General features: G+C 41.5%; 13 protein-coding genes and 2 long non-coding RNA genes across 38 annotated transcripts; 5 read left to right on the top strand and 10 right to left on the bottom strand.

Annotated features, from left to right (window-relative positions):
- Nucleotides 1–245: 245 nt before the first annotated feature.
- zmat1 (zinc finger matrin-type 1) lies at nt 246–8,410 on the bottom strand. Of its 2 annotated transcripts, none has more exons than XM_049020837.1 (7): nt 8,227–8,410; nt 4,220–4,332; nt 3,950–4,036; nt 2,525–2,684; nt 2,201–2,443; nt 1,996–2,086; nt 246–1,737 (listed from the first exon to the last, which is right to left on the bottom strand). In XM_049020837.1, the coding sequence occupies exons 1-7, from the start codon at nt 8,381–8,383 to the stop codon at nt 876–878; spliced, it is 1,713 nt and encodes a 570-aa protein (XP_048876794.1). In that variant the 5' UTR covers nt 8,384–8,410; the 3' UTR covers nt 246–875. The 2 variants fall into 2 exon arrangements, with proteins under 2 accessions (XP_048876794.1, XP_048876795.1); XM_049020838.1 differs by having other exon boundaries at nt 2,201–2,440.
- A 497-nt stretch (nt 8,411–8,907) lies between these two features.
- gnrh2 (gonadotropin-releasing hormone 2) lies at nt 8,908–10,293 on the bottom strand. The gene is made up of 4 exons (XM_049020860.1): nt 10,199–10,293; nt 9,533–9,704; nt 9,283–9,366; nt 8,908–9,141 (listed from the first exon to the last, which is right to left on the bottom strand). The coding sequence occupies exons 2-4, from the start codon at nt 9,668–9,670 to the stop codon at nt 9,100–9,102; spliced, it is 264 nt and encodes an 87-aa protein (XP_048876817.1). The 5' UTR covers nt 9,671–9,704; nt 10,199–10,293; the 3' UTR covers nt 8,908–9,099.
- A 2,488-nt stretch (nt 10,294–12,781) lies between these two features.
- On the bottom strand, nt 12,782–30,816 carry LOC125746612 (receptor-type tyrosine-protein phosphatase alpha-like). Of its 8 annotated transcripts, none has more exons than XM_049020807.1 (24): nt 30,436–30,813; nt 27,056–27,101; nt 26,489–26,571; nt 26,253–26,340; nt 25,732–26,088; nt 25,062–25,079; nt 24,746–24,830; nt 24,392–24,465; nt 23,954–24,090; nt 23,429–23,519; nt 23,131–23,207; nt 22,980–23,016; nt 22,150–22,247; nt 20,717–20,836; nt 20,105–20,271; nt 19,772–19,907; nt 19,430–19,579; nt 19,108–19,201; nt 18,929–19,005; nt 18,692–18,826; nt 18,358–18,483; nt 16,403–16,554; nt 15,569–15,704; nt 12,782–15,352 (listed from the first exon to the last, which is right to left on the bottom strand). In XM_049020807.1, exons 3-24 carry the CDS (start codon nt 26,501–26,503, stop codon nt 15,278–15,280), a joined length of 2,445 nt encoding a protein of 814 aa, XP_048876764.1. In that variant the 5' UTR covers nt 26,504–26,571; nt 27,056–27,101; nt 30,436–30,813; the 3' UTR covers nt 12,782–15,277. The 8 variants fall into 8 exon arrangements, with proteins under 8 accessions (XP_048876764.1, XP_048876765.1, XP_048876767.1 ...); XM_049020808.1 differs by having other exon boundaries at nt 30,715–30,788; XM_049020810.1 differs by lacking the exon at nt 26,489–26,571 and adding an exon at nt 27,692–27,751 and having other exon boundaries at nt 30,715–30,783.
- A 1,528-nt stretch (nt 30,817–32,344) lies between these two features.
- On the bottom strand, nt 32,345–40,614 carry idh3b (isocitrate dehydrogenase (NAD(+)) 3 non-catalytic subunit beta). Of its 2 annotated transcripts, none has more exons than XM_049020849.1 (11): nt 40,463–40,614; nt 39,369–39,542; nt 38,485–38,605; nt 38,323–38,383; nt 37,347–37,479; nt 37,112–37,245; nt 36,261–36,363; nt 35,993–36,139; nt 35,572–35,666; nt 35,162–35,222; nt 32,345–33,016 (listed from the first exon to the last, which is right to left on the bottom strand). In XM_049020849.1, exons 1-11 carry the CDS (start codon nt 40,502–40,504, stop codon nt 32,939–32,941), a joined length of 1,149 nt encoding a protein of 382 aa, XP_048876806.1. In that variant the 5' UTR covers nt 40,505–40,614; the 3' UTR covers nt 32,345–32,938. The 2 variants fall into 2 exon arrangements, with proteins under 2 accessions (XP_048876806.1, XP_048876805.1); XM_049020848.1 differs by having other exon boundaries at nt 32,345–34,351; nt 40,463–40,613.
- A 2,805-nt stretch (nt 40,615–43,419) lies between these two features.
- On the top strand, nt 43,420–92,194 carry LOC125746618 (uncharacterized). Of its 3 annotated transcripts, XR_007399019.1 has the most exons (5): nt 43,420–43,976; nt 51,517–53,952; nt 64,639–64,729; nt 79,661–79,735; nt 91,608–92,194. XR_007399019.1 is itself a non-coding variant. In XM_049020819.1 (4 exons), exons 2-4 carry the CDS (start codon nt 51,977–51,979, stop codon nt 91,810–91,812), a joined length of 2,256 nt encoding a protein of 751 aa, XP_048876776.1. In that variant the 5' UTR covers nt 43,420–43,976; nt 51,517–51,976; the 3' UTR covers nt 91,813–92,194. The 3 variants fall into 3 exon arrangements, 2 of the variants coding, with proteins under 2 accessions (XP_048876776.1, XP_048876777.1); XM_049020819.1 differs by lacking the exon at nt 64,639–64,729; XM_049020820.1 differs by lacking the exons at nt 64,639–64,729; nt 79,661–79,735; nt 91,608–92,194 and adding an exon at nt 66,035–72,255.
- Nucleotides 92,195–98,748: 6,554 nt separating this feature from the next.
- On the bottom strand, nt 98,749–117,485 carry dqx1 (DEAQ box RNA-dependent ATPase 1). 2 transcript variants are annotated; one of them, XM_049020814.1, is made up of 12 exons: nt 117,083–117,485; nt 114,463–114,828; nt 113,851–114,044; nt 110,416–110,803; nt 109,112–109,384; nt 105,500–105,599; nt 102,941–103,099; nt 102,444–102,635; nt 102,019–102,144; nt 101,313–101,503; nt 100,965–101,155; nt 98,749–100,741 (listed from the first exon to the last, which is right to left on the bottom strand). In XM_049020814.1, the coding sequence occupies exons 2-12, from the start codon at nt 114,769–114,771 to the stop codon at nt 100,540–100,542; spliced, it is 2,325 nt and encodes a 774-aa protein (XP_048876771.1). In that variant the 5' UTR covers nt 114,772–114,828; nt 117,083–117,485; the 3' UTR covers nt 98,749–100,539. The 2 variants fall into 2 exon arrangements, with proteins under 2 accessions (XP_048876771.1, XP_048876772.1); XM_049020815.1 differs by having other exon boundaries at nt 114,463–114,722; nt 117,083–117,479.
- Nucleotides 117,486–118,338: 853 nt separating this feature from the next.
- thnsl2 (threonine synthase-like 2) lies at nt 118,339–125,468 on the bottom strand. 4 transcript variants are annotated; one of them, XM_049020845.1, is made up of 9 exons: nt 125,217–125,468; nt 124,293–124,539; nt 123,430–123,624; nt 122,990–123,142; nt 122,374–122,610; nt 122,059–122,207; nt 121,748–121,873; nt 118,997–119,154; nt 118,339–118,788 (listed from the first exon to the last, which is right to left on the bottom strand). In XM_049020845.1, exons 2-9 carry the CDS (start codon nt 124,513–124,515, stop codon nt 118,566–118,568), a joined length of 1,464 nt encoding a protein of 487 aa, XP_048876802.1. In that variant the 5' UTR covers nt 124,516–124,539; nt 125,217–125,468; the 3' UTR covers nt 118,339–118,565. The 4 variants fall into 4 exon arrangements, 3 of the variants coding, with proteins under 3 accessions (XP_048876802.1, XP_048876801.1, XP_048876804.1); XM_049020844.1 differs by lacking the exon at nt 125,217–125,468 and adding an exon at nt 124,738–125,185; XM_049020847.1 differs by lacking the exons at nt 124,293–124,539; nt 125,217–125,468 and adding an exon at nt 123,763–124,266.
- Nucleotides 125,469–126,479: 1,011 nt separating this feature from the next.
- On the bottom strand, nt 126,480–139,008 carry LOC125746625 (histone-lysine N-methyltransferase SMYD1-like). Its single transcript, XM_049020840.1, has 10 exons — nt 138,681–139,008; nt 134,519–134,695; nt 133,606–133,819; nt 133,369–133,499; nt 132,992–133,030; nt 130,525–130,714; nt 128,771–128,863; nt 128,156–128,319; nt 127,066–127,234; nt 126,480–126,835 (listed from the first exon to the last, which is right to left on the bottom strand). The coding sequence occupies exons 1-10, from the start codon at nt 138,947–138,949 to the stop codon at nt 126,680–126,682; spliced, it is 1,602 nt and encodes a 533-aa protein (XP_048876797.1). The 5' UTR covers nt 138,950–139,008; the 3' UTR covers nt 126,480–126,679.
- LOC125746635 (uncharacterized) lies at nt 135,114–142,862 on the top strand. Its single transcript, XR_007399021.1, has 3 exons — nt 135,114–135,280; nt 141,271–141,349; nt 142,624–142,862. It is a non-coding gene; the product is annotated as an uncharacterized LOC125746635 (long non-coding RNA).
- spra (sepiapterin reductase a) lies at nt 142,296–144,679 on the bottom strand. Its single transcript, XM_049020851.1, has 3 exons — nt 144,091–144,679; nt 143,148–143,438; nt 142,296–142,808 (listed from the first exon to the last, which is right to left on the bottom strand). Exons 1-3 carry the CDS (start codon nt 144,410–144,412, stop codon nt 142,618–142,620), a joined length of 804 nt encoding a protein of 267 aa, XP_048876808.1. The 5' UTR covers nt 144,413–144,679; the 3' UTR covers nt 142,296–142,617.
- Nucleotides 144,680–153,131: 8,452 nt separating this feature from the next.
- LOC125746638 (uncharacterized) lies at nt 153,132–160,176 on the bottom strand. Its single transcript, XR_007399027.1, has 4 exons — nt 160,045–160,176; nt 159,220–159,340; nt 156,665–156,780; nt 153,132–153,243 (listed from the first exon to the last, which is right to left on the bottom strand). It is a non-coding gene; the product is annotated as an uncharacterized LOC125746638 (long non-coding RNA).
- LOC125746619 (leucine zipper putative tumor suppressor 3-like) lies at nt 155,158–164,629 on the top strand. The gene is made up of 6 exons (XM_049020821.1): nt 155,158–155,327; nt 157,836–158,402; nt 158,858–159,361; nt 160,049–160,369; nt 160,514–160,744; nt 161,612–164,629. Exons 2-6 carry the CDS (start codon nt 157,875–157,877, stop codon nt 162,212–162,214), a joined length of 2,187 nt encoding a protein of 728 aa, XP_048876778.1. The 5' UTR covers nt 155,158–155,327; nt 157,836–157,874; the 3' UTR covers nt 162,215–164,629.
- A 557-nt stretch (nt 164,630–165,186) lies between these two features.
- On the top strand, nt 165,187–172,159 carry LOC125746614 (FAST kinase domain-containing protein 5, mitochondrial). Of its 3 annotated transcripts, XM_049020813.1 has the most exons (5): nt 165,187–165,241; nt 165,588–165,969; nt 167,295–167,474; nt 167,589–169,747; nt 171,782–172,159. In XM_049020813.1, exons 3-5 carry the CDS (start codon nt 167,307–167,309, stop codon nt 171,786–171,788), a joined length of 2,334 nt encoding a protein of 777 aa, XP_048876770.1. In that variant the 5' UTR covers nt 165,187–165,241; nt 165,588–165,969; nt 167,295–167,306; the 3' UTR covers nt 171,789–172,159. The 3 variants fall into 3 exon arrangements, with proteins under 3 accessions (XP_048876770.1, XP_048876768.1, XP_048876769.1); XM_049020811.1 differs by having other exon boundaries at nt 165,189–165,241; nt 167,295–169,747; XM_049020812.1 differs by lacking the exon at nt 165,187–165,241 and having other exon boundaries at nt 165,643–165,659; nt 165,834–165,969; nt 167,295–169,747.
- On the bottom strand, nt 170,001–189,872 carry LOC125746608 (3'-5' RNA helicase YTHDC2). 3 transcript variants are annotated; one of them, XR_007399016.1, is made up of 30 exons: nt 189,803–189,872; nt 188,947–189,107; nt 188,759–188,849; nt 188,461–188,657; nt 187,445–187,647; nt 186,850–187,016; nt 186,054–186,156; nt 184,369–184,525; nt 183,074–183,181; nt 182,407–182,570; nt 182,176–182,311; nt 181,927–182,053; nt 181,299–181,364; nt 180,821–180,999; nt 180,443–180,539; nt 180,234–180,321; nt 180,059–180,139; nt 179,882–179,964; nt 179,027–179,132; nt 178,713–178,832; nt 178,317–178,589; nt 177,981–178,107; nt 176,517–176,722; nt 176,158–176,350; nt 175,728–175,840; nt 173,803–174,083; nt 172,725–172,908; nt 172,288–172,396; nt 171,739–171,921; nt 170,001–171,582 (listed from the first exon to the last, which is right to left on the bottom strand). XR_007399016.1 is itself a non-coding variant. In XM_049020791.1 (30 exons), the coding sequence occupies exons 1-30, from the start codon at nt 189,838–189,840 to the stop codon at nt 171,529–171,531; spliced, it is 4,281 nt and encodes a 1,426-aa protein (XP_048876748.1). In that variant the 5' UTR covers nt 189,841–189,872; the 3' UTR covers nt 170,001–171,528. The 3 variants fall into 3 exon arrangements, 2 of the variants coding, with proteins under 2 accessions (XP_048876748.1, XP_048876749.1); XM_049020791.1 differs by having other exon boundaries at nt 172,202–172,396; XM_049020792.1 differs by lacking the exons at nt 170,001–171,582; nt 171,739–171,921; nt 172,288–172,396; nt 172,725–172,908 and adding an exon at nt 173,156–173,433.
- A 3,330-nt stretch (nt 189,873–193,202) lies between these two features.
- On the top strand, nt 193,203–223,618 carry mcc (MCC regulator of WNT signaling pathway). 5 transcript variants are annotated; one of them, XM_049020799.1, is made up of 20 exons: nt 193,454–193,579; nt 198,326–198,422; nt 198,861–199,105; nt 200,660–200,886; nt 206,985–207,098; nt 208,278–208,420; nt 210,168–210,322; nt 211,814–211,974; nt 212,685–212,891; nt 213,159–213,305; nt 213,647–213,736; nt 214,025–214,173; nt 214,689–214,829; nt 215,942–216,042; nt 216,444–216,627; nt 217,966–218,200; nt 219,024–219,221; nt 219,721–219,818; nt 220,010–220,132; nt 220,362–223,618. In XM_049020799.1, exons 3-20 carry the CDS (start codon nt 198,874–198,876, stop codon nt 220,540–220,542), a joined length of 2,886 nt encoding a protein of 961 aa, XP_048876756.1. In that variant the 5' UTR covers nt 193,454–193,579; nt 198,326–198,422; nt 198,861–198,873; the 3' UTR covers nt 220,543–223,618. The 5 variants fall into 5 exon arrangements, with proteins under 5 accessions (XP_048876752.1, XP_048876751.1, XP_048876756.1 ...); XM_049020798.1 differs by lacking the exon at nt 193,454–193,579 and adding an exon at nt 196,501–196,707; XM_049020795.1 differs by lacking the exon at nt 198,326–198,422 and having other exon boundaries at nt 193,203–193,579; nt 216,447–216,627.
- The last annotated feature ends 4,016 nt before the right edge of the window (nt 223,619–227,634 follow it).

Genomic DNA, 227,634 nt, shown 5'->3' with positions numbered 1-227,634 from the left:
CTGAAGCAAATAAAATTTAGTACTGAATATAGAAATACAGAAAGTTAAAGGCCATATATATTTGACGATGGACAAATATGTAGAATTCATATCAAGACCCCCCGCCCCCCCCCCCCAGAAAAAAATAAATGCATAATAATTGCTCAACATAAAGCAAATAGCTCTTTGAACAGAGACTGTATAATGAATGCAATGAGACCCCCCAGTGTGGAGACGTCCTCAAATTCAAAGCAGAGAGGCCGATATAGATAAATACAGTTTATTCAGTTTCAACAGAGTATTTAAGATGATTTTTAGTACATCGAAAGCACTCATTAAAAAAAAAAAAACACCCTCGACACGGCATCTTTTTCCTCATACTTAGTTACAGATAATGAAGGAGCTAATAGGAAAATACATAATAGGCAAAAAAGGCATGAAGACAAAATGCAAAATGCTATATCAACAAAAGTGATGACTCTAGTAAGACGCAAGTCGTTTAGCAGCTCTGCACAGATTCCGTTTTCCCAGCCAGGGCATGCGATTTCATTAAAGCTTGGTCTTTTTACTGAAATGAAAAGGTTATTGAAGAGTAAATTCAAGTATTGCTGTACTAATATATTAAGACAATCTTTGTTAAACATGTAATGCCTTTTGATTTGTCCAAAAACACTTCCTAAATGGCAAAAAACTGCACTGACATACGCAGTGGAAATGCATAATCATTCTGCATTCAGCAAGGGCTCCCTAAAGCAGCTTCACAGGCAGTCAGGTAAAGAGCTCCCTAACTTCACATAGACAGGAGGCTGCAGGCAGAGACTGCGCTATACCCAGAGTGGCGCATGCCTGCTGCAAGGCTGCAACTAACCAAGATCTTACGAAATACAAGCCGACGATCAGAGAAGTCCCAGGATGGACTCATCCCACAGCTTCTCCTCCTCTGTCCGCATGTCTATTTCATCCACCCTTTCTTTTGCTCTCTTCTTGTCTTTCTTGTGCTTGGTCTTTCCTTCTTTCACATGTTCCTGCTGCGCTCTTGGGTGCTTTTCAATCTCATTCCTACCTGCCTTCACTTGCTCATTCTCTCCATCTTTCTCCTCCTTTGTGGTCTTCTCTTCCTTCCTGCTCCTCTTCGCTCTATGTTGTTCCTCCTGCCTCCCCTCCTCGTGTCTCCTACTTCTCTTCCGGTGCCTCTTCTTCTTCCGCCTCAGGTCCTCTTCCTCACTCTCCTCTTCTGAGCCCTCCTGCTCTCTGCCTCTCCTTCTTCTTCCCCTCCTCTTGCACAGTCTCCTCCTGTCCTTCGGGCTAGAGGAGCTCGAGGATGTATAGGTGGAGCTGGAGCTCTCTCGCTCGAGGCTGCTCTCATGACCGGTCTTCTGCCCATTATTGCTACCTCTGTGGCACTGCCAGCCCCCAGGGCCTGGAAGCACATAGAATTGGTTCCAACATGGGCTCTCTGGGTCTCTCGACCCAGAGCCAAAAATGGGTGGAGGTGGTGGAAAGGAAGGGTACTTCGATGGCAGTGGAAAGTGAGCAGGGGGAAGGACATTGACTTCACAGGCTGTCATGTCAGCAGTGCCATCGAACGGCGCTCCTCGGTCCTGTAGTTCTTCCTTTTCCGGAGCATTTGCCAACTGTGTGGTCCTGGGCTCGAGCCCACGTGCCTTCTGCACTTGGATATAGTCGGCCAGTTCGTCCTGGAAGGAGCTGTAAACTTTCTTCTGTGATTTGCTCATGAGATCAGCGACATGCTTCTCTCTGTCCGGAGATGAAGTCAAACATCAACGATCAATTAGAAGGAAACCATAACAATGAAATATGAAAGAACTTCGTATAAAAAAATGCAGTAAAGTGCTTTAAAATGCACATCAGCAGAAGCACAGCAGCTTGGTAATTATTAGACCGAATCTAATGATATCTAAAGAGCAATTAATGAGGCTCTGACACTGAGAAATGGTGATCAGAACAAATACAAATAATATTGCGACATGGTTGAAGGACGGTAATGAGGCTCACTTCAGCTGGTGTTTGTTCCCCTGCATGTGAGCCTGGTACATTTCCACCGAGTTCAGTGTGATGCAGCATATTGGGCAAATGAAACTGCTGGCTGTTAAACAAAAGAGGACAGAGGATGACAGTTAATGATAGTTAGGGCTGTACTTAACCACGGTTGATTTTCTCCACAGTTGTAAATATCTTAAGGGTGTGGAACGGGCTTCACTCTTCTGGTCGCTGGGCTCCCCATCCTTGCCCATTTGCTCCAGGAGGAGCTGCCTGGCCTGGTTCCTCTGGTGCCTCCGGCCAGCATAGTGCTGCTTCGCAACCTGCGGGTTGTTGAAGGAGGCTGAGCAGAGATGGCAGTGTCTGTCAGGGTCGCTCAGCTCTAACCCCTGCTCCGTCTTCTCCTCCAGGGGGCCGATCCTCCCTGCAGGGGACACCGTGCTCCCCTGGAGGACAGTGTCTTCTGAGAAGGAAGACCATAGAACATTACCACCAAATCAACATAGAGACAACGCGAGATCCACAGAGTCCTGCCCATTCTCACCTGTCTCCTGTTGGTCAGAGGCAGGGCTGAAGAGACCATGCCTGCGCAGGTTCTTGGCGTGGATTTTGCCCTCATAGTGAGACTTCGCCACCACAGGAGCACTGAACACCATATTGCAAAGCTCACAGAACCTCTCCTTATCCACGGAGCCATCTTTTTGCTGAAAGAGACACCATAATACCGAGTATCACCCTACAGCTGGTCGTCACCTGCCTCTGATGTTTTGTATTTTCAATACCAACATCAATAACTACACATTTACATCACTTTCATTTCATTATTCACTTTCTGCCAAAGGTATGAAGAGAGAAAGACAATAGCATATTAACAGTTTACAGTGTTTCCTATGTTTTATGCAGCAACTAAAAAATTTGTATGGCAATTCTGTATCATGTAGTGCATTTTTATCCTACTTAAAGGAATCCAAACAAACACTGAAACTGTGCTGATCACCATGAAATGGAGTATAAATCCGTTCTACACCATGGAACGGACGTGCTGTGGAGAACCTCAGCTTGTCACAGCAAACGGCTTATGATGCTCACGAAATGTACATTACAGAAACCTATGTGTCCAAAATTTGCAGAGGTATAAAGACACAAAGTATAAACTCCATATTTGTACTTGAGTTTTTTTTTTTTTTGCAACTTTTACTTCCATTTTGTTACATTTCTGAAGTTACAACTTTTTACTCCTATACACTCTGCACAACCATTATTACTCAACCAATCAAAATAAAACATATATTATTGCATGCAGCGTGTCTGAGTAGTGCTGCATGCTTTTGGGTAAAATATGAAGCAGGTTTTTTACTACTCAGAATTGATTTGCCTGTATTTCATGAAACATTCTTATTACAGATATGAATATATAATATAAAACTGACTACGTACCCCAGAGGCAAAAATGACATTTTAGATAATAAAGGTGTATAATTCAAGTGTTTTCAAACTAATTAGAAAAATTACAAAAAGACTGACATATTACAGTAATGAGTAATGAAAATGACCCATATTGTGTTTTAGAACAGACATACTTTCTGGGTTTAAGCTTTCCCCCCCCCATCTTCATTTAAAGCAATTCTGTAAACAAGCAAATACGCCTAAACAATAGATATGGTGCAAATGTTAGTGTTATTAGCAGCATGGGCTGAAAGTTCAGAACGAATTGCTGATTAAATACCATTTTGTCCCAAATACGAAGTTGTTTTTATTTTCTTTCAAAAATTAAAAACAGGGGAAAGATGGAGAAGTGTGCAAACTAGCTGTGATGTTGTTCTGAAAGTTCCACACTCACTTGACTGCAAAGTGACCTGGGGAGAAGTATGTTCTACCTTTGTCAATTAGTGTAGAGCGTGACATATTTCACTTTGGACACTAGCCAATATCTCTCTCACTAGGGAGAGAGAGGAATGAAAGGCAGTACCTGGAAAACGGCCCATCCACTGCTGGACCTCTCCTCGTCACGCTTGCTCTGCAGGTACAGTCGCACCTTTTGGGCATGCTTCTTACCCTGTCACCAGGACGGGAGAAAATAAGCCACGCAGAGTCTGTCTGTCTTAAGACCAGGAGGACAGTCATACACCTGTTGTGCGCCTTAATGGAGAAGCACAAGCCTGCCAATCGCTTGCTTTGCCAGGAGACTTACAGCGACGTCTGAGAGCTTCCGGGAAGCGGAGAATGCAGAGACACCCACCTCGTAATGGGAGACCCGCTGGGACTCGAACTGCAGCACGGCACCGCACACGTGGCAGTAGCCATCAGTAAGGAGCTCTTTCAGCAACTCACTGGAGCTCTCTGCTGCCGAAACTGAGGAAGAGACACAGCCCGACAGGAAGAGATCAGGTGCTGCACACAAGAAACAGAATGTACGTGAGGAGGAATGCAGGTTGACAGAGATCTGGGGCGTTCAATGTTTCAATGTCAACCCGTTTTTCAATGGGATGTACCAGTAACAAACTGAGGGAAAAGTGGGACACACAGTCTAACCAGCCATGACTGGCACAGGGGAAATGGCAGAGAAGCATAAACACACTGCATGATGTACAGCAAGAAACAGCCCCTGTCCTTACCTTCAATTCAGCACATTCATGAATATCTTTCCACTGGTTGGAAATATACATCATCATAAAGGCCTCTTCTAAAATCCCATCAAAAATCGCAAGCTATTTATAACTGACAGCCTGATATTTGAGATATGGTAGATACAATTAAACTATTTTGGATTACAATCCAATTATTTTGGCACAGAAATGATCATAGAGAAGAATAACAACCTACTGCTGCACAAAACATCCACACTGATAGTTGCTGGGTTGCTTGTGAGTGTTTTTACCTTTTCTTCCTCCTTTCTTGGTCTTCAACAAATAAAAAGAAAATCATCACTCGAGTAAGTTGTCAAAACGCAGATACCACAGCCTATGAACCTGTAGCCTATTTCTTTTATTAACAGTGAAAAAAGTTAACAAAACAGGCATTTTAGTACTCAGTTTGCCCTTCCATAGTAGAAGTTCTGCAGGTTGCATTAGTGGGCTCCTGGTAGGGGGGGCAGGCCAGGTTACTGCACCTTCTGCTGTAATTACAATGTAATCACGGCTAGGAAACACTAAGAGTATGCAGCCTAACAATCATTTGAGCTATTGTGTGGTTTGTTTTTATTTCCATAACTTGAATCATTGTGAATTTGACCTGCAATATATTCGTGGCACGATATATCGTTACATGCCTGACCGACAGCGAGCATATTCAGTTTAAGTCAAGTCAAGTAAACAGAGAAGAACCAAACAGTAGGGAAAACATTGTAATACTAATCAAATAATAATAATTACAAAAAAATACGGATATTACTTGAATAATTGTTTCAAATAATTAGTTCATTTTGATATGTCAACATATGGTCGACCTATATAATGACTGAAAGAGCATCCAATTTAGGACACTTGTGCATTGTCTGGGTACATTAACGAGCTGTGCTGCATTAATTAAAAGGACTATTCTTGAATATTCACTCAGAGACTATAAAGGATCCTTAAAGATGATTAAAGGTGTGCTGGTTTTATAAGCTTTATTAATTATTAAGACCTTAAGCCAAATCATCTGGTATCTACGCTCCAACCAGTTACAAGTTAAGCTTCAGAGATCAATACATGAGCAATCTGAGCAAAACATAATAAAATACTGAAACATACTGACTTAGGTAAATTATGAATATATGCAACTGGCATCCTGCCCAGTTTGCAGCCCTGATGCCGGGAAGCCATGATGCCGGGCAGCGGCTCTAGGCCCCTGTGACCCTGAGTTGAGAAACTGACAAAGCAGCATAGATATGACAAACGTTCCACGGTACCTTCACCTAAATTACAAAGTGACATGCAAAATTTCAACAAGAAGTGGCTCAGAAAAGTACAATAGATGAGAACTAATAGCTTAAACCACTTAAACTATTCCAGTAAATGCCAAGAGTAATAGTACAATCCTAACAGATTCTTTGCCTTGTCCATATACAGTATATGAATAAAAACCAACAAACATTCAGAGGATGCATAAAATATTTAACAACACAAATAACCTCAAACCTTAAATGAATACAGCGAAAATCTAACTAGCTGCTTTCTCATTTCCCTCCAGAAAGTATTTTACACAGAGTTTACCACCTGGGTCACCAAAAGTAAAGTCCGTTTGGCATCATTTATTCCCTTTCCCTAGCCAACAATTTACACCTGTTTCACTATGACCTCCCAAGGAGACATTTTCTTAAGATATACCTTATTCACCCCAAAGCAAGAATCTGTTTCTTCTGAATTGCTTTGAAAGATCTAGAAAGTGTGTCACTACTTTTGTAAACACCAATAAGTGTATGTCCATGTCTTTGTGTTTGATTAATTCTGTGTTCCGAATAATTGTCTGTATATCATGACATTTAAATTAGTAGACAGACATCCCATTTCATATATGTTTATAATCCACAGTTTCCTATAAATCTCTGCTGCAATGAAAAGGGTAAGAGTCGTCTGCGTGAAGCTTGTTGGGAATGTAACAAAACTGAAAACTGCTAGACATGACCTGCAGACAAAAACTATATTAATGTTCTTGTTATTTGGTGTAGTTTGCCATTACATTAATAAATATGAAATTTTCAACTCTCAGTGAAATACCCTGGGAACCACCTGCAAGACACACATAATAATGCTATAATTTGTAAAACATAACTACATGCATGTTCCCCAAGTATCTGTGACTGACACAGCATTAGAAGGATTACAAGATGTTCTGTATCATGTAAGACATGTTTTAAAGCACCCTTTAAAGTTAATAACAAATTACTGTTAGCTAATGCATAATATTCCACCATTTAGAAACTTCTGCTGCTTGTGTTTCCGAGTGATTTTTTTCAATTTGACTTTTTTAAACAATAATTTCTGGTGTGATGTAGAATGAAGTGACAGATATATGTAATCATTTTATGAGCTTAACAGTACCCACAAGGGTAAAGGGCAGGACTGAGAAAACCCAAACAGAATCAAGCACAAACTTTTTTTCTTACTTAATGCAATTACAATAAAAAGTAGCATAAAATGGAAACAAAATCATAAAGTGCATGCTTTAATAAGTGTACCATACGCAATCGATGCAAAACCTCAAACAGTTTGTAACACAGGCACAAATAATTTTTATAGTTACATTAATGGAATGTTTCTCCCTATATTTCCAAGTATAATACAAATTTACTTCTGTAGTGGCCCATTATGCAACATGCTTCATTATTTGAGATGTATTTTTTTTATTATGCTCTACAAGTGAAATCAACTGTGTTGCATTACAATTATTTTCAATGAATTGGTCCACAAGGCTAAATTAATTATGGGATTTATATGTAATGTGAATGCAATAAAAATGTAAACATTTATTTCAGCCCAGCTGTATCACAAAACTACAAAATGGGAAATAATATTTTGTTACATTAGGAACTAGTAACTAGCTTTATTACTAGATACATCCAAACTAACGCCAAACAATTCCTCCAGTACTGCCACCAAACCAAATGAAACTGATTACATCAAAGTGCAGTTGCACCATCTACCATGCAGATTTATCTAACTTGAATAAATAATAATTCAAATAACTAATATGCTAGGTGATTAGGTTTCAGTATTTCAAAAGGACCTTGATTATCTATCTAGTTTCAGTGTGGTACTGAAAACGTGTTGCTATCACATAAACACACAAACCACAAATCAGTTCAGCTCCTTGTACGGTTCAAACGGAAGAAACATATTATCTGTTTTGCAGCGTTATATATGTAACCTGATGCATTGGCTGCGTGCGTTTTAAACGCCATTTTAAAAATCATATCCGACGCCCGCTAGTACAAATTCCAGTAACTATCAAGGTAACTACATGGGTCTCAAGCTAGCTGTGTAGATAATATTAAATTATACTAACCGAATTATTAATCGAACTCGACAAATAACCCTCCTTAACATCCTTGAAAGTGAAAAATTCGAATCCATAGTTAGCGAAATTTATCAACCTATATAAGGAGCTACATATCGACCTCACGAACTCCTAGAGACATATCTGAAGCCAGCTAACTTCCCTGCTACTCGTATGATGTAAACAGCTTCACCAGTCAAATTACCAGTCGCTTTTATTAATTTGATCGTCGCCATCACTTTATTTTGTTTACATTCTTTGTGAACTCACCTTCACTCTGGGAAATATTGGTGTTATGAGTGTTTTTTACTTTCTCAGCATCTGATACAGAAGCCGAGACCTGATTGCTGTCACAGCATTTGTAATTTTTGTAAATATGTGCCTCCGCGAGTTGCGGAATAGACACACTTTCAGGCTCCATTTTCATCCCTAATGGCCACCACAGTGCTTTTCGTTTGGGAGTCACCGTACATGGCGAGCGCGCTGCTGGGAATGTGCGCCATCTTACGGCCGGGAGGTACAACTGCTTTCCGGCGAAAAACGGTACTATACAGAAGATGTGTAGAGCAGGAGTCAACAGCAGGGGCAATCCTGACCGACATTTCGATCAAAATACAATATTTACCCTACATAGATTTTTCTTTTCTCAATCGAAACATTTTGCCATGAACACGTTTGTCCGTGAACGGACAGTTTGATGATGCCTGGTGTAGAGAATTATTCAACGTGAAGAATTCTAAAATGATTATGTTTTAAGTTGAAAATAAATGCTTGTTAATTTTTGATGCATATGTTTATATATATCTATGCAATATTTAAAACGGAATATATATCCATAGCTGGCATACCCACCCACAAAAGTCAGGACTGTAGAGATTTAAGTAACAAAATGGCCGGTTTTATTAAAGGGTTACATCAATGCAATATAGTAACTTGATGTGGTAAGGATTGCAAAGGAAAACAATGGCTGAGAAATTTCTTAAACCCTGAGGGTGGATTAATTAAGAGTGTTATTAGAGCGTGGTAGCAGTAAGTTTCATAGAGGAATGATGAAGAATTAAAGGAATTAGATCCAAGGAGTGTAGTCCGCGGAACCCTTTTCCAGTGAGAGACAGAGGGTGGGTAAATGTTACAGCAATGCAGTTACTCCCTCTTCTGCTGAAATTCTCTTGCCAATCCATCCACCTGTCAATTAGATGACAGTCAATAAGTCACAATGTTGCCCTAATGTCCAGCCCTCCAAAATACATTGTCTTTGTGATTCTCAACATTCATTCTCTTTTTTACGGTATTTTTTTCTTTTTTTAATCTTTCTAGTCTACTCACCAAAATGTTTTTCAAGGTGTTTTTCCGCTGTGGTCTCACATAACTGCATTCCCTGCCTTCACATAGTTTAATCTTCTCTGAGATCTGAGTGTGTGACAATAAAGTAAATATGAAAGTATTCATTATTTATAATAGTTTAAGACAAATTTAATTAACTTTAAAATACTTAACATCCTAACATTTATCTTAAATGTAGATCTTATAACCTTAACATTTTGGCGAAAGCGATAAGAATCGGCTGCTGTCACACCTCAGCAGTGGTGAGCGCGTCGAGCTCTCTCTTGCCCCCGGGGTACCATCCATGGGACCAGTGCTGTGAGTGGCAGAGATGTGCGCCGAAACAGAGCAGCATTCCCAGCAGCAATGTTAGCTTGCCCACACATACCATCACTAATGCTGGCTAGAGTCCTACAGGGGGAAGACTGGAGACATACCAACATTTCAATGTCAAAAATAAGTTATTATACTGTATCAGTTTTTAAAACTCCTAATTGAAGGGTTTGTCAAGATAGTCCTACATACATTCCCCGGAACCTTATGTAAGCTAATGTGTAAACGGACATTGTTTATGAAGACATAAAGTGTTTACTGCCCTTAAGTGCAGAGAAATTTCACATTGTACAATATTTTTAAACTATTTCATTGCAGGTTCAAGGGAGGAAAAATATTGTTTAGTTCTAATTATTTTGTGTTATGTGAATTATGCTAATGTAATAAATACATTTTAATAGGTGATTAATTTGGTATTCGCAAGACATTCTGAGGTTGAAACAAAAATATATGCCATGCATTATCATGTTTAAGCAGTAAATCATTTCTATCTCAGAATTATAATAAGGCACATAAATATCTCAAGAACAGAACAATTACATGTACAAGTAAACACTTTGTCTGGATTAAATATGTTATCTCTTACCTTTATAAGCTTTAATAACTTCTCCACAGATGGATTCTGTAATAGTCTGGTAGTATCTGTCTTGTCTTCTTTGCTGAATTTGTTCAGTCTTTATCTTCAAATCTGTTGGTCAGTTGTATTCTTGCTTCCCTATGTGTCTGTAAATGTCCTGGGCTGCCTCTTCTCTCTTTACCTTGCAGGAGAGCCTCTTCCCCCCTATATATGCCCCCCCCCTGCCCCCAACTCCTGACCCCCTATGTCCTCAATGCCCGTGCATTCCTGCCCGTCTGTTCAGCCTGCGTTACGTTCTAGTCACGTCCTTTTTTTGCATCTCTTAATACTTGTAACTTCCACGGGAAAAACTGACCCTTTGCAGAAATTCACACATGCTAACAAGCAGTTATGAGTTTGAACTCTGTCCACCGTAAATCAGCATTGCCTTCTACACATGCTTTACTACTATGTGAGGATATACAGAGAGCCCAGTATTTCTATGTGTATCTGTATGTATTTCATGAGGCAGCAAAATTATGTCTATTGATATACGAATAAAAGTGGAACTTTTGGAAGTTTTTATTATACCTCTAATTTTCAGATATTAGTGTCAATATAAGACTTCTTCAGTAAACTTTTGCTCAGTTTATGAAATCTGTAAACCAATATCACTCTTCATACTTATTATGATAATCATGTATAGCCATAATCATAACTGAAACTAACATAATTTTAAACATAACATTTAGTTCCTAATCCTTACTCAAACCAATAAACTAAACTCTAAACTAATAAATGCCTATGCGTGCCAGGACCGGTGTGCCGGACTCCCCTTTCTGGCGACCTCTTGACCCGCCATGTTCTCCCAATCAATCTACTGCCTTCATCTGAAGAACACCCGAGACATGAATATTGCTGCTGAGTGAACCACTCAATGAGGATGACATTCTCGCAAACAGACACACTGCTGATAGCTGTGCCCAAGAGGTCAGGAGAGGCTTGGAACTTGGTTTTTATCCAGCATATTATGGTCAATATTAAAAATGACAACTTTTAAATTATATTTCCGCTTATACTGAAATAGATGCTATTCTTTGGATTTCACAAAGGAGTTTCCAAGCTGTAGGTACATGATATTGCAGTAGTCAATTCAGAGCTGATAAAAATGGCAAGAATTGCATTAAATTGTGTTAATTTGTTTGTTAATAAGACTCCTGTGTCCAGTCTTGTGAAGCCATTTTTATAGTCTCAGACAACCGGTATTTTATTTTATGTCTGCATATTTAGAGATGACAGTAAAGTTTGGTTTGATTTCCCATCATCAATTTCCAAGCCAACTTTTTAAACACCACGAGGTCCTCGTATGCAAAATGTTTTCAATTTGCTCATTAATTATGCATTCATTTTCAATGACATGCTCTCATTTACGATCTTGTCACCTACACAAAACATATCAGCAGGCATGTTACCTATTAGCTTCTCTGCTCCGTCCTGTTTGCTCCTGTTCCTAAGAAGCACCAAAAGCCATGCGTCATTTGCCCTCCATCACAGAGGAGGGGGCTCACGGAGACGGGGCCAGGCCTGAGCAAACACACGGGGTCCTTTAAACACCTCTTCTAATTATAGGATGATACCAGCTCATCCCAGAGGTCAGGAAAATGCAAAGAGGAGAACACAGGATATGTACAAGGAGGCTAATTCAGGCCCGACGACGGCTGATTGAGTTCCTGTCAGTGACTGTTTAACATCGTGCAAAGGTCTCTTATGGTCTCTTTGCTCTGCTTTGGACAGGGTTTACAGACACGTCACAAAGCATCAGCGAACCGGAATCATTGTGTCATACAGACGATGCTGCACATGTGGGCATCTAATACACACTGATCATTTGAACACATGAATGTCTACAAGGACAAGGTCATGAAATGTAAAGCAGGATAATTTAAAAAGTAAAATTTAATGTTAATTTAAATATTATAATCATCTCTACACAAGAGATATAAATGACAGTGCTCCAAATACGCATCCTTTGGGAACGTCAGCCGGTCTGTACATGGACAAACATACTGTTTTGACTGAGGAAAATGCTATATGGGTCACACTTTAAAATGTCACATCCATGGTAAAAATTGCTTTGAATAAAATTTGCTAGGGTGCTGACCCCTGCGCATCCTTCGCTGCTGAAGTTATTATAGGAAGGTGAGTGTGTTTTAAACTAGTTTAGAAAAGTAAATGTGCAGATTTGTAATTGTTGACATTGAAAGACTTCTGCATATGAAATATTATATATAGTAATTTTGTTAAGCATAATCCACTTTTTGAAAGGTCTGCTGAATACTATTGGCTTGGTGATATTGTATTATGTTTTAGATCAGAATGTTAGCTAATCCACTGTATCCATGGCAGAGACACAGGAGAAAGGAGCTTTGCTCTGCCTTGGGGAACTAAATGCAAATGCAACTATTTACATCTGGCTTTTATGTTTGTTGTTTACAATACAATCCACACTGTAATGGTTTTTAATATTGTACCAGTTAAATTTTATATACAACTATAGTCTAATGTCCAGTGTTACACAGACACAGACACAAAAAAATCAATCACCTGAATAAATAGTTTATACAGATAACAGCTTAAGCACTTTTAATACGATGGACGATTTCTGTTCAAAGAGGCATATTATTTCAGTGTGCATATATTTCATAATTCATACACACGCTTTGCTCTGATTAAAACACTATAAAACAAAATGTAAAACAAAAAATATATAAGACAACAATACCAAATGAAAACTAATACAGCAAATGCAAAAGGGTTCCAGCACTGGGTGCCTGGACCCCTAACAACCAAAGATCTAATACAATTTAAAATGGTCCCATTGCATTTAATATATATATTTTTTTCATTTAAAAAATGGGTAGCAAGCCACCGGAGACAAAAGAAATATAAATAAGCCTACAGTATGTACAGACAGCTAGGGATTTACTGAGCTCCCCGCATCGTTCACAGATATTAACCGAGCAACGTTTTGCTTGGTGTCCGTCTTGCTTGCTGACGCCTATCTCATTTATCCACACAAACCGGGAGTACTTTAATGGAAATACACTAAATAAAATACCATATAAAGGGCCAAATAAAACCAGGATAATGTAAAAACCTGACGATATGGAGAAACAAGAGGAACAATTATTAAATAAAACCGAAGAGGAAATCAGGCCGATGGACAATTTTTTAAAAAAAGAGCCAGAAAATATAAATACAAGAATGAAAATGAAAGTTCTGGAAAATGAAAGTGCTTTGTCACAGACAAAACAAAAACGTTTTTTTTTTTTTAAATGCCATTTCTTTAGTACCAACAATTCAGTTGTGAATTATATCGTGATATGTCCAGATTTGTATGCTTCAAAAAGGAAACAGTGTCACACTGGGGTCTCTCACAGGCGGAAACACTTCCACAACTTTGCATCACTTGTAAACAGTAGGACTGTATTGTGTATGCAAAGTGTGTATGCACACATGCACACCCATGAACGGCATTGGATTGCTGGCGTAAGGCCACTGGTGGTCACACACACACACACACACACACTCACGTCAGGCTGAGTATAGAGCATATGCTGTTATGGCACAGCGATACCTGCAGGAGAATCAGAACCTCCGAAACACCGAACTCTTCTGGATCACATGTGAGGAAGCGCACAGGTATACAAACCCACAAATGATTTCATCAGCACCAAAGACCAAAACTGTAAACCAAACCAGAAAAGGGCACATCCCTTTATCGTCACTCCCTACTGTTGATATACCCACGATCTTCTTTGGTCCTCATCTTCCCCACCAAGTAAAAACAATTAGCTTATATCGTTTTTCTCCCTGTACAGAGTTATTCCAAACAAACATCAAGCTGCACAGATGACCTCTGGTGATTATAAATGTAAATAAATAATGTGCAGCAATGATATGTCCAACGACACACACTCGTTTGCCTGGATCAGGAAAACCAAATATTAGCAACGTAATCAAAGTCAGTTTCCAATTATGCTGCTTTCTATTAAGTTTGTTAGACAAAACACACAGCCAACAGCAAATGTTAATATTGTAAAGGTAGGAAAGTAGAGGGGTGTTTTGTGTGAGAAGAAGGCACTGGGTCCAATTTAATTTAGACCTACTGTAAACCAGTGTCTGACACTGCCAGACAGGTGACGGTCGCACTTTTAGGTCCTTTTCAGTGAAACTGGATCATACTCTTCAGGTAACATGTCAGCATCAGCCAATATGGCTAATAAGGAGGCTTGTGGTAATAAAGGCTATTTAGTGAATATCTAACCCATCCCACCTTCTACATAAAAGCAGAAGATGATGCCATCGTAGCTCTTTCTGTCCTGATGGGGTCAGGCAGAGATGGAGGGTTTATAGATATCTATTTACAAAATAATTCTATTTAAATCATACAGGCCTTTTCTAAAGGGCATTTTTTTCTGCACGGCCTGCATTGAGCGGCTCTTTTCTTTACAGCGACACAACCCTGCGGTATTTCATTAGGCTGATCTTCTTGCACTTAACACAACACCCTTGCTGTCATTTTTCTTTTGAGGAAAGAAAAGAAAACATAAGGGTATTTACAGAGATCCCATGATTTTCAAAACTACTGCTACATAAAAAAATAGATCTCTCTGCATCTGAAATCAAAGTCTGTCTAGTGACTGAAAGTGAACATGAATAAAACCTTTCACATATGGCCAGATTCATAATACTGAACATCCTCCTGCTCTATTTCATAAGGTATCAGGTCTTTCTGGATGTTCTATTTACCATGAACTTGCTGTCTTAGTTTTGGAAAATCCTGTGTGTCCATCAGAAATCTCAAAAAAATAATAATAAACTTAACAGCACATTGGCAAAAAATGGGAACGGCTCAAACTATAAGATCAAATTATAAACTATTCAAACAGGCATGTATGATATTCCATTCCGCACACCATGCAGCCTCGTTTCATTTGCTTCTTCCACCTTTCTGCCACCATCCATGCCATTCTGTTCTCTCAGGTTGGTGCTGATGGTGCGCCGTGGGCGGGAAAGTCTGTCTTCTGTGTTTACTTGTCGCTGCCTTTATTTGAAGTTGGCATAGTCGGAAAAGGCATCAATGTACTCCTGGACCACTTTATAACAAAACTCGTACTGCTCCTACCAATCAAAGGTAGAAAGTGACGTTAGGAGGGTCGTCTCCTGCAGCAAAGACGACTGCACAGACAGCACAGTGCCATAGCCAGTGCAGCATAACAGATAGGCAGCATTACTGCCTTACCAATGACTCTCCCATGTAAAACAGCAGTACAGATACAATAGTAAATGGTTCAGCCAGTATTGTGATGTCATTAATGACCAGGCATGCCAACTTACCAGTGTCTGCACCATGTGTGGCCGTTGTAGTCTCAAGCTTTTGACCGTCTGGAAGACGTCAAGTATGCCCTCTGCCTTCACCCTCTCTAATACCGTGCTAAGAGCACAGAATGTTCCAGTTCGTCCTGCTCCCGCACTGGAAGAGACAGAGGGATTAGGTGTATTAGATTGATATGGTAAAGTGTGTGTGTGTGTAGGTATATTATATTTTATACATTCCAATAGGCATTTTTGTTTTTGCAAAGAAAATATAAATAACTACACAGTATACATTCTATAAAATGTCCTGAAACAACAAACCTCATTCTTATAACAACCAGACTCGTATCTCATTATTTATTTGGACAAGGTGTAAACACAGGGAGTTGAAGAAAACATGATAGAGTGGAGTTTGGCTATAAAACAAATAAATCAAACTGATGGTAGTAAACGATTATTTACGCATTACGTGAACATACAGCTTCATTCCTCTAGTGAAACCTACTAGTGCGCCCTTTTGTCGGTATTCCTCTAGTGAACATACTTTTTGTTGGAATTAGAATTCCCAAATAAACCGCTCTTAAAGTACGGACTAATCTTCATTGAAGACATAACAAAATCTAAACACACAATCTGAACGAACGCATTTTACAATTTTCATGTTTTTGCTGAGAACATCTATTGTCTAGTTTTGGGGCATGCAGCGTTCATGCAGAAGCAGTGGAGGTGAACTTTAAACCGAGTTTAAAACATATATTAGATAATCTACAAAAGAAAGAATAATTAAAATTGCAAAGCTAGCTAAGGTTTTTTTTTCTATGACAGTCAGTGCATTATGGAGTGATGAGACGGTACCTGCAGTGTACAGTGATGGGGTGGTTTCCAGACTGCTGCTGCTGCTTCTGCACTGCGCCGATGATGCTAATCATGCCTTTTCCATCCGCTGGAATTCCCACCTCAGGCCAGCCATGGAAGTGGAACTGTCTCACAGCACGGGATTTATTTTCCTGCGATGATGAGAGACCCGCTTTATGCAACAAAACGTTGCATTGTATTCATAGGTAATATAGTGAGTGCATAATGAAACCAAACCACTCCACAGAAATTAAAACACACAATGAATTCACAATAGATTGAATACAATAAACTAGAAAAGATACGTTGGAAAGACAATCTTTGAATTTCCCCGGACATTTCAGAACTCGGATGTTTCTTTGGAATTAAATCCAACATGCAAACACATTTTAGACGATATTATCTGGGTGTCTGCTTTTGTCCAGAAATTCAGACTGGGCTTATGTTAAGTGCATACTACACGATTTTAGCCATGGTTTTGCACTTGCCAAAAGTTTTTAGCAATGGCTAAAAATAAAAAAAACCCCAAAAAAAACCCCAAATGAGAGGAAAATTGTTGTTTGCTTGGCACTGAAAAATCGGAGCTCAAATTGCTGTTAGTTCAAAGATGTGACCAGACAGAATCTTCGATGCATTGCAGACACTTGTCAGATATCTAGCAGGCTAAGTCTGGACTTGTCAGCAACTCCAAATCTTGAAGTGTGAAAAGTGTTGCGACTGGCAATGAGTGCGGCAACGAGCTACAGCCAATGAATGGGCAAGATGGGGTGAAGTGAAATAAGGGAGATTTAAAAAGGTGTAAATAAATGAAAGTTTACATTTCACACACTTGCAGTTACTTGTGGCTTTACACTGAGATGGTGCAGGAAAGATCTCTGCAAATGTTTACTCATTCATGATAGAACCGTACCTATCTCGCACGTATCAGTTCCTTAACAAAATCAGGCTGGATGCAACTGGGCAAATACTGAGTATATCAGCAGCACCAAATGTGAACAACATAATTTCAGTAACCCATGTTTAAACTGATGTTTAGAAATAGATTTTTTTAACTTCTAGGGCAATATTAAGAGTGCCACCTTGAAGTATAATGATTTGTAACTGAGTCGACCCACGCCCACCCCTAGTCTTCATCCATATAATATTTTTATGTAGTAGTAATAATATCCATCAAATACATTTTGAAATATCACATTCACAAGGTCAAATGCCAACTGCTTTCACCCTTCTGTTTCATGCCACTAAATAGTGTTGCTTCAGTTTTGGGGCAATTTGTCTCAAAATTTGATCAATTTCACTTACTCGCCCACTAAATATGCCACCAAAGTTTGAAAAGACCCTTCAAATAATATTTGAGTTATCGTGCTAGGGGATCAAGTGTCAACGCTGCCCTTTTCTTTGATATCACTATGCAGCACTGCTTCAGTTTTGGGGAGATTATGTCCAGTTTGGCACCCACAGAAAGGAGATGGATAAAATAATTAAAAGCTTTTCATTGTACATAGGATGAGCCTATTTGTCCTTATTACTGCATTTACCCTGTTTGATCTTTAATGGCTCTTATCACTACTAAATACTTCTTGGGTTATTGCACTAATATGAAAGTGCCTATGGTGGTCCCAAAACCATATGTATTCCCCGTCCAGGGAATTCAACTATAAAGTAAACAATATGAGCATACACAGATAATTTGATAAGCATAATATACAGCTGTCAAGTAATTCAAATTTACTGAGTGCACTATACATTTTAAAGCAGATAAACATTCATAACTGTTTATTCCTGACTGTAACTTGAAATGAAAATATACGCTTATCAATGACAGACTTTTTAGTATAACTTGTTGAAATTAAATTTTAAAATTGTATTTATATGCTATTATAATATAGTTTTATCATAAAATACTACTGAATGTAGCATGAGTGATTGTTTACTTGCTCGGAGTCTGCACTCACCCGATTATTCGTGATGAGGAAGTCTCTGATGGTATAACTCTCACACTCCTCCTCTCGCTTCAGCTCAATGGACACGTCACCACACGCCATCACCCCATCGCTGGACCAGTACTGGCCACACTTCTCCTGTATATACAGAGGGGCTTGCTTCACTAATTCAGAGTCGTTTCTTTGCACTTTAGGATCTGAGGCCACAGCAGTTGAGCCACTAGTCATGTTCTTGATCCACTGAGCTCCCTTCTCCTTAAACGATTTCTGCCTCCTATTTGTTAACTGCCTTACCTCGCCCCTCTCCTCATATACCTTCATCTTTTCACCCACTTTCACCCCCTACCTGTCCCCTCTCCTCCAATTCCGTTAACATGACTATGGAACAGCTTTTCCACTCCCAGATCATCCTCCAGAAATCCTCAGTGGTGTGCTGCAGTGGTCCCTGGCAGGCCATGTACGAGTCCTTTTGTCGGTATCCCTAGATGAGGCAGAAACGCAGCAGGAGACGCTGGTAACCAAGAGCTCAGCCAAGCGTCTGGTGTCTTCACATTGAGAGAATGAAGAGGCAACGATCGCTCACATCTATGAAGGAGGCATTGACGTAGTCTGTGTTTTCTTCACCTCTCTTCACAGGAATGATCACTCTGTTGAACTCATCTGATGGGAAAGATGTGGAATACCGTAATACTGTAAGGTGTCCTTTTTTAGTCTTGATCATATTGTTCTAAACGCATGTTAGACGCCACATTGCCAGCTTACATGGAATGATCTGAAGAACCCTGTTCTTCTTCATATTTGCCGGCAGGTTCCCTGTCCTCATTTTGTCATTTTGGATCTTAATGGAGATCAGTTTCTATGATTAGAAGAAATAAAAGGCATTCAGGTCTCATTCACTGAACTGAGGATAGACCAATTGTTATCTATAAAATAAAAAAATATACGTATTTTAAAAAATAGTCTTAAAGTGAATGAATAACAACAGGGTTTGGTGACGGTCATATATAAATATAAATGGAAATGAATGGAGAAAATTCCCCCAAAACAAATCAGAGGTTAGCTAGGCAAGCTAGCTGGTGCAAACCTTAAACTCTGCCTCCAGACCATTGCAGCCAGCCCCAGGACACTGGGAATAGAGCTTCGCCAGGTGACATTCCAGGGATGTCACCTCAAGCTCAGTGTCGCCATACAGGTAATGCTCCAGCAGGGCTTGGAAGATGAACACGTACTGCATCTGCAAAAGAGAGACACGGACAGCATAAGTCATTTAGTGAGAACCAGCCGTATCATATTCCACTGAAGCATACCAACATATCTCCAAAACCATTAAATGTTACATCATGAAGTCTATTCGGACCAGTTTCGACTTTAAGAATGAGCCAAAATTAAGCTTTGCATCTGGACCTGCATTGGATATTACACCCACCTCTGTCTGCACCATCTGACAGCGCTGGGCGCGGATCCGTGTTACGAAGCCAAAGACGTCCACCTTCCTCTCGGTCGCCATCATGTCCAGCATGGCGTCGATGACTATGAAGGTGCCTGTGCGTCCTACTCCCGCACTGAAGACCAGAGGACAGGCTCAAGCCATCAGACAAGCAATGGCCCGCAAATGTAAACTGTTCAAACATGCTTAATGTAGTCTGTACGGCCTGACCAACATGAAAATGCTATCCGTAATAGATAGCACAATATGACAGCCGAGATGCGTTGCAGCTGGAGTAACACAGAGTACACAACTGACCATGAATACACTCACCTGCAGTGGACCACAATGGCACCAGCGTACTGGGGATTATAAGACTTCACTTTCTTGAGGAATTTCAACATGCCGATGGGTGTAAAAGGTACCCCGAAGTCCGGCCAGCTGGTGAAATGGAACTGAGTGACTAGGCGCTGTGTCTTCTTTCCAGAGACATCACCCACCTGAATGGGATCGAATGATTTTTGGCTTTGATTTTTGCAGTAAAACGTTATAATGTGCAAAACTGATTGGACTATTGCTTCAAATCCTGACCTGAATAACTGGTTATATGAACTGAATGGATAGTTTGTAAATACCATTCAGACAAAACAGTCAGATCGATTACGGTATGGAAGGGATTGATAAATTGGAACCGTTCTAGTAGGTCAGATTGTATTAATAATAGTAATAATTGATACTTTAATGATCCCCATGGGGAAATTGTCTTTCCGCCTCCCTCAGCTTGCTCTTTGTGGAGTAAGTTGTCTGCAAAGGGCAGCCACCCGTAGCGGCGCCCAGGGAGCCGGGGGTTAAGGGCCTCGCTCAAGGACCCGCAGACGTGCTGAGGCTGGGTTTGAACTGGATATTTCTATAGGAATCTGATTTCTGGCTCAGATGGGTCAGTACCTGCTGGATGCAGAACTTGCGGATGGTGTAGTCAACCAGCACCATCACGTCCTCCACAGACACCCTGATATTCCCATAGGTCCAGCATCCCTGGTCAGGCCAATATTGGGCACACTTGCACTGTAAGCATGCAGAATAACACCACTGTAAGCCCCAGAAGCTGGGTTATTACTAAATAACACCACAAAAAAAATACTTTTTAAATGTACTTTTAAGAAATTACTAATTAGAAAACTAATTTAAACACAATACATGATATTAGCAGGAATATATAAAATATTTCAAATATCGAGATGTGATTTTTTGGGGATAAATATGTTATAGTTATTAGGTTATTATCTACCAATCAAATCTGTGAAATAATTTGGAGGTGTGCTAACAAATGCTTTTGCTCAATATTGTCTCCATGTAATCCAAAATATTCCCTTACAGCACAAGGCTAATGTCTTTTAGTAATCATCTCGTTTACTTTTCTCTTCCTCATAAATTTTTTTTTTTCAATTTCTCACAAACGTACCACGCTGTCTACGAGCGAGTCCAACAGAAAGGAGGAAAACGATTATGGCTGTCTCAGAAAGCACACGTGGAGTTCATGCTAAAGTAGCGGCAGTAAATTTTACACCAATTTTTTTTTTAACATATAGTAGATATTTATATAAAGCAAACAACCATTAAAATTGCAAAGCTTGGTATGCTTTGTTTCCTATGACAGTGTAACAATGTTTTGGCAGTGAAACACTGATGATTTCCGTTTGGCGAATCTCATCATGAGATACAAATTTTGCAGAATAGAAACACTGCAGTGTGAAATAAATATTATTACAAGTCTACCTTAGACGCTCTCCCCACGTTTACAAAAAAAAAGACAATCAAATTTTGCCACGTTCCCCATGATACCTTGCACCCACTGCTGCTACGGATAGCCAGGGAATACAATCAGATACAGCCCACGCCTAATTTCAACCCAGCTGACTGTCACAGTTCTTGCTATGTGACATCGGCATGTGCATAACATGCAATGTCGATATTAATATCACACACCACCCAGTCCAAATAGCGTACTGTACTTGGTATTATAAGTCTTGGTAATGTAAGTTTGCTGTCTCTCCCTGTCTTTGTTGGATTCCACCAAATCCAATCAGCACATAGCTGGACCAACACATAATGCCTTCGATAACTATCGAAGAAACGATAATTATAAAGGCACCACATCAGTACCAGGCTTTATTAAAGTTAACTGGAAAAGGAGAACAATTAAACTGCATGTGTTCCAGTTAGCCTGCTCTGACAGCTTGATAATAGTAAGTGGGTAGACGCAGCAATGCACCTAGTTTCTGATGCTCAATTTAATGAGGTTATAATCAGACCTCTAAAAAAGTAAACTTAGATCCTCACACTCTTAGGGTCTCAAATATCCCCCTCTCCTCACTCACCTCCTTTCTCTCTTTGAGGTTGGTCACCATGACAATAGTGGCTGTGTTCTGTTCCCAGATCATTCTCCAAAAGTCATTCACGGTTTCCTCTTTGGGTCCTTCAAGAAAGTTGAGTGATAAACAGCACTTCTACTTCAATAACTACCAAGTAGGGCTGGACAATATGGACCAAAAACCACTTATGCAATTGCTCTCACAACACAAGGTGAATGTTTATGAATAAACCAAATATAAAACTATTTGGCAAATGGCTCTAAAACAGATCCTTGACAATCATTAAAAGCGCTCTTATTGGAAAGATCACTTTAAGGTATTAGTCTTCAGTATAATAAAAAACATTGCAAATTACAATATTTTTAACCTTGTTTTAAAACAAAATGAAACAAGGAAACTCCATCACAGTGACCCGAATTGAATGGTTTAATTTTGCTACACAACGTCACAATCGAAGCTCTCACATTATTTGCAACCAAGAAAGAATATAATGGGTCTCTATTAAATTTTTTTTAATAGAGCCCTCATTTTAACACTTAGCAAATTAATATAAACGGAATTGTCTGATCCTGTATCTCATTTGAAAACACATCAATGCACTGCAAAAATCTGAACGCTCGACCAGCCCTATTACCAAGCAATAATTATTATGTGGTTCAATTTCAAGTTCACTATTACTTAAATTAAAGCATTCACCATTACATTTTTCACAATTACACAAAACAATATTTAAAGCAGCCGCTTACAAATAGCATTAAACATTTAAGATGCGATTTAACATTAACCCATTTCTATTTTCCGTTTCCCTCTTGAAAGAGTTGGGTGAAATAGCTTACCCTGGGCTGCAATGAACTTATTCTTCTCTTGATATCCCTGAAAAAACAAAGAATTGTTTTGAACACATTGAACTTCTACTCTCCTCTCCCATCCTTTGACCAGAGTGCTGTTCCTTGACCCACTCCCTCGCCCCTCGTTCCCCATGCTTACATTTATATAGGAGGCATTAATGAAGTCAGAGTCTGGGACACCCTCCAGCAAAGACAGATGCACCCTTGAGTGGTCATCTGGAAAATGGGGGGGGGGGGGACATCAATGGACAGGTTTAAAACCCAGTGAATAAGATTCATAATAATACATAAACACTGGAAGAAATGGGTGCTTCATCCACAGTGATATTTTTTTCCTTGCACCAATTAGTTAATCAGCCAAAAGGAACACATCAATGACCAGAGCAAACCTGTGCACAATGCACACACAGATTATAAAAAAAATGTTGTAGACTCACAGGGTAGAATATTAACATATCTGTTTTTCTCTTTATTTTCCTCTTTTGATGCTGCATGACAGGATGCTTGAATAGGACATACAGGCAAAGACTGGAAAGACAAGAGACACCGATGACGGCTGATTTCAGATTTTAAAAACTCCATTCTGAAAACAGGGATACGATACTGGAGAAATATGTTACATCACTAAACAGATCCATATGGCCCTTTGTACTGGTGTGCAGTCAGTGGATTTTTGCACTCATGTTTAATGGGTAGGAGTGTGACACAAAAAGTTAGGGAATCTCTGTGTGTTCAAATGCCGTGGTGGTGAAAGTAATCACATTACCATGGGCCCTGGAGTAAGACCCTGCTTTCTGACCCTAAGCTTTGCTCAACTGTACGTCTATTGTGAAGCGGCGAACCAGTGATGGGATTTTTCTCCCAGTGTACACAGCAAAACACTGACAATGGTCACCGACCTTAGCCTATTCAAATTTAGAAACAACATCGATGTGTAAATTATCTCAAACATTAAGTCTCACGTTGAATTCCTCCCGGAAGATCTTGTTATCATCTGCCATGCGACGGTTCATCTCCTCCTCCAGCTTGTCAATATGAAGGGGCGGGTACTTCCTGTTGGTGCTAGGGGAGCGAGCCAATAGGGGCACACTGCGAAGCTCTAACGGAAGGAAATGGAGGAGACCAGTCAAGGAGGAAAGTAGTTTCCAGAGTGTAAATGGAGGACTAGGAAACAGTCGTACAGTCACATAGAAGAAATAACAAACAGCACATAAAAATAGGAATAAATGACCCATTCACTAGAAAGCTTAAAAACAGGTCTACAACCTAGGTTGCCTCTAGGTGGCAGCACAACACACTGAAGATCACACTATTTTAGACTTAAATCTTTCACACAAAATAAAGACAATAGCGATAGACACAAACATACACACAGAGTAAGTTAAATGCAGTATTATTACCTGTATTATCTGCCCTACCATTTGGCAGCCTAAAGGAGTTGGAGTGGTTCCCAGCTTGCTTATATTTCTTAAACCTAATGTACAGACAGAACATCAGTATGCTTCCAAAGCACTGTCAATGCATTTTTTGGACAAGTATCCCTTTAATATAATCAGTTCCTATGCATCTGTGTGTGGATGAAGGTGCACAACATAGCTGTCACTTAATCAGTTTCACTGACAGCATACTATCATTTGTGGGAGGTAAAATTTCATACTGCCATCTGAGGAATAAAACCTAGTGGACATGGAAACAGGTAATTCAGCACAGAAGGGCACAGCTGGTGAGTGAGCGAGTCAGGCTGCTTCACCAACCTTAGCATGTAGAGCACAATGACAACGAAGATGATGACGAGCAGGGAAGACAGAGCTACCGTGACGGCGATGATGGGAGTCTCATCTTCAGCAACAGGAAGAGAGAGAACGACTCATTTCAGCCGCTCGTGTGAACGGGAATGTCCGAGTTTAGAATGTCAGAAAATGTCTGTCAGCATGGAAAAGCAGAACCAGCAGCAGAGGCCTGTACTGGCGGATGACGACCGCGACCAAGAAGGACACGCACTGTCACAGCTCCACATACCTCACTCAAAAAAGCAGGAAAAATGTGAGAGAGTAACAACATATCTCTTACCTGTGCTGTCACCCCCACCTGAAAGAGAGACACCACAGTTTATCGCACGGTATTGCGATTCTCACTTCACCAGAAAATACACTTATATGAAAAAGTGCCAGTGATTTAAAGCAATAACTGGGGGAGACGATTAATTATCTTTGAGTAAAAAAAAATAAATAAATAAAATTGTAATTTCAATACTATATTTTCAAGGCGTGACATCTGACAGAAACTCCATCATACTTGCATTTGATGAACTGACATGGAATGACCCAGAAACAAATGTCATTACAACTAATCATATGGTACTCGTTTAAGTATGGACGACCTACACATAACAAACAAGGTCGAGGTTATGCCATATACTACTTTTCCAGTTATATCATGGAAGTGTGCTCCCTCAGAGGAAAGCTCAGTGTCAGTGAAATATCTTTTAAAAAATATTGATGAACAAGGTAAAAAGAAGTGCTGTGGAAGTACTTTGGCAATTTAAAGCACGACACTCAACAGACAAGTGCTGCTTGTAAATTCTGCTTGTGCCAAGTAAAACTGGAAACAATATTAATTTCACTACTTGAAACACTGACATCCAACAGAAGATACGGAAAGCAAGTGCTTATAGTCATAGACACCATCAATTATTGTTTCCTCTTATAAGCCAAAGATGTCGCTTTTGGGCCACTACTACCTGCAGTGCTGCCACTGTCTGCTGAGGGAATTCCAGCAGGGGGCCACGTGGTGGACTCCTCTATGATTGCTGCACTGGTGGCATTAGGGGCCGCAGGAAAAGAGGTGATAGTTGAGTTTGAGCCACCCTCTGTGACGTTGCTGGTTGAAGATGGATCAGGCAAAGGCAGGTAGGGGGTTGGGGCAGCAACAGGAGGCTGGATGGTGGGGGTGCCGCCCCCAACAATGGTTGTTATGCCAACAGACGGACTTAATGTTCCCAGGGCTGTCACCACAGTGCTTGTGGCTGTGCTTAGGTTGCGTGCAGACTGGGTCATAGTAGATGAGGTGCTGAACTGAGTTTTCTGGAGAGAAGCATCTAATAAAGGAAAAAGACTCAGCATCGAAGGCACCACGTATCTGTGATCTCAGAGTTTTAATGTCAGGTAAGATGGTATCTTAAAATTCCCTGGAATCACACATGTTGTGGTTCCATGTTAATAGCAGTGTATTAGCCTGACTCAGTGTGTCTGATGCGGTTACCTGTGGGTTGAGGAGGCTCCTGGGAGGAGGCTAGAGCCACAAATGCCGTGCCCAACAACAGTAAGCTGAGGGACACACCCATGGTGCCCTGGTAGAAGCCAGAGGAGTGAAGGAATATGTTAGATTTATCCATTACCATGACAACTTCTAGCTTATTCGCATCCTTTTCAGAACCACGTGATGAAACCAGAGCTGAAAGCTGTTCAGGTGACACTGCAGATGACAGGTACACTTACAGCACGCGCATGCATATCTTCTCAGGCCTGCCATTGACGCCAAACACTCCATGAAATACTGGACACTGCAACCCCTGAAGACTCTGTATAATCCCCACAAGAAGTATATTCACTCACAGAAGCCATAACCCATGACATGCCCACATTTCTTGTGTCTGCCTCTTGGGATGTGCTCATGTTCTGATTGCAGGAAATTAAACGGGACATAAAAAAAATCGTGGCCATTTAAAGAATTGGAGAAATCAATACGCCCTGAGCTGTACATTTGGATGCTGGATGTTCCCGATATCTTGCAGTTATGGGATCTGACATGTCTAAATTGCCCATTGCATGTGACTGCGTGCTTGCATGTGCTCTCTGATGAACTGGCATCCCATCCAGCTTTTTCCTCTCCCTTGAGGCCTGCCTGGGATAGTCTCCAGGTTCTATACAACCCTGTATTAGATACCCAATTTGAAAATGGATGTATTACTGAATTAAAATGAAGAGAAACGATGGATTTAGAGAAAGGGCTAGAGACGAGGGACGGGATACAGGTGAACTGAGAGAGACAAAGCGATGCCTGACCTCCAAGATGAATGTTGCCATCAGCCCCTCATCAGTCCAACGCTCTCTGCAAGGGGACAGAACAAATGAGAGCAACAGACCATTACTGGGTCATCAGCTGTGTAGAATTACAAAGAGGGCTATGGGGGAAGACAGAATTGTATTCCCCAGTCAATTCCATCTCACCCATCTAAGCCGTACTCTTCCCACACTCCCCAACGTGTACAATTTCCAGAATTACTGGATGCATCAAATGGAAACGTGAAAGTAAATAAATGTGTTTTTACTCGAAAGCTCTGAGTCCTAGTCATGGCAAAGAACTGTAAAACTACACCTATTATTCATTTACTGCACATTCCATTAATGTGCCAATTTGAACAATTTTCCTCAACCAGTTCGGTGGTTAACTGTATTTCTTAATGTGCATGTCTTAAAAAGTCATTTAAATTAATTAGTCTTTATGTGTCTAAATACATATTTTCTATTTATTTCTCATTTGCCCTATGTCCAACCTTTTCTGTTTTCCTGACACCTAATTTCTGCCATAAATTTAGCTGAAGATTTCTTTGGACAAGTGCCACATACAGTATAATTAGAAAAAGTTAGACTGGGAGACAAATTACACATTATTACAAAGATTTCAGTGACTAAATTTACCCATAAAACCCGTAGTGTTCACACACTTCTCTCCAGCTTCTGGCTCTGTGGTCACGTTTTCTTTAGGCAAGAACACAATTAACCAAAATGCTGCATTTCATTAAATTAAATAATTAAGGGCTCTTAATTCTGTAGCAGGCACAGAACAGAAAACAAACATTTATTATAACAAAATCTCATTGCTACATTTGAAACATTTCCAATACCTGTCCATGCTGTCCTAGAGTATTATACAAAATATTTTAATAAATTGTATCTGTTCCTCCCACCCAGATGGCAATTTAAGCTAGTGTCTCTTCATTTGTCCACGCATCCATTATCATTATTATTTTTTTGCTTAATATATCATTGTTTTCTGAGTTTTTTCAAGACAACTGTTGTACTCTAATTCAGAGGCAGGCTATTTGTATAACTGAATTAGAAAGAAAGTGTTTCAAATCCCATCCCAAAGTACCGAAGTACCAAAAAAGTACCACAGTAGGCACTGGAACTTTAGGTACTGGAACGTTTAGTACCAGTACTTGACCGGAAATCAATGGAAAAGGGAGTGTACCGAAAGTGCCACGCCAAAACTATGGTGCCAGGTGTGGTGGGAAAGTGCCCACTGTCTCACTACTGCACATTTCTTGAAGTACCAATGAGAAATGCCGACCAAAGGATCCCTAAGACCTGTCCCATTGAACAGTTCCTTGGAGGGAAGCAGACAGGAGTGGCATGTGGAGGACTAAATATCTTCCTCCCCCTTCCTGCTGGTCTCTCCATCTCTCCCTGCCCACTATTTCTCCCACATGTCCCGCACGCAGGGCTGAAGGGATGCCCACAATTACAGGCCTGCTTGCAGACCCAAACCTCAGCGGTTCCCTCCGCGTGCTCCAGTCCAGCCCAGCCCACACAATACCCTCCCAGTCCAGACTGTTAAGACCAACCCCCTGTCCCCTGAAGAGTTGCAAACATGATGCCGCCATCTCACTGGAAATGTTTTCACAGGTGTCTGCAGCCAAAGCAGCAGAGTCAACTTAAATTTTAAAACGACAGGTCATATCTAAACCACCAAATACCATTACACTAACAAAATAAAAGCCCCAATGTGTGTTACTTGTCATTATAAAATACTATAAGTATAACTGTATCTGTTCTTATTTCATAGAGTTTTGATTAAAATCAGTCATATAGAACATCAGACTCCCCCTAATTCAAGACTTGGACAGGTACATGTCTGCAAAGTTTGGATTAAAGTTTGGATTTTTGAGTTATGCTGAAAAGATCAAGTGTTTGCTGCCAGTATGTAATGCTTATTCAATTTTGGGACCTGAAGCCAATCCCAGACAGTACAGGGCACAAGGCTGGGTACACACTAGTTGGGATGCTAGTTCACATTTATCAAGTAAAAGAAAAAGAAAATCTCCTTCCTAATAAAGAACACTCATTTTTACTGTGATCTGCTACCCTCTTTCTTTGTATTTCTGGGATAACCTTTAGGTCAGAGCTCTTCACATCTGGCCCTCGATTCCAAATCCAGGCCTTGTTTTCAGTTCTCCCAGGTAGATAGTTCAATAATTACTGATTCTGATTGGCCATAGAGGCTCACAGGTAAAGGAAGGCTGGAAAATCAGCAGGGCTCCGACCTTGAGTTGAATAGCCCTGCTTTAGGTAATCTGTTCAAGCCCAGATGTGAAAACCCTTCAGCAAATCTAATTAGGGAGTAATCCAATTAGAGAGCTGCAGTAAAAACCCACATACACAATGGCCCTTTCTCAATCAGACTGCCCACCCCTGATCTAACAGAAAAGGACCTGGGGAATGTTGTCACAGATATTATCAAAGCATGTTTGCAGCTTCGTGAGGCCAAGATTTCCTTGGTGCCCCCTTACAAACATATTTCAACATTGCTACGGCATCTGATTAAACCACAAGACGCTGACAATATGCCAAGAAGTTACCAAATCACTGCACTGTTCCCTGGTATTAATCAAGCAGCTGCATCAGTGTGACAGGAAGCACTTATTACCAAGCACTGCCTGAATCAGAAACCTTCAGCACAGCAGGTAAAGTAATAGCGGCGCAACGCTGCTTCATAGCTGTTCTTACTTGTTGACATTAGTAATAGCGGCATGGAAGGTCCTTCGCAAAAGTACAGCTTGGTTATTCGCAGCACATACGTAGCTGGAGAACACATGCTGCTTTGGTCAATCGTTTGCTGGTGTTAAAGTTAACAGAAGCAAGACTTATTCTTCCACTGCTTGTGTAAGATAAAGACTTTTTTTTTGGGGGGGGGCTGTCGTCCCAATCACCCCCACCCCACAAGCCTAAAAGCATCCTGCCCTCATAGAGTTAGCGCTAAAAAGGCGGCCGCCCCCAAACCCCCCAGCTCACTTTCCCCTCGCCTCGTCTGGACGTCCCGGCCAGCTGCATAACGTGGCCCTGCCACTCAGTCCTGCCGACTCCCGATAAAGGCTCCGCTGTTCCTCCCTCCCTCCCTTTCTCTTCCCCTCCAGTCTTTCTCCCCCCCCTCCCCCCCTTCCTTCTTCAACTCACTGCCTCCCGGCTACTTTTCTTAACGTCCGTCCATGTACGAAGTGTAGGGCGCCTCACACAGACTCAATGCGACCATTTCTCCTCCCCTCTCGCAGAATTAAAATAAAACCGTTTCCGTTAATGACAGTCGGCGTTTTAATAACATGTAGAAACGGGAGGAATGCAGACGAGCGCATACTGTTTACACTCCATCCGAAAATGTGACTCACCACGTCTCCTGCTTCGCCGGGGAAGTCTTTGTTAATTCCCTCTCTCTTTTATTTGTTTAATTTGTTATTATTATTTTATTTAATGCCAGTGTTAGCGTCTCTACTTACTTTTCCCCTGTCCCTAACACCCCGAGAGTGTGTGGGGTGACGGGTGTGTGGAGGGGGGGTAAGAGACAGCCAATTTGGAGAAGGTTAAAAAAAAAAAAAAAATTCCCCAAAATGTCCAGAATGCGCTAGAAAAGCATGCCCTCTCTTACAAAAGAAATTTACACGAAATACCGGTTTTTATTTGCCGTGTATGAGCCGTCAGCAGTCGCGCTTATTCCGCCATGTTGTGTCTCGGCGTTGGGAATGGGAAGCCCTCAATCCCAGCCCCTTCTCCTCCTCCTCCTCCTCCTCCTCCTCCTTCCTCACCCCTCATCCGCCGGCCAGTGTCCTCCGCCAGCTAGCATCTGGGACACGAAATGCAGTCAATAACTACGGTAACGGAGCATAGATCCCTCTGTCATTCACAAGATAATACAATAATTACGTGGCGATCACACTATAAACCCCTCACCCATATAAGCAAATCTGTTTAATTTCAGAAATTACAGCAACACCGTTGCCGAAAATAAAATAGTAATAGTCATAAAGTAGTTGGAAGGTGATGGATGTAAATATGGACTTAAAATTGAGGTTTGATTTTGACTTCTATTTATATTTCTTTACACTTTATAAATTTGACAAACTATCTCAAAGTCTATCTCAAAGTGCAACCATGCATCTCTATACAGCATAGTTAGGAGACTACCGCCACCCAGTGGTCAATATAATTCTCAACGCCGTAACCAACTCACGGCCGTAATTATCATGATATTTTCCGTGTGGAACATCTCCTTGTGAATTTAAGTTCCGCCCGTGTCAGTGTATTCATTCGTTTCATTGTGCGTACAGAAATGAAAATGATACACATCCCTCAAAACGGGAGGTGCTCTGGGGGCCTCAGGATCATGATCCAGTCCTGCATGTGGTTTATTTGCATTGCCAGTTTAGGGTAATTGAATTTAAATTGTACGTCTGTAAATGGCGGGGCGGCATGGTGGTGCAGTGGTTAGCACTATTGCCTCACACCTCTGGGACCCAGGTTCGAGTCTCCACCTGGGTTATATGTGTGCGGAGTTTGCATGTTCTCCCCATGTCGTCGTGGGGTTTCCTCCAGGTACTCTGGTTTCCCCCCACAGTCCAAAAACATGCTGAGGCTAATTGGAGTTGCTAAATTGGCCGTAGGTGTGCATGTGTGAGTGAATGGTGTGAGAGTGTGCCCTGCGATGGGCTGGCCCCCCATCCTGGGTTGTTCCCTGCCTCCTGCCCATTGCTTCCGTGATAGGCTCTGGACCCCCCACAACCCAGTAGGATAAGCGGTTTGGAAAATGGATGGATGGATATGTTAGCAGTAACTAGAAATCTAACAGTTTTGAAGATCTGAGAAATCCGGGATCCTGGCGTGATTCAAAGGACAGCATCTCTGAGCTCACCTTGGGCGGCTGAGGATTTGTCCATGAGAACTGCCAACAGGACACGGCTGGCAGCCAGGGGGAAGGGCGGGATGGCCTTCCGCAGCCTGGCCTGAAACCTGCACTGCGGCAGGAGGTGACAGTGGGTGACTGGCATACGTCTAGTGTCTCTTTTCTCTCTAAGAACCTGGAGGACAGTGAGCCAGAAGCCATAACCAGACACTGGCAGAAAGGGCCAGCCTACCCTCTCTGGCAGGCCCTCCTTCTTCCATTAATACTGCTCTGTAGGGGTCCCCCCATAACTCCATCTTCTGTGCCTTCTTTCCCACAGTTCTGTTTGCTGGATGGATGACTTTATATACTACAAAGTGTAATGGAGAAGTATGTTCGGGGCAGTAGGTAAAAGACAATGCTTCTGCAAGTCAAGTTTATTAGATCTGGAAATAGTAGATGGCACAGCGGGCAAAATAAAGCATACAGATATGTATCTGTCCCTCTTAAAACCGTTTTGAACTTGAGAGACAAAACCACATAATAACAGAGCAGAATGCAACTTACCGGTCAAAGAGAAATATAGAAAAATAGCACACAGCTTGAATCATAGACTAGTCTGTTTGGTGTTATTTTTACTATCCCAAGCTGAAAGGAAGATCACAATTAGAAAAATAAACAAACAGCATTAAAGTTTAGTATTAAATTTTCACCAGTTAAGCAGCGCAACTCAGACATGATCATTGTCGAACAATACATCGCGCAATACGCAAGATACAACCTAGGGGCAGGAAATGTCTGTTGTTTACTTGGGGAAAAAAAAAGTTCTTTAATATGATAAAACTAACATGTACAGAATAGCACCGAAGTGAACAGCTTAAGCGCATTCTTATGTGAAACCTTCACGGAGCCTGTGTCCCTGTGAGTATGTTTGAAACAGATAGTGGGAGAGAGAAAAGTGAAAGGAAAATACAATGAAAGGCAACAGTTTGACGAACGCGGCAGCTGGCGTGTGGCTAGACAGCCAGGCTGGAGATGACGGCACGAGTGAACTCATCACAGGATGCGTAGCCCCCCAGGTCTGCTGTGCGCACCTGTCGTGTGGAAGGACACCACATTACAAAGGCACACGGCATGTATCTGCACACATACACACTCGCTCAATTCACGCCTCAGTGCCTTGGTGATAATTGCCGATTGTCGCTGGAGGGATTGGTCACGAACAGGGTTTCTCTGTGCCAGAGTGCAAACACATGAGCCGCCGTGTGGCCCAGTGGTTTAGGCGGCTGTGCCTGTAAGGTTTTTGGTTCACATCCCATAGCCGGTTGGTAGTGATGTCACCGTCAGGCCTTTGAACAAGGCCCTCGGCTCTATGATTATTCTATTGTACTTTGGATAAAAGTGTATGATAAAAGTAAACAACATTATCAACTGAGCAATGGTTCTCCCAAACAGCTCTAACCTACACAAACTGTATAGACCCCCCACATTTTTTGAACACAAAAGTAAACACAAAGAAAGTTTTAAAAGTAAAACAAAAAAATGGTATAAATGGGAGGAGGCCCTGGGGAAGGCCCAGGACACGCTGGAGGGACTATGTCTCTTGGCTGGCCTGGGAACGCCTCGGGATCCCCCCAGAGGAGCTGGATGAAGTGGGGAGGGGGAAGTCTGGGCCTCCCTGCTGAGACTGCTGCCTCTGCGACCCGACCTTGGATTAAGCGGCAGATGATGGATGGATGGTTGGATGGTATAAAATGTACCCTTTTCACCCCCTGTTCTTCTACAAAAGGTGTATTGTAAATACATATGTAAAAGTATTAAATTGCTAAGCAGCAATCTGTATACTTCACATACCACCACCACAGTGTTTGGATACGCGTATGTAACTTATTTTTTTAAACCACACAAAAAAAAAAACAATTCATATGATAGCTGATAAACAGTGGACATCTTTTAACAGTTGAAGATGGAAAAGTTTTAATTACATGACATGAACTGCACTGGATAAAGCATGACTGATAAACAGCCATACTAGCATAACACAATAGAAATGCCAGACCACAATAAGAGAAGCAGTGGCATAAACCTCAGCAGCCGCCTTGGAACCGACACGATCATGTTCAGTTAACAGGGCAGCTTTTAGAGGATATGGGGTAACAGAGAACACAGACCTGAAGTATTTGGGGGGGGAAAAAAAACAATGACAACATTGAAACGATGAAGAAACGGTTAATGAACTACATGGAGAGCAAAGAAAAGACCCATATGATCTACAGTAAATGCAGGATGATGAGGGTGGGGGCAGGGAGTTGGATCAGGCTCTGAGACTTCAGGGATCCTCAGCATGCGGGCCGACATCGCAGGTTGTCCACAACAGCACGCACAAAGTCACCTGTGGTACTGTACCCACCCAGGTCTCTGGTCCGTACCTGGGACAGACACAGACACACACACACACATATGCAGGAAGCTCTCAGCTGAGTGTAAGCATAGTGAAAAGCAACCACAGCTTCCATCAGTGAGATCAAATGACGACTCATGGATTTGAGTCAACGATCTCATAGGATCTCTGTAATTAATTTCTAGATACCATTTTTCAAATTGTTTTACTTGATCACATGATTTGAAAGTTTTCTTCACTTGGCAAGGTATTGGACGCCCCCCAGGAAAACTCTCTCTGAAGCACTTTGACAAGCTGCCTGCCAAAATGTGCCATATTAAATAAAATTTGATCAAATGTTATTTTAATAATATTTTACAACCACGACTGCCAATGATGGGATTAAAATGATGGTTAGCCATAACATTAAGGCATAGGTGGGTGATTCCAGGCCTGCAACCCTCAAGGCATGATTGTTTTCATTCCCAGTAATTGGTATCAACTAATTACCTTGTTTAAGTGCAAATTTAAGAACATGTTGGATCTATTATCACTCAAAACAGATTAACGTTTGCTGAGGGATATTTAAAATATGACTCAAACCCATGTGATTCCATTCCGGTTTTGAATTGCCTTAACGGTGTAGGACAACAAAACAAACACACAAACAAAATCATTCATGTCTTCTTAAAGTTAATGCCCCAGAGGAACAATAGCAATCATATCTGGCATGATTTGGAATCGACCACCTCAGCTTTAGATAGCTAACCAGGACTGTCAAATGACGATCACAAAGGATAAATAAAGTTGGGGGGGGGGGGGAACAGGCACAGCCACAATAAAAGAATACAAGCTTTACCTTGCCCTGCTTGATGACCCGCTTGACTGCATCAGACACCATGTAGGAGTGGTAGTCGAGGCTACAAGGCAAATCCAAGGTCAATCCATTATTTGCGTGGTCTATTGGATGAGGACTGAGATTCAGAATACTTTATTAATCCCTGAGGAAATTAATTGGTTGCAGGTGCTCCAGGACAGTAAAAAGTAAGAGTGTAGAACGAGTAAAAAAAAAAATCCATGTCCATGATCGGAAGGATATTGGTTCGAATCTCATAGCCGGCAGACTTTTGTTGTACTTTCTGGAATTGTAGCTGTCTCAGGAAGAATTCTACACACAGAACTTAAGAACTATGTCATGCTAATATGAATGACGCAGAACAGCAAGTATCTGAGAGTGTCTACGGGACATGCTGTGTGTACAGTACTGACCTGAGGTGCCTCAGCATGTTGGCAGCACTTAGAAGCATAGCCGTGGGGTTGGCAATGTTCCTGCCCACCGCCTGGGCAAAGGGGTGACGGGCTCCCTAAACACACAAGCAAACAGAACAAACACTAGCTCAAGGGTTGGCACTGTAGCTTCCCACACCCAAGTGTGAACCTGCATATTCTCCATTTGCATGTCTGAATTTCCTCCAATATTACAATTTAGGCGGATTAACTGCCCCGAGTCCTTTGATTGACCTAAATCTCATCCAGGGTGCCGCCCTGCCACGTATTCTAGTTACCATGGTTAACAAACAGTTAAGATAGGAAGTTTCTGTAATATGGCCCCAAACACCTAAATGTGACCTTGCTTCGAACAGACAGTTGTGAAATGATGGATGGATAGATATACCAGTTAGACACTCACGGTCTCGAACATGGCGTACTCTGCACTGTAGCTCTCTCCTGGAACAACCCCAGCTCCTCCCACCAGCCCAGCTGCCAGGTTGTCAATGATGTTCCCATACAGGTTAGGCATGACTAGCACATCAAACTGGTATGGGTTCTGCACCAACTGGTTGCAATGGGAGAATTGTTTTATGTTCCAAAATGCATTCAACAACAGCAATGCTAACATGCAATCATCCTGCTCCAAACTGCACACTTAATATAAGTTTCAGGCTTTCAATATTTACCTGCATGCAGCAGTTATCAATGATTAAGTTTTCATACTTGATCTTGGGGTAGAGTTCGGCCACCTCTGCACAACTCTGCAAGAAGAGGCCATCTCCCAGCTTCCTAATGGGAGAGCGGAGGAAAATTCACTGGTTTTTACCAGAATAAGTGATTGGAAAATGAATTTAACTTTTATAACAGTACTTTCAGATATTATACTTCATATCACATAAGGCCAGCAATCTTAAGTGAATCAAACACATGGTTAAAAAGTATTAACACTAAAATATCAATACTCAGTTAAAATGAAATCAGCACACAGTACTGTGTTCATAAAAAAAAAAAAAAAAAAACACATGCATCTATACATAAGGACTCCTTTATGTGAAGGAGTGATTAAATATTTTGTAGGTTTTTTTAAATAACAGGGTCTAGTACATTACGCCCTTATTCGTTACCATTTGTGTTTGGACTGCCACAAATTCAGCAAATGCTGTTTTGTATGAATTGATTTGTAGGTTATAACCAGGGTTGGATAATTCAGGTCCAGAGAGTAAAAATCCAGACCGGGATTTTGTTTCAGCCAACTAGTTGAATACTCTGTGACTGTGACTCTTTATACTCAACTGGTTGGTTGAAACAAAATCTTGGTCTGGACCTGAAATACCCAACTCTGGTTATAACCAAATTAAATCATACTATAAAGAATTATGTTTTAGTTAATCTGCATTAATCTTTGGCAATATCTACCACGCATGCAAATTTTACTGATCTGCTATCTCAGAACAGAGAACAAAGAAGCACGGTGATTACAGTGCTAATTACAGAGCGCTAGGCAGAGGACAGCCTGGGTCGTGCGGGGTAGACGTACATGATGTTGGCCTTGTGCACGGCCGTCACCTTGCTGCGTCCCTTCTTGGTGGCGTAGTCGAAAGCAAACTTAGCGATGCGGCGGGACTTCTCTCGAGTGATGATCTTAAGACACTCGATGACTCCCTTCACACTCTGGCCAACAGGAAGGCAGAGACAGGTGAAAAAGATAAAGACAAGGGCCATGGGGAAGCGAGCGCTGAGCTAGGATTGGCTGGGGTCACTGGCCCCCCCACCTCATGCTCCAAGGAGCTGTACTCCCCCTCTGTCTGCTCTCGGATGATGACCAGGTCCAAGTTGTTGTGGCGAGTGTTGTATCCGGGCAGACTGTTCACATGCACCACATTGGCAAACAGGTCCAGCTTCCGCCTTGGTACAGAAAATATCACAAAGAACAGAACATGCCTACAGGTACACTGAATGCGATACAACGGTATGCTGTGCAATTTGCTGCACGATGATTCCTACTGCACACACACATTCCCTCATTACAGGCACTAAAAAGCACAGCCCTCAGTCACATGTCCATACGGAGCCCTGCAGGGGTCATGAAGAGTCATGGAAAGTTGTTCTTATTTTGTACCGAAATAAAACGATGTACCAAATCCAGCTTGGTCTTATTCTGCTGATCTGCCACATGTCCACACAAAGTATCAAAAAAATTCTAAGGTGGAAATTAAGCATTACAGTCATCTAATTCTTAATACTGCGCATGGCAATAATCAATATATGCATACATCTCTGAGCCCGTATCTTTATAATAATACATAATATGTCTCACATTCCAAATTTATTCGCCTGTACAATTTTAATGTACAAAGTACACTTTGTTGCAATTTAGTTACCATTTACATATTTATCAAGTACTTTTTTGCCTTTTATTTAAATTCAGTAACAATGCATTCGTGTACTTCAAAATTACTGATTAAGGCCTTTCACCTAATTTGAATTTCATATTAACCTAACTGTGAAGAAACCATTCACAAATTACATTTTATAATAATAATAATAATAATAATAATAATAATGAACTTGTATCTCCAACACAAACTGAAAACTGAATCGAATGCCAATGAGAGCAGGTATGGTAATGATGATGCGTATTTCTGCATTATAACCAAACACTATATATATTCACATAAAACTGCATGATATGGTATATTGGTGCCGAAACATTGTGCTATGTTATAGTTACTAAGTGTGTGGGCCAACCTCAGTTTCATTTCATAGGAGGCCAGCTCTCCCTTGTACTCCATTGGTGTGTGGATCTTTCCTATAAAGAGTGAGAGGAGAAAAATAACACAAACGGGTAATTTAACATTGATTAATTAATCAGATTGCTGCTGTCGTTACTTTCTGACCTTCCATGCTCACCTTTGATCGCCACTCTGTTGTTCTTCATAGACGTCAACACTTGATCAAGCTTCTCCTCACTGGCCATATTCTGCACCTCACTCAGGTGGAACTCCTCAAACTCCACAGGCACGTCGCTTGCCTGACAAAAGCACCAAGGAGTGAGACATGTAATGAGTGGAGAAAGGTATGCATCGCACTGCAGTGACCAGCAGTACCAGCAGGAAATGAGCATCAAGAGACCAGCTGGATTGTGCAAGCCAATAGTGTAATGACTGCCAATAATGTAACAACTACAAATAACGTAATAAAATTTCTGAATCAAAAACGTAATAACTTTTTGTACATAATTACACTATTGGCTGATGCAACAGCCAATAATGTAATAACTGGTAATAACATATCTATTTTAGGTGAGGAAATATAACAAGTTGACAGTAAGTCATTAAGTAAAAGCAAATGAAGAAGGGGGAGAAGAATGTTTTTTTTTTTTTCTTTCCCAAACAAATAATAAATTTCATCTTAAAATTGCATTTACAGAAACATTAGAGATTATGCAGCATCTCTATGAATCCTGTGGGAGATTACATACTATATCTTTCCTTAACGACAGGCATGACTTGTGTATGTGTGCATCCCTAATGTGTTGGGGAAAGTGATACATTAGGAGGCAGAGATGAATGTGATGAGGAGGAGGAGCAAAGGGAAGAAGACAGGGATAACTCTATATCCAACCAAGGCCTGATGATCCTGGCAGGCCGTCCCACCGCAATAATATTGACGGTGTCTCTGCGATAATAACAACGTCATATATTTTTTAATATATTAATGGCAGTTACTACATTACTGGCTGCTACAAGGATAGACAGCAAATGAACCAGAAGTCATACCACCGACTGTATTACCTTGAAGACTTCCTTCACAGCAGTCATAAGCTCGGGGCCTACACCATCGCCTGGCAGCATGGTGACCTTGAAGATGCTGTCCGCACGTGCTGGGGGGGCCTCTGGTGCATGCAGGCAAGCTGACACCCCAAGTGACCTAGAGCTGAGCTGATGAAGCCAAGGGCCACCGAGCCCCTGATTGACAGAAAGACCAAACACATTCGCTCACTACAAGACTGAGTAACGTTGGCCAACCGAGAGTACTGGTACTAGAACAAATCTGGTGGGTGGGCTCAAGATACTCTCAGGGGAGATACTGGGGGGAACACCAGTAAAAGTTGTCGATTGGGGAGACAGCACTGGGTGAGCATGCCCATGGGAGACTGGGCTTATTGGTTTTAGGATCAATAAAATACAAACTTACAATTAATAAAAGATGGTGGGTGGTGTTGTGGGGGAGCACAATGGCTCATTTGTGTGGCCATGGTCTGCAAGTGCCCTGTCATGACACTAACCCAGCCAACCAGGGCTATGGTCCCACATAATCCACGAGTGACTGAATGCTTAAATACTAGTATTAATACACCTTTTTACAGTACAGCCACACAGCACACCCTGGAAACTTGGATTATTTCTTCTAGGTTTAGAGAGTTGAAAGGCAGGGCATCAGCTAAATAACTTTAAAAAATATAACTGAATAAAGTCACGTATCGACACAAACTTTAACCACTAAACTCATCCATTTAGCAAAAGAAAAAAAAAACACATCGGACCCAGTAAATAAGACACAGCGATCACCTCCATGGACACTATGACGCTATCTGAAATACTGCTAATATTCAAGGTCTAGCCATGAAATCTCAGACTTCTTATAGACTCTAGAAACGTGCTTGCGAGATCTTCTAACAATTCGCGCAATGACTATCAACATGTTTTCCTCATGCAGTCTTTAATTGTACAACATCCCTGAGTCAGAGGAAACATGGCAGGCTGGGATAAATAACCGTCTAGTGCTCTGATGAATGATTCCGGCTCTAGCAGCTAATAAGCAGAAAACATTCGTTTGTGTTTTATTACAAAATGAAATTCACATAAGAGTGTCCTTGCATATTCACCTTTGACAAGGCGACCAAGCGTCCTCTCAGGGCGAGCGCCATGCCGACTCTGCTGCGCTTCCGGCTCCCCCACGCTGCCTTTAACCCCGGAAGTACAACTTTACCACTATTATTATTATGATTATTATTATTACACAGCAGTAATCGGACATTTATTATAACGAATGCCGCTGTGACATAGCAATATCAAGGAAATTCCGGCAGACGACAGTGTACAGGCAAAATACAGAGGAATGCGTTTATACTACCGCCTGATAATATTTGCATAACTGGAGTATTTTCAGGTTTATCTGTGCACTGTAACGTGTGCTTTTGAGTTTTTCCCGATGCGCGAAAACTATGGATTTTGCGGTAGTAAATAAAATCACTCGATTTTTTAAAAATAAAGCATAACATGTAATCTATTTCAGCTTGAGAATATTCTACTATATCTGCCAAGCGGCCACACAAAGTTTAATGCAATTTTATGCTGGAAATTAGGCGATGCGATCATTCAAATGTATATTACATATTTACGAATACAAGACACAGGACGTTGCCGATAATAGAAATCACTGGAGAGCCTAGGGTGTGGGCTGGGCAGGGCTTCTCTGACTGGGCTTGGGAGGATTTTCTGGATTCCCCCAGGCTGATTTGTGATGTTATGTCATGGAAAATGAAAATAAAGAATATGGTTAATATAAATGAGATATTAAGACATGGGCATTAAGGCGTAAAGAAATATCATTAACCAGATATTTTGTTCATGGGAAAAAAAATGTGTAAGTAAGCCTGTAAGTGGAGTTTGCAATATCCACCAACAAATGAATCCAAATGAATTACTTCAGTTACGTGGCACAAACCGAGCTTTTGGGTAAAACACATTGATTGGCTTTTACATTTCCAGTTGATCAAGCCAGTAATTCTAGTAAGTGTAGAGGCTGGGGAGTGTGGGAGGAGTAAGGATTAGATGGGGAGTGGGAGACAGGGGACTGTCAGGGGAATGCAATGCTTTCCCCCCAGACAGCCCCCTTTCCAGTTTAGTATTGCATATTTGGGCTATTTCCTTTAATACTGACGCTTTGCCTTTTTAATTTTTGTTATTGCCCATTTTTATGATATATATTTATTTTGAAAACCTTTTTTTTTGAGTAAACAAATTTTTGGCAGGTCTGTTGTCTACTGTATTTTGATACGGTTGCCGCTTTGATGTAATGCACAATTTTTATATTTTGAGTACTTAATGAACTTGAGTACTTTGAGTACCAAATGAGACAAGATGGTCTTGTGATATTCCAGAGCCCAAGAATTCAGGTTACAACCATTTGCAAGCACTTCTTATAAATACCAGTAGAGGGTACTCATTCTCCTTTTGAGAAATCTACAGTTGCGCTAAGGAAGCGTCCTACTGTATGTGCCAATCACTGAAGCAATGGTGTGATTTTTAGAATTTTGCAATGAAATTTCTTTAGAATTCTTGTAGGTCAAGAGCTTGAGATTAGAAGAAGAATGAGCAAGGAAATAGAGCAGGCAGACAAAGTCCAAACAGTCTTCCAGAGTCAGTATGGGCGGCTTTTGACATCATGTTAAACTAAAATCTATTACTTTGTATGGGTGCTAAATAATTAATAGACCTGTGATTTTTAAAACATAGTTTTCCCTGAAGTAGCCTTATCATTACATTGTGGATATACTGTACAGAAAATGTTCAATAACAACGTTGACAACCAGGAGTACAGTATTATATATTTCAGGGGTTTAAATGCCCCCATAATATGATAAAAACCAGTTACTTGTCAGAGTGTGGAAACATTTTTCAGGTCCCCACAATATAAACCTCAATTTTATAAAAAATCTGTAATTTTCTTTATATTGTTTGGTTACTTATGGTTAAGGTTAGGGCTGGGTAGGGGTTAAGGTTGTCATAGTAATAAGGGTTTTGCCCATAGAAATGAATGGAGAGTCCCCACAAAGATATAGATTACTAATCTCTCTCTCTCTCTCTCTCTCTCTCTGTGCGTGTGTGTGTTCAAACTCCCCCCCATGATAAACTGCCATCCTGACCAGCATGTTTATCAGAATAGGCATTAGCCCCCCCAACCATCCTATTGGGAAAAAGTTGCTGGAAGATGGATGGAGTTATTTATCAGGTACTTAGATTCAGGCTTTATGTGCATGTAAGCTACACACACAAATGGCATAATGACATATACCCAGCCAATCAGTGCTTGTCTTTCATTATTTAAGAAAAAAAAATCTCAAAGCTCCCTTCCCTCATCCACCAGAGGGAGAGTAGATGGCATTGTAATAGTAACAGATAGAGAGAAAAAGGATGTTGAGTTTAATTCAGTCTGTAACCCTGCTGTTCTCAGACAACACCGAAGGACAGAGGTGGGTTCCATATCCAGTATTATTGCACCCAGGCTCTGTGCCGCTTACCCAAAGTCTGCCCTTCTCCTGCTTCAGCACCTGCCCCATGACTAAGGGAGGCATCGGTGTCCTTGGTGTCCTAGACTCTCACATATAGATTTGCATGGAGCGGACTAGTCACAGGAATATCCGACACCCGCATTCTCTCTGCCTGAATGCTACCTCCTGATAAAGCCTAAGCCCTGTACACCTCCCTCAGTTTCACTTCTTTTCTTCTCTTGGTTTCACCTTCCATTCTTCCATTCCATCCTTATGTTTGTCCACATCACCATTCCCGGTGATTTTCTTTGTCTACTTCACCTGCCTAGCTTTTCCACCTGACCTCTGCCCCCCCCCCCCCCCCCCCCCACGTCGCATGGCGTATCTCTCTGTCCTTTGTCTCTTTCTCTCCATCTCCCTCTTTCTCTGTGGCTCTCTGCAGCTTATGCATCCTCTGTTTTTTAATTAAATAGAAACACAGAGAGCCAGGCTCCGCCCAGCTCCTCCCCGGCCCCTCCCCCTCTCTGTGTTCACCAGTGATGACACACACTCTTACTTGTGCTGGAATTCACAGGGAAAGAGAGAACGGGCGAGAGATACAGTAACATCTCGCTTCGCTGAAAGGATAACCTCCTATTTGCTCATTCCAGTTACACACGCTCTCTCGCTCTCTCTCTCTCTCTCTCTCGTGCCTTTTCAGTCCAACGCACACAAGCTTCCGATGTTCAAGGGGGCAGAAGGCATTCCGTGGATTCAGGGTATCCAGTGAAGAGAAAGAGAAGCGGAGATGGAGCCTCTAAAGACACTGGGAAGGATGCAAAGAAATGCCAGGTTTTCTTAAAGAAGGAGATGCTCAAGGAAAGGTGGAGGGAGCAAATGGGGGGAATAGAAAGCAAAGAAAATGAGATAGAAGAGGAGACACTGGGGTGAGTGGACAAGATCAGCAGTGAAAGTACTGAGACATGTGAGAGAGCCCTGACCTCTTCTGTTCACTTGCTGGGGGGACTCATCCCCGCTCCACCTTCCAGTCCAGCTCAAGCCAGGACAGGAGACAAGACTAGAAAAGAGGCGAGAAAAGGGACTCTGTCATTTTCATCCCTTATTCAGGTTCAGCGGGCAGCTGACGGTGAGTTGTTCTTTTTCAACTGTGTTCTCACCCTGAGCCGTTCTCTTTCATTCTGGCTTCTTATGCAGGGCACCCTACACAGCACAGCTAACCCTATAAGCATGCATGGTACACTGAGCAGTATACATCGCTACACTGATTAGCACACACAGCAGAGCGTACACATGTCCCACTGGGGACACCACCCGTCCCATCTGGTCCTGGAGGCATCCCAATCTTACTGTTGGCCTCTAACGCGTGACCCTGGAGTCCTGTTCAGTGACTGAGCAGCGGGGTCTGTTACAGGGTGTACTGTACTGAGGCTCTCCAGTGGGAGGCCCGCTAAGCTCCTCACACACTTGGTTAGCTGTAGTTCTGCTAACTAGGAGAAGCGCCCCCTATGTGCACCGTTAGTGATGCTGGAATGGCTTGAGTGGAGGCTATGCCGACGTCAGTGCTTAGGGTGGTAGTGTGTCTGAAACAGCCTTCAGGACTAATCAGAGAAAGTTTCCAAAAGGCCTCAGCTCTCATGAATGGGGATGACCTCAGTTACCATTGTGTAAGACTCATTATAATAGAATCATAATACATGCGCAGAATACCTTCTATCTATCTATCTATCTATCTATCTATCTATCTATCTATCTATCTATCTATCTATCTATCTGTCTATCTGTCTGTCTGTCTGTCTGTGTGTGTGTGTGTGTGTGTGTGTGTGTGTGTGTGTGACTATGAGTACACAGGTGTAAGTATACATGTGTGAATACGCATGTGTGGTAGAGTGCCAGACTCCAGCTCTCACTGCCTACACCTCAGTCTTGTGTCCTTGTCATCATTTACTGTGTAAACAGCTTGCTTTATTTGTATAATTTTACGTCACTTTAATGTCGCTCGAGGAAATGGAAAAAATCGGAGACACGCCAATAAGGTGCAGTGGCATCTTTACGTCGCAGTTTATCATTCACATTCACAAACAGGAAACAGCTCACAAACACATGCAAGTTCTCATTGTGCAGTTCCGCAATTTTTTTGTGCATCAGTATTTTGTCTTTAAACTATCTATCCCTGTGCTCTTCCATCTAACTCATCTGTAATTCCTTCACTGTTGCCACTTTAATTGACCCTCTGTGGATCCTGTCCTGTTATTTTCTATTCCACTCTTATCTATTATTACAGTCTCAATCCTCTCAGCTTCCTGTTATTCCCTGTCATTGATCCATGTTTTCATGCAGCAGTTTAAGGGACAGGCATAATATATCACCCTTGTCTTTCCTTTCTTTCCTTTTCATCCCTTTCTCATTTATTTCTTCCTATCTGCCTCCTCTGCTTCTGTGCGCAGCTTACTTTACGTGTCCAAGATTTTTGAACAGAAAACCATTTGTCATAGCAAAGCAAAATATCATCACTAACCATCCTGGTGTTTTTAGCATGAAAGACCATTTAATATATATGACATATGTCATCTCATGTAATATAAGGTAATTGCTTCAACGAAAGCAGAAGCTCGTTTGGTTATCAGAATGCTGACATCCCTTCATTCGATTTCCTCTTTATTCCTCTTTTCATTCTCCTTCATTTTCTGGAGGGTGTGGGTGTTGCTATTTTTTTAAGGGAGGGCATGTACAGTCTAGCTATGCCTGTTCCCAGCCGTTCAGCCCACTCAGATCAATATGTCTGTGAGATGAATCCATCCCAGTTAACGGCTCAGTCAACACTAATACTTCTATCACCACCATGTAGGTTTATCGGGCACAACACTAGTGCCCAATATAACTTATATCTCTAGGTGTCAACCTTTATGTTGTATGGTGCATCTGGCCCCATAAATGTTTCTTCAAATATAATTCATAATGCATCATCTACAGCAAACACAGCTGTAGTTTTATAAGGCATTCTAATGGGTAAGTAAATAATTTGCCAATAAGCTAAGAATGTTAAGATGAAACTGGTCACCTAGGTGGAGTTTGTTTTAGGCTCACAGTTTCTGCATAAAGCTGTAATATGCTTTAAAGTTGGGATGGGAATACAGTCACGAAAGGTAAGGAAACAGACCGAAGTGAAAGCTCTTCCCTTTATTAGCATTTCCTGAATGTAATATCCAACCTCTATTGAGCTAAATATGAAATCATATTACATAATGTATTATGAGTTTAACACATCTCATCTCCTAGCAGTACCGAATTAATTTAATTGTTCACAGTGAGTTGAAATGAGATGAAAGCGTTCAGAGTTGAATCTACATCTGAGCTCTACTTTTATAACTCAAGTTTAAACAATTGAATTTTAAGAAGATGACACTGGAGGCCCATCTTTGATCGGCAATTGAGAGTTTGACGGTTTGGTATCTAATGGCGTTTTGGCTCTTGTTAACCTGTCAGAAGGAGGAATTCTCATATCTATCACTGTAAAAATATGACATCTTTGTATCTTTATCATTGGCCACTGCAGGCAGCGTTTATTCTCACTTACAGCTTCTCCCCATCTGCCTGTCTCTGACTTCTCTAAAAATATATTTGTCTGTGTTTACTTCCTTCACACTCGCTCACTCCCCTCTCTGTACGCGTCCGAAAAACTTAACCACGCTCTGACAATCCAATCTGACATCACTTTACATAACAATTCAATCTGTGCCGAGCTCTCTGCTGCCTCCACTTCCCACTCTAAGCGCATTCGGTTCACTTCAGAGGTGCTCCATGAGTATGAACTGCACTTTCAGTATCACCAGGCACACAGAAATCATAGCTGGGCATTGACAGGATCACTGGACCGCATGATCTGGCCTCCTTTCACAGTTTAGATGCTTCACATTCTTTAAATACCAGTGTGGCTCGATCAAAACAAGAACACTTCACCCCCGCAACTCTACACACCTTTTGCTATCAAATGTCACATGCTCAAGTTTACTTGTGAAGAAAAATCTCTGTAAAATAATATTGTCAATGAAGAGTTGCACACTTCATTTAAAAAATGCCCTTAATGTTTGCCATAGCTTGGTTGTCAAGCTAGACAGGAAAAGTCCTTTGTGTTCCTCGGAAAACATCGATAATAATGATAGTGAAATACAATTTCACTCACATTACTCTCCTGCACTGGGTACCTGCTCTTCCTACTCAGGCGCAGAGACACATTACAAACTTGAGGGAACAGTTCAGCTTGAGCTGGAGAGAATGCAGGGGAATCGTTAAACTGTCAGCATTAACTTTTTTTGTTCCAGCGGGGGTGTAAAACTTAGATGGTGAAGGCAAGAAGGCCCTTTTGGGGGGGAGGTGGAGCATAATGGGGAACGGGGGGGTGGGAAAACAATGTGAGTCAGCAGAAAATAGAAATAAAGGTAAGGGAACATAGAGCGTGGAAGGCGGTGGGGAGGGCAAAAGCACGGATGAGAAATATCTGATAATGTTGTGATGGTGGAACTGAGGGCAGGAAAGGGAATTTGTAGACTGGGGGTAGGGGGAATGGGACTGAGATGAAACTACATGCTGAGACCGGGGTTTCAACATTGATAGGGACTGAATCAGCCCCAAACCCCCAGTCCCAATAAACACACACAATATTGGTAGGGACATGTCCCTACCATCCACACCCAAATTTATGATCTTGGCAGAGACAGAACGTCAGGATTGGATATGGAAAGGAAGAGGAGAGAGCAAAAAAAAAACTGATCACTGTAAGCAGAATCCAAAACAAGGAGAGACAACTTTGAAATCATTTTCTAGAAAGGTTTGATGCGCTATGTGTTCAAAAGTATTGGGCCACACCAATCAATCATTGAATACAGGTATTTCATTCAGAACCATTGTCAAAGTGGTATAAAATCAAGCGCCTATAGTTAGGTTTACAAACATCTTTGAAACAATGGGTTGTTCTGAAGAGCTCAGTGAATTCAAGCATGGTACTGTCAAAAGATTGCAATGAGTCAGTTTGTGAAATTTCTTCCCTGCTAGATATTCCACGGTCAACTGTAAGTAATATTATTGCAAAGTAAAGTGTTTAGCAACAAGAGTAACGCAGCCAAGGATTAGCAGACCACATAAAATAACAGATCGGGGTCGGCAAGTGCCGAGGCACATAGTGCGTAAGTCGCCAACACTCTGTTGACTCAATAACTGCAGAACTCCAAACTTCCTCTGGCATTAACCCCAGCACAAAAACTGTGCCATGGGAGCTTCATGGAATGGGTTTCCATAGCTGAGCAGCTGCATGCAAGCCTCACATCACCAAGCACAATGCCAAGCGTCAGATGGAGTGGTGTAAAGCATTTTGCCATTGGACTCTGGAGCAGAGGAAACTTGTTCTGTTGAGTGACGAATCACGATTCTGTCTGACAGTCTGATGGACGAGTCTGGCTTTGGCAGATGCCAGGAGGATGTTACCTGCCTGACTGCATTGTGTCAACTGTAAAGTTTGATGGAGGAGGGATAATGGTATGGGGTTGTTTTTCAGGGGTTGGGCTAGGCCCTTAGTTCCAGTGAAGGGAACTCTTAATGCTTCAGCACACCATGGTATTTTGGAGTTTTCTATGCTTCCAACTTTGTGGGAACAGTTTGGGGAAGGAAGGCCCTTTTCTGTTCCAGCATGACTGTGATCCCGGTGCACAAAGCAAGGTCCATAAAGACATGGTTGGGTGACTTTAGTGTGGGAGAACAGGACTGGCCCGCATGGAGCGCTGACCTCAACCCTATGAAACACCTTTGAGATGAACTGGAACTGAGATAATGAGCCAGGCCTTCACAATCAACATCAGTGTCTGACCTCACAAATGCTCTTCTGGATGAATGGGCATAAATTCCCAGAGACGCACTCCAAAATCTTGCAGAAAGCCGTCCCAGAGGAGTGGCAACTGTGCAAAGGGGGGACCAACTCCACGTTGATGCCTATGGACTTAGAATGGGATGTCATAAATAGTGTATTTGTAATGGCCAGGTGTTTTCCATTAGAAGCTGTCCCTGAGGCCTTATAGTGTCAAACCCACAGGAATATTGGCCTTCTGACCTAAAATTTGCATAGTGAATTCCAGGTTCCCAAGACTGGAGAAGCTTCAATAAGGAACATGATGCGCATGATAAGTACAGTGAGGGTTATACTGATAATCATACATAACTATTACTTCATATGAAATATATGTAAATGACCACAAATATCTCATGATTACAGATCCAGCAGGTCTGGATCTTCCTCAGAAGATGTTGAACGTTCTATTGCAAGTGAATGTTCGGCAGTTGTCCAGCTAATCACAATGATGCTGCTTTTAGTTAGATCCTGTGATTTTAATGCTAGAAAATGCAGGCACTGCAGCTAAAGGTGACTCACATATTATGAAATGACACCCAGAGGCTAAGTGTCATGAGATAGAATTTTAAGCCTTAAAATATGACTTTCAGGCTGTTCTCCTTCAATAAAGTGACATCCCCGAGTTTCTGATAGGAGAGCCTTTCAGACACATCTATCCAGACTGTCACAGATACTAAAATATATAAAACCAGTTTATAAATATCTTGACACAATACAGTTAGATTATTTACAGTTGCTGTTCATTTGATTTATTGAGCATCTGAAATTCACTCCGTTCCTAGTGAAACTATTGCATACTCTCCATTACCAAGAGTATGATGGATACATTTCCATAATGAGACTTTCATTTGAGCTATTTGTCCCAGTGAGAGGGATTGATGCAAGCTTGATTGCCGTGATAAAGAGGCTCACTCGTAGGCTAGGATACTGCATGCTGCATGTTTCCTGAGTGTGTAAGCCAGGCATTCTGTGAGTAGCGGCATTTCTTGCAGCATCAGTATGCACATGTGCATATTCCTGCATGTCTATCTGAGTTAGGCTTTCACTGGTTAGAACCAGCACAGTCAGTTGATTATAGCTAGTGTTAGAGAGCTCAAAGACATCACCTAAATCAGTAGTTTGGAAGAATTTTGGCTTCCCAAAAAATTACCCTAACACCATAAAGAGAGAAGGCATAGTTGATAAGGCTAAGAATTTCTGTCGATTTTGTTATACCGAACTCAGATATTTTTCTGGAAGCACATCCATGCTAACTCATTTTAGATTACATCATCCAAGTGTGTGCTTTTGCCAGGAAATTCTTATGCTAAGTTCACAATACATGATTTTAGGCCTGATTTTCCACTTGCCAAAAGTTTTTGGCAATCACCCCGATCAGAGGCAATTTGGTGTGCGCTTGCCGCTTGCGAATCAGCGCTCGATCGCTGTTAGTTCAGAGGTGCAACCGGACAGTCACCGATGTGTTGCATACACCCATCAGATATCTAGCAGACCTGTTGGCGACTTCAGATCCTGTAGTGTGAAAGGTGTCACGACTGGCAATGAACTGTGGCGACGAGCTACAGCCAATGAAAAGGCAAGACACGGGGTGAGGTGAAACCTGAGGGAGGAGTTTAAAAAAGGCGTAAATAGTTCAGTTTCTTTAGAAACTGTTCTTAGTGGTCAGGGAAGAAGTATGGGTTGATTCCATGGAATTGTTGCCACTCGCATGTTAAATTTTTTCAATTCTAAATTTCAATTTCATTATTTCATCTTTTTTCAACACTGTATTTAAATATTCAAAATGTACACTGGTCAAACTCAAGTAACTTCATTTCATTCTTTATTTCATTTTTTGGAGGCTTTTAAATGGAAGATGGTTTTCTCAATCATATCATCAACTATAGTTCTTTTGTGTTCAACAAAGTGTGTATTTGAAACAAGATTGGTTGCATGGTCTGAAAGTAACAAGAATTTTATCAAAAACAAATTTAAGAACCGCGGCCACATGTCATCAAACATAATAGTATGATGATATTAAGGACATTCAAGTAACTTAACAAAAATGTAGTGTAGAATAATGAAATAAATGAAATCTGAGAAATTACTTGGGTAACAAGACTGAGCACTGAGTTTGACTACCTCAGACATACATACAATATCATGAAAAATACAGGAACGACAGTGAGAGAACTTACTTCTGGTGTTTCCTGTGGGTAACTGAAACGATGTAGTTAAATTTGACGCTTTTTTTAGGGGCAGATATATAATGGGACTGAGTGAAAACCTGGGCACATGATTAATATTGTATTTAAACTATCATATTATTGATTTATTATAAGGAAAATATATATAAAGCGTAAATGGGAAATACCGTCACAGAAAAATACAAAAAAAGATTTTTAATCATTATATTTCATGGTGAAGTGTGGCGTTAGTGAGCTGGGACAGGAGACATTCTCTATTTTTCCAGTGTTCTAAGTAGTTTTAAATTACGTATGTTAAACTTGCAACGAGAACATTGTGAAAGACACTTTGCTTGATAATAACATGTATTATAAAGCTACTTTTTATGTATATTTATACATACAATGTCCTGGGGACAGAAATGGCACCGATTCGGTGGAATGGCCCGTATAGAGATATTCAATTAAAGTTTACATTTCACATACTTGCGTCTAATTGTGGTTTTAATCCGAGATGATTAGGTCTCTGCGAACATATTCTCATTCCTGCTAGCACTTTACCTAACTCGTATACAGAGAGTAATAATGAATTTCTTCTTTTTCAGGCTTACTATCATTTTCTGGGAGACGAAGCCATAAGAATGGAGAAATAGAAGTGAAGGAAGAAGAGGAAGCAAGAAGACGTAGCTAGCAGAATGATGCATTGTGGGAAAACGCATGGCTGTGCGATACATGTTCACACGTTCTGCTCTCGGTACAATACAAGGTAGCCAAATGAATGGAATCATGGTGGTCAGAATTTGTTTATCTCAAGTGCTTTTACATAAAACTCAGAGAATGGCTACATAATTGTCTTTTTTCATGTTCATAAGAACCATGAATGAAATCTATGGAACTATATCGCAGATGAATTTGGCTGAGAACAAATAAATGTAAACAGAGGAAATATTTAAATAATTAATATGCTTCTTCATCTTTGGCTGTTGAATTATCTCATCACCGGCAAAGCTATTCACTTTAGCTCTATGTCACAGTGCTGTGTTTTAGACAGTAGAGCATAGAGATATGGTCAGCAAGGAGCCAAGTCATCTGCCAACCACCAATAGCAGCAGCAGCAACAACAACCTGGAGAAAGTGGTGACCGTGCGCTCTGTCCTGCTGAACCGTGACTCTCCGGACATCGAGACGCGGCTCAAACGCCGGCGGAACCGCACCCAGCAGGTTCGCTTCAAAGATCTCGAAGATGGGGGGCCTGAATGCTCAGGGAGATGCTGGTCCCTGGCGGAGCGGGGCAGTCCACACCCTAACCGCAGATGCCCTGTCGTTGTCTCCTTATCTCCCAGTAAGGAGCGATGTGAGAGAGATGTGAGGAGGGAGTTGACTGCAAATGGTGGCTCGGTGGTAGGGGTGGTTAGGGGAGACATGGCAAAGACTATTGGGGCAGTTGCAGCCAGTTTGGCCAAGGCACCCCCACATCCTCTGACGCCAGGACCCACACGCCGTGTGTGGGCTCCCTCATGCCCCAGATCCCTCACCTTGCCTAGCTCTCCACGTGCCTGTATGAGCACAGCCATCCAGACCTCCCCGAGCCTGCAGAAGCCCTTGCCATTCTCTGTGCTCCAAACCCGCAGCCATAGTCTTGGGGACTTTGTGGATGGGGAAGTCCAGGAAGATTGGCTGGGTAAAAAGACACTCTCCCAGAACCATGTGCTTAACTCAGGGGCTGCTCAGGATGACTCATTCAGTTACTTTCCAAAACATCTTGAAGATGATGGGCTTTTAGCTGAAGCCCATGGCACGTGCCCACTGAACTCCAGCCCAGGTCAAATAGTAGAGTGGCACTCTTCCTGCTCTCCAACATCTACTATGAGAGCCTCTAATGGACCTGACCTTCTTGCTTCATCACCCCTCAAAAGCCATGCACTGAGAGAGCCTAACAAACTACAGCCAACCTGTACCACAGCTCCTGAGTTTGGACAATCCAGTGCTCTTATTTCTGAGACTAGAAAACGTAGCTCAGATCAGAGTGGGCCATTGGACATTGCTGTTCCACATGCTGGAGTGAATGGAACTTCCATTTCCACAGCTATATCAACCACGACTTACATTTCAGAAACTGGATTGACAAGCATCCCTCTTCCTCAATCTGAGCCATCCTCTTCCTCAAATGCTGAAACGCCAGTATCCATCTCCTCTCCCTGCAAAACTTCCCAAACTTGTACCTCAGTCCATCACACTGTGCCCCCAAATACTTTGCCATCTAGAATAAGCCCTCTGTATCTCCCAACAGTTCCAATGGCAGTACCTTTTAGCTTCCCTGCAAGGCCTACATTTACCACTCAGGACACAGGGAGGGGTGAGGAACAGGAAAGAGGGAAGAGAAGAGAACTTCCTTTGCCTCCTCCACCTCCACCCCCTCCACCTTACACCCCACGCCGAGATGGGCACAGCCCCCAAGGACTAAACAACAGACCAACCACAACCAACTGTGGTAGTGAACATGAGAAGAAGCCAAAAGCACCAGCATATTTTTCAGAAGGTGCACACATGCACCCAAAAGAGGCCAGGTACCCTCTAGGACAGGATCCCAAAGCTTCCCCAGCTGGGCCAGCCCAAGGTACACCTTACCACCGCCAACCCACGTTTGGGGATGTCTGCACATCCTGTGCTAAGACCTACGTTAGATCTCCCAGTACAACGAATGACTTGCGCTGGCAGCTTATGGGCCAACTGGCTCCCTCGGGCCCCTGGATGCCGACACTCAACCGCATTAGTGACACCCCTTTGACCCCTGACCAGGCCGAGACACTGAAGCATGTGCAGGAGTTGCTGGGAGGGTTGATGTCAGGTGCATGCAGCAAATTGCAGCTGTCCGAGGCCCGAGAGAAACTGCTCGGGCCCCAAGGGGCCCTCCACAATGTCAGGGGCCTGCAGACACAACTGCAGAGCTTGGAAGGAATTCTGGAGATGAGTCAGAACACTATCAAGGTTCTGCTGGATGTCATCCAGGATCTGGAGAAGAAAGAGGCAGAGAGAGATGGGTGAGTGTTTTCGGAAAAAATCACAGCCTGCATCTGTAATGCCGTGTCACTATGTTGTGTGTTTGCTGGAGAAGCTTAATTTAGTCTAATTTAGTCTGTTGCTGGAGTCACATTAATCTTTTGCAATCTAGAACAATAAAGCTGTCCAGCTGATAAACAAGTCAGGTTGCATGTCTTTCCACTTATTTAATATAAAGTTAAAAGCCCTTTGAATGGGGTCCCTCAGTTATTATGAGGATGGTCTCGGAAGCCTTCAAAATATATATCCGTGGGTGTATTGTATTTTTATTCAAATCTGTTTTAGAGTACTGAGTAGAAAAAAAGGAATAATTATGTGTAATTGCCTGTATACTACAGGCAATGGAATTTGGTATCTGTTTTGAATGACAAAGACAATCTATACAATTCTACAAAACTAAAAGGCCTCAATGAGTTCATAACAACCACAAGCTGAGCCCTGAAATGCAGTGATGGTGCTACACAGTCATTTTGCAGGGAAACTCTCTAAGCCAGGCTTAAGTGGGTCATGGTATTTCTCCTTACCTATGTTTAAGAGCCTCAGAGGGACCTCGGATTTTGCTGAGAGATGCTATAACTCTGCTGTGTGTCTGTGTGTGTGGGCCAGTGGGTGGGTGTAGCTGTGCCACGCATAGCCTTCGACTGACAGGAGTGTAAACCAATCAGTTGCACCACATGATTTTTAACACAAACGGTGGGTGGTGATGGTGCACTTCACTTAACTTAGACAATCGCATACCAATGGGCAAAAAAGAGATAAAAAGCAAATGTAATACAACTTTACTTCTATTTGTAGTGCATTCTACTCTTTTTATTTGGTATATTCATATAGGTAAATTTGAAAGCTGCCAAAATGTCAAGAAAAAATTAAATAAACACATAGCAAGGAAGCCAAGACATTCTGGTTTGTTTTCAAAAGTTATTAGTACAATTTGACTTTGAATGGTAACAGTGACCAGAGCACCGGCACAGTACAATGGTTCTCTATGGGCTTTTTTACACACCAAAACATCTCAACGTACAGCTGAATACCACATCTTAAAAGCAAGAAGAACCACAGCCTTGCAGCCGCGCTGGCAACAGCAGAGACTGAACGTACATTTTGACACAACCGCTATTAGCAGAATGTCAACATACTTCAGAAATACAATGGAGCTTAGGGAAGAGCATTGAAACATCAGCTTAATATCAAGTCACAGGCAGCATGAATACCGGAGCTGTGGTTCCGTCAAAAGAAGGTCCTTTTAGCCCGTTTTTTTTCTGAATTCCCTTAGTGGATCGTGTCAGAGGGCAAGAAATCTTGATCTATTTTTTTTTATCTTTATTTATTTTGGGGGGTATTTACAGAACATATAACTGGGACAGAACTCTGGAGATGCTAAATACAGAAGAAGCAAATTGCTGCTCAGTGCAGCAGACTGGAACGAAGGGTTACATTTCACTGCAGAGCCAGAAATGCAGTTACATATGTACAGTTATACAGTTACACAGTTATACAGCAGTACCGAGTCTGCATGCCGTCCTAATGGTGTAACATTACAGGGAGAAACTTCCTTCTTAAACTTGAATTGCATGTGCACTATAGACATTATAACATGCTGAAAAACTACATATTTTTACATAATGACCTTCAATGACAGGGATGTTAGTATGAGAAAGTAATGCTGAAACAATTATAGTTTTCATATTGTAAGAAGCAGAAACAAACCATATAACCATATACAATAGGAAGGTATAATAAGGTCATATGTTTTAATAGGTTTTGGGGTTTGTTTTGGTAGCAGTGTGAGTATCAGCCTCTGGGGTTGTGGCTTTGCGTCTGCGTGGGTTTTCTTCTGTGGTGCAAAAACCCACCCAGTGCTTCAGGACAGACTTTAGACTGACTGTGACCCTGGCCACATACAGTCAGTCCTGTTACAATGTGACAAAAATGAGTTCCTGAAAAACCTCAGGTTTACTGAAATTACAAACTGAAATACACACATCCAACTGGAAAAGGAGGGATAGGGGAACACAACTCCAAAACTTAGGTAGGCCGAACAAAATGAATATCGGTGACACCAGAGGCCAATTACTTAATTAAGTGCATTTTAAATAAGAAAAAATAATAATCCATCCATCCATCCATCCATTTTCCAAACCGCTTATCCTACTGGGTCGCGGGGGGTCCGGAGCCTATCCCGGAAGCAATGGGCACGAAGCAGGGAACAACCCAGGATGGGGGGCCAGCCCATCACAGGGCACACTCACACACCAGTCACTCACACATGCACACCTACGGGCAATTTAGTAACTCCAATTAGTCTCAGCATGTTTTTGGACTGTGGGGGGAAACCGGAGTACCCGGAGGAAACCCCACGATGACATGGGGAGAACATGCAAAAAAATAATAATACATTAAGAAATTATATCATAAACATCTCCTGAGGGTCTCATTAGTGTCATGGGAATTGCCTAATTAATCGCTTCAACTGAACTTGCTGAATTCACTAACCTGTCGTTTGTAGTGAGCCACAGCCACCATCCAACTCCAAAAGACTACGGTACGCGGAGGGGCACCATGCGGGTGGGCATGCACACAGCATAAATACAACAGACTACGGTACACGGAGGGGCACCATGCGGGTGGGCATGCACACAGCATAAATACAACAGACTACGGTACGCGGAGGGGCACCATGCGGCTGGGCATGCACACAGCATAAATACAACAGACTACGGTACACGGAGGGGCACCATGCGGGTGGGCATGCACACAGCATAAATACAACAGACTACGGTACACGGAGGGGCACCATGCGGGTGGGCATGCACACAGCATAAATACAACAGACTACGGTACGTGGAGGGGCACCATGCGGGTGGGCATGCACACAGCATAAATACAACAGACTACGGTACGCGGAGGGGCACCATGCGGGTGGGCATGCACACAGCATAAATACAACAGACTACGGTACGCGGAGGGGCACCATGCGGGTGGGCATGCACACAGCATAAATACAACAGACTACGGTACGCGGAGGGGCACCATGCGGGTGGGCATGCACACAGCATAAATACAACAGACTACGGTACGCGGAGGGGCACCATGCGGGTGGGCATGCACACAGCATAAATACAACAGACTACGATAAGCGGAGGGGCACTGATGGCAACAGGGTCACAAAGTCTACGAAAAGCAAATGTATGAATTAAAAAAAGGTCCCTGTGTGTTATATGATTTGTCAAATATTTTTAGAATCTTTGACCTGTGCAATGCATGGATTTATAAAAAATTTAATTCTTTTAGATTTGAAAGCCGATTCACAGAAAAAAAAATAGCTAATAAAAAGATTTGTTCATGAATCGGACATTGTAGTTTGCATAGTGCTTTTGTCTCCTGATGAATACAAATGCGACTGTATTGCACTTCGGTACTAATTGATCGATCGCATTTGAACAGATTTGCAGTGTGATATCACACATTGATAAAGGCCTGTAGGCCTATCTGCCACTCCAAATTTTGAAGATAACATTTTTTTTTTTTTGGAGGGGGGGGGGACTAAAATGGGTGTGTCTTTCTAAAAAAAAATTTTTCAAGGTATCAATCAAATGACCAACAACCCAATATAATTAAGTTGTTATATTATAATCAGTTAACAATAAAAAATTATTGAATGTGTACCCACAAACTATTCTCTGCTGAGATAAATTTCAAAACTAACATTTTCTTTAAAAGAGAAAAAGACTTTTAAAATTCATCTTAGCACTGATTAATCTTTAAAGAAAGCAACTGTAGAAAGAAGCAAAAGCAATGATTCATTTTATAAATGTGCCGAGCTACAGACATGCACGAATGTAGCGCTTACTTGCGGGTAGCTATAAAAAATTAAGTTGTTGAATAAGCTGAAAGTGAAAAGCTTAGCTGAATATGATACCCTACATTGCATTCTTGTGAAAGTATACAGATTCAGGCAGTTGCTATGGATACTAGGAAATATAGAAATATGCAGGCTGCAGGGATATCCTAAATACCTGTGTGTGTGTGTGGGGGGGGGGTTCTCCTTTTGGCCTGATGCCCTAGAGATAATCTGCTGTAACAGAACTGCTATAATTATCAAACTCCTGAATGTCATTCTCTGAATACAATGCATCGCACTTCTAGCCACTTTTCTTAGTCAGGGTCACGGGTTGCATATTGTTACGACTTTAAAGAAGAAGGACTTGAGGGCAGGAGTTTTGATGAAACAAACGGGATTTTATTGACTTAATAAAAAAAACACAGACTGGAAATAAATTGAACAGCAAGGGATCAGACTACTGTGAGGAAGGACACGGACTAACCGAGGAGTAACATTAATGACAGAGGAACATAGTACTGGGAAGCACGTATATACACAGAGTGGGACTCCAAGTCCTTTGGCTGGGCATCATCTGGGTTGGCCCATCCTGGCCTGACCAGGGAGTCAGGCGCTGGCCTGGAGGCGGCGACCGGAGAATCAGGCATCGGACTGATGGCGACTGGCAGGGGATGAGGAGGCTGCCTGTGGCTATCTCGAAAACCCTGAGGGGACAGCCAGGGTGATGACAGGAGATAAGGCTGGAACCGGCGGGACATCAGGTGACGGGACTGGAGCCGGCTGGACATCAGGAGACGGGGCTGGAGCCGGCGGGACATCAGGAGACGGGACTGGAGTCAACGGTACATCAGGAGATGGGGCTGGAGCCGGCGGGACATCAGGAGGCGGGACTGGAGCCGGCGGGACATCAGGAGACGGGACTGGAGCCGGTGGGACATCAGGAGGCGGGACTGGAGCCGGTGGGACATCAGGAGGCGGGACTGGAGTCAACGGTACATCAGGAGACGGGGCTGGAGCCGGCGGGACATCAGGAGGCGGGACTGGAGCCGGCGGGACATCAGGAGAAGGGGCTGGAGCCGGCGGGACATCAGGAGACGGGGCTGGAGCCGACGGGACATCAGGAGACGGGGCTGGAGCCGACGGGACATCAGGTGACGGGACTGGAGCCGACGGGACATCAGGAGACGGGACTGGAGCCGGTGGGACATCAGGAGACGGGACTGGAGCCGACTGGACATCAGGAGACGGGGCTGGAGCCGGCGGGACATCAGGAGACGGGGCTGGAGCCGGCGGGACATCAGGAGGCGGGACTGGAGCCGGTGGGACATCAGGAGACGGGACTGGAGCCGACTGGACATCAGGAGACGGGGCTGGAGCTGGCGGGACATCAGGAGACGGGGCTGGAGCCGGCGGGACATCAGGAGGCGGGACTGGAGCCGGTGGGACATCAGGAGGCGGGACTGGAGCCGGTGGGACATCAGGAGGCGGGACTGGAGCCAAGAGGGTGTAGCTGGGATACCTGGACGAAAACAGGGGCAGGGACGCATTTTGGTTTGGGAACCTGGGGCATGGTATGAGCGGCACTCTCTGGACCAGAAGCCTAAAGCATCGGCTAAGAGGTCGTCTCTGAGTGAACCTCTCTGGGCACGGCAGTGGTGAAAACAGGCTCTAGGTACAGCAGAGGTGCATACGGGCTGTGGGGGCGCAGCAGACACCAAGATGAGGTCAGGGGCTGGAGGTGCAGCAGTGATCTCTCCTGGGCAGGACCCTGGAAACTCCAGGTAAGGCAGGATGACAGCCACAAGCACTGCTAACTCCGTCTGCTTCTTCTTCCTGCAATGGGATATGGCAGGAGAGGCTACAGTGAGCTGCGAGGAGCCAGCAGGTAGATCTGCAGTGATCTGCGGGATACCAACATGCAAATCAGCAGCGAGCTGCAAGGAGACAGCAGGCTGATCTGCATTGAGCTGCGAGGAGCCAGAGGGCGGATCTGCAGCAAACTTCAAGAAGCCAGAGAGCGGATCTGCTGAAAACTGCAAGGAGCAAGTGGGCGGATCTGCAGCGAGCTGCAATGAGCCAGCGGGTAGATCTGCAGCGAGCTGCGAGGAGCCAGCGGGTAGATCTGCAGCGAGCTGCGAGGAGCCAGCGGGTAGATCTGCAGCGAGCTGCGAGGAGCCAGCGGGTAGATCTGCAGCGAGCTGCGAGGAGCCAGCGAGCGGATCTGCAGCGAACTGTGAGGAGCCAGTGGGTGGATCTGTGGCGAGCTGTGGGGAGTTGGCAGGCTGAGCCGCAGCAAGCTGCAGAGAGCCAGCGAGTATGACTGGGAAGCAGGCATTTTGATGCAGCAAAAGGGGTTTTATTGACTTAAAACTAAACATAGACTGGAAATTAATTGGACGGTGAGGGATCAAAACAAGAGAACTACTATGAGGAAGACAGTGGCTGACAGGAGGAGCCATGTTAATGACTGGATAGGGGAACACAGGACTGGGAAGCATATATATAGTAGACTAATGAGGGAGACAACAAGAGGCAGCTGGGAGTGATCAACACGAGGGTTAGGAACAAGAGGTAAGACGTACGAGTATGTGTGTATGTGTGTGTGTGTGTGTGTATCACATCCTGCCTCAAAAGAAAGACAGTGAGAGCACGAGTAGGAAGTGTACAATTCTTCTGCTGCTGTCCTTGACAAAGACGGAAGTGCATCAAAACTGATGGCCAATAATTTAATTATATGCATATACTAATATATACTAATGTTTGCATCACTGAGCGGCTCTATGAATGCTTCTTAATAAAACTGTGGTTTGTTTCTGGTCAGTGTCTGGTTGTTTCTGAAAAATGCATCCCTATTTCCCACTACTGTATAGCATCGGTAGTATCATACTCCTTTGTGAAAGAATGTTCTGAGTTTTAGGATACATTTAGTGAAGGACTTGAAATGTAAGTAACACACATTTGTAAAGCAGTCAAATCCTACCCAGCATATTCTGTGGATTACATGGCAACATTTTAGCTCAGATGAAAGGAGGCGCAGATGGGAGCGGTAACACATTTGGAAACAGCATGTTGCCCAGTGCTCACACGCACCAAAGCTCAGTCATCACAGAGCATGCAAGACTCCACAGTGGAGTGCGGTGACAGCACATTAAATGGTGGGTGTGCTTCTCCAGTGCAGGGATCTTCCCTATACTTCACACAATACCTATGTGCTACTCTGCTGTTCTTTAGTAAGTAAAACATCCTTCCATGTTTGACAGTCTTTCTCGCCGCATGAGTCAGCCGCGTCATTCTGTTTTGATCCTTTTTTTTCACGGCAGAATCGCGCTGCATTTCAGACAGTCACGCAGAGTTCACACCTGTCTCTTTGGGAAAGCTCTCTCTTTCTGCCTGCTGTCTGTATCTCCCTCCCGCTCGCGTCCCATCTCTTCATTTACTTCCCACGCATCCCTCTGGTTCATATTATTTTGCTGAATACTGGGCCCACAGAACAAAGACTTGCTGTTAGACACTCACTGCACCTTACTGTAAAATACATAAAATACATGCAATTTTTTTTTTACAAATGGACCAGCCACATACTGATGCAAGCAACTCCTTTCCCAACTCAATAAAAACAGTCTATTAAAACTATTGCATTGATTTTCTTCTTAGAAATGAACTTAATTCATAGAAAGTTAATTTTTTTAAAATGCCGGGGTGGGCAATTAAGGGCTATAGCAAACATTATGAAGTGTAAAAAAACACAAGGCAGTGCTTCGCAAATAATTGCCCATTTTAATGTTGGCACATAGCTCTTTAAAGTTGTTGTATCCTTGAGACCATGTGAAAATGTCCCAAAAAAATCAACAGTTTAACACATACAGTATATATTACATTGTGGGGACCAAATGTCCCCGCAATGTAATAAAAACCAGTTATTTTGACATTGTGGGAACACAGAGAACTTTAGAATTTAGTGTGATGCTGAACTGCATGTGTCGATGCTACCAAAGGAGTGTACGCCCGCAACAGCAGCAAAGGGATCAGTCGGCAAAGAGCTGAATTGTCAGTAGCCTGTTAAGGATTGTAAACTGTGAGAAGCAGAAAAAGGAACAGTCCTATTCCCTTTTATTTTAACATTTTAAGACATCTTAAAAACTCGAGGCTGTGTTTTGTTTGAACAAAGATTGCACTTTCATTTATATTTTGTGAACTGCAGATTCTAAATTAAAATCAGAATCAGAAAACTTTATTGACCTCGGAGGAAATAAAATAAAATAAAACAAACTAGCATGATTAAGTCCCCGTTCCCAGTCGCTGTGCTATTCAGCAGTGAGCTTCTATTTTTCCTGTCTTCTGACATAATTATATTGCTTGGATGATCTAGTGAAGCCAGAAAATGAGGAGACACTCTCATGCTACCTCATTCCACACCTCCTTCACCTCCCAGGGCTTAGGCAGAGCAGTGGTGCTCCCGTAGATAATATGCTCATGCATTTTCACTTTGTGCACAAGCATGTCTGTTCCCTCGGGCAAAATCGATCTGGTTTGCCAGGCAAACACACCATCATAATAGCAATCTGTTGTAGATAATGCGCCGCTGCCTTTTAAAGGTGAGCTGATATGCCATCAATTGGTTCATCGCATTTTATACCCAAAACACCATTTAGCGCCTTGCGCTGGTGCAAAGTCTGTTTTTCCTGCCGTCAAAATAGCAAAATGTATTTGGACACACCCATATATGATAGTTATGCTTTGCGCTTTACACTTTGTGATAGATCGTCAAAATAGACCCCAAGGGTTACAATGGTATTCGTATTGGTCTGGTGCCTTTCATTTACAGCATTTTCAGTTTGGAACGCGCAGTGAAACTAAATAAAACATTTCTTGACGCTGGTGAAATTTACAAGTAGATGTTCAACATGGAAAACATGCTAATTGTGGCTTTGAGTTGGTTACAGTTCGTGTTACAGAGCTCTAAGACCCTCCCACATCACCTAAATCGGTAGTTTGGGAAAATTAATTGGGAAAGTTTCCCAATTAATTATGCCAATACCAGAGAGAGACAGAGAGAGAGAGAGAGAGAGAGAGAGAGAGAGAGAGAGAGATAAGTAGTTGATAAGACTAAGAATGTCTATCTGCTCTGTTACACCGAACTTGGATATTAATCTGGAAACACATCCAGCATGCAGTACTAACTCAATTTAGATGACATCATTTGAGTATGTGGTTTTGCAAAAAAATTCATACTGGGCTAAAAATATTTAGCACCGATTTGCCACTTGCTTAAAATTTTTGCCAGCCACCAACAAAAGCCCAAGATCGGAGGCAAATCACCGTTTGCTTGGCGCTGGCAAGTTCAAAAATGCAACCAGACAGAGTCTCTAATGTATTTCAGATTCCTGTCAGACATCTAGCAGGCTAAATACATAGATTCACCTGTAGTAAAATGCAAAGTGGTTAACTCCGCCATAATAAAAATACTCAAATGCAAAAAGACAGAAAAGTAACAGTAGAATAAATGCAATTAATAAAGAGCAGGAAGTTAAACCAACAAAAGGAGCAACAATCAAAACAAAAAAAATGTATCAGTATCTAATAAAGAAAAATGCCTGCCAACTAAGCTTTAACACTTTTCAAACTGCCAGGTAAAGCCAATAGTTTGACACTATTGACATCTCATTATGTTTAAAAGAAAAAAATAACTGAAAATCATCAGAGTAAAACTGGTAGGGTATAATATCCTTGAAACTACTGATTATCTGTCTTAAGAGGAGCATATATACGGACAATAGGACACACACAGGATCCTGATGAACTGTATGAGACAGAGCAGCTGACCAAGACATAAACTGGCTGGCTGAGACAGAAAACTTCTGTTTAATAAACATGAAAAAAACCACTTGGGAGCAGTGGCCAAATACCAAAACAGTGCATTCTCTTGCATCAGCAGCCATAAGAATGTCTTTAGAGACCGTAAGAAGAGCTGCCTCAGTAGAGTGCAGCTTGCGGAAGCCAGGTTAAAGCTTATCATAAATCTTACGTGCCTCCAAGAGTGCTTTAAGCTGTACACCATCAACATTTTCGAAGATTATAGAAAAAAAAGGCAACTTACTTATGAAGTAATAGTTTGCAGGTAGAGTAGGATCAAGATTAGATTTCGTTTTAGGCAACAGCTAAACAACAGCAAGCGTTCAATAGGAAGGAAAGTGACCCAATAAAAATGAAACAATATAGGAGTGAATAAACTGAAACACTTTTCAAATCAGGGAAGTTGGCAAAGCATCCACAAGTTGGGGCGCCACAGAAAATAAATCGATCAAATAAAAAGATTTATTCCAAATGGAGATGGTGTTGATCAAAGGCTTCTTAACTGGGGAGAGAGCTGCGGCAGAGGCTAGGTGTGGATCAGCAAGTGCAAGTGCCGAAAACAATCTGTGATGATCGGTGCTCCATTCATCTTGCACCAAGGCTAAACGATCCGTTAACTGGAGTGTCAGGAAAGACCAGACGCAAGCAGAAGAGTCTAACGCTGTGAAAAAGTACAGAAGTCTGGTGTGAGCACAGGAGCACACCTTCTTTTAACTTCAATGTCAGCCCTTATTCCCTGCTTCCTTTGGTGTCTTCTACCACTTACAAAACACCGGATATTCCAAAATTGGTATAGAAATTGGTAATAAAAATATAAATATAGAAACATATAAAGATGCTAATTCACTTTTGCTGTAAACCCAGAATGTTATGATTGTGGGAAAAGCAATAATGTGCAAACGGTACGGAACAATAATTGTGAGCTTGGACTCCGCTTCCTCATCACGGCCACACCCCCATTTTCTACCACCAGAATACTGGAGCCAGTGGATAGGGCAAGAAACAGCGCTCCTCATGGCGTACTGGAGAGGTCTACACCCGGACCTCTAGACCTACAGTAAATGGTGTGTACAAGTTAGGAGCTCGAACTAGAGGAAAACATCCAGCAGTCCAATTAAGCAACCTGCTCCAAAATCACTACCTACTCGTACCATCGTGCGTTAACTTTCCCATCTCCAGCCTGTCTGCCTTCATTTCTGTGCTATCCCCTCATTCCTCATTTGGAGCAGAACCCATACAGCTGGGAGAGAGCACCCGTACTACTGAAGTCAGATCCTTTGTTATCCTGGACATTACTGTACCCACAAGCAGCTTACTGTGCCTGTCTTGATCCAGTGTCATTCTGGTTTGCACACCACCACCACCCTAATTCACTTTGGTGCAGATCGTAACTTCATTGCTCCCCTTGAATGAATCTACCTCTTGAACCTGTCATCCCTCTACTCAAGATTTGCGCTTTGGTCAGGTTCCCTATGGTGGAAATGTTCATGACACAGTGAATGGAACCTGATCTTCTGTGGGCCGGTTTCCTCGAGATCATCAAGTGGAGCCCTTCCTGCTTTGGATTGTGCCTGCAGATGACTATGTCATGCACCTCCATAGAGATCCCTGATTCCTCGACTGACACACCTATTCTACCGGAGTATGCTGATTTTCTCAGTGTGTTCAGCATGGTTAATATCACTTGTTTACCCCTGCACTGAAAATTCCCTTCGCCTACACCATTAACCTCTTGCTGGGGCTCCATTACCTAAGAGGAGTGACTACCCCTTAACACTACCCAAGTTTCAGGCGATGTAGCTGTACATGGAGGAGGTATTATACTCAGGGTTCATTTGTCCAGCCACTTCTCCAGTAGCCTCTGGATTTTTCTCTGTAAAAATAAAGATGATGTACTTTGTTGATAATCTGCATCGATTATCAACCATTGAACAAGATAGCAGTTAAATGTAACGTTCCTCTTTCCGTAATCCCAGCTGTGCTGGAGCCAGTGTGCTCAAGCATACTTTTTCACCAAATTGGACCTGAGAAGTGCTTATACCTCGATTCAGATTTGGAAAGAGGATGTGGGGAAGACCGCATTTGTAATGTCGGTAATTTGGAATATCGGATCATGCCTTATGGGCTGAGTAATGCCCCCTTGATATTTCAGTCTTTCATGAATACTATCTCTCAGGACTTAATAGCTCATTCACTAATTATGTACATTGATGACTTGGTCATTTACTCTGAGTCTCTACCAGAACATGTATCCCACATTCATTAGGTGTTACAACTTCTCCGCGATCATTCCCTGTTTGTAGAAGTACTGAAGAAATGTGAGTTTCATGTACAACATCTCTCTTTTCTGGGTTGCATTCTCTTCCCAGGAGCAGTCCAGATGGATCCTGCCAAAACCATCGTGGCATCCGTGGACCAAGAAGGAGCTGCAAAGAATTCTGGATTTTGCCAGTTTTTATTGGCAATTTATCTGTAATTTTAGTTCTCTCGCAACTTACGGTTCTCATCCATTCTCCCCACTGGCTGAATGTCTTGAACCATAAAGTCCAAGCCACCTTCAGCGGCAGAAACAGCACAGTGGTACACCACTCAAGTTACAACCATGTGCCTTCTACTCCCCTAAGTTATCCAACACAAACAAAATTATGATGTGCTGGCCATTACGTAGCTTGAGGGTATAAAACACGCTTTACAGGTTCTCACCAACATTTATACCACCAAATGCCATCGTTTGGTGGGCCACGTTTTTGCATGATTTACATTTAAAGTTACTTATTGGCCAGAAGAAAAAGATTCCAAAATGGAGGACTTCTTGCAGAGAATTGTATCAGACAAGCCCCCTACATCAAGTGACATCATCGTCCTACAGGCCTGCTTCAAAGCCTGTAGTCAGATACCTGGGGTCAGATATCAGCAACTATGTTTCCTTCTTCATCCTACCTCATTCCTCCTCTCTGTACCCAATCCAAGGCCACCTGTGCACTGCTGACTGGCAGATTCCAGCCCTTCCCCAAACCTCAGTGCCCTTAGTCACATTTGGTATCTCGGGGCTAACAGTAATCTTTGTTGCCATCACCAGGTTCTCAAAAATGTGGCAACTAATTCCTCAGTTAAGTTACCCTCTGCTCTTCAATTAGCAGAGATTATCTCTACCTATCTCTTCATGCTCCAGACTGCTTGATTTCTCTTGAATAGTTTGTTCCATCTTTTGGTGTTCCCAGCTTTTACTGCTGCCCCAATACAAAACAAGATAAAGGACAGTTGCTACCACTATAGACTGGTAAAAAGTCTGTAGCATCCCACATATAACAGAAGACCTAAGCCTTTTCAGGAAATACAATTGGCTCTGCTCCTTCTGGTTCAGAGTGTCTGGATCTGTGCCCCACCCCAGTTTACTGTCCAGATGTACCCCTACATGTAGGTACTTGTTGGTTTGAACAACTTCAACTCCTTAGTCTTGGTGATGTTTAAGTGGAGGTCATTCTGCTGATCCCACTTGACAAAGGCATCCACCAGCTTCCTGTTTTCTGTATTTTCCCTCTCACTAATATACCCCACAATATCAGCGTCATCTGAAAAATTCTGTAGATGAAAAGCCGTGTTTAAGAGGAAAAACAGGAATGGAGCAAGGACTGTTCCCTGTGGGACACCTATGCTCCACCCAGTTAGTCTCTGCAGACCTTGAGAACTCCGGTGCTGATTCCACCAGGGTCAGCTGCCTTCTCCATATGAAATCTCCTCAGCTGTGTCTTAACCTGGTCAATTGTGATGGAAAAGGGTGGTGAAGAGGGGGATGTAGTCAGAGATAGCTCCTGAGAAGAGGTGAGCAACTTGTAGTGTGTCACCATCTTTTACCTAAAGAATGGCCTTTGGGCTTAGCGATGAGCTATTTCAAACTAAAAACTGCTTATTTTTGAATTAACAGTCATAGCTTGGGTTATATCTAAGCAACATGTTTAATCAATAGCTGAAGAAATGAGTTTATGGTTTTTAAACATGAAGATAATGTGTTTAAATACAAACATGTAAGCCAAATATAAGCCAAACAGGTTGTCAGACGCTTAACTGTAAAGTGCACACATGGTGCGAGAGTTACACAGGCTAAGAACGCACAAAATGACATGGGCAAACATATGGATGACAACAGGTAAATGCAACCATTAACGACAACATTAATACAACAAGGGCTATTTACAATTGCATGCTGGAACATGCACCCCGCCGGTGCTACAATATTTATATTTTATTTATTTTAGCAGACACTTTTATTAAAAGCAACCTACATTTTTAAGAAATCAGGGACAGCCGGTCCCTAGAGCAATTGGGGGTTAAGAGCTTTGCTCAGGAGCTCAACAGTGACATCACTCTGCCAAGGCTGGAATTCCAACCAGCCATCTGCTGTTCGCAGACATTGAATCCTAACCCATTGAGCCACACGCAATCGCCAAACAAAAAGTAATTCAATTTCAAAGGCATTATGACCCTTAATTTTATTTGGTACTTTTAACAATACAAAGTATTATTAATCCTACAAGAATTGAATGTTTTCAAAGTAACACAAGCAAATAATCCAATGAGTCTACAGAGCTAGCTGCAAAAAACACAAAATTATTTAATGTGTAAAGGGAAACAGTCTGATAAATGATGGTGGCATATTCCAGACACAGATAGATTGCGTTGGCAAAGAGGAAAAGCCCCCCCAGAAGTACAGTTGGGGACTCAACAGGATAGTCGCTAAATCCCACAAAAGTACAGTCTCACAATTTTTTTTGAATTTTCATTAAATAAATTATGACAAAGTGGAATCTGCTATTCAATTTAATCCCAAGGTGCTTTACATGCGTGTGTTGTAATACATTCTTACATCATTTATACAGAATAATTCAAAAACAAGGAAAAGTGAAGACAAAGGAATGAAAACTCATTCTAAATGCCCATTCTAAATGCTTAGGCATCAATATGGAGTTAGTCCCACCTTTGGCAATTGATATCGAATCAATACCAGCTGCTACTCTTCTCAGAGGGATTTCCACAAGATTTTGGAGTGTTTTTGTGGGAATTTTCGCCGATTCATCCAGAAGAACGTTTGTGAGGTCCGGCACTGATGTTGGACGTGAAGGTCAGTCTTCATTCTAGTTCATCCCAAAGGTGTTCGATGGGGTTGAGGTCAGGGATCTGTGCAAGCCAGTCAAGTTCTTCCACATCAAACTGACCTAACCATGTCTTTCTGGACCTTGCTTTGTGCACTGGAACAGAAAAGTTCCTTCCTTCCCCAAATTATCACCAGAAAGTTGGAAGCATGGAAATGTCCAAAATGTCTTGGTATGCTGAAGCATTAAGAGTTCCAAGACCTAAGGGGTCTAACCCAAGCCCAGAATTAGAACCCCATGCCATTATCCCTCCTTCACCAAACTTTACAGTTGGCACAATGCAGTCAGGCAGGTAATGTTCTACTAGCATCTGCCAAACCCAGACTCATCCATCAGATTGCCAGACAGAGAAGTGTGATTCGTCACTCAACAGAACAAGTTTCCACTGCTCCAGAGTCCAATGGCAGCATGTTTTACACCACTCCATCTGATGCTTGGCATTGCACTTCATGATGTGAGGCTTGAACGCAGCTGCTCAGTCATGGAAGCCCATTCCATGAAACTCCCAGCTCTCAGTTTTTGTGTTGGGGTTAATGCCAGAGGAAGTTGGAACTCTATAGTTACTGAGTCAACAGATTGTTGGCAACATTTACACACATGCATTAGCACTTGGTGATCCTGCTGTTACTTTGTGTGGTCTGCCGCTTTGTGACTGAGTTACTGTTGTTCCGAAATGCTTCCACTTTGTAATAAAACCACTTAAGCTTGACAGTAGAATGTCTAGCAGGGAAGAAATTTCATGAACTGACTTATTGCAAAAGGTGGCATGTGATAACAGTACCACACTTGAATTCACTGAGTTCTTCAGAATGACCTGTTCTGTCGCAAATGTTTGTAAACTTTACTGCATGGCTATGTGATTGATTTTATGCACCCGTGGCAATAGGTCTGAATGAAACACTAAATTCCGTGATTAAAAGGTATGTCCCAAAACTTTTGTTCACATAGTACAGAAAACACAATTGCACTATATATTATACTTCGTTTTTCCACATAACTATCTATTAGTGTATAACTGAAAAACATTAAACATTTATAGGTTTGTATATGAACATGGAATTCATATATTTGGCTTACGCTGCACTTCAGTTGTGAAAAATTGCCTCCAGCTACTGCAAGTGTTTATTATCTGTATTTTCTTTCCTTATTTTTGCAGTACTCTGGTAGTTATACATTTGAAGGTCCTCTTATTCAAACAATTTAGGAAAGGAAACAAATACTAAATTTCTTGTGGCAAATACCCACCTGGCTGCCCTGCTCTGACTTGGCTGTAATAGGGGCAGTAATGACTGCAACGAAAATATATCTGCATAATGAAAGCAAGGTCCAGAACGTAGAAATCCAGATCAGGATTTTGTTTCAACCAACCGGTGGAGTACTCTGTACAGTAACTGTGACTCTTTATGCTCAACTGGTTGGTTGAAACGAAATCACGGTCTGGATTTGTGCTTCCTGGACCTGAAATTTCCACCTCTGATGATAGGTCTCTGAGAATTCCAGGAGTTCTTTGCTGCCTTTGACATGAATTTTTAGTCTCTATATTCAATATAATGTATATAAGCCTGGGCGGGAAAATATAATAACTCACTACAATTAGTGTGCACACAGGACACCTGAGAGCAGAAGGGAAAATGCGCAATGAGTCTCTTTCACCGAACAATTAATTGACCAAACAAATTATGGCGTGTGGCAGGAAAATGTTGGGGGACAGCAAGAAAAACATGGCTTATGAGTACGCACCGGCTGAAGGCAGAGAATGAACAATTCCGCAGTTTTCTAGAAGGAATGCTAAGGAAACATGTTTCTCGTGACTTTCGGGAAGGTGGCCCTAGTTTAGACAGAGGCTGATTGCAGGAATACGGAGGGAGTGCTTGGCATACAGTGCTCCTCAAGGAGACGAGACTTACTGAGAACGGATGGCTTTACTGAAACAGCCCTGTATGGCTGGCAATTGCCGATGCACTGAGTGGCACTGAAGAAGCAAGACAGCACACATACTTACAGTATTGGAGTGCTGGGCAGACCAAGGCATTGCAGCGGTGGAGAATGAAGACGACAGAGAGTCCGATTAACACGAAGCTGTTCTGTAATAACAAGCCCTTAAAAGGGCCACGCAGATAGCAACAGTTACACGGAGACAATGAATGGCAGGGAAACATGGGGAAGTTACACTAAGGGCGGTGAGGCGCACACACAATGGGTAATTGCACAATGGCTAAGACACCCGAGGATCAGGTAAGGACCGAGTATAAGCACAATTAAGGCACACATGACAACCAGACATACAGCGCAACAAGCATCTACAGTAAGAAATACAAACAGGCTATATATAAGACATACATGGGGCTATATACACACATACAGTACAGTATATACACATGCCGAGACAGGCATATACCACTGCGGGCGCTACAGTATGTACCCGCAGAAATATACACCCATACAAATGGGCACGAACAAGGCACACGTGCACTTATACACTGCCCGGCCAAAAAGAAGTCCCCATTTCAATTTATATCAGCAAATACTTAACCAATGACGGGATCATTATTACAGCCCAGAAACGTTATGCAGCAATAAAGTGCAGTCAGCTGATTGCCTGAATCTACTGGCCAGGTTTCACCTCCATCCATCATCAACCATTCTTCCCTGTTGGCATGGGCATATTCCAGGACAAGGATGCCAAGATTCATTGGGTTCGAATTACCAAAGAGTGGTTCAGGGAGCGTGAGGAATCATTTTCACGTATGACTTGGTCACCAGAGAGTTGTGACCTTTTCGTCATTGAAGGTCTTTGGGATGCGCTGAAGGGTGGTTCAACTCACTTGTCAATGCAGGATCTCGGCGAGAAATTAATGCACAATCTGGATGAGAATACAGGGTGAGATGTTGCATAATCCTGTGGAAACAACGTCATGACCAATGTGCGCCATGATCAAAGCTAAAGACGGTCCAACGAAAAATTCAACTGGCGACTTTTTTTCTTGGCTTGGCTGAGACTAATACGCATCCATAACTGCATTTTTAACCTGCCACAGAGAAGCACAGCCATGGTCACATCTTCTCATTAGAACTACCTATTCAGCAGTCAGTTCGTATGCTAGTGTTTTTCCTCACCTTGTGTCATTTCTGTCTCACAGCTATTTTTGTTTGGGTACAACGCCTTAATGGGACAGTCTCTGTGTTACTCAATATAAGATAAATTTATCCTCATCAAATGATAGCTTTTCATCCCAGTTGTGTCTGAGTGAATTAGCAACGCACTCCCAGGCTCATATAATCTCTGTGTGACACCCCCCTGAAGCCCTTTGCATCTCCATGCTTTGTTTGTTTGCTTTTCGCCCGTCCCCCAAACAGTGGGTGCTGTTCCTGTCTTACAGGTGACTGGTGGCCTTGTCAGCCAGCATAGGTGGAGCTAAATCTGATGTACGAAAAGCCTGGAGGTGCCCTTCCTAACAGAATCTGTTTTTGTCTCTCTTTCTGTCCTTTATTTTTATTTATTTATTTTTTTTACATTTTTCTTCCACCGTTTTTCCTCACTTCTTCTTTATAAATGCATAGTTCAGCTAAAAAATAGCAAACCGTCTTACTCTTTAAGAAATGTTCTAGTCACAGGAGATACAAGAGATTTAATCTGCAGGATGCATACATAATATGTTCACATATATGAGGAAGAGGAAGCATGAAAAATATTGTATAAAGGAGCGAAATTTAACAGAGGCATAGGGAGACATACAGAGAGTATAATCATGTGCAAACCACAGGTAAAAAGGAAAACAAGCATCCATCCATCCATTTTCTGTAACTGCTTGTCCTATCCAGTGTTGCAGGGGGCCCAGAAACTATCCTGGAAGGTACAGGCACAAGACAGGGAACAACCCAGGATGAGGCACCAACTCATTACAGGGCATAGTCACACACCAACGTCACAGGGAGAAAACTCCACACATGGAGCCATGATGGAGACTCAAACCTTGTTCCCAGAGGTGTGAGGCAACAGTGCTAACCACCATGCTACCAAAAACAAGCAGAGAATTTAAAAAACACTCAGTGTACAACACTAAAAGGTCTAATGGCTAAGTAAAATGTTGCTAGTTTGATTAAAATACTAATTTGCTGTAATTAGTGGGAAAAATAGGATGCTGGTTACTTGATTGGTATTAATTTTTTTCCAGTGCAAACAGTATCAGAGGAACAGCAAGAAACATGTTGCAAGCATAGCAAAACAGGAAGGAAACTTTCAAACATGATTAAAGAATTAATCATACAGCTATTCCATTCAAAACAAGAAGAACATTCAGGGAACACAAGAGACAAGTTCAGGAGATTAGGCCAAGTAGAGGTGTTACCAGAACAGATGAATATTGAGGCATTGTTTGAAGGTTGAGAGGGAAACTGATGCCCAGATGTTGTTTGGTAGCTCATGTCACCATAGGGGAACCACATGAGTGACATCGATGGCATTGCTTTGCTGATTAAAGAGGGTGAATCAGATGTAGGTGTCGATGAGCATTTTGATGGAGCTGAGTGCCTGTCTTTTAAATGCTCTGAAAGGCACCAGTAAGGACATGCTACATTGTGCCAAATGACAATGTAGCATGGTGGGGGAGGGGTCACCAATGGCTGATGGTGGCCCACTGGGATACATTTCCTTCTTGCTGGCACTTTGATTGATGTTAATTTTTAAAGGAACGCAAGACATTTTAATTTTGAATGTTGCGTCTAATGTAGAGAATGTCTGGTGTTTTGTAAAAAGTGCGATGGAGAACTGAGTATAAAGCAGAAATTGTGCTTGCGATTTTGCAGACATGGTTTAGGGATTCGGGCCATGAGTTTCAGGTTTCAGTGATTGTGTTTCAAGTTCCAATTTCGGTGCGTAAACCATAATGAAAAACAGTAGAGTTGCAATACCTATTGAATTGGCAAAGAAATATAGAGAGATAAGAGATCAGACTTCGTGATTGTATGTCTGCAGAGAAATTTTGTGCGGCAAGTTGCAGGCAGAAAACAACAAAGAAAAATATACATAGAAGCAAGACAGATGCATTTCTGACAAAATACAAAAATAAAACGCATAAAGGTTACCCAGCTGTCCTGTTTTGAGTCTTGTTAAAAAACTGACAAAAGGGCATGACTTCAGAATGGTTTTGTGAGGAAACATGGATCAAGGAAGACAGGTTGGTGGAGAAAGAAGGGTGGCAGGGAGTGTGAAAATGTGGAGGACAATGGAGAGGAAGAACAAGAGCAGTGATCCATGAGGAGATAAGGGCCACAGTTATTGACCATGTTGTTAACCATGATCTCTCTTTCAGAGAGAGTGGTTTAAGGCTGTAATCAAACCTGTAGCGTTTAACAGTTGCATCAGTAGCGTGAATTATTTGGCAAACCAAGAGGTGTATCCTTTAATGATAATTGAACTACAGTATTAGAGTACAACACAGTCTTTTTACGTTTTGATTTGTACTGGCATTGTAAACTATATCAATTGTTTTGTTTTTTTATTCAAATATTCAAAGGTTGCCTCCCACAAGAGGGAGAAGCAGAATATTTCAGATGCGCAGGAAATTGCCATTGTTGACATGGAAATTGGCAACAATGCAATAAATCTGCGGGAAATTTGGGACAGAGTGCTGGCAGACAATGTCACATTGAGGACTGTGAATATGGTCAGCACAAGAATAGCCAGAGTCCTAGAGAAACATAAAGTAAGGATGAAGCAGTTGTACACTGTACACTTCAGTATGCCCAGGTAAGATGGTCAGTTCAGTAACCAAACAGCTATATACACAGCTATGCATAATGTAAAGCACTGCAAAGTTGTGGATTTGATATATTTTAGAGAGTCGTGGAAATGGAAGACAGGGAAACTGCACATATATTCATCTTTTAAGATGAAGCTCTATCAAACCTAGAGTAGACATTCCAGAAGATAATTTCCAAGATGCATTACCAGAGAAGGCACAAGATGTAATGTTGATGAAAACTACTTTTTTTTCTTGAACTTGTTACTTTTCACAAGTACGTTACTCACTATATTTAATGATATAGAAAATATAAGACTTATTTTATTGACATACAACTTAATTGTTAGGAATTTCTCTCAGTGTGTTCATGACAAAACAACAACCAATCACAGCATAACATAGGACACATAACATATAAAATCTGCCCATAAACCAGGTCTAATGCAAATAAAAGGATAAAGGATTTTGATGCGAATTGCTGCATTTCTGAATCATTCTTGCACTTTAGTACAGTCAATAAAGTGAGGAGTTATTCTATGCTGAACTACTGATTTATGTGAAAAATCATTCACACTTCAGAGATAAAAGTTCATTTATGTAATGCTCCTAGTTGTTAGTGTTTTTTAAGTCAGTCTCTTATAAGTGACGATGCATGCTTTCTGAGTGAGAATTGTTGCCAGTGTTATAGCTGAACAAGTTTACTTTGAGACAAGTATGAAATCCTTTGGTGGTTTTGAGTGAGTTTTGAAGGTGAGATTAACAGTTTGGTTAAGATGCATGCAGACTATATGAAAAGTTTAGAAAAAATATCTTCAGTATTGACTGATGCTTGTTAGCAGTTAAGAAAACTGTAAAAATATTAAATGTAGTCCTTGGTAGCTATGTGGGGAGGTGGAAACTGTTACCCCTGGGGAAGAAGTTGTTCTTAAATCTTAGAATTGGCTTTGATAGTTCTGTGTCTCTTCCCTGATGGTGAGGGGACAATGATTCCATCTTGGGTAGGCTGGGTCCTTGCTGATATCGCCAGTCTTCTTACGCAGTCTTGCTGATATCGGCAGTCTTCTTACGCAGTCTTGCTGATATCGGCAGTCTTCTTACGCAGTCTTGCTGATATCGGCAGTCTTCTTACGCAGGCATACTGTAGTTAAACATAAAAGAAGAAGGTGGTGTTGTGGTAGTTTTTGCAGTTTTTTTGTAAATATAGTTTTTGTTTTGATTTCAATTTTTGAAAAATGTAGTGTCCTGTTTTCGTTACAGTTTTGGTTTACGATACAACAAGGCCAATGCGCACAAACCTGCACCATCAATCACCGTGGAATAACCCAGATTCTAGCCTAACCATTAACCATTTTCTCAAAGATTAATTCCGTGGAAATTCTAAGGTAGCAGGCATACAACTTTATGGCTTTGATAATGAGTGTATCTAGCAGATACAAGGACAAAGTAGCTATCCACACTAATGGGAATTTAATAAACATGAATAGACAAACTTGCGATGGTTTTGCCTATTTAGGTGGTGCAGAATAGCATCTGTGTGTTTCCTCTTAAAGTGCTCATGCATCGCGCCAGTGTTGCTGTGGTATGTTTCGAAACTTTGCACAGTGTAAAAATCAATATTTATTTTATGACAATTTGATCTACTACCATGATTACGGCGTGATATTGAAGGACAACATTTGGTATAAATGAACTGAAGCATTTTAGAAATCTCAAAAGTGATTTAATTAAATTACTTTTTAAAAACTATGCATTATAATTTTGATGTCAGTGCATTTTCAGCGTCTACATCATCGACTACGCTGAATAATTCAAGTGGCCCTACATCATACAGTTTCTCCAGGGCTAGCTTAGCGTTAGGCTGAGGTGGTACAGAAACAGTGGTGACTATGACAGTAGTAAAGAAGTAGAAAGAACATTCTGCGTTTTACTATCAGGTATTCTGTGTCTGGGGAACAATGTGTCCGTATAATGTCCTTTGCAGTGCACCAATTGTTGTCACCATATATGCACTCCCTGCTTTTCCTCTTACCAGACTTCACACTGACTTACTAGCTCGAAAGCCGCGTTACGAACAGTTGTGTCTGACTGAGACTCCGTAGTAATCATCACACACAGCTGTACATGTTGTGCGAACATGATCCTCAGTCTGATTTTGTCCATCTTATTATCAAGTGACCAGGCACTGGTAAGGAAGATGCTCCACAGGGCTGGTTTGTGCGGGTTAGCCTTTAGCTTAGCTCATAGGCTGGCTCACTTACGCTTCTGTTTATTTTCCCTGCCTCACCTCCGTCACTTCCCGAGCAGCATGGTAGTAATTCCACAGGGTTCTGCCTGGCAACAGAATCTCTGGTGGTAAAGAATTCAGCATTATGGGGTATGACTCTGGTGCTGATCTCTCTCTGATATTGAGCAGTACTTTGTGCTCATAGCACATTCATGCTCTGACTACTCAGATTGGCAAACATGAAATAAACAAAATAACAAAAACCCTAGTATTTAGCGAGCACTGAGCCACTGCATTAGCATGCGCCACCATCTTGTCCATGTAATATCAATTCAGGAGGTATCTGCCAAATTCCCCCACTAGATAACATGAACTCAGCCTCCCCCATGCCTGCCCAACATGTTCAAATGCCACTGATTTTCATACATACATTGCTGCCAGCACACAATCTCACTAATGCAAGTACCTTGCTGTGGCTGTAACTGAATACCTATTGCAAGCAGACAGCAACAAGTGGTTCACTTACTGTACCCGTAGCATTGTAACAGCTTAGATGCCTGATTTAATCAGTTTTGAATCCGGTGTGATTGTTGGTGCCATACTTCAATCCCTCTTGGGGTTTTCATGTACTACATCCTCTAGAGGATTTCAGAGAATGGTGTGATGAAGAAAAAACATCCAATTAATGGCAATCCTGTGGCTAAAAACACATTGTTAGTGAGAGAGGTCAGAGCAGAATGCCAAGATTCATTAATGCTAACAGGAAGGCTGCAAATACAGAAGTAACAGCTCAGTACTACACTGTAGTGCATAAAGCCTCTAAACTCATCTACCCTTGAAGAGGTTCTGTAAGCTAAGATAAATACTACTCTGTATGAGGCGCTATCTAATAAAGCCACTGAGTGTAAAACACAGGACAGACATTCCTCCTTTCCTGGAAGTTCTGGGAGTCCCCCGCAGCTCCCTGACATCCACGAATGATGTGCGATGTCCTGGAATTTGCCTCTCCGCTATTCCACAGCAATAAAATTACCTGGCAAGAAGACCCTAAAGATCTTGGGATAATCATTGATTTGCAGCTGACCTTTGAAAAGCAAATGAAAAAGGTAATTAGTACAGTACAGCTAAAATAAATTTTGGAAATTTAAATTTTAAAATTTAGATATAAGTTAGGAATCACTTATCAACAAATGCTGGCAAGTTGTACATACTTTCTATGATTTTTTCCATATTTGTCATACTGTACCACCACTTGGTCTCAGGTGAGAAAATCCATTGTCAAGTCAATACACAGTCCAAACAAATACACCTTCAAAGTCCTGCAGAAAGCCCAGCTAGGTAGCACCATTGTCATACCATTTCTAAGTGTAACCTTCTGACTTCAGAGCTAACTGTTCAGGGCAACACATGTGCTCTGAATTTGGTTGATCGGCTTTTTCTATCTGGGCTACAAATACTTGGAACTCTACTCCTGGCAGTATTAGACAAAATTTTCTTCGCTTTAAATCACAACTAAAAGTATAGCTGAAATCAAATCAATCTTGCAACCATTAGTCACTGTAAGACACAGGTGTCAAATTCCAGTCCTGGGGGGGCGGAGCCCTGCACATTTTCAGGTTTCCCCTCATTTAACACACCTGATTCAACTCCTTGTGCTAATTATCACACAGCTCTTGAGTTGAATCATTTCTGGTGGAACAGGGAAAGAACTAAGCTATACAGGACTCCAGCCCCCAGGACCCCTCCTGTAAGATATTAAGGATACTGCATTTTTTACTGCATTGTATTTTAGGATTGTTATATATAGGATGCTATATATAGACGACATTTTGTTTTTTAGCTAGCTCTGGGACAGTAGCCACTACTGCTAACTGTTAATTTTGCTGTCAAATAAAATTAAATTTAATGTAATTTAAATAATTAAATATTACAGCCCCACCCACTCTTCAAATTTCACCACCACCCTCTACCAGCACCCCTGTTGACAAATATTTCCGGCAGTGTCCCCCCCCCCCCACCCCTGCAAATTTTACTGAATGCACATCAACACCAGGCTTTGGCAGTATCCAATTTTTAATGCCATCATACTCATACCGTTCTGACATTATTCTGTGGTGTACAGTATTTTGATGATATTTTAAATAGCAATTCTAGTATTTTGTGATATAATTTGATGTTTTGGGGGGTGGGCTGGAGCATTTTTGAATGAACTGTAGTAGTACATGGTATTACCCTACAGTTGCCCCTTACCTGCCTCCTTGAAATCAATATACCTAAGGTAGGATGTCTGAGAAGATGATGAATGCTAGCAAATATTTTTTAATAGGAAGGTGAATCATCAATGTGTAGTGCATCAGTTAAGGGCAAGATGCATATGCGAGCACTGAGGACACACAAATAGAAATAGTATACTGTACATAAACACACACATACTCAAATACCAGAACTAATAAAAGTGTTTATGGCCATTGTTATGTTCCTACTGTGGTTTTTTTGTGATATTTGAATATTCCACTGCGCTTCTGTTATTTATTGAGAATACACAGAGGAGCCCTATGGATCTCGTTAAATATTGCAATTCGTATTTTGCATATACTGATAGACGCTGTACATTAATGGACAAACGTAAACAGATTCCACCTACTTCCAGGATTCTGCTTGAAAAGAAATGTGTAATCTAAAGAAAAATAATATAAAAGATAATATATTATAAAAACAATATTAAAAGAGTAAAGATATTTTGATTATAGTTATGCATTTATATGACACATTAAATGATTCTTTAAACTGCTATGCAAATTCCATATTGCTGCAGTTGAAACAAATAAGTCTCATACACTGTGATTAACAGTCATGGTATTTTCCTTACTTTTTCAGGAGACACTCCTATAGGACAGGCCAGGACATCGAGAACTGTGGCACATGCAGGGACTGTGCCTGCATCATCTACAGGTGGGATGGGCCTTGCCTGTCTGTATGTATGTGTATGTCACTCTTTTAATGTCCAGAACGTGCAAGAGCACACATCACTGGAAAGATCAGTGAAGCATGCTTCATTGGGTGGGAAATTATATATATACACACCACACACACACATATACATACACACACGTGTGTGTATGTGCATGTATGTGTGCGTGTAAATTTAGATATAAATCTGAGGGTCCAGAGCCTATCCCAGAAGCAATGGGCACGAGGCAGGGAACAACCCAGGATGGGGGGCCTGCCCATCGCAGGGCACACTCACACACCATTCACTCACACACGCACACCTATGGGCAATTTAGCAACTCCAATTAGCCTCAGCATGTTTTTGGACTGTGGGGGGAAACCGGAGTACCCGGAGGAAACCCCACGACGACACGGGGAGAACATGCAAACTCCACACACATGTGACCCAGGCGGAGACTCGAAGGGTCTCAGAGGTGTGAGGCAACAGTGCTAACCACTGCACCACCATGCCGCCCACACTATTTGTTTATGCGTTTGTTTATTTACAATACTGTAAGACCAGTAATCACCTAATTGTTGGGGAATGATTGTGCAAATTGCCATTTGAGTGGAATGTGTAATAAATGAATAGGTGCACTTTCAGAGTTACATATTAACTATGACTCAGAGCATTCAGACAAAAACACATTTATTGGCTTATTAGATGGATGGAGTGGGTGACAGGGCTGTCCAGGGAATACCTCGCTTGTCATTCTCATTCCTACTTTAATAAAATGCCTTTACATAAGTTCCAAGGGAGAGATTGAATCTGATGAACATAACCCTGTGCAATACGGTGGCAAAACTGTTCTTACCTCTCGGCTTCAATTTACATAAATTTTCCCAACATTTCTGAATTGCTGAAATGTTGAAGTATATGAAGATTAATATATTTTTGCCCACATATGAATTTATGATAAATATATAACAATCTAACAAGACGGTTGTTGTGAATTTAATGGGACATGGAATTAGATTACTGCTGACGGGGTGAAGTTCAGATTCGGCCCCCCACAGAAAATAAAGTTTAACTTAGCAACACAATTAAGAAAAAAAAAGTAAGACTTATCAGGATGGTAGCCCAAATTCCAGAAAAAAAAAAACCCAAAAATGGCAGGGAAGGACAAGTGACAGCCCAGGTTCGAGTCTCCGCCTGGGTTACATGTGTGTGGAGTTTGCATGTTCTCCTCATGTCGTCGTGGGGTTTCCTCCGGGTACTCCGGTTTCCCCCCACAGTCCAAAAACATGCTGAGGCTAATTGGACTTGCTAAATTACCCGTAGGTGTGAATGTGTGAGTGAATGGTGTGTGAGTGTACCCTGCGATGGGCTGGCCCCCCATCCTGGGTTGTTCTCTGCCTCGTGCCCATTGCTTCCAGGATAGGCTCCGGACCCCCCGCGACCCAGTAGGATAAGCGGTTTGGAAAATGGATGGATGGTCAAGTGACAGTGTTATACCATAAACTGATCATGGTATAACTAAATGGATAAGAAAATAAAAAGCCCCGCCCCACGATCGGCAGATGTCATTTAGTTTTCAAACATTTAGCTGCCATTTGCGATTTGGCTACATCTATAGTCAAACAAATGACTTATTAAAGGTAATTCCATACTGATTATTCCTTTTAAGTTTATTTGTTTAAAATCTGGAATGGAGCTCCAGTGTAGGTAATGTGTTTCCTCTTGGCTGCTCCAGCAGTCTGCAGCCAGACTCTCTTGGACATGACAGCTCTGACAATGAGCCATCACTGGGATTCAAACCCACAGAAATGGGATTCAAACCTACAACCTTCCAAACACAGCTATGAACATTTTTCAGGGTAGACTCAGTTCTAATGGAAAACTGGATTGGATTCTTGCTTTCCTGCCCAAATATCAGCCCAAAATCGATAGCGGGTATTGGATCAATGCCATGTCTAGTTATTTTGTTTCAGCTTCACTTGGAACTGGCACATTCATAGATCAAGATTATATAGTTGAAGCCAACTATCCCACACAGTGGACACAATGTGCTATTCAAACTCAGGTCCAGTATATATTCTTCCACCAGTATATTTTTATTCCTGATGTGTCTGTCCATTAGATTTTCTAGGTAAGGTACAGAACTGGTTTAGGAATGCATACTTATATGCAGTTGGAAACAAAATCGTTGCTGTTGTCATCACTGTATTCTGCCACTGGCACAGTCCTACATCATTGCTGCCCAGAACAGGGCTGCAAACTTTTCTTGGCTGCCTGGTGTGAGATTTTCAATTCAAGACAAGTCTGTATAGCATTTACATTTATCTAACAATTTTATTACCTTGTAAATAGTTCATATGATGTTTTGGGGTAGACTTTTGATGTAGCTAATTTTAAGTTTACAATAGAATAATTTAGTTGTGCGTGAACGTGAGAGTCTGAAAGCGCAAGTGTCACGCCAGATGTGTGAGAGTTAGCAACCTTGCCAGAAGGTGACACTGCGCCGAAAGCCTGTTTGCCATTGGTGACACTGACAGGAGCTGAAACATAGCTCTTGGTGTCAGTGATTCATACAGGCCTTCCTCCTTCAACCAGGCACCCTACATAAGGAGGAATTATTTTAAAAATGCTATAAAGCATCAGGCACATTTGTGCAGGTCACTGCGGCTCATTTGCGTGAAGTTAAATTCAGGATAGACTCTTAAATGGGTCTAGGGTCTAGCACAAAAAGGATTATTTCAAGCAACAATTATAATCTTTTTAAAAAGTATACTAACACGTCATAAAGTACCCTGGAAACATATGTGGAAAAACAGTACAAAATGCATTTGCTTAACTTTGTTATAAAAGCACTTAAATGGTTGCATGCTTTTGAATCACGCATATACTTTTCTCATCAGCGCGGTCATGCCCACCATGCATAATTCATTATTTTTAACTATGACAAAGAAATGCATTAGTGTTGTTTATTTTGATTTGCAAATTGTGTGGCATCTCAGCTGAGACAGAGTTTAATCTGAGCCTTTTTTGTATAAGTAATATGTATTCGTGCTACTTGATTAGTCCTATATATCAGTACAAAACGATGCAGGTTTAAAGTTTAGTTAAAATTACAAAAGAAAGTGTGTATAAACAGTGAAATACATATATAAGCATGCAGAGCTGACTGGGCAGTCCTAATATGCAGTGGGAGCAATTAGTGTTTAGTGTGGAATGGAGCAAAGTTTGTCTGAGTAGTGAGAAGTTTAGCTAAACATCAGCCAAACGTTTTTCCTATTATTAAAATCTGCCCAGAACAAAGCAACACTCAAGTACATTTTAATTTATAAATTATTCATTGGATTTTCAGTTTTCATATCTGAAATATATTATTAATTATGTGGGCTCAATGGAAATAAAGTTAATGAGATTTTTTTTTTGTTCCTTTGGAGATTAAAAGTAAGCACTACAAATTATAACACACACTGGCTTTGAAAGTTTAGTCAGGTGCCTTATACTTTTTACTGCAGTTTGTACAAGCTTAACCTATGTAGCTCCACATTCCGTTCATTCAAAATTTCATTAGGGTTGCCAGCATAACACAATAACCTACAAGCTGAAAGATATTTCAGTATTAAGGAGCTAACTAGTGATATCTGACTTAGGGACATGTTTACCTTTTGACCATCGCTCCTAAAACTGCAGCCAAGCAGTGTGTAGAGCAGACTGTACTGTATAGCAGTGTTTCCCAACCTTTTTTGAATTGTGTACCCCCTGAGAGATTTTCTCATACCACAAGTACCCCCTTTGTCAAATGTGTTGATGATTCAATAGTTTATGTCTTTTTTTGCTCTTTTCATTGATAAAAGCTGGGTTTGTTATTCATTAAGCAACACATCCCAGATAGATTTTCTTTCTATACCAGGGCACAGCTAATGGAATGGCTGATAATATTTACCCATCATCAGGGAAATTAAATATAAAAATTTTTTCCACGTACCCCCTGTAATGTGTTCGCGTACCACTAGGGGTACGCGTACCCCCGGTTGGGAATCACTGCTGTATAGCATGAACTGCAGAAAAAGTGACCTCTAGTGGCGTTCAGGTGACTCTTAAAGGAACACCGTAATTGGTTTTAGTTTTAAACTGCAGAGTTAAAGGACACAGAAATTAAGTTTAAGAAACCACATGACTTGTGACTGATTTAAATCTGGTTTAAACCCTAAAACAGAGCTAAGCTAATTCCCCAGGATTTGAAACCAGGATGGAACTAAAACCCGAGTTATGTGGACATCGGTCTATTGAATGCCAATGACTTGAGTGACATGGGGCACGTGGAATGCCGATACTGTGGCGTGGCTGAGTGATTGCTGCTGTGGCAGCATTACAGGTGGCCAATGCAGGGGATGATGGTCTGCACATTCTCAAGCAAGAACAGCTACGGTAGGAACAGGAGAAGGACCCTGTCCTGTCCAGAGGGCTGAGGTGGCTGATGGCAGGATGGTGAACAGAATGGAAGGTGATGTTGGCGCTTGACCCTGAAAAAAAAAATTTCATAAAACTCAGTAGGACACACTAACACTGCAAGAGGGTTTAGCTGGAAGATGTTGGATGAGGGTGTCAACATGCTGCAGCTAGTGGTGCCCTGGGCACTCCGACCACAGGTCTTCTGGAACGTCCATGGTGGGATCACCAATATGCTGCAAGGTCTCCAAGGATGTTTTTATTGGAAGTGATGCAGGCAAGATTCACGTGTGGCGATGGGCGGCAGGGCCAAATGCCATGGTACTAGCACACTCCCCACTCTTTGCACAGGGCTACTACGTGGGTCTGTGGGGCAAAGGCAAAAATGTTGCCATAGGCAATCCGGAGTAAGTGACTATTTGGCGGCATGGAGGCCTATTGCGTCAAACTGGAGGAAGCTGCACAGATCAACAGCAAACAAGTCCAGCCAATGTCCCTCTTAGCAGAACTGACTGGTCTGTTGTTCCCTCATGCTGGCAGCCACCCAATAGCCCTGCTGTTCCACCGGCGTGAGATGTAGAGCGCTTGCAAAGTGCTTCCCCCTAAAACTGGCTCCAGGTACACAGCAGAGTCCCCCGCTACTCTTCCTGAAGTGCCATGCCACTTGGCGGGAGTACGGCTCCCATCCCACTGTACTTGATAAATTAACTAGTATCATGTACCTCCCAAGGCATGCTGGGACACATGTCCATGAGGCAGAGAAAACCCAGCAACTCTCCTGGCATGCAACAATATATTAAGTTTAAAATATATTTTTTCTTGAGTTATATATATATATATATATATATATATATATATATATATATATATATATATATATATATATATATATATATATAGGCTAAAAGTTGCTGACAGTCCAGAAAAGCTGCAAAAAAATCAACACTGCATATTATCCTTACCTCAGACCTTTTCACTTGTCTTTCCTTGTTCAAGGACTCAAATTAATCTCGGCTCATTGTTCCCACTGCATGTTTGGACTGCCTAGTCAGCCTTGCATGTTTGTTTATGTACTTCAATGCTTGTATACACTTGTTATTGTAATTTTGATTAAACTTCATAGCTGTGTCATTATGCCTGTGCTGTGTTTTGAGTGGGATGGATCGGTGTTGACCTGAGCAGTGAGCATTTACAGGACTTGGCATCGGCATTGATATTTGAGTGTTAGGTTCAGTGCTGAGCTGGACATCTAGTTTCCATGTTTGTGAAGATGAATTTAACCTGTAGAGAGCACAAGATATTGGACGGGAAGGCGTCCCATCACAGGGCACTCACTCACATAAGATTACATGCCAAGGGTAATTTAGATACAATTCTTTGAAATTACCTGTTTTTGGAGATCAGGAGGGAACCTGTACAACCAAAGAAGTTAAAATGAAAAAGCAACTGGACTGCAAATGTTTTACCAACTCTACCTCTAGTGAATAAATCAGTGCGAAACTGAAAAATTATCTTTGATAGCCTACTATGGACCAGAGTGCTGTTTTCCCACATGCTGCTTGGGCAATTGATTGTTACAGAGGTTTCATATGTACGTGGTATTGATTGCATTTAACACACAGACAATGAGGGCTACATGACGGGCAGGTGCAGACTATAACACTAAGGTTAGGATAGATGTCTTTACTGATAAAATAGTCATAGATATTCTAATATAGTTCTCTCTTGCACCACACTGCACACTGCGGCCCAAACCCAACACAGAAGGAAGTCATGCTCTTACTGCATGCTTGGCCCATTAAGCCACGCAACAGCCTGCGGAAGCATGGGAACAGACAGGGATCTGTGAAGCATGCAAGACTAGGGGAAGATAAACTGGGATGACCAGCGACACCAGTTGGCCAGACAGGGACACTGGTGTCCAGTTTTATCTCCGAAATTCAGCCATGAGAGTGTGTGGGGCCACAAGCTTCTTAACACTTTTCACACTCGGATAATAACCATGACCTGAAATCACATTTTGCATTTGCATAGATTAATTCACTGTCCTTCAACACTGTTAAGCTGCTTGTCACACTGTGGCAGTTCGATTTGATGAGTCACCCTTATAGTATAGCGAGACAGACCTTTTTGTATTTTTTGCATTTGTCCTTTTTCGGCACAGTGGAGTTTGTTACTCAGAGTGGTTCTGTCATCCCATCACCCCCATTGTGATAAAACAGCTGCACTGCTGGCTGGGCAGGTCACCATCCACTGCTGTCCTGGTTGTGTATGGGTGTCTGTGTCAGGTTCTCCTTTTTGGGGGTGGAGTGTGCCTCAGTGGCTTAGGGTCATAAGGTTGCCAGTTCAAATCCCATGGTTTGCAAAGTGCCTTCACCACCGGAACCTTGAACAAGGCCCTTAACCCCATTTGTCACAGGAACAGGCTAAACCTGCTGTCTTGGTCATCATCACGCTCCTTCAGATAAAACTGTCTGCTAAATCAAACATGTAAGTCTCCTAAATGAAAAGAGGTCAGTATTGTGTCTTAGCTAGGAAGTGGGGGGGATATCACAAGAAGTATTATAAGTCAAAATGTGTTGTTTGAATGTATGTCACACTAAATTGAGCTTGCACTGCCTCAGTGACACGCAGAGGGAGATGCAGAGGAAGACGATGATTCCCCCCTAGGAGCTGGTATTTGCTTACAATCACTTCAGGTTTACTCTCTAGGGAGCTCATGCCCAGGAACCCAGTGCATTGTGACAGTAGCTTCTTGTTCAAAGTGCTTGGAAAGTGTGTGGCTCCGTGTGGGTTGGGAATCGGTTTCCTGATCCCAATACTGCTGGACATGTGAGTAAGGCCCTTAATCCCCAAAACTGTCCCAGGGGTACCAGAGAAAATGGCTGGTCATGCACTATGCTTTGCCTGAATATGGGTGTCTGTCTGTCTCATAGGAGAGCAATTCGGACAAGCAAAAAAGAATTTCCATGTACCTGTATTCATCCTTATACAAATAAAATATCTTGTACATACAGTTGGATTGAATTGATATCATTTTAAGTTCTACATCAAGATAATCAGAATGGTATATTTTTATGGGGCTTGTTGGGGTACCTGCACTTAGCCTAGCTGTAACGAATTATGAATGATTCATGCAACCCGCAGATGTTCGAAAAACATCCTCTTTTTAGGTCTCTTCCTGGGTCTCTGTCTAAATAAAAACCCGAAAATGCCGACCAAAACATTTTTTCAAATGGGATGAACTTAGAAGCAATTGAAAAAAGATAATTCGGCATGAATAATCTTTCCATCCATCTTATACTGGTCAGGATGCCTGGGAGGAATCACATATCACAAATAAACAGAATCCCATCAGAGATCAGCTGCATTAAAGAACAAGAAAAAATAACATGAAGAGCATTATGTTATACAGGGAAATTGAACTAGCATAGTGTTTATTTAACTATATACAAGATAACTGCAGTATATTTTTTCTTGGAATAACAGTTGCACATGTTTATTTTACTTGAAGAGAGAGATGCAGAGCCTTTACCAAATAGATCTGAATGGAATCCACTGGTAATACTTTACTCATACTTTACTGATCATAAATGCATTGCACTGGACAGAAGAGCTCATGACTCATGTGCTGAATGAAGAGGATACCGCTAAGCATCATTAATCAAAACGTTTGAGGTAGGAAATAAGAACATTCTGATCTGGTGGAGATCAGATCACTCACAAACTGTCTGTAAAATGAACTTAAACCTGATTGGTTGGGAGAGATAACCAATTAGAAAGACAGATGTCAGACCAGCCAATCAGATGTCTTTGTCCCGTCTCTTCTAGTTGCTTAGACCCACCCCTCTACAGTGTGCTTGGTTATCTCTGAGACCATTCAAGTGACCAAGCATACCTGCCCTCAATCCATCCTGGAAGGGGAGCTTAAACAATTTCCTTCTTGAAACACCTAAAGGTGATATTTAGGGGCTGTTCAGAGAAATCGCTACATCCTCTTTCCTGTGTGGGGTTGTGTGACTCATAATGAAAGCAGTAGCCATCAGCTAATGCTTCCTGGCACATACAGAGGTGAAGTAGACAGCTATATATGGGAAGAAGTGGTTGGTGGTAACTAAATTGAGACAAGAAAATAGATATTATCATTGGGTGGAGATAGGGAAATGGAAGGAAAGTGAACAATTCAATTCAAAAACATGATTTTCTTAGTATTATAGTTCTTGTTTTATTTTCAATAATTTCTTCATCATTCACTGGCTAGATGTGTGTATGTCTGTGTGGGTCATGTATATATTACATTATGGGGACCAAATGTGTCCAAAAATCTGTTATTTTAATGTTGTGGGGACCACCTTTTCTGTCCCCACAAGGGGAAACCCATTCTTATAAAAATGCAATAAAAAAACTAAAAATGGTAAAAGTTTCGTGTTTTGTTTGGTTACTTATGGTTAAGATTAGAACTGGGTTGGGGTTAAGGTTGTCATGTTGGGATTAGAGTTTCCCCTTAGAAATGAATGGAGAGTCCCCACAAAGATATAATTACAAATCTGTGTGTGTGTGTGTGTGTGTGTGTGTGTGTGTGTGTGTGTGTGTGTGTATTAGTGTCTATGACTAACCTGACTTCTTCCTCCATTTTTTGGGTCTCCAACATCTTAATTTCTTCTGCTACATCAAAACACACTCAATACTCCAAACCACAACAGACACTTAAAGGGCAGTTAAGTGGAGTTTTCTGGGATCTGAAAGCCGTTTGAACATTTCAAATCCACTTCCATGTTGAATCCCGTGGAAGCTTACGACTGATGTGCTGTCAAAGCAAGTACACATACAAAGTCAGGCAACAGGTACTTCACACACATATGAAAGAACAGCAAGGTTCATATAAGACTATCAAGCATTTTTCTTATCTCAATTATATGACAATGCATGATGTTTTTTACATGTTCACTACAAGGCACTGTTTCTTATTGAATGATTATGGCCACATTCATACCAAAAAACACTTGACAACTTCACTCATTGTCTGTGTGTTTTGTTCTCAGAACACAAAGTGAGTGTGTCTACTGAAAATGCCTGTTCCCTTTTAAGTGTGTACAGGTTCTAGGATATGTGGGATCAAAAACGTCTACGATGTGTATCACGGTTTTGTAAATCTCACTTTTACCTTTCATATCAAGCGCCAGTTGTTGTATGAACATTTCCTCCCTCGCAAGAATTTAGAAACACTCTTTATAAATGAGATGCCAGGTTCATTTGTATCTCGTAGTGGAGCCGCTGCAAAACTGGGCTGGCAGTTCTTTGCCTGTAAATAGGTAATTGGATATCCTGCATTGGTCGCTCACTCTACTCTTCCGTGTGATGACGTCATCATTTTTTCAGGGGCGGCTAGGGGTTGGGTGTGAAAATGCGGCTTTCGCGGCTAGCTCTGCATTCAACTTATGAGATATCCGCCGTTTTGAATAATTTATTTATCCTTGATTTTCTTATTTTTTACCGGATGAAAATCGGTTCAGTATTTGCGGAGCAACAACAATTTGAAAACAAGGTAACTTTCACGCACTAAATAAAAATCGAAAGAATCGTGGGGCATCGATTATTTGCGCACAGGCATATTTATTGCACCCTAAATGTGAAAATTGCCAACTATGATGACGATTGATGCATGCCCACACTGTACAATCGTGTGCCCACTTCAGGATGATTGAAGATTGAAGGGATTTTATAACCACTCCGATTGCTGTGCGGAGGATGGATCAATATCACGTGACCACCGATCTGGCTCCTGATTGGTTGGACATCATGCCAGTTAATGCAGATACCCCCAAGTAAATTTTCATTTCAACATTCAACAACATGTTGCAAAACAAATCACTAAGATTGGTTAGATATTGGCAAAGTTATGGTTGTTTAAGTGCACCATACCCTATTTACAATTTCTTACATTTACTGAACGAGGTGCAGGCGTCCCTCCGCTTATGCAGAGCGAAGTTGTTCTAAGTAGTCACAGTTTTTTTCTATAGTTCTAATTGTAATTACATTAGAACAAAAGGCCGATTTCAGGCATATTAAATCTTCAATATCTCTGGTTCCATTAAAGCTATCTTGACAAATGAGGTATCATTTTTATGGTTTTTTAATGTCTTTCCATTAAAATAGGTTATGAAGCTAATCAAGACACCTTGGTGAACAATTTCCAAGTACCTACTGTAAACGATCCACTCACATCTCACCCATTCTCTCTCAGCTGCACTGGTTACCAGTTCAGTCTCGTATCAAATTTAAAATATTGCTTCTCACTTATAAAACACTACATAACCTCACTCTGTACTACCTCAGTGACCTCTTAACTCCCTACTCACCCTCTCGCTCTCTCAGATCCACTAATAATAATCCTTGCCGGTCCACCCACCAGACTTTCCACTCTGGAACTCCCTTCCTCAGTCACTTTGTTAATCTTCTTCTTTCTCTTCCTTAAAATTTCTCTTCTGTTTCTGTGTAAACCGACCATGGGATTGTAAAAGGTGCTATATAGCTGGAACTTATAATAATAATAACAATAAAAACAACAATAAAAGCAATAATAATAATAATAATTATTATGATTATTATTATTATTATTTACAGGCACTTTTTCTTGCGGCCAATAACCAAAACACATTTATTGGTTTTAACATTTCCAGTTGATCCATCCAGTAATTCTAGAAATTGTATAGGATGGGGATGTTGGAGGAGTAAGGATTAGATGGGGGGGCTGGCCGAGGAATACATTGTTGTTTCTCTGACAGCATTCTACTGTAATATAAATATTTAAAACCTGACGGAGAGTGTACATGAGTATGCTTCCTGCATGGGCATGGGTTCTAGTGAATTAAAAGGATTTTAAAATCTCTGCTATTTCTCTCTGAAAGCCCAGTAGGAAACCAGGGGTATGTTTGCATCAGCACTGTGATGAAATATACACCTCCAATGCACCAATACCTTTAAGATATGAAACTCATTAAAAAGCTCTGATAGTTTTACTGCTAACAACGTCTATCATGAAGAACATTTTATTTACGTGAACTTTATTTTAGTCCTGGAAGTAAAAGATCTAAGTTTCATGCCATCCAAAGAAAGCTCCAGGAGAATGATAGCATTAGGACAGAGAAGTAATGCCATGCCATTTCCTAACGCTACTACTGACTCCTTTTCTCTCTCTCCTCTCTTCCCCTTCCCCGGTATTCCCTCCTTTTTTCTCTCTCCTCTCTCCCCTCTTCCTTATCTCTCATCTCTCCTGGTATTCCCTCCTTTTCTCTCTCTCCTCTCTCCCCTCTTACTTATCTCTCATCTCTCCTGTTATTCCCTCCTTTTCTCGCTCTCCTCTCTCTCCTCTTCCTTATCTCTCTTCTCCCCTGTTTTCCCTCCTTTTTTCACTCTCGTCACTCCCCTCAGCGTCGAGCATGACTTCAGGCTCCAGGAGGGCCAGTTCACTCGTGCCTGGAGGATAATGGAGCCTCCCACCTCCTCTCCGACAGCCCCATCCCTGGGGTCTGCCTCTCATGCTGAGGAAACCTCCTCGTTCATCCAAACCCCAAATGCCACCCGACCCTCCCATGTTGCCAAAAAGGGGAGGAGAAGATGCTTCTGGTTCCTGTGAGCTCTGCTGGATGTTTATGAAGATATGAGAAAAGGCTGACAAATGAGCAGACCAGCAGATGTGACTCTTAAATCAGACGGCCAAAGTAAAAAGAGTAATAAAGGGTTGTTCATCTTCATCATGGATACATGATGGTCTGAACACCAGCTTTTATAATTTTTGAAAGATTTATCAGAAATTGGTTACTAATATCCTTGCTTAACTTTTCAACTAATTAAGAAATTCCCGACTTTAATGCAAACATGCCAAGAGATACCGATAAACTAATATTGTGATCATTAATAAATATTGAACAATAACTGTATATAATAGAGAATTCCACAGATCATGAATGCTATATTTCCGAAAACATGTACTACTCTATAAAGTATTTTACTACTCACTTTGGGTGTTTTTTGTCTTTGGTCTTTGTCAAGGTCAGTAGCCGGGTTTCATACATTAAGCTAAAGAAAATATATACAGAACATATATAGAATGCAGAGATCAATAAAGCATTAAAGCGGAGTGAAGGTCCAGTTCCAGATATGGAGCCACTCAACATGGTGATGAATAAACCTTCTGATTTAATCAGGGTGTGTGAAGATGCCAGGCAAAAATGTTATAAAGTACTGGTAAACAAAAGAGAAGGAGCATGAGGGAGAGGAAAGAGAGAACTAATACAGCATCATAAATGAAAGTAAATTATTGTAAAATGCTGGGGAATTTATTAATTGTAAAACCGTAATGGTATATAAATATTTGGGTATGAATTCACAGCATTAACATAGTGTGCTAGTTATCTATATACAGTCGCTAGAAAAAGTATGTGAACTCTTTAAAATTACCTAATTTTCTCCATTAATTGGTCATAAAATGTGACCAGATCTCCATCTTAGTCACAATCATGCACAAATGGAATATGTTGTAACTGATAACATACAAATAACTGAATTGTTCTGTCTCGTACTGAACATATCATTCAAGCATTCACAGTGTATGCTGGAAGAAGTATGTTAATCCTTAGGCTAATGAATTCTGCAAAAGCCAAAAGGAGTCAGACGTTACCAAACCTGGAGACTGGATGTGTGGGATACAGCTTCCCTGAATTATTTAAAAAAACTCAAACGTTTTGAGTTCGTTATTCATGAGAAGCATGTGCTGATGTTAACCATGCCTCATAAAAAAAAAGATTTCAGAAGACACCTACTGTATGATCAAGAACTGCTAGAAACGGCTACAAAGTCATCTGAAAGAGTTTAGATCAGTCCACAGTTAGAGAAATTGTCTATAAACGGGGAGAGGTTAGTGGCTGAGGCTACTCAGCCAAGATGACTCCAAAGGCAAAACGTAGAATGCCGAATGAGGTAAAAAAATAATAATAATCCTAGATTAGCTAAAGGCTTGAAGGAATCATTGCCACTGGTTAGATTCTCTCTTCATGAATCTGTCATATGCAAAACACTGTACAGGTATGGTGACCATGGCAGGACTCCACAGCGGGAGCGGCAGCTGTCCAAAAAAGAACATTGCTGTACATGGAGTAAGCCGAAGACCACCTTCACACTCCATACTGCCACTGGGAGAATGTTTTGAAAGTAAGGTTGAATCGTTTGAGAAGAACATACATGACGTAAAAAAGGGCACCAGCATGAAATTATCCCAGTGGTGTGGTGCAGTGGAGGAATCTTCATGATTTTGGGCTGCTTTGCTGCCCCAGGGCCTGAACAGCTTGCCATCACCAAGGGGAAAATTCATTCCCAACATTATCTAGGTGTCTTAGAGGATAATTTCAGGGTGGCTGTCTGCCAGCTGAAGTGCAGTAGGAGCTGGGTGATGCGGCAGGATAGTGACCGCAAACATCAAGGTAAATCAACCAGAGACTATAGCCTGAATTATGACATCGACACGTTTATGGAATCTGCTTTCGCTTTCATCAGCAAACTGACATAAGACATTATACCTAGATTTACCATAACAACAATACATGTCCAGACTAGAAACTGTGCATAGACACAATCATCTTGGATGCAATAAACACCCTCAACACTCCTTATACATAGGTGTCAGCATCAGTGCCCATATGACCCAGCAATTTTTCCCATAATAAGAAATGTAAGTTGGATTAATCTGTACTACATGCCAAAATGTTTGCCTATTTGCACCTGTATAAATACATACCTAACAGCTAAAACCCATAAATAAAAACTTTAAAACCCATAAATATATTAAATAAATGAAAATTTACCTATTTTACTTTTTGGTTTACTGCTATCACTAACCCTTCTTAGGACCCCTGGTGGCTCATTTAAAAATGAAATGGCAACAAAAGCAAAATAACACAAGAATATTCATAGCACAATTTGGTGGAGATGTTCACTGCATGAGCATTCGCGGTAGACTGACTCATATACAAGCATTCTATCCTTTGTTTATGCATAAATAGATGCATGCTTTCTGAGGCACGTTTTAGCACAAAAGGGTTGGCTGATCGAGAACCTAAAATATGTTTGACAACAGAGACATGAAACAATATGATTAAGAACCGAATTGTACGAGATGTGAGACTTTCGAGAACCAAGGTTCCACTGCAGGTTTTCTGCATTAATTGCTAATAAGATATGATTGTATCTTCATCCAGGTCACAATATTGAATAAATGTTGTTCAGCTAAGTGAAGCTGTCATTCAAGGGACTTAGAGGTCCGTGTGAGTGTAATCGTGCTGAACATGACCAATCATAAGAGGGCCAGGGTCACCCTTGGTTTCCGCCCCCAAACTCAGCATCAGCCAAGTCAGCAATGATCTCCCAGATGTGGATGTACAGCATGCAGCTCGGGTTTTGTGTCAGTGGAAAGAGGGTGTAAGGCAGTTACAGCACTCCCAAGGTTTTTAATGTTAATGCACATTTGGTATTGTTTTCATGTTTACATAAGGCATTGACTATGTGATTATTTGAATGTCCTTGCAAACATAAAGTATATAGCGCTGCAATTTGTATTTATGGATATCAACATAAAACTTGGAGAAAATATTTCATTTGTGTATCAGTACTGTTTCAATATTTTCAGCACACTTTAACACTATCGTGATGATACTGATAACCATGATAATTTTGGTGACTTTAATTTTCATACCATTTCATTTCTAGTTCAAGTAAAATTTCACAATAAATAAATAGCTGGGTTGTTACACAAAGCTATCTATAAGTATCACTTACAGAGGTCACGGTCATTGTGCCATCCGCCATGTTTTCCACTTTGGACTTGCTGGAGATTTTTGAAATAACAAACCAGGTAGTTCCAAAGGGTTCACATACTTTATCATAAATGATGTGAGTGCACTTCAGCATCGATGCCATCTATATCTACAATCCATCAGCACATTTGTAACTTCTCATTTAATTACCATATACAGTATGTGTACTAAGAATGTAACTTACAAGAGCACCCAATCCACATTGTCCTGATATGCTGTAAAACTGCATATGAAACTAGATTATGTCTTTCTATGTATTTGTACTGACAGCCATATTTCATTATACTCCCTCCCTTAATTAATGCAGGAAATAGGGGAGAGTTCATCATGCCCTCTTTGGAGCAATGCAGTTCATCATCGCTATTGGGCTAAAGTGTTGAATTATATCAATATTGAATTGAAGTGTTTTTACTTAATTTTTACTTTCACTTTTTTTCAAATAATTATGCAACCTAACAGATGTATGCTTTTCACCGATTAAGTATGAGATGAAGTGCTTTCTGAATGAAAAACAGAATGATGTAAACAAAGACAAGCTCAGCATCAGTAATGCCTCTGAGTACTGCTCACAGCAGAGGAGGGCAACTCAAAATTTATATGATCACATTTGGAAGTGCAGTTATTTCCCTGAACGGACATGAAATTTATAATCGTTCCCATGTGCAAGCATGTGAAACTGCATGTAGTGAAAATGTGGTGAACATGCTGGTGTCTGCACCCGACCCGTGTGTGTAACACTCTGAACAGGTAAGTAGGAGGTTATGTGCATGTTGTTCCATATCCTTAAATTTCATAAAATTAACAATACTAAAGATAGGACCATTTCAAAGCAGACATTGTGCGAACAAACAGCCGATTAGAATTTCTGAGTAATAAGTGTTCAGTAGTGATTTATTTGCTTCTTTTGTCATGTTTTTATGTCAATAAGTACGACTGCATTCCAGTTCTGGATAATGGAATAAGTTGTTTAGTAAATTAAAGACTAGTGGAAAGATGGTCATATGGGATTAACAAAGGAAGAAAAATAAATAACCAGCTGGAAGCAAAGCAGATTTACTACTTTTGTAGAGACATTTTATTTTTATATCAACAATAAATGACAAAAAGGATTCTAGAATAATACTATGAACAAGGCTGATATGACAAAAAGGTGATATGTCAGTACAAGGCATTAAGACAGGAATGGTATTGAAATTGTGGTAGTTTCTTGCTCTGCCCTCTGACTATAAGAATTTGTAAGGTAATGCTGCATATTGTGGTCATGATTTGCTAAGTAATCCTGTGTTAGTAACACCTGTGACCTTGAATAGGGCTGAGCTGGCCATCTGGCATTCCAGGCATTTTCCCAGTGGGCAGGAGATGGGGGCCAGCAAAATGCACCATGGGGGACTACAAAGCATTATGTAATAACACCGCATTATGTAATAACTCGACAAAATGTAACAAATGTATAGCCTACAATGTGCTTTTATATTGCAGCATTAATATAACATCATCATCATCGTCATCATTAATATTACATTGCCCAATGAAGAGAAGCAGTGTGTTTTTGTGATCCATTTCCAGTTACTTCCGTGTCTCTGTGAGAGAATAGCAGGTAAAATTACAAATAAAGTAGGACATGGAAAATAATGGGTGGGTTTGATCACTCATTTATGATGAGGTTACAAACTACTTCAGTTGCAAAGGCTTTGAAAATCACTCATTACTAAATGAATGATCTTAAGTAACTATGAGACAACAAACTACTTCCCATCAAAACTTCTGGGAAAGTCACTCTGAAAATTTACCTACATTTCTATTCATTTTCCGTAAGCACTTCTCCAGAGTCGCAGGAGGTCAGAAGCGTACGGGAACAAGGCAGGGAGAAGTGCCAGCCCATCGCAAGGCACATCTGCTCACCGCTAGAGGTTTGGATAATGGATAATGGATGGTATGTCATTTAACCTTTTTGTCATATCTTCATGCATACCGATGGGCTATTTGGCAACTCCAATTAACCTCAGCATGCATTTGAACTGTGGGAGGAAACCAGAGTACCTGGAAGAAACCCCGTGATGATAATGGGAGAACATTGAAACTTCACACATGAAGCCATGCTAGAGAGTGGGATGCTGGTCCTAGAGGTGTGATGCAATAGTGCTAACCACTGCACCACTGTGCCTCCCGCCTATTCATGATCACGGGCGATCCAGTGCCTATCCTGGAGGCTATGGGCGCAAGGCTTACCTAAATTTATCTAATGAAAATTTGTTACATTTTGGTGAGTTATTGCATAAAGCAGACTTATTACATAATGCCTTGTTATATGTTTAACCCTGAATTATCTCAATATATATCTCAGGTTAAAAAGAGTAATGACTCAAGACTGCATTCTGTTACTAGGAATATTTTAGCCAAATAGCACATGCAAATGAAGGGTTTTATTTGAGTGGAAAAGTTGCTCACTGTTATGTATCCAATCTGTAAGTAAACAGTTTGGCAATTACTAGTACATGTTAATCCTGTGATGGATGGATGAGGAGAAATGAGATCATGAAATGATTCCTGGGAATAAAACAAATACAGTGGTATCCAGCGGGCGAGTCTGTCAGAGGTGGCAGGCCGTGGGCAGTTAAGTGGCACTGATTGCAACAAACCAAACATCTCTGGAGTTCAACAGCACCCAGGAGAACATCTAAGCACCTACATGGTAGGACGTGCAGACTCCAACCAGTCATTCATCTCGATAAATACATTTGCAAAAATAGCAAATGATTTACAATTAATTATTTTTACACATTTAATGACTAACACAAACTACATTTTCAAAGATAGCTTTATAATTATTATTATTTTGAACTTAATATGTTCAAATTGCATTTTCTTCTGACCAGCAGGGAGTGCAATCGCACCCCACTAACCCCCAGTAAAAAATTGTGGCTGGTAGTTTAACTCACCTGTTAGTATTACAATTTTTATGAATTGCTATAAATCGTGTCTCTGAGTGGTTATAAGCTTTGCTCGGCACCTGCATCCACAGTCAGGCACAGTCTGAATCCTACAGGCTGCATGACATCCAGCAAAACAGGAGCAACCAGATGCCAGAAAACATACCCCTGGAGGGCAGAGCTTTATCGACGGGCATAACACAAAGGGCACGGGAGGGAGGGAAAGAAAGCGCTGCTGTTGTCAATTCAAGGGGATTCCCCCAAGATGGCGGGGTGGGGGGCAGGCCGGAACGCTGTGTGTGAGGCTGCAGCTCCCACGGGGAGGCCAAACACCAGCCTGATTAGCCACAGGGGAGAAGGAAGCATAAGCAGCCTGCAGTCTGAAAGGGAGATTCCCCGCGGACCTGGATGGCTGGGAGTGGTGATCACAGGAAAAGAGCTCCAGCAAGTTATAATCCTTCAAAGGGCATTTCACAATCTGGTCAGATTTTTCAAGGCCGTAGGCCTGATTTCTACATTAGTAGGAACATAATCAGCCCCCTACCCCTCGTGCCCTCAAACACACACATCAAAATGCTGAACAGTACCCAAAAATATTAATTGAGCATTACACCAACACTATCAAATTAGTAGATCTGCCAAAAATGTTACCAAAGTATAGGATTTTCAAGTAAATATATTACAAAAATACCCAATAAGAAAAATATCAAAGGGATATTTTTGGAAAAAGGGATAAAACACCTAGGGGCTTTTACATAAGAAAATCACAACATATTAGCTATATACTGTAATTTATTGTCAGACTGCCATCACAAAAAAAACTGACCACTGAAGGACGTCCCAAGTGTCCGTCATGAACCTGAAAATTAGGGTGGATCTCAGTGTTATTATTCCCCATCCCTCATTCCCCCTGGGAACGTTAGATGCCACTGAGCGAGTCATAAAGGACATAAAACACATGACATGAGGACATAAAACACTATTGGGATGCAAAACAAAGGTCTGCAGAAGGAAACGTTTGCTTTTATTTCAACTCTGGGAATCTTGTTGTGACAAAAGTTTGAAAATTGATAAAAATGTTGGCTGTGACAATTCGGTACTCCTACAATATTGATAAGGACGTGTCCCTACAGTCCATACCCAAATCTGCACCCTTATTTTTGTGTAGTTATCACTGATCAAAACCACTAGAGTTATGGTTTCTGTCAAAGGGATTTTCCCCCAGATCATTAATAGCTCTGCCCTAGTCAGGCTAGTTCTGGATGAACTAGCACCAGAGTCCGCACACAGCATACCAGGCAGGACATTCAGAGAAGCATTATTGTTCATTATATTCTCTGTTCATATTTCTCTGTAAACTATATGATCTTGGGTCGAATATCAATCTGCAGGCTGTTGTGCCTTATAAGTCAATATAGTTATTTGGTGCAAATGAATGACCGAGGGCTGATCCGCAACATGGTTTGCAGATTTCCCCGTTCAAACACAACTACTGGCAATTAGCTGGTGATATGAATAACTATTCAACAGGACTTTTGGTATTTTCAGTTTTCAAACTATTAAACAGGACTGTCAGAATACAGGAGTGTGCAGACATGGCAGGCAGAAGCCCGAAATGTGCTCTGCATTTTGGAAATTTAAGGAGTTTAAGGTAGCCATTGATAAATGTATTTATTTAACACTATCTGTCTATTTACAGCCTAAGGACTCAACTAAAACATCACATTTTTTTACCTTTTTTTCTGATCCAACATACCAAACCAGGGCTAAATAAACTACCTTTGAAATAGATAATTGTCTTACTTTTAATTTAGGTTAATTTACTACAAAATTGCATGGTGAAAACATTGTATAGAGCAAGAACTTACAAAAAAAAATCATTTTAAAATGAAACAAATACAATAGGTTTAAACTGAAATAACCACAAAACACAGCTAGAAGAAAACCAACCCTGAGAATTAACACTGACAATCACTCTAATCACTGCAGTCTAATTTGATAAATTGGTTCTTCTGCTGTCTGATAAAATAAAATAGACCAGCTCCAAATATTCCACAAGATATATTATTATTGTTCACAAGTAATCCGGTGTTGCCCACAATGACGGCAAACAGAACCAGGTTCAAGTCTAATATTTCTTCTTACAAAACTTGGCATAAAAATATTGCTTGCAGGTAAATTATTTAGGCTCATTAACAATGTTTATTAACATTACCATGACCCCATTATTAACATTTCTTTATCCTGATGAAGGCTTGAAAAAATCTTCAGTTAAATCTAAGGCTGCCTGCCATTAATTACTGTTCTTATTGATCTTCAATCACATCAGTTAAGGCAAAATAGGTCCAATTAGAGGTGAATAAATTCCCGCCTGGAGTTTTCGCACAATTTAAAATGCTATGCAACATTACCCCTGTGTGTTTAAGTTATTTTTAATAGCATTTTTTTGTACATCGTTGATTTGTTGGTAGGAAATGGGAGGATTTGTACAAAACATCAGCATAAGAGGCTCTGGGGATGTTACAGTTCTCGCTGCCTGGTTTGCAATGTCACAAGCACAGTGCGTCACTGCAGTGCACACAGCTCTGTGCTGTACTGGTTCCCAGTCCCATGGGGTCTGCCATGTGGCCCATCCTCTTCTGCCTTACTGTCCTGTCCTGCCTGCTCCACCACTGACAGCAAGCTGCCCTTCAGCTCCATGAGCTGCTCCTTCCCTTCACTGGAGGGTAGGTTCCCCAGATAGTACTGCGGGGCCAGCTCCACTAACCTGTAAGGAAAAAAGAGCAAAGCACAGTGGTTAAGGTGGGCACTAAAAGTAGCAGAGCAGGAGAGATTTATAATTAACTAGACCACATAAAAAAAAAATCACAAATTAATAGAAAGAAACGAAAGAAGGAAAATGAACTGGTTTTCAAATGAGCTAAAGCCAAGAATCAATTCAGGCCAAAATCACACTTGGTCAGACAGTCATGTTCACTTGGCAGACTTACATTTGTGGCTGAATTTCGGAGACGGTGCAGATGCAGTTGTCATGGGAGATGGTGAAGTCATGGTACAACACCCAGCTGGGTGGGTTGGGACAGGGACGACGGCACAGGTACGAGGAGAAGGAGTGCAGATGTGCCACATGGCGGTGGGTTAAAAGCAGGTAGTTACCTGAGTCATCTACATCGTAAGCCACCTGGGGGGAGACGTCTGATCAGTCACTGAGGAGTAACGGCATCATTTCACTGCACGGGTAATTATCCACTGGTATTTCAGAACTCAAGAATGTGTATAATGTAATCATTCTTATAAAAAGTCAATTTAGAGCTTTACTGTAAGTAAGTCGTCCCCACCTTGAGGAAAAATCCGGAAATAAGTGCCCGCTTTATGTTATTGATATTTTCTTGGCAACCAAAGGCAGGTGCTGAGATGGGCAACTCGATTCGCTGCATGACGTCAAGCAGCTGAGCTCGAATGGTCACAGCTAGTCGTAAGGAGGGGGCATTGAGGAAGTTTTTAACACACCAACCATCATCCTCTTGGTCTGAACAAGAATGAAAAGAAAGAGACATCGGGGCTTTAAAATGATCTATTCTGCAGGCACATGGCTACATATCCGTCCATCCATCCATCCAGCCATCCATCCATTTTCCAAACCGCTTATCCTACTGGGTCGCGGGGGGTCCAGAGCTTATCCCGGAAGCAATGGGCACGAGGCAGGGAACAACCCAGGATGGGGGGCCAGCCCATCGCAGGGCACACTCACACACCAGTCACTCACACATGCACTCCTACAGGCAATTTAGTAACTCCAATTAGCCTCAGCATTGTAGCTCCGGGGAAACCGGAGTACCCGGAGGAAACCCCACGACGACATGGGGAGAACATGCAAACTCCACACACATGTGACCCAGGCGGAGACTCGAACCCGGGTCCCAGAGGTGTGAGGCAACAGTGCTAACCACTGCACCACCATGCCGTATCACAATCCAGTGTTCTTTAATCACGCAAACAGCCTCGAAGTTATAATCAATGTGCTTAGGCAAAAATAAGACTTACGCTGGATATACGCATTGAAGACATTGATTAGAGTGAAGTGGTCCCCTTCTGCATGCAGCAGGAGGCGCCGATGAGTCATGGCTGCTGCTTCATTGTGAGGGAGTGGTGTTACAAAGCAAGGAGGAGCTGAAAGATGAAGAGAGATGTGAAAAAACGAGAAACAAAAATGCAGCTTACTCAGCATAACATACATATGGTTTTAATTATGCCTGTGGTGTGAGTATATGTGTCGAGACACAATTTTAAACATACCGAGTCAGATTTAGAACCATAAATCGTTCCAAAGAAGCTCGGTTAGGTTAAAGAGTAAACGGCAATGCCAACTGCAAGTGTACACAGCACAGACTACAGAACCAGATCATAAGATCCAATTAGATGAATCAGAACTGTGCGATGATGCAATGCTGTGTTATCTCAGTCATTACCAGAGAGCATAGCTGCAATGGTGAGCACCTCGCTGACACAGTCAAACTCGCAGGATGCGATGAGGGCTTTCGCTAGCGGAGGCTCCAGCGGCAGCTCTGACATGATGATTCCTACTTCTGACAGGTTACCGTCATCATCCAAAGCTGCCAAATAATCCAGATCCTCAATGGCCTGCATCAGGGACTCTGGGGCTAGAAGTAGAGATGAGAAGGGAAGCATCGAAGAGGTGGAATAAAGACATGTATTGAAGAAGGGATGGCAGTAGAGGATAGGGGAGAAGATGAGACAAGAAAGTTCAAGGTAACAGCAGGCAAGGGAGTAAAAATTAAGAGTTAGGAGAAGCAGATAGATAAATATAAAAACACCATTAAAGTGACCAACACTGAATTGCATTTTTATTGTTTGAAAAAAACATATATTTTCTGGTCGTACTGGATGATGGCTTTGGAGAAAACAAACGGCCAATAGCAGGAGTCATTCAGCAGAAAACTCTCACCAGGCCTATCGAGGAACTTGCACTGGCCCATGTCAGCTATGTCCAGCCTTTTGAGCAGGAGCACCACGTGGCTGAGGTTCTCCTCCACCACACCAGGGCTGCGAGTTTTTACCATGACCTCATCGTACAGAGACTGGGGATAGAGCCGGAAACAGATTCCTGGAAAGAATCATTGTTTAACTTGTCAAATGAGGATTCCTCACTCTCAGCAAGACAGACCTCCACTGTGCATTACATTATACAGCATAATTTTGTCAATTACGAAAAAAATCCACTTAGAATTGTACCCAATTATGCAGTAGGATATTTTTACTGAAATACCCATAGCACCCATAGTTTCTCCAAGGATATTGACAGGTTACTGGATTATTAAGTGATAGACCCATCTTTGCCAAATTATTACTACTAATTATAAAGTGATGTGCACAGCAAGAAAATATGTAAGGCCAAAATAGACCAAAATTGACATGTGCTGCTTGAATAAATATCCAGACCCTACCCATGGGTATTTGACAGAGTGGCATTATTCCACAATACCAGTCGATAAATCATTAGCTCAGCACTCCGGTTAGAAATGGTATTCTCCCACTCCTCTTCACAGATTTGTTTCAGCTCACAGTACTGTGCAGAAGTTTTAGGAAAAGAAATGGTATTTAAATGATCTTCATGTTTCAATAACTAGCTCTCCTTGTTTCCTAATTAATATCTCACTGAGTTATTTAACTAATTAACTTAACTTGGGTCAGCTGATGGCTGAGGTATGGAAACTGAAGGATCTCAGTAACTTTTCGGACAATTTTTGTAAATTTTTATTGTTACTGTTAATTTGCATTAACAAATTTTTAATTTGTTAATTTTTTATTTAATATAATTTAACATTATATTTATTATTTAAATAATTTATTTTATATTATTTAACATTATACTAACGTAATTGTTTTGCATATTGAATCATTTTCCCTGCTAGAACATCCACACACTTCATTTCTCATATTTACTTCTTTACTTTTAGAAACTAAATTTTCCCACATCCTACTCCAAGCAAGGTGGGTCTTTCTGAGTGGTCTTCCTTCTTACCACCCTCCCATAAAGACCATAATTATACAGGAAACCATATGTACCTGCCGGATGTACCTGTACTCCACCGTCTGCCACTGAGTTCTGTAACTCTGTAGCTCAGAGTGGTTTTGGCTGCCCTCAAAAGTCTGAGTCTTGTCTGGATTTGTGAGGGCTGGCTTTTTCTTGGCAATGTCTAAATCAGGGAGGTCAAACTCAGTAACTAAAAGAGCCACATAGAAAGCCACCAATGAATCTGCAGACCAACCAAGGCTTATTTATTTAGTTAATAACAGTATGACCCAAACTTTGCAGGTATCTGGTTGAATTTTTATTGTATATAACATTTATAAATTATATTTATATATTATGTATATTGTTATATATTTATATATTATTCCTGAAAAATCTTTTTATATAAAACATAAGTGATTTACAAAACTTCTCTGAAGATTTAGAACTAAATCCTGAAGATTCATAATTAAATCAAATGTTATTCATCTGCTTTTATTTGACATTATCCATGGATCCTTCCTTTAAATGAGAAATAGGTTGAGTTTAGTTCCAATGTATCAAAAAAACCAGATTACGACTAGAATGTTGTGATGAATTCTCTGCAAACTTGCTGCTGTTGAACTTGTCAATGGGGGGGGGGGGGTTAAAGAAGAAAGATATAACTTGGTACTGTACGTGAGATTTCCACACGACGATCCCCGCTTCGTGGGTATGGCTATAACGGTACACATATTCACTGTGTGCTGTTCAGTTACATCATTTTCATTTCAATACACACAATGAAAAAATGATTACATTTCTTCCCACGGGTGGAACCTAAATTCACAAGATGTTAAACTTGGAAAACATTATGCTAATTGTGACTGTGGGCTGTTTACAGCTAAAGCTGTTTAGTCAGTTATATTGCTAATAATAATAGTCCAAATAAATTACGCCAACACCAGAGAAAGAGCAGTTGATTAGACCAAGACTGTTTGTCATCTCTGTTATACAGAACTTGTATGGTATTTTGAAAACACATCAGATATGCTAACTCATTTGAGACATTGATCAGCCAAGCGTGTGTATGCCCAGAACAAGGCAGAAACAGCCTTTGCAAGTTAGTCTCCCAATGGCATTTAAGACACTTTTGGTGGGAAATTCAGACTGAGCTAAAAAAACAAATACAGCTATAGGGGTATTAGTCTCTACAGATATGCAACCAAATCTGTAGTAGTAGAGAACGTATTTAAGAGAATTCATTTAATTCATATTATTTAGTGTTATTTTACTTTTTTATTTTACATATTTATTTTTAAAAATGCAAATAAGCTTTCCTTATGTTTCGTTATTCAGACATGTTGCCCTTGGTGTACAATTGTTCCTAATTGTGCTTATAGATTTAGTAGTAAGAATTCCAGGGACCAATATCACAGAAACACTTTAAAGGCATAGATTTGCGACAGTGACTGTCAATCCCTTATTCCCATTAATCTTCCACCCACTCACCTGGAGAGCTGCTATTGACTCTATGGCTACGCATATCTGCCTGGTCACAACTGATTGGTTGTAGTACATGGAAGTGTGCTCTGACTTGTGGGTTGTAGACCTAAAGAGTGAGAGAAAACTTATTATTGACTTAATAGGATGGAAACTACATAAACAAACCAATAACTAAATATGCATTTTTTTTATTTTCTTACAGTTAAGGACTGAATATGATGAAGCAAAGGCTGACTAATGTATTTGAAGTTGGCTACAGCACAATAAAAGAAAAACAATAAAGGAGAAAAACTGTTGTGACTGCTGAAAGTAGCTACATGGAGTTAATTCCATTAACCAACCTTCCGTTGTCTCAAACTAAAGTGGCTTTGTAATAAAGCCACATCATGCAATAACTCGACAGAATGTAGGAAATTGAATGATGATACTTTGTAACATTTTGTCATTACATAATGTGTCATTATTATAAGATGTGCAACAACGCATTATGTAATAACATCGCATTATGTGGTGAACATTTTGTTGAGTTTTTAGATAATGTGGCAAATAGAAACATAATGCATTATAACAAGCTTCATGTTCAACACAGAAATAGAAGATCTATGTTTCTCAGCAATTTTTCCACAAAATACACAGAGTAGCATTTTTCTGTTATCACTGCAAGCTAGCCCTTCAAAAAACAATCATTTTGATAATAGATTACAGTTGCCCCTCCAGATTCACATATTTGACATCTGCAGTTTTGGTTGTTTGAAAGTTGGCTATGAACAATTAAATGGGAATATTTTTGGAGCTTGTCAATAGATCACAGAACCTCAGATGATATGTAAGCAAAAAATAATGCTTAATATAATTTGTATCACATAAAATCATGTAATATATAAATATTAGTAATACGTAATATTTGTTAGTGTAAGTGCATAAATTATCTTTTAAGTTTTCAATATTGGCTTGGATTTGCCTTGGCAATTTTTACATTGACATGGATCTTCCACCTCTACCCTTGGCAAATGTGAAGGGGTCACTGTAATCATGTGATTAACTAATCAATTAAATTGGGCCAAAACACAGGGTGTAAAGAGATGGGCAAATGCTTCATTTAGAGACATCAAGAGGTATTTTTAAGTCACAGTTAATAACTTTACACAGTGTACAAGTAACAAAGTGGTCCTCTGACTCCATATTTAGCTTGCTAATGATTGTACTTTATACTGCAGTATACAGTATAAAGATGATGGTATTTAAAAAAAAAATTCTATTCCAGCATTTTGAAATCTTGGCAGTAAAATTTGTTGAGCAGGGCAAGAGGGTCCCAGCTAATTTTGTCAGAGTTCAAAACACCATGGTATACAGTATATCGTGTACCGCACAATCGTATATCATACCGTAATACCGCACAAGCCTAGTAAGAACTTTAAATCTGTTCATAAAAGTTTACCCATTTCAATACACTGCTTTTATTTGTGTTTGTAGCAATACATGTTACCTCGTTGCTATACTCACGTGCTGACCACAACAATCAGCATCCACAGACAAATGTAGTCTGAACACACTGTGTGCACAACTGTGGACTATAACAGCATGTGGGAAACCTAAGTATGAATTAGGCGTAACACATGAACATTTATGTTGCTAGGTGGTGCGATATGCACAGAAAAATCACAAAAATGCAACAAATGGATGACAAAATTCATTGTCAATTATTTTTATTACCGATAATTATCAACGTTACTGCAAGCAAGAAGGCAGCTGAATGTACACTGAACAAGTCAGAACATAAATACATGTTCTTCTAAATAAGACCAGAAAAATGGGGTGTTGACTGAGCAGAAGAGTAAAACTCAGCATTTAAACTGGACAGAAATAATGAGTTGATATTTATCGCAATAATTATCAATACTGACTGACATGAAAACTTTTATCACGATAACATTTTTTGGCATGTTGCCCAGCTCTAATACGACAACATTGGAAGCACAACTCAAATGCAAAGTGCAAATAGTGGTTTGTTAGTTTCAGTCATTAATGATTGCTAATGATTGCACTTTATACTGCAGTATACAAACTTTCTTTGGCAGGGTCAGTTTAAATACTTATGTATCTACAGCAAAGGTTTTGGCTACTTCAACACATGTACGAGACCCTCTGTTCCATTCCTCTGGTGTTAATGCATATTTTCCACACTAAAATAAATACACTATTTGGACAAAAGTATTGGGACGCCTGGCCATTACACCTACAGGAACTTTCATGACATCCCATTCTAAATCCATAGGCATCAATATGGAGTGGGTCCCTCCTGTGCCACAATAATAGCTGCCACTCCTCTCTGAAGGCCTACCACAAGAGTTTGGAGTGTGTCTGTGGGAATTCTTCCCATTCATCCAGAAGAGCATTTGAGAGGTCAGGCACTGATGTTGGACGTGAAGGCCTAACTTACAATCTCTGTTCTATTTCATCTCGAAGATGTTCGATGGGGTTGAGGTTAGAGCTCTGTGTCATATTCTTCCACACCAAACTCACCCAACCATGTTTTTATACTGAAGTACAGTGATGCTACAACAGAAAAGGGCCTTCCTTCCCCAGACTGCTCCCACAATGTTGGGAGCATAGGATTGTCCAAAATGTTCTGGTATGCTGAACCATTAAGAGATCCCTTCACTGAAACTATGAGGTCTAGCCCAACTAGGTAATGTTCTCCTGAAATCTGTCAAACCCAGACTCATTCACCAGACTGCCAGATTTGTCATTCCACAGAACACGTACCCACTGCTCCAGAGTCCAATGGCAAAATGCTTTACACTACTCCATCCAACACTTGGCATTGTGCTTGGTGATGTGAGGCTTGCGCATAGCTGCTGGGTCATGGAAGCCCATTCCATGAAGCTACAGGCACAGTTTTTGTGCTGGGATTAATGCCAGAGGAAGTTTGGAACTGCAGTTATTGAGTCAACAGAGCGTTGGCAACCCTGCTCTGTTACTTTCCGTCGTCTGCCATTTCATGGATGAGCTTCTGTTGTTCCTAAATGCTTCCACTTTGCAATAATACCACTTACAGTTGACCGTGAAATATCTAGATGGGAAGAAATTTCATGAAGTGGCTATTGCAAAGGTGGCATCCTGTGAGAGTACCAGACTTGAATTCACCGAGCTCTTCAGAACAATAAATGTATATAAACCTGTCTGCATGGCTAGGGGCTTGATTTTATACACCTGTGGCAATGGGTCTGAATGAAACATTGGGTCTGAAATTCAACGATTATGAGTTGTGTCCCAACACTTTTATCCATATAGTGCATATGCCAAGGTTTTTCAACTCACAATCGCCGTCGGAATTTCTGTATTAGCACTATTAGTGTACAATGCCTGCAAAATATATTCATGTGTGCATCCGTGCCTAGAGGATTAGCGTGGCGCACGACACACCCAGCCACTGACAAACACATATGGTATTCACAAAAAGCAGAACAACAAACATGGACGCAGTATGGAATAGCATGTAGTTATAGAGTAACACAAGTAGTCAAGGCTGCAGACAGAAAGCAGACACAAAGTCAGTGATACTCTGTTAATCAAACATGCACAACCAAACGGAGAGTTCCAGGGGCACAAACTCACTGTCTTGAGCTGAAGGCCTGTGTCGATGACATAGCGGATATTGCTGAGGGTGAAAGAAGCTTCTCCAAGGATGTCAGTCAGGATGACCCTGCGCCTTGAGATCCCTGAGTCTCCTTGGCCCCCCAACTCCCTCTTTACTTCAGACCCCGTGTCGTATACACGCTGAGTGGCCGCTCCCAGGCCCCGGTGGAGTGGTAGCACTTTGAGGATCCCCAGCTGGGTGCTCAGAGCCACAGACTCCTTCTCTAACAGTGCCTCACACTTGCCAATCTCCTGCTTGCAGATAAAGCAAAGAGACAGATCAGGGAGTTGTACCCAGCCAAACCTGCAACAAAACATGATTTGGTCCAAGAGCCAAGTCTCTGCCCTGTTCAATGAAAAGTTTACATGCATAATAGCTGCCCCACGTATGACAGAAACTAACAGCACAAGGGCGCAAAAAGCCAAAGTGCACAGGAATATGGCAGAGAAGGGAGGATTCTTCTGTTTTCAGTGAAATTCTTGCATCTGTCCTCCACATTCTTTAAAGTTATTCACTTGTTGCAATTTGGCAATGCTCGAAGCGACAGATGTCCTGAAAATAAAGGCTAGAAAATTCAGAATTTGAAAAAGCACATATGGAAAAGATCGGGGGGAGGTTAACAGACCCAAAAAGCCAAACTACTGCTTTTTTTATTTATTTCAGTACAATAACATAATTCGTTGTACTGAAACACAACAGTACAACAGGTGCCACAGTTATTTAAGAAAAACAAAGGTACTAAAGACTTCAAAAATTCCACCATTTTTTCTATCATTATTTTAAAAATCTGTGTGTTTCCAAAAACTCACCTCAAATTTAGGTTTAACAGCCATAAGTTCTTTAGCAGCTACTAGAAAAAACAATTAGAATTTGGATTGTGCATCTGGAATGGGTAATTGTACAGGGCTAGGTACATGGAATGTACACAAATCTACCAGATTACGAGTGGACCAGTTCCAAAACCATCCTAATCCCCCGAAGTCTTGGGGGCACAATTAAGGAAAACAGGAACCAAAGTCAGATTTGGGTGGAAAAAACATATTGGAAAATACTACAAAAAAATTACTATAAGGACCAAGTACTGTCTGGGATCAGAAGTATAGCAGAGGACATCGAAGTCAATTTGTCATGCTTTACACCCTGATGTTTTCAAAGCTCAATGAACGATCATATATGAAAATGAACAATATATCAGAAAATGGGGCAGATTCAAATTTTTTTAAATCATCCCAAGAAAAGCAACAGGATTAAGCATTACTGCATTACTGGATTACGTATATACCTGGGCACTGGGAAGGAAGACCAGGATGTCACCTTCCTCTCCTCTACGATGAAGATCAAGGACCATGTGACAGGCAGCCATGGAAGGCTCTTTTCCTGCAGAGGGGTCACGGTATAGCAAATCAACAGCAGCAGGTTCAGCGGGGTCGGGCACAGAGAGCAAAGGGACCTCCTCGCCCAGGAAAGTAGCCATGCGGGGTGCCAGTAGTGGGGATGTGAGCACCACCACGCGGAGCTCAGCCCTCTGTCGGCACACATCCCGGAGCAGCCCCAGCAGCACATCGCTGGCCACAGTCCTCTCCTGGGTCTCGTCTATCACCAGCAGCCCATACTGTCGCAGCAGCGGGTCAGACATCATCTCACTCAGTAGGAGGCTGTCGGTCACAAACCTGAGAGGCCAGGACAGATTCAAGACTTGTATTTGTCTCATGCGAGACTGCTGTGGTACACAAGCAGTGAAATTAAATTCTACTACTCCAGACTGCGCAATAAACAAAGGTAGAAGGATAGCAAAATTAAATGAGTTAAAAATATATATTTAAAATATAGAAATATATAAAAAGTACATAAAAAGATAAAAGTTAAGGAAATAGGATCAAATATTTTATGTGCAGTTTGCAGTTATTTTAGGTTTTATTGGGGGACTTAATGATCCTAATGCCCTGGGGGTAGAAGCTTCTCCTCAGCCTCTCAGTCCTGGCCTTAAGTTCCCTAAGGCACCTGTTTGAACACAGTCACTGGCACAGTTTATGGCATGGGGGTCTCTGATGATACGTAATGTCCTGGACCTACATTCTTTGAGGGAGATGTGCTGCAGGGTGGAAGGTTTTGTCCTGGTGATTCACTCCATGCACCGTATCACCCTCTGCAGGGCTCTGTGGTCCTTAGAGCTGCAGCTGCAGTACCAGGCTGCAAGAAAGCACCGATCCCATGGTAGTTTTGAATTTTCTCAGCTGCCTCAGGTGATACAGTTGCCGCCTATCGCTCGACAGCACAGTGGCATGTAGGCTGTCCATGTCAGGTCCTCAGAGATACCTGTAGCAGCTAACTCTCAAGATTTTCAGGAATCTGATGGAGAGAGGTATGTACTTCCATTGCTGTTCCTTCCTGAAGTCCATGGCAATCTCCTTGGTCTTAGAGACATTCAGGTCCAGGTTTTCAGCTTGGCGTCACACAGACAGCTTCTCAACCTCATATAGGTATGCCGTCTAATCCCTGTTAGAGATCAGATACTACCACCATATCATCTGCAAATTTCATGACAGTGTTGGAGCTGTGTGAAGATGTACAGTCATGTGTGTACAGGGAGTAAAGCAGGGGGGCTGGACATTGGAGAGGGGAATTATGCCAGACTGCCGTTTATTGACTATAGCTCCACCTTCAACACTCCCCCTGGTCACCAACTCAGGGAACTTGGACTGAGCATCTAGTTCTGTTACTGGTAGACCACAGGTGATGGGTAACTGCACTTCTTTTCTGCTCATCTGTAACAGTGGTGCTCCACAAGCAAGTCTCAGGTGTCTGAGCTTGGTAACAAGCCTTGGGGGAACTATGGTGTTGAAGGTGGAGCTACAGTCAATAAACAGCAGTCTTGCATAGTAACCTCCTTCCAATGTGTCCTGGTGGGAAATGATGGGGTGAGGGACATAAGAGATAGCATCGCCTGTGTACCTGATTGGGCTGGTAGGAAAACTGAAGAGAGTCTAAAGAGCTGGGCAGAGATAAACAGATGACGTCTTTGATGATCTTCTCAAATCACTTCATCACCACAGAGGTCAATGAGACAGGACAGTCATTTAGACAGACTGGGATGTTCTTCTTTGGTACAGACACAACTGTGGATCTCTTGAGGTATGCTGGGATGATGGACCTTGCCTGGCACTGTTTGAAAATGGAAGTGAACAGCAGGGCTGGATGGTCTGCCCAGGACTTAAGGACATGCCCTGGGATGCCATCAGGGCCTGCAGCCTTCCCCTCATTCACAGGGTTCTCTCCCCAAGTCATGCTCTGAGACTGTCAGTGGGCGGTTCTTCCCAGATGGTACATACGTCTCTGTAATGCTAACACTATTAGCAGTATTTACGAAGATAACACAGTCATCATCGAAGAGTGCATACAAGTACAGATCATTTATCAGGGATGGATCTGCCTTAGCCACAGTTTGGATTCATTCATTCTCATATAAAAACATTGATGGCATGTCGATGTCATTTCGTTGATGTCATGCAACCAGACTGAAACATGTCCCAGTCAACATCGCTCAGACCGTCCTGTAGTGCAGCTTCAGAGTGGGCAGTCCAGCATCTGACTTCTCGTGTAGCTAGGACTTCCATAATTAGTTTCCATTTGTATTCTTGTATAAGGAAAATGGCGACATGGTCAGACTTGCCAAAAGTCGGTAAAGAAGTGGCTTTACAAGCCTTATTGAACAGTGTAACAGTGATCCAGTGCCATATCGCCCTTTGAGGGACAATTGTTATGTTGCTTGAAGTTCAACATAACTTTAAGGTTAGCCTTGTTAAAATCCCCCACTATGAGGGCTGCATCTGGGTGCTTCGTATTGTAATCATGTCATGCCAAGTAGATAGCGCAGTGGCTCTATCTGCTTGTGGTGAAATGTACACACCGGTGATGATGACTGTGGTGTACTCCCAGGGCAGACAAAAAGGGTGATGAAGAATCATGAGAAGTTCCAGACCATGCGAGCAGGCATGAGAGAGAATAGTGGCATTGTTTGGATTGTGCCGGTTGTTGTCAGACATAAAAGAGACTCCCCTGTTGTCAGTCATAAAAGAGACTCCCCTGTTATCAGTCATAAAAGAGACTCCCCTGCCGTTATGTTTGCTGGACTCCTCTGTTCTATCCAAGCGAAGAATGGAGGACCCAACTGACTATGGCATGGTCAGGCACTAATGGGATGAGCCATGTCTGAGTGAAACAAAGGATGTTTCAGTCCCTTGTATCCTGCTGAAAACACATTAGGGCCCTGATGTCATCCAGTTTGTTCCAGGTACTGCACATTTGCGAGCAGGATAGTGGGCAATGGTAGACGGTTTGCTTTTTCTCATATCTGGTCCTGAACACCCGCTCATTTTCCTCAATGATATTTTCCTACGTCTCCTCTGAGGTGTGCTGCTGTTGTTTTGGTCTGCATCTTGGAGGAACTCCTTTGGCCAAGTGGAAAAGTTGCATGAAAAAGGTAGGGAAATGGTAGGAAGACTATAATCTGATGTTTAAAAGCATGCTATAGTCATATGCGATTAGACCAGCGGTCAAGGAAGCAAAAAAAACGAATTAAAACTAAGTAAATAACAAAGAAAATGCACAGTTTGAGCGGAGTAGATATGATGTCGCCCAGTCTCAGCCATGCCATGGAGGGATGGATATCAGAGAAGAAAACAGCTGACTCTGGAAGAAAGGGGAAGGAGGTATCTACCTCAGCAGGGTGTCGGAGGTACAGCCATCATCATGTGGAACCCTGTATCCCACCTCCAGGCCCAGACTAAGGTCCATTTCATCAGCCACATGCAGGGCTAGACAGCTTGCTGCTGCAGCATAGGGCTGTGAACAGCACACCAGTCCAGAAGAAAAGTTCAAAGAAAAGGCATATTCCACACACCACTGCGGCACCTAGAAAAGAGAAACCCCCAACTTAAAGGGCTGCCATTCATGATAAAAACACCCAGGAGACAACATGTAAGATATGCAGTATCCGGCGAGGTCTACAAAACATTTGCCTTATTAGCACTACAACTCATAGTTCCAACTGAAGAACACAAAATTAAACTAACTGGGGAAGAATTTTTAAATAATATGAGTTTGTAATAATGTTTCAAGCAGGGTACTCGAACTCAATTAGTTTTATTTACATTTGACCTTTTGCCTTCACCATTTTTGCATCAGGGTTATTGTTATTTGTTTTATTTTGGAGTTTCGAGCAGTGCAGTAGAGAATTCTATCAGATTCATTTACTTCATTTGTTCTTTTGTTTCACTGTCACTGTGCATCGGCTGTGTCTCGGCTGTTTTAGCGTTAGCTAAGCCCTCACCTGCGTGCTCTTGCCCGCCCCACTCTTCCCACATAGAACAATTATGCTGTGGCTCTCCAGCAGCTCCATCAGACTGTCCTTAACACTCCAGACAGGCAGACGGCGCCGTTCCTCCAGCAGGGTGTAGTACCGTGAGGAGAAGGGAAGCCCATCGTAGGGGTTAACTTCCAGGTCCCCTAGTACCTCTTCTTCCCCCTCCCCCTCCGCCTCCTCCTCCTCCTCCAGCTCCTCTGATGGGAGTGAACTGACAGACAGGGAGTCTAAACCCGGCAGATAGCAGTCAGAGGCCGAAACAGGGACAGAAGACATCACTGTTGTCACCGGAGAGAGGGACGGGGGACAGCACACAGACGAATTCACAATTACCTGCATGCAACAGAGAAAAAGAGGTTAGAGTGGGTATATCCCTATGGTATCTTTATTAGTGTTTAATTGTACCAATTACCAATTTATTTTGACATTAGAACAAGTCACATTACAGAAGAAAGAAGAGAAATAAGCAACTAAATCCTGCCCTAGCAGGTGCTGATAGAGACAGGTCAATTAAAGGCTAATTCATACTTCACTTTTCCTGGTGCCTTTATGGGCCTCACACAGGCAGGTGACGTAAGTGTCCAGTGGACCAAACGCGTACAGTATGCAAGTGTGCATAGAACAATTCCTAAATATGTGCATGCAAATCACTGGTACGGACAGGCAAATTGGTATTTATCACTTGTGCGTACGAATGGCCGTACGAAATGAATGTTGACAAATCTCATGCATTCTAAATGTGGCTGCATGCACAAAGAGACTAATATATATAAAGAATTAATGCCACAGTAGACCAACAAGTAGACATTGCCGACAATGAACGGTGGCAGAAAAATCTCAGTTATCTTATAAAGCATTTATTTAGTGACAATGATATTATTTCTGCCTGTCTTGTCAGCCTCTCCAAAAATGGTGCGAGCTGCTGGCCAAAAACTGACCACACAAAGCTGCCCTTTTGCAGACACAATCTACTGATGAGCCATTCATCACTATCACCAAATAGATCGCTGCAGTGACCTATTGTGATAGGTTTCCCACCCTGTGCCTTGTTCATTGGATTTTTTTTGGTCATGGATCTTATATGTCTAAGAATTATAGCATGACCTGCCTGCTCATACTTTGCGTGAACATAAGTAGATAATTCTAGTAATTAATTGATGATAATTTGGGAGTCTGTGCATATCTTATGTGCCAATCCGGTTGCTTCAGTTACACTACTTCACCACTAAGCAGAGATGGAAAGTTTCACTACAGTGCTTGTACTTCTGTTTGTTGCAATACATCTGCCCTCTGCTTGTCTGCTGGAGTATCATTGCAGTACACATCTACCGACTGCGAACGTCTGTGTCTACAGACAAAAGTAGCATATAGACAGGAGTCCGTGCACACGACTGGGTGCGGCCTAGAACAGCACATGGAAAAGTGAAGTATGAACTAAGCTTAAGGAGGCCCATACGGCCTGCAGCTATAGTGAACCTCTAACCCAGCCAGTCCTGGAATGTGTGGACTGCCCCTCACCCAGATGAACAGTAAAAAAAAACTCTCACACCCTTACACAAATGGTGAGACAGGCACTCTCCTACCGAATCATCATTATAATACAAATAACAAATATGGTTGCTTTGCAGTTTCCAATATGAAAAACTCTCTAATCTATGCTATTCTAACTGAATTAATTGCAGGCAAGCCCAGAAAAATATCAAACAAAAAAAAAATCACATTACTGTTTTCTCAGAAGCATGTTAACCACACACGGCTGTTTACTGCACCCACATTTAGGTTATAACAGAGCCAAACACTAACAGCTCAGCTAAAGTCAATCTCAGCTCATCAGCAACACTTAAGTATGACATGAAGCAACTTGAAGCATACAGACACAAGCTTACAAGTATCTTCAGCAGTTAACACTATGATAGGTGAGGTCAAGCACACAAGGAACTGTGCATGTAAACAAAGGTTAACAGCACTGCGCTCTAAAGATAAGAAGCTAAAGTCAGCAGTCTTACAAAAAACATATAATATTGATGATGAGCTCATTATTTAACAATAGTATAAATTATACTGGGAAAAAAGCTTATTCTGATCATAGTTATGGGGGGGGGGGGGGTGAGGGGGCATAGTTCAAATTATATCAGGAGACATTGGGCAAAAGGCTGGGGTACACCTTGGATAGGAGGCCTGCACACAACAGTGCAAACCCAGAGACACAATGTAGTCCTATTACTGCTGCTGTTATTATTATTTCTACTAATGTTGCATAAAATACATAATAAATAAAATAATACAGGGAAGGCAGGCTGCAATTAAACACACAGTGTAATGTAACATACGGAAAACCCAAAACACGTCCGCATTATATGACAGATAGTGATAAAATAGGTATTATGGCTCATGAACTTTTTTCTGAAATGCTCGTTCCTGGCAGCTCTTCCAGCGGGGAAGAGACCTGCTATGTAAACAGCGGCGACGTGTCAGATGACAGTCACACACACGGTAGCTGGCTTCGTAACTGAATAAAATTATATATATTTTTTTATATACATATAAAAAACAACAATACTAACGCAGAAGAACTTCATTCGCCTACCTGTGACACATCTGACTCCGGCGAATACTCCAGGAAAACTCCGTCAGGGAAAATATATCTTAACGTCACCGTCCCTGTGCTACATTCAGCACAGCCTACATGAACAGTGACAAAATGGTTTAATCTCTGGTTTATCACCTCTTTCCGCCTGGACTCATTATATTATTGTGTCCGCAGTGCCAGCAGTGTATTTATGAGTGAATGCGGCCGTCAAATACGTTGGTTTCCGCTGCCTGTCAGACACCAGCGAACTTCCGCCATCTTTGGCCGGCTCACCGCGCGCAGGTGGGCTGGGACGGAGAGAGCGTCACGTGCGCCGGCTCCATACATGACGATGCTGGTCAATAGAGCCGCAGTTTGCTTCTAGAGAGTAAATATCATGTCTGTTGACTGTAACAGGGTTGCCAGCTCTCACGCTTTCAGACCCTCACATTAAAGCAAGAAATCTTAGGGCAAATATATATTATTCCATCATAAACCTAAATTTAGCTGCACCAGTAGTTTGCAAAGCAGTTTTGCAGTAAGCATTTTTGAAAATATTTTTCAAAATAATTAGTCATTGCTTATTTATTTGTTGATGGCTTGAATTGATTGTATTTAATAAAAACTGTGTCATATTTAAATATGTGAAAAGGTTTTAATATCAAGCTTGCATCTCCTCCCATCTAGGAATTTAGTTTTGCTCCCGCAGTCCAAAAACATACTTAATCTCTGCATATTGCCTATGCTTCAGAGAAGGACGTAGTAACAACGTCTTTGCACACCCCCTGATTTACAATGAGTGTCTTTTCAGTTATTAAGCACATGTTTAATGGATGTCAGGCTTCTAACTTTGGAGCCATTTACAAAATAGGTTTTAAATTTAGAGTCACATTATGTTTTGAAAGCAATTTCATAAACTTAAGGGGGAAAAAAGTGCTGGCAAACATAGTGGAGGGAACCCTTGTTTGAGTCGTGTTCAAAAGAAAGTACATTTTTTGGCAGTGTAACCAAATTAAAATGTCTGTATTAATAAAGCGGCAATTTCTGACGTCTTTGCATACATGCATGCAACAGAAACAATATCCTAACCTGTGTAAGGTAACAAAACATGTTTTCCTGATCACGGGGGGCAGGGGGAGGATTGGGAAAAAAAGGCTGATAACCAATCTTTTAATGCATATTAACAAAGAATGTACTCAAATGAAAGCTGTAAGTCATTTAACAAAATGTTCATTTCCATACTAAAGGATTAAAAAATAATGCACAATACAGAATTTAAAATGCTGGTTAATATTTATTTTGTGATACATTCATATCACATAAAATCTCAATCAACGGAAAACACATTTAGTTGCCCTTTTTCTCTTTAGTCTTCCACGACTTCAACTAGATTATTAAGTTCTTTATTTCTGATCATTTAGTGCATGTATTGACTGCTGAGTCAAACAATCAAGCCACACTCTTGGGTTTCATTCTCTAGAACTCATTGCTCACATATCCATTATTTCTTTGCAGAGTAAAATAACTCCCCTTTCTGCCGCACGCATCTTATAGCTTGGATGCGTTCCTTCAGCCTGGCCTCCCAATCTGTGCCCTTCTCCAACTTCTCATAGCGCGTTTTCATCTCCTCTAGAGCCCGCAATTCCTTTGGGAGGTCAAGGGTCAGTCCTGCTTTCTGTACGGCTTCTTGGAATTTGGCTGGGGATGCTGTAGCTATGTAACACCTGGCCAATGAGAATGGAGACATACACAGCCTGGATTATCACTGCACTATGTGGGACAACACGTATTCCAGTGCAAAACAAAAAGCCACATGCCAGATTCTGGCACTACATGCAGTTAACAGTGCTGCAAGGCTGTTTATGCACACATCTCTCTAGGTGCATGCACACGAGCGTGTGTATATCGATGCACTTCACATGCATGACTGACCTGCTCTCTCCAGGACCTAGTGCTGGGGCGTGGTAATGATACCATGCTGCCACAGCACTGTGGGGACACAGGAGATAGTGGTTTTCTTGCCAGCACCTCTGCATAGTATCAATGATCTCCTCATCTGTGACTGAGCCTGACGATATGAATGCAGACAGCTGCAGACACAGAGCAGAGACATTCAGAAACCAGACTAATGCACACCATCTTAATGGATTCCACAAATATAATCCAAATTAGTGCTTAAAAATCTATGGTTTAATGTCATAATGCCTTGTAATACCAAATTCTATTTGTAATTATGTGATTGTGTTATTTTATCTCCAGCCCCCATGCATCCTCTCCCCACTCTCCAAAATATCTGTATCAAAAGCCCAACTTTGTGTGACCTGAACACAATCAGGTTCACCAGCTCTGCATCTGTGGATGTCTTTTCATGTGCCACCACTGCTTCAGTTAAGTCAATTCATTCAAGCTCATCACCAATACAATGTTTCTTGGAAGTCTGAAAATATCCATTAAATACTATGTTACGGTGTTCATAAGATCAAGTGTCTTCTGCAGCTGTTCTTTCTGTCCTATGCTGCCATCTAGTGCTGCTTCCATTTTGGTGCAATTTGTCTCCAAATTTTCACCCATACAAGATGTTTACAAAGTTTGAAAAAGATGCATCAAATACTTTTTAAGTTACACAGCAGAGCTTGATGCCATGTGTGTTGTGCAGACTACTACCGTAACCATCATTAAAACTAGATCTGGTGCTGTCAAAAACGACAGCATTGTATTTCTTAAAGAGTCCAGTCATTTGGTTCACCCGTCTAACCTATACTCGTCCCACACTCACATACCTGTACCCTTTCTAAAAGTACTGGATGGATCACCTGGAAATGTGAAGGTTAATAAATGTGTTTTTACTTGAATGTTCAGAGTTCCTGTTATGATATGTCAGTCTAAAACTACACCTATTAATTTATTGCACATTCTAATTATATGAAAATTTGCAGAATCTTTCCCCACCTCACTTGTATTCCTTTATGTTTAGATTTACATGTTTGAAAATGTTATGTATATTATTTATATTTTCACGTTTTAATAGTTGCATTCTGTTTATTTCTCTTTTGCACTTTGAACACAAACTGTAGCAGATACGCCAACGGTCTATATGGAAGTTTTTTGTGCAAATAGACATTTCCTTTGTGCAAGGTTGTACATGTAACTCATTTATATATGCTTTTATCCAAAAAGGCTTACAGCAGAGCAGAGGTATTTAAACTGTGGGGTTAAGGAATTACTGGGGGTGTGCAGGAGAGGGGAAAAAACAGACAAGAATGTGGGGGCAGACCTGTTGTTGTGTTTTTTTGGTAATTTCAGCAACACATGTTGTGCAACACATTCCACTGATATTACCAAAGAGATTAGATGAATAACACAACAGGTCTATCCCTATACAGACCAGATTGCTACAGACAAAGTTTGCTGAATGGGGAGGCTAGTGACCAAAAAATCAATATGGAATAGTGATACTTCATTAACCCCAAAGAGGAAATTCTCTTTGCTCTCACATGTAAGGGGAGCAAGATGGGACAAGCTTGGTGGTCCCAGCAAAGGGGGCCCAGGGAGCTGGGAGTCAAGATTCTTACTGAAGGACCAACACTTACGGCTTTTCTGTTGAGGCCAGACTCAAACCAGAAACCTTCTGATCAGAGGACAGTGGTTTAACCCACCGAGTCACATATATCACCTAATATATACAGTAAACTCACTTTTAGAATATTCATAAAATCATCTACCTCCCTGCAGGTTTAGAATCACTGACCTGTATAATGTTTCTGGGAAGTTTGAAAATGATACATGGAACAAGTTTAGTTGATAAATGGCTGTGTTTACAATGGGCTGCTGCTGGCTCCATTTCCACTCTCAGCTGTTCCCTGTCCTGCGGTTCCATTCTTGATGTTAAACCTCATCTGCTTTCACCCTTCCGTTTGCTGCCACTAAATGGCGTCGCTTCCGTTTTGGGGTGATCTGTCTCAATATTTTAAGCTGTTCCAGTTTGGCATCTATACAATGCCTCTGCAAAGTTTGAAAAAATATCCATTAAATGGTTTTTGAGTTATCATCTTGATCAATAGGATCAAGTGTGAAAATTGTCCTTTTTTGCTGCACCATGCCACTCTACTTCAGCTGTGTGGCGATCTGTCTCAAAATTTAATCAGCTTTAGTTCCTCGCCCATACAATGACTGTGAAAAATTTAAGAAGATCCATCAAATGGTTTTTGCCTTAACGTGTTGCATACTGAAGTGTCTTTGGTGGCTGCTGCTAAAACTATATGTATTCCCTGCAATTTTCTACAATTCTTTTCCTTGTTAGTTTTTACTTGGCAGAAGCTTGCATTATGCATCAACAAGACATAGGCACCCAATACTCTGTCAACAGTTTGTAATTTCTCCCTCCTTGGGCCACCCTCAGTTGGTCCTCACCACAGCTGACTGAGCACCGCACAAACCATGCTATTTCAGAGATGCTCTGATGCAGTCATCTAGCTGTAAAGATTTGGACCTTCTCAAAGTCACTCAGATCTTTACCCTTGCCCATTCCTTCTGTATTCAACATGCCGACTATGAGTATTGAACGTTAGGTTGCTTTCGAATACACCTATATCCCATATTTAGCAGGATCGTCATTAGTCGCCTCATATCGTGGTCATTATGTTTTGGCTCATGTGTGCATATGACGAGTAAAAGTGACCGAGCCTTTTTATGCAGTTTCTCAGGCAGCTGCAATCTGTGAGAGCTCTGAAACTCCTCCATCAGGTCCTTCACCAAAGCGCCGTTCTTGTCAGACAGCAACCAAAGCACGCGCTCCATGTTGTACGGGTCCTGTTACGGAGATGAGAATGCTCAGTGGCCACAGTAAGCAGCTCAGCAGTCTAACACCAGTCCTTGCTGTTGCACTGCCTTGCATCCGCTTACCATATGGATGCTGACTAATGAGTTGTTACACACACACACACACACACACACACACACACACACACACACACACACACACACACACACAGTACCTGAATGTCTATGGCAGGAGCCAGGGTCCGCTTCACACTACTTGCCATGGAATAGTCACCACTCTGCACCACCCGATGCACGATGTCATTATCATTCACCATGGCGACAAGGCGAAGCGGCACACCCATCAGGTTCACAATGCAGCCAGCTGGTCAAGGCGGCAACACCGGACAGGAAGTAGAAGGACAGCAAGCTCAAATCCTCCTACAACCCTGATCCCACTGTCCTAAACCCGTTTCCATTCAGTTCCATGACCCACATGACAGAACAGAACTCCGTAAAACTTCTACGCAAGTGGCGAAGCACAACAGTACCTGCAATGTTTCCAGCTCCACCTGTGGGCACCACAACCTCGATGGGCGGCAGCTCCTGACCTTTGACCTTCTGCAGGTCACTCAAATGCAAATACGCATAAAGAAAATGGGCCAGCTGCACCAGGATCCGGGCCCAGTTCACAGAGTTCAGGCTCATGAGGCCGTGATTTTGGACCAGGTCCTGATCAGCAAAGAGACGCCTCAGTGGGACATCAATGTCATCAGAGCTGCCGTCCGCTGTCAACCAAGACAAACAGCACGTCTGCATGATGATTCAGTTCTGTATGTTATATAGTTTCTAAGTTGCTGTACTCTAAGTTACCCAGACTGCTTATAAAGCTACCAAGTATTACTTTTCAGATACAATCTCAACATAACCCTCATGCACTACATTGTGAGCAATTACCAAGCAGAATAATAAATATGTGACTAATCTGCCGAGGCTAGTCTCAAACCAGCAACCTTCCGATCACAGGCACAGAGGTTTAGCCCTCCGAGCCACACACTGTACCCATCACTAAAATTTGAGGGGAAAAACAACATGCTTCATGAGAGAACATAACACAAGCAGTCATTCTGAAACAGTGAATCACAGCACAGACGCCCTTACTCCCACCTGCAAAGACATGCACATTGTCCTCCAGGCTGGTGGTCATGTGTCTCTCCTGTACTGTGGTGATACGTCCCAGGGGAAACACAACCAGCACGTCCACCCCATCCAGGCCACGAGCACTGCAAATGGCAGAACCCCCAGTGTCCCCTGAGGTTCCTGCAGAGCAGCAAACAGCCAAGTTAACATTGTGGGCAACTGGACTGCGCGCAAGTACCCATAGGATTTATTACTGACGACAGGGAAATTCATTCAAGATACGAACATCCATGCTACAATGCTTTTCAGCATCCTAGACACCTGTAGGTACTAGGTATTTTTTGCAATAGTGATTTAGAATTTTTCTTCATTTAATTAAAATGTAAGTTTTTAGTTAGAACTGAATCAGCACGGACATGGGAATATTGATAGTTATGTATAAGTATTAGAATAATGCTTCTGCTAACCCACGACAATAGTGGCACGACGGTGTTCTCTGCGCAGAAAGTAATCGAGCAGGCGGGCGACGCAGGTCATGGCCAGGTCCTTGAAAGCCATCGTCTGGCCGTGGAACAGCTCCAGCACACAAAGGCCATCCCGAAGCTGCACCGAACGCACAGCATCTGGCACTGAAAACTGAGACAGTGCCTGTGACAGCAGGTCTGCAAACAGGCCAGGGAGACAAACATCAGCACAAAGCAGGAACATACGACTGAAACCAAAAACCCAAAAGGAGGTGTCATGCCCGGCTCGTCCGCTCCTCGTGTGTGCCACGCCCCCTGATTACCCACGTGTACTACCCTGATCGTTTCCTGCTGTGTCCGCTTCCTTTGATTAGTCTTTGTGTATTTAAGTCCTGGTCTGACCTGTTCCCTTTGTCCGTCATTGTAGTTAGTTGTGGTTTGGTGATGGTAGTCTTGTTTCCTGTTCCAAGTCCCCGTTCCGCAATAAACCACAGTTTCGCCCCGATACCTGCCTGTTTGCCTGCTCTGTACCAGCCAACCCTCACGATCGCCGCTCAGCACGCCCGCGATCGTGACAGGAGGATTATCTCACATAACAAGCATGATAATGGAGTACCATAGAACCAATTATTCATGTACAATATGCAAAGACGTGCTTGTACGTTATTGTTCATGTAACTGGTCTCTTTATAAATTACTTCTTCCATAGTTTGACTACCTTTATGTATACTGAATCAGAGACTAGAGCATTTAGAGGCTTGTGTCATCGACTAATTAACTCTGGTAATGTCCAACAATATAAGTACTTCATTATTAATGAGTTACTAGACTGCTCTCCAGCCCATAAAACTGCGGTAATGTCATACCTGCTAGGTCACGACGCGGTATGAGATCATCGGGGATGAATAAGGCACACACCTCCAGGACCAGCTCAGAGTAGGATAGAGAGGCCCAGGACCTAAGGGTATCAGCAGAGAGGCCAGGCAGGCTCTCTGGCATAAACATCCCCCCATCGGGAGCATAGCCAGAAAACAAAACTTGCCGAAAGTCCCACCCACATGTTCCACCTCTCGTGCTGCAGTACCGCATGATTGCTTCTTTTGAAGGAGTTCGCTGCAATGCATAAAATCAAGACATATATTCTCTAGACTATTCAAAAACAACTCAAAACATTAAATGAAATAAACACAAAACTACACCAGGGGTCTGTATCATAAAGCAATATTTAGAAATATCAATTTCGGCATCCGAGATCCGGGTTACGCCGAGTAATAAAGCTAAATAATAAGTCTAAATGCCAGGAGCACGTACAATGCTTGCAGGCACCCAGCAGCAGGCGTCAATGACCATGCACACACACTACGTGAGTGTATAACAACCTGCACTCCGCACCATCACGTGCACAGCGCTGCCAGCTCTCGCGGACTAGGCGTGACGCTCGCGCGAGAATATTACGGTAAATCGATATTATTCCATTATAAACATAAAATTAGCTATATCTAAACCGTTGAGGTAGTTTGCAAACCCTGCAAACTATTAAGCTAATACAACTGTTACATACATGTACATGCGTATGCAGACTTCTCGAATTGAAAGTTTCACTCCAGCAAGCTGACAAAAGTTGACAATCCTGCGTCCATTAAAATATTAAGCGTATCCACCAGTTACAACATTTCAGTGTTCAAGTTATTTAAAAACACTGCTAAATAGTATATATAAATAAGCTATGTGTTTACTGTCTATGGTAAGCTTTAGCAACTGGTAATGCTTGTCCTGTTACGTTAATTTACCTTAGTTTTCCTCCAGTGTTTATTGTCTAAAGGAGTCAGACGTTGTATCGGTCAATAAGAAATTTTATTAATTCCTTAGCTTCCAGGTATTTAAAAACAAATGCGGAAAACGTCCTCAAGTTATAACCCACAACCAAGCTGAAATCGCGATCGGAAAGCAAAAAGCCCAGGCAAACAGCTCCATCTTCAGGGAGTAATGAGATCGACAAATGTACCTTTAGACCAGTGTTTCCCAACCCAGTCCCCAGGAACCCCAAACAGTCCACGGTTTTGCTCTCTCCCAGCTCCCAGCCAATCAGGAACATCGAATACCTGTGCTCTAGGAGCGGAGGGGAAGCAAAAACATGGACTGCCTGGGTCCCCGAGGACTGGGTTGGGAAACACTGCTTTAGACAGACAGCCTGGGGTCAAAATCTCAGCTGTATTATGCATGTGTCATATACTCAGATAATATAACATAGATACAATAAAACGCTGACATCAGAACAAACGCTTTTCACGAAGGGACCCGGAGGGGAGGAGGGAGTGAGACAATAAAAGTTGTCGATTGGGTGGTGGAATAGTGGCGAAGTGCCTGGAGAGACCCGTCTTATTTTATGGCACCTTCAATAAAATATTAACACTATAAATCGAGTTTAGACTAATGCCTGCATTCTCTCCATCAGGTTATATTACCTGGACATGTGATCATAGCGATGGCAACCTTTGCTATACTTCTGCAGTGGGCTGTATTTATTCAGCATAAGTTTGATAGTAAAGTTGGCGGGCAAAGTGCACCTTAAACCAAAAATTTGAAATTAGGTACTTTTAAATTGTAGTGGTACAGTTGGATAGACATGTATTATGGGTGTGTCCCATTTGTTTTGCTACAAAAGATGATCGAACTCAAGGAATAAAAATGGGGTTCATGCTAAATAATGCAGGGCAATGAATTTTGCCAGCTGACATTGGCTGACTAGACTAACATAAAAATTAAACCTTTGGTAAATCGGGGATGTCTTGCTTTTGCTATCCACCTTAGATTGTCCATCTGTTCATCTCCCAACTGCTCACAGAGTGCTTTAGATTGTATAAATTTAATATTTACATTTATCAGTACTGCGTGAATTAAATTACAGTCTGACTGTATACCTTTCATGGGATAATTAAAATGCTTTAATCCTAAAACTCAGAAAATGTTCATATGGACTGAAGTAAATATTGTTACAGCTTTATAATTATCAGATTTTCCGATTTTCAATCAACAGGTTAAACAGCATGAACTTTTTTTTGCCATTTAGAAATACCTTTAATTTCCCTCCAGAATTGTAGTGGTAAGACATACACATACTTGCATTGGAATTAGACCATTTTTTAACTAGCATGAATTTGTATTTAAACAGATGACATAACCGGTTGAACTTTTGATATCTGTACTGTGATATCTGCAGTATCAGCTGGATGAGAAGGTGATAGCTGGGAGCTCATTTCCCACGAAACAGCTTCCTGACGTTATCGTCTAGCGGCTCTGCCAGGTTGCTCATTGGCTGCCTCTTGAGCGCCGCCTCCCGTAGGCTATAGTATGCAGCTTCATTCTGCTGGAACATCTGCAGCTCCATCTCAGCCTGCAGCCGTATGGCCTGCAGACACAATGAAAATGCACGACTTACATGGTGAAATTAACGAATAGTTCAGAAACCTCACATGAAGTGTTTTTGGAACCGGACCACTGATCAGCAAGTTCATATATTTTAGACAAACCTGCAATGTTTACTTTATGCTTTGTTTGTGTAAGTGTGTATTTAAGAACAATGTAAAATCTTTGGTAAATGGTGGTAATGTTTAGTCTTCTATAAGGGGCGGTGAACACCTCCAAGTCCTTGGTGATGGAGTGGGAGGGTCCGTGGGTGATCATGAGGATGCCGTTAGCCTTACATAACATACTGTGACCAGCCTCGATCTGGCCTGCCTGCCAGAGGGTCACTCCAGCCCGCATTGTGGCCATGCCCAGCTGGGCATTATTTGGATGATATAGTTTCCTGTTTGGGAAAAACAAAGTGCACAGGTCATTACACATGTAATTAGCACATTTTGTTTTATAAATACACTCTATGTAGTACATAGCTACAGACCTGCATGTGACTATTAATGGAAAAATATGCTTAATGATTGTGTCCAACCATCCTCTATAACTACTTCAGATGCCCTTCAACACAGTTTCGTACAGGGTCACGGTCAGCCTGGAAGCCTATCCAGAAGTAGGGCTGAGCAATATGGGAAAATATTTTATCGCAATAATTTTTTCCACATCAGTCGCCAAATCGGGTTGTACTTTCCCTTCCATAGAAAGAAGAACAGAAAATATATATATGAATAAAAAAATCTAATATTATTTGTCCCCATGTCATTTACAAAAAATCAGTTATACTTTTTTAAAGAAAGTATTTATTTTCTTTTGATGAGAAATTAGGGTGGACAAGCACATGGCAGAGAGAAGCAGGCTATGACAGGGTAACCAAAGGCTTTATTCAGTAACAAACTGAGTAACAACAAGTCACAGACCCTGCTCTTGGTTCTAAGTGGCTTGCAGGCACAATTTGGTACAATTCCCAGTGAGTATTTTGCAAAGTCTATACATGGTTCTAAAGATGCATTAGAAACTGGGCAAAGGGGAAATCCACTACCACACACTTACATCAACTGAAGAAGATACACACGCACAAGTTAACACTGACATAAAAAAATGCATAAATATACCCTCTAGATTTTCAGTCAGAATGGAAAAGTTCTTTAAATATGTGTTCTTTAAATCCGAAGGAAGCTCAGAGGCGACAACAATTAACCTCTGGATCTCCTTTGGACACCATGAGTCTACGAAACGTAGATATATTACATCCATGTGCATTCCTCTACTATCATACACACATAGCCAGCTTCCTCAGAGGAATATAAACACTTACATGTATCCCTCTACCATCCTGCGCGCATAGCCAGCTGCCTCAGAGAAATCATGCAGATATGACAGCACCTCACTGGCTACGCTCAAGACTCTCAGCAGGTAGAGATTTGTGTCCCCCAGCACTGGCTCCAGCCGCTCCAGGGTCTCCCGGCCCAATTTAACCACCTGACAGAAGCCAAGAGACATGACCATAATACTCTATATACAAACCAACCAACATGAACCAAGATGGTAATTACAGTATATTTATGTACCAGGATATTCTGCTGTAGGGTTTGAAATGCAATGTGTAGAAAGTGTAGAAACCTGGAAGTTCACATTGTCTGTTTCAGCTTCAAGGGAGTAGATGGTAAAGCAAAATAAGTTGGTAACACTGGTTGTCTGTAAAAGATTTAATATCTGTAATTTGACCTGCTGGAGTGTAAGTCTGTTGGACGAGTCATCTGTGTGTAGCAGATGCTTGAGCCAGTCAATAATGAGTTACCTGGAGAATGTTTCCTAACTTTTTTGCTATTTAGGCCTCGTAGCTCATATAGAGACATTTTACAAAACATTCTCTAGCTATGACACCTTGGTCACCACTTGTTGAAATCAGGTTTTGAAGAGCAGATATTACCTCTTTGTAGTTACCCTCAATGCGAGCCTTTTCAATCTTCTCCAGTGTCTTTACGTTAAACTCTGTTACTTCCTTCACATCTTGATCCGATTTCTAAGACGTTAGAAATGACACTGCATGAAACTAAGAAAAATGTGCGTCATGGGAATCCTACCATCTTTCACATCATGTAAAGTCATTTTTAAAGGTAGTTACAGCAAGCATCAGCTAAAACATAGATGGCAGAGTTTGCCCACCCAGAGTATATTAGCAATTAGGAAGCACATTTTTGATATCTGCATATTTTAAACATCAGAAATTATGTTATATAATGATCAATATTATATAATGATGTCATTGTTCAATTTGGGAATAACATGGCTGTTACTGTGCAGGTAACACTGTCTGTTTTACCCCTTCATTTAAAATTCTTCAAGGAATTAGAAACTACACATTGACCCCTTTTGCTTTGTTAAAGTTTATACCAATAATCAGTCCCCCCCCCCAAAACAAAAAAAAAACCTAAACTATAACAATGAGTGACCCCAGAGAAGGAATGCTTGGCTGTCACCTGAGCCCTTCAGCACTTATATAGAAGGTCTCCATGTGACCGTATTCATGGAGCACAACAGCCTTCTCTGGATAATGTCTCCTCCTAACACTACAGGCCATCTGCCTGAATGGTGTCTGCAGGTTTTACCCACAAGCATGGACCCGCAACAAGGGCTGGGAAATTTCTCACATTAACACATACTGTGCATTTGAAAATAATAATGCACTATTATTTCTTTGATCAAATTAATACATGCAGCGTTTTGATGTTCGAACGGACAATGGAATGATCAAAGGGTTTCGATACAGGCCTATAATATTCCTTGCAGTTTGTAAGCAACGTAAGGGTTTAGGTTAGGACATTGCACAGAATCCCAGAATTCAATAGATAAAACCAAAATGTTCATTTGGCGAATCACATGAAAGCTGACGTTACCTGGTTTATTTAGTTTTTTTTACAAATCGCCAGATGGAGGTATATATAGAATAACATTTTTGTAATTTGCAATTTCTTTTAATTTATTGAATCTTATCATTTCGAGCTCCTTCATGTTTTTAATGTACTTTCAGCAGTTGTTAGGCTTCTGTTTTTAAAGTCATTTGTGAAATAGATTTTAGATCCATCACACGGTTGGAACAGTGTATTGGTTGCATTTTTAATACCTGCGATTGTATGTACATGTGTATACCTTTTCAATGCCTTTTTGAAAGCATTGAAATTCAGGTTGTACTTGCTTCTAAGCAGAGTACAACTAAATGTTTGTTGTAAATGAATAACATCAACAGTTTAAGTTTAACCTTTAAACAAATATTAAAATATAGGCCATTCTCACAAACTTTTGTGAGATTTTGATGTGCTTTAGTAATGAGTTTGTGAGAATGGCCCATGCTGAATACTCTCCTTTGTGTTAATTGTCCCTTAATTTATGGATTTTATGTGTAAATATTTATGATTGTAAGTTTTAATGTTACATGCGACTAATCGTGGTTAATCACAGAAAACTGTTTGACGAATTAGTGTTTTTAATCGATTCACAGCACTAGTTTAAAAAAAAAAACATACAATAACAGCACCCCACTGCTAACAGGTGACACTCTCACTTTAATGTAAATGTTTTTGAGTGCTGAGGTTTAATGGCTTTAGCCTGGAAGCTCATTGTAGTGGCTGGCAGAGGGAACATACAGTAGCAGTATGAGTAAGAATATGAAGAGTCGTAACCAACCTTATTGCTGTCTTTGACAGCCATCATGAGGTCATCTTTCAGGTGCTCAGTGCAGTGCTGACAGGTGCAATCAAAGAAGTACTGCTGTCTAAGAATGCGCTGGCGCTCTGAGGACACATTGAGGAAGTCAATGTAGCTCACTGTCAGCTCATCCCCTTCAGAGATTCTCTCCAGGGTCCGCAGCTCGATCCTAAGAAGCCAAACAAGGAGGAACAGGAAACCTGAAGGGGACAGAATGAAAGCTGCTGCGCTGGTACAAATGAGTATAAGGAACCGGCATAAAGGCCGTTTTACATCGAATGCCGCGCGAAGAAACGGCATGAATCCGCTAAATATCCAGATGAGGATTTCATGGGTAAAAACAACTTTCACACCAAACGCAATGAGAAATTTTCTAGTTTCTAGAAATTTTCTAGATAAAAAGTGATAATAAAAGACCAAATATACTGCATACCTGCAAATTTAAAAAGCTTAAAATTTGCAATGACCAAATCAGGCAGTTTAAGCAAAATACAGGATAAGTAAAAATTGATATCAAGAACATGGCAGCAACATCATCCATTAGTTAATTAGCTAAGTTAAGTCCCTGTCCTGTCCCGTTCTTAGCGTTTCAGCGCTGAGTGTTAAGCGGTAATGAGCCTCATCTGTCTTGTTGTTCCCAGCACTAGAGTTTAGTTACTTGTTATGGTCGGCACCTGCTCCTCATGTAGCCCTCGTTATACACGTTCTTACCTCTGTCCTACGTCTTTGTGGATGTACACTGTTAGATCCTGCTCATGGCTTTCTGGTGGTTCCTGTTAGTGTTCTCATTTATCCTCCCTTCCCCTCGTTATACCCCTTGCGGTTTATATGTTTGTTTGCTTATATGTTTGTTTAATAAAGTCCCTTTTAAAAGTTTAAAAGCTGCATTATGGATCGTCACTCTGTCCCATCGTGGTAGGTAATCCAGCAATTTTGAACATCAGGTCACTCTTAGGGCTTCTCTCCGCCATGAGGACTGCATTCCCCATTTGCCCAGACCTATGGACCCTAAGAACCGCCCTGTTTTCTCAAGTCCCTGCCCATCCTCCTGAGGGAATAACGCCAGCAGTGTCTCAGGCTTCTTCGCCCTCCTGGGGGCACACTGGCTCCTGCTGGGAGACCCCTGGTGCAGAGGTCACTGACGGCCATCACCCAGCTCCAACAGGCACGAAAGAGCGTCCAGTCTCTCACTCACATCGGACACCCAGTAGGTAGTTTGGGTCACTGCCCTGCTAGACATGGAGAGGGCAGCTGCCGAGGTCGGACCCTCACCTCTTGAGGATGTCTTGCCCTTTGCCCATAAAAGCAAACCCAGGGACCACTGTTTTAAAGTTCATGTCTGCAGTCCCTGGTCCAGAAGAGCCGAAGCTGCATCTCCAGTCCATCGCTCAGAAGAAGTCCCTTCCCCATTCCACGTCTTGCCAGACCATGAGCTACCAGGGCCCATGTCCCAGGTTCCCAGCCTTGTGTGGGGTCACTTCACCCCAGTCCCAAGTTCTCAGTTCTGAAGGGGCTTGCAAGAGGATCTGGATTCGGATCCTGAAAGTATCACTCTGAATCCCACCCTGCTGGTCCCTGCTCTGATCTTGTATTCATGATGGTCCAGTGGCAGGTTCTAGCACCAGCCTCATGTCTCCTTCTCCTGGCTTGGCCGCGGTTTGATTTGTTCTTGGGTCCCATGTACCCTCCCCAGTTTTGTCAGCTTTCCCTTGTTCCAGTCTTGTGTATCCTGTTCTGGTAGTGCCTCTCACACCCTGACTGCATGTGTTAGATGGGAAGTCCTGTCAGGACCAGTCCTGTCTGTCATCCCATTCTGAGCATGGAGTTCAACTTATAATCTCTGCTCTTTTTAAAATAGTGATTTGCATCTTTATAACTGGTACCAAGTATAGTCTATAATTATATAATTACACGTTTTTTTTAGGACTGTTTTCTGCTATCTAGTCCTTCGGGGTAAGAGCCAGACATGTAGGTGTTCTGTTTTGTTCTCTTCTACCGTTTTGCACTTTGATTATCTGGCATATTATTGCTTATTTACAGAAACATTAATACATACCCATGATTTTTGTATGCTCAATCTGTCAGTGACTGCTGTGGGAAGTGTTGCCCTTCGGAGGGACTATAAGTAAGGCTATATCTCAGTCTGACAAAGAAAGTATTTTACATTCCAAATGTGTGCTCATGTGTGAGTGAATGGTGTGTGAGTGTGCCCTGCGATGGGCTGGCCCCCCCATCCTGGGTTGTTCCCTGGCTCATGCCCATTGATTCCGGGATAGGCTCCGGACCCCCCCGCGACCCAGTAGGATAGGCAGTTTGGAAAATGGATGGATGGATGGATATCTGGTGCTGTTGCTTTATATTGGATCTTTAATCATCAAGAGGGAGAGACTGTTGTAGGTTAATGGAAATCAGTAGTCAACAGTCCTGTGACACCAAAAAGACTCACCTCCTCTGGGTGTGAAACAGAGCGTTCAGAGGCATCTGACTGAAAAACAACAGGAGATCAGACTTTTTAGCGGAAGGCGATATGTCCAGAACCTCAAAGACACGCCAGTGTACAGTACTTGGGTTCCTCAAGACGCACTTAGCAGATATACAGAGACAGATCATCGCTACGCTTAAGCATTGCCTCCTCATACATGACGATCTTATAGCCATGTTCTCTCTTCTCTTTCTGCTATTTGCAGAAACTTAACAGGATTACATCCATTCATGCAAGCACACACACACCTATATATTAGCCCATTCCTTAAATTCCACTGAAATCAACTTCCATACTGATAAGGCACAGAATTAGTACGGTGATACTACAGTGATACGCACTTGCCATGATTGAGGATAACAGTGCAGTTGGGCCAGCAGTTGTGGTTAACCAAACACAGGTTGGGAAACAAACCCACACCAACCGCTTGCAGCCCCCTCTGGTCACTCAAGGTGAAGCCGTTACAATTAATCTGAGAAAGAGAGTTAATTTTCACCGTTCATTCATCTTCTATCCACACAGTACAAGCCACTGAGCAGAAGAAAAACTGGTAAAAAGAACATCACTCAAGAACATACCACACCAAAAATGTGTGAGATGCTGTCCACACCATGTTTCTGGCTATTATGGGGCCAGTAGTCCAGAAAGTCATGGACGTTGACCTTGAGCTCCTTCAGGTCATTGGGAGCCATGTCTGTCACATGGTCCTGCAGCTGTTCCACTGTGGTGAGCTGGCCGTCGGATATGATGCTGCCGCTCCTCTCTATGCGCCAGAGTATGCGGGCAGCCAGGCTGTTCCCCAGATCGCATGATTATACACATTCAGACATATTCATGTACCTCCATTTACACTTCATACTTGCATACGCTCATACCCATTATGCATGTATATAAATGTGCTGTATATTTATTGCCATCCTTAAAAAACTTACAACATCTCTTGCTTTCAGGGAAAGGTACATAGATAATTGTAAATTGCTTTTTTCACATCATGCTAAAAAAACATAAGCACACACTACAGAAAATAGACATACATAATTCTTTTTTTTCTTACAAAAGTTAAGGTGAATCCATTAATTTATATTTACATTACCTACCACATCATAGGAGTTAAATGCACAGTAAATCAAAGCACATCCTGACTTTCCTGAGTTCAATGTGTCCCTGGGTCAGCAAGTGAGGGGTTTGTATTTCACTCCTTTAACCAATCATAATCTTTATTATATGACATCATTGCATTCTTTAAGGTCAGTGATTTATGTTAATATGCCATAGAATATTTTTTTTTTCCTTCAAATTGTTTTCTGGAGTCTATGCAGAAGATATCTTGATGGAAAAATGTATATAATTTGGCCCTAGAATGCCCTATAATTTGGCCCTCGAGCAAGGGGCACTTTGAATTAGGGGGAAATCAGCATATGCCAAATAAGTAAATGTAAATGAAAAAATGGCTCCTGTTTGACAGCTTCTCCCTTGTGTTTGGCCGCTTACCGGACGTTCTCATTGGGTGCCTTGCCACACTTCTTAATGGCAGTGCACTCCTGCTTATGCTCCTCCCAGCAGGCACGCTGGCATGTCCGGTCGCAGTAATGAGCAAATCTGCACTGAGCACAGCGATGCAGCTTGTCCTGGCGTCGGAAACAGCTGTGGCACACCTGCTGGGAAAGACTGTACGCACAAAAAACACTGAAGGCGCGCCATAGCTGAGAGTGCACTGACACCCAAATCACACCAACCTGTGATAAGATACAAACTACACAGCCAACGGCAAGGGGCGGGGATGGAGTACAACAAACCCACGCCTGAATGTTGCATCAGAATAAAGCTATATTTAGGATCAATGGGAGAGCTTAAAAGTCAACATTAAATTAAGTTTTTCAGGAACATATTTTCAATGTTTTGAAAGAGATTGAACAGATTAGAATCCCTGGTTTAGATGTTTATATATTATAAAGTAGGAATTCAAAAAGCTGTAAGTTCAGTACATAAAACTTTTGGTACTAAAAAATTGTGTAACCGGTACGAGTAGCGACCATATAGCTGAACAGGGGACCTTTATTTTGATACCCCGAGGGGACTTTTATGCTGATATGGGGGCGCGGTATTCCAGCAGATTTATACCCGCATAATCTCGCGATTCGAATCGAAGTACTGTTTGGTCTTGGAGGTTTCTTGGGAAGAGGGAGTGCGGCAAGTAGTATTCCTCTGGATATGGCGGACCACTCTTCGTGAAGTTTTGTTTGCAAAGACAAGGTATGGGTTTTATCTTTTTTCCTAACATAGTTAATTGCTATTGAGCCGGGCATAGTTTTAATTATTGACGGACGCGATGGTAATGTATAAAAGAGCGACCGGAGGTGAAAACCTGATCGGCTGGTGTGAGTGCGGGTCCTCTGGTGGTAGATAAACGCTTTTGCTCTGTGGGATACATGTTGGTTTTATGTTTATTATGAGGAATGGAGTGTGGGTTTTATAGTTTCTGTTTTGGCATTTGCAGGAAACCGCAACCTTTGGAGAAAGTTGTACCCACTATTTCTCTTCCCCTCTTTTAGGGCACAACGTATATACTGCCTTTGTTAAATTATCTGCGAACGTTACGCATGTGTAACTCCGCTGATACCTTGGACTTTCTCGGGTGACTCTGTCCGTACCCTCTAGCAGGCTGTCCCTAGGCTTATTAGTGGGGGCAGGAAGCAGTGCTCTGACGACCCCAGTGTGCGTATTGGAGTGGATTTGCTGTGCGCTGTCAGTATGGGTTTTTTGTTTTGTTTTTTTTTGTTTTGAGTATATGGTATTTTGATTTGTTTAAACCAGGGGTGCTAATCGAGCAATAGGGTCCCAGCCTGCTGTGAGGATATCTCTGGCTGCCCAGTGGCGCGGGCCGGGGTTTTAAACTACCTACTGGGGGATATACTTCACCAGTGGAAACATCAACCAGGTCACCGGGAGTTATTGAATCCTCCCCTTTTTTGTTGTGATTGTTAATAAAACCAATAAATACTTTTATGATCCAGCACTAATCTCTCCTGTGTGCTCGCTTTGGATACCGCTTGATTAGGGGGGTGCTCGCTCAAGGTCACAATTGGTACATTCTTTTATTTCATCAATTTACAGCCCAGTACCAAAATACCAAACCTACTGGGGTGCTACATTGGTACTTTGAGGTGGGACTTGTAAACATGTTCATTGTTAACTGGTAGCGCTGTTCAGTTTTAAATTTTGGAATTAATTCCGATTCCGAGTTCATTCCAGACAGCAGCTTTCCTGATTTTCAGTTCCAAAGACTAAAACTCCGTAACAGGAAAACGTAAGTAGCAGCACATTACAGCAATACTGGCATCCTTTCTCTAGCTACCTCTAAAGACGCAAGTACCACCATTGGTTCTGGTTTTAAGTACCAAACATTTGGTACCTGGTGCAGTAGAAAAGTGCCCAGAAAGTACACATGATTGAATGCCAGTCTTACAGGGGCCATGTACTGAAGGGATTTTAGACAAACCAAAATCGGGTAACTGCATATTGTGTATATTTTAGGGCTGCATGAGGAAAGGAACATAAATAAAACCCACAAGCCGAGACATGGAAGACTACAGTGTTTATACACTATAGCGCAAAGTCATAGTCATTAATTCATTTTGAAATCACCACAGTTAGACTACTGGTACCAGAGAACCAGGGAAGGTTCCCCTTCAGCGAAATTTTGCATGATAGCCGGGGATCAAAAACAGTAGAATTTGCTGATCTTTCCTTCAGTCAAATTCTAAAAGGGGCACTCAGGACTCCTCAGCAGGAAGGTATTTCCATTCATACACGTAAAAGGGCAACGGCATGTGACTGGCTGTGAATGCTTATATTATGATTCCGGACATGTGAGGTATATGAAGTGTTCCTGGTATATTATATTATAAACTAAATGAGCCCCACAACTGCTGATTATTCACCATGCACGCAAAACCAAAATGTGAAAGAAAATATAAAATGTTTGAACAAGGAGAAAGGGCCTGATCTGTGTAACACCACCTGATGGCAGCAAAGTGCTTGGCAGCCTGAAGGTTCTCAGGCTAGATCCACGCTGCCAGACGTCCTCATGACTATGCAGTCATGTGGAAGGCACGGGTTTATCCCTGGATACTGTCACCCCAGCAGACCTTCCCCCCCCCCCCCAAGCCTGAAATCCCATCTGCATTTCAACATGTAATTCTGGCATCTGGAATGGTTACATAATCAGCTATTTTTGCATGATATTGCACCTTTCGTCATTTTGGACATTTTAAAATCACTTCAGCCACTTTTGTTTGTTTTTCAATCTAAAATGTTTTTTTATCTTTTGCCACTTGTCTATTTCTCCATGACCACAATCACACTTAATTCTATGTGAATGAATTGCGTAACTATGAAGTTTACAAGAAACACCTTTGCACTTTTCAGCAAACCATAGAGTTCTATAGCATTAAGAATAACTTCAGATCTTTTTCTCCATCAGATTCAAAAGTCAGCTCTCACACACAAGACTTACACAGCGAAGAATGAAACAGCAACACCAATCCCAGTGTGAAGCACATTTCAATGGTCTCTTCAGGCTTTAGTTCGTCTCCAATATTTCGCAAAAAGAGTTCCAAAGAAATTTTAAATCTGAACTCAGACATTTTCTTGCCAATATATACAAAAAAAAACAGAATTGTTTGTCCGGTGCCATACGTGTGAAGAAATGCTTGAATGAACATTTATGTGTAAAAGAATAGAACAAATATTAATCTGGCCAAATATCACAATCTCATATTCTACATGTTTGTTGGAGATATTGTAACTTAATTTTAATATCATTGTAAAGTATATATGGTTTCTGATTATTAAGAATTAAACTGAGAGGGAAAGCAACGTAGAGTGAGGTGGGTGATTAGTTTACTGTCCACGCATACTGTATACAGCCCGCCTGATTACAGTTCAGTTTATGTAAGCACCCCCCAGCCTTGGTATCTTGGTTTCTGGGCTATTGAAACCACAGTCAGTGTTGAGTCAAACAGCCAAAAGCCTCCCTATATTTATCAAGTGACATGAGGCCCTGTATCTAATATAGCTCAGGATGCAAAACTGGACACACCGGTTTCCGTCGCTTTTACGAAAGTGAATCATTCATGGGACAAAATGAGTACTGAAACTGAATATATCAGCTTTAAAACATAATAAAATGCATTTTAAGAAAAATCTTGAGTAAGATTTGCAAGAGGTATTACTCAGTCTTTACCCAGATGTACCCAAAAGTGAGAGAAATCCACTCGCATTTGGTCTCCTGCACTTGCATCTAGAGAATACTCACATGTGGAGCAGAAACCACAGCCATCACAAAGTGTCAGAGAAGTGCCTTATTATGAGCAATTATGATGTAGTTGAATTTCATTACGTCTTTAAATGCAGAAGTTTCACTACGTTTCCTAAACAATGCAGGTGATCTGAACGGTACATTTTAAGCAGATTTAGTCTGAGTTGGGTGAAGTTTAATAAAGTTAGTCTGCGCGTAAACTGTTGGGTGTTCATGTCAGAATCATAAATTCAAAAGCACTTATACATTTCTGATAAGTCTCAAAATACTTCTTAGATTCGTCTAGTCTTTTCTAGTCAGTATCTGACTCCGTAGTAATGCGAGTATCCTTACCTGTCAAACACCACGGCTGCAAGGCTGGGCTCAGCGAAGACCACCTGACCTGCTGCAAGGTCCTTGGTGGCCCTGAGGCCTCGACCTTTCTTCTCTGTATCAAAGACCTCCACGTTCTCCATAGTGACCAGAGTCATGTCTGAGATGAGGCTCCGAAGCACAGAAGAGAGGACAGTGGAGGTGCTACTGCTGTTGCTACTGGCCAAGGAGATACACGCACGGTACTTACTCACACCCCACTGCTCACCTGACCAAAGCAGCAAGCTCATCCAATTCAACCGGGGGGTGGGTGGGTGTCTTCCATGAGGCAATAAGCCTGCTGGCAGAGGGGGCTGGACTCAACAGGATGACAGAAGAATGAAAGGCCGCTTTGCTTTCTCCACCCTTAAAGTGACAGGCTGTCCAGAAAGTATTTTTATCTGACACTTGTGTCTGTCCATCAGTTGTCATGCTATGGTCCAACCATGAGACAGGAGCAGTATCAAGGAGACTGATGTCCTCACTCTTGCGTTCTCCTCGCCTGCTTCTGTTTTTCTACTATCTCTTTTCCTTTCTCCTTCGCACCTCAGAATAATTCATTTATCTCTTTCCGTCCAATACTTTTTAAAGTATTTCTGAATAATGATCACATACATAACCGTACAGTATATATGTATTCAGAGACCGGGATATACAACTTTGCTGTCTAGGCTCAGAGTGATACATAATACTGTATGTTTGCCCATAATGAAAAAAGTCTCTTTCCTAATGCTACATTACTTCCTTCATTTCCATTGCTGGCATCTGCTCACACCTCCAATCCATCTCCAATTAGTCACATAATATATATAAACTCACCCAGTCATCTTCAGTGACTATATGATGGGTAGTTCCACTCAGCCTTTTTTTCTGGGTGCAAAATCACTGTAGAACATGCCTGCAATGTCATTTAAATACTGTCAAGTTTGAAAGGGTGTGTTTTTATTGTGAATGATATTTTTTTAATCCCTATTTTACTCAGTAAATACTCAGATTGCCTGCTTTGTTGCTCACAGAAGTTGTACCCAAATACTCCTTTCTGAATCAGTATGCTTTGCTACCCTGTTTGGGATAAGCAGTTTAGAATGGATGGATGAACATAAATATTAAAGTTTTAAATAGAATCGTCCAGAAAAAATATTTGTGTAGTACAGCAACCTCCCCCAGCCTTAAGCACGTGAATATTATTCAGGGATCTGCATAACTGTATAAAAATAGTATATGCAGTTTCTCCTACAGTTTAAGAGTGACTGATCTTTGGAAAAATTACACTTTCATAAACAAGAAGGCCTGCTTTAAAGTTCCAGTGCTTCGTCCAGACAGTGTTTACAATGAAGAAAGTGGAAGGTACCACCAGACTTACACTTAAGCCAGGCAGAGCTACAAGAAGACAAATAACACACAGACAGGAACTGACAATGGTGTCATATTTATCATTTATCAAGCATATAAGAATTTACAAATAATGATTTGCATAAATTTTTATTGTACTGTTTAATTATAACTATGATTATTTTGGATAATGTATAAAATCGGTAATACAAAAAAATTGTGAATGAAACCAAATATCAACTACCATTATAAATATTTAAATTATTGTGAAAGCCTTGAAATGAAAAATAATGTAGGAATCGTGATCCACTGCTTCCAATCTCTGTTGTCTAGGGGGACCATTCCATCAAACATCAGCCAGTGTGATGTGCCCTTCAGCACACTTTACTGACAGCTGTACCGTATAACAGGCCTTCTGTTGAATAATTTAGCAGATGCTTCTAGCTGTTAATGTAATTGAGCAAAGAATTAATCATGATTCGGGGATAAAACGATGCATTGATTTACTATCAGATAAAATGTAAACAATTAAAAAAAGAAAAATTTGAAAAACTGTAGATTATGATCACTTGAAAACACACATCGCATCACAGAAACAAATGCAATTCCAACCCATCATTTGGTTTTGTGTTTTAAGAACAATCGACCTTTAAACACACAGAAAGGCTGTTCTGAGTTAGCACTGCACTGTTCTGGCAATGCTAGCATAAGTGCGTCATGGAAGAGCACTTCCTCAGAGTTAAGTTCTGTATCAGGGTCCTTAAAGAAAGTGTCAGATCAGCAGTCACACCTTTCAAAAAGGCCATAGTGAGAATAACCAAGGCAAAGAGAGCGGTGGTGTGGCACTAATCTGGCAATTTAAAGTCTGGTGTATTGGGAACTCTACTGAAAACTTGTGTAAACTGGACATACTGTGAAGGTTTGCAGTCCGTTTCAATCTTTTTCACGTTCTGAATCTGTTTAGGGTGAATCCTAGGTGACTTTTAAGAAAAATGGATCCTCAAAGTAAAAAAAAAAAAGACATAAATTATATGATGAATTATATTGTGATGATTATCAATATCAAATGATATTTTAAAAATTGTGATAAAATATTTTGCCATATTGCCAGGCCCTGTACACATGGATTCTACACCTGTGTTGTATGAAGTTCCAGACTTTAGACAGTACTGAAAACCATAAGCACACCCCATGAGATATTTGGTCTTATTTGACATCTTTGGACACATTTTTATTTCAGGACCCCACAGGAGACCACTGTGACTTGAGGGCTGGACAGAAGGTTCTGGAAAGAAGCGTGCTGGACAACAGTGCGGATGGTGGGGAAACAAAAACCAGGACACTGTACTAAGAGACAAAAACCAAACAAACAGATTACAAAACCAAAACTTAAACGCTGACATGAGACAGAGCAGGCGGGGGCATGCAGTCTTACGTTCCAAGAGTAACAACACTGAGTCCAGTGCAAAGACAGCAACTCCGCATATACAGCATATATAAACGTTGCATTTTGATAAAAATCAAGCCTGAACTTTCACATTAAGCACAAAGAGTAACAAGATAGATGGATTCAATCACAACAATCAATATGAGAAGCCTGGACAGAAGACAATGTTCTGGAGGAATGGCGTCTATATTGTAGTTAGATACGAGTTGTAGGTCTTGAGTACCATCTAAAGTCCACATATAAATGGACTCGTTCTAGAGTAAATTTCGGGGTCTTGATTTGAACACTCGTGACTCGAAAAATCCTCTAGAGTCCCTTCGAGTTCACAGCGTGTGTCTGCAATCATGATGCAGCTTTAGCCCCCCACCCCCCCACAAATTCTTATATTATCTTCAACGGTTTTTGAACATTTTGCAGCACCCACTCCTGCCCTTCGTCATGTCAGCCAAGTCAGCAACCATCTGTACATACAGAAACTATAAGGAAGTTTTTTTTGTGCAAGACATCGTGTTTAAAAGAAGCAATAGGCAGCAAACATCGTAAAAGCATCGATAACTGAGATGCAATAGCTGACATGATTTCCGGTTTCAAATCAGCATTTGGAAAAGAAACACAAAGTTAACCACATAGGTTGTTGATGTGACTACACTCCATTGTGCAAGTTTATGGCATAAAATGCTCAGATCGTATTTCTGTAAAGCAATATGTCGTTCTGCTGCGGCGAATCCCAATCATAACAGATAATCAGCAGGGCTTACAGCTACCGAGCGTCTCACATATCAGCTAGTAACATATTTCTGTTCTAAAATGACACCCTGTTGTTGGAATCTTGACCTTAATAGGATGTTTATTATCTATCTGGTAGATGGCATCCTGTAAGTAACAAGTTGTAAGTAACAGGTTGTACTGTAACAAATAAGTAACAATTGAAATCACAAAAAAATCTGTACCCAATGTTGCTTAAACCAATTTGGTCACAAAAGAGTGCAACAACTGTAACTATTACCTGGTCTATAAACCACTGTATCCAATACCCTTTGAAGAAAGTAATCATATTAACGAGAAAACACTGTCACACACTGAAAGGACATGTGAGGGTCATATGTAGGCTGTCCCCTCCGTCTGTGCCTTTATGTCGTCCTACAGGTCATAAAAATCAATGTGAGCACCAGACTGGTAGCCATCCTCCAGCAGCAGCTTCATCAGCTTGGCAGCAGACTCGCCGCAGGTCAGCAGCTTGCCTTCGTCATGCAGGGCAATCAGCGTCTTCCTCAGCTCCGGGTCTCGCGAAGTGGATCGAGCCTGTACGTGCATCTCTGTGTCGAGAGGACCTGTAAGGCAGGGAAAGGGAAAGTATACTCAGAAATAAACAAACAATAATAATATATAGTATATCATGACATTATTATTACTATTATTATATCGAATAATCAACAAAAGATATTCACTATCATTCAAACGCCATTGCACGCATCATTGTACCAATATCAGTATGACACTGTCCTAGGTGCAGTAGACCATATTCTAAAACCATAGGCATCAATATGGAGTTGGTCCCCCCTTTACAACTATAATACATAGCAATACATTTTGGACCATGTCTGCATGTCTGTCTGCCTGTTCACCTGTCCGTCCGTCTGCCTGCCTGCCAGCTTGCCTATTGAGTGTACCTGGGGCGTAGCTGAGCACACGAAGGTCGGGCTCTTCTTTGGCTAGCACCTGGAACATCATGTCGCGGGCTGCCTTGCCGGTGCAGTACAGGACCCAGGAGGGGAAAGGCTGCAGGGCGCACAGCGAGCTGACATTGACCACGCAGCGCCGCAGCCCGGGCTGCTGTGGGAAAGCCCCCAGCAGCCCCGCGGTCAGGCTGAGGGCAGAGCTCACATTTAAAGAGAGATAGGAGTCCACTTCCCTGGGGTCTGTGAAGCTAGTGGCCATCCGGGACACATCACCCAGAGAAGCTGCATTACAGGGAGGAAGGGGAATATGTCAGCACCAATAAATCACGCCATGCGCGCACATCGTTTAAATAGCAAATGACTTTGCGCCCACTTTCCACTCCTAGGAGTGGTGATTATAAATAAGGTGCGTCCAGCTGCATTGTCAGCACCCAACTATTTTAAGGCAGCAAAAAGACGTTGTGCTTTTGACCAAACAAAACCACGTCTAAAGTCAGCGACTCATTGTTAAACGGTATTGAAGTGACGCGTTTTAGATTAGACACACAGGTATGCTCTGGAAGTGCACTAACAGTTGTTTTTTTATTATTTTATTTATATTAATTTTATAACACAGTCCACGTAAGGAATAACTAATAATAATCGATTTAGTCATTTAAATAAGTTCACCTATTTAGTCAGTATTTTCCTGCTTTCTGGGATTCTGAATTGCAGTACCTAATGTTGTGCTCGTTTTATTCGTGACCTCACAAGTAGAAAATGTAGGTTTTTGTGGGGAAAAAATGGATAAAAATGGAGATTGCGATGAGGGGTATGCTGCAAAATCGCTAACAGGATTCAATACTGCAACAATTCACTAATATATATACATATAATATATACACACACACCAAAAAAATTAACAGTATAATTGGGTGGTACTGGTGAAACTTACCCGCATTATTGATCAGTAATAGATGATCTATATCTGTAGAAGGCGTCTCTCTGGCTGCCCTCAGTGTTTCCTCAATCCCTTCTTTCTCTCCTAAATCAGCTACCACACAACGTATGACCAGCCCAGCCCGATCTGGTTCCGAGCTCGCAAGATCTGCCCGAAGCTCATTCAGTTTATCACTGGATCGGGCTACCAAGAGAAGAACAGAATTTGGTTTGAGCAAACTGTATACTTGTAAAGCAAGAGTCCGACCAAAGCCCTTTGAAGCGCCGGTAATTATACACAGTGCTCGACCAAAGTCCCTGGAGACTGGAGCAGTCATGCCTGAAATCAAGTCTGTATAATGGGAAGAACACTTCCTAGTGTATACTACACTGAAGTGTTGATTTTAGTGACAGATCAAAACAGAAATACTCTAGCGGACCTCCTGAAAACGTCACGAAACGTCACGAAAAACGCCACTTCCCGTCGGAAACACGCCTCTTTTATGACGTTGATGTCGGACAGACAAAGGCAGTTCTACAAAATATTAAAGTGTGCAATTTTTTTTGTCAAGGTAGTGTACATTAGAGTGGAGCTCCACAGGAAATATGTCAGCTCCACAGGAAACACGTGATCTTTAAGAACGCAAAGTGGGGCTAATCTTTACGACGTAAAGTGGAGCTCCACAGGAAACACGTGATCTCCACTCTGTTACAGTAGAACGTCAGTTGTAAAATTCTGGCGAATAAACACATGTTTTTGTTCATTATAGAAAAGGTTATATATGTGTATATGTATGTCACGATCGGTGGTTGCGATCGTAGGTGAAGCGGGTGATCGCACGGGCAGGCGAGTGGGCAGGAAGCAGGCAGGCAGGCGGAATACGGGGAAAAACGGGGATTTATTGACGGGCAGGACCAAAGGGGGCAAAACGCAGGCACTGACATCAACAAACATCAGTAACATCAATGACGGACAATGAACTAAGGCAAGACATGGACTGAAATAGACAGGACTGGGCGAATATAATCGGACACAGCTGGGCAAGATCAGGGAAGCATAATCAGGGGGCGTGGCACACACGAGGATCGGACAAGCCGGGCGTATATATACATATGAAGTCATAAGATATCTTAAGTGTTATAAACATACACTAATGTATATATAAAACAATATTATATAATATATATACACATAAATATATATATATATATAGCTGGTCTGATCTAGTATGTGTTTATATATGTCAAGATATCTTAACTGTTATAAACATACACATATATATAGAAAATATATATATATATATATATATATATATTATATATTATATATTATATATACACACATACATACACTAGTTGTATAAATGATGATCGACATGTAATAATTATATTTAATAAACTGTTAAATTTATTTAGAAGGCAACAACAAACAGGATGAAATAAAAAAATAATAATCAATCAACACACTCATGTGCCAGTAATTTAATCATTCTTATAACAGACAGCATTAACCCGAAGGCCCCGCTGGTCAACACAGGCCTGTAAAAATAATTCCATGTCCTCTTGGACCTGAAAACCAAAGAGGAATGGCTCCTTGGATTCTATGTTGTCTCCATCCAGCACATCCCTTCTGCTGGTTTCTGTCAGAAGCATAGGAAGAAACATTATTATAACACTTTTTCAGAAGTAAAACAATTTACTGCTAAAAGTAAGGTTTAAAGTGTGCACTGACCAGGCTAAGTTCCACAGATTTGCGCTTTCTTAGTCTGAATACAGGTGCATGTTCACCTCTCAGCACAGCCTCTGATTCCTTTGTCCAGTGTGCAAATACCTTCCCATAACTTATAATGGAGAAATACTGATATTAATAATGTGTCTTTAATTTCATTTTTCAGTCAAACTTAACAGATACACACACACACTGACCTTCGGAGATCGAAGTTTTCCATTAGCAGCAGGCACCACCATTTCCGCAATTTCGGCATGTCTAACTATTAAAAATCAATTTAGTGTCATTTAGTGACTTCTTTGCACACATACTTTATTGCTCTCTAAAAAGAGCTACTTACTATGGTGTAATAAAAGGGAGCATCCAGCAACAACCTATAAAGCAGACTGTCAATTAAAAAATAAATGTCAATGTTCATGACTTATTCTCAAAAGCATCTTGACACTTTTCTGAATGACGAATCTTACCATCAACATGTAGATGCCACAGTCAACCTCAAAGTCTTGGCTTGGAAACCCCTTTATTATCACAATGGGATAAAACACTCTTTAATCACATTTCATCAATATACCTGTATTAGAAAATCTCTATATAATCACACACATGATCACATACCTCCAACTCAAAGCCATTCATTTCAGACCACTCCCCTGGACTGATATTCTCTGCAAGCTTCCTGTTATTTTAAGATATAACATACAGAAATTACTGCTAGTACAAATAAAGTATTAATTGTTAACAACTGTTAACTGTTAATGCTGCAACAGCATGCTCTTTATAAACAGGCTTAAAAACACAGCCTGTACACAATTAGCAAAATGTTAATGCTAATTTTAATGCCAGATTCTGAAAGAGCAGGGAAAATATACCAGTACACCAGGAGAGCAATTTTCAGCTCTCTAGCATGCTTAAAAGTGAAGATATGGTCTCCTGAATACCCTTACAAATTATATGAGTGATTCGCGAGTGCAAAAAAGGGGCGTGGCACCCAAATTTGAAAGGGCCATAACTTTGGACTGCATCAGAATTTTTCAATAAAACTTGGGGAATTTTCAGTGTTCTCTATAAGGATCAAATTTTAAATACCAAGTTTTCATCAAAATCAGGAATGATGCCCATGGAGCCCCTGGTTGATTTAGCATGGACTGACCCGAAAGTACATTCATATGCTTAGTCTTGATCAACCTCTACAGAAGTTCTGTAATTTCTGTTTCATCATATTTTAATATTTACAGCATTTAGCTGACACATTTATTCAGACTGAACTGCACTGCCCAATTATAACGACAACTTAATGACATAATTTGGTAACTATATCAGATAAACATATTCTACTGTCAGAACTCATCTTCTAGGTATTTTAATACTATTATTTAAATATCTGATTTAACATCTGATGTATCACCTTTTAATCAAAAGGCTGTACTCCACAGTACAGGTCTGTCAAGTAAGCATGTGAATTCACTGAATAAACTGAAGACATGCTGAACACAAAATAGATCAGAACGTGATCTAAAATGTACTTAACCTGGAACACTGAACAGGTTCCTGCACACTAACATAAACAGAAAATTGACCTCAAGAGTGACACATATTGGTGGCCACCAAATCATGTCCTTTTCTTAGCACATCATGAGTCGAGAAAGAACATTTCTTTTATACCTGGCTTCATCACCTAAGAGACAGTTACTCAAGGTGTTAAGCAATGCCATTGCAATAACAGTCAGTCAATGATTCACAGTAGTTGCCCATGGCTTAAACTGCGTAAATTAAAGCTGTACCAAGATATAACTGACACAATTACAATAAAATCTTAAAATCCTAACATCCTCAGACTTTTGGGCTTTTATTCGGTTAAGTGTATTGTATGGTATTGATGTGCTCCTACATACACAAAGCTGAAAATGCCCAGGAGTCCATAGTGGGAACACAATAATGTCCTTCCTCTCTGCATCATTCTGAAATGGAGATCAATATTTTACATGAAGTACTCTTATATTAGTTCTAAATAATAGTCACCCAGGAAAATTTGTACTTACAGGAAGGGATTGAAGTGGCTCACAGTTGTAGGGAGGAAGCCAAGTCCGGGTGACAATGTACCTTGTCCCGGCATGGTAGTGTGCACCGCCGTATAATTTTGTCTGTAAGCAAATGAATGAAACTGAATGAAATTATATTTAAGCAATTTATTCCATACTGATAGCATGCATATGAAAAAGGTCTAAGTAAAATATTAAAAGCCTCTAAAATAAACTGAAAACCTGAGACAAACCACAGAGATCAACAAACGATGTTTATTAAAAACAATGCTTATTACTATCTACTTGTCATGCTGGTGAAATTATTAAAAGAATTTGTTATAAAGATTATCTAAAATATGTAGTAAAAATCAACAAACTCACTGCGCATGAAATCGGATGCAACATACCTTGAAAAAGCAAAGCCGCTTTTAAACGGGGATCCATGTTTACAATTTTGTTTATAAAACAACGTTCCTTTTAATGTAACGGCAACTGTAATATCAGAAAACACAATACAAAGTGTAAGGATTACTGCGCCTACGGCTTCTAACTAAATACACGTAACTGTCAGATGGTTAATAAGACTTTGCAGCAAAACGAGCAAAAAAACATTTTTTTTTAAGTAAACATTAAACGTTTTCATGGAAAGCCAGCTCTATATGACAACAAGTGCTAAAACAGCTCGTCAAGCAACATAACGTTAGACTCAAATATTGTGTGCACACGAGATTATTTTTATATGTTTGTCGCTTCGCTTAACTTACTTCAGGTTCGAAGACTTAGTCCAGACTCTCTCTTGGTACAAACACAGTGTAGATCGCGTGTTTCCTGTGGAACCCCACTTTACGTCGTAAAGATTAGCCCACTTTACGTTCTTAAAGATCACGTGTTTCCTGTGGAGCTGACATATTTCCTGTGGAGTTCCACTCTACAGTCTTCTGCAGCTGGACCCTCTTGGGCCATGGAACGTGCAGTTTTCGCAGTTGTTCGCGCTGCGTTACATGGGGTATTGCTACACAGCCGGGAGCAACATCATGTACACCTTCCACTGTGACATCGGGAAGCTATGAATGTATTTTGGGGCGGGAGGGGGATCGTGGTTATCGGTCACATTTACGCGTCGCTAGTTCGCGTATTGGTCAATACTGACACGCGAACGTGGCATCTTTCATGTGATGTGTTTAGTGATTTTCATCTGACTTACATTTAGACATTTACATTTAGATTTAACATTTATGTTTATATTTAAGTTTTATATTTATATTTGCATTTAACATTTATATTTACATTTAACATTTATATTTACATTTAACATTTATATTTAACATTTATATTTAAGCGATTGTAAAAAACTGTAACACATTTCTTGTTGCTATGATACAAAATGCATACAGTTAACGCCAATTTCAAATGCTTGAACTTCTTTTACACACAAGCTCAACCAAGACCAAAACAATGTAATTTTACAGTCAAATTTACAAATGCTTTCACACTGTATGTCAGAACAGATAACATCATGTTCTAAACATAATTTATATAGGCTAAAGTCAAAGCGAACAGTTGTTCATATTGTGAATTGAAACACAAATATATTCCCTGTATTTTATTCCATTGCCAATTAGAAACAGCTTATTGCAGTTATGGAAATATATAAATCACAGCTGATTCCCATCTAGGAACCACAATCAGGTGTTGAGGTTTTTCCAATCACATGATCATATGTTCTAAAAGAGGACTCTTTGGGCTGATCTTGTGTGGAAAAGGAACAATATAGAGCGAAAGAAAAGAAAGAAAGAAAGAAAGAAAGACGAGTACCAGGACAATTGAGAGGAGTGGGACAAGGATGAGGGAGAGGAGTTAGAATGCAAATAAAAGTCTGTACTGCAGCAGTTCTGTGTCTGTATTTTTTTTTACATAAACTGTACATTTTATAAAGCTACTCTGAGATGGTCATTCATTTTTTTATATATTCTTCAAATATAAGGGCAGACCTGACACATAAAATAATGCAGTTTCTGTCATTTCAGCTGATGATAGTGTTTGATGACTAAATGATAGTAATGATTGACTAAATGTTCTGGTGGAAGAGAACATGTGTTAGTGTTTTCAATAAGTATTTGAATTTAAAACAGGTTTGCAGTGTTTTGCTAGACATAGTGTACTGTGGTAGTTTATTATTGTATTTTGAAAATTAGTTTTGAGGTTTAGTTTACAACGTGTGATTTTGAGCATGAAGTTAACCGTTTTGTCAATTGTGTGTTTTAGGTGTGTTGGTGAATTAAGAGTTTAGGAAACTTGTTAAATGTATAGCAAAAACTGTCATAGCGATTGTAAAAAACTGTAACACATTTCTTGTTGCTATGATGCAAAATGTATATAGTTAACACCAATTTAAAATGCTTGAACTTTTTTTACACACAAGCTCAACCAAGACCAAAACAACGTAATTTTACAGTCAAATTTACAAGTGCTTTCACACTGTATCTCAGAGCAGATAACATCATGTTCTAAACATAATTTATATAGGCTAAAGTCAAAGTGAACAGCTGTTCATATTGTGAATTGAAACACAAATATATTCCCTGTATTTTATTCCATTGCCAATTAGAAACAGCTTATTGCAGTTATGGAAATATATAAATCACAGCTGATTCCCATCTAGGAACCACAATCAGGTGTTGAGGTTTTTCCAATCACATGATCATATGTTCTAAAAGAGGACTCTTTGGGCTGATCTTGTGTGGAAAAGGAACAATATAGAGCGAAAGAAAAGAAAGAAAGAAAGAAAGAAAGAAAGAAAGAAAGAAAGACGAGTACCAGGACAATTGAGAGGAGTGGGACAAGGATGAGGGAGAGGAGTTAGAATGCAAATAAAAGTCTGTACTGCAGCAGTTCTGTGTCTGTATTTTTTTTTACATAAACTGTACATTTTATAAAGCTACTCTGAGATGGTCATTCATTTTTTTATATATTCTTCAAATATAAGGGCAGACCTGACACATAAAATAATGCAGTTTCTGTAATTTCAGCTGATGATAGTGTTTGATGACTAAATGATAGTAATGATTGACTAAATGTTCTGGTGGAAGAGAACATGTGTTAGTGTTTTCAATAAGTATTTGAATTTAAAACAGGTTTGCAGTGTTTTGCTAGACGTAGTGTACTGTGGTAGTTTATTATTGTATTTTGAAAATTAGTTTTGAGTTTTAGTTTACAACGTGTGATTTTGAGCATGAAGTTAACCGTTTTGTCAATTGTGTGTTTTAGGTGTGTTGGTGCGTTAAGAGTTTAGGAAACTTGTTAAATGTATAGCAAAAACTGTCATAGCGATTGTAAAAAACTGTAATGGTAATGGCCTACACGAAACCTCAATTTTGGGTTTACAGTTTGGTGCACTTCTGGTACAGCAGGGAAAACAGAGTTTGTTTTGATTATTTTTAATTAAAATTGCAGACAAACACAATTAGGAACAGTTGTAAACCAAAGACAAAGCAAATTAAATTATTAGTTGCTCAGTTTTAAAAAGCACGAGTTTAGACATTACTCGAAACTTGATGGTTAGGACTTGCGACTTGCTTGCGACTTTCTTGCAACTTGTGTATATGTGACTCAGTTCCATGTCTGATCGGTATATTCGAAAATAACCTTTGCAGCTTCCTAACCCGTTCAGGTGTTCATCTTGCCTACTATGTTGAATTCTGTAAATAAAGTTTAGGTCCATATTTGGTGCAACACTGATTTGCATTGTTCTTGGTTTGTTTAATTGCCTCATGGCAAATCTTAATTTTGTTTAAGGACAGTCATCCGTTTTGTCACTATGATGTTGCACATATAGTGATGTCAGAGAGCCACCTTGCGGTCAAGTTAGGCATTGCGATTTCAGTATAGTTAAACAGCTTTTTTTCGTATAATTGCTCCAGCTACATTAGTATACTCATGTTTCTATTGTTTATTGTTTTACAGGAAAGCACACCTACAATCATGCCTATGTGTAGGAGTGCAAAGCCCAGCTGCTTAGGAATGGTGCTTGTAGTGGCTATTTCCCATTAAAGGCATTGAACCTGACCTTGGGACCAGTGGTTCTGACTGATTACCTGTGATGGGCTAGTTTTCCTCGATCCAGCACATAACTTTATTTGGAGCAGCCTCAGTCATACAGTACTGCACAAAATAAATGTTTGAAGCTATTTGTCTGGGTAGTACATGCACATTTACTCAGAACAATATTAATATTAGAACATACGCAAATTAAGAGTATCGCAATAAATACTAGTAAAACTTTCTTCTGTTCTTCAAGAAGTTACTGATATCTAGTTGGACGGCTAGATGAACACCGCTGCAGTTCCCAAAACCTCTCCTCAGGGGGCACCTCAGCCATTCTGTGCATTTGTTGCATTTCACCCTCAGTTCACTTAATTAATTAACTTAATTAGTTTTAAAAAGTCAATGAGATATTGATTAGCTATACAAGGCGTGTTAGCGGTTGGGTCAAAAATACATGGGTGAACTGGATGGGTGCTGCAAATGCTGGGGTGATTTTAACTGAGGGTTTGAAACGGCTAAGCTAACACACTTTGACAGGCATAAGACCATAGCTTTACGCCAATATAAAGACCATTTAGAAATCATTTTCTTTTACTTTTCCACAGTACTGTATATTAATTCTTTTTATGGTCCTTTGAGTCATATTCAAGCTCACTGCAGATTTATATGTCCCAGTTACTTGTAGAACCCAGTGTGCATGTCAGGAGGCAGTCATGTCTCTCACCACATCTAAACGACTACGACCTTACTGGGTTTAAAAAGATGGACAGTTTAGCACAATCCACATCACAAGCTCCACCTTGCACGTGAAGTGAGAAGGTGGATGATGGATACAGCGGGAGACCACTCAGAAGCTCCGATCAGTCAGGATGGTGTCCAATCTACACAGTAGCCTGCAAAGGATCAAGAGCCTTCCACCGGAAATGAGTTATGCAGAGAGAATCGAGAAGTGAATCCGGATAATGAGGTCCTGCTTAAATCTATGGAAGGGCTGAAACTAATGACAGAGTCACTTCATCTGTAGAGTAAGCAAGAAGAGTTCAAATTAGAGCAGCTACTCCCAGAGTGTTTTCGAGGCGGAGCAGTTGCAGTGGCAGGTAGAGCATCTTGGAATGGTTTTACAGGAGCTCAATGGAACCCCAGCTCATCTCCATGTTCCACACCATCCAATCTGGCCCAGTGACCGCAGCAGTAGAGAGTAATGCTGGGGGAGAGACATTCTTCCTGCGGGAGTTGAAAAAAATTCAACCTTTCTTAGGCCCTGATGATTCAGTTTTCCCCAGCGATCATCAGTGACAGTTTTGACCCCTCCTGTGGAATTCAGTTTTTGGTCTTAGGGTAGCCCCATGGATCATCATTCCATCATTGTTCCAACCTAAACTCCCACAAACAGGAAGGAACATTATTGGTCTCTATTAAAATCTATTAATATACTATTCTCATGTTTGGGTAACATGAATTAGGGTGATCAAAGAAAAAAAAAAAACACATTATGACTTTCAAATTAATACAAAGCATTTTACATTACTAATTATTTTACATGTCTGTTTGTGAATCTGTAAAGTTAACACTGCATATGTTAGCAAAGAATTCATTCTGCCTACGTAATTAAGACCTACATTTTCAAAATCCCTCAGTAACCATTGGTTAAATTTCTTTTGAGTTTGATAGGTGACCCAGGCGGAGACTCAAAACCCAGGTCCCAGAGGTGTGAGGCAACAGTACTAACCACTGCACCACCATGCCGCCCCTTACAGTACTAACCACTGCACCACCATGCCGCCTCCGGTACAATATCATAAAATATGAATTCCAGTTACAGTGTCGGCAAACTGAACTCTCATAACTCTGAAGTGCCAGTATTTGTATTATCATAATATGTCATGTTCTCTTTTTCTCTTCCTGCTTCATATTTGCTTTTTTCTCCTTTGTCACATGATCGGAGCACATCGCCGTAGTAACCTGGTTACATTTGTGTTTTCACCACTGAATTTCTGAATGGAGCAGGATGTAGAGGCCCTGTGGGAGTGTTTCTCTGCGCTCGTCTGCATGTGTCCCTGTCCTAGTTGCACGACTTCAGGAAAAATGTTATGTGTCAGTGCCGCAGCACCATAACAAAGGCTGGAGAGGCTGGAGATGAGAAATGGGCCATCATTGCTTTCTCTTAGCGTTGCCTCATTGTTGTGATGTGCGGGGATGTGAATATGGGCAATCTGCATTCCATGTGCCAATGCATAAGCATTCCTGTTGCCTGTTTTACATAATGCCTAAATATCTCAGCTGTATATTTCAGTGTACAGGCCCGAGAACAGACACTGGAAATGTAAAACTGCAAGCTTTTGAGTGTAACATAGCCCTTTTGATTTCTGATGAGGAGTCTGAAAAAGGGAGAACATTTGTAGTTATAGCCCAAGCATGCATTCTATGGCACTTCTGAGTTGATTATATCTTATACGTTGTGTGTGGGGGCGGCATGGTGTGGGGGCCATGGATGGTCGAACCCGGGCCTCACACCTCTGGGACCCGGGTTCGAGTCTCCGCCTGTGTTACATGTGTGCCGAGTTTGCATGTTCTCCCCATGTCGTCGTGGGGTTTCCTCCGGGTACTCCGGTTTCCCCCCACAGTACAAAAACATGCTGAGGCTAATTGGACTTGCTAAATTGCCCGTAGGTGTGCCTGTGAGAGTGCATGGTGTGTGAGTGTGCCCTGCAATGGGCTGGCCCCCCATCCTGGGTTGTTCCCTGCCTCATGTCCATTGCTTTCGGGATAGGCTCCGGACCCCCCGCAACCCAGTAGGATAAGTGGTTTGGAAAATGGATGGATGGATGTGTTGCGGAGCTAAGGGGCAATTTTTGTAATCGGCTTTTGTACTGATTTCTGTTTGAGAAATTGCTTTTGCACATACATATATCCACCAGTAGTTCTGGACAGTCACTGCTAGGTATCCTGTTTGGTGCTGTGTGCCCTGTACTGTGAAAGGAAGTGTTTATTTTGGTGATACATGGAGAATACTTCTGAAAGAAAAAAAAATGAATAAAATGTGGAGCTGGATTGTAAAAATAAACTACTGATTGTATTATGAGAACAATATTGACTACAACTGCAACACAAACATGACCTTATAATAATGCAGTCTCTGTGTGAGAGATGTCATGGCGACGGCTACTTATAACGTCATATACCCCAACTGCCCAACTTAATTTGGAGTCCAGGGCTGCTGGGTTGTGTACAGGAGCATGCGCAGTAGGCCTGAGTAGTGACGGAGCGTGCTCGCGCGTGGCGGAGTGGGCGGAGCGGAGGTGGGTGTGTGAGACAGCTGATACAGTTTCTATCATCCGATTTCAGCTACAAGCAATATCGCAGTAAAGCGTCTGAAGCGATTCGGTGGGGGGCTGAGGGCAAAAAAAAAACAAGCTGATTTTCATAATCGCACGCGGACTGACTGTGCACCTGCTGATAGTAAGTATAACAGTGCTGTGCGACATAACCGAACCGAGGTTTCCCATGCAGAATTACCCGCAGCAAAAGCTTCTCTTCACCTGCGTTTCCTTTGCATTAATGATAAATAAACAATGCGTCATGTTTTAAATGAGACGTAGAATGGCATAGACATTAAGGTGATTATAGTGATGCGTCTAAGGCGAACTCAATGGGATCGATGCCGAATTTGACAACGTTTATCACTGGAGGTAAAGACGATGTGGGAATGGAGACTGGAGCAAGATGCAGAGTATCTGCGGTTTGTGACCGAGGTTCGCTTTCTCTTGGAAATCAAATCTGGGGAGTGCAAGCTGGGGAACGTTGTCGCGTGCTGGCACCCATTATGTAATGCCATGACATGGATAGAAATAATTCATGTGCTTCTGAATAATATGATCGAAACGAAAAGATGCGCGCATCTTTCGGGCTGAAGCATCGCAGGATCAGTTGCCTCTCTACCTGTCCGTTAGCCCATCTGGTTGTTGTAGCAGCTGTAGTCCCACCGTTAATGACGTGCATAGATAATTGGAAAATAAGCTGTAGGATGGACAAGCGTGTATATTTCTGTGGGTTGGGCACATCGATATATCGTCCTTTATGAATGGAAAAGTCAATTGCTGCGGTTCGAGGAGTACAGTGACGAGTGGATGGGTATTTTTATGGAAATACGTATTCTGAAAATGATCAAGAGATGCTGTGTAACGAGATATAATGACGGAATGCGTAAGAATCCCAGTGAACAGAATCATTAGAGCATTGATAGTAGGCAGAGTAAAGAAATAGTAAATTGCTGTGTACAAGATTCAGATGAAAATATGTACATGAACAAAGATATTTGTATAATTGTATCCTTATTTAAAGGTAATAGACTCATCACTTTTGTAGTTTTCACAAGCACCATACATACACACACACACACACACAGTGATGCACTTTCTCCTGATATGCAGTGAAAACTGGGAAAGTGTGAATGGAATAAGTTTGAAAATGAAAGATGTACTATTCGGGGGTAGTAAATACAGTTAGGGGGTTTCTCTCATTACCCAACAACCTCCAACTGCCATTTAAAAAGCATTTTACACAAACTCATTCCAGTTATGATGCAGCCAACTCATTATGTGAATCCACTGACTAAGCCTGCACTAACATCAGAAGAACAAGACAGTGATGCATTTTAACGGTTGAACACCCATCATCACATAGAAGTGTAGTTAAATGTATTTTCTTTGTATATGTACTTATGGTCTGAGATAAAAAAATAAATAAATGAAGTGTGGTATGAAAAGTGACGTGCTTGAGTTTTACAATACATCTACTTCAGAGAGGAATGGGGTGCTGATTGGCTGGTGTGTACCCAGCGGTGTAGGAAGATACAGTATGGATATCCTGGTAGATTCAGGGGGACCAACACTTGGTAGGGGCCCTTGCGTACCTGTAAGTAAAATAATATGTAAAATTGGGTGGGGGCCCAGAGTATTTTTGTCAGGGCCCCCATGTTTTCTAGGTATGCCCCTATGTGTGTCAGTGTAAATGGAAAAGGAAGGCATGTACCTGCATTACCAAGCATTTGAAAACAGGAAGTGAACGTAGCTGCAAGCATGTGAATAAGTGCATAATGAAGAGCATGGGGGCGATGATGTAATGCTTATGAGTGACTGACTGTGGCAGTGAGGGGGGGTGTCAGCACGTGCCAGTCTGGCCACATAGAGGTGGCTGCCCCCTACTGAATGAACTGTGTTACAGCAATAATTGCGTGTACTTTTATTACAGCGTAATGCCACTTTACAATTCTGCTTGATTATCGTCAATCAGTATGAGACTGATTGCAATGTTTTATTCAAATTGTTTGTCTCTTATTTTAACGTAGGAAAATTTGTTGCATTCAAGAAATAATTAGGAGAGAAAGTGTTGGCTTTCTATTGACCAGATTAATCTTTTACTTAAAATGAAATGTAGGTTGTAGAGGTGTATTTGTATCTTTGTATATATATCTTAAGGTTATAGACTCAAAGCTCTCAGAGTTTTCACAAGCAGCATACACTGAGAGTGATACACTTGCAGAGTACACCTGATATGCAGTCACTGTATCTGAACGATCCATTTGAATACAAATACCTTCCTCTACACATATAATAATAATTGTGATGTGCTGAGGTTGGGTTCGAACCTGCGACCTTCTGATTACAGGGATACAGGCTTAGCCCACTGAGCCACACGGTGCCCCCATGTATTGTCTGTATTGTTGTACATGGTGTCAATAATAGGTGCCACTAAACAACAGGCAATGAAAGGTGATTTAGCTCTGATTCAGACTCACATGCTGTGTATGTACTCACTCACATGACACAGTATTGTATATCTTAGATGCTCTCCTACTGTTTGAATGCATTTTGCTTCATGCACTGTTAATGCTCTATAGGTCTCTAGCTCTGTGTAAGTCTTTTCCTGTCTCTTGTGGTGACATCGCGTTTCATTCCCTGTCTGCAGTGTGTGTGCCCATTGTCTGGCCCAGACCCCCTCCCTGCCATGGAGTGTGTGGATTGCGGGCATCGGCCTGAGGAGGCGGGCTTTGCTGCCATGGGGAGCGTGGGTAGTGGGGTGTCTGGCCAGCAAGAATTTGCCCTAAGGAGTGTGGGGACGCGAACCCAGAGCAGCCCCCCACAGGGCCCGTGTCACACCCAGCAGACCCCGGGAGTGCGTGGCTGCAGTGCAGAGAGACCCCAAGCCCTAGCTGTTCCTCACTGCACTGAACGTGCATCTACAAACACCTGCGAGAGTCACACACCAAACAGTGACCGTTCGGCCTCCAAAGATGACCACGCTGTATCCAGCAGTGACTGTACCGTCTCCAGTGGCAGTCAGCTGGTGACCAACAGCATGTTCATGAATGGGGCGGGGCGCAGAGGAGGCCTGGACATCTGTGGAAATAGTGTGGTGTTGAAGAAGAAGAAGAACATTAGCCAGCCGGGGGCGCATTGCCGAGAGAGCAGGAGCAAGCCGGAAAACAACAACAACGCCCCGAGAGTGCAGCGCGTGTCTAACAAACAAGAACAGGTACTAAAATGGCTATTTATATATTCGTGTATGTATACACGTGTGTACTTGTGTCTATGTGTGCATCCGTGCGCGTATGGAAGAAGACACAGAAGCGTTTTTCATGCAAAGGCCACTGAATACCATTCATAGTGATAGGGAAGAAAAAAAACACTAAAACCTCCTCGGACTGTAACATGATACTGTTTGAGAAATTATCCTGACTAAGACTTGTTCCATCCTTCCACTTTGTCGAACACCAGCCTGGAATTTATCCCCGATCAGGCAGGGCTCAGGGCAGGCGACACCCGGGACACGTTACCACACACTCACACCAATGCATCGGGTGATTCGGTTACATCGCTTTAGTGAAAGTGCATGCAGGCCAGACGCATGTGAAATGAGGCTCAGACCAGAGACTACTGCCTTCTCTCATCATCACATCACTTGTCCGCTTTTCTGTATCTCTCCTTCAGAGTACTGATGGTCTAGTCCGGCCCTCTGCCTTTAAACCCGTGGTACCCAGAAGCTTCCACTCCATGCAGAATCTGTTATCTGCCCCACCTGCAGGAGGTGCAGGAGGGGGGCGTGGTGAGGTTTCAGGTGGGGCCCCCTGTGTACCAGGGAGGCAGAGGGAGCAGGAGAGCCCTAGTGGTGGGACTGAGAACAGCACTGGTCAAAGTGGGCTGTCGGACTCGGGCAGGAACTCATTGACCAGCCTGCCTACCTATGCCGGCTCGGCTTCCAGCTGCGGTCCTCCCCACACACTAGGGCCTCTCAGTGCCTCCACCAGCCACATCAACAAGCTAGGCACAGCCGCCCAGAATGGCCTCAGTACCTCTGACAGTGGGCGCTCCTCCTCCTCCTGCTGCCAGCGCCTCAGTCGCCCTGGTGACAGGCCACTCCCCCTGCAGACATCCCCGCCCTGTGACGACATCATCCAAGACCTGGAGGACCGCCTGTGGGAAAGAGAGCAGGAGGTGACACTTGGACATCTAAATGGATGTGATGGAGAGTTTTGGGAAGGATAGCTACTCCAATTACAGCAGCGAGGCTTGTGTTGTTCTCTATGTGCACAATCACACTATTTAATTTATATGGACACTATGAGTATAAAGGACTAAACTCTTGTGTCCTTTTCTTGATTTATAGTTACAATACTGAACCAATAAACTAGCTAGCAATAAACACAATTATATTAAACTCATGCTTTTATTCAAAGGTTAGAGTTAAGAGTTACAGTTTTTTTTTTTTTTTTTAATGTTTGCTCCTAGATATTTGAACCCCCACCCGGTGCATTGTTACTACAATATTCTACTTCTTGAGCTACAATTAGGCCACAATCGGGGCGTCAGAAGCATTTTGAATGTGGGGGGGACACACTGGCATAAAACTAATATTTTATGTTAAACGTGGGGGGGTCCAAAAGAATAATTATGAAATGTGAGGGGGACACGTCAATAAACAATGAGTACTGAAATTCTGTAAAAACCATTAAAATCCAAACTATTAATTCCAAAAACAGTCCATGTGATCGTTTTCAGTAATGGTAACAAAAGTGAAACTGAAGCAGAATGAGCGGACAGCCTTTGTATTTAAGGACCAGCCCATGAGATGCTGGGTGAGGGTCAGGGTTAAAGGTTATTAACTGTATTCACCTTACCCAGGTGCTCCATATGCGGCGAAACTTGGACCAGAGTGAGGTGGCGATTGCGCAGGTGTTTGAGGAGAAGCAGCGCGTTTGGGAGCGTGAGATGGACGACCTGAGGCAGAATTATGCGGGGCGGCTGCAGCAGGTATCGCGCAAAGCTCTGCGCTCCCAGCATGCCTTGCAAGCACAGGTCGCCCGTTTGCAGCAGGACAAGCGGCGGCTTCAGGATGAGATCACTGCATTGCTTACCCACCGGGAGGAGCTGGAGAGGAAGTGCCTGGATTACAGAAAACAGCAAGCAGACATCCTTCCTCGGCTGGAAGAGACCAAGTGGGAGGTGAGCATGGGGGGATCACACTGTGATGTAATCAGCTGGTGCCAGAGGACACCACCCCCTGAAACATCTCAGAAGCTTTCAGTGTTGGCATAAAATGTGCACTGACCATTTGCTAACACAGTGCCTGATTGTACCTCTTTGCAGGTATGTCAGAAGGTTGGGGAGATCTCCCTGCTGAAACAGCAACTGCGTGAGAGCCAGGGGGAGGTAACGCAGCGCGCGGGAGAGACAGTGGCCCTACGAGCCCAGCTGAAGGAGCTAAGTGCTCAGCTGAAGGAGAGAGAGGAGACGGCACTGAGCCTGAAGGGCTCGTATAGCAGTAAGAGCCTGCAGCTGGAGCACTGTGAGGGGGAGCTGCAGAGGACCCTCAGGGAGGTGGGTGCCCCCAGTCAGAGCAGATAAGGTGCAGCTTTTACATTATGTTAGCTCTGTCTTGTTTATCCTGTCTGTCTCTTAGCTTCCCTCCTTTCTGTCTCTTAGCCTCCTATATTTCTGTCTCTTAGCCTCCTATATTTCTGTCTCTTAGCCTCCTATATTTCTGTCTCTTAGCCTCCTATATTTCTGTCTCTTAGCCTCCTGCCTTTCTGTCTCTTAGCCTCCCTCCTTTCTGTCTCTTAGCCTCCTGCCTTTCTGTCTCTTAGCCTCCTGCCTTTCTGTCTCTTAGCCTCCTGCCTTTCTGTCTCTTAGCCTCCTATATTTCTGTCTCTTAGCCTCCCTCCTTTCTGTCTCTTAGCCTCCTGCCTTTCTGTCTCTTAGCCTCCTGCCTTTCTGTCTCTTAGCCTCCTATATTTCTGTCTCTTAGCCTCCTATATTTCTGTCTCTTAGCCTCCTGCCTTTCTGTCTCTTAGCCTCCTGCCTTTCTGTCTCTTAGCCTCCTATATTTCTGTCTCTTAGCCTCCTGCCTTTCTGTCTCTTAGCCTCCTGCCTTTCTGTCTCTTAGCCTCCTGCCTTTCTGTCTCTTAGCCTCCTGCCTTTCTGTCTCTTAGCCTCCTATATTTCTGTCTCTTAGCCTCCTATATTTCTGTCTCTTAGCCTCCTATATTTCTGTCTCTTAGCCTCCTGCCTTTCTGTCTCTTAGCGTCCTGCCTTTCTGTCTCTTAGCCTCCTGCCTTTCTGTCTCTTAGCCTCCTGCCTTTCTGTCTCTTAGCCTCCTGCCTTTCTGTCTCTTAGCCTCCTATATTTCTGTCTCTTAGCCTCCTGCCTTTCTGTCTCTTAGCCTCCTGCCTTTCTGTTTCTTCCTAGGTATCTCAGCTGAGGGACAAGCTGGGTACCTTCGAGGCAGAGGTTGAGAGTTTGAAAAGAGCCCTTGACAAAGTGAACAGAGGGGTGGGAAGGGCCTGGGGGGGGCTACCTTTGACCCAGAGCCCCACAGAGGCAGCCCCTCCTCCACCTTCTTCAGGGGGTGACACCCTCCTGAGTCTGCAGAGTGATGAGGCCAAGGCCCAGCGGCAGTGGGAGGAGGCCGGTGATCTGCAACGGGAGCTGGAGCGCCTACAGGGGGCACTGCGTTTAGAGCGACAGCAGCGAGAACAGCAGGCCCTCAGCTTTGCTCAGGAGCGCCACAGCTGGCTGGATGAGAAACAGCGTGTGCTACAGTACCAAGCACAGTTGCAGCTCAGCTATGTGGAGCTGCTGCAGAGGAACCAGGTGCTGGAACGTCAAGTGGGCGAGCTCGGGATGGGAGGAGCCTCACCCCCACCCATTTCTCCATCCTCACCTGAGCCACCCACTGACCTCCGTAGCCCACCTGCCACCAGTGACACGAAGCCCACTGCCCTGCACCAGCTGACCCCCACTTGGCCGGCTGCTTCTCGCCTGGAGAGGATTGAGTCCACAGAGATCTAGGTCTTTAGCCACCCAATATGATAGTGTTTCCACCATATCTCCCTCCGAACAAAAAGGATACAGAACCAGTAAGGGTCTATAGGAGCAATAACCATTATAACCACACCAAATTCCCAGGAGAACCAAAATCAATATCAGCTTGTTCAGTGTGGGGTGGGTTAATATTACTTGCCTTTAGTTTGTATTTACTTCAGAAGTTCTTTCCTGACTGGACATATTCAGTCGGTGTTTGTGCGGTTCTGAATATTTTAAAGCCAGACACCAATGTTAATAATTTTAACCAGCATATTAGGACCGCTGGACTGGCATACGACTGAACAGCATTTACCAAAATCTCCACGAAAATCTTGGCCTAGCTTTGGATACATGCAGACAGATAACCTTAATAAACCTTGACGCTTAAATATCATGACCATCTCACCATAAGCCGTGTACAATCTCACTGATAATTAATCACATCTGTTTAATTCCTCCACTCGCCTTCAGTGATTTAGTTTGTGTCTCTGACTTGGATACAGATACTTCTTCGCTTGAATATCTCTCACAGTCATATAGCAGGTCAAACTGTATGTCGCTAATAATGCCAGTGAAGCAACCAAAATTGCAGAGAAGGAAAAAGTTACACCAAGCAGACCCAGATATTGTATGCTCTGTAATCACTACACAATGAGAAGGGCTTTGTTAGTATGAGAAAAGTGAAGGTAAATTAGGATTGCATCATTTTCTTAGGATGAAAGTGATGCCAGGGAATATTATATGAGATTATGGAGGCACTGCTATAGGGCTTTGGTGGGTAAAGGATAAACATGGAAAGCATCTGGGATACTGTGGGACCCAAATTCATCAGAACTGTCAGTTAAAAACTCCCAACAGGCAGAAATCTTGAGTTGCTTAAATGATTAAACAGACCAAGGGATACCAGAGAAGATCACATCTGAATGTTGTTCCAGAATATAAACTTTTGCAACTGTGTGATTCAACAACACGTGAAAGAATAGTACAGTAGTGTGTCTTGAAAGCAAGATCGTGAGTGGATGCTATGCATTTGTATGTGAAGCAGTGCACATGAAGTGAAGGTCGAGGACTGTGTGTGACCGCGGTGGGGCAGAGGACAGGGCTAAGGGGATGAGAAGAGATACAAGCAGCAAAGATGGAGGGAGACTTTAAAAGAACTGGAAGACAACAGCTCAGGATGACTGATAAACTGAACATGACTGATGACAGTAAATGGCCATAAATTCTTAATAACGTACATGAACATTAGAATGATAAATGTGAAGTACATCACTTTAAATGAAGGTTTTATGTTCTCGGTTATTAAAATTAGGACAAGAGACTGAAAGAGAGAAATAGCCAGAGGATGCGATATAGATAACTGATTCTGTCCCTTCCTAAGTAATATGGGTCAGACTTGCTGCTATGTATATCTGTTGTGTCCTGCTGTGTTCTTGGTACAAAACTCAAAGGCAGTATATTTGGTTGTAAATAGCATTGTTATTAATGAGTACACGTTTATTCCAGTAATGCTACTCTGTGTGAATAATTTAATACCAGTATTGTGAAATGACACACTTTAATTTTTATTTTTTTAATTTTTATTAATATATAGAACTTTCAATTCTACTAATGAGCCGAACATTCAAAACATGTCTTTTTTTTTAACATTAACGTAATACATGTAACTCTCGTAGTGTTTGAGAGAATAAAATGCTACTGCACTTGTAAAAGCTGATGACCACCATAAACTCACTCAGAAGCCCTCCCAACCACAAGTGAACACACACACACACACACACACACACACACACACACATACACACAGAGCTTTGCTATGCCTGTTTTTGTGGGGGCTCGCCATTCATTTCTATAAGTGTAACCCTAATCCCAAGAATGACAGCCGTAATCATAACCCCGCCCTAACCTTACAATGAACTAAAAGTAACCAAACAAAACTAAATTTTCCTTTGTGGGGACTGGAGAAATGTCTACACAATGCAGTGTATACACACACAGAGACACACACCCAGTCCCCCAAAGAAACCTTGCAAATCAGGCAGAAATTCAATGATAAACCCTTGTCACTACCAGTCAACATAGCTTCTTTACAATAACATAACAAATGCAGTATATTTAAGAATTTGATAAATATGGTTAATGTATTTATTTCAAAGAAATAACAAACAACTGCTGCTGTTTTTATAACAAAAAGTTAGCACATCTAAATTATCTATTTTACAGCCTAACCTTCATTTAGTTTTCTCAGCTATAAAACTGCTTTAAATATTCTCATAATCTGACGTTTGGCCACACCATTAATGTTATTAAGGTGCATGAATTCAGTATGAAACTGAATATACATGTAACTCTTACCTGAAAGTTAACATTACAGATATTGTGAAAAGCTTATGAATTATCATAACCCCCCTCCCCCCCCCCCCACCCAACCCAAAAATAAGGAATTTTTTTTTTTTTTGGGGGGGGGGGCATGTATAGGACTATTTTTCGCAGGGTAAGACATTCATTTCTAAATGTAAATGAACAAAGATAAAGTCCATTTAAACTGGGGTACCATAAATCTTACAGCTATCTATACGCAAGAAATCCTGCTTCGAGATACAAGCCCATGATGTACATAACACGAATCTATTATGTTAGCTTTCTCCAAGTTAAATTTAGAATAAAACAGCAGACTGTAAACCTTTTTTATGAGAAAATTCTAAGTTAGTAATGGCATTTCATTGTATAATTATTTCTTGAACTAGCAAGCTAATCTTACAAACAGGTGCCACTTTTGCGTGTGCTCTACCGGCTAAAAGTGTTCAGTCCGCATAATAAAAATGTGAATTCAGCCTCTCTTTGGCTTTATTCTCAGTGTCTCTCTTATTTTTTTTTAAGTTAAAGAATAAAGTGATTGAAAACGTAACAGTATAAAATTCATGTGTCATTGGACCGTATTTGCGTTAGCGCCACCCAGCGGTAGAGCGCGAATACCGGTTGCGGGCACGGTTTAAAGGGACCTTTCACTGAGTGAGCAGTTTGTCCTTTGTTTTCTCTGTAAACATTTTATAATTAATGTTCTCTGATTATCATATTTGAATTCCTGTAATTTACGCACCTCTTTTCTTCAAACTTAAGCTAGTTAGCGAATTTCGGCTAACCAGTGCGTCGAGAAGCGACGGCAAAGCTAAATAATTAATTTCAGCTAAAACAAAGGAGATTACAGAGGATGTCCGATTTCCTTATTTTTGACGAAAATCAAGAAAACAAATTCATATATTTATTTATATTTTGAATAATAATTAACGTATTCTGGAAATGAAACTTAAGTGAGTTTGCAATAAAAGGATATAAAATTATGTTTCAAATTTTTTAGGACTCCTGTCACAGAGCCTATTGGAATCGTCCAACCTTTCTCCCTCTTTACGGCCCCCTGCCCTCTAGATAAGTTTTTATCGAGCCCACCCAACATGTCCAAATGTCTACATTAGGATGCCATTCTTGTAACATCACTGATTTCAGTTAATAACTTACCACTATAAAACTAGTGAATAGATGTAAGGTGGCATGGCGGCAGCCAGTGTCGAAAGCTCGTTTATGCAGCTCTGTTTGTCCTTTCCAGGGTACCGTACCACACACTTCTGTATCTGTATCATCGTGGCTGCTGACCTTTTCTTGCCAAAAAAGTAGCCGCCCTGGCTAACCTGGTCGAAATTAAATTCTGCCAAATGGTTTGTCTGTGGAAAAACGAATATCGTGTAAGTAGACATATATTTAACGTTTATCTATCTTTATTAACTGCTTATTCATACGGGGTTGCGGTGTGCCTGAAGCCTGTTTCCGAAAGTACTAGGCAGGATGCTGGCGTACCAGTTTATTTCTTTATTTATTTTAAGAAGAACTATACATATAAAACTATTGTTAGTCCATCAGCTTAAATAAAGACGTGGACTGGTCTACGTTTTTTATGCTGTATGTTGCATGTTAGCTTTGTGGGTGTCTTCCCTGAGTACTGTAACATGCAGTCAGGTAAGCTGGTGTTTGTCATCTTAACAGACCCATCCACATTTATGTAGTTATAGCCAGGGTTAGCCCTATTTGTAATCTTTATTTGGTGTATTTTGCATGTTTATTATATTAAAGAATGACGTTCACTGCGAAGTGTGTTTTTAAAATTCTTATGAGTAAACACTAAATCCGAGTTGTCAAACTCAGTCACTAAAAGGACCGTATTAAAAACCACCAAATGAATCTGCAGACCAACCAAGGCTTATTTATTTATTTAAGAACAGCATAACAGTAATTTTGCAATTACTTTGTTGAAATCTTCACTATATGTAAATAACATTTACGAATATAGTTTGCTGTGAACATTTTTTCTAGAAAATTCTCTTTTTAAATAAAACAACGATATACAAAAACCCCTCTGAAGATGTAGAATTAGGCCTAAATAAATTGCATCCAGTGTGCTGATGAACTATTATTCATCTGCTTTTATCTGATGACTGAAGCAAGACATAAACTGCTACTGCTAGTTAGTGTCACCAAGACATTTAAGCTGCTTCCTCCAGGAAATTCAGACCCGGCAAAAAATAACAAAAACAAACTAAAGATAATGTAATAACAGCTATAGGGGTGTTTATTGCTACAGATTGTGACCATACTGAGTAGTAGAGAGCACAGGATTTAGTTCATTATGATGTTCTTGTGCAGTCTAGGTTCTGTTATTCTGGCATGTCAATGTCAGACACATTGTCTTTGGTTTACAGTTGTTCCTAATTCTACTTATGTTTACAGATTTAGTAATAAATCATTTCAAAAGAAATTTTATTTCCTCTGCTGTACTGAAATTGCGTCGAATCGTGACCCAAAAACTAAGGTTTTGAATTTTTGCACTATTACACCCCTATTCTCAGGCCATTTTATACAGAATATCAGAATCATTTCATGGGCCATAAAGAATTATACCGCAGGCACAACGTGGTCTTGAGACCTATGTGCACTAAACAGTCCGACAAAATGAGTAATGTGTTTGCGTTTTATTCCTGAATGTCACTGTTACGAACAATCTTGTGTCTTGCAGCACTGGGGATAAATGTCTGCGAGTCGGTGCTGGACTGTGCGGCGTCTCCTCCTGCTCCCACCCGCCTCCGGGAGGGAGGTTTCGAAGGCCCGCTTCTTACACAGAGACCATGATTTACAAAAGAAGGAAGAGGAGAAGCAAGGAGGAGGAAGAGGAATGCCTGGCGTGTGGGAATACAGGGTGCAGTACAATCCGTCTGCTTATCACCGGCTTCAGCCCGACTCGGCTGTCTTGGTGGGGACTCATACAGACGAGGAGCTAACATCCGGCACGTTTGTGTCTCCCTTCCGACAGAGAAATAATCCTTACACTGTCCGCTCCTCTCGCCACCTCTCTAGTGCCAAGAACACCCTACTGGATTTAGCCTTCAACCGGGGGGGTGGGTCAAAAGTAGCAGAACAACCTACAGATAGCGTAAGGCTGCCTCCTGATGTCAGAGGTGACCCACGTGCCTTCCAGAGGTGCCGTCCAGAGTACCGCACCATGAGCCATGACCTGTCATTGTCACCTCCCTCCATCGCTATTGGCAAGGCCTTCGAAATGCTCCATGATGTCACTGAACTGAAGGGCAGTTTAAGGTCTGCTGACATCGTCCGTTTTCTGAGTGAGTTAGGTCACGTGGCTCCTGAGCAGCAGCCTCTCGTACACTCGGACACACGCTTCTCTATGCTGTTACGGTACAGTGTCGAGAGCTTACGCCTCTTCTCCCACGCCCAGCTTCTAGAGATCCTGCGCGCTTTTGTGTGGCTGAATATCCCGGCCACTCACAGCATCCTCAGTCTGTACGAGGCAGAATTCAGCTGCCGCGTGGAAGACATGGAGTTCCGAGAGCTGCTGCTGGCTGCTGATCTCTGGCGCTGTCTGGGTCGACAGGTGCCGCGGTACTTGGAGCTGGTGTACACCTGCGCTGCGCGGGTCTTGGACCAGCTCGAGTTGCCAGAGTTAGTTCAGCTACTGTATGTGATAGGAGAGGGCCGGAGATGCCCCCCTGCTTTACTCCCTCCCTTGGAGTTGCTGCTGTTAAAACACCTGAACCGTCTGTTGCCAGAGGAAGTGGGCACTGTCAGCCTTGCCTTCTTCAAATCCCAGAGCAGCCTGTCCGCAGGGACGGCACGCAGGCTCGCCGATCAGGCACACCACCTAGTGGAGGAGTTGAGCGATTACGCTCTGGTCAATGTTCTCAAGCTACTGCGCTTCAATCACTTGGACCACCGAGGGTTGCTTTGGGCACTGAGGTGTGAGGTTCCACGCCGTGCTCCTCGGATGGGAATCCAGGGCCTTATGCATGTGACCCTCACCTGCTCTTCACTGCACTACAGGGATGATGATATCCTCTTAGCTGTGGCTCAGTGTCTACCACCTCTTGCACCTCTCTGCAGGAGTAAGGATGCTGGTAAGCTGCTGTGGGCTTTTGGCATGCTGGGTTTTCCCCCCAGTGAAGTTCCCCAGCTGTACCCCTGCCTCACCCAGGCCATGCGCTTGAAAGAGTTCGAATTACAGCACTTTCCTCAGCATTTGCTGACTGGGCTCCTTGGCCTGGCCTTCTTAGGCCTGTACCCTCAGGATCTTCTAAACCTTGCCTTGAGTGAAGATTTTGTCAGGCTAGCAACTGGATTTCAGCACCTGGACCTGAAGAAGGACCTTTTCACCCTGGATGCATCTGTAGGTTTAGAGATTCCTAACTGGAAAGGCCCAAGGATCAGCCCAGCCCTGACTGAGCAGATACGGCAGCAGCTTTGGACCTTTGCTCAGCAGGATGTATGCCTGAAGGCAGAGGTTTTGGAGGCAGAAGAACTGTTGCAGGAGCTTCTCGGTGGGGAGGCCTTTGTGCAGAAGCACATGATCTTGCCACACACACGCTCAATTGACCTGGAGTTGCGGCTGGACAGTGAGGGGTGCCCCATACCACTCCACTCTGAGCCCAAGTGTAATGCTAAAAGTGTGAAGAGAGCTTCATCCAGCCCACCATTTTGGGAGGGGGGCCACACTGGGGTTATGATCACAGAGGACTTGCTGGCTCAACTGACAAGCTTAAGAAGTCTAGGGCAGCCTCATAATGAGATGCAGCCTTATAATGAGATGCCTCCTCACTCTAAGCCATGCAGGGTCCATCTAAAGAAGGAGCAAGAAGATGATGAGAGGATGTTTACAAGTGGGGTCACCCTCACCAGTGGTTTTCTGGAAGCTCTTAAAAGTCCAGCCCAGCACCCAGTCTACCCCCAGGTGTCGACTGGTGGGACAGCCCAGTTCATAGCAGTGCAGGTGTCTACTAGAAATCATTTCTGCTATCAGTCCCAGCAACTGCTTGGTCTACAACTGCTCAAAAGAAGGCAGCTTGCCCTGGTTGGCTACAGGGTTGTGGATCTGCCACCGTGGGAGTGGATTCCCCTGCTGCGTCAGTCCCGCACTGAGAAGCTGGCGTATCTGCAGGGGAAAATCTTCAGCATGCAAGGGTGAGACACTGGCTGGCCTGTGGGGTGTGGTTGGGCACAATGTGAGGCCGGCTTGAATCGACTGAGAAATAGCTTGGATTCTGAATCATTTTGTATGCAATTATATAAGGCTGTCATCACACTGTACATTTTTCTTAAATTTACTGGGTAAACTATGACTATTTTTGATGGGAAATATGTGTTCAGCTACAGAAGTTATATCCCTCTGCCTTCTGTCTGCAGACCACTTGCGAAAAATAAATCAGAATCCAAATATTGGCCCCAAAACGTTTCAATTTTATTGCATCTACGTTTAAGTCCTTAAGCACACTTCTAAAGCAAAACATTTAACAAAACATATTGGTTAGGTTGTAAATGACAATTTATGATCAGTTACACCTGTAGGAAGAACACCAGTGTGTTCTCATGTTTACCTACTTTCTATACAAATATGTAAATAAACACAGGCCTTATATAATGCAAATAAATATCAGGGACGTAAATCGTAAGATTTGCCACGACAATTTCAATTTTGCAAGGTAGTGATTCCATATCTACTGATATTTTAAATGTTACTGCTGGTGCCTCCATCCTTCCATATCATCATCATCATCATCTATATTTAAAGGATTTGTTAAGCAGGAATGAAATTAGATTAAAAAAAATAAAAATCTCCTTGCCAGAACAAGCAATACTGACAGTGATGAAACAGCAATGCCACTGTTCTGTGATTCAAATTATTTAATTCATAAATACAAAGCAATGTACTAATACAATTCAGCGATAAAAGGGCAGCTGTCAGTCAAATCAAAATTAACGCGCATGTACACAAAATCGTTGAAGGAAGCCAATGTTAAAATGTTTAGCCATTTTCATGAACTAAAAATGAAAGTTTCAAAATGCAGCCACAATTTTACCAAAACAAAGTTAAATTAGCTGACATTAACAAAATTTGGTAAAATGTAAAAAACATTCAATAGTATATTTATAAAAAATCTGTTCCTTTATAATTTCTCAGCCATTGCAGTACACTGTACTTAACACAGGCTTAGACTTCAGCTTAGTGTGAACGAAAGCTATGCATGAACAAAATCCCTAGCATAAAACAAACTGACGGGATTTATTTTCAATATTATCATAAATAACCTGTTATGCTTAATCAGAGCTGAAAGTGAACAAACAGAATCAACACACACTTCCAGTTTCTAACAAATGGGACGCTTTTACTGGGCATAAACATAGCCCAACTTGCACACAAATTCTGCAAAAACACACTACAATTCTGTAATTATCTACTTTCAATAGTCCTACACAAAGTAAAAGAATACACAACTGTTCACTTCAGAAGTTTCAAGTGAGAACGAAAAACAAAAATTTCACATGAAACTCAGGAATCAGGTTGATCAAAGTGTAAACATGTAACTTTTATAAAAGTTGACAAAAGAAGACGACTTCATAGTGCAGAGTACATTTTCAGCATTTTCTGGAGTGTAATTACAACTTTTCCAGAACAAGAAAATGCTACATCTTCGATAGAGGTTCTTTACATTTTCATGACTTTCATCTCATGAGACAGTGTGTTAAGGGTCAAAAAGATGCATTTAATTTCTTGTACAGCTTAGATTTTATAGAATACATTTTAATTAGCAGAATGTTAGAAAACAATTCAGTTACAAATGTCTCTCTCTTCTTCCTACAAATGTCTCCAAGCCCACAGTGGGTATCTAAGTGGCCCTAACTTTAGGTAGATGTGTAAGTGTTTCCATAGTCAGATGCTGTACATCTAGCCATTGTTGCTTGACTTAGATTTTCTCCCATAGTTGGAGCAGCTGATCCCCAACTTGTGGCTCCAATTCCTGTGCAACAGTGTAATATTAAGCAAATACTTTGTACTCAGGCCCTTGACTGTTGAATATTAGAAATGTTAATGCATTTTCCCTGAAACAACTTCCTTGACTCTTGCATGCACTCCGAAGTTTATAAAACATGGCCCAGAATTCGGAGAAACCCACCTGTCCATCTCGGCTGATCTGTACCTTCTTGTTGTCATTCCAGGGGTTGACCAGCTGTTGGGCCAGCTGGAAGGGAAGGCTGTCCTTACGGACCCACTCCACTCTGAAAACCCCCCCAAGTCCAGCTGAGCCCCAGTCCTGGCACCGCTCCAACCCAATAGCTGAGGACATGCGGGCATACCCCTGGCAGTTCAGGAGAAAATAGATTTAATCAGCATCAGAAGGCAGATGTCCTCTTCAAATCAACAGTCATAAACAATGCGGGTTCAATCACATACCACTGTTGTCCGAGGCATTCAGCACTGTCACGATAATCAATAAGGCCTTATGTATTTTTGCAAAAAGCTTTGTATTGTAAACAAAGTCACCGAATTAATGAATTCTTCGTAACTTGCTAAAAATAAATGCAAACTAAACTCTATTTAATGTCCAGACTTGTACTGAAATTTGACTACGAGGGTACCTGAAATTGACCTGAGCCCTGCACAGAGAAGATGAGGAACACAACATTGCTGTCCAGAAAGGCACGGTTGAGTTTGAGTTCATTACTGGGTGTGGTGGACCAGATGCCTCTTTGCTGGGAAAGATCGATGTTGCGCAGGTTACTACTTTTCATGATGAAGTAGCGCACAAGGGTGCTGAGCCTAGAGGAAGGTGCCTTGAGACAAACAAGATCATATTAGAATACAGAACATCACAAGGAGACAAACTAGTGCAGTTTGAATCTGATTTTAATAGCACATAGATAAGATCTGTTTAGCAGTCCAACTGCTTATCAGTTTAAGTAACACTTTAAAACACAGGATCTATATTGCTAGATGCTACCATCTTGCCCTCTAGGAAGATCGCGATAATGAATTTATTTTTGTAATATACAACGTCAGCACTGCTATGAAGCAAAAACGGGATCAACAATTTTTGGAAATAAATTGCTACGCCAATGGAAAAACAGCAGATAGTTTGTTCATGAATGCAGAGGTTCCCACCTTTACTGACAGATGGTGGGATGAAGGGCTCTCAGACTGACTGGAGTAGCTGAGATTCCTGCCCGCAGACCTGCCAGCAGACTGAAGCAGACGGTCATCACCAACTCGCTTGGGCTGTGAAGCCCCCTTCTCCTTGTGTGCTTTAGCCATCATGCCTGCAGGGGGTGGGGGTGTCTTAGAGACACTGCAAACAGAATGCCACAGGAAGTCAGTTTGCTGAGGATTATGGGTAGTGTCATAAACATTAAAAACAAATAGATCTAACGCACAGACAATGGCTATAATGTTGATTAAACAGAATTATTTTAAAAGGTATGTATGTAATACATCTGGAATACCTTAGGTTACTGCATTCTGAAATTTCGAAATCTGTCATTTCAAAAGTATTTGAATCAAACAAAATAGTGCCTAAAGAGAGTGTTTTGTGATTTACTGTCATGTATGAAAGAATGCTACCTGACACTTTCTTACAATTTCTAATTGTATAATTTACTGTTAGCTTAACACCAAGCAAATCTGGTACGTTGGGACGAGTTTAACAAATGTCATGATACAGATATGTATTCTAAAAAGAGTTAATGCCAGCTTTTACAGGGAGTTAAATTTTCCATTCAAATTCCATGCAGGTATTTTAAAAAAGCGTGAGAATTATTGGGTTTAGCTCACACCTTTCCGACACGGATGAGGACGGACTGGGTTTAGCTCACACCTTTCCGACACGGATGAGGACGGACTGGGTTTAGCTCACACCTTTCCGACACGGATGAGGACGGACGGGGTTTAGCTCACACCTTTCCGACACGGATGAGGACGGACGGGGTTTAGCTCACACCTTTCCGACACGGATGAGGACGGACTGGGTTTAGCTCACACCTTTCCGACACGGATGAGGACGGACGGGGTTTAGCTCACACCTTTCCGACACGGATGAGGACGGACTGGGTTTAGCTCACACCTTTCCGACACGGATGAGGACGGACTGGGTTTAGCTCACACCTTTCCGACACGGATGAGGACGGACGGGGTTTAGCTCACACCTTTCCGACACGGATGAGGACGGACGGGGTTTAGCTCACACCTTTCCGACACGGATGAGACATCCGGCAGCTCAGCCTCAGCTGGGCCCTTATGGCTGCTGCTCCTCCAGGTGGGTGATTCCTCTGGGCATATGGGCCGGGGTCTTTGGCCAATACCAGCCGGCTGCAGCAGACCAGCTGCCTGCTCCTCCATACTAAGGACTGACACCAGTGCCCTGAGAGCGGCCTCATCCGCCTGGGACCAGGGCTTGGAGGGGGAACGGATCCGCCGCAGGAACAGACACTGCCATTTCTGCCTGAATTGGAACAGCAGGCTAGCAGTCTGAGGGCAAATATTGAGACGGATAGATAAGCCTTTATTATTTTGAACAGTGTGCAGACACTCCTCACTTAACAACATACCTGTTTAATGACCAGCCAGACTTACACCCAGCTCTCCGACCAGTCGGCACTGTACACTGTATGAGAGCTTTGGTCAAGTAAACAGCAGCACAGCGTTTCTTTTCTATTTTGTTCGTTCTGGTCTCCGATTTATTTGGGTCGGCAAAGGAAGGCTGAACTCTCCCATTAAGTTGTGTGGATTGCAATATTTTACAGCTGTACTATTGCCCCGCTAATTCAACCATCTCACACTGCACATTCCATCTGAAAAAGCAATCAGTGAAGACTGGCCACCGTGCTGTGCACATATAGCACAGTCAACACAGTCTTCAACACAGTCTTCAACAGTCACTGGTAAAATAGTTTTCTTTTTTGCAAATATACAATAGATACTTTATGGGTAATTCATCTCAAAATTTGATCACTTACAGCTTGTCTCCCCTACAATATACCTGAAAAATCTGAAAAGAACCGTAAAACACTAAGATTTACAGTGTTAACAAGACCGAGTGTCGTGTACAGTTGTTGTTTCCTTCCTTTGCTGCTTAATTTTTAGGACAATTTGTCTGAAAGTTATAGATCCATCCATAGGCCATTTTATGATGCAACAATTAATTTATCAATTATTTTGTTGACCTAAATGCAACTTCACTGGAAAAAAAATGTCACAGATATGACCATGGGAACCTGCACACTATTAATGTGCAAATTATAAACTATTAATGGAATACAAAGAAAGTAAAGAAAATAAGTATTAAAGAAAATATAAAAATAATCTGGAGAGTTACGCTTCTACACAGGGTGCTGAAGATAACAGTAATCAGATGTGTAATTAGTGTTATGTGGTGATGTGGGCTACTTGTTGGCTCCCTGGTGACCACTGCATTATGCAGTGGTCTGCACTGCAAATCACAGCATTACACAAGTACACAAAAGGCACCCCTCAGTTGCTCTGAAAAAATATTTGTTGGTGTGTTATGTGAAATATCCATGTTTTAAACATTTTACAATAATTATAACAAATTGGCTGTTCCTTAAAAAGTGCATGTGATGTGAAAGAAATTGTTATTTCTGTGATCAGCATCACAAAATCTATCTGGCACAGCAGAAATTACAAAGGAAAGAAAAGCCTAATAAACCAGTGTTATCTTAACAATTAGAGAAAGTGTGCAGCATCAAAACATGGGTGAGTTTCCCCCAAAGATCATCAAGTAACGCTTCCTTTATGAATATTATCAAGCCTTGCCCTGCCATCCCACATTTCGTGAATTTGCGTGCCGGCGCTGTTACTTTCGGCATTTACAGCAATCTGGAAGTAAAAATATCTTTAAGGAGGCTTTTCCCCAAAGAACTCGATTATAACCAATTCTGACATCATTCTGACAGATCAATGCAGTTGAACCACCACCTTAACATTTCTGGTGTTAGGATTCATCTCAGTGTATCCATTCAACTTTACCCATAAACAAATGACTGGTGCATTAATGCTGTAAGAAAAAATATAATAATAAATGTAAATACCAGTGATTCTGACGTTTTTTTTTTTTTTGGTGTTGATGGTAAATATAGTTTGTCTCACACTTACTTCACGCTCTAGCTTGAAGTTCAACCACTCATCAATCTTCATGTGGACCAGGTGGTTAGTGGACCGATCCTCCATCTCACTGTCACTGCTATCCCCAACTCCGTCAGCTGTCACTGGGCACAAACATAAACTCAAACTTATAGTGTTACTATTACTTCTACCAAGAATCTGTAGTAGAGTAAAGCACTCAGACCCTGCATATATGGACAACGGTGAATGATGGAGAGCAGGCCTTCCAGAATGCGTCTATCCTTTGAGGGTAAAGAGCAAGTATGTTGTGTATATTTTTCACAGGCTTTCCTCATACTCTAAGTGCAATAGAGCTGCAATAACTGATCACAGTTAAACTAAACAGTTTTCAACAGTGTAAAAGAATTTCTACAAAGGTGTAAAAAAGTATTTATGCTTGTAAACATGTTTACAGTCGTACTTTTTGCAGTGGGTTCCTGTAGAGCGGTGCTGGGCAGCTTGGCGCAGCCTCCGAAAATCGCGACCGTAACAGGTGTGACCACAGAGCAGCAGCGTATGCTGGCGATCCGGTGGGCTCTGGTCATCTCGTCATAGATGAGCCAGTCTGTGGGCAGTGCATGCAGCGCTGCAGCCTGACCGTTAGCAGGAGGGAACTGCAATTTAAACACACAAGCCTGTCTATCTGACTGTTATGCAGCAAACACTCCGCCCTGTTTATGTGAATTCACACTTAAGCATAGCCCTTTGAGACACCAAACATCTCAACTGCAAGGACCGATAGAGGGGCAGGCAGAAGAGCAGCAATGCGTCGCCGCTCACCTTCTGACATGGAGGCTGGCTCAGGACAGATGTGGGGTGCAGCCGCACCTTCTTCTCTTTGGAGCCCATAAGGCAGCTGCTCTCGCGGTGCACATGTATGATTTTGGGGTACATGCCTGCCACCAGTGCCGCCTTCACCACCGCCCAGTTCTCAGAATTCAGGTTCACATCACGGATGTCACCTCCGCCTCTTGCCCGCACAAAACCTACACCGGGAAAGGCGTCAATAAGGAATTACTGTTGATATTCAGATATTATCAGGGGATTGGGATAAATTGAGGGTACACTCAGTGCTCGAAGTGGAGAAAAACGGGTGCTGGTACCCCCTTTGTAATTCAGTACCAAGTGCCAGTACTCCCCTTGTTATTCAGTACCAAGTGCCAGTACTCCCCTTTGTTATTCAGTACCAAGTGCCAGTACTCCCCTTGTTATTCAGTATGAAGTGCCAGTACTCCCCTTGTTATTCAGTATGAAGTGCCAGTACTCCCCTTTGTTATTCAGTACCAAGTGCCAGTACTCCCCTTGTTATTCAGTATGAAGTGCCAGTACTCCCCTTGTTATTCAGTACCAAGTGCCAGTACTCCCCTTGTTATTCAGTACCAAGTGCCAGTACTCCCCTTGTTATTCAGGACCAGCAGATATTGAGAGGTGCCAGTAATCTCAAGAGAAAAATACAGAGTGCTGGCATTGCATACCAGTGAGTGGCAGGCAACGTCAAGCACTGATATGATGGGAAAAGAATAAAGACTGAGGGTGCTTCCAAAATCGAATACCTATATGGTACATTCCTTAGAAGCTTACTACTCGACCTTTAATGTAGTATGTACTGTAAGTTTACATGAACTAAAATAAACTGAAAATAAAATTTAAAAAAACTATTGAAAAATGCTTAACATCACTGTGTACTTTTACAGTTGAACGTAGTACAGAGACTTACCTATGGCTCGGAGCTGACCCAGCAGCAGAGTTCTTTTACAGTTGAATGTAGTACAGAGAGACTGACCTATGGCTTGGAGCTGACCCAGCAGCAGAGTTCTTTTACAGTTGAATGTAGTACAGAGAGACTGACCTATGGCTTGGAGCTGACCCAGCAGCAGAGTTCCTTTACAGTTGAATGTAGTACAGAGAGACTGACCAATGGCTCGGAGCTGACCCAGCAGCAGAGTCCTTTTACAGTTGATTTAGTACAGAGAGACTGACCTATGGCTTGAAGTTGACCCAGCAGCAGAGTCCTTTTACCGTTGAATGTAGTACAGAGAGACTGACCTATGGCTCGGAGCTGACCCAGCAGCAGAGTCCTTTTACAGCTGAATGTAGTACAGAGAGACTGATCTATGGCTCGGAGCTGACCCAGCAGCAGAGTCCTTTTACAGTTGAATGTAGTACAGAGAGACTGACCTATGGCTCGGAGCTGACCCAGCAGCAGAGTCCTTTTACAGTTGAATGTAGTACAGAGAGACTGACCTATGGCTCGGAGCTGACCCAGCAGCTGTGTCCTCATGCCTATGATCATCTCCATCGTTGCCTGTGACAGGAAGTTCTTCTCACAGAAGACCCTTTCCCAGCCATCACTCCGTGCCTTTTGCCATGCCTGAACCAATACAGAAATACAGATATATACACTATACAACTTACTTTTCAAGCCATCAAAATCCAAATACATATCAAAGTAATCGTGTATAAGGTGCAAAATATGCATTATTCAGACAGTTTTATACAATTCACCAATGGGGTAAGATCTGGACACACAAGTAAAACTGGGCTATCTGTTGTGAGGAAGAGCGGGCAGGGCGGCCCAACCTGGAATGCCCTGAGCAGGGCCATGTGGTCGCTGAAGCTGCCCGAAGCAAAGCGCTTCTGGGACAACATGGCTGCCCTCTTTTGAGATGCCAGAGCGGGCAGGATAAAGGGCTCCCTGTGTGCCAGTGTGCAGGCAATGGTCAGAATAGGGTCCAGGCACTTGAGCACCACAGCACATAGCACCATCTTCCCTAGGTGGGGCTCCACCGGCAGATCAGCCAAGTGGTAGCCAAGTTCCGTCAGGTCTTCCCAGGGATCCATAGCGTCGATTGTCTATGGTACAAACACACACAGCAAGAATTGTCTCCACACCGGTAGAAGGGCACTGTTCCTACAGTAGGTCACTAAACATGCTGTGGCATAAGTCCTTTGGAACAATTAGCCCAGGGAGCTCACCTTCAGCATCTGTACAGCATTTCTAACCATAATAACAGGCGGAGGTTCAGGGGCTTTGGAGAGAAACTCAGCAATGGAGCAGGATATGGGGGCCAGGAGCTTGGTGTGCAAACACAACTCCTTCAAGACACAAGGAGATAGTTAGATGAACCGTTTTCATTAAAACATATTTCCAGTCTTCTTGTTCTGAAACGGCAAAGTAGAGATTACTGGTCTGTTTTGCTTGTAGCCCTGAAGACAGAAATGAATACTTGCACACTTATCAGGCATTTATACATGCAGGCACGCATTCCCGGCCCACTGGAGCTCCGTACCTGTAGGGGCATACGCAGAAGCTGAGGCACTTGGTATTCCAACATGTTGCTGAACCTCAGTCGGCTGAAGAGATGGAAACAAAATCCTAGTCTGCAGCGTCCAGCTCTAGAGCAGAAGAGGGAACATTCTTTGGATGAAAGATACTTCAGTTACATGCTTCTTAAAGGGAATTATTCATTTAAAAATGTATATATCCCCCAACAGACCATTACCGACATGGCCAAGAGTATTAGTGCCTTCCCACTTTTTAAAAAAGAATCACAGTTTTCAGCAAAATACACTATATTGGACAACTGCCTTTACACACACACACACACACACACACACACACACACACACACACACACACACACACACACACACACACACACACACACACACTAATCTGAAGGCCACATGAAGTTTGGAGGTCTGTGGCTATTGACTCTGCAGATAGTGGGCGACTTCTGCACAAGGTGTGCCTCACTCAGCTGTTTTGTGCTATTATATGACGGTTTACAGAATCTTTTCCGCATCAATTAGACAGTTACTTGTATTTTTCGTGCGCGTTTTAATGTCCAAGTCTGAAACTGTTATTTTTATTAATCATACTTTTGTATGTTTAAATATGTACATTCTATTCATTTCTCGTTTGCACTATAACCACGTTTTCCATGACACAACAGTAAGAACCATAGAAAACACACTAACAGTATATACAGTCTCCAGGAGGGGACATTTTTTTCTTTTTGTGCACACAATGTGCATTTAAGTAATTTACATTTTTATGTTATTACATATTATTATAAATATTCGATAAAGTTCTCAATGAGTAATTAAAAGAAGTGAAAGCTGGACAAAGAGCATGCTACTACCTTCCCTTCCTCTGAAGTGTGCTTGCCTTTGATGTCCACACCATCCTTAGCATGGTCACCTGGTTCAGAGCGTCAAACGATTTCTACGGAAGGACACGTTCGTCACAAATAAAACGCACTGAAAAAAAGATTTAGCCGCAAACTAACATTGTTTTTGAGAAGCACTGCTTTGAATACCTCTTTAACTTTGCCAGAATTAATCACAAAGACAACATCGCTGACAGTAATGCTCGTCTCGGCAATGTTGGTTGACAGAATCTGTGGAATAAAAGACAGAGTGTCGACTCAGTAAATGCAAGCGCTTCCGAGTGTTACATTCTTGCACTGCGTCTCTGCATAATCACTGACGTACTATTTTACGAACACCAGGGGGCATGCTTTTCAGAACTTTCTTCTGGTCAGAGGTTTGCATGTTTGAATGGAGCGTAAAAACCTGGAACCTAAAAACACAAAAATTACAGATTACTCAAATGTATTCTTTTCTAGGTATAAGGGTCCTAAGCAAATTGCATTTATCACTTCACAGGAAAAAGCAATTATGTACCCAAGTGTAACCATTACCTTTGAGAATTATCTGCAAATCGTTTATCATCGTACAAAATACGATCTCGAAGCGCTACAATTTCATCGTACCCAGGTAGGAAGATCAAAGTTGCACCTATACCAAAATGGAGAATAGAATAAAGTAAACAAGCAAACAAATAAACAAATAATATTGTAAAAGATTGTAAAAGATTAAGGCTATTTAAATGCTATGTATAATTCTGCAATACATGCTGTATTCAAACTCCAAAATGTCCACCAGCATCACAAATTTAACTGTTTACAAAAAAGGGCAAATTCTCCATAGGCAAATTCTACCCATACATGAATATGTCAATCAAAACCCCACACCAGGTTTTAAGTGGTCGATCTTCCATCCCTAGGAAAGACACATACCTTCCTCAGAGTTCTGGAAAATATTATGAAGCAGGTGCATGATGAGGTCCAGGTCTACCTTCTCATCATCAAAGCTGTGGTGATAAACCTTGAGGAGCTCCTGGTCTTCAGGACTCAGCTCTGTGTTGGCAGCATGGACTAGGGAGGACTCATCCAGTTTTCTCACCTCCTGAGAAGAGCTTTTCACAAAGAGCCACACAAGTCAAGTCGAAACACACACACACACACACACACACACACACACACACACACACACACACACACACACACACACACACACACACACACACACACACACAGGGAGAGAAGGTGAAAAAGTAAGGAAAAAAATATTTCAACATTTTACGGTAAACTATACAAAAACAGCCGAAAATAAGGTGCAGAATCTAACAGCATGCTTCTCGAATTTTATAGTTCATCACAATTATTAAAACATAACTATTTGACAGCGCATCCTACAGCTGGTATCTACACTCACTGGTATGATTCCAGAAGGTCCACCACTTCAGCCTGGTTGAAGTGTCTAGCCCAGTCCAATGCTGTCCTGTAATTCAAAGGCACAGATCACAATGTTAATAAACTAGTAAATTCATGGAGCAGAAGGGGATGAGCGTGGCAGCCGAATAATGCAGCAATGGGCACTGACAACTATAGCTGCAACAGCTAACCGATAACATTGATGATAACAGTTTAAAACACATCTTGTCATTTAATAGCACTCTCGTGGTTTGTTGTGTGAATTGAAATTAGCAAATTAAATATGGCAGAGATATTGTTTCTGTGCAACTTTAAATAGAAATTCTCTACAGTGCGTAAAGCTTTTATTGAAAGCGCGTGTTTTTTTAAATAAAGCTTTTGTACATTTCTTTAAACCTCGTGTTTTGGCCTAATTAACTGATTAGTTGATCATCTGTTCACATGATTAACTGATTATCAAAACAAAAATTTTTTTCTGCCCTGGCAACACAAAATATTAGTGGCACCTACTAACTAACTAACGTTTTGCACACTCCAGTTAAATAAGCAAATAAGCTAAAACTAGTGGTTGTGGCTAGTTCTATAAATGCTGATATATTTATACGGCTTAAATGTAAAAAGGTACTAACCAGCCATTTGAGGCCTTCATATTCATACTGGCTCCCATACTTAACAGCTGCTCAGTCTGACTAAGGAATCCCCTTCCAGCTGCTGTCATCAGAGGGGTCACGCTGGTGTCACTGTGCCTGTAGTCAACTGGTGTCCGCAGAGGAGGAAGAAGCAGAGAAATGCATGTCAGCACGTCACAAGTGACACATAGAACCTCTTCTCAGCTACCCACTGCACGTCAATGTCTACATTTAAAAGCGGCAACCTACCACTAACATTCTCGCTTATGATGAGGTTGAACAGTTGCACGAAAGAATCAGCATCTTGATTGAGAAAAATATCAGCAATACATGCATCCATCTCTTTCACTAGCCAAGGCTCTAAGGATGCAGCATCTTTTTCATTCTAAGGAAATCAAAATGAAAAAAAAACACAGCCCATCATCACTATGTAGACATCCCATAATTATCATTATGGCTCTTTTTAATAACTGGAATTACCAGCTGGCAGAAAATGCTGTCCCCTCCTCCTTCCAGCAGGTCGCTCTCCTGTAGGACACATGCTGCCGCCTTTGTTTGCTGTTTTCTGCTTTGCTGTTGTTCTGGCCTTGAGCACCCATCTTGGGCCTTGCACCACTCTGTCAGTGAGTTCTGCTGCATTTCCTCTGAGTAACAGCACAAGAACGCAGTGCCTTGTAACCAACGCAGCAGGAACAGCTAGGAACCTGACAGTAGTCTAAAAGCCTCAGGAAAACCGGACTTAAAATCTCAGGTGATGCAGCGAGGTCGTTACATGTCCAGAAGTGACTGTCACAATGTTGCTTTACCCAATTGAATATTCTTACATGTAGCAGATTACATGGTGCTATATAGAGGAACCATTATTTATAGTTGAACATTTCATAAGTGGGAACAGATGGGAACACAGGAGGATGAATTTATAAAGCTGCATACTGTAACATTGTTTGGGCCAAAGCATAGCCTTCGATGTGGACAGTGCGTATCACAAGACAAAGAAAATGACGTTTAAAAAGTTACATACAACCAAACACAACAAGTCATTAAAGGTTTCTCTGAAGTACCTTGAGTAGACGGATTTATTTAAAAATCCAAGTACAAAACAAAAAAAATACTGACACCCTTCAAACATAGGAATACACCAAATTACCTTTTTGCATCTCCTTTCTGTATTTAATCATTTCTTTGTTGGCATATCCAGTTGTTCGTAAGATATCTTCCAGAAAAAGTTCTTTTACTTCAAAGCATCTTCCTTCAACTATTAAAACATAAATGGCATGTCAGGTTTAGACAAATTTTACTTTGAAAACAAACCTCTAAACAAAAGCTTTAGTTACAACCAAGCCTACTAAAAATATATATACTGGAAAGGGGTATTCTATTCAAAGTTCCACTGAGGTACCCTAAGCAAGGTACTGCCCCCAAGCACTGCCTCCTGGCTGCTGAATTAGCTGCCCCCTGAAATGTCACGTATGGGTTAAATGCAGAGCATACATTTAGTTATTGTGCACTGTGTGCTGTGGTGTGTCAACAATGACAATTAATCACTAAATTCTAATTCCACAAACAGCCCTGTCACCTGCTATGCCCATCTAATCCATTCTCCTCGCACACTGACCAACCTGTACAATTTCTAGAAGCACTAGATGGGTTAGCTGGAAATGTGAAAGTCAAAAAATTTGATTTTACCTGAATGCCCCGAGTTCTAATCGTGACAACTCTGAAATTACACCTATTCATTTATCGCACCTACCATTTACGTGCCAATTTGCAGAATTTTTCCCCACCAATTAGGCGGTAACAATTTTTTTGTGCACATCTTACTGTCCATGTCTTAAAATGTCATTTATATTATTCATAGGCCAAGACGTTTATTGATATATATATTGAGATATGACGATTATTCATATCTCCAAACTTGGGCATCTGCACAAGTAACAGATCCGGAACTGGCCAAACCCCACACAATGCACGCGTTCCAAAAAAAATTACGTCAATGTCATAAATGTATGTACATGTCCACATGTGGAGAAGTAAAAACATGCCTTAACAACTGTATATAAGAAGCCATGGATGGAACAGTGTTTGTTTTTTGTTTATTTGTGGCCACGATGCACTAAATAATCGATTTTCTATACCCACTTGTCCTATACTAGGTCACAGGGGTCTAGCAACCCAAGAATTAAATCACATTAATCAGCCCATTCAGAATCTTGTAGTTTTTTCTCGCCATGCAGTATGTGGCTAACTGGGGACGCACACCTGTGTCGATCAAGTACCGATACTAATGTTGCCACTTTTGCTTCATTATACAATAAAAACTGCAGAAATGTAATGATCATATCATACAGAATTTAATGCAATGATTCTAAATAATTCAATGTTAATGGAAGGGAGAAGATTTTACATTTCTAGGGTGCCAAAAGAAAGGAGCTCCGAACTCACTATGTATTACAGGGCAGGATCCAAAGTATCTGACAAAGAGGTCAACATCAAGGGCCGCACTGCATAAGATCATCTTCAGTGTAGGTAATTTTTGCAGCATGTCTTTCATCTTTGTAAGCAGGAAGTCAGTCAGGCCGTCTCTCTCATGGACTTCATCCTGGTTTACAATGACAATTACATGATGCATAACAAAGTGCAAGCTCTCTAACAGTCATAAGTTTCACGCCCGCTCTGTAACCTGGGTTACCTGTTCTCACCTACACACTACAAGGGTATACGCCTCTACTGCCATTGCTCTTATTGGTTATTAGTTTCTCATTAGTTTCAATATTGTTTACTGGGCCTACACTGTACAAAGGTCCAATAATAAGGGTGTAAATCACTGGCCCCAAGATGATTTGATTGTGATTATTGAAGGAATGATTCCATTCATTTCTTTCACAATTTGATTAATCGATTATTTTGATAACCTAAATACAAACCTTTTTTAAATTTCACAGAAAAAACACAGGAACTTGATTACACATTATCAATGTAATATGAAGAAAGTAAAATCAGTCATTTTTGCTGTTGTTATCAAAAGGCCAACTACTGAACCATACAGAAAAAACCCAACACATGAAAAGCAGGATTATACGATGGGTGGGGGGTTGTCAGTGGTGAAATTTGCCGAGCTTGCCGGTGCAGACTAGTGGAACGATGTTACAAAGTTTTTTATTCTGTTAAATATGTTGCCCATATTTAATAACGAACCATCCCTCCACTATGGAAAATGGCTGATCACTAGGGGGGTAACAATTCTCCAAAACCATAATTTGGTTCAGATCAGTCTTGCAGTTTCTTTCCAACCATTACACCACTGACTGCCCAACGCAATCATCTCCAATCATTTTAGTAGCTGTGTTTTTAGCACTGGTGCCACAATATCAGCGAAGTTTGACACGATCAGACTAATGCTGTTATCTTGGTTTGTAATGAATATCGGCCGATACTGATATGTAAAACAACACACAGTGTATCTCAATGGCTAACATTACTTTGTACTTAGCTAGTTAGTCACTTCAGGGTCTTGGGCAATGCTGTGATAAATTGCAATGCCTGCACTACACAGGTGGTGTTTCCCAAAAGCATCATAACCCAAATATTATCTCAACCATTTGGCAGCGCTATCCACAACAAATTGTTTTCAAAAAACAATGTAAGGCAAATATTATAAAGTAGCACTTCCTTGATGATTATTAATGATCCATCCCCTGACATCCTACGCTATGGAAATTTGCCTGCCGGCATTGATACTTTGTGTGTCTGCCTGCAGAACGTGAACATGAGAGCACGCAACCCAGGAGGAGGGGCATCTTCTCTTTCACCTACAAAAATCAGTTCTGAATGATATATTGAATTGCCACCTTAATAGTCAATTCATCAGGAGGCATAGATGCTTCTTTACACACCTATCCAATAAACACTTGCAACTTAAAACACTTACAAAAACCACAAAATTGGGTTAAATTAATTGAATCAATTGAATGACTGAATTGCATAAAAGATAGAGAATACTGTTGTCCAAAAGGTAAGACCCAAGTGAAGGATGCATTGTACTGCAACAGCCCAAGCAGCCATGATGTGCATCATGAAAATGTAGAGTAAGCAATCCCTCCACATTGACACAAGAACAAGCTCCCTACCACAATGACGTGAGTGATGCTTGACAGGGTGGAATCTCCTGCCATGAGGGTACGAAGCAGTACCCCACTCGTGCAAAAGGTGAGGAGCGTTTTGGGGGAAACCCTGAAAGAAAAAGGCAAACAGTTCAAACGAAAGGCGTTGTCCCCACTTATTCACAACTTTGCAGGAACTTTTTTTCCCAGAACCAAAACCATTTTCCAGAACCGACAACTTTAGTCATGTTGACATCGCAGGAACTCAGCCCAACTGTAATTCCTCAGAGGCAGTTCAGAAACCCTTTTTCAGTCTCTGCTCCTAACTAGGCACTGATGATGGGGACTGCAACTGTAACTTACGTAACTGTGTAGCTGGTAATTTTTTATTTGTATTTTTAAAAATATTTTTTTTTTTTTTTTTTACTAACCTTCAATATACTGTATAAATTGTGTGTTAACACAATACATTAAAATAACTGTTCTTAAAGCGGCAGTAGCCCTGTTGTTGTTATAGCTCGTGTGCAAGTATTCATAAGCATACTACTTAACAACGGTTTACGGTTACAGTTCAGACTGAGCAAAGGTCCACAAATATGGTTTCGGCACTCAGGTGTCAGGCCGCAATGCATGGTAGTCAAACAATGTGAGGTACACCTTCTGTAAACACCATTTCGGTATGCCAGTTTGCAGTACACTATATATTGGATGAAATCTACAGCTGAGAATTCAAACAGCCCCACAAAATAGGCAACTATAGTGGACAAGCGGACATTTCAAACACAGCCTTAGTTCCAACAAGATGGCTGCCACGCGACATCACCTGCTCTCCAGGCGGATCTGATAGCCCACGGTCTGGCCAATGGTCTCTCCGCGCTCGGTGGCAACGCGCTCCGCCATGGCAATCGCTGCCAGCCTCCGGGGCTGCGTGCAGATAATGCGGCAGGGACTGCCCTGCTCACTGCAGTCATCCAGAATGAACTGCGGGATCTGAAGAACGCGACACTCTTAGCTGGGGGGCAGAGCAAGATGACATGCTCTGCTAGAAGGGAGCCACAGAATTTATTTACCAAATAAAGAGATGGAGAATAATGAATGCTGATACGAAACCTGTCACTTTGCTAATACATGCCATTTTTAATGTTAGAAAACCTCATTCAACCTCATGGAAGCCATTTGTTTTTGTGTGTTCAGTTCTAAATTAAACACTAATAAAGTTATAAAGCAGAGGAAGTGCATCAGACATAAACATCATACACTTACTAATGGGAACCATATTCTTTTTTCTTAAGGCGACAGGTTAATGGCCAAGCAAGAGCCTTCAACACCATTTTGAAACTGCTAAATAATTCGAAGGAGACAAATATATTCCTGGATATTTTTAAACTACATCTGCTGTCATCGTTGTGCCGTGTTACCTGTGTTGTTTTTCCAGATCCCGTTTCACCTACAATCAGGACCACCTTGTTGTCTTTGACGGCCTTGATGATCTCATCTCGGCGTTCATAGACGGGGAGAGAGCGACGAAAAAACTCCAGTTCAGACTGGCCCCGGGGCTGGGGGACCTGCGGTATCCCGTTATTAAGCCGACCGCTTGTCCTGTTCTTATCCCGGCTGCTGTCTGTGAGAGCAAGCGGGTAAAGAAAAGCGGAGATGTGATCGAATGACTAGTGCCGAGTTCATTTAACACATCCATCATCCAGCCTCTCATGCTAGGCAGGGAGGCAGGGGTAAATAGCTTATTCCAGGCTGCAAAGTGCACAAGGCTGGGGTGCATCCTGGATGGGAGGCTAATCCATCGGAGGACAGATGTACACTATGGGAAATTGCCAGTTAGATGCCAGTTAGGCTATCTACATGTCTTTGGACTGCAGCAGGAAACCTGCCTGACCTGGCGACAACACATGGAGAGCAGAGGTGGCATTCAAACCCCTACCAAAACCCAAACTAAACATCACTATACATTGGTGCTGAACTGTGTCAATGCCTGCTTAATCTGAACAATCAAAGAAATGAATAAGAGTATTTTCTTAAGCTAAGAAAAATGAAAACCGTAGCTTTCATATTCAATTCAATTCAATTTTATTTATATAGCGCTTTTAACAACAGTTATTGTCAAAAAGCACTTTACATTTAACTGGCCAGAACCCCACCAAGCAAGCCTGAGGCGACGGAAGGAAAAACTCCCTCTAGCAGGAAGAAACCTTGAGAGGAACCTAGACTCGGAAGGGGACCCCATCCTCCTCTGGATTTATATATCAACATTTATACATCAATATATCAACATTTGGCTCATAATACAATCTTCACCGAAATACTAAACTACGGACCATGAAAAGAGCAGATTATTATGGTCACACTATATGTAAATTAGTCCACCATTAATGAGCATGCACTGACAACAATCGGGAAAGCAGTTGATTAACATGCTTACCGACATCCATGGCCAAGGACACGCCTCGCTCAGTACGCGGCAGCAGGTCCACGCGCTCTTTGCTAGTAACAGGAAATCTCTGCAGGAGACTGCGCACTACGAGCTTGGCGTTAGGCATCAAACTGAAGGTCATTATGGACTGTGCCGGCTCAGAACCATCCTTTTTTCTAATTGTAAGAAATCTGTTTGACCCTTTTCTGCAATGACAATAATTATCCCATTAGCATGCTATGCACAATGTTATAGATGTTAGCATTCTATAATCATAAGATTTTATAAGGAAATAACAGACACTTGCCCTCGACTTTTTGAAATGAACCCTAAGGACTGGGCCAAACGATGTATAAAGGCTCGCTCAGTGCTTGTCAAGGAGGAAGGAAATTCCATTTCTGCAAGTAAATATATCAATCAAACAAAAGACATCCACACTTGTTTTACTACGTTGTGGTTTGTAAATAGTAATTATACTGTAGAATGACTAATTACCTTTTTGCTCACTGTATCGGAATCTTTCCAAAGAGATGTTGACGGCAATTTTAACTTCTTCATTAATCCGGATGTCTCTGAGGCATTGTGCCCCACCGGATCTGCTCTGTTTGGATGCATTCATCGTAGATTTTCCTGATGCGGTGCTTGAATGGGACATGCTGCCAACAATGGTCAAGAATGAATGATTCAACTTGCAATTTGTTCACGTTTCTGGTCAAATTTCCCCAATAACAGGAACACTACAATACTTTGAACCTTTCCTAATGCTTTTCCCAGCATATTAAACCTCCAGATTAGATACAAAACTGACAGAGTATCAGATGACATTTATTCAATATTCACATTTCCACAAGTATATCTTTTTTTTCCAAAATCCAAGACAAGCACCTCAATATTTCCATGAACGCAGGAGGTCAACAACAGAAACCCATCTTATACAGAATAATACACATCCCGTATATAACAAGAAATACATAATATTAATTTCGTACAACTGACAGAGGAGACGAGCTATAGAGGAACCACACAATTTCACTGGAAGACTAAACGCCGGTACTGCTATGCGGTTGTCAAATTCATCGTCACGAACTACCGAAAATAACAAACTATGCAAAGCAGACTCCACCGTGAATTATAAGATGGCCTGGTTAATACCTTCGTCACGTATTTAATAAAGTAAAAAGGCTACCGCAGAACAGACTGCATATCTAGACATCTATACTTATATGATTCGATAATTAGATAAGTCAAATAAACTTTCGTTGAATGTGTTCAGAGGGAACATTTAACTAATAATGATATATGCCGCTACAAATTATTATTTAAAAACCAAGTACTGTAAACATAAACATACATAGTTAGTTCAAATATCCTACAAGACGAATAGCGCATACAACTTCCTCTCAAATAGACTTCAGCGACAGGCGCACAAAATCCCGGAAATGACGTATAGGTGCATGCCTAGTAAAACCCCGCCTCAAATATGCTATAGCCAATGGGATTAAGATGAATTTTCAACAAGCAAGTTCTCACTGGGATTACTTTGGTATTTAAATCATCCATGTTTTGATCTTCCAGAAGGTCTTCCTGAGCCGGGGCGCAGTTGCTGTGTAAAACTGTTTCACAGATATTGCATTTATACATGTAGGTAACAGTTTAATATGTGCTATAAATGCGCAAGTACATTTTTGTTTGGTTAATTGTATATCAAGCTTTTTTTCTGTAAAATGTTTCATGATGGTATTAAAACCCTTTTGATTAGAGTAACTGGAATGCTCGTTTTACTCAAGCAATTGACTGAATTTTGAACATAAGACATGCAAGCTTGAGGAGAGCAGGCAGCTAATCTTGTTGAATTTTTGTCCTTCGCCTACATTGGTAGGAAGCTCATGATCTCCGACTATCCTTATTCAAAAACATGTTTTCTTTGTTCAAGTCTACAAACCAACTAGATTTTTTTGGCTTTGAGATCTTCAAACACTCACTCTAACACACACAACTACTGTCTATCCCATGCCATGTCATAATCCTTCTGAGTAAGAACCTTTCCCAGTTCCCACTACTGCAGACATTGCACATGTACACTTGAACTCACTACATTGCACATTCTTTTTTTACAGTTTGTTTGTGTATAGTCTATGTTCTTATGTCTTTTGTATATCTTCTGTTTTGTATATATTTTATCTTCTGTTCCAGGGACATCATGATGACGCCTGCAACAAAAGAAATGCCTTATACAATTAATACTTGGTGAATAATAAAGAATCTGATTCTGATCCAATGGATACTAACACTAAATTATAATCTACATTGTTATGACTTGGTATGCCACTATTATTTTTACAAGACAGAAAATTATGGCCTCAAAATACATGAGATCTAATTTTTGAGTCCAATCCCCATTTTCCTGAATATTGCAGTGTGTTTAATGCTATCATTCCAACTATGAGATCTGTGGAATGCTCAGCCAGCAAAACTGACTTTCAATGGAAGTTTTTTTCCACATCTCAGTGTTTTGCATGGCATTTGGTTAAGACAGAAAAGAATTGTAAGCATGTAAGATACAAGTAGCAATTTAAAATGTCTGAAATTGTTACTCTATAGTCTTAAACCAAACTTTTCTCTGTGAGTGTAACTCAACCGGCTCAACTTTGATATGGATATTCCTGAGTGTTGTGTTGTTCTCAAATATCAGAGTACAAATTTGACTATTACTTCTAACTTCCCAAATTGCATAACATAATTATGTACATTAACAGATATCATGCTCCTATAAATTATCTACAGGGCCAATCAATCCTGTATGCGGTGTAAATGGCCCAATAGGGCAGTGACTTCTGAGAGCCAATTTCACTTTGCCTTCAATGGGGGGCACCAGAGGTGAGGCTGCCACATTGGCTAGGACCCGAACTTATAATGATACTATGTATCATGAAATGTTTTATTTGTAATAAAAAAGTCAATACTTTCAAAAATATTGTTTTTGTATAAAGTTTAAGTACTACTGTGAATATTCATTTATGGGACCCAATTTGTGAGTTTGAAGGTTAATATTGTTTAAACATTATTTGTGTAAAATATGAGTTATGCTTTGCATGCTAAAGTATTTGCTGCATTTTACTTGCAGTTTCAGACATCAAAATGATGACTTCGTTAAAACAGTTTTTCTCGCAGTACGCATCATATTAATAGTGAGTTTTTATGCATTCTGCAGAAAATGCTGAAATGTTTCAAATGATGTCAAACTTTAAAATAAGACTAATTAATGAACTGAAAGATTTAACATAGTTTTCTAAATTTCCTTGTCTGTTTACCTTGAAATGTTGTATACATGCACCATATCTGCCCTCAACCATGTGTGCTTGAAGCAAAAGAGATTTTGAAACCCAAACCTGACCTCATACAATGACCGTCTAAGAGGAGGTACATTGCATTTCTTTTCATGATGCTTAGTGTAAAGTTCATATAATGTAGATTTACAGTATCCTACTTTTTGAGAATATCATCCACATAACTTGCAAGTGTTCTGGATATCAGTGTATAATACACGTAAGAGCAGTCAATAACTCAATTCAGACTGTGGTACCGATGATTACGTCATTACATATCCCCAGGTTACCAACACAGCCTTAGCACAGCTTACACATAAATTCATGAACTCCTTTCAACAGGATGTTCAAACTTATTCCCAAACCAGTCATGATTTTAGCTAATACAGATCCACAGTTTGGAATTTTGAACGAGCTGCTTCATTCAGAATGCTATTTGCAGCTATCAGCTTTAAAGTCCAACACATATAAACTAATATTGACTTAAAAGACAATATATTGTATCGTTATACACCTGTTTAGTATAGAATAATTTCTGCCACAACTTTCAATTCTGCTGCTACAGCTGTAGTGCCAGAGATAAGCTACAAGCTAACTCATTACCGTAACCAAGATAGGCAGTAGGAAGATGGAAGAACAACCAATTTTCCCATTAGTAGTTCAAATGTAGAGCCCCATCCCATGAGAAGTCCCAGGATTTGACCCTGAAACTGTACCTTATAGTCCACGTGCTAGTGTAATATGTGTCGTGCGCAACTAAGTTGAACTCATGTTCCCATATTTGAAACCAGGGCTAGATCGATGAAGAAGGGAACTAACTGATCAGGGAACCAACTGATCTCTTGCATTTACTCAATAAGCTGAGGTTGTATGTGCAATGTTTTGCTGTATAATCCCTCTCTAAATATCTACAGATAACTGATGTGCATTAACCTGCATTTACCGAATCACAGCACCAGAATAATGAGTATGGTTTGCGTTGCAGACCGATCTGTTGATTATAACTGGTGCCTTATGCTCTCCCTGTCTTGTCCTGTCATTGCAACTTTCACATCCAAAATGGGTCACAGAAATACCATATTCCGAATAACTCTGAACTTGGTTCTTAGAGAAATTGCCCTGTTTTGAACATAATGAAGTTGAGAACAAATTTATTTTATTGCTTTAATAGTATAATTGACCTTCATCAATTTAAGCTAATAACTACATCACACACCTTTCATATTGGAAGCGCACTTAAGCACAAATTCCTAAACTAATACTTACGAACTATTGACGAAAATCGGGTAATGCGTTGGTATCTTCTACTTTATAGCCTCAGTTTAAACTGCATGTGGGAGATGTTATATTTTAGGGTATGTGAATGTGTGTGCGCGTGTGTAATATTAGAAAAAAAAACTACAGACTTCCAGAAGCCTCATGAACTCAGCCCGCCTGCTCTACCTCCATCAACAGTTTGGAGGAGCTTTCTCCATGACCTGGCATGGACGGAGTTAGGCACCCGTCCTCCCCTCCCCTCCCAGGAGCTATACTCTTCACTGTAGTATGAAATGCCTTTATTAAATTGGGAAGTTTTGAGGATTTGATGGAGCGACGGAATGTTTAGTGTAGCTCGGTGAAGCTTTTTTTTCGGAGGGCCAGCAGACGGAGAGGCGCAGCTGACGTTTTGGGGGGGGGGGGATCATGGCGGCGGAGGTGAGTCTAAGCAGCGGCAGTAGTGACACATCGAGTACGGGCGAAGAGGAGCGGGTCAAGCGCCTCTTCCAGACCTGCGACGGGGACGGAGATGGCTACATCAGCAGGTAACGAAAAAGGTTCAGTTACCACAGCCGACGTATAACTATAATGATGTTTAAAATCCGCCACCGCACATTCGCTTGTTAGCGTCCGAGCTAGCTGCCCTGAAACATTTCGTGGGTATTTTGTTTGCATCGAGATAACAACATTAAGTATTGAATAGTTTTAAAAAATCTAAACCAAGTTTGAACAAAGCACAGCAGTTATTATTATAATTATTTTCGTAAACTTTACTAAATTGAACATAGTAAATATTGGTGAGGCTGATGAAACGCCTTGGAGGTGATTTTGGACACTGTCTGCTACAGGAATTTAACTGGCTCAATGCAGCCCCCCTTCTCCGAGGTTGAATTACTACTACTAACTTTATAAAGCATGCTGTCTTAGAAGTTTTGTATAAATGAGCTATACAGGGGGCATATTTTTCATACTCAGATGTTGAGGTGGTTTATTAGATGACTCACTCGAGACAGTTATTTTTTTGGTCCAAATATTTCTAGGTTGTCATTCTGTTAAATTACACGCCAGTAATTATTGTCTGTTTTTAAAATTAGCATTTCACATTGCAGTTATTTAGGCACTGCGATTAAATTCTTAACGTAGTTTTTTGTGTTTGATGGGTCTTGTTATAAGAAAAGCGTAGTGGGAAAAAAACAGCAATAACAGAGAGATACGTTTGAGATCGTGTCTCTCCCATACCTTTGTTCACAATTTATGAGTGATTTGATATTGACTTTTGTTGACATGTTCTGGATCCCCCCCCCAAACAAAACAAAAAGATAGCTAAAACAAGCAATTGTAATAAAATACTGTGAGCTTGGAGCTTATCCGAGGAAAGCTGGAGCACAAGGTACAGAACACCCTGAATGTCGGTCCATAACAGGGCTCACGTGCAATCACGCATTTTAAAGGTCCAAATTCAGCCGTTCGGACACACGCAAGATCCATGCAGAGTAAAGGCCAGTTCACACATGGCGCACAGGGTGAGGGGCGTAAAGTTTGTCAGCACGGGTGTGTGCAGGACATTGTGTACGTAAGCCCAGATTTTTTTGTTCGATAGACATTCTATGTGTGTTGACTGCCATATGTCAGGGATGGCGACTCTTGTTCACCAAGGGCCAATGTGTATACAAGTTTTTGGGATAATAACTGTTAAAACCCAGGTATTAGAACTCTTCAGCTAATCAATACTCTAATTACATTTTGGTTAGTGATGCACTGATCCAATCCACGGACCGGTATCGGCGCTGATGCAGACCTATTTGACGGATTGGGAATCATCCCTATGTGACCGATGCATGTCCGGGGTTTTGTCGAGTTAGGCTAACGTAGTGCTAATCGGTAGCCCTAACCTTAACCCTAACTCCCAGAAACCCCCTAAAACCTTCACCCTAACACAAACCCCTAAAAGCTAACCCTAACCCCCAAAAGATGGAACTGCACATGCGCAAAAAGGCTCAATAGTACGTCTCGATAGGTAGTTGAACTCGTCAGGACATCGGTACATTCATATTTATGTTTCGGCGGTCTCTACAAAGATAGCTCCTATTTAGTGATAAATCTGTTTGTACAATCAATCGTACGGCAACTCTTTCCCATTTTAGATGCGTTTTTGCGACATTCAGACTGAACGCTAACGCTGCAACTTAATTTTTTTGCTACTAAGTGAGTCTGAGCTCAGTGACTTTCGCCTGCTGTGATGTCATGCGCATACCCTTAGCAGCAGGAGGAACATAAGAACATTGGATGGCCTGGAAGTGTTTTCCAGTTTTAGCAGTAGCACAGCGATCTGCAGTATTTATAAATAAGACCTGAGAGGTGGGACTAGCGTTTAATTTCTAGTTATTTGCATTAGCACTGCTATGACAACTCATTTGTGTTGTTACAAGAAACGTCTGCCACGTGTTTTGCTTTCAAAGGTGAATGCATACATGCTTGACAGTTACGTGCATCCCCGCATATTAGCATGCATGACTCGCAGTTCATCCATGAATGCATCTCCGATTGCGACCTGTGTTTTAACTGGAACACACAAACGGTAATTCTTATTGGACCGCTGAAGAGCAGGAATAAGTCGTTGGCAGATGTACTCAGGTGACTCGCAGGACACCCAAAAATTTTGAATGAACTGTTTAAACCCAGGAACAATAACCAATAAAGCTAAAATATAATGTATGCATTTCCAGTAAACTCAAAATAGTCTTGCTTTCGTCGCATCTCACACAATCCTCTATTTTTGTCTTCTCTTCCAAAATGGTACCTCTTCCACAACACATGTACACTCTGACGTCGTCGTTCTACCATTCTTACACCAAGTGCAGCATGAATGCGAGATGGTTTTTGGTGGGGCCAATGTGAGCTCCAGCTCCGGTGAGTGCTTTATGCGAAAGGGGTATCGACGATGTCTGGATACGATGGGCCACCCCTGGTTTATGTGCAAGCATTGACTGGGAGTTTGCTGTAGGGGGCAGCACTGGCTTTCACGCAGTAGAGCTCAACCAAGCAAGAGTAGGCGAAGAGTATTTGTTGTTGTAGTTATGGTTATGGCTAGCAGCTGCATGAGGAGGTACATGCTGTAACAGTACACACATTTGTTGCATGTCTTTTCGTTATAGCATTTTCAGTTTGGAATGCGCAAGGAAAGACATTGATACATTTCTTGACATGGCTGAAAATTAAATCCTCAAGCAGATGTTCAACATGGAAAAAACATCATGCTAATTTTATCTTTGACCGATCCACGTCCGATACTTACTTATTTAGGTTTCGTCGGTCTCCAAAAAAATAGCTCCTATTTGGTGTTGAATCTGTTTGTACAATCAGTCGCACGGCAGCTCGTTCCCATGTGGCATTCAGATTGAACGCTAACGCTGCCACTCAGTGTTTTTTGCTGCTCAGTGGGTGTGAGTGCAGTGACTTCCGCCTGCTGTGATGTCATGCACATACCCATCGCAGTAGGGGGAACGTAAGAACATCGGATAAGAGGGTGACGACCTGGGAGTATTTTACACTGTTAACAGCAGCCAGTAGCACAGCGATTTGCAATCTTTGTAAAAACAAAGATTTTAAAGTTGGGAGCAGTGTCTTGTGGAAAATCCTACTAAACAAAGAGCATGCAATTGTGCGACATAACGTGAGTAATATGAAAAAAGCAATGGATGATTTGGAAGTCACTAGCTTGGGCTGCTTCTGTGCCCTCGCTACAGCTTGTGATACATGAGGGGCTGTTATTGCTATTGTTGCCAAAGGGAGAAAAATTGTGGAGCATTTTAAGCATTCGCCACTTGTGTGTCCTCATTTGGAAGATAGTCAAATTGAACTGTAAATTGCCTCAAAAATGCTTAAGACAAGATGTACAAATGAGGTGGAACAGTATGTTATGTATATTTCCAGTACCCTAATGATGTTTTGGCATTTTTTCATCTGTATGTGCTAGATTAAAAGTTTTAATAGTAAAGGCTATAGAAATATATGTTTATTGCTTTAAAATATTAAAGTAAAAAGAGCTCTTGTATGGGAATCTGTATCGCTATCTGCAGTATTGGATCGGAACTGAAAAAATTTGGATCGGGCCATCTCTAATTTTGGCTTCCCGATAAATTACGCCAAAATCAGAGAGCAGTAGATAAGATTAAGAATGTCTGTCAGCTCCATTATACTGAACTTGAATATTTTTCTGAAACACATCTAACATGCTAACTCATCTTAGATGACATCTTCCATGTGCTTTTGCCAGGAAAATCACACTAGGCTAAAAAAAAAAATACAATTTATGCTAAGCTCAGATTCCACGATATTAGCCCTGATTTTTCGCTTACCAAAAGTTTTTGCCGAACGCTAACAAATGCCCCAGATTGGAGGCAAATCAACGTTCAATCGCTATAAGTTCAAAGACATGACCAGACAGAATTGCCGTTGCATCACAGATGCCTGTCAGGTATCTAGCAGGCTAAATATCTGGACCTGTCAACAACTCCAAATCCTGCAGTGTGAAAAGTGTTGCAATGAGTGTGGCGGGTGCCCAAAACTACTGTTAGCTGCTTACAGCAATTGATGACACATCACTAACAGACTAGGTGGTTGCTCCAACTTTCAGTACCCTTAACTTGGAACATCTTCCCAAGCCTGCGGATTCAACCCTATTCGCCTGCAGGTGTGAGGCTGCAGTGCTACCTGCAGAGCCACTATGACACTTAGCAGTACATTAAACGTCAGTCCATGAAAATAATGGGGGGGACTGTTGGTAATTTTTGTACCCTGATATTATGGATTACTTTAGTTTTGCTATACAGGGCTAGATAAGCTTTTTTATAATTAATCAAAGATTAATGTCTTGTATAAACTGCTCATGTTAATTTTGTACATTTCAGACAAATCTATGTTGCTTTAAGTGCAAAAGTCAGGAGTGTAGGAGTGTAAGTATTTATGTAGGATTTAAGGTTACATGTATCCTAATCAAACATTAGTAGGGATGCATCAATATTGCAAAACACACATAAAATGTTAATTTAGAAGTCATTCTAATAAAATCTGTTTTATATGATATAAAATTAATTATTTTATGAGTACACTTACATGTACTCCAGGTGGATGAAACATTTAATATTTTTCATTCTTTTTTGGTTATACCGTTTGACATTTTCAGATGGATCCAGTCTTACCTTTTGTAAAAAATCTAGCAAATTTTCTTTCAAATGATATGAAATCAACATGAATATCAATATGATCTTTTTTTTTTTTTTCTCTGTTAGACAATTTTGGTCATAGTGCAAAACAGATATTAATAGAATACCGGCAGTCCCCAGGTTATGAATGAGATGCCATCCCATTCCTCTTTTATTTGTATTTGTAAGTCGGAACAATAATACAGTACATGATGATAATAATTATACGGGATGCCACTTTACAATAAGGCTCCCTTTTGCCACTTGTGAATGGTAGTAACTCATTGATAAAAAGGGATCTTTGTTATAACTTGTTTAAAATTGCCTTTTAATAATTTACAACCTAAGTGTTGCAACCTAATTAATAAGCAGATTATAAACCGTTCATTAACTCTTTTTATGGGTAGCCTTATTGTAAAGTGGTAGCTTATACGGTAGTACAAGTAGCTTCATATGGTACTTTACATCAAGCCAATGAACTACTGAAGCTGTGAAACATTTCCATGAGCTTCACAAAGCAGTGTGCGTGTTCATTATTACAAACAATTGTATTTAACCTGAATTTTAAAAGGTGCCACCGAATGCATGTTTTCCAGCACTGATAAAAACTGCATCCATGCAGGAACGATCTTCTGATGGTCTGTCGCCAGCTCAACATGGAAGGCTCTGTGGCAGAGATCATGGACCAGCTGGGGGCGGATGAAGAGGGCAGAATCTCCTTTGAAGACTTCATGTGCTGCCGCATGAGATTGGTGAATGAAATCCGAAAGGAAGAGGGTGAGCTGTCACTGCGGTCAGGTGATCTTGACAGGAAGGAGTTCCAGGAACCTGTGTCCTTCTGGCCATCAAGCACTGAAAACATCCTGGGTAAGTCTAAGCTTTAGAAACTGACATTTTATCGACAGCAGGCTGACATACCTCAGTTGTTCCGAGAATAATCTGAAAGACTAGGGAGAAATTCACTGGACTTCATTTGGGTTTTTTTACAATTATTTTGAGGTAGAGCAGCACGGATCTGGGTAAAATATGAATGGTGATTGCATTTTTTTTCTCATGGCACCTGATTTTTATTATTATTATTGTTTTATTATTAATCTTTTGCATCATGTTATATATTGTCTTTATGAACAAATGTTACTTATAGATGTGTGGTATATTGGTTAACATTGGTATCACGGGACTGTGACATCAACTTTGTCGAACAGAAAGAGTCCGTTTCTGGTTTTTAAAAAGCAACTCATTTTGAAATGCTAACATAGCATCAGAACTCTTCCCTACATTAGGAGAAGTCAAGTTGCGGGCCACATCAAGTGCTGAATTTCATTCATACTCTAATATGAGAATCTGCCAGTACTATATTAAACTATCATACTACTAAACTGAACTTGGCACTGACTGACAAATAAGTTGCAGTGTTTACCACCAGGTGGCAATGCAGGCACAAACCACGAAGAAACATTCCTTGTTCCATTCCATGCAACCCCAGAAATCCCCAGAAAATGTTTTTTTGAGTGTGTGCTTGTCATATTGTGTTGAATGTTACTGTAAATGGTATCAGTATTCATTTACCCCTCTACTCCACCCCACCACTTACTGTGTATGACGCTGTTTATCGGGGTTTTCAAACTGAGTCTCTAAAATCACTAATGAATTTCTGGGCCAGCGATGGCTTATTTATTTAGCTAATTATAATATGATCCAGACGTTGTAGTTATTTGGTTGAAATCTTTACCATAACCTTTGCAAATGTAAGCATTATTCCTGAAAATTTAAAATATTTTAAAAATAGAATTAAATTAAGTGGCCTACAAAAACGTCTTTGAAGATATGGAATGAAATCAATCGTGTTCACTGAGCTGATGAATTATTATTCATCTGCCTTTGTCTGACATTATCCACTAGATCCTCCTTTTAAACGAGAAATGTACTGAGCGTAGTCCCAAAAAAATACAACCAGATTACAAGTAGAATGTTGCACTGCTGTTGAACTTGCCAGTGGAGGAGGAGCAGAAAGAGGAGAAGTGCAGTGCAGGCTTCCACAACCCGGAACACGTTTTCGCCATGTGACATTCCATGACATAATGCGACCATACTTGGTTGTAGAGACTCTGGATTTGTTTTGCATTCCCTTTAGTTCACAATTGTTCCTAATTGTTTGTATTTGCAGTTTTAGTAATAAATATTTTCAAAACAAGGTTTTTCCTTCTGTACCGAAATTGCATGGAATAGTGAACCCATAGCCAAAAAACTGTGAATTTCATGCACTGTTACACCTGTATCCTTGGGCCATTCTAAACAGGATATCAATTATTTTGCGGGCCTTAAAGAGCTGTACTCCGGGCTAAATGTAGCTGCGGGCTTTGAGTCTGACGTGTGCAGTGTATGGCATATCTGTATGTGTTCTGCTTTGTTTCCATGCAGTGACTCTGTCCAGGACCAGGGACAGCTGGGACCGTGACACTGGAGCACGGGACCTGCAGAGCTCAGCTCTCCAACAGCAGCCCCTCCAGCAGCACGGCATCTTGCAGAAGCTGCTGGAGCAGAGGGGGGCTGCTCTAGAGCAACAGGCTGCCCTTCACAAGCTCCTGATGCAGTCCCCCTCCCGCGCTCCCCCCCTGGGAGCAAACTACCTGGAACTGGCCAACATGGTGAGTACCCTCTTCCTGTGGGACTTTGCAAATATACATTGCAATTTTCAGATGCCTTCAGACTGGTGATTAGTGCTGCAGTGTCTGCTTCTGACCATGATTATAATCCACTGTTTCCCCTGCCATTATATTAGAGGGGTGCCCTGCCCCCCCCCAATGCCTCCTCATGCCCCCCCTTGAAGGTCAAATTCATTTTATTTAATTTTATCTTCTATATAGCACAAAATCACAACAGAAGTCATTTACGGTTACCTTTCCTGTAGAACAGTTCCATACATTGTCCTTTTATTAAAGAAACTTTATAGCCTTATGTTATTTATCATGTTTACACAAGAACTTGTCATTCTTGTCACAAGAATGCCTCCTTTGTAATATTTATTATGAATGCTGAAGCCCCTGTCAGGACCAGTGCTAAAGAAAGCTAACTTACCCATTGTATGGTGCATTTACTCATGCAGCAAATGCTTCATTAGCGATGAACGAGTGAAGGTCAGACAGTTGATATATCAGTTGAAACCTGTAATATTTAGCTGTGTAGCACTACAATAAAACATTGCGTCAGGGAGATTCAGCTTGATAAAAATTGTGGCGAGGCGTGCAGAAAATATTGTAATGCTATTTCGTGCAGCATAATCTGTAGTTGCATATAAATGATTCTTTGACTGTTACTGGTTCTCTGAGTTGAAATGGCTCCAATGCAGAGCTAACTGTTGTGATCCGAAAATGAGCAATAACATGAAACTTTGCTTGTTGCAATAACAGTATGTTTGCCGTTCTGTTGTCACTCTGTCTTCCAGTCAGCAGCCTGAAAGCTAGCCAATGGAACTTCCTGGTGGGAATTTCAAGCTTCCCAACTTATGTGGATGGGCAAACGAGACAAATGTTTTGCCATTGCTAATTGCTATTCAAGATAAAAGTAATTGCCGACAACTGCTTATAAGTAAGCGTCTGAGTATGTAAGGGAAAAGATGTGATCAGAGCTAAGATGTGCTGATTGGAAATGTGAAATTTAGAGAGAGAGAGAGAGAGGCCACCATATTATCTGCCCCTGACAAGCAGCTGACTCACCGATGGTACATGTGCGCTGCAGGATTCCTGTGTCGCAGCATTCGGCAGTGGAGGAGGGGGGTTCCACTCTTTTGCCATTTTTACGCCAGAGACTTGGTTGTTTGTTCTGCGGCGATAAATGTTGTATCTGCAGCTGATGGGCTGTCAGAGTTATGAGGGTCAGAATGGGCTGAAAGATTCGGAAGAATGACTGACTGATTTCAAGCATCAATTGCTTTGTTCCCCTGCAGCCAGAGAGTTGCTGAACTGATGAATATAGTTTGTTGTTCATGCTCTTCTGCCACCCCAGACTTCTGGAATGCGAGGCAGTAGATGGTATGAATCATGATCTCTGGGGCATCCTTGAATCTCAGGAATCTGTCTTATGTGGCAGAAGTGGGTTAGGTGCCAGATTGTAGTTCTGTCAGCACATGTTTGTATTGTGCATGTAACAGCAGTGACGGGGCTGCTTCCAAAAATGAAACAAAGTGAAAGGAAAAAAGCAACAGGAAAGGCGGTTTTATTTATTTATTGCCGAACTTTTGTTCTCATTGTCTGTCTTTGTTGTAAGACTGGGCTTCCAGATGAGAACAGTTACGTCTATAGTTACTAAGCCCACATGCTGGAAGATACCGGAAGTCTTATTTAAATGGAAGCATATTGTGAGCCGTGGATGATGTGTGCACCTTCGCACATGTGGCTTTCATTTGATAGCATTCATTAAGTCTGCTCGGAAACCTAGTGCAGCTTGTGAAAAGGTAGCCGTGTGTTTTCTGTGAAATATGCGCAGCCTCGTGCCTGTTGTTTCAGGGCGTGGAAAATGTACGAATGGAAACTCTCTGGAATGTATATGGTTTTGGGAACAGGCTCCTGCCACCGCAGATGCTTTGATTAAGACGATAACTCAAAGACCATTTGATGGATCTTTATCAAACTCTGCAGAGGCATTGTGTGGTCTACATGCAAACTTGAAGCAGTGCCACCTAGTGGCAGCAAAGGGGAGGGTGAAAGAAAACAACGTTTGACCTTGTGAATGTGATAAATCAAAAAGTCTTTGGCTCTTATTACTGCCTGACAAAAACATTATATGGATGAAGATCTACACCTGGTTTTATGTTGAGACAAACTGCACCAGAATGAAGGTAGCACTACATAGTAATATCGAAGAAGATGCTAGCTCAGACACTTGATCTTGTCAGGATGATAACTCGAAAATAATCTGGCCGATTTTTTTACCAAACTTTGCAGGCACATTGTATATGTGAAATGCACCACAATTGAAGCTTAAGTTTTCAGTATATTTGAGATGAAATCAACCAAAACAATGTTAGTGCCTGTGCAAGTTCACCAAGGTGAACTTTTTCCATTTGTCCTGATCCCACCCACTGTTATCGATTGGCTGACGTAAATGTGAAGCGACGGGGTTGGTCAGCAAGACTAACTATGCAGTTACTGGCATGCTTTGCACCCAATGCCAGATTATGGATATCGGAGCTCCGGAGTCCTCAACATTTATAGCAAACTAAACAACATGGCTGTCTTCATGTGCAACGTGAGTTGGAGGCCCTCTACAGATACAGTGTGAGTTGGCCAGCAGGGCCCCCAGAGACCTTCAGTATTTACAGCACAATTGACAGCCATGGCCCCCAGGACCCTCTGCAGATATGGTGTGAGTTAACCACCTTTTTGAATACAGTGTTTATTGGTACGTACAGTGCAAAACAAGGGTGTTTCAGAAAGAGCTTATCGACTGCATGCTAACCATGCATTTCTGCCTATCAGTTGACGTGTGTGTTTGTGTTCTTTTGTTCGGCAGTGGTACAAATCAGCATTGTTTGCTGTAAGTCTGCCAGTTTAGCTGATATTTACTGAAACACCTATTTTACCTGATTTTAGCCAACATCATCTGAGTGTCTGCTTTCTCCAGAAAATTCAGTCTGGGCTAAAAAAAAAGCATAAATTGGATTTTTTTAAAAAAAAAAATTTAAGTTTAGATTATTTTGATTTTAGCCCCGATTTCCCACATTGGAGGTGCGTTGGCATTCGATCGCTATTAGTTCAAAGACATGATCTGACAGCCACTCGTGTTGCAGAGGCCCATCATCAATATACATAAATGTTGCAGATCTATAAATGAAGTATTTTTGCACTGTTTTAAAAATACTAACCGTTAAGGCTTGTATAATTATGCATAATATTGCAGAAAAGGAATTTGTTTTGTTGGTGAAATTCATGTTAATTCTGCTTAAGAGTAACATCACAGGTGGAAGCAATTTGAATCTGAAGGTAAAAAAAAATAAAATTAGTACAACAGCAGCCTGACATCTGCAGGCTTTACAGGATTAAATGTGACAGATATCTTAAGATGTTAAGAGCTTAGCTCTTTAGCTGTATTAAGGTACATTTTATGGTTGTTAAATATCGTTTCAAAAGAGGACCTTACTTTTTTCTGATATGTAAGAACCATTGTTGTTTCTCTGTGGAATTTCCTTTATGTGGAAGTGAAGTTCAACACAACTTCAAGATCACAGGGTGGGGAACGGTTTCCTACAGGAAGTCAGAGGAAGGCAGGGAGTCCGATCTAAATGTTTACCTTTAACAGAAATGCCTGAAATGAACAGCAAGCGGGATAGACACTAGCCGGACCGTTTCACATCTGTTTTTACACAGTAAGAGTAAACATTCTTAAATGCCCATTATTCTGCTTTTCTCTCTTATTATTTCTGTTAAGTTCACTGGGTGTTCTTCTTCTGCTGTTACATTATTATTCTTTTTCTCCTTTTGTATGTCGACGTCTGCACATCTGTCTTTATACAAGTGATTTTATTCTTAAGACTAAATTAGACTAAAGTAGACTAAATTAGTAACCATTTCCATAAGAATAACATCTTTAGTAAAATCCGTTCATAATATTAGTTGATTTCTTTGTATTTTTTTAAGTAAGTGTATCTGTCGTTTAAAAGTGGAACAGCTTGAAGTATTTTAGGTTCACATGTGAAGGTTCACATGCTGCATCAATGTTCATTTTGAAATGTTTTATCTCACTGTTTGGTCTGTTTTGAGATTAATTTCCAGAGTTACAGTGCGGTTGTTTTCCTAGCTTTTTCAAGACACTTCAGTTGTCTTGCAGATTCTAAAGCAAACAATTTGAAATGAGCATCTGACCTATACCCTGTAACAGTGAAGTCTGCCTTTTAAACCTGTTCTGCTGGGCAGATTGAAGGCATCCATGATGCATTCCTGCCGGACTTCTTCAGTTCGTAGCGTTTTTGTGTTTTTTCCGTGTCAATGACTTAGTGCTGCAGATCTCCAATAGAAACTAACTTGGTTACGTGTTAGTATAGGTACTATTGCTCTTTAGGTTCGAATGTGTCTGCTCTGCTGTCCAGGTCCGGGATGTGTTAAACTAGATAAGAAATTGTTATATTCCTCTTTGTTAAACTAGCAAATGTTTGTGAATGACTGGCAGCCTTCTTGAGGAATGTTTACCATTTGTTTTATTTTTGTGTTAACTCCACATTGACTTCATGGATTCATTTTATTCAGCACAGCACACAGTTTTGCCAGGTTTTATATACCAACATCATTTAACAAACGAGGAAGTGAATTTTTATGAAGTTAGTTACTTTCCACGTTTGAATCTGAATTCACATGCATTAAACTATACATTGCATACACATTAAACTATACATCGCACATTAAACTATACATCGCATATGCATTGTCCTGCCTGTTGGTTTGATTTTTGATCCTAGGAACAGCATGAAACCATAAAAACGCATCCATAAGATGTTATGAAGGAAATTAAAAAGAAATATCTTTTAATCGGGGCGGCTTGGTGGTGCAGTGGTTAGCATTGTTGCTTCACACCTCTGGCACCCGGGTTCGAGTCTCCGCCTGGGTCACACATGTGTGCGGAGTTTGCATGTTCTCCCCATGTCGTCGTGGGGTTTCCTCCGGGTACTCCGGTTTCCTCCCACAGTCCAAAAATATGCTGAGGCTAATTGGACTTGCTAAATTGCCCGTAGGAGTGCATGTGAGAGTGAATGGTGTGTGAGTGTGCCCTGCGATGGGCTGGCCCCCCATCCTGGGTTGTTCCCTGCCTCGTGCCCATTGCTTCCGGGATAGGCTCCGGATCCCCGCGACCCAGTAGGATAAGTGGTTTGGAAAATGGATGGATGGATATCTTTTAATCAATATATGAAACCAAGTGCAGAGGGAGTATTAAGGTTACCAAAAGACTTTTAATCAAAAGAATACAAGTAAGAATAAAAATAAAATAAAATTGAAGTTCAGTTTTGTCGAAAAAAACAGAAATGTAGCTGCCATATAAGAGAGTGCATGACGTGCACTGAGAGGCGGGAGCAGAAGCCTTACTGTCATAATATTTCTTTTTAAAATTGTTTGTGTTGGTATCTTCAGCACAGCAATTAAACTGATATTTTGTCTGTTTATTTTTTACATGGAAGTTCTTACCTCGGCACATGCTGTACACATGAATCGGAAGTAAAAAATTCGGTCTGAATGCAGTGTACAATGCTTCCTCAAAGTTATCCACAAATAATGAAATCTGTTCTTGGTATCCACCTAGAAAACAATAGCTGCATTGGGTTCATAGATTTTTTTTTATGCTGTAAACATGAAACAGAATTAAAAAATTGGCCTGAATGCAGTATTAATGCTTCCGTGTTAGTAACAATTAATGATCTCTGTTCCTGCTTCAACCTACAAAACAGTAGTTGTTACGTTCATAAACTTTCAAAAGTTTAGTATACAAACTATTGGTAATTGTTCTGCTTTTAATGTTTTCACTACCATTATGAGATTTTAGCAAGTAAAAGACCTTCACAAAGCAATCATTTTTGGATTATTTAACGCATTCTCCAAATACATGTTGCGAAATGGTTGATGATAAACATGGAGCTCAAAATAATATCTTTCATGTAAAATATTAACTTACAGTATGTGTGTGCATGTGTGTGTATGTGTGGGTGTGTTTCTGTCTGATTCTAGTGTGCGACACTTCCAGCTCTCTCTCTCTCCCCCCGCAGCTCCACCAAGCAGCCCTGGCCTCGCTGAAAGGTGATGTGGTGGATTTGAACAAGCGTCTCCTGCAAAGTGAGAGAGAGCGTGAGACTTTAGAAAAGACCCTGGCTAAATCACAGGTGAGTCTCCTTTTCGAGGGTCAAATTTCTGACTGCAAAGGATGAGTCTCAGGAGACAACCAGCCAAAAGCAGATGTATAGTCAAACAAACCTGGGTTCTTCATCAGAGCCTTTCCTGTTTACCTAAGTCAAGTTGTGTACCATAGAGAAGTCTTTGAAATGTATCTCCACTCATGATTGCATGTTTTAAAATTTGAAGATTTTTGCATTATTGCACCAATTCTACTCTCTGGGGAGGCTTTTCACAAAATTTTGGAGTGTGTCTGTGGTAATTTTCGTCCATTCATGCAGAGGAGTATTTGTGAGGTCTGGCATTGATGTTGGACTTGAAGGCCTGGCTCACAATCTCCATTCTAGTTCATCCCTAAGGTGTTCGATGGGGTTGAGATCAGAGCTCTGTGTAAGCCAGTCAAGTTCTTCCACATCAGATTCACCCAGCCATGTCTTATGGACCTTCCTTTGGGTTCCACGACTCGCTCATGCTAGAACAGAAAAGTTCCTTCCTTCCCCAGACAGTTTCCACAAAGTTGGAAGTATTGAATTGTGCAAAATGTCTCGGTATTCTGAAGCATTAAGAGATTCCTTCACTGGGACTAAGCGGTCTAGCCCAAACCCCGAAAAACAACCCCATACCATTATCCCTCCTCCACCAAACTTTACAGTTGACACAATACAGTCAGGCAGATTTACCCGGCATCCGCCAAACCCAGATTCGTCCATCAGACTGCCAGATACGTCACTCCACAGAATATGATTCCACTGTTCAGTGGTGGTGTGCTTCATCTGACGTTTGGCATTGCGCTTGGTGATGTGAGGCTTATGGGCAGTTGCTCGGCAATGAAAACCCATTCAATGAAGCTCTAGGTGCATGGTTTTTATGCTGGGGTTAATGCCAGTGGAAGTTTGGAACTGTTATTGACTCAGTTAGATTTTCCAACTATTTTTTGCCTTTTAAATGCATTTTTACATTGTAGTTTCTGAATTGCTTTTATTTAGTTGGGGTATAAAGCATGGGGTATTTTGGCATTTTATGCTATGTCCTTGGGTGATGCAATCATAGGTAAATTATAAAACTGAGGTGCTTATTGGATTTGTCTTGTGTGCGAAGATGATTTAAGTGTATGCATGTGTTTGTATAAATGAATTTCAGTAAACTGAATTATTTGCATTTGCTGGCAGTGTGAGCAGTCCCACCTGATGCGAGAGTATGAGGAAGCACAGGAGCGAAATATGCTGCGCTACGAAGAGAGAATCACTGAGCTGCACAGCATCATCGCCGAGCTCAACAAAAAGATCGACCAGCTGCAGGGCACAACCATCAGGTAACAACTCAGCTCAGATAACAAAGGGAAATTAGAGTTTTGGATTAGACATAGATTAGATTAGATTACACTTTATTGATCCCAAGGGGAAATTCTTGTGAAATGAATCTTGACTATAATTTGTAAACCTGCAGAGTTTTTAGGACATGATATTTTAAATCTGGGTGCTGAGTTAACAGTTATGGTACTTTTTTTTTTATTTGTGTTGACTTTATCATTTAATAAGTTGTGAAGAGACGTTTTATGAAGATGGTGTGAATTCTATATTTCCCCCATTAAAAGACTGAACAGAATCATCGTGGCAGATCATATTGCACTTTAGTAAAGATCAGCAACTAAGTTTGTAAATTTTATTTTAAATGAACCATCATATTTGATGCTTAACTACATTTTTATTGATTTGTGGTTTATTGTTTATTGATGTTTTATTGAATTGTTTATAGCAGAATCTTACAACTCGTCTCAAGTGTGACCCCTCTGGTGGAGAGAGTAGAGAAGTAAAAAATCTGCCCAACATTTTTACGAACATACATGCTTTTATTCAATGTCAGACATTCAATCATAATAGAAATTGAATGATGAAAGTAAATGTATTTATAAAACTCCAAGATGGCAACCAGTCGAAATGTACACACCCATTTGTTTGCATAAATAATAGCACCCACTACTCAAAGTATGGTGACACTGGTGTTCGTACCTTGTACCTTTCAATATCCATCTTAGTTCTTCATTCAAAAAAACAAAGTAAACTGGCTTAACGTATCTAATATGTCATGTAATCCATGTTGTTCTCCATACCGGTCATCTGGCACTGCCATGAGAAAACGCTTGGCTGCAGTTGAACGCTGTGTCCGATTCGCGCCAAACTTGCGTTGAATCTTCTTGTTTTTAAAGCCGTTATCTAAGAAGTTTCAAATCTATAAGCAGCATAAGGTTATTGGCATGAGAATCTAAACATAAGTTTTCGCTGAACAGGAACTGTCCAGTTCAAAGGTTGTTTACTGGCATAAACAGCACTTGTAGCAATTAGCTTGTGTTTGGTTAACATCTCGTGACTATCTTGACTACACACAAGCCCTGGTTTGTGATTCTAGGACAGGTGGTGTCTGAGGTAAAAGCATTTTAAACAAGCAGTGGGCCCACTGGCGTGTTTGTCAAGAGGCTTTAAGCTGAGTTTTCATGGTGTGGCACAGTGGTTTAGTAGGACGCATTTTTGCAATACTTGCAGGGTTGAAGGTTTGAATCCTGCCCTTGCCTTTTGCATTGCTATTCTTCCTGTTCTGTGCAGGTTTCCTTCATGTACTCTGGTATTCTCCATCTGTCCAGTCTGTATATTGCAACTGGCATCCCTTGTGCAGTGTCCTCCACCTGAGTACCCTATGCTACTAGGGATTTGCTTCAGTATATTATATGCCACAAGGCATACATGTGCCCTTCAGAGGTAATGTGGGCTATTCCACAAAAGTTTTGAGAAAATGAGCTCCAAAGTTGAATTTTTTTCCAAAAATCAGTGTGCCTATACCCTACAATTGTTATATATCATAGGTAGCACAGAGGTATGACTTGGATAACAACTTATCCAATTGAAAATATTCAATAAAAAGTGGGTAGGGGTCAGACATGTGGGATAACCCACTTTACCTCTCAAGGGCACACATGTGGATGTGCTTAAAGTTTTGAATGTTCTAACAAAAGATGGTATTATTTCAGGAATGTGACCCCTTCATCCGTTGTTTTTTTTTTCCAGGGAGGAAGATGAGTTCTCTGAACTTCGTTCTGAGCTAAGCCACAGCCAGCCGGAAGTAAATGAGGATGGACACAGTGTGGACCTGGACCAGGACCAGGACCAGAACTCTGTCTCGGTGCCTGAGAATCAGTCTACCTTAGTTACTGCAGATATGGGTGAGATCTTTAGTGAGATATTAATAGATAATTTTGATAAGTTGCCTACCCACAGTCAGCAAGGCAGTGTAAAAAATCGACTGTATTTCAGCAACTATTTTTTTTACTATACCTTAGCAAACAAGAGGACGCAGTTTGCTTTCTGTTTGAACAAGTATTAGAACAGCTAAGAGGCCTAAGCATGCAGTGAAAGTTGGTGCTATTCACTGTGGTTCCAACATCTCTGGAACACCCTCTGAGTACTTGTGGTGTTGTGTGATGACACTCCTTGTCAACGAGGACAATAACAAGTCTCATTAAACCTAACTGGAATGCACCCTCACAGCATACTGCCCACACCATGTTTTACTGTGGGGATGGTGATCTCCGGGTGATGTGCAGTGATGTGACACATGTTTGATGTGTCTACCACATACGTGGCTTTTGGACAACTCCCAACTGGGTGTTTTATGGCTTCTTTCAGTAATGTTTATTGAAGTGTGCGACCTCTCCTAGCTGAGGTGTGGGTCTTTCCAACTCTTCCTTATTTACACACTGTGCAGCACGGGGGTGATCAGTGATGGTTTGGGCTGCAATAACATAGAATTCCATAGGCCCACTACTTGTTCTGCGTGTCTGAACGCATCACCGCCAAGGAATGTTGAACCATTCTGGAGGACCGTGTTCTCCCAGTGGTTCAAACATCGTACCCTGAAGGTGGTGCCAAGTATCGGGATGATAATGCACCAATAATCACAGCAATTCTGGTGACAGAGTGGTGTGATGAACACGAAGATGAAGCTGAACTTCTCCCATGGCCTGCACAAGCACCAGGCCTCAATATTAATGAGCCTGGGGTGCTTTGGAGGAGTAAATCAGCAAACGTTTTCCTCCATCAGCATCATGTAGTGACCTGGCCACTGTTCTGCAAGAGGAATGCCTCAAAAACCCTCTGGCCGCTGTGCATGGCTTGTATCTGTCATTCTCAAGAGGTTCTTATGCTGTTTTGGCCACTAAAGGAGACCCTACACCATACTAATTAATAGTGACGGCCCTAAAACCAGGTGTTTGTTTCATTGTCCTGCTTTATACTTATTTACCCATAATATGCATAACTCCAGTGTTAAATAAGTTATGTGTGTGCGTGTCCAAATGTCCCCACAACATGATGAATCCTTTTTTAAAACAAAAAAAAAAAGTTAGTGTTGTACCTCAACCCTCTTACCTCAACCCTCTTACCTCAACCCTCAACCCTCAAATGTAGGAGTAAACAAGGGACACAGTAGTTCTGACTTTCTAATAAGGTGTTTAGCTGCCTAATGTATTGACATAATGAGCTCTTTATAATTAGCTTTTACCTACATAAAATTTAGAGAATGCCTGCTTGAAACTGTGAGGTTTATATAGTAGTTATGTGATGTGATCAGCAGGAGGACCTTTGTCCATTCACATCACTGTAAGTGAAGATTCTGTAGCTCCTGACTTGGTGTACCGTTTGGCTTTCTATCACAGATACCTGCAGTGACCTGAACTCGGAGCTGCAGCGGGTTCTCACAGGCCTGGAGCGTGTTGTCTGTCGCAAGAAAAGCACATGCAACCTCTCAGTAGCCGAGGTGGATCGTCACATCGAGCAGCTGACGACAGCCAGTGAGCACTGTGACCTAGTCATTAAGGTAATGATATGAATGAGTCTATTATGCCAACCGTACATGTGTTTTTATTTGTTTTTACATTTTCATTTCACGTAATGGCGAACTTCATAAACCTCACATGCTGGATACATAAGAGAGGTTTGGCGTTTCTGCAGAACAGTGTTGGAATTATCTGTACTTTTACGTTTAATGACAAAAATTCCCTGGAGTGGAAAGAGGTCTGATCCTTTTTCTGTAAAAGATATTTAAGTTTAGAGCACATTTCTCTCCATGCAGAAAAGATCTGTGATGGTCTGTAGGCTGAAATATTTGGGTACTTAGAATTATTTGATTACGTCTTAAGATCATCTTAAGATCAGCCCCTGGACGACTATCAGTAAAATGTTCCGAAAGCATCAGTGATCCAACAGTGTATTTTACTGTAGTTATCAGCTGCCTTTTTTGTATGCAGTGCTGTTTTGGTGCCAAACAAGTCTATGGTCAATATAATCAAGCAGTATGATTTGAGTCTGATTTCACTGCCTCACGTGTTTCCGAGATTGAAGCACTGCAGTAAGAGGTTCGTTTGTTAATCTGCCATTACACTGCCCTGCTTTTCCAAGGTTTCCAGAAAAAAACACCTCATAATTAGTACTGCAATAATAAACCTAAAATATATACATTTGGAATTAATAAAAGATTTATTTGAATCCAGCTGAATGAATCCGTGACCTTGGTTTTGTCCCCCTGAGACTGTGGAGGAGATTGAGGGAGCCCTAGGAGGAGATCTTTACCCCAGCCTGGCGGAGGAGCGCATTCACTGGGAGAGGGAGCTGAAGGCCCTGAGGGATGAAAAGGAGAGCCTGATCGCCGTGCTGTGCAGCAAGGAAGACGACCTGAACCGCACCAAGGCGACCGTCAGTGCTGTTCGCGAGGAGCGAGACCGTTTAAGGAGGCGGGTGAGGAGATTCAGCAGAGCATTAGTTGCCTTAACGCTCTGCTGTTGGTATCGTTGAGATGTTCAGTGTGGGAACAACCTACAGTCAATAAGCTTGGCTTAAGACATAAGCGGAACAGTTATAAAAGGCGTTGCATGAATCAGTCTAATGTAATCTAATGGATTAATCTGCCAGTGACAGATATTTTTGAAGGATATGTCTCTCTCTTCGACTAAGAGTCTCTGAATCAACGAGTCAGGTGGTTTGAGGTGTTGTATGATGTTGCAGGTTCGGGAGCTGCAGTCCCGTCTACAGAGTGTCCAGCTGACAGGTTCCTCCAGTCCCGGGAGGCTTACCCAGACCAGTCGGCCCATTAACCCCAGTACGGGTGAGCTCAGCACCAGCAGCAGCAGCAATGATATCCCTGTGGCCAAGGTGAGCGCCAGATGGGTGTGTCATGCTTGGGAGTGAATGTGGTGCATTAGGGTGGACACCAGCTCACGTAAACACAACCAGCCAAAGCTTGTCTTGCTGCTTGGGATTGAAAGTGCTTCAATATACATTGTACACCAGCTCCAATACAAAAAACATATTATTATTATTGTAGTTTACTTTTTTTTTGTGAGCATTGCTGCCTCGTACCTCAGTGTAGGGGTTAAAATCCCCTTTCTTCCATGGGCTTCCTGAGACAGGCTCCAGGCTGTGCTACGGAGGAGGGATGCATGGGTGGATTTGGATAAGAAACTGAGATTGGTGTTTTGGCCACTTTTCCACAGGTAGCAGAACGGGTCAAATTGTCCAAAACCAGGTCCGAATCGTTATCCATAGAGAGGCCTGTTCTGGGCTCAGAGATCAGCAGCATTGGGGTGAGTGGCGACTCTGACATGATCACAGGGCTGAAAGAAGCATGGGGGGGGACCTTGGGCTTTACCTCTGGTTCTGGTCAGGCTGCAACTACTGCAATCGAGCCCATACTTATAACCGAAAGGGTGACAGAGCAATGGGCATGAATCTGTCCTGTTTTTAGAACCAGAAAGATCCTGTCAACACCTTTCATAGCACATAATATATTTGTAAAACAATCATTCTTTCAGTTCATCAGTACATGTTCACCAATGTGCCAAAACTCATCGGTATCTATATGTACCACCCAGGTGTCCAGCAACATAGCAGAGCACTTGGCTCACTCGTTACAAGACTGTTCGAATATCCAGGAGATCTTCCAGACCCTTTATTCGCACGGCTCTGCCATCTCGGAGAGCAAGATCCGCGAGTTTGAGGTGGAGACCGAGCGGCTGAATAGGTGAGTCTGCAGCACATTACTGAATTGCATGAATGAGTATTTTTTTTAATGGTTCAGTTTCGTTTCACTGCCTTGTGTGTGTGTGTGTGTGTGTGTGTGTGTGTGTGTGTGTGTGTGTGTGTGTGTGTGTGTGTGTGTGAGAGTGAAATGAGTGCCATGTTTTCACGGTTGATTCCTGGCTCATGCCCTGTGTTTTCTGGGATGACCTACAGAACCAGACCTTGCTTTGGCCCAGAACCTGTAGAAAATGGGGAAATGAATAAATATGTAGGCTATATACTATTTTTATTGCAAAAAAATCCAAAAACACATTTATAAATTGCACATTTATAAACATGTAATAACTTAATACCTCCCTGTTGTTATAATTGTCAAGAATCACAGTATGTTCAGTTTATTCTCATTAATGATTTAGTGATTAAGTGGATTTTTCATGGTAATTTAAGATATCTAGTTCTTTTTTTTTTTTTTGATAAATCAATGTGTGACTTTTTTTTTTTTTATTGTATTTCCAGTCGAATCGAGCATTTAAAATCCCAGAATGACTTGCTGACAATCACGCTGGAGGAGTGTAAGAGCAATGCTGAGCGGATGAGTATGCTGGTGGGGAAGTATGAGTCCAACGCAACAGCCCTGAGGCTAGCTTTGCAGTACAGGTCAGTCTGAAACCCATATACAGTACTTTACAGTTTATATCAGCCACCCGATGGGGTATTTCCACTGTGGAAGTATCCATGCTTTTCAAGCAATGGAATATTGTTTACAGGTATTTATTGAAACAGCCTTCCGTATTGCAGAACCTCCCTGGTTAGTTTTCTCACGCTGGTGTTAGAAACCAGTTGTCATTTCTGCTTACCTGAGCATGAATATCTATTTTGTGTCCTCTACTGTAAACAGTGCAGATCTCCCGCCGGTCCCCTCCCTCCCTGTCTCTCTGAATCTCAATGTCAGGGAGAATGGGACTATGAAATTACTCGCCCCACAAAATGGCTAAATGGCAACAGGTTTTGCTATTTGTGAAAAATTTTGAAAATTTGTGAATGTATGATATTTCTGTGTTTTCAAATTGTTTAGTGCCTGAGTCATTCCGTATCAAAACACCCAGTTTGACAAAAAATTTCCAGGTCACCCTCTCAGACTCCCCTGAAATAATTTACAGGTGCTCCTATACCAAACTTATGGAGAAATCCCAGATATTTGGTCTGTCTCTTTAATAATTTGACACTACATCCTTTTGAGATTTTAATTAGTTTTATGCATTTCGTTGAGTCTGTATTTCAGTCCAATCTCCAACATTCGTAGCTCTTTTGATATGGCATCTACAGCTTCGAAAATTTGTGACTAGACCTAACTTTGCCCATAGAATTAAAAAATGTAGATCAGGTGTATCTTAAATTCTTCTCCTACCAAGCTCTGAAAATGGCAGAAAATTCAAAAGCTGTGTGTGTAAATGATGTTTACATTACATTGTGTGTTCCCCACAGTGTAATAAAAACCTGTTTTTTGACATTGGTGGTGGGGGGGGGGCATTTTTCAGGTTCCCACAAAGATCTGTGAATGAAATCAAAAAGGAAAAATGCCAAAAGTCTTGTATTATGTTTGGTTACTTATGGTTAAGGTTAGGGCTGGGTGGGGGTTAAGGGTGTCATATTGGGATTGGAGTTTTCCCCATAGAAATGGAGAGTCCCCACAAAGATATAATTACAAACGTGTGTGTGTGTGTGTGTGTGTTCTTGTGGTCTGAGGGAAATGTCCTGTTCTTTTGCAGTGAGCAGTGTATAGAGGCCTATGAGCTGCTTCTCGCCCTGGCAGAGAGTGAGCAGAGTGTTGTTCTAGGCCAGTTCAGAGCGGCTGGTGTAAGCACTGCTGGTGAGTCACAGTGACTCGTATCTTCACCTGTGTTGTACATGCTTTGCACATGGCCTGGCTTATATCCGCTTTGCTTTTTATCGAATGCGCCAAACTATATTGCCAAAATATCAGGTGTGTTCTTTCAGACGTTAACTGTTTTTTAAATTTTATTTAAAGCAGTATTATGTCACTAGAAAGCTTTTGTGAGAGCTGAATGGCCCACTGACCAGAAACATCTCATTATCTTTTTTGGTGTCAGATGTTAATTTTAATCATACATTATCATACAGATATTCACATTGATACATTTTAAGAACATGTTTTTTCTTTTTACTCATAAATAACATCAGTTCTACTGGTGTTCGTGTTGCACCCTGTGAATGTGGCCTCACCTCCCTGTTCCACTTTCTACCTCCCAGTAGACCCTTCCAGCGAGGAGAGCATCACCCAGATTTTGAAACGGGCTCATGACAGCCGGCGGACAGCGGAGAACGCTGCCAAAGATCTGCTGGCCAGGCTGGATGGGAGCTGTCTGGGCACCTTCGCTGTGTCCGGGTGCAGCATGCAGCCTTGGGAAAGTCTGTCCTCCAACAGCCATACCAGGTCAGCAGATCTACACCAGCATGTCGGAATGCTCAGGCCTTCTGCTTATTTTAGCCTACTTGCTAGGTGCAGTAATAATTCTTTTTCCATTCGTAATGTAATAAAAGCCGATGATATAATAACTTAACGATAACGTAGTAAAATTTCTGAATCAAAAATGTATTACATTTATTGAATTTTATTACATTAAGAATGAAAGTTAATGGTAGTCAGTACATTACTGGCTACTACAACTAAGGAAAACTGGATTTGTCTTGGCTAGCTATTATTTTACTCTGTAACTGAGTAACTACCTCAGAAGCAAAATTTGCATTTTACACAATGATGCGAGTCGTCAAACTGATAAAAAAAAAAAAGAATAAATCGATATGTTATGGTAATGAGTTTGTGACTCATGCTACGTTGGCACCAACTTACGTATTCTATGTGCATTTACGCCGATATGACAAGAAATTATCATGCATTTTAACCGTTAGATGCTAATTCATACTTCATTTGTGGTATAGAGGTTAAAATGCACGATAATTTTTTGTCATCTACGCAAATGCACATAAACTACGTACGCATTCACACTGTTATAGCAATCGATTGCCGCACATATCGCTTTTAAAAGTAATTGCGTACTTGCATACCAGTTATGTCAATCCCTGACTATATTGGCATATAAAACTTAAACGATAAGAAAATGAAACTTAGTTAATTATATCAAGCAATTATCATATCACAGAAATTAACATAGTTCCAAGCAGCCACTTGGTACTGTCACAGCCGTGTTAGACGCCAGCAATTAGGGACCCCACCCCTGGTCCCCTGTGATAAAATATGCCAAGGAGGGCAATCAGGAAGTACAAAAATATGGGACAAATCGCATCCTGTATTTGTTCAGAACACAGTATTTCATTTTTCAATATGGGATGATCTTGTAAAATATGGGACAGGTAACAACTCTAACACGTCAAACCCATTCCCTGAAATGTGCAGTGAGGCAGTCAGAGTGCTCTGGAGTTATGCCCTACAGCATTATTACCAAGATCCCCTGGCACTTAAACTCTTTCTCTAAGGGCAGACTCGGGGGTCATGGTTGGTTAAGACCAAAATCACATCATCATCTGCAAACAGCTCCCCTTACTGGATGGCCTTCCATCCATGCCTGATATTCTCTTCATGAGGATCACAAACTGCAGTGGAGGCTAGATGTGCTCTTCATGGAGGCCAACACCCACTCTAAATGGATTTGAAGATGCAGGTTCTTTCTATACAGCTTCTTTACTTCCTTGTCATTTGTTAACTATCGTTGTGATCTGTTTGTGTATGTTTGTATGTGTTCACCATATGCAGCACGACTAGTTCGACGGCCAGCAGCTGTGATACAGACTTTAGCAAGGAGGACGAGCAGCGCCTGAAAGATTATGTCCAGCAGTTGAAGAATGACCGGGCAGCAGTGAAGCTGACCATGCTGGAGCTGGAGAGTGTTCACATCGACCCCCTTAGCCATGACGTCAAGCCCCGTGGAGACTCACAAAGGCTGGACTTGGAGAATGCTGTGCTAATGCAAGAGCTTATGGCCATGAAGGTGAGATTTCTGCCTGAGGGAGCAGCTTGTGGCAGTGAAGGGAGATTTCCAGCATGACTGCACAGCACACATCGCTCTAGAATTAGCAGACTGGGAACTGTGGTCTATTAAGCCTGGAGTGTGGCAAATGAGTACAGTAGTAATGCAAGTGACCTACGTGATGTTTTCTAGTAACAATTGCTATCACTGTTAAATTTGTAATGTTTTTTTTTAAACTTGTATGAATACTGTTCTCAAACAGTATTGATTGATTCACTTGTTTGTGCAAGGAATATGTTGCAGTCTAATTCATTCATTTATACTGGAACTATGAGGCTGGCTAATACATTTGGGGGTATATTTGGAGGAATCAGAGATTTTGTAAAATCATTGTTGGGAAATTTAAGTTTGATCACATAGCTGCCACAGTATTTTTAATAATTCTATGCTTTATGTGTACATCAGGGGCAGTGTGTCCATACGGAAGTTTAAGTATAATCACTTGACGGTGTTTTTAATCTCATAGTTTTTTTGTTTTTTTTTACAAAAATACTTTTAATATTATAGTATGCACTTACACTAACACATTTTACATAACACTATTGTGTATATATTGTGTGGTTTTATTTGATTCCAGTTATTTTCAGTATTGTTTATATATTTTTGGCTTGCGTGGCATCTAAAAATACAGTATTACCTTTTAATTGTTCACAACCAACTCCCGAATAACCACAAATGTTAAATTAACCAGACTGTATATTTGTACATCAGAGGCCTTAGGAAAGTCTGGCTATGAGCATTTGACCGCGTTTGGCTGAGTGGCTGCAGCTTCCTTTATCACCAGGAGGAGATGGCAGAGCTGAAGGCCCAGCTGTATCTGCTGGAGAAGGAGAAGAAAGCCTTGGAACTGAAGCTGAGCACCAGAGAGGCCCAGGAGCAGGCTTATCTGGTGCACATTGAGCACCTGAAATCCGAGGTGGAGGAACATCAAGAGCAGAGGAAGAGGTCTCTCAGCTCCACAGGCAGCAGCTCTGTGGGAAAGGTAGGTTTGCCCATCCATGTACATTAGAAATATATATTTTATTGAATAACATTTTGCTTCTTATGTATGCATACTAAGACAGGAAAGGATTAATAGAGTGTATGACTTCTGGGTTCTGGATGTGAGATGAGTCAGTCACAGCTTGCTGGGAGATTTCTTCAGGTATTGCGTTGCCGTGAGCTTGTCACCTCAGGGCTGTCAGTGCTTTTCCCACTGGCATCTCTGCATCTGTGCAGTTCGTATGGTCTCCTTGTGTTTCCTCCCACAGTCCAAAACCTCACACATATAGGAAATCATCTCCGAGCTGCCCTTAGTGTGTTGTTGTACAGGTTGGACTGAAGTTGCATCCTATGCAGAGCTTTCCCTGCATTACACCAAATGCTTCCTAGGAAATATTTCTGACCATAACCGTACTGCGAATAAACATTTATGGTAAGTAAATAGATGATTTATGGGTTGTTGCATTTGAGCTTGTGCTTCGTCTTGGTTTTCCCCCAAGGACTGTGCAGAAGGCAGCTCTACCGCCGTGACTCCGACTGATCTAAGGACTCTTACTGATGGTGAACTGGCTGCTGAGCTCACCAGCACACTCCGACGGTGAGCGAGTCCTCTGCAGTAACAATCTGAGTTTGTCAGCATCAAAGCTCGTTGGAAAGGGCCTTGCGAGGGCTGATTTAGGGTGACTGTTTCCAGCAATCGCACATGGATGACTAACCTCGCCTAGGTGTGCATGTCTGGCTGCTTGTGCGGCTTCGATCTCATGTGCTGGTCTTCTCTGTGAATATCAGGGAGAAGAAGTTGAAGAGTCGAGTGCAAGAGCTGGTGGCAGCTTTAGAAAGACTTACTAAAAGCAGTGAGATCCGACACCAGCAGTCTGCCGAGTTTGTTAATGACCTGAAGAGAGCCAACAGGTAAGGAAGTTTAGAGTGGAACAAGATATTTGGCTATTGAATTACCCCGGATAAACCACATCCACATAACGTCAATTGTTGGGATTACTGTACGTCAGCCATAGATGTGTTTGTCTGCTCAGAATGCTCCTGAACAATACCATAAGTTTAATTTGTAAGGCCGGAGTAGGCCACTGGTTTAGGGAGGTGTGTGTGTGTCTCATGCTTGGGAATTACTTATTTTTGGTAGCAACCTGGTATCAGCTTATGAAAAAGCTAAGAAGAAACATCAAAACAAGTTGAAGAAGCTGGAGTCTCAGATGATGGCCATGGTGGAGCGTCACGAGACACAGGTGCGCATGCTGAAGCAGCGTATCGCCCTGCTGGAGGAGGAGAACTCGCGCCCTCACACCAACGAGACATCACTCTGAGGCGGGGGCCCTGTGCTGGTCGGCCATCAGACTGTGGCCCTCAGTGTGGGTGCTGGGGGTCCAATGTGGAATGCACTCCCTGCCTCCTCCAAAATACTCTGTGTGGGGGATCACACAACCAGAATGGAGACACACGTACAATGGACACCAAAACACATGTTATGACCAAATAAAGGCATAATGACCAAAAAAGGCATACATGTGGACACCTTCCAGCAGAATGCATGCATGCAAAATCCATATGCACTAGAAGGAGCAATGATGTCACACGTTTGAGATATTCTTATCCACATACCCAAAGTAAAAAATGCAGTATTGGAATCCATACTGTGAATTTCATGGCAATAGCAAAAGCAAATCCACTGTGGCTGTTGTAATGACTGGACATTATCTAATGAAGATAAACATTCTTGTCTATTTATGTAAGAGGTGATGCCTAAAATCACCGTTTACTCTTTTTATATACATGTGCATTCAAATTTTATATGATCGTATAGATAAAAGCAATCAGGCATACAGTGCTATGCTTTATGGCGAACACTGCAATGCAGGGCAATATCATTTAATACTGGTCAGGCATTATTTTGACCAAGTTTATTTTTTGTGACTATCAACTGAAATTAATCCTGAATTAAAAGGACAATGACCTTGTGACCTACATGATATTAAAATATCAATTCGCAATTTACATTGAATATCCATCCATCCACGCATCTTCAAACATCTTTTACTGGTGACAGTCATAATGACAGCGCATGTCGCAAGTCCATTCCAGACCTTTCCTTTGAAGCCCACAGGTTTTTTTCATTCTTAGAAGTTCCAAGCCATCTGGGAGATATTTCCCCTGCAGTAGGTTCTGGGTCTGCTCCACGGCCTCCACTCCTTGGGACATGTCCTCAAACAGGTGGCATCCTTGTGAGATGCCTGAACCTCCTCAGCTGAATCATCTGAATCAAAAAGAGCAGCATGTCTCCTTCCTATCATCTCTCTGAACTTCTCGCCATTACTGAGCGTGAGCTCTCAATGTTGTGGAAACCTTGTTTCTGTAACTGATTTTGTTCCTTCAGTAATTAACTAGTAGCTCCCCAGAAAACCCTGAGCCCTGCCTGACTGCACGGTCTCCCCTCCCCACTGTGGATCAGTAATGTCCCCGCAGCAGTGCAGCTACTGAGACCATGGGTCTGTCAGACTCATGTTCTCTTTCACTCTCGCTCATGAGCAAGATCTCACAATATTACTTCTCTTCACAGCCAGAGCAGATTCAACATTGCTTTGAATTCAAGTCTTCAGAAAAAAAACCTTTTGAAAAAGATTCTTCTTAGTTTGTATATACCTTTTCTCTTTGAAGAAATTTATAACCTTATGTTTGTATATATTTCGAATAGTCTTATTTTGACATATTAAATTGTATAAATGTGAAATGCTGCAATTCAGAAAACCTTGTAAATAAATCCAGTGTAAAGATTTGTGGGGAAGATGCCTTAAATCCCATTTATATGCTTTTACTTACATTTTTGAAATTCAGATTAATGTTTTTCCTCACCAAAGTAAAGAGACTAGGAATTTTGAGTGATTATTATGTTTATCATCCATAACTGGGGCAAACTGTCTTTTATTTGACAAAAGGGACACAAGACTGGCACTTGGCCTTAAGACATGCAAAGTGAAGTTTGTCGTTCCATCCATCTGCACGTTCAGCATATAGTGGAACGAGACAATGTTCCCTGATGCACCTTATACAGCATAGACTACAGGGCAGTTAAATGCAACAAAGTTCTTGGAACCAAGAAGAAAAAAAACACTCCGCCCTTGTGTGTTGATTCATCTGGTTTTTTGAGGATTCGTTTGCAAACTAGCATGATGTGACAGAACTGAAATTCAACTCGGTATGCAATATGGAAAGCGATTGAATTTTCTCCTGCCAATCCAGCTAACACTTCTCTTGCCCATTGTGAGATATATGTAGTTTGTTGCACCTGCATTTGCTATATAGTAATGTTGAATACATAATCATATATCCATGTTCTGCTGTACTTAATTAAATTTGTGTTATATGATGGATATCCTGTGGATCATCTTCAGTTTTTCAGTTTATGGAAAGTCTGCTGCTTTCCAACCATTTTTTTCCTCCAAATTATTACATCCAAATATTACTACGTGCTGCATTAGTAGTTTGATAGAATATTTTTGCTTCTTATACACACGTGAAAAGCGAACTGTTTTAAATACAACTAAAACAATGTTTAGAATTTTTTCCCTATTTTGTGAAGTTTTAAACAATAACAGGGAATATTGCTTGAGGCTATGCAATTAAGGCCATGTATCTCAAAGAAAATTCACAGTATCAGCTGTTTGCAAGCTAGACAGCACTTTTAAACACAACTGCATGTAGCTGTAAACATACTGTGTAAACATTTCAGGATTTATGTTTTTTATTACTATATTTCAGTCTCTCAATCTGTCGTTTTATCGAAATCAGAATTTTGCTTGAGCCAAAAAGTTTTATGTATAGGAATGTGTATTGTCTGTCTACCTTAACGCAATACAGCAGTCTATTAATGGTTTCATTTCACCAGATTAATCCTTGTAATTTTAATTATGTTCTTGGTTTTGCCTTTGGCAGTGGATCTGTATCAACAGTCCTTCAAATATGTGTTGTTTGGAAGGGCAGCTTTTGTGTTTCTCACCTAATTTGCACATATATTTATTAATTGACAATCTAAAGAACCGAATACAAATGGTAATGCATTAGATTAACTGCACATTCATAATACATTCATTATGCATTCATAGAACATTCAGTGCACCTTCATAATACATTCATAGAGCATTCGTAGGCGTCATGTAAGTTTACCTTAACATCCTAATGTACTGCTTTATTATACTTCAATAACAAACATTATATGATTATACAGTTTGTTGTTAATGTGTAAAAGCTGTTAAGGTATGTTAGGATGCTGCTTATAAATTTTATATGAATGCATTATGAAGGTGCGATTAATGTAAATTGTCACCAGTTGTTTATAGCATATGTGAATAAAACAACTGAAATGACCTATTTCTTGAAATTTGACAATTGCATATGCTGTACAAAGTTTGTGTGTGTATTGTGCTTTATAAAATAAATGGAAGTTCAGGCCTTACTAGAGGCAGTCCCCAAGTTACGAACAAGATACCTTCCCTAAGGTTAAGTCGAATTTGTAGGTAAATTAGAGAATAATACTACATTACATAACAATGATAATAATAATAACAATAACAATAATAATGTTGCAGCTTGGTGTCACCTGTAAATGTCTGTGTATCTCATGGAAAGCAAGATAAGCAAAGAGAGATTTTCCCCACTGGAATTAAAAAAGTATGACTAATAAAGGTAACTACATACGGTGCTGTGTTGTACCTCGAGCAGACAAACCGCTGAAACTGCACAATGTCTCCCTGAGCTTCACAAAGTAGTGTGTGCGTTTGTTGTTATGGGCTATTATATTTAATCCAAATGTTTAATAGAATAGACGGGCAGTCCATGAGCCAGACGTTCTTAACCAAGGGGCCGCCATGGGTACGACACTTTCTATTTACAATGTAAATGGACAGATACATTAAATAACAATTAATACATGCTAGTAGCACAGCTACTACTGTAGTACTACTGACCCCTCAAATCCAACACAGCCCCAAAAGCGTTTCTGTTGGGCAGTTGCAGCAACTTGGTGCTGCTCTGCCAGTTCATGCCCCCCTGCCCCCCCCATGACGCTCCTGGAGACACCATGTCTTCACTTGGCTCTTTCGGTACCTCCAGCTCTGGGGGGTGGACCAAACACCCAGCCGCTCGCAGATCTCGCCAAACGAATGTTCGTTTGTCTGTTATTGCTGTGCGGTACTTCTGTACCCAGAAGCGACAGAAGTCTTCAAAGCTTCCCAGCTGTGGTCACTGCATTCTGATAGGGAACTACATGTGCCTGTGGCCATTTGGTAAAATAATCCAGAGCCGCGATCATACGACAGTTCCTGACATCACTAAAGGGAAAGGGACGTGAGATGTCCACCTCAACCGTCTCCATTGCTGTCCACATCTGGTACAGTTGCAGCTGTGCTTGGGACTAATAGTTCAAACGCTACTAGGTGGTACAGACTAGCCAATAGAAGCTGTAATGATATGTTATTGAGTATTTATGTTTTTAATTGTCAATTATGTGATGAAGTGAGTGTGATTATATGTGTATATCGAGTGGAGTTACTTGGGAGACAGTACTTATCCATGTTAGTGTGTCGTTCACTCAAACAAATGTTTGCTCACACAAAGCAGGCGAGCATTTGAATTCATTTAAACCCATGATTAAAAATGGTACCAGGAGTATAAGTTTGTGCTGTCTGTATTTGGCGAAATGGATTCTGTAAAACCGCCCGATCATTCGACATTTGTGGGGAATGTGGACGACAATTGTTGTGGGTACAAGCAGCAGTTTTCGTCATACCTCACTACTCTTGGCTTGGACACAAAGTCGGACATGCAGAAGATTACAATCTCGCTAACTATAGCAGGTCCACAAGTGGTTGAAGTTTATAACACGTTGCAAGGAGCTGGTGAAGATAAGGACAAGTTTGATGACGTACTGCAGAAGTTTGATGCCCATTGTTTGCAGAAGAAGAAGGTTTCTGACAATTGAAGCTTAGAGAGAATGGCACCAAGTATTATATTTTTAATACAATTTTTGCCATTTGGAGTTATCTTCTCCTGAGATGTTTCACAGAACCACGGAACACATCGTTTTAGGTCTTGAAGGAGCTCATGTGTATGTTGACGACATCATCATCTGGGGATTTTCAGTCCAGGAGCATAATGACCGACTTATAAAAGTGTTACAAAATTTGGAAGAATGGACTCAAACTTAACAAGGATAAATGTCAGTTTGGTGTTCCAGAAAGTATTTTCCAAGGTGACAAGCTGTCAGCTGGAGGTCTTCAGCCGGACTAAGACAAAGTGAATTCCATTTTGAATATGGTGAGTCCAACCGACAAAGCTGGGGTGCTGCATATCATGGGGATGAGGAAATTCATTCCTAATATGTCGGCAAAAACATCCTGCCTAAGAGAGCTTTTGAATAGACATGGATAATCATGAGCAGGAGTGGCAAGAGCTGAAAACAGTTTTGACTACCTCACCTGTACTTGCATTTTTTGATCCAGACAAAAGGATCAAAACAGATACCTCCAAAGATGGGTTAGGTGCAGTGTTGCTTCAGGCTGAGGGTGATCACTGGAAACCTGTTGTGTTTGCATCCAGGACAATGACTGAATCGGAAAGCCGGTATGCTCGAATTGCAAAGGAGGGTTGGTCTAGAAAATTTACTTCCCATGTTTACTGTGGAGATAGATCATCATCCATTGCTTGCCATCATTAAGAAAAATCTGCATAAGATGTTGCAGAGAATACAATGCTTAATGATGAAGCTACAGAGGTATGACTTTAATTTGATTTATGCACCAGGAAAGCATCCGGCGTTTGCAGACACTATGTCTAGAGCACCGTGTCAGGATGGTGAAAGTTCTACTGAGGAGACGGTTGACTATACCCAAGCTGTAACAACGTTAACATAGCTCTGCCAAAAAAAGACTGACCAAAATGAAAAAACGTCACCACTACCTGATTGTGTGATGGGCTAGATGCATGATGCATGATGGTGAACAATTTACTGTCACTGTTGCAATGTGGGCTTCCCCACTGAAAACCCACATGGGGCCGCAATGGGTTGTGTGCACGACAGAGGCTAATTCACATCCCCATGTGGGATTAGTGTGGGTTGGCTTTGCCCACAATGGCGGATAGTAAATCCACCCCTGCCCATGCAATGCCCACACAGGCATGTTTGGTGGGTAAATGTTATCATCATTTTGGCTAATTTATTTTGGACTAATTATGTGTCAATGTATAGCCTACTTACAATTGATTATTTATTTACGTATTACATTCTTTTGCAATTTGTATACGTATAGTTACTAGCCTTGATCGCCTTTGTAATTCTATTCACTAATTTAAATGACTACACATAGTAAATGACTACGCACCTGTCCTTTCAATACACATAGGTCTTAACAGATGTGGCACTTTTTGTAAGCTATGGTTATTTCTAGGGTTATAACGTCTGAGGGCCAGAATCAGCCGCGTTCCTCCATTTGAAAGACAAAGGACACTCTATTGAGGACATTAACATCCAGATACTGGATAGAGAAGACAAGTGGTTTGAGAGAGTGGTGAAGGAAGCCTTGCATGTGCAAATCAACAACCCCTCACTCAACAGAGGTGGAGGCCTTAGGCTGTCATCCATTTATCTTGCGCCCCTCTCATCCTTTCCGAGGAAAATCAGACCCAATTCACACCTCTACCAGATGGACCACCTTTAAGGATCCACTTTATGGGGGTAGGAGGAAGTGCTGAAGGTGTGACTGTTACATCTGCCCACAACTTTCCCTCCCTTTTTGTTTCACTCAACGAGCCAGCCTACTCAGGGTAGGTGTGAAGTGAAACAAGCTAGGAGGATACATTTCTGAACACTTACAAACTTCCTCAGACTGAAGAAGCTGCTTGGATGAGCAGTGAAATGTTTCTACCTTACAAGAGAGAAGTCCAGCTGCCATGACTCAACCACCAGACAGATTCACCTGGATGACTGAGAATCTTCACAGACAGTCGGACATTAGTCTAATCTTTGGCTAATTACAATATATAGCTTCAGTCAGTTCGGTAGATTTGTACCAAAATACAGGTAGGCCTACTACATTACACGCATCATTTACAGTAATGAAAAAGCGTCAAACCAAGAACACTTTACTGACAAGTAATTATTAATATTCGTGGACGTATCTTCTCCAGAGTAAATAACAGACGAAGCGGGAAAAAGGCCCGACAGAAGGCCCTTCCAGGCGCACAAATGCAGTACTTGGCTCTTCCCCAAGGGGTCGTAAATGGTCTCTACGGTTTAGAAATTAAATAACGATCCGTCAACCCGAACGCGTGTTATCGATTCAAACAAGTACAGAGGGAAATCTTACTAAAAACCCTTAAACCAGAGCACAAGAGATGTATGGAGTTAT

Source organism: Brienomyrus brachyistius, chromosome 7, assembly GCF_023856365.1.
Source record: "Brienomyrus brachyistius isolate T26 chromosome 7, BBRACH_0.4, whole genome shotgun sequence".
In the NCBI taxonomy this organism is placed as follows: domain Eukaryota; kingdom Metazoa; phylum Chordata; class Actinopteri; order Osteoglossiformes; family Mormyridae; genus Brienomyrus; species Brienomyrus brachyistius.
This window is presented reverse-complemented; position numbering and strand designations above follow the sequence as displayed.

Bases quoted from the DNA above. Each gene is read 5' to 3' on its own strand.
- LOC125746618 (XM_049020819.1), top strand. From the start codon at position 51,977: ATGGTCAGCAAGGAGCCAAGTCATCTGCCAACCACCAATAGCAGCAGC. The intron at 53,953-79,660 runs GTGAGTGTTTTC...TTACTTTTTCAG, and splicing joins AAAGAGGCAGAGAGAGATGG to GAGACACTCCTATAGGACAG. The intron at 79,736-91,607 runs GTGGGATGGGCC...CACTCCCCTCAG, and splicing joins TGTGCCTGCATCATCTACAG to CGTCGAGCATGACTTCAGGC.
- mcc (XM_049020794.1), top strand. From the start codon at position 193,461: ATGGCGGCGGAGGTGAGTCTAAGCAGCGGCAGTAGTGACACATCGAGT. The intron at 214,830-215,941 runs GTCAGTCTGAAA...GTTCTTTTGCAG, and splicing joins AGGCTAGCTTTGCAGTACAG to TGAGCAGTGTATAGAGGCCT. The intron at 216,628-217,965 runs GTCAGCAGATCT...CACCATATGCAG, and splicing joins TCCTCCAACAGCCATACCAG to CACGACTAGTTCGACGGCCA.
- LOC125746614 (XM_049020811.1), top strand. From the start codon at position 167,307: ATGTCTGCGAGTCGGTGCTGGACTGTGCGGCGTCTCCTCCTGCTCCCA.
- LOC125746619 (XM_049020821.1), top strand. From the start codon at position 157,875: ATGGAGTGTGTGGATTGCGGGCATCGGCCTGAGGAGGCGGGCTTTGCT. The intron at 159,362-160,048 runs GTGACACTTGGA...CACCTTACCCAG, and splicing joins TGTGGGAAAGAGAGCAGGAG to GTGCTCCATATGCGGCGAAA. The intron at 160,370-160,513 runs GTGAGCATGGGG...ACCTCTTTGCAG, and splicing joins TGGAAGAGACCAAGTGGGAG to GTATGTCAGAAGGTTGGGGA.
- zmat1 (XM_049020837.1), bottom strand. From the start codon at position 8,383: ATGAAAATGGAGCCTGAAAGTGTGTCTATTCCGCAACTCGCGGAGGCA. The intron at 2,444-2,524 runs GTGAGAATGGGC...CTTCCTTCTCAG, and splicing joins CTCTGACCAACAGGAGACAG to AAGACACTGTCCTCCAGGGG. The intron at 2,087-2,200 runs GTGAAGCCCGTT...TTTGTTTAACAG, and splicing joins GGAGCCCAGCGACCAGAAGA to CCAGCAGTTTCATTTGCCCA.
- LOC125746608 (XM_049020791.1), bottom strand. From the start codon at position 189,840: ATGCGCTATTCGTCTTGTAGGATATTTGAACTAACTAT. The intron at 182,312-182,406 runs GTAATTCCAGTT...TGATTTCCTTAG, and splicing joins ACAGCATTTTCTGCCAGCTG to AATGAAAAAGATGCTGCATC. The intron at 178,108-178,316 runs GTTGGGCCGCCC...GTATTGGTTCAG, and splicing joins CCCTGCTCAGGGCATTCCAG to GCATGGCAAAAGGCACGGAG.
- idh3b (XM_049020848.1), bottom strand. From the start codon at position 40,504: ATGGCGCTCGCCCTGAGAGGACGCTTGGTCGCCTTGTCAAAG. The intron at 38,384-38,484 runs GTGAGCATGGAA...CACTCTTTATAG, and splicing joins CAACAGAGTGGCGATCAAAG to GAAAGATCCACACACCAATG. The intron at 37,480-38,322 runs GTTGGCCCACAC...TTCTGTACCAAG, and splicing joins TCCTATGAAATGAAACTGAG to GCGGAAGCTGGACCTGTTTG.
- spra (XM_049020851.1), bottom strand. From the start codon at position 144,412: ATGACTGCTCCAGTCTCCAGGGACTTTGGTCGAGCACTGTGTATAATT. The intron at 143,439-144,090 runs GTAAGTTTCACC...CCTGTAATGCAG, and splicing joins ATTACTGATCAATAATGCGG to CTTCTCTGGGTGATGTGTCC. The intron at 142,809-143,147 runs GTACACTCAATA...CCTGCCTTACAG, and splicing joins TGTGCTCAGCTACGCCCCAG to GTCCTCTCGACACAGAGATG.
- dqx1 (XM_049020814.1), bottom strand. From the start codon at position 114,771: ATGTCTTCTGTCCCTGTTTCGGCCTCTGACTGCTATCTGCCGGGTTTA. The intron at 102,636-102,940 runs GTGAGAGTTTTC...CTCTACTTCTAG, and splicing joins CAAGTTCCTCGATAGGCCTG to CCCCAGAGTCCCTGATGCAG. The intron at 100,742-100,964 runs GTAAGTCTGCCA...TTTTCCTTACAG, and splicing joins TCCGAAATTCAGCCACAAAT to GTTAGTGGAGCTGGCCCCGC.
- gnrh2 (XM_049020860.1), bottom strand. From the start codon at position 9,670: ATGGTATGTGTGGGCAAGCTAACATTGCTGCTGGGAATGCTGCTCTGT. The intron at 9,367-9,532 runs GTGTGACAGCAG...TCACACACTCAG, and splicing joins ACGCGCTCACCACTGCTGAG to ATCTCAGAGAAGATTAAACT. The intron at 9,142-9,282 runs GTGAGTAGACTA...TCTAATTGACAG, and splicing joins ACACCTTGAAAAACATTTTG to GTGGATGGATTGGCAAGAGA.
- LOC125746625 (XM_049020840.1), bottom strand. From the start codon at position 138,949: ATGAGCTTGCTGCTTTGGTCAGGTGAGCAGTGGGGTGTGAGTAAGTAC. The intron at 133,820-134,518 runs GTAAGCGGCCAA...TCTGGGGAACAG, and splicing joins GCACCCAATGAGAACGTCCG to CCTGGCTGCCCGCATACTCT. The intron at 127,235-128,155 runs GTAAGTGTTTAT...TTTCCCAAACAG, and splicing joins AGGATGGTAGAGGGATACAT to GAAACTATATCATCCAAATA.
- thnsl2 (XM_049020844.1), bottom strand. From the start codon at position 124,776: ATGGTCATTGACGCCTGCTGCTGGGTGCCTGCAAGCATT. The intron at 122,208-122,373 runs GTACTGTTGTGC...CGCCTTGACCAG, and splicing joins TGGAGCTGGAAACATTGCAG to CTGGCTGCATTGTGAACCTG. The intron at 121,874-122,058 runs GTACTGTGTGTG...TCTCCGTAACAG, and splicing joins CTCCTGCCATAGACATTCAG to GACCCGTACAACATGGAGCG.
- LOC125746612 (XM_049020804.1), bottom strand. From the start codon at position 27,076: ATGGCAACATTCATCTTGGAG. The intron at 24,091-24,391 runs GTAATAATACTG...TCCTTCCGTTAG, and splicing joins TGGTAGGGCAGATAATACAG to AGCTTCGCAGTGTGCCCCTA. The intron at 22,248-22,979 runs GTAAGCTATTTC...ACTTTCTTGAAG, and splicing joins TAAGTTCATTGCAGCCCAGG to GACCCAAAGAGGAAACCGTG.